The following is a 276498-nucleotide window of genomic DNA, read 5'->3' as shown; positions in this document are numbered from 1 at the left end:
TGCATCTAGAGTTTGTTTACAAGCCAGGCATGGTGTCACATGCCTTTAATCCCAGCACTCAGGAGGCAGCGGTAGGAGGATTCACTGTAAGTTTGAGGCCACCCTGGGAGTACAGTGTGAGTTCCAGGTCAGCCTGGGCTAGAGTGAGACACTTCCTGAAAAAAGAACCGAAAAAGAAATGTTTGTTTGCAGTGACAAGAGACCCCTTAGCACACCCATACTTACTCTCTCAAATAAATAATATTAAGAAAGGAATAAGCATGATGTGTTAATAGCAGTAACTAAATATTTTAAGTGCTTACTCTATACCCAAAGTATGTGTATTATCTCATTTAATTCCCCACAAGCTAATGAGTTTAAAATGAAAGCTGGCTGTTTTCAGGATGCCCCCATTCCTTTCCATTTTTATTTGATTTATTAATTAATATTTTGTATTTATTTATTTCAAAGCAGAGAAAGAAGAGACAGATGGGGGAGGGGCTGGGGAATGGGCCTCTAGCCAGTGCAAACGAACTCCAGATGCATGGGCCACCTTGTGCATATGGCTTCATGTGGGTACTGGGGAATTGAACCTGGGTCATTAGGCTTTGCAGGCAAATGCCTTAACCACTTAGCCATCTCTCCAGCCCTATTTATTAATTTGTTTGTTTTTTTCAAGGTAGGCTGACCTGGAATTCACTATGTAGTCTTAGGGAGGCCTTGAACTCACGGTGATCCTCCTACCTCTGCCTCCTGAGTGCTGGGATTAAAGGCATCTGCCACCACACCCAAACTATTTATTTATTTAATTTTTTAAAAAATATTTTATTTATTTATTTGAGAGCGATAAAGAGGCAGATGAGACTGAGAAAGAGAGAGAGAGAGAATGGATGCGCCAGGGCCTCCAGCCACTGAAAATGAATTCCAGATGCATGTACCACCTTGTGCATTTGGCTTACGTGGGTCCTGGGGAATCAAGCTTTAAACCAGGGTCCTTAGGCTTCACAGGCAGGCGCTTAACTACTAAGCCATCTCTCCAGCCCCTTATTTATTTGTTTTTGAGGAGAGATATTAAGAATGAATATGGGGGCCGGGCATTGGTGGTGTACACTTTTTTTTTTTCACCACCTCAGATAAAAGCTTTATTATACCCCACTATCAATTTCACATAAATATATAAAAAGTGAGAGGCTCCCACTTTCCCTTACCCTCAAGGGCAAAGTTTTTGAAGAACCTTCTAGTCTTAAAACACTGGGTGAGTCTGATCGCCCCCAAAGGGTGCTGCCTTGCCCCAAGGTCACAGCAAAGAAGGGAGGTGGATGACAGGGTTAGGGAGCTAGATGGGTAGGCAGCCCCGCACCGGCTCCTTGGAATCTTGGGGGACCCGGGCCTCCGCTGCTGCGTGGGAGAACTGAAAGAAATGATAGGGGTTCGTTGGGCCTGCAGCCACGGTAGAGTATCCAGCTGAGCAAAGATGAACAAGACAAGGGTGGAGGAGGGTTCCCATCCCTGGCACCCCCAGCCGCATGCGTGGTCAAGCAGAGGCCGTGTGCTGCGGAGCCCGCCAGCTGGGTGACCCCCAGGTCCTCTGGAGCCAACAGTGTCTCGGTGTAGCAGCCGCTGTGTGTGCTGGGACAGTCCCGGGCAGCGCAGGGCGCTGTGGCTGAACCCCTAGCATTCATACGAGCCGTTCCTCCGGAGGCAGCTTGAGGTTGGGGGGTGGCGGGGCTCGGGCACCCACCTGCTCCTCGCTGCTGGGTCGGTAGGTGCCTTCTGTCTGCCGCTTCTCTCGAAGTTTCCGGATGAGCAAGGCCAGCCCCACAGCCAGGAGTAGGGCACCCAGAATGGAGAAGACCACGATGATGGCGGTGACCGCCGCCTGTGACAGGCCTCCATCGGAGCTGGGGTCTGTGGGTGAAGTAGTGCTATTTGTTGTTCCCAGATTTCGGTCCCAGCAGGCGGTCAGCAATGGCAGGCCGAGCGCCAAGAGGAGCCCCAGGACTGGGGGTCGCCATGGGCTGGGCGACAAGTTGGTGGCGCCTGAGACAAAGGTTTCTCCAGCGCGTTGCTTCTAGCGCATCTTGAGCCGGGGTTGGGGGTACCTGCGACCGGTACCTGGCTCCCGCGGACTTTCGGACCCGGGGCAGGCTCCTAGTCCCGGGGTCACCTGCTCTGACCCTTGGTCCCCCGTCCTTCAGTCGCCGGTGGTGCACACTTTTAATCTCAGTACTCAGGAGGCAGAGGTAGGTGGATCACCATGAGCTCAAGGCCACCCTGAGACTGCATAGTGAGTTCCAGGTCAGCCTGGGCTAGAGTGAGACCCTACCTCAAAACACCAAAATATATAAATAAATAAAAGAATGAGGGCTGGAGAGATGGCTTACCGGTTAAGGGCTTGCCTGTGAAGCCTAAGGACCCGGGTTCGAGGCTCGGTTCCCCAGGTCCCACGTTAGCCAGATGCACAAGAGGGCCCACGCGTGTGGAGTTCGTTTGCAGAGGCTGGAAGCCCTGGTGCGCCCATTCTCTCTCTCTCCCTCTATCTGTCTTTCTCTCTGTGTCTGTCACTCTCAAATAAATAAAGAAAAAATTAAAAAAAAAAAAAAAGAATGAATATGGGTATGCCGAGGCCGCTTGCCACTGCAAATGAACTACAGAAGTATGTGCCACTTTGTAATCTGGCTTTATGTGGGAACTGGGGAATCCAACCCCAGTCAGCATGCTTTGCAAGCAATCGTCTTTAACCACTGAGCCATCTCCCTAACCCATCCTTTCCACTTTAATATGTGAAAAAAACTAGTAAAACCAGTCCCTCTAACTACAGAGGTATTGAGTATTGTTCCTGGATACTTGAGTACCAACAAAGAAACTTTTTGTTTTGTTTTGTTTTTCGAGTTAGGGTCTCACTCTAGCCCAGGCTGACCTGGAATTCACTATGTAGTCTCAAGGTGGCCTTGAACTCACAGTGATCCTCCTACCTCTGTCTCCAGAATGCTGGGATTAAAGGTGTGTGCCACCACGCCTGGCTAAAGAGACATGTTTATGTTGTTGTTTTTTTGAGGTAGGGTCTTACTTTAGCTCAAGCTGACCTGGAACACTCTCTGTAGTCCTAGGCTGGCCTTGAACTCACAGTGATCCTCCTACTTCTGCCTCCATAGTGCTGGAATTAAAGGTGTGCTTCACCATGCTCAGCCCACAGGCAAATCTCTTTCCTCCCTTTGGCTTTCTGGAGCTGGGTATTCTTAGATTTTTTTTTTTTTTTTTTAACTTTCTCTTCCAAGATGTTTATGTGGCAAATACTGATTGAGTTTTCCTACAGGTGACTCTAATATAGGCCACAGGGTGACCTTCAATCTAGAAAATAAATAAATAAATCAGGGTAAACAATCAATATAGTCCTCTCTGATAAGGTTACTGGAGTGAACAGGAACCTGAGGAGAGGGAGTGAGTCATGTACTAGCCCAGGCAGGGAAATAGATGAAGTGGGATGCAAGAGATGGGGGAAGTTCAGCAAGGGCAAAGGTTGAAGTGAAGGAGCTTTCAGGATGGTCAGGATAAGCCATAAGGTCAATATAGCTAAGCTGAGGTAGAAAAAAGGGTGGTAATTGAGGTCAATAAAGTAAAGGAGGAAAGGTCTATTGAAAGAGGCCTGACATGTTGCTGGGGGGGGGCTCGGGGAGTTGATTTTCTTGAATGGTGAGCAGAGGAATTATGTGACGTGACTTGTATTAAGAGGAGGACTTTGCAGGGCATCATGGCGCATGCCTTTAACCCAGCACTTGGGAGGCAGAGGTTGGTGGGTTGCCGTGAGTTTGAGGCCACCTTGAGATTCCATAGTGAATTCCAGGTCAGCCTGGGCTAGAGTGAGACCCTACCTTAAAAAAAAAAAAAAAAAGCCAGGCGTGGTGGTAGCACACGCCTTTAATCCCAGCACTTGTGAGGCAGAAGTAGGAGGATAACCGTGAGTTCAAGGCCACCTTGACACTACATAGTGAATCCCAGGTCAGCCTGGAATAGAGTGAGGCCCTACCTTGAAAAACAAAAACAAAAGAAGATGAAGTGGCCATCAGGGAAATGCAAATTAAAACAACTAGGGGATTCCACCTTACCCCAGTAAGAATAGAAAATATTTTAAAAAATCAAATAGCCAGGTGTGGTGGCACACACTATTAATCCCAGCACTCTGGAGGCAGAGATAGGAGGATCGCTCTGTGAGTTCGAGGCCACCCCGAGACTACATAGTGAATTCCAGGTCAGCCTGGGATAGAGTGAATTTTTTTTTTCAAGTAGGATCTCATTCTATCCCAGGCTGGCCTGAAAATCTCAGCAATTCTCCTGCCTCTGCCTCCCAGTTCTGGGATTGAAGATTGAAGGTGTGGACACCATCCATCATGCTGGCTTTTTTTTTTTTTTTTTCGTTGTTGTTGTTAGTTTTTCAAGGTAGGGTCTCACTGTAGCCCAGGCTGACCTGGAATTCACTATGGAGTCTCAGGGTGGCCTCGAAATCATGGCAATCCTCCTACCTCTGCATCACAAGTGCTGGGTCAGTCTGCCTTAGAGTGAGACCCTACCTTGAAAAACAAAACGAAGGAAGGAAGGAAGGAAAGAAAGAAAAAGAAAAAGAAAAAGAAAAGCAGGTCTGGAGAGATGGTGCAGCTGCTAAAGGTACTTGCTTGCAGACTGACAACCCAGGTTCAATTCCCCAATACCCACATATATCCAGATGCACAAAATAGCATTTGTGTCTGAAGTTTGTTTGCAGTGACAGGAGACCCTGGTGTGCTTGTTCTGTTTCTCTTTCTCAAATAAATAGGTAAATTTTTTTAAAAAGAAAATTTATCACTGTTCATTATGCCATTGCTGTTGCCAATGTCACCTTGCCATATTACCCTTAAAGATGCCTTGTTTTTCTCCCCAGGAAAGCCCAAGGATGGCTGCTGACATGCAGCGGAAGAGAAGCAATGAATGCTCTGATGGCACATTGGCACCTTCTGATGGGCATAGTATGGAGAGAGCTGAGAGCCCTACACCAGGACTGGCCCAGGGGATGGAGCCAGGTATGAGTAGAGTGTGTAGCCTCCAGCTGGTTGACAGCTGGAATTGCCAGTCTGTAGGGGGCATTGGGGCTCACAACCACTTTTTCCTTCCTTCTCATTCATGCATTTCTTCAGTCACTCATTAGGTATTTGTCAAATGCTAGGGATACTGTAGGGAGCCAGGCTCCTTCCGCCTTTTGCCTTTCTTACCATTTCATGTTACAGTATTTGCTCAGTGCCCTTTGGTTCCCTTCTTACTCTGTATCTACACTGTATATCCCAGAATCCTTCTCACCTTGTATCTGAGCTTAATTATCACCTCTTCTCAAGTTAGTCCTGCTCAGACCACACTGTGTAGACAGCAGTTACTTTGTAATGTCCTTTGTTTATGTGTGTATTTCCCATCAATCTCTCTCTGTCCCACAAGAGTGGAAGGTCTTTGAGCATAGGAAATTTTTTTCTTTTTTTTTTTTTTTTTTTTTGGGTTTTTTGAGGTAGGGTCTCACTCTAGCCCAGGGGAAAGTTGTATTTTCAATGCTTAGTATCGTTCCAAACTCATAATGGAGACTCAAAAATATAGGGCTGGGGATATAGCTTAGTGGTAGAGCACTTGCCTAGCATGCATAAGGCCATGGGTTCAATCTCCAATACTGGAGAAAAAAAAAATCTGTAAAGAAGCCAGGCACAGTGAATGGAGTGCACATCTAATTCCAGCCACTCATGAGGGTAAGACATGAGTATCACGAGTTTAAGCCTAGGCAAACTGTCTCTTAAAAGAAAAATAAGGGGCCACGCGTGGTGGCACACGCCTTTAATCCCAGCACTCAGGAGGCAGAGGTAGGAGGATCACCATGAGTTCGAGGCCACCCTGAGACTACATAGTGAATTCCAGGGAAGATAGCTTATCCAGCAAAGTGCTTGCCATACAAACATGAGAGCCTGAGTTTGGATCCCCAGCACCCATGTAAAAGACAGGAATGATGGCATGTGTCTATCTACCAGCACCAAGGAAGCAAACAAAGATTCCTAGGGTTTGCTGGCTGGCTAGTCTAGCTGAATTAGTGAGCTCTAGGTTCATGAGAGACACTGTCCCAAAAGATAAAGTAGAGAGTAGTTGAAGGACTCTGGCCTCCACTTACATGCAAACATATGTGTTTGCACATCATATACATATGCAAAAAAAGGAAAAGAAAAAGTAAAGTGATCTGGGTATGGTAGTGCACACCTGTAATCCAGCACTTGGAGTTTGAGATGGGAGGATTACCAAAAGTTCAAGACCGGTCTAGGCTACATAGCAAGTATCAGGCCAGCCAGGGCTATATAGCAAGATTCTGTCTCAAAAATATAGGGGAGAGCTAGGCGTGGTGGCACACGCCTTTAACCCCAGTACTCGGGAAGCAGAGATAGGAGCATCACTGTGAGTTCAATGCTACCCTGAGCCTATATAGTTAATTCCAGGTCAGCCTGGACCAGAGTGAGACCCTACCTCAACCCCCCACCAAAAAAAAAAATACACATATATGAGAGCTGGAGAGATGGCTTAGTGGTTAAGGTGCTTGCCTGTGAAGCCTAAGAATGCTTACTTAAGTTTCCAGGTTCCACATAGCCAGACACACAGTGACACAAGCATGCAGTGTCTCACATGCACACAAAGGGGCCACGTGTCTGGAGTTCATTCAGCGGCTAAAAGGCCCTCACATGCCCATTCTCTTTCTCTCAAAAATGAAAAATAAGGTCGGGTGTGGTGGTGCGCATGCCTTTAATCCCAGCAGTTGGGAAGCAGAGGTAGGAGACTCCACAGTGAATCCCAGGTCAGCCTGGGCTAGAGTGAAATCCTATCTCAAAAACAAAACAAACAAACAAAAAAACTAAAAATAAATAAATAAAGATGGGGGTAAAGGTGTGGGGTAAAGGTTTAGCTCACTATTAAGAGTAGTTGCCTAACATTCCTGAGTCTTTGGATTCATCCCCAGCATACACACACAAAAGGAAGAGTGACATAGCCTTTGTCCTGGAGAAGCCACAGACTAGTGAAGGCAATCACAGGCTTTGGTAGCCTCCTCCCAGCGAGAGATTTGCTGAATGGGTGAGATCCTTGGCATATATCAGTGAACAACCAAGGGCTATCACTGTAGTTGGGAAGAAGGCCAATAACTTGTCAGTGTCCTGATGGAAATCAAAGAGAAACAGATGATAGAGTGACTGAGGGTGGAGATCAGGTGAGGAGGTAACTAAACATCCTCACCAAGACCTAAAATACGACAAGCAGTCACCCACACAGGTGGTAGGAGTTCCAGGCAGACAGCAGGTGCAGGGAGAGCACCTGAGGTAGGTGTGGGCATGTGGTGGCAGTCCAGAGGGCAGGTGGACAAAGCCCGTTCGCCTGGGATGGGGAAGGGCGGAGGCCACACAACGGGAATGAGATGTGGGCAGACACCAGCCACTCCTGCCGCCACGAAGGACTGGATCTTACTCCCAACATGACAGAGGAGACTGAGTGAATGGCTGGAAGTGGCAGAGGATTGTGATTCCTGGCAGAGTGCCAGAGGGCACCGTGGTTCGGCCATGTCAGGATAGGCAGTGGTGCAAGAGTGACCGCGTTGGGTACCTCCATGATGAGTGTCTGCTAACGGCCACCTTTCTGAGCACCAGTGCCTCTGTGCTGCAGGTGCTGGGCAGGAGGGTGCCATGTTCGTCCATGCACGTTCCTACGAAGACCTGACGGAGGCAGAGGACGGGGCGGCTTCCGGGGACAGCCCCAAGGAGGGTGCCTGCAGCCCGCCCCCGCTGCCTACGGACATGCGCCAGATCAGTCAGGACTTCAGCGAGCTCAGCACCCAGCTGACGGGTGTGGCCCGCGACCTGCGGGAGGAGATGCTGCCAGGAAGCTCCGAGGACTGGCTGGAGCCCCCGGGAGCAGCGGGGCGGCCGGCCCCTGAGCCCTCCCGGGAGGGCTCAGCCGAAGGGGATGAGGACGACGCCACAGAGGCATGGCGCCTCCACCAGAAGCACGTCTTTGTGCTGAGTGAGGCGGGGAAGCCCGTCTACTCGCGCTACGGGTCTGAGGAAGCACTTTCCAGCACTATGGGTGTCATGGTGGCTCTGGTGTCCTTCCTGGAAGCAGACAAGAATGCCATCCGCTCCATCCATGCAGGTGAGCCACCTGAAGGTTGTGGTGGGAAAGGCCCCATGGCCAGGATTTATTCATAGCAAGGTTTTTTTTTTTGTTTTTTCAAGGGAGGGTCTCACTCAAGCCCAGGCTGACCTGGAATTCACTATGTAGTCTCAGGGTGGCCTCGAACTCATGGCGATCCCCTACCTCTGCCTCCCGAGTGCTGGGATTAAAGGCGTGCGCCACCATGCCCGGCTCATAGCAGGTTTTTATTTTATATTTTTGGTTTTTCAAGGTAGGGTTTCACTCTAGCTCAGGCTGACCTGGAATTCATTACCTAGTCTAAGGGTGGCCTCAAACTGATGGCAGTCCTCTCACCTCTGCCTCCCGAGGGCTCCTGGAGTTAAAGGCGTACACCACCATGTCCGGCTTCATAGCAAGTTTTGGAGACACACATATACACACACACCAATGTAGAGGGCTAGGATGTGCCATGTGCCTGAGGATAAGTCCTTCTACCTCTGTGGGTCTCATTTCCTCCTCTCAACATAGGAGAACACTGGGTGGGGAGTTGGGGGATGTGTTAAGGCAGCTCTGACAAGGGTTTTGCCATTGGAAAGGGGAAGGCCTCTTGGAGGAGTTACAAAAAATAAAAGAAAATCAATCCTGGGTCTATCACCCTTACCCAGCCCTTCCAGTTGAGTTAGCACTTACCATTAAAAGGGTATTTTCCAGGCTAGAGAGATGGCTTAGCAGTTAAGGTGCTTACCTGTGAAACCTAAGAACCCATGTTCAACACTTCAGATCCCACGTAAGCCAGACGCACAAGGTGACACAAGCTCACAAGGTCATACATGCACACATAATGGCACACACATCTGGAGTTCAATTATAGGGGCAAGAGGCCCTGGCATGCCAATTCTCTCTCTCTTATTTAAAAAAGGGCCAGTCTGCTGAGATTGCCTCAAAAAAGAAAAAAACTACAGTTTTTTTAAAAAGTACATTTTCCAAGCTGGGCATGGAGATGCACACCTTTAATCCCAGCACTTGGGAGGCAGAAGTAAGAGGATCAGTGTGAGTTCAAGGCCACCCTGAGATGACATAGTGAATTCTAGGTTAGCCTGGGCTAGAGTGAGACCCAACCCTGAAAAAATAAACCAAAAAAAAAAAGTGTATTTTTAGCTGGGCATGGTGGTGTTTGACTTTAATCCTAGCACTCAGGAGGCAGAGGTGGGAAGATCGCCATGAGTTTGAGGCCACCCTGAGACTACATAGTAAATTCCAGGTCAGCTAGAGTGAGTCCCTACCTCCAAAAATGAAAAAAAAAAAAAAAAGTATTTTTCAGGGTGGAAAGGGCTTAGTGGCTAAGCCACTCGCCTACAAGGCCAAAGGACCCAGGTTTGATTCCCCAGGACCCATGTTAGCCAGATGCACAAGGGAGCACATGTATCTGGATTCATTTGCAGTGGCTACGGCCCTGACACAACCATTCTGACAGTGAAAGAGGGAGGGAGAGAGAGAATGGGAGCGCCAGAGCATCCAGCCACTGCAAACGAACTCCAGATGCGTGCGCCCCCTTGTGCATCTGGCTAAAATCTTCTACTCACTCTGTCTAATTAAGAAAGAAAAGTGTACTTTCCAGGCTGGAAATTGTGAGTTCCAGGTCAGGCTCAGCTAGAGTAAGACCCAACTTGAAAAACCAAACAATAACAAGAAAAAAAAAATTTTTTTTTTGAGGTAGGGTCTCACTCTAGCCCAGGCTGACCTGAAATTCACTACGGAGCCTCAGGGTGGCCTCGAACTCATGGCAATCCTCCTACCTTTGCCTCCCGAGTGCTGGGATTAAAGGTGTGTGCCATCACACTCGGCCAAAAAAAAATTATATATATATATTTGAGAAAGAGAAGAAGGCAGAAAGATTGGGAAAATATTTTTGTGTATATACTTTCCTAGGCTATACATAGTGGTACACACCTGTAATCCCAGTACTTGGGAGGTAGAGGCAGGAAGATCATGAGTTTAAGGCCAGCCTCAGCTACATACTGAGTTCCAGGCCAGTTTGGGTTACATAAGAACCTGTCTCAAATAATAATAATAATAATAATAATAATAATAATAATAATAATAATAATATGGGGCTGGAGAGATGGCTTAGTGGTTAAGCGTTTGCCTGTAAAGCCTAAGGACCCCAGTTGGAGGCTCAATTCTCCAGGACCCACATTAGCCAGATGCACCAGGGGGCACACGTGTATGGAGTTTGTTTGCAGTGGCTGGAGACCCTGGCATACCCATTCTCTCGCTCTCGATCTCAAATAAATACATAAAAGTAAACAACAAAAAAAGTTCTCCCCCTTTCCCCCCCAAGGTAGGGATTCACTCTAGTCCAGGCTCTGTATTCTCAGGGTGACCTTGAACTCATGGCAATCCTCCTATCTCTGCCTCCCAAGTGCTGGGATTCAAGTCATGTGCCACCACGCCTGGCTTAAAAATGTGGTTTTATAAAACATTTTTTTTTTAAATTTTTATTTATTTATTTGAGAGCGACAGACACAGAGAGAAAGACAGATAGAGGGAGAGAGAGAGAATGGGCGCGCCAGGGCTTCCAGCCTCTGCAAACGAACTCCAGACGCGTGCGCCCCCTTGTGCATCTGGCTAACGTGGGACCTGGGGAACCGAGCCTCGAACCGGGGTCGTTAGGCTTCACAGGCAAGCGCTTAACCGCTAAGCCATCTCTCCAGCCCTTATAAAACATTTTATTTATGTATTTGGGAGAGAGAGAGAATGGGTGTGCCAGGACCTCCAGCCACTGCTAAGGAACTCAACACCTGTACCACCTTGTTCATCAGGCTTATGTGGGTCCTGGGGAATTGAACCTGGGTCCTTTGGCTTTGAAGGCAAGCACCTTTAACTGTTAAGCCATCTCCCCAGCCTAAGAGTGGTTTCCTAAAGGGCTTCCCGTGTTTCTCCGGGGAGTCAGTCAGTGAAGCAGATGAGAGGGCAAAGGGATGCCTACCCCAATACCCTTCATCCCCTACTGAGCGCAAAGCTCTCAGCAACGAAAGGCTACAGAGCTGTATCAGCTGGGAAAATCAATCGGGGAGGGCTTCTGGGGGTGGGGGTGGGAAGAAAGGCCCAGGCTGACATCCTTCTCCCACGCTCAGATGGCTACAAGGTGGTCTTCGTGCGCCGGAGCCCGCTGGTGCTGGTGGCGGTGGCCCGCACGCGGCAGTCGGCCCAGGAGCTGGCGCAGGAGCTGCTCTACATCTACTACCAGATCCTGAGCCTTCTGACCGGCGCCCAGCTGAGCCACATCTTCCAGCAGAAGCAGAACTACGACCTGCGGCGCCTGCTGTCGGGCTCGGAGCGCATCACGGACAACCTGCTGCAGCTCATGGCCCGCGACCCCAGCTTCCTGATGGGGGCGGCGCGGTGCCTGCCCCTGGCGGCGGCCGTGAGGGACACGGTGAGCGCCAGCCTGCAGCAGGCGCGGGCCCGCAGCCTCGTCTTCTCCATCCTGCTGGCCCGCAACCAGCTGGTGGCGCTCGTGCGCCGCAAGGACCAGTTCCTGCACCCCATCGACCTGCACCTGCTCTTCAACCTCATCAGCTCCTCCTCGTCCTTCCGCGAGGGGGAGGCGTGGACGCCCGTGTGCCTGCCCAAGTTCAACGCGGCCGGCTTCTTCCACGCGCACATCTCCTACCTAGACCCCGACACCGACCTCTGCCTGCTGCTCGTCTCCACCGACCGCGAGGATTTCTTTGCCGTCTCCGACTGCCGCCGGCGTTTCCAAGAGCGCCTTCGCAAGCGTGGAGCCCACCTAGCCCTGCGAGAGGCCCTGCGCACGCCTTACTACAGCGTCGCCCAGGTGGGCATCCCGGACCTGCGCCATTTCCTCTATAAGTCAAAGAGCTCAGGACTCTTCACCAGGTGAGGGGAAGGCACCACTTCAGGATGTAGAGTTGGAGGGTGGGGGTGGGGGAGGGGGCGGGTGGGGGAGGGGCCGGAGGCTGGTTGGAACTTAGTCTTGGGATACAGCTCTGAAACTGAAACCGCAGCACGCCGCGGCTATTTTACTATGGCACCAGAGACCCTCCCCCCCCCCCGCCCCTGACTTCCCATCATCCAATGGGCATACTCCTCTTCTTACCTATAAAGCCTGGAGCAGCTTCTACAAGCATACCCAGGGAAAGCAAATGGACCTCCAGGTCCTCTGCTCTGGAGCAGCTCTGCTTTGCCCGGTCATTCTGCTGCAGCCCAGGATGCAGAGCTTGTCGGGGACCCGCGCCTCCAGTGAAGGAGCTGGGCAGCGCTGGCTTGTGCCCTTTTGGCCCGGGAGGTTTTCCCACCTTACCTTTCCTCCACTCTAGACCTGTCACTGTGTTGGATGCCTAAACTCAGAAACCAGCCTCTCTCCAAGGAAGGGTCACCAAAGACACCGTGAACTTGGGAGTGCAGGGCTCCAATCTTTCCTGGGGACTCTTCAGTGGAGGGGAGATGCTGTCTTGTGTTTGGGGAGCACCTGGAGAGTAGGACATGTGGAGAGGGAATAGGTATTTCTGTCTTTTTGTTGTTGTTGTTTTGGTTTTTCGAAGTACGGTCTCACTCTAGTCCAGCCCAGGCTGACCTGGAACTCACTATCCCTCGAAGTCACCGTGATCCTCCCACCTCTGCCTCCCAAGTGCTGCGATTCAAGGCGTGTGCCCCCATACCCGGCTAGGAATAGGTATTTCTAGATCTCCAGAGAAGGCAATGGAAGTCATTCCTTTGTGAATCCACCCCGCAGTCCGGAGATTGAGGCCCCGTACACCAGTGAAGAGGAGCAGGAGCGGCTGCTGGGCCTCTACCAGTACCTGCACAGCCGCGCCCACAATGCCTCGCGCCCTCTCAAGACCATCTACTACACAGGCCCCAACGAGAACCTTCTAGCCTGGGTAAGGTTGCCCTGGACAGACGGGGCTTCATAGAGAGGTCCTGGGTAGGAGGCATAAGAAACATGTCTACCCTAGATAACCACCCTTTGCCCTCCCCTCCTCCTCCAGGTGACAGGTGCCTTTGAACTCTACATGTGCTACAGCCCCTTGGGGACCAAGGCATCAGCTGTCAGCGCCATCCATAAGCTAATGCGCTGGATTCGTAAAGAGGAAGACCGCCTCTTCATCCTCACGCCCCTCACCTATTGATGGGTGGCTGTGCGGACTCAGCCTTACCAGGCACACTGGGCTTGGAAAGCCATGGGAGCCTCCAGGTGGGGCCGGCTTCTGTCTAACCAGCAGGCTGGGACTGTGGGTTGTTGTGTGCGTTAAAGTACTTTGGAAGACACTTGTTGCTCCCTTCGCTGGTTCTTTCCTATCCATTCTCTCATACACACGTGGGCTCCTCCGCCCTAGCCCTGTACATGCTTCCTCATACACAGAAATGGATGCACATTGAGCCCCTCTCCTCCCAGTCTTCCTCGAGCACACACACATTAAGAGTTGAATCCCGCTGGGCGTGGTGGCGCACACCTTTAATCCCAGCACTTGAGAGGCAGAGGTAGGTGGATCACCATGAGTTTGAGGCCACCCTGGGATTACATAGTGAATTCCAGGCCAGCCTGGGCTAAAGTGAGACCCTACCTCGAAAAAACAAACAAACAAAAGAGTTGGATCCTGGACAGCTAAAGATATGGCTTAGCGGTTAAGGTGCTTGCCTGCAAAGCCAAAGGACCCAGGTTCGATTCTCCAGGACCCATGTAAACCAGATGCATAAGGTGGCACATGTGTCTGGAGTTCATTTGCAGTGGCTGAAGGCCCTGGCGTGCCCCTTCTTTCACTCTCTCTTTCTCTCTCCCTCTTTCTCTCTCTCAAATAAATTAAAAATAAACTATTAAGCCAGGCATGGTGGCACATGCTTTTAATCCCAGCACTTGGGAGGCAGAGGTAGGAGGATTGCTGAGAGAGAGTTCAAGGCCACCATGAGACTACATAGTGAATTCCAGGTCAACCAGACCTAAAGTGAGGCCCTATCTCAAAAAACCAAAATAATAATAATAAAGAAAATAAATAAATATGAAAACAAAACACAAAAAGATTTGGACCCTGGGCTGGAATTATTGTTGTTCAGCCAAAGGCCAGCCATATGTGAAGGGTTCTTAGGTACCCTACTATCCTACTTTTTTAGGGGGGATTTAAGATAGGTTTTGCTGTAGCCCCTGCTGAGCTGGAATTCACTATGTAGTCTAAGGGTGGCCTTGTACTCATGGTGACCCTCCTACCTCTCCTGAGAGAGAGAGAAAGAATATAAATGTGCCAGGGCCTCTAGCCACTGCAAATCCAGACGCATGTGCCACCACGTGCTTACGTGGGGTTCTGGGGAATTTAACCTAGGTCCTTAGGCTTTGTAAGAAAGCACCTTAACTGCTAAGCCATCTCTCCAGCTCCTTTTTTTTTCTTTGTTTATTTATTTATTTGAGAGCAACAGACAGAGAGAAAGAGGCAGAGAGAGAGAGAACAGGCGCAACAGGGCCTCCAGCCACTGCAAACGAACTCCAGACATGTGCGCCCCCTTGTGCATCTGTCTAATGTGGGTCCTAGGGAATTGAGCCTCGAACCAGGGTCCTTAGGCTTCACAGGCAAGTGCTTAACCGCTAAGCCATCTCTCTCCAGCCCTCCAGCTCCTTTTTTATTTTATTTTACTTTATTTATTTACTTTGCCTATCTGTGCTCCTGTTCCTCCCTTGATCTAACTAGATGCACCAAACCATTGCCTCAGGGCCAGGATGATGCAAGGCCAGCCATCCCTGACAGGTGTTCTAATTAACAGGCCCTAAGTATCTCTGGGAGCTACTCTAGCTCCTGAAGATACTCTCAACTTTTTATATATATATATATATACACACACACACACAAACACACATATACATATATATACATATATATATATGTATTTATATGTGGGGGTGTGATTATTATTATTTTTTGGTTTTCTGAGGTAGGGTCTCACTCTAGCTCAGGCTGAGCTGAAATTCACTATGTAGTCTCAGGGTGGCCTCGAACTCGTGGTGATCCTCCTACCTCTCTGCCTCCAGAGTGCTGGGATTAAAGACTGTTTAAGAAATATATTTTATTTGGCTCGAGGGATTGCTTAGTGGTTAAAAAAAATTTAAGTAACCGAGTGTGGTGGCACACACCACTAATCCCAGCATCCAGGAGGCAGAAGTAGGAGGATTGCTGAGAGTTCGAGGCCACCTTGAGACTATACAGTGAATTCCAGGTCAACCTGAGCTAGAGTGAGACCCTGCCTCAAAAAACAAAAAGAAATTTAAATATAGCTGGACGTGGTGGCACATGCCTTTAATCCCAGCACTTGTTTCTTATTTATTTAATTTATGTATTTTTGTATTAATTAATGTATTTATTAATTTATATATTTGAGAGAGAAAGAGGCAGAGAGAGATGTGTGCACCAGGGTCTTCAGCCACTGCAAACCAACTCCATATGCATGCACCACCTTGTGCATCTGGGTAGGTCCTGGGGAATCAAACTAGGATCCTTTGGCTTTGCAGGCAAATGCCTTAACCACTCAACCATCTCTCCAGTCCTAATCCCAGTACTAGGGAGGCAGAGGTAGGAAGATCACTGTGAGTTTGAAGCCAGCCTGAGACAACATAGTGAATTCCAGGCCACCTTGGAGACCCTACGTTGAAAAACCAAACAAAAATTTATTAAATATTTTTTTTTCTTTTTTTTTTTTTTTTTTGAGGTAGGGTCTCAATCTGGCTCAGGCTGACCTGGAATCCACTATGTAGTCTCAGGGTGGCCTTGAACTCATGGCGATCCTTCTACCTCTGCCTCCCGAGTGCTGGGATTAAAGGCATGCGCCACCACGCCCGGCTAAATATTTTATTTACTTATTGGAGATACAGAGAACGGGCATGCCAGGGTCTCCAGCCACTGCAAACGAATTCCAGACACAAGTGTCACCTGTGCATTTGGTTTATATGGGTCCTGGGAAATTGAACCTGGGCCTTTAGGCTTCACAGGCAAGTGCCTTAACCACTAAGCTATCTCTCCAGCCCATTCTGGTCAAGGATAGGAAGCAGAAGATTTTTGTTGTTGTTGTTTTGTTTAGGTTCTTTCTTCTCCTCCCTCCCCCCCCCAGGTAGGGTTTCACTCTAGCCCATGCTGACCTGAAATTCACTGTGTAGTCTCAGGGTAGCTTCAAATTCATGGTGATCCTCCTACCTCTGCCTCCCAAGAGCGCTGGGATTAAAGGCATGCGCCACCACACCCGGCTTTAATCTGTTTTTTTTTTTTTGTTGTTGTTGTTGTTTTGGTTGAGGCAGAAGTCACATTAAGTATGTACCTAGGACTATAGGCATCTCCTAGCTAGGGTTTGCCTATCTGAGGATCAGGGGTGTGTGATGACAAGCCAATAAAGAAGGTATTCCTAGTGCCTCGTGTGATGGCGCATGCCTTTGATCCCAGCACTTGGGAGGCAGAGGATTGCAGTGAGCTCGAGACCGCTCTGAGACTACATTGAGACTACATAGTGAACTCCAGGTTGGCCTGGGCTAGAGTAAGACAAAAACCAAAAAAAAAAAAAAAAAAAAAAAAAAAAAGCAGAGAAACTTGTATAACGGTTCTGCAGTGAAGGTGGAAGGGTCTCCAAGGTAGGGGTCTCAGCCTCCGGATCAAAATCTGGCAGAGGGAGTCAAAGCTGCAGTGTGATGTGGTGATATTGTAGATGGAGAGAAACCCCTGCTTCCACTACCATGACCTCTGGAGTGAAAAAGAAGAGTTGCCTCTTAGAGGCCAGAGTGGATGGCATTTGTTCATAGTGGGAAAATGACCTTGGAGACGTGCTTGTATTTTCACTAGCTGAGCTTACCTCACAGCCTTGCCAACAGCTCCTGCAGTGCCTACAGATGGATAGCGCCAGGGGGAAGCTCTTGTGATCACCACAGTTGAGGTTCAAATCTGCCCTGAAGGGAGCCTTGGCCTCAGGGCAGGGTAGTTAACATCATGGCCACATGGTGGCAGCAGAGAACCAACCATGGCTGCTGCCCTTCTAACCCTAAACCTAAGGTGGGCAGGGTATTCTAGTTGAGTCTGGGAAGTCTCCCAGTCCCCAGAAAAACAGCTTTCAGTTCTGAGGCAGGACGGGGTTCACAAAATCCCCTGACTGGATTCTAGGTGTAGAATATTTCACTTTTGTCTTGTATGACTGTCTTTAGGCCTGTTGGACAGGGAATTCTGGAAGGGTGCCATGGGTTTGCACTGAGTGCTTATTCATTGCTGGGCCAGTTCTGGTTAGGGAAGGGAGAACCTTTTATGTTGCCTTGGGCACAGTATTCTCTATGTACTGGGTGTGGCAGCCCCCGCCCCCCCCACCCCATTTCCTGCCAGTCATCAGGTACTCAGGAGTTCCAGCCTGGTGGAGGGATGGAGGAAGAAAGGAATACTCAGAGTGAACTGTGTGTGTTTGGGTGTGTGTAACCCAGCCTCTCAGGCAGTCTGGGTATTAAAGGTCTCTTAGCAGCCAGGTGTGGAGGCATACGCCTTTGATCCCGGCAGAGGTAGGGGGATCGCAGTGAGTTTGAGGCCACCCTGAAACTACAGATAGTCAATTCCAGTTCAGCCTAGGCTACAGTGAAACCCTACCCCGAAAAAATTAAGCAACAACCAAAAGGTTTCAGGGACCATGTCCTCTTTACTGTGAGAGGCTGGAGGGGGAAAGAATGTTCCTGGAAGGAGTGGCATTTGCCAAGGTCAAGTTAGGATGAGGAAGGAGATGCAAGCCATGAGGTGTGTGTTGGGTAGGAAATGGAAGAGACAGAGCTTCCCAGGCCAGATTAAATTCTGTTGAACTCCTCCCTCCCCTGGTTCCCTTACCCATTGCTGCCTGCCCTAAGGCTCCCTCACAACAGCCCAGAGCTACCCTGTGAAGCTTTCCCTTCCCCTAGAGCCCAGGCCCAGTCCATCAGGGTAAAGAACCACCCCTCCAGGGTTGCCCTCTGGTTCTGAGAAACATGGGACGGCTACTGAGGTCCAGCTGAGAGGGTTGGGAAAGCAGAACTGGTTTCATCCCCAGGCCCCCCGCCCCCACATACCCAGTATGGAGAGAGATCTAAGCCCAGCAATCAAGGTTTACTGACCTGAATCGAGGTACCCTGGAAATCAGAGACCATACTTCCCCCATTTAGGAAGCTATTAGGGAAGAGCTGTTTACAGACCTGAATCAAGGTACCCTGGGAATCAGAGGCCATACTTCCCCCATTTAGGGAGGTATTAGGGAAGAGCCTGCCTGAGGCCAGAGAGAGAATGAGATTGAATGTGCCAGGATTTAGTGTCACTGCAACTCCATCCGGCTTCATGTGGGTACTAGGGAATTGAACTGGGGCCATCAGGCTTTGCAAGCAAGTGCCTTTAACCACAGACCCGTCTCCAGCCACCTGCTCAACCCCCGAGGCCAGTTTTTTATTTTTATCTTTTTGCTTATTTTTATTTATTCGGGAGCGACAGAGAGAAAAAGAGAGAGAGAATGGGCACGCCAGGTCTTCCAGCCACTGCAAACGAATTCCAGATGCATGCGCCCCCTTGTGTATCTGGCTAACGTGGGTCCTGGGGAATCGAGCCTTGAAGCGGGGTCCTTAGGCTTCACAGGCAAGCACTTAACCACTAAGCCATCTCTCCAGCCCCCCCAGGCCAGTTTTATGGGTTCTATACCCCTAATCATACACTTCCACATACTCTGTCTATAGTGAAGGGACCAGCGGTAGGACTATGTTTTCACATAGGTTGCCCCTGATGATTGCCTGGCCAGCAGGCCAAGCCCCATACTTTAACCACTATAGCTCTGGCCAGACAGTAGGAAACATGCCTTCTTCTGACACTGCTCAAAGCAGGTTCATAGAATGATGGTCCCTTTCTACAGAAGGAATACTCCATGCTATTCCCTACTGGAGCCCTACATATCCCCTCCCTCTCTGAACCATTCATTCCTGGTCTCTGTGCCCCATACATTGGGAATTGGTGTCTGACAATGTTATAAACTAGCTTCACAGAAAAGAGACAAGCCAGACCAAGTGTGGTGGCGCACGCCTTTAATCCCAGCACTTGGGAGGCAGAGGTAGGAAGATCACTGGCAGTTCAAGTCCACCCTGAGGGGCTACATAGTGAAATATAGGTCAGCCTGGGTGAGACACTACCTCAAAAAAACAACAGAAGCTGAGCATGGTGGTGCACACCTTTAATCCCAACACAGAGGTAGGAGGATCACAGCGAGTTCGAGGCCACCCTGAGACTACAGAGTGAATTCCAGGTCAGCCTGGACTAAAGTAAAATCGTACCTCAAAAAAAAAAAAAAAACCCAAAAAACAGAGGGCTGGAGGGATGGCTTAGCAGTTAAGGCACTTGCCTGCAAAGCCAAAGGACCCAGGTTCAATTCCACAGGACCCACGTTAGCCAGATACACAGGTGGCACATGCGTCTGGAGTTCGGTTGCAGTGGCTGCAGGCCATGGTTCTCCCCCTTTTCTCTATCAAATAAATATAAATAAAATATTTTATTATTATTAATTTATTACTATTATTATTATTGGTTTTTCAAGGTAGGGTCTCACTCTAGCTCAGGCTAACCTGCAATTCACTACGTAGTCTGAGGGTGGCCTTGAGCTCTCGGCGATCCTCCTACCTCTGCCTCCTGAGTGCTGGGATTAAAGGCATGCGCCATCACAGCCAGCAAATAAAATGTTAAAAAGAAAGAAAGAAAAAGCAACAGAGAGAGCAAGAGCGAACAAGAGCCAAATTGTCTGGAGCCTTTCTCACCTTGACCAGGTGGGTGGGTTGTGTGTGTGAAGGGGGGTAGGTAGAACAGGTCAGACCTACCCAGTTTCCTCCAGGCTCCTTCATCATGCACACCCAGGCAGACCACTGAGAGATAGATGTAGGAGGCAGCCTTCCCAGGGCTGGCAAGAGTCAAACAGGCCCAGAGCTGGGCCTCCAACAGGGCTCCACCCGTGGCCCCGCCCCCAGCCCAGCCGCACCCACGGGCCCTGCGCCTTTACACTTTGCTCCAAAGCAGCAGCCAGAGGCAGCTGGAAGCGGCAGCTGGGGCCGAGGGTGAGTGTTGACCATTCCATTCCCCTGCCCGCGTGTCCACCTGCCGGCGCTCGGACCCTAGGGCAGGGGAGAGGGTTGAGCCTCACAGTAACGTGGGACCAGAGTCCTAGCTGCCTAAGGGCTTTCCGAACTGCTGCTTTCAGTTCAGATCTGAGTCTGCTCCCAGCCAACGTCTGGGACCCCCCACCCCCACCCAGGGATTCCCGAGGGGGATCCTGCTCAGCCTCCATGAATCTGCTGCCGCTGTTGCAATCCTCCCTCCTGCTGCTGGTGCGTCTGCTGTGGCTGCCTGTGCCGGACGTGTCCGCCGGGGGACGGGACTGGCAGTGTCCCCGCACACCCTTCTCAGCCTCCCGAGACTTTGATGTGAAGTACGTGGTCCCCAGCTTTTCCGTAGGTGGCCCGGTACAGGCCATGACAACCTACGAGGACAGTGACCTGGGGAGCGCTGTGTTCGTGGCCACGCGAAATCGCCTGCACGTGCTTGGGCCTGACCTGAAGTCTGTCCAGAGCCTGGCCACTGGCCCTGTCGGGGACCCCGGCTGTCAGACTTGTTCAGCCTGTGACGCCGGCTCAGGTCCCCACGGGCCACGGAGCGACACCGACACGCCGGTGCTGGTGTTGGACCCCGGGCTGCCCGCCCTGGTTAGCTGTGGTTCGAACCTACAGGGCCGTTGCTTCCTGCATGAGCTGGAGCCTCGCGGGACAGCTGTACACCTGGCAGACCCAGCCTGCCTCTTCTCAGCCCACCGCAACGGGCCCGAAGACTGCCCTGACTGTGTGGCCAGTCCCCTGGGCACCCGTGTGACCGTGGTTGTGCAGGGCCATGCTTCCTACTTCTACGTGGCGTCTTCACTGGACTCGGCCGTGGCCTCCAGCTTCAGCCCCCGCTCGGTGTCCATCCGACGGCGCAGAGCCGATGCCTCGGGATTCCAGCCAGGGTTTCCCTCACTGTCGGTGCTGCCCAGGTACCTGGGCTCTTACCCTATCAAATATGTGTACAGCTTCCGCTCGGGAGCCTTTGTCTACTTCCTGACCGTACAGCCCATCAGCGTGGCAGGTCCTCCGGGTGCCCTGCAAACGCGCCTGGCCCGGCTCAATGCAGAGGAGCCAGAGATAGGTACCTACCGGGAGCTGACCCTGGACTGTCATTTTGCACCCAAACGCCGCCGCCGTCAGGCCCAGGAAGGCACGCAGCCCTACCCAGTGCTTCAGGCAGCCCACACTGCCCCAGTGGGTGCCAAACTTGCTATGGAGCTGAGCATCAAAGAGGGCCAGGCAGTGCTGTTTGGGGTCTTTGTGACTGGCAAGGATGGTGGCTCTGGCGTGGGCCCCAACTCTGTTGTCTGCGCCTTCCCCATTAACTTGATGAACACCCTCATCGATAAGGGTGTGGATCGCTGTTGTGACACCCCAGTCTACCCAAACCTCTGGCGAGGCCTCGACTTCTTCCAGGCACCCAGTCTGTGTCCTAATCTGGTGAGCAGAAGAAAGTGGGCCCTTCCCTGTGGGGACAGGCTACTTCCTTTCCATTACTGAAAAGGCGTGGGCAGGGAAAGGCAGGCAGAAAGAAGCAATCTGGAGCTGGGCGTGGTGGCGCACACCTTTCAGAATCCCAGCGCTCGGGAGGCAGGGGTAGGAGGATTACCGAGAGTTCGAGGCCACCCTGAGACTACATAGTGAATTATTCCAGGTCCACCTGGGCTAGAGCGAGACCCTACATCGGGGGTGGGGGTGGGGTGGTGGGAAACCTCGACTTCTAACAGGCTGGCCCCTGAATGCTGCCTCATTTTATGCTCTCAGCAATGGTGGCCTCTGCTTTTTTAGATAGTTTCTCTGATTATGTGAGGCATCATAGTGTCTCTGCCAGCACAACTTCCAAATTCTACATTGAATGAAGGGCATCCCTCCTGCAACCTGCCCACCGCCCATCCCCTCAGGAGCCCACAGCAAAACACACACACACACACACACACACACACACGCACGCACGCACGCACGCGCACACACACACTGGCATGAATACACAGGCGATGCTTTTATAGTCACATAGACTGATTGCCAACAGTTTTGCTTTCCTCATGGAAGCATTTGCTTTGTTTTGCTTTTCAAAGCGGATAGGACAGGAATTGTCAGAACCACCCCACCCCCAATCCCACCAGGTTCCAGGGATCTCTGAGGGATTGTTGGGGAGTTTGTAGGGCCTGAACTTTACTAAGCCATTCTTCACAGGGTCACTGGAGGAGGACCAAGGGCATGGTGGGAAGTCAGCTTGGCTCCAGAAGGTTCTAGGAAGACTCACCCCAGTCTTGTGCAAGCAACTATAAGCACTTGAGCATGAGTAAAGGCGTAGGAGGGGCTGGTTGGAATCGGTCCACCCCAGACTTTCTGTCACTATAACCAAAGCCCTGCCCTAGGCTTGGAGGTCTCGCAGCCCGTGTGTGAAGCCAAGGAGGAAGAACAGAAACAAACAGCAAACAGGGCAGTCTTGAAACTGCTACCCTGAATGGCTGAAGGTTTGACTCAGTGGTCGGGCCTAGTGTGGGCTGGGTTTGAGAGACAGGGGAAAAAAAAATGCTAACCTGAGGACAAATCAGAACCAACTCCTTGAAACCATTCCAGTAGTCCCACTTAAGATTGTGAGAGATCAGGTCAAGGAAAACGGATTGAATGGAGCATTGGATGAAGGGCCTTTAGTTAAACTGAGCCACAGTCTGCCCTCAGGGTGTCTGGCCACCCATCGGCTTTGCTGTGGCACTGGGTCCTTATTTTGGCCATACTGGGGATTGAACCTAGGGTCTCCTGCAAGTGCTCTATATCCCCAATTTCCTTCTCTTTTTTGTACATTTACAAAATAGAGAGAAAGAGAGGCATATGGCTTTTAAAAAATATTTATTTATTTGAGAGAAAGAGGCAACTAGAAAGAATAGACATGCCAGGGCATCTAGCCACAGCAAGGAACAAATTCTAGACACACATGCCACCTTGTGTATTTGGCTTTACATGGGTCCTGGGGAACCGAACCAGGGTCCTTAGGCTTTGCAGGCAAATGCCTTAACTGCTGAGCCATCTTTGTAGCTACCACCCCCCCATTTTCTTTTTTCTTTTTTCTTTCTTTCTTTCTTTTTTTTTTTTTTTTTTTTTTTTGGTTTTTCGAGGCAGGGTCTCACTCTGGCTCAGGCTGTTCCTGGAATTCACTATGTAGTCTCAGGGTGGCCTCGAACTCACGGCGATCCTCCTACCTCTGCCTCCCGAGTGCTGGGATTAAAGGCGTGCGCCACCATGTTTTTTGTTTTTTGAGGTAGGGTCTCACTCTAGTCCAAGCTGACCTGGAATTCACTCTGTGTTATCAGGGTGGCCTCGAACTCATGGTGATCCTCCTACCTCTGCCTCCCAAGTGCTGGGACTAAAGGCATTAAAGCCACGCTTTGCTCTGTTTTCTTTTTTTTAAAAAAAGCATCTGGCTTTTCACATGGGTTCTAGGGATCAGAACTCAAGTACTTAGGCTTGCATGACAAGTATTTTTTTTTGAGCCATCTCCCCAGCCCTTTTTTTGTATTAAAAATATTTTACCTATTTATGAGAGAGAAAGAGAGAGAGAGAAGGGCATGACAGGACTTGTAGCCACTGCAAATGAACTCCAGATGTATGTGCCACCTTGTGCATCTGGCTTATGTGGGTACTGGGGAATTTTGTTTTGTTTTGTTTTGTTTTGTTTTTTGAGGTAGGGTCTCACTCTGGTCCAGGCTGACCTGGAATTATGTAGTCTCAGGGTGTCCTTGAACTCATGGTGATCCTCCTACCTCTGCCTCCCAAGTGCTGGGATTAAAGACGTGCGCCACCATGCCTGGCCTTTTTTGTACTTTTAGTTTTTGGAGGTAGGGTCTCAGTCTAGCCCAGGATGACCTGGAATTATGTAGTCTCAGGGTGGCCTTGATTTTATGGCAATCTGCCTACCTCTGCCTCCTGAGTGCTAAGATTAAAGGTGTGCAACACCACACCCAGTTCCTTTTCTGTACTTTATTTTTTTTTTGGTTTTTCAAGGTAGGGTTTCACTCTGGTCCAGGCTGACTTGGAATTCTCTATGGAGTCTCAGGGTGGCCTCAAACTCTCGGTGATCCTCCTACCTCTGCCTCCCGAGTCCTGGGATTAAAGACGTGTGCCACCATGCCCAGCCCTTTTTTGTACTTTTAATTTGAGGCCAAATTTCACTAAAATTGTCCAGACTGGTCTAGAACTTGCTATGTCAGGATTAAAATTTACAATCCTCCTGCCTCAGCCTCTGGAGTAGCTGGAATTATATAGGCCTGTACCAAACCATCAAGCCTGGCAGTGACTGTGACACTATTTATTTATTTGTGTGTGTGTGTGTGTGTGTGTGTGTGAGAGAGAGAGAGAGAGAGAGAGAGAGAGAGAGAGTGCAAGAGAATGGGTGCACCAGGCCCTATAGCCACTGCAAATAAACTCCAGACACATGTGCCACCTTGTGCATCTGGCTTACGTGGGCACTGGGAAATCGAACCTTGGTCCTTAGGCTTTACAGGCAAGTGCCTTAACCACTAAGCCATCTCTCCAGCCCTGACTGTGATACTCTTGACTGATTCCTTGCTGGTTCCTATTAATGCCCTGGAGGTGGAGGATTTGCACTCAGTATCTGGTGGGGGATTCTTGTTTGCAGAGCTAGGGATCAAGCCCAATGCCTCACACATGCTAGCATTTGGAATCCTCAGCCCTTGGTTATTGTTGTCATTTTTAAAATTTATTTTTGAGAGAGAGAAAGAGGTAGAGAGAGAGAGAGAGAATGGGTATGCCAGGGCCTTCAGCAGCTGCGAGTGAACTCCAGATACTTGCACCCCCTGGCGTGCATTGCGACACTGCCCACTTGCATCACTGCGTGTCTGGCTTATGTGGGACCTGGAGATTCAAACATGAGTTCTTAGGCTTCACAAGCAAGTACCTTAACTGCCAAGCCATCTCTCCAGCCCCTGTTATATTTTTTTGAGACAGGGTTTTGGTATGAAGCCCAGACTGTCCTTGGATGTGTTCTATAGCCTAGATTGACCTTGAATTTATAATCCTCCTGCTTCTGCCCCTCAAGTGTTGTGGCTACAGCATGTACTACCACCAGGCTTGGTATCAATTCATTCTCTCTTTCGCTCCTGGGGATTGAACCCAGACCCTTTCACGTGCTGCACAAGTGTTTTACCACGGAGCTCCGTCCCTGTCTTTGGAGTGGGGGAATCTTCCACACAGTACATCTGGATTGACAGACCCTAAGAGTGAGGCCTCTTGTCTGGGACTAGACAGCCCTGTCTGACTTCACCTTCTTCACTCCGGAGAATCAGAACCTCTACCACCTTGGCTCGTGGTCAGTGGATTGGAAGATACGCAGCACGACTGGCCAGTGCCAGGCACCAGGAGGACTGATCTTAAGCCCTGCCCACAGGCTGGCTAGGTCCCCGGAGTTGTGTTTGTCCAATGTCTCTAAGCATACAGCAGCTACTGTGTGCTCATAATGGTTGGTCTCAGGGCTGGTGCCTGCCCTTTATGGGATCAGGTAGGGCAGTAAACCTCTGGGGCATGAGACGCTTAAGACAAGTTTTCAGAACCTTCAGTTCCACCCCCCCCCCCCAGTCATCCTAGAACCCAAAGCTGAGACCCTACCACGTATAGGAAAAAAAAAAAAAGACAGGGGTGCGGCCCTGCCTGAGTTATCACCTTTTTTTTTTTTTTTTTCTTCAGCTTCAGAGCCTCACCTGGCCCTGAGTCATGATGAAAACATCTGGCAGACTTCTGGTTAGGGCCTGGCCCCTTTCATTTTCAAGTGAAGACAAAGTCCCTGTCCCCACCCATATCAGGATATAGACCCAGGGCTGGAGAGATGGCTTAGTGGTTAAGCGCTTGCCCGTGAAGCCTAAGGACCCTGGTTCGAGGCTCGATTCCCCAGGACCCACGTTAGCCAGATGCACAAGGGGGCGCACGCATCTGGCGTTCGTTTGCAGCGGCTGGAAGCCCTGTCACGCCCATTCTCTTTGTCTCTCTCTGCCTCTTTCTGTCACTCTCAAATAAATAAATAAAAATAAAAAATAAATATCATATATATATATACATACATACATATATATGTGTGTATATATATATATATATATATATATGTATATATGATATAGACCCAGAGTGTGTGGGATTTCTAGGCCCAAATATCACTAGCTATGCTCTCCTCTTTGGTTCTTCTCAGTACTGAAGTTCAGAAGTTGGTTAAACCTATGTGATCTGAAAGGGGCTTTTAGGGTCTTGAGTCTCTTGGGGTCAGTTAGGGATAGTCCTGAGCGCTCCTGGCCTTTTTCTACTCCTCTAATCTACTAACAGCATTTATTTTATTTTTATTTATTTATTTATAAGCATAGAGAGATAGAAAGAAGAGAGGGAGAGAGAATGGGCACACCAGGGCCTCTAGCCACTGCAAATGAACCCCAGATGCATGTGCTACTTTGTGCATCTGGCTCTACGTGGGTACTGGGGGCTCAAGCTCATGTCATTAGGCTTTGCGGGCAAGCACCTTAACTGCTAAGCCATCTCTCCAGATTTACTCGCAGCATTTTAAATACATACATTGCCTTCCTGCCACCCCAGAAGCTGCCACCGTCATGTCTGAAACGTGCAGGGTCCCAAAACACCACCTCACTAAGAGCAGAGGAAAGGTTGGTGTCTCCTGTCTTCTGGGACTTAGCAGCCAGAGGCAGAGTAAGACCTTTGACGTTTCAGGGAGGCAGACCCCTCAACCTCAAAATTCAGTCCCCTTACACAAGCAGGGAAACCTAAGCCCTGGAGAGACAGGGTTTGCTGGAACATACTTGCAAAGGCAGAACAGAACCAGCAGGGGGCGACGGAGAATTCTGGTTAAGAACATGGACTTGGGCTGGAGAGAACTAAGCATGAAGGTCCTGGAGGGCCTGAGACAGCCTGACTTTGACTCCTCAGAACCCACACAAAGAGCTAGACTCGTCCATGCACGTCTGTAAGTAACCAGGTCTGAGGAGGGTGGAGACCAGAGATTCACTGTGCTGACAGGTGGAGGGAGAGACCCTGTCTTGACAAATGACATGGATGAGCAATGGAGAAGGACACTGGAAAAGCTCGTCTCACTGCTGCATACATGCACATGGAACACGCACTCATCCACGCATGCACGCACGCACGAATACGCCACAGCACACGTATCTGTAACACACACATACACAACACACACACAGAGTGCAGACTTCCAATTAGGTCCTTGAGGGGCTATGAGGTCTCAGATAAATGATCACACCTCTGTGAACTGGCTTTGCATCCTAGGCCTCCTTTCTTCTAATATTTTTATTTTTAAAATATTTTTAAATATTTTATTTATTTATTTGGCAGAGAAAGAGGGAGAGAGAGAGAGAATGGACGTGCCAGGGCGTCCAGCCACCGCAAGCAAACTCCAGCCACGTGTGCCCCCTTGTGCATCTGGCTAATATGGGTCCTGGGGAATCCAGCCTGGGTCCTTTGGCTTTGCAGGCAAATGCCTTAACCGCTAAGCCATTCCTCCAGCCCTATTTATTTATTTGAGAAAGAGAAAGAGAAAGAGAGAGAGAGAGAGAGAGAATGGGCACGTCAGGGCCTCCAGCCACTGCAAACAAATTCCAGATGCATGCACCCCCTTGTGCATCTGGCTTGCATCGGTCCTGGAGAATTGAACCACGATCCTTTGGCTTTGCAGGCAAATGCCTTAACCACTAAACTATTCCTCCAGCCATATATATATATAAATTTTTTTTGAGGCAGGGTCTCGCTGTAGCTCAGGCTGGCCTAGAATTCACTAGGTAGTCTCAGGGTGACCTAGAACTCATGGTGATACTCTTACCTCTGCCTCCCAAGTGCTGGGATTAAAGGCATGCACTAGCATGCCCGGCTGCAGCCCTATATTATTTATTTATTTGTTTGAGAGAGAGAAAAAGGCAAGGAGAGAATGGACACATCAGGGCCTCCAGCCACTGCAAACAAATTCCAGACGCATGTACCCCCTTGTGCATCTGGCTTACATGGATCCTGGAGAATTGAACCGGGATCCTTTGGCTTTGCAGGCAAACACCTTAATTACTAAGCCATCTCTCCAGTCCTCTTTTATTATTTATTACTTTTATTTTTTCTTTTAAGCCCTTGCCATTTCCAAGAGCCCATGGGTGTGGTGGAACAGGTAATTGGCTGGCCTAGTCAATCCTAGTCAAACAAGGTGAGGGGTAGGAATTTGGGACTGCTGTGATCACTGACGAAGGCCCCGAAGTGTTAATGCACGTGGCTGAATCCTTTCTCTCTTCCTTGGCCTTCCACAGCCTGGTCTGGAGGACGCCAGCCCCAGCATCAGGTGCCACTCCTACCCTTTGCTAGTCAGCAGCAACTTGATACGTGTGGACCTGTTCAGTGGGCTCTTAGGACCAGTGCAGGTCACTGCACTCCATGTGACACGCCTTGGCAATATCACAGTGGCCCACATGGGTACAGCGGATGGGCGTATCCTGCAGGTAAGTCCCTGATCCCATGACCCACCAGCTCTGCATCCCTGTCCCCTCCCTTCCCCATTTCTTCTCACGCCTCCCCCGTCCCAGGTGGAGATAGTCAGGTCACTCAACTACTTGCGGTACGTGTCCAACTTCTCACTGGGCAGCAGTGGGCAGCCTATTCAGCGAGATGTCAGTCGCCTTGGAGATGACCTGCTCTTCGCCTCTGGGGACCAGGTGAGATGGGCGGGGTCAGAGCCTGGGGCCTGGCTTGTGGGGTCACCACAGTCTTGCTGTTCAATCCAGGGAGGCACTGGTGCCCAGGTCTCTCACCTCACTAGTCTGAGCAGGTACCTGGAGGATTTATGGGCCCAGGTCTCTCTTCTAGCCATCCCCTAAGCCACCTGTTTGTCCTCCCAAGGTCTTCAAGGTACCCATCCAAGGCCCTGGCTGCCGGCACTTTCTCACCTGCTGGCGTTGTCTATGGGCCCCGCGTTTCATGGGCTGTGGCTGGTGTGAGGACACGTGTGGTCGGCAGAATGAGTGTCCCGGATCCTGGCAACAGGACCACTGTCCGCCTGAGCTTACAGAGGTACAACGTCCTGGACAGGACATAGCTAACAGTGGGTCAAGCAGGGGCCGGGGGAGGAACTAAACAAGTATTTTCTAAAATTTTTTTGGTTTATTTTTGTTTATTTATTTGTGAGTGACAGAGAAAGAGGCAAAGAGAGAGAGAGAGAGAGAGAGAGAGAGAGAGAGAGAGAAAGAGAATGGGACCATCAGGGCCTCCAGCACTGCAAATGAACTCCAGACGCATGTGCCCCCTTGTGCACCTGGCTTACGTGGGTCCTGGGGAGCTGAATCGGGGTCCTTAGGCTTCACAAGGGAAGAGCCTTAACCACCAAGCCATTTCCCCAGCCTAAACAAGTTTATTATTACTATTATTATTATTATTTTAATTTTAGAGGCAGAGAGACAGAGGGCCTCAGCCAGTGCAGTTGAGCTCCAGACACTTGCGCCACCTAGTGGGCACCAGCAACCTTGCGCTTGCCTCACCTTTGTGTGTCTGGCTTACATGGGATCTGGAGAGTCGCACATGAATCCTTAGGCTTCTCAGGCAAGCACCAGTAAACCATCTCTCCAGCTCAGAAGTTATTCAAGTTTTGACTATGGTTTTCCTTAGGCCCAGAATGTATATAAGGAGGGGATTACTTGTTTGTTTATTTTTTCGAGATAGGGTCTCACTCTAGCCCAGTCTGACCAGGAATTCACGATGTAGTCTCAGGCTGGCCTCAAAACTCTGAGAGATGCTCCTACCTCTCTGGGATTAAAGGAGTGTGCTACCATGCCCAGGATGACTTTTGAGACTAGCTAAGAAGGGCATCCTTGGCAGAGGGGTTGGCACGTGAAAAGACTTGGGGAGCAGGAAAATGTCTGAAGGAGGACTATTAAGAGATTGGCTAGAGTGTGGGACAAGCAAGGGCCATGGCACAGGAGTCTGGGAGAAGCAGCTGGGACCGAGAACCCAACCCCACACAACTCAGGCTATCTGTCCCCCGCCCCACTTCAGTTCTACCCCCACAGTGGTCCTCTAAGGGGCAGCACAAGGCTGACTCTGTGTGGCTCCAACTTCTCCTTGCGCCCTGCTGGTCCGATACCTGAGGGAACCCACCGGGTCACCGTGGGCCAAAGTCCCTGCCGACTGCTGCCTAAGGACATCTCAAGCATTGGGTATAACCTGGTCCCTGCTCTCCCCTATCCCCGCGGGGGTTACCAAGCAGCTCCTTCCCTGTGAGACCCTCTCTGGCATTTTCTTATTAGAAGCAAAGGGCTCTGGCTGCTTTGTGGATGGGGAAATGTCTCTGCCCCCTTTTTGATCCTGCATGTAACCACCCCCCCCCACTGCTGTTTACTTATGGAATGGACAAGGCTATCCCTGGCCCCACTTGACCATGCCGGCCCTGGAGGAAAACATGGGTGGGAGATGCCATCCCAAAGCTCAGAGAAGCTCTATGACTTGTAGCAGGCATGCAGCCAGGCCTGTGTGACTCCTGTCTGACCTCATGGTGCCTTCCCTGGTGTCCTAGTCCAGTGTCCCCCAAGGACTTTGTAGATGAACTTGAGTGTAACCTGGAGCCGCTGGACACCCAGCCAGTGGGGACTACCAACGTCAGCCTTACCATCACTGACATGCCAGCAGGCAGATACTTCAAGGTGGAAGGCACCTCTGTTCGAGAAGGCTTCTCTTTCGTGGTGAGGCCACCTTGCCCTGCCTGTGCTCTTGGCCACAGAATAGAATAAGGGGAAAGGGCTTGGAATGGAGGGCTTATTGCAGCTAACCCTCCTTTATGCCTTTATAGGAGCCAGTGCTAACATCAATACGACCCTACTTTGGTCCACAAGCTGGGGGCACCTGTCTCACCCTTGAAGGCCAGAATCTGTCTGTAGGCACCAGCCGAGCTGTGTTGGTCAATGGAACTCAGTGCCAGCTGGAACAGTAAGTACCAGGAGATAAAGTGTGGGAGACTATACTGCCCCACCCTTGTGTAGCTCCAACGTTACCTATACCGGCTAGTCTGGTACCTGAGGAAAACTATTAGGTCACTGTGGACCAGAATCCCTGCTGACTAAAGTCACCTCAAGTCTCACGTAAACCTCTTGCATTCCCTGGCTTAAAAAAAATTTTTTTTTAATTTGAAAGAGCATGAGAGAGAGAGAGAGAGACAGACAGACAGACAGACACAGAGTGAGAGCGAGAGTAAGAGAGAGAGCATGGGTGCACCAGGGCCTCCAGCCACTACAAATGAACTTCAGATGCATGCGCCACCTTGTGCTTCTGGTTTACATGGGTCCTGGGGAATTGAACTGAGATCCTTTGGCTTTGCAGGCATACGCTGTAACCACTAAACCATCTCTCCAGTACCCCCATTTTTTTTTTAAGTAGCATCTCATTCTAGCTCAGGCTGACCTGGAATTCACTATATAGTTTTAGGGTGGCCTCAACTTATGGTGATCTGCCTATCTCTGCGTCCCAAGTGTTGGGATAGGATTAAAGACATGCACCACCATGCTTGGCTCTTTTTTGTTTGTTTGTTTTTTGAGGTAGGGTCTCACTCTAGCTCAGGCTGACCTGAAATTCACTGTGTAGTCTCAGGGTGGCCTGGATATGGCGATCCTCCTACCTCTGCCCACCAAGTGCTGGAATCAAAGGCATGTACTGCCATGCCTGGCCATTTTGTAACTTTTTATTTTTTAGAAAGTTGTCTATATATGTATATATAATGCATTGATACCTATATATATATATTTTTTTTTTAATTTACTTGAAAGAGAGAAATAATGGGCATGCCTGAACCTCTAGCCTCTGCAAACAAACTCCAAATACATGCACTACCTTGTGCATCTGACTTTACATGGGTACTGGGGAATCAAACTTGGGTTCTTGGGCTTTGCAGGCAAGCACCTTAACCATTGAGCCCTCTCTGCAGCCTCATTCCTTTTTTTTTTTTAAGGTAGGGTCTCACTCTAGCCCAGGCTGACCCGAAATTCACTATGGAGTCTCAGGGTGGCCTCGAACTCATAGCAATCCTATTAGCTCTGCTCCCAAGTGCTGGGATTAAAGGCATGCACCACCATGCCCAACTCCATTCCATATTTTAATTTTTACTTTTTTTTTTTTTGGTTTTTTGAGGTAGGGTCTCACTCTGGACCAGGCTGACCTGGAATTAACTCTGTCATCTCAGGGTGGCCTTGAACTCATGGCAATCCTCCTACTTCTGCCTCCCAAGTGCTGGGATTAAAGGCGTGCGCCACCACACCCGGCTCTAATTTTTACTTTTAAAATATTTATTTATTTATTTGCATGCAGAGAGAGAGAGAGAGAGAGAGAGAGAGAGAGAGAGAGAGAGAGAGAGAGAGAGAGAGAGAGAATGGGCACACCAGGGCCTCCAGCCACTGCAAATGAACTCCAGACGCATGTGCCCCTTGTGCATCTGGCTTACGTGGGTCCTGGGGAGTCAAACCTGGGTCCTTTGGCTTCACAGGCAAACGCCTTAACAGTTAAGCCATCTCTCCAGCCTCATTCCATATTACTTATTTATTATTATTATTATTTTGTTTTTTTGAGGTAGGGTTTCACTGTAGCCCAGGCTGACCTGGAATTCACTACGTAGTCTCAGGGTGGCTTCAAACTCACACTGATCCTTCTACCTCTGCTTCCCAAGTACTGGGATTAAAAGTGTGTATCACCACACCCAGCTCATTCCATATTTTTAATGGGAATATCCAAGTAGCCCCTTCCTGTGTGACCTTATCCTCTGTTCCTAAGCAGAGAACTCACTGGATGAGGGCCTAGATTCTGTCAGGGTGAAAAGAAGAGGGCTCAATCACATGGTCAGTTTGCAGATCAGTTCCGAGTTCTGACTAGAAGCATCTTATTTGTGGATAGACCCGGAGTGTGAGGGGCTGAGGAAGTAGGGGGGTCTCACGGTCCCTTGGAGGTAAAACCTGGCCACCATTAGGGGTTCAACTGAGCCCGATATCGCCTTCCTGCAGGGTCAGTGAGCAGCAGATTTTATGTGTTACACCTCCTGGTGCTGGCATGGCCAGGGTGCCCCTTCACCTGCAGATAGGGGGTGCCAAGGTGCCTGGGTCCTGGACCTTTGACTACAGGGAAGATCCCGTTGTTCTGAGCATCAGCCCCAGTTGTGGTTACAGGTAAGTCTGACCTCCTTGTTCCCGCTGGCCTCCTAGGAGAGAGGGAACCGGCCTCAGCGAGCTCCTTAAACCTGTCACCCTGCTCTTGTCCACAGTGGCTCCCGCGTCACCATCCGCGGTCAGCATCTGACTTCAGCATGGCACCTGGTGCTGTCGTTCCATGATGGGCAGAGGGCAGTGGAGACCAGGGTGAGCTGAGTGCATTCTGGCCAGGTGGGAGGAAGGCTAGGCTGGGCCCCTGAGCTCTGGTCTCACCCCGTGCTGGGCTGCAGAGACTGGAGCAGTCTCAGAGTGGGCCATCTGCCTAACTACTCTCATGTGGGTCTCAGCAGTGCACAGGGCAGTTTCCGGAGCAGCATCAGTGCCGCCTGCCTGAATATGTGGTCCGAAATCCCCAGGGGTGGGTGGCAGGGAATCTGAGCACCTGGGGAGATGGAGCTGCTGGTTTCACAATGCCCAGCTTCCGCTTCCTACCTCCACCCAGTCCGCCCAGAGTTGGCATAGCCCCACTGAAGCCTGAGGAGCATGCAGTTAAGTTCGAGGTGGGTATAGGGGATGAGGTTAAGGGGCGGTTGGGGGCTAGAAGGACGGGGCTCAGTCACTGCCTGGGCCTCACGACTTTCTTCCGCATAGTATATTGGGCTGGGCGCTGTGGCCGACTGCGTGAGTGTGAACGTGTCCGTGGGTGGCGAGAACTGCCAACATGAGCTCCGGGGGGACGTGGTGGTCTGCCCCCTGCCCCCATCCCTGCAACTTGCCAAGGATGGCTCCCCACTGCAGGTAGGCGGCCTAGCCGGACCTTGACAGGAAGCATGGACTAAGGGTCTCCAAATGGGGCCTGAACTGTGTCATCTGCTACCTAGGTCTGTGTTGATGGTAGCTGTGACATCCTGGGCAGAGTGGTGCGGCCAGGCCCAGGAGGGATGCCACTGAAAACCCTCCTTATTGTCCTGCTGGCCTTGATTCTGATCATAGCTGCACTGGCCGTAGCACTGGTTTTCAACTCCTGGTGGCGGAAAAAGAAGTTAGGTGAGCTTCCAGCACCTTCCTCGAAGGTCTCTACCCCCAGACAGTGGCATCTCCAAGACCTCACGTCCTGTCTGCCCAGGACTTGGGGGATCTCCCACACTTTTCCAGTGGCATTGCTCCATACCCCTAAGATCCAGGAGAGACTCATCACCACATGCTGTCTTTCCACAGTCCTTGCTCCCAACCTTGATGAACTGGCATTCCTGGACCACTCTGCTGGAGCCATGAGCCTGCCCATACTCCGCTCACACTCCGACTACAGAAATGGCCTTGGTGAGACGGTGGGTGTAGGTGTTGTTAGAACCTAGGGCCTCCCTTTCCCCACAGGCTTCTCACTCTGTCTCCCCCACAGCACTCGCTGCCATTGATGATCCGGATTCCAGCCAGCCGTGCCGTGGAGAATCCTCAGACAGCAGGGATGGGGCGTGTGTTCCACTGCTGCGGACGGAGTCCATTCGCCTCAAGGACCTGGATACGAGGCTTCTGGCTGAGGTCAAGGATGTGCTGATTCCCCACGAGAAGGTGGTCACGCACAGTGACCAAATCATTGGCAAAGGTGTGGGGGCCAGGTTGGGAGGTGGGGCTAGGATCGAGAAGGAATCCTGGACTTGACAGGGGCACAAAGGGCAGATGGGTCAGATTCTGATCTGACCTACACCAGTCTCTTGCTGCTGCAAACAAATGTCCACCTGACTTCACATGGGTGCTTGAAGGAATTGAACCCAGGCTGGCGGCTTTGCAAGCAAGTGCCTTTAATCTCTGAGCTATCTCCCCAACCCCCATATGCTCATTTTTCTACTTTACTTATTTGTTTCTGTGTATTTGTGTGTGTGTGTGTGTGTGTGTGTGTGTGTGTGTGTGTGAGAGAGAGAGAGAGAGAGAGAGAGAGAGAGAGAGAGAGAGAGAGAGAGAAATGAATATAAATATGGACCTGCCAGGGCCTCTAGTCACTGCAAATGAACTCTAGATGCACATGCCACCTTGTGCATCTGGCTTTACCTGAGTACTGGGAAATCAACCCCAGGTCCTTAGACTTTGCAGGCAAGTAGTGCCTTAACCACTGAGCCATCACATGCTCATTTTTTTTTCTTCCCTTTTTTTTTTTTTTTTTTTGATTTTTTTTTGAGGTAGGATCTCATTCTAGCTCAGATTGACCTGGAATTCACTATGTAGTCTCAGGGTGGCCTCAAACTCACGGTGATCCTCCTACCTCTGCCTCCCGAGTGCTGGGATTAAAAGTGTGTGGCACCATACCCGGCCCTTGCCACTTGGTTTTCATGTCAGATTGGCCAGTGAGGTGCTCTGAGGCTTCCTTACCAGCTAGAGGGTGGGGCTGTGAGTCTAGGCACCAGACTCCCTTTCACCATCTCCCTCTTTCCAGGCCACTTTGGAGTTGTCTACCATGGAGAATACATAGATGAGGCCCAGAATCAAATCCACTGTGCCATTAAGTCTCTGAGTCGTAAGTGGGGCAGAAACTGGGTAAAGCATGGGGAGAACCTTCAATCTGGGAGGGTCCTTATGCCTGCTGTGCTACCACTTTATTTATTTATTCATTATTACTTATTTTATTATTTTAGAGAGAGAGAGACAGAGACAGAGACAGAGAGAGAATTGGTGTGCCAGGGCCTCAGCCACTGAAATTGAACTCCAGACGCTTGCGCCACCTAGTGGGCATGTGCGACCTTGCACTTGCCTCACCTTTGTGCATCTGGCTTATGTGGGACCTGGAGAGTCGAACATGGGTCCTTAGGCTTTTCAGGCAAGCACCTTAACCGCTAAGCCATCTCTCCAGCTTTTTTTTTTTTTTTTTTTTTTTGAGGTAGGGTCTTTCTGTAGCTCAGGCTGACCTAGAATTAATCTTAGGCTGGCCTCCAACTCACAGCATTCCTCCTACCTCAGCCTCCCAAGTGCTAGGATTAAAGGCGTGAGTCACCATGATGATCATCTTGTGCTACCACTTTATTGAATGAACCTAGGCAGGAGTCTTTCTCATTGTAAAGGACCTTCCCTGCCCTGACCTGATCGACTCTCCCTCATAGGCATCACCGAGGTGCAGGAGGTGGAGGCCTTCCTACGGGAGGGGCTGCTCATGCGTGGCCTGCACCACCCAAATGTCCTGGCTCTCATTGGCATCGTGCTGCCACCGGAGGGGCTGCCCTGGGTGCTGCTGCCATATATGCGCCACGGAGACCTGCTTCATTTCGTCCGTTCGCCTCAGCGGGTCAGTGTTTAGCAGGTGGGGGGAGTGGGGGAAAGTAAGCCAACCAGCAGCTGCTCCGCCCTTGTTCACCAGTCCCTGTGCGCACCCCCTCCCCCAGAACCCCACGGTGAAGGACCTCATCAGCTTCGGCCTGCAGGTGGCCTGTGGTATGGAGTACCTGGCGGAGCAGAAGTTTGTGCATAGGGACCTGGCTGCTCGGAACTGCATGTAAGCGGCTTGAGCAGCTGAGGGTGAAATAAAGGGGCAGGTCATGAGCCTATATAGCTGCCCAGAGCCGTCTCAGGAAAGGCCCCACTGCAGCCTTTGCTCTGCAGCCCTGGAGATGTCCTTTCATCCTCTCTTGGCCTCTTTTTCTGTCCACTTGGTACAGTCTTGGACTGGACACTGTGTCTTTACAATTCTAAGAAATGGGTTTGGGGATTTAGCTCAGTGGTGGAGCCCTTGCCTAGCAAGAATGTGACCCTGAGTTTGGTTCCCAGCACTGGAATTATTTATTTATTTATTCATTTATTTCTGTGGTAGGGTCTCACTCTAGCCCAGGCTGACCCAGAATTCATTCTGTAGTCTCAGGGTGGCCTCGAACTCATGACAATCCTCCTACCTCTGCCTCCTGAGTGCTGGGATTAAAGCTGTGCACCATCATGCCCAGCTGGATATATATATATATATATTCTGGAACAAGTTGGTCCAAGATCTGGTGGGAGTCAGTTCTTAGGCAAGTGCTTCACCATTCCCTAGCTCAAGCCAGTATTGTATTGTTCTCTCCTCTCAGGCTGGATGAGTCATTCACAGTCAAGGTTGCCGACTTTGGTCTGGCACGTGATATCTTGGACAAGGAATACTATAGTGTTAGACAGCAGCATCATGCTCGCCTACCTGTCAAATGGATGGCACTGGAGAGCCTTCAGACCTACAGATTCACCACAAAGTCTGACGTGGTAAGCCCCAGAGCACTTGGCCTTGCTTCTGCGTGGTTCGAACCTAGAAAGTCCCCAAGGTAAGCAGCCCCCACAGGTCATTTGTCCATTCTTGGGCAGATGTGAGATGGAATCTTCTGCCAGGGCACACGGAGGCTGTGATGTGAATTCACTGGCTCTGCACAGATGATCCAGGGCTTGCTCAGCCCCAACTCCAGGCAGACCGAAGTTGTAGAAGACAAGAGGGGAGGCTCTTGTGTGGTACTGAGGCATGAGTGGAGGTGGGGGGGTCTTGCATTTCCAACTGAAGGACTGCGAGGCAGAGGACTTTGGGGACAGCGCACCTTCCTCCTCATTTGGAGTGAGAGCCAAGACCCCCTCACCTCTTTTCTCCCACAGTGGTCGTTTGGCGTGCTGCTGTGGGAACTGCTGACTCGAGGTGCCCCGCCGTACCCCCATATCAACCCTTTTGACCTCACTCACTTCCTGGCCCAGGGCCGTCGCCTGCCCCAGCCTGAGTACTGCCCCGATTCTCTGTGAGTATGTGGAACTCAGCGCGGGGAAGCTGGGCCCCAGAGACGAGGGGAGCACGCTCCTGCTTGGCTTTGTGACTGACCCTCTGGTTGACCAGCAAAGGGGAACCTGTTTGAGGCTCAGTTTCCTCATCTGGGCACTTTAGAGTCCCACCCTCCATTTAGGGCAGGATGCTGAGAGGCCCTCACTGTTGCCATGGTAACAGCATTCCAACTCAGTCTGGGTTGATGCCAGTGGCTTGGTCTCCCAGCTCTCCTCCCTCCCCCCTCCACTCCTGCAAAAAGGGTTGGGGTGTGTGTGGGGGGGAAGGGCTGCTGTGTTCCATCTTTTCCAGTCACTTAACCTAAAAGAAAGGCCTCCCCAGTCCCTTCTGCATCTCCAGATCCGGGTCTTTCACTGGATGTTGTTTTATATTTCTCGCTCCCCAGGGGATGGCAGCAGCTGTGTTCTCACTGGTGCCCTTAGGGGAGTTTGGGCTCCTTAAGCAGCAGGCATACCTCAGCTGTGCTCAGGTCTGGGTGATTAGAACGGGAAGAACCAGGTCACAGCTCAAGCCGCGGATGCCTGTCCCAGGCTGTGCTCCAGAAAGGCTACATATGAGTAGCCCTTTCCCCATAGCCCTTCCCCGTCTGGGCCTTGCCCTTTACGCTACCCACTTCCTTAATGCAAACCATGTGAAGTCAGAGAAATTAACTTTCCTGCCTGCTCTGCATCCAAGATGGGCTGTCTGAAGAGGCTCAGGTGGAGATGGCGGTAGGAGCGGTGGGTGGTGGGGGCTTCATTGGCTGATCAGGGGAGAGGGAGTCAGCACTGGGCAGTAAGGACAGGGTGGCTGTGATGCTGGCATGAACCTATCCCGTGGTACTGCCGGAGCTGGGCTGGCCCTTTAGGAATTTCTGAGACGGAAGCCAGGGGTGCAAGCGTTGGTCTACTCACTGACCACTACAGTGTCTACTACGGCAGGAACAGTCCCTTTTCCTTGCTGGGCCTCAGTTTGCCTATCTGTGAAGTGGGGATGATAATAGCACCACTCTCAGAGTGGCTGTGACATGTATGAGATATGATGAGTAGGGCACGTAGACTGCAATCTAAGGATAACAGTCCTAATCCTCTAGGAGCCAGTAGGCAAACCCAGAGGACCCCAGCTTCAGAACCATAGTGCCTGCTCCATATGTTCCTTTTTTTTCAAAATTTTTTATTTTATTTTATTTATTTATTTATTTATTTTTTTGTTTTGGTTTTTTGAGGTAGGGTCTCACTCTAGCCCAGGCTGACCTGGAATTCACTATGGAGTCTCAGGGTGGCCTTCAACTCATGGCGATCCTCCCACCACTGCCTCCTGAGTGCTGGGATTAAAGGTGTGCGCCACCATGCCCCGCTAAGATTTTTTTATTTTTAATTTTTGTTTTTTTCCAGGTAGGGTCTCACTCTAGCCCAGGTTGGCCTGGAATTCACTATGTAGTCTCAGGGGTGCCCTTAAACTCACAGTAATCCTTCTACCTCTGCCTCTCGAGTGCTGGGATTAAAGATGTACACCACCACATTTTTATTTTATTTATTTGGGAGAGAGAGAGAAACAAAAGAGACAGAGAGAGAGAGAGAGAGAGAGAGAGAGAGGGAGGGAGGGAGGGAGGGAGGGAGGGAGGGAGGGAAGGAAATTGCAAATGATCTCTGGATGTGTGTGCTACCTTGTGCATCTGGCTTATGTGGGTACTGGGGAATTCAGCGTAGGTCCTTTGGCTTTGCAGGCAAGTGCCTTAACTGCTAAACCATCTCTCCAGCCCTCATTCAGGAATTTAAAAAATACTTTTATTTATTTATGAGAGAGTGACAGAGAGAGAGAATAGGTACACCAGCGCCTCCAGCCACCGTAAATGAACTCCAGGCGCTTGTGCCCCCTTGTGCATCTGGCTTATGTGCAAACTGGAGAATCAAACCAGAGTCGTGAGGCTTTGCAGGAAGGTGTCTTAACTGCTGGGCCATCTCTCCAGCCCACCATTCAGGACTTTTTTACATTTTGTTTATTTTAATTTATTGTGTATTTTTATTTATTTATTTGAGAGTGACAGAGAGAGAAAGAGGCAGTTAGAGAGAGGGAGAATGGGCGTGCCAGGGTCTCCAGCCCCTGCAAATGAACTCCAGACGCGTGCGCCCCCTTGTGCACCTGGCTAACGTGGGTCCTGGGGAACCGAGCCTCGAACCGGGGTCCTTAGGCTTCACAGGCAAGCGCTTAACGGCTAAGCCATCTCTCCAGCCCCATTCAGGACTTTTAATCCCCATTTCTCTTCCTTCCTGAGAGATGTGTGATAATGGTCATGTTGACTTGTGAGCTGGGGCCTTTGTTCAACATTTCACAGGTGTCCTTTCACCCTGTGCCTCTACTGCTGTGTGATCACAGGAAAAGCCTGAGACACAAAAGGTTAAGGAAACTGCCCAAGACAGCCAGGGACAAGGGACACAGTAGTTGAAGCTCTTCATCTATAAAGCAACTGGGTTGCTGCCAGGCATCATAATGATAAGAGCTGCTCCTAAGGAAGCAGTGTTATTGCTCCACTGATTGGACTCAAGGCCATATCCTAATCTCTGTTTGGTCCAACAGTAGTTTAGCAGCAGGTAGACAGCCCAGAATCCTTGGGTAAGGTAATGTTCTGCCCCTGACATCTCTCTCTCCATATCTATATATCTATATATCTATATTCTATATATCTATCTATATATCTGTGTGTGTGTTATATATATATATATATATATATATATATATATATATATATACATATACATATATATATGTTATATATATATAATTTACTTATTATAATTTATTTATTTGGGAGAGAGAAAGAGGGAGAGAGAGAGAGAGAGAATGGGCACACTAGGGCCTCCAGCCACTGCAAACAAACTCCAGATGCATGTGTCCCCTTGCGGATCCTTTGGCTTTGCAGGCAAACACCTTAACCACTAAGTCATCTCTCTAGCCCTCTTTTTTTTTTTTGAGGTAGGGTCTCACTCTAGTTCAGGCTGACCTGGAATTCACTATGGAGTCTCAGGGTGGCCTTGAACTCACAGCAATCCTCCTACCTCTGCCTCCAAGTGCTGTGATTAAAGGCATACGCCACCATGCCTGGCTATTTTTACTTTATTTGAGAGAGAGAAAGAGGCAGATAGAGAATGGGCATGCCATGGCCTCTAGCCACTGCAAATGAACTCCAGACACATGTGCCACCTTGTGTAGTTGGTTTATGTGGGTACTAGGGAATTGAACCTGAGTCCTTAGGCTTCACAGGCAAGAGCCTTAACCACTAAGTGATCTCTCCAGCTCCATATTTTAATTTTTTTATCATATATATGTATATATGTATATGGTTATTTATTTATTTGAGAGCAACAAACAGAGAGAAAGAGGCAGATAGATAGAGAATGGGCATGCCAGGATCTCCAGCCACTGCAAATGAGCTCCAGACACATGCGTCACCTTGCAAATCTGGCTTTCGTAGGTACTGGGAACCGGGCCTCAAACCAGGGTCCTTAGGCTTCACAGGCAAGCACTTACCGCTAAACCATCTCTCTAGCCCTTTTTTTTTTTTTTTTTTTGAGGTAGAGTCTCAATCTAGCCCAGGCTGACCTGAAATTCACTATGTAGTCTCGGGGTGGCTTGAGCTCACAGTGATCCTCCTACCTCTGCCTCTGACGTGCTAGAATTAAAGGTGTGTACCACCACACCCAGCCATATTTTTATTTTATTTATTTATTTTTGTTTTTGTTTTTCGAGGTGGGGTCTCACTCCCTAGCCCAGGCTGACCTGAAATTCACTGTGTAGTCTCAGGGTGGCCTCAAATTTATGGTGATCCTCCTACCTCTGCCTCCTGAGTGCTGAGATTAAAGGTGTGTACTACCATGCCTGGCACCATATATTTATTTATATTTATTTATTTATTTATTTATTTACTTTTGAGGTAAGTCTCACTCTGGCCCAGACTGACCTGGAATTAACTATATGGTCTCATGGTGGCCTCAAACTCACAATGATCTTCCTACCTCTGCCTCCCAAGTGCTGGGATTAAAGGCTTGTGCCACCATACCCAGCTTCATTTTTTTTTTTTGTTTTTAAAATATTATTTATTTATTTATTTGTACAGAGAGAGACAGAGAATGGGTGTGCTGGGCCCGTAGCCACTGCAAATGCATTCCAGATGTGTGCACCTTTTTTGCATCTGGCTTTCTGTGGGTCTTGGGGAATTGAACTCAGGTCGTTAGGCTTTGCAGGCAAATGCCTTAACCGCTAAGCCATGCCTCCAGCCCAGCATCCCTTCTTTTTATAGGTACCAAGTGATGCAGCGATGCTGGGAGGCTGATCCAGCAGCACGACCCACCTTCAGAGCACTTGTGGTAGAAATGGAGCAAGTAGTGTCCTCACTGCTTGGGGACCACTATGTGCAGCTGTCCACAGCCTATGTGAATCTAGCCCCCGGTGCTTTACATGAGGCCAACGTGCTCCCAGAACAGCCACTGTCTTCCTCTGTGAACAGGAACACGTCGCGGCCCCGGCCCCTCTCAGAGCCACCTCTGCCCACTTGACCTAAACCTACGTGGGCTGGACCTGCTTAGTGGCCTTGAGCTAACCCCAAGCTGCCTCTGGGCTATGCCAGGCCAGAAAGCATTAGATCTCCATCTTGTCCCTGCCCTTCAACCTTCAGAGGCCAGTGGAGGTGGGGAGCAGGACACATTTAGGTCCCTAACTCCAAAGAGTGAGCCAGTGAAGGCAAGCCTTGTGCACTTAGGGAGCGCATGCTGGGTACCTTGCCTGTGGAGCATAGAGGACTCAGCAGTCACCACAGAGACGCTACCTGCCCTGTAACCACTGAAAAAAAAAATAAACGAATATGAATGTACACATTGTGGTGAGTGCTATGAAAGGAGGCCATATAGAAGAAGTGGATGATGACTCTAGATAGAGAGGTGAGGAAAGACTCCATAGGATGGCATTTATGCTGAGGCCCATTTTTAAAAGATTTTTATTTATTTATTTATTTATTTGAGAGAGAGAGATTGAGAATGCATGCACCAAGGCCTCCAGCCACTGCAAAGGAACTCCAGATGCATGTGCCACCATATGTATTTGGAGAATTGAACCGGGATCCTTAGGCTTTGCAGGCATGCACCTTAACCGCTAAGCCATCTCTCCAGCCCACTGAGGCCCTTTTAAGTGGAAGCAGAGTTTAAGAATTTTGAAATCATAGGCTAGACAGATGACTTAGTGGTTAAGATGCTTGCCTGTGAAGCCTAAGGACCGAGGTTGGATTCCCCAGTACCTATGTAAGCCAGATGCACAAGGTGGTGCAAATAAATAAATAAGAAAAAAAAGTTGGATGTGGTGGTGCATGCCTTTAATACCAGCACTTGGGAGGCAGAGGTAGGAAGATCTCCATGAGTTAGAGGCCACCCTGAGACTACATAGTGAATTCCAGGTCAGCTAGAGTGAGACCTTACCTAAAAAAAGAAAAAGAGAGAGAAAGAAAGAAAAAGAAATTAAAAAAATTAAAACTGTTGGGCGTGATGGCACACTCCTTTAATACCAGCACTTGGGAGACAGAGGCAGGAGAATTGCTATAAGTTCAAGGCTAGCCTGGAGCTACAAATTGAGTTCCAGGTCCGCCTGGGTTAGAGTGTGACCCTACCTCGAACAGACAAAAAAGAAAAAAGAGAGAGAGAGAGAGAGAGAGAGAGAGAGAGAGAGAGTGACATTGCAAACAGGAAAGTGAGGAAAGTGGGGGGAGGGAGGGGGAGGGAATTACCATGGGTTATTGTCTACAATTATGGAAACTGTCAATAAAAAAAAAAATTTTTAAATAATTTTGAGTAGAGGGAGCAGCATGTGCAAAGACAGATGGAAAGGGTCTAGGACAGCCAGGAGAGAGTTATGGAAGGGCTGACAAGGCCCAGATCAGAGTACAGGGCCCTGGGGATTGTTGGATAGACCTAGGGGAGAGGTTGACTATACACGCATACAGTAGCTTGCTTCTGTGGCTCAAGCTAGCTGCCTCGCTTCCTTCACCCTGGCAGTTCTCCAAGGCTCCTTCTCCATGCATGGTGCACTCCGCTGCCTTACACCCTGTCAGGATAGGAACACTTGCCTGCCTCCCCGCCTCTTGCTGCAACCTCGAGGGGGCGAGAGAGAAAGAGGGGGACACCAGCATGGAGGCCTGAGCTAGCGCTCAACACTTTAAAACTATATATATATTGTTTTATTTATTTGACAGAGAAAGAGAGAGAGGGAGGGAGGGAGAGAATGGGCGTGCCAGGGCCTCCAGCCACTGTAAACGAACTCCAGATGCACGTGTCCCCTTGTGCATCTGGCTAACGTGGGTCCTAGAGAATCGAACCTGGATCCTGTGGCTTTGCAGGCAAATGCCTTAATCACTAAGCCATCCCCCCAGCTTCCCCCTTTTTTAATTGACAACTTCCACAATTGTAAACAATATACCATGGTAATTCCCTCCCTCCCCCTACTTTCCCCTTTGAAACTCCACTCTCTATCATATCCCCTCCCCCTTTCAATCAGTTTCTCTTTTATTTTGATGTCATGATCTTTTCCTCCTCTTATGATGGTCTTGTGTAGGTAGTGTCAGGCACGGTGAGGTCATGGATATCCAGGCCATTTTGTGTCTGGAGGAGCACGTTGTAAGGAGTCCTACCCTTCCTTTGGCTCTTACATTCTTTCCGCCACCTCTTCCGCAATGGACTCTGAGCCTTGGAAGGTGTGATAAGAGATGTTTCAGTGCTGTAGCTAAGGGCTTTCAAGGAACCAACTTTGAAGGGCCAACTGCCCAGGCTATTTATACTCGTCATGGACACCATACAATAGCTGCTAGAGAAGCATGCTCTCTCCTCTTCTTTTTTTCCAAGTCTGGACACAATTTTGTTTCCTTTATGCCTTATACCTGTAGCTTGAGGTTAGGTAACTTTTGAAGGGTTAATAGTCTTCCCTGAAAACTAGAGAGAACTAAAGAGTTAATAACTAATCTTAAGCTTACAAGACCATAAAGAACGGAGATCTCCTCCCTAGACGATGCTGCTAAAAAGCCTGCTCTGAGGGCTGGAGAGATGGCTTTGCAGTGAAGGCATTTGCCTGCAAAGCCAAAGGATCCCGGTTTGACTCTCCAGGATCCATGTAAGCCAGATGCACAAGGGGGCATCTGGAGTTCATTTGCAGTGGCCATTCTCTCTCTCTGCCTCTTTCTCTCTCAAATAAATAAATAAATAAATATATATATATATATATATATATATATATATATATATATATGTATATATGTTCTGAGCAAGGACATGAATAACTTCAATTCCTTATCTACTTCCCTTGGACCTGTAGCTGATTCAGTCTGTTTGTCTTAATCCTCCTTGTAAGGCCCAGTGCTTTAGTCATCATGCCGCGGGAGGGCTGCTGCCCCTCACTGCACCTCTCTCAATAAACAGTCTGTCTGTAGAGATCAAGTCCGGTGTTCTCTTTTGCTTTTCTCTTACACGTTCCTTATAATTTTAAACAATATATATATTTTTCAGGTAGGGGTCACACTCTAGCCCAGGCTGACCTCAAACTCACGGGCAATCCTCCTATCTCTGCCTCCCAAGTGCTGGCATTACAGGAATGTGCCACCTTACCTAGCTTAAACAATATGTGTGTGTGTGTGTGTGTGTGTGTGTGTGTGTGTGTATACATTTTATTTTACACTTTTTTCCTCCAAATTTTTTTATTAACTTCCATGATTACAAAAAAATATCCCTGGGCTGGAGAGATGGCTTAGTGGTTAAGCGCTTGCCTATGAAGCCTAAGGACCCAGGTTCAAGGCTCTATTCCCCAGGTCCCACGTTAGCCAGATGTGTCTGGAGTTCGTTTGCAGTGGCTGGAGGCCCTGGCGCACCCATTCTCTCTCTATCTGCCTCTTTCTCTGTCACTTTCAAATAAATAAAAAAAAAAAAATTAAAAAAAATGTCCCTTATGGGGAGATAATATGATGGAGAATGGTGGAATTTCAAAGGGGAAAGTGTGTGTGTGGAGGGAGGGTATTACCATGGGATATTTTTTATAATCATGGAAAATGTTAATAAAAATTGAGAAATAGGCCTGGAGAGATGGCTTAGCGGTTAAGGCAATTGCCTGCGAAGCCAAAGGACCTAGGTTCTATTCCCCAGGACCCACGTAAGCCAGGTGCACAAGGGGCTCATGCATCTGGAGTTCATTTGCAGTGGCTGGAGGCCCTGGCGTGCCCATTCATCTCTTGCTCGCTCTCTCTCTCTCTCTCTCTCTCTCTCTCTCTCTCTCTCTCTGATTGCAAATAAATAAATAAAAATTAAAAAAAATTGAAAAATAAATAAATAAATTTTAAAAATAGAAAAAAATGAAAAGAGAAGATTCTCTACTAAAAGTAAGAGTAGCATTAATATAAGGGTATGAACATTAAGAGAAGTGCTTACTGGGCAGTTCAATAAGCATAGTATATACATTTAGCCAGACAGCATCAGTCATTATACCCCTAGGGCTCATGACTACCCCTGTTTTAAGTTTTCAGTATCAGGGATGTATTCCTTCCCATGGAGCAGGCCTCCAGTCCAATGGTAGGGCAGTTGGTTTCCACCATGACAGTTGTGTCACTATTGCACCCGTTGGCTCATTTGGCCTGGCTGGCCAATTATAAGGCTTGCAGTGTTCACTGTGGAATATCTTCACTGGTGATTTCTCTCTCTCCCATTGAACTGCATGCAGAATGGCTTCTTCCAGCTTTCTGTCAGCTGGTCTACATGGAGGAGGTTATCAGCTCAGTTCCAGCAGGATTTCTCAGTGGACTTGCAGCCAAAGTATGTGGAGTCTTCAGCAATAGGGTCTTACCATCTATTCCTGGTGGGAAATCAAGGGTCTTGGCAATGGCCTATAATGTTTTGGGGACATCAGGGTCCTCCCTGGCCAACAACTCACTGGAAGGTATCCCATCCCTGGCACTGAAAATTTTCTAGCAACAATCTATGGCTCCTGAGTGTTCCATTGTCCAAAAAAGTAGGATTCCATATGATTTATTTATATCCTCTTAGATTTCGATTAGCCCTCCCTCCACCTCTCCTTTACTCAACCTCTTCCCCTGACCTCACTTTGGGCCTTTTCACCCCCATTAGTCTATTCTTCTACTTACATATATACAATGCCATCCTATTAAGTACCCCCCTCCCTTTATCTTTCCTTTATATTTATTTTCTAGTTTACTGGCCTTTGCTACTGAGTTTTCTTCCTATTCACACGGAAGTCCAATCATCTGTAGCTATGAAACTTTTCTAGTAACAATCTATGGCTTCTGAATGTTCCATTGTCTGAAAAAGTAGGTTTCCATATGACTTATTTATATCCTCTTAGATTTTGATTATCCGTCCCTCCACCTTTCCTTTACTCAATCTCTTCCCCTGACCGTACTTAGGCCTTTTCACCCCCATAAATTGTTCTTCTACTTACAGATATACAATACCATCTTATTAAGTCCCCTCCCTTTCTATTCCCTTTAATCTCCTTTCTAGCTTACTGGCCTCTGCTACTGAGTTTTCTTCCTACTCACAAAGAAATCTAGTCATTTGTAGCTAGGATCCACATATGAGAGACAACATGCAACGTTTGGCTTTCTGGGCCTGGGTTACTTTTGCCTCCCAAGTGCTGGGATTAAAGGTGTGCGCCACCATGCCTGGCCTTTTTTTTTTTAAAAAATTTATTTATTTATTTATTTGAAAGAGATAGAAACAGAGATAGGCAGATATATAGAGAATGAGTGTGGCAGGGCCCAGCCACTGCGAATGAACTCCAGACGCATGTGCTACCATGTACATCTGGCTTATGTGGGCATTGGGTCGAACCTGGGTCCTTAGGCTTCACAGGCAAGCACCTTAACTGCTAAGCCATCAAGGAGATTCTTTTGCTGGGGTTCAGGGTTGCGAAGGTGCGGAGACTGCCTGTCTATTGTTCTACCACTGGTGTCTCTCGATACAGGCATCATGGTAGGGGAAGACAGGAGAATAGTGTTAACCTTGAGGCTGAGAGAGCAAAAGGTAATAGAATTTCCTGGGGCACCCCTACAGCTATGGCCCCTGCACCAGTTGAGAAACTATGCATCTCTCCTTCCAATTTGCTGTCATTAATTTTTTTAACTTACTTTATTTTAGAGAGAGTGAGCAAGAAACAGAGGGAGAGAAATGGTGCACCAGGGCCTCAGCCACTAAATCGAACTCCAGACGCTTCTGCCACCTAGTGGGCATGTGCAGCCTTGCGCTTGCCTCACCTTTGTGCATCTGGTTTACGGTAGGATCTGGAGAGTTGAACATGTGTCCTTAGGCTTCATAGGCAAGCGCCTTAACCTCTAAACCATCTCTCCAGCCCTGTTATTTATTTTTAAATTCCATCCAAAAATGGTCACCCAGAGTTGTAGGCCCTGGGTAGAGGGTGATGAGAAGGCCCAGGGCCTCCTTCCCTACTGTTCACAAGAGGGACACTCAGAAAGAAAGGGGGGTTTTCCAGGCGTGGTGGCGCACACCTTTAATCCCAGCACTTGGGAGGCAGAGGTAGGAGGACCACTGTCAGTTTGAGGCCACCCTGAGACTACAGAGTGAATTCCAGGTCAGTCTGAGCTAGAGTGAGACCCTATCTTGAAAAACCAAAACAAAAAAAAGGGGGGGTGTCATTGGACAGGAAGGGTGTTTAGCATGTGAAGGGATCCCAGATAAGGGAAACCATTAGGTTTCCTGTTCAGCAAGAATGTGGGATTTTGAGTCTGTTGTTGGTTGAAGAGTCCTCTGGGGTGGTAACTTCAGCCAAGAATCAGCCTTCTAAGCAAGAGTTCCCTTCTTCAAAGAGAGAAATTAATCTTTTGTTTTTGTTTTTCTGAGGTAGGGACTCGCTCTAGCCCAGGTTGACCTGGAATTCACTGTCATTTTAGGGTGGCTTCAATCTCAGAGATCCTCCTACCCTGCCTCCCAAGTGCTGGGATTAAAGTCATACACTACCAATGCCTGGCTGCCTCTCTCTTTTTAAAAGTGTATTTTTTAGTGCTGGAGAGATGGCTTAGTGGTTAAGTGCTTGCCTGTGAAGCCTAAGGACCCCGGTTGGAGGCTTGATTCCCCAGGACCCACACTAGCCAGATACACAAGGGGCGCACGCATCTGGAGTTCATTTGCAGTGGCCAGAGGCCCTGGCATGCCCATTCTCTCTCTCTCTGTATCTGCCTCTTTCTCTCTCTGTCTGTCACTCTAAAATAAATAAATAAAAATAAACAAAAATTTTAAGTATTTTATTATATTTTATTTTTATTTATTTATTTGACAGAGAAAGAGGGAGAGAGAGAATGGGTGTGCCAGGGCCTCCAGCCACTGCAAACAAACTCCAGACTCGTGTGCCCCTTGTGCATCTGGCTAATGTGGGTCCTAGTGAAATGAATCAAGCTCCTTTGGCTTTGCAGGCAAATGCCTTAACTTCTAAACCATCCCTCCAGCCCCCAAAATATTTTATTTATTTGTGAGACAGATAGATAGATAGATAGATAGATAGATAGATAGATAGATAGATGGATAGATGGATAGAGAGAGTGAGAATGGGTTTTCTAGGGCCTCCTGCCATTGCAAACAAATTCCAGATGCATACATTACTTTGTGCATCTGGTTCTATATCGGTACTGAGGAATTGAACACAGGCCATCAGTCTTTGTAAACAAGTGCCTTTAACCATTTCACCATCTCTCCAGTCCTGAGCTGCCTCTCTCTCTTTTTTTTGTTTTATTTTTATTTACTTATTTGAGAGTACCAGACAGAGAGAGAAAGAGGCAGAGAAAGATTGGGTGTATCAGGGCCTCCAGGCACTCCAAACGAACTCTAGATACATACACCATATTGTGTATCTGGCTAACATGGGTCCTGGGGAACCAAGCCTTGAACCGGGGTCCTTAGATTTCACAGGCAAGCACTTAACCACTAAGCCATCTCTCCAGCCCCATGAACTGCCTCTCTCTTGATGGGACAGGCTGAGCGGTTGCTCAGGTATAGTGAGTAGCTAGTACAAGGAGGAGGTTGCTCATGGCCCTGCTGGATCTACGCCTGCCATCAAGGAAAGACAGAGCGAGAAGAGTTTTCTCCTCGGGCTCTCTAGGCGTCCATCCTTCCCACCAACAACCATGGAGAGCAAGTACCAACCCTCAAGCTGGGAATTAGGGTACATGCCTATGCTTCTGTTACTTGGGAGGCTGAGGAGTTCAAGGGCAGCCCTAGCTGTGCAGTAAAGCCATCCCAGCCAGCCTGGACTACATGAGACCCTATGTCAAAAAACTAAAATAAACAATAGGGCTGAAGAGATGGCTTAAGGGTTAAGGTGCTTGCCTGCAAAGCCTAATGACTGAGGTTTGATTCCCCAGGACCCACGTAAGCCAGATGCACAACGTGGCAAATGCGTTTGAAGTTCATTTGCAGTGCCTGGAGGCCCTGGCATGCTCGTTCTCTCTCTCTCTCTCAAATAAATAAATAAAATAATAAACAACAGGGCTGGAGAGATGGCTTAGCGGTTAAGCGCTTGCCTGTGAAGCCTAAGGACCCCGGTTCGAGGCTCGGTTCCCCAGGTCCCACGTTAGCCAGATGCACAAGGGGGCGCACGCGTCTGGAGTTCGTTTGCAGAGGCTGGAAGCCCTGGCGCGCCCATTCTCTCTCTCTCCCTCTATCTGTCTCTCTCTCTCTCTCTCAAATAAATAAATAAAATAATAAATAACAACCCCTCTGCCTCATCTCCGTTTATCACAGCCCAGTGAGGCTGGGGTCAAGCAGGCGGCAGTAAAGACTGGAGGAGGTGAGGCTGGGAGGTGAGGCTGGGAGGTGAGGCTGGGAGTCATTACCTGCCCTCCCCATTGGTGTCACCATCGTCTCACCTGGAGGGCATGCAGGAGATAGACTGACCTGCTTTGAGGGGGAACCATGAGTGTGGCCTGAGATTCCCTCTATGCCCTGGCAGTGTTCTTTAAGGGGATTTTCCTAGTGACCCAAAGGGGGTTATACCTGAAGTCTAGAGACATAATCCCATTCCAAACCCAGTTTCACTATTACTCAGTGGAAGCTGAAGGGCCTGGACTGTGGTGAGTCCTATTTGTGTGTGTGTGTTAATTTTTATTTATTTGAGAGTGACAGACAGAGAGAGAAAGAGGGAGAGAGAGAGAGAGAGAGAGAGAGAAATAGAAAGAGAGAGAATGGGCGCACCGGGGCCTCCAGCCACTGCAAACGAACTCCAGATGCGTGCGCCCCCTTGAGCATCTGGCTAACGTGGGTCCTGGGGAACTGAGCCTCGAACCAGGGTCCTTAGGTTTCACAGGCAAGCACTGAACCGCTGAGCCATCTCTCCAGTCCATGGTGAGTCCTATTTTGAGCTCAGTTAGTAGGAGCTGAGAGAAGTTGTTGACTCCTTAGTGGGGGTTCAGCACAGGCAGAGGCAGAAGAACCATGGAGAAGCCAGGGACACCCACCTCTTATCTCTGCTTCCTTTAGTGATGTTTCAGCCACCTGTATACTCTTTCTTCCGAACTCATGGCCATCCTGTCCCTCTGCCTCCCAAGTGCTGGGATTAAAGGCGTGCATCACCACGCCAGGTTTACAGTCTTGTGGTCGGTTATAAGACTGGGCATTTGGGAACTGGGATGCATCAGGGAATGCTGGAGCCCAGTATCACAGGATTCAAGCAGCTCGGAGACCAGCGCTCCCTCTCTTGTCACAAGTTCCTCCTGGGATGTTGCAGTCAGTACCAAGGAGAATTAGACGCCCTCCAAAGGATTTGTTCCCACCCTTGGGATTCATGGGAGTGACAGCTCAAAAAGGAATTTGTGACTGGCTCTAATCACCATGCCAATATGGATGGATGCTTGGCTCGCTCTTCTTATACCCCCTCTGCAGGTACATTGACAGTCTCTGCCCTGCAGTCATAAAGCCATGTGTGCTTCTGGAAGCATTTCTTTTCCCCTCACTTACGCTGGCTTCTAGATGGTGGTGGTGGGGGGACAGCTCTGAGCAGTTGGCGGGGGGACAAGGAGCAGCCAGCTGCGGGCAACAGTCAGGGAGGCTGTGCCATTGCCCTCCCTCTGGGCTGGTGCGGCTGGCCATCTTTCACGCAGAGTTACGTAAGCTTGAGTCAATTGGGGCTCAGAGCGGTTCATTGTGGGCTATTTTTAAGCTGCAACACATCACAGCGGAGGGGTCACTGCACCACCGGCTTGCAGGGAAGGTTGTTTAAACATCTGTTATTTAAATTTCCCTGTGCCTTAGAGCTCAGAAGCCATATCCTCCTGGCACTAGTAGATTCTGCCTTCCACATCCCAGATTGGGAACTGATTATCTCCCCTCCCCTCCTCCCCCAGGTTCCCTCAGGGCTGGGGTTCTCTGTCCCCAGGGTTGAGTGGGGAAGGATTGGGAGCAGGAGGTGCTGTCAGCTTTACAACATGGTGTTGTCTCCAGGAGAAACTGCAGGTTAGCTCTCAGGTACAGAACTAGGAGATCTCGGATTGGAGGGATGGCTTAGTGGCCAAGGCCTTTGCCTGCAAAGCCAAAGGACCCAGGTTCAATTCCCCAGGAACCACGTTAGCCAGATGCACAAGGGGGGTGCACGTGTCTGGAGTTAGTTTGCAGTGGCTGGAGGCCCTGGCATTCCCATTCTCTCTCTCCCCCTCTTTCTCTGTCAAATGAATAAAAATTAAAGAATAAAATAAAAGGGAGAACTAGGAGATCTCTTCTTTAGGGCCTCAGTTTCCCATCAGTACTGACTCTTTAGGGTCTTTGCAGAAGCCTGCAAACCCTCCACGGGTTTGATGCTACCCATCTGCAGCCTCAGGGCCACCAGGGCTGGTGTGCCTGTCCTTGGACAGTGGTCAGGGAGAAACCTCTGGGGAAATAGGCCTCACTTTCTGATCCACAGCTACGAGGATGCCTGTACTGGGGATGCTGGAGACACCTTCTGATCCTGGGTGTCTAGGGATGCCCAAAGTCTTCCCGGGGCACGGAGAGTAGGAAGGGAGGAGGAGTGGAAGAGTGCAGAAACAGACTTGACCAAACTGTCTCCTAAGAACATGAAGGAGCTTCACCAGAAGTGTGTGCCGGACAAGCAGGTTTGGCAGACCTGATGGGTCACGGAGCTCCTGGTGGAGTATGACCTGAGCTTCTCCCCCACGATGACCTTTCTGCCACCTCACTGATACCCCCAAGTCCTGCTAGGTAAATGGCTTCATCCTGAGCTATACAGAGAGAAGGCTTTCGCAGGGTGATTGGACCCTCTTCCCAAGACTTGAGGCCCTCTCCAGTGTCTGTCTGGAGGATGCAGTGTGAGGGGAAAGGCAATGTTGGTGACTTGTCCCCCACAAGGGAGACAACCTTTGGCTTCACTTTCAGACAGCGCTTCCCCAGCTACTCCTTGCCACCCTCCTTTAATGTCCCCCTGACAAGCCCTCAAGCCTGGGGAATGGGCTCAGCCTGGGGGAGGGGCTTTCAGGTTACCATGGTAACACGTTGGCCCTCCTCACTTCTCAGAATCAGAAATAGAATTGGACGCCCTTCTTCCTGGAGAGAGAGACTATTTAAAAACAAGTGGGGGGGAGGGCATAGGGGCACTATCCCCAGGGGCTACGCAGAGGGGTTCTAGATTTGGGGGGGGGGCCTCTCTGTACCTACCTTGCTTGCCTCCACCTCAGCTGAATAGATGGGATGGGGTGGGGGCTTTGGCCAGGGCAAAATTCTGAGGACCGAGGATTCAGCCTGGTCCCCTGAACAGCTGTCCCCTTCAACACCAACAGGGTCCTGAGGGCACTGGCTTAGTGTCACCAGCAGGGAAAGCGCCCCTTCCCAGACCCGAGTTACTTGTTAAAGCTATCAAGAGGAAGAGACAGCTTTGGTATGAGGCTTGAGGATACGGCACCCCAAAGGGAGGTAGGTTAGATATGTTAGGTACGTTGTCTCTCTTCCAGCAGGTGCCAGTGATGGCACCGTGTGTTCTTGCTGTGTGGGTCCAGAGCCTGGGAACCTAGCTTCAGATTCTTCTGTTCTTTTGTTTTTTTTGAGATAGGGTCTTACTGTAGCCCAGCCTGACCTGGAACTCACTATGTAGTCTCGAACTCACAGCAGTCTTCCTACCTCTGCCTTCCTCGCCCAGCCTGGAGTCTTTAAACAAAATTTTGTATTCAGTTTTTTATTTTTTTATGAGAGAGAGAGAGAGAGAGAGAGAGAATCGGTGCATCAGGGCCTCCAGCCATTGCAGTGGAACTCCAGACATGTGTGCCACCTTGTGCACGTGTGTGACCTTGTGCGCTTGCATCGCCTTGTGTGTCTGGCTTACACGGGATCTGGAGAGTCGAATGTGGGTCCTTAGGCTTCACAGGCAAGAATATTAACAGCTAAGCAATCTCTCCAGCCCTATTTATTTATAGAATATGTTTTATTTATTCGTTTATTTGAGAGAGAAAAAGAGGTAGAAAGAGAGAGAGCAAGAAAAGAGAGAGGGCGCACCAGAGCCTCCAGCCACTGCAAGCGAACTCCAGATGCATGCGCCTCCTGTGCATCTGGCTTACGTGGGTCCTGAGGAACTGAACCAGGGTCCTTTGGTTATGCCTTAACCGCTAAACCATCTTCTTTAGTCCCCCCCCCTTTTTTGACATAGGGTCTCACTGTAGCCTAGGCTGACCTGTAATTCACTATGTAGTCTCATAGTGGCCTCAAGCTCTCTTGTGATCCTCCTACCTCTGCCTCCCGAGTGTTGGGATTAAAGGTATATGCCACCACATCCAGCTTATTTGAGAGAGAGAAAGAGTGAGAGAGACACAGAGAGAGAATGGGTGCTCCAGGGTCTTCAGCCACTGCAAACGAACTCTAGACACATGTGCCACCTTGTACATCTGGCTTTACATGGGTACTGAGGAACTGAACCTAAATCGTTTGGTTTTTCCAGCAAACGCCTTAACTGCTAAGCCATCTCTCCAGCCCTCTAGCTTCAGATTCTGACTCTACTATACACTTGCTGAGACAAACCTCTTTCTTCTTTCTGGTCCTTCATGGCCCATCTGGTAATAAAGGTACCATAGTGCCTGTTTATTGAATTGTATTCTGTGTGCTCCGCACTGCACGGGTTCAGAGGAAGAACCTGGCCAATACCAGTCATCACCACCACCATTATCATCATCATAATCATTATTACTATCATTTGGCATTTCAAGGTAGGGTCTCCTTCTATCCTAGGCTAACCTGGAATTCTCTCTGTGGTCTCAGGCTGGCCTCAAACTCACAAAGATCCTCCTACCTCATCCTCCCCAGTGCTGGGATTAGAGGCGTGTGCCACCACACCTGGCTACCAGTCATTATCATTGCTCTAAGAGGTTTGTTGGCTTCCTAGGTAGGAAAGGCCTTCCTTCTTGGGCCAGGTCCTGCAGCTAGCTGGCTCTACTCTCTTCTCTTAGGAGACCTCACTCTAGTTGTTCACAAAGGATCCTAGCCCCAGAAAGGAGGGTTATGCCTCACTTCTGAAGGAGGTAGAAGTGGGGGCTCTCTGGATGTCCTACCCCTCCTGGGTACAGCCTAGCTCCGAAGCTATACAGACACTAAGAGGCTGCTACTCTGTCATGGGGTTAGAAAAAAAAAAATCTAGCTTTCTGTGGCCAGAGATTAATGAATAGTGTTTTGCAGGCATGTGCATGCGTGTGTGTGTGTGTGTGTGTGTGTGTGTGTGTGTGTGTGTGTAAGAGCCTACAGACCTTTGGGCTCTGCCACTTTCCTGGGCCAGAGCACAGTGATGAGCAGCTTAGATCCAAGGAGTCTGAACTGTCTGTTCCCTATCTCAACTTAAGGTTGCATCAGGGAAGGGGAAAGGGGACACAAGGGGCCTAAGATGTTGCTGAGTCAGGTCTTGCCCGGTAGCCAATCAAAAAAAAAAAAGCTGTGGATATGTAGTTGCAGCACAGTGCTAACCTTGGTCCCTGGTCACACAGCCTTGTACTCCAGGGCTAACTGTAAACACTATTTTTAACCTCTGTGAAAACACACCACTTTAAAAGACAAGCCTAAAGTGGCATGCTCCACAAACCTGTTCCCCAGGTAGAAAGACTGAGGCCTGGAGAGGACGTAGCAGAGGGAGGAAGGAGGTCCACCGCTCAGAGCTAAGGGAAAGAGGAGGATTTTTAACTCGGCCCTGAGCAGAACCTTGTGGCAACGGGTGGCTGTCTAAATTGCTGTCTAGTGCTATCCTCTGTGGCTACAGGGAAGCTCTGAGCGCCTGGGGCAGCCCTGGATCTGAGGAGCCGATCCAGGTAGATTTCATTCCTTCCTGTCCCTCTGTTTCCTCATCTAAGAAAAGGAGGAATACCCACCAGGTCTGCAAGCTTGTATTTCTTACACATCTACCACATGTTCTGGATGTTTCTGCCCTGTTCTTGCCGCATACATAACTCTGTGCTCAGTCCTGCCACCGTCACGTCTCCTCCACTGTGAGATTGGCCCTGTACCTACGTGTCCCTTGCCATTCTCCATCTCGTAGTTGCCACTTGGCTAGCCCTGCGCCTAGTGATATGCCCTCACTATAGCCAGAATGAAGCTGACACAATGTGACAAGAGCTAGAACATTCTGACTTGAGGATTCTGAGCAGTGGCCCCACCCCCACCGCCTCCAGACCCATTCCTACGGGATACTGGTCCTGGGTTTCAGGGACATGTGGCTCTGGGGAGGGGGCTTTATGAGACATAGGCAGAGGAGAACCATCTGGAGCAGCAGAGACTGCCAAGGAGCTGCTGTCCCTGGAGCGGGAGTGGAAGCAGGGAACACGGCGGGCGGGGGGGGGGGCTGGGGAGAGAGCGTGGGCTTAAGCCTGGACCCTCTTTTGCCTCCTAGGATTAAGCGATGAAAAGCCTTGGCACCCACAGCGGGCCCAGTGCTAGGGCCTTCCTCAGAGTCTCCCTGTCTTCCTGTCTCAGCTTGACCTTACCTTGGTCCATTCTAGCGCACTGTTCTGAGGCTGGCATGGGCACCACGGTCTTTAGCTAGTATGTGGACATAAGGCTAGCCTAGAAATATCTAGCTTCACTGGGCCCCATAGATTATCTCCCAAGTTCCCCAAGGCATCCCTCCCCCACTCTTCCAGGGGTGGGGCCTGTTTTCCCACACTTTGTCACCCCCCCCACCAGGTCACTGGGGGTGGTGATTGTGTGGAGTTGCTATGGCAATGAAGTGTGGGCAGCTCACCTAGGGCATGGAGAAGGACTATGGAAGCCACCAAGGAGGTGGAGGGCCCTGATCCATCGGGCCTCCAAAGCCACCCCTTGCCTGGTAGCCAGCAGCTGAAGGGTGGCCTCAGAGGGCCCCAGGGGCCATGGACGAGCTCAAGACCCCTAAACTCAACGCCGGGGTTGCCACTGTCCACCGGGTCCATCAGCGATGGGGTCTGTGGCCTAACCTCGCAGTCCCACATTCTCCAGCCAATTCACCAAGTGTCCCAGGATCCTGCTCAAGTCAGCTTCCAGTGTAACCATGCGCAGGCCTCCCAGGATGCCCAGAGACTCACCTCTATGAACCCATCATTGAGCCACATCGTGGGAGGGCAACAGAATCTCACCATGGACAACAGGACGCCGGCTCCACCGACGTGCACGCACAATGACAGCACCAGTGACAACGTTCAGTATCCACTTGGCCTCCCTCGGCTTCAGGTACATATCGGGAGGGAGAGCAAGGCTCCAGCTAAAGTCCTAGTCGGCTGGGGAAAAGGACCCTGTGATAATGATCAGATGGCCGCCTTGGGCCCCAGAAAGAGTCGATGGCTACCCTGTTTCCTCTCAGGCAACAGCAGTACAGTTGAAGGTGAAAATCCTCTCCTGGTTCTGGCTCAGACCCCAGCACAAGATCAGGAGCAGGGCAAGTGCTCAGGTCAGGCTCCAGCTCCTGCCTCAACTACAGCTTCTCTACAGTCAATGGCTCCACCACCTCCAACTACGGCCACTACTCCAGCTCTCAGCACAACCCCAACATCTGCTGTAGTTGAATCTTACACTGGTATCCCTGACCACCGGACTGATACCACCTTAGGCATCAAAGGCTTGTCTCAAGACCTCAGGAGTTGTAGCAACCTACCACCCACCCTCTTGGAGCCTTCTCAAATGGTCTCATGCAGCCAGGACAAAGTGAATTTATCCCCTAGGAAGGAACCTCCCACCCCAGCACCTACTCCAGAAGAATTTCCAGCTTGTGCCCAGGAACATGAGGCTGCCAGAAGACAGGTGCCACATGAAGACTTAGCAAAGAGTCTCCTGTTCTGTAACTCCAAACCAGGTATCCCAGTACCAATTCCAGAGCCTCCGGGTGTCCCCCAAACCCAGAGAAGCAGTCAGAAAACTTGCAGCTCTCAGCTAGACAAGCAGCCCCCCAATGCTTGCAACAATAACAGCACCAATGTGCCACCGTCTGCCTATGAAACCTGCCACAAACAGCCCCCATTCAATTCTCCCAGGGAAGCCACACAGATCCCCTTTTCTAGTGCCCCAACCTGCCAGCACCAAGATGCTATGGAAGACCATGTGATGGTGTTTGATATGGCCACGGGCAACTCCAGGATGGGCCTACTGTGCCATGATCCTATGGGCTCACGGGCAGTGCTTGTGGGCCTCACACGCAACAACCCGTCCTCCCTTGTCCCTGAAAATACACCATCAGCCAGACCTCTGCCCAGGCCAATCCTTTCTCCTAACAGCACTCACTCCAACTTCTGGTCTACCACAGCCATGATGGCTAGCCCTGTACCTTCCAGCCTCTCATCTGGAAGCTACCCAGAGGTGGCCCTGGCCTCCAAGGAGGCGAAACATAACCTAACCTTACTGAATTCCCCTGGTACTCCTCCATCGTGGATGCCTGTCCAACTGGGTGAAAAGATACTGACCCATGTTCCTGATCCCAGCTGGTCCAAACCCGACGCTGAAAGAAATGAACCCAGCCGTACCATCTGGATGCTGCAGTCCTCCACAATGCAAGATGCTTCCATGGTCCAGCCCAAGAAGCTCCAGTGGGTAAAGTCAGACCTGATCCAGGTAGAGCCCGGATCTCTGCTACAGAAGGAAGCTGGCAGCCATAACCAGAAAGTGGTCATTGCTGCTCAGTCTGATCACTCTCAAGCTGAAGATTCTGAGCAAGTCTTCCTCACTGGTCAGACCTTCCTCAATGGGCAAAACCTCCTTTCTAGGAAGCTGCCTGTAGCTGAGCAGGGCTCCCTCTCTGGTCACCCACTCTCTACCACGCAGCTCCCCCTTGTTAATCTGCCTCCTGTGACGGGGAAGCCTCCTCTTTTCAGACAGCTTTCTCTCTCTAGGCAGGTACCCCTCACTGTGAAGTCTCCCATCACCAAAGAACCCCCCCTCTCAAGAGGGCCCCTCATCTCTGGAGAGCCTGGCCAGGCCTCTGTCCAGCAAAATGAGTCCTTGAGCCTGCCTGCTCATGTCGGGATACTGCGAGTGCCCCTGGCTCCCGAGGAGGCCTGTGTCTATGTGAACAGAGATGAGGCTGTCATCAATAATGCCCAGAGCTCCAGTGTACATCGCCTCCCAGCCTGCTGGCAACCGGGCAGCTCCCACAGGGGCCACGAGGAACAACTCCCTCTGATCACATTTACCGGTTGCAAGGAATTGCCTGTGACCATGGTGGGCGCTGAGCCCCACGGTGGCGGACATCCGTTCAAGCTGACAGCCGAGGACATCACACGCTCGTCCGTACTTGCACAGCTCAGCCTGCTCCGTGGGAATTGCTATGAGCTGGTATCCACCATGGATGCTCTACCAGTGCAGTCTCCGGTCATCTGCCACCACTCATCAGGGCCCTACCAGACCATGGCAGCTATAGTGATTGATACAGGCACAGGGTTCACCAAGTGCGGACTGGCTGGAGAGGACCATGTTCTCAGCGTGGTCCCCTCCCGAGTTCAGATGATCCGGCACTCCGCCCAGGGCCAGGCCCAGTACGTGGTGCCTGAAAACCAAGAGGGCTCCTACTCGGTCCTGAACCGAGGCGTGATTTCTGACTGGGATGCTCTGGAGGTCCTGTGGCAGCACCTGTTTTACTGCAGGCTGAGGGTGCAGCCCGAAGAGCTGGCTGTGCTCGTGGCTGACTCTCCCATCTCACCGCGTACCAACCGAGAAAAGGTGGCTGAGATCCTCTTCGAGCGTTTCCGCGTGCCGGCCATGCAGACGGTGCACCAGGCTCTGCTGACCCTCTACGCCTACGGGCGTACCACTGGGCTGGTGGTGGGAAGTGGCTACGGCACCTCCTATGTGGCACCCATCCTCACCGGGGACCTGGCTCCGCTTGGCACCTACCGGCTGGATGTGGCTGGTGTCGACCTCACCAACTACCTGGCTCGGCTGCTCCTGAAAGGCGGCTGCACGCCGCCCAGAGAAGGGCTGGTCCGCCAGATTAAAGAATCCTGCTGCTATGTGGCTATGGATATGGCTTCTGAGATGGCCCACAACCAGTCCCCGGATAGGGTAGACTTCATGCTCCCGGATAAGCAGGTTATCTCACTGGGGTCCGAACGCTTCCGCTGTCCTGAGGCTCTCTTCCAACCCAATCTGTTAGGTCTCAACCAGCCAGGCCTCCCGCAGCTGGCCCTGCTAAGCATCAGCGGGCTAGAGGCCAAGCAGCAGGAACAGCTGCTAGCCAACGTGGTGCTGGAAGGGGGCAGCACTCTGGTGAGTGGTTTCCCTGAGCGCTTGAGACAGGACCTGGGCCCTGGGGCCACTGTACTGGGTTCTCCCCACCGTGCGGTTGCTGCCTGGCTTGGGGGCTCTATCATGGCGAGCCGGGATTCCTTCCAGACCTTATGGCTCAGCCGCCGCGAATACGAGGAGGAGGGTCCGTGGGCTATCTACAAGTACCAACTGTGAGCACATAAAAGTTCTGGCTCTGTTTAACCACTGTTGCATGTTTCTGGCAGAGGTTGGTGTGGGGAAGGCAGAAGTCTAGGCATGGGGTAGAAATGGGGAGGGGGAACCCTGGTTCTCTTAAGAGGTACCTCACCTCCAATACCGTGGAAATCCATGGGCCCTGACAACATGCCCTTTCTGGAGAGCCCCCAAACCCCTTGGCTGCCATTGAATCCTAGTCTACCCTGACCTTTACTGCACCCCAAGGGCAACCATAGAAAATGGCTGCTGTGGGTTTTGCCCTGTTGCCCTGACGACAAGTGCAATTACCCTTGATTGCCAGCTAGTTGCCATGGTAATTTCAAACATAATGTAATAACCCACACAGCCTAGTGTGAGTCATGAGGTGGGGGATGGGAAGCAGCCCCTTCCCCTAGCTAAAGAAGATAGGCCTGCTCACTTGTCTTCCATCTTGGGCCCTCTTGTGAGGGGAGGACTAAGGCCAGCAACATGGACAGTAGCTGAGCAATCCCAGGAATGGCTGGGTCAATCGGGCCTTGGCCCCCAAGGGAGGGTTCCTGTAAGACTCCGCACTTCTTCAGGGAGCTGACCTAGCATCTGAACACTGGCTTGATATCTAGACGTGTTAGCAGGGGCTTCTGTTGGCCGGCCACAGTACTGAGGGCACGGGAGTGCTGCCTTCGGTACCACTTGGCTGGCATGGGTGCTAGTCTCTGGCCTGACGTTTGCTGCAACCCAAGGGCAACCACCGGCAACGAGCAGGAGTGACGAGGACTGTGAAGTCCCGGATGCCAGATGGGATGAAGCCGAGGGACAAGGCTCGGGCCTGCTCCGTAGGCTCTGCGCATGTCGAAGAGCATGTTCCTAGTTGTGCTGTCTGGCTTTGGTGGGAGCCAGGACTACAAACTTAGGGCCTCCTTCTCCTCTCTAACCTCCCCACCCAGGCAGCTCCTACATGCCGAGTGGCCAGAGTAAAGTCTAGGGCTCTCACAGATGCCACTAGGCAATGATAGGGCTAACCATCACTGTTTTTCATAGCAAACTCTGCCCTATGCTGAAAGGCCTCCTGCCATTCCTGTGGCCAGTGGGTATCTAGAAGCCATGTCCCCTGACCGGCTGGCTTTGTATACGGAAGACGAGAACAAAGCCCAGCCTATGGCGTCTAGGAGCTCAGAGGAGAGCATTCAGCTGCTCTTACTACCCCCTGCTCAGAAAGCAGCTGGAAGCTAAAAGCCAAAAAACATGGAAGTGGGTCCTGGCTGCCCATATTTCCCTGGCTGGAGGCTGAGGACGAGCCAGGCCTTCAGATTAACCTCCACAAATGACCAAGATTTGTTCACATAAGCAAGGGGCTGCTCTGGTAAAGGACTTGGAAACAGACAATGATGTACAGTCATCACAGACCCCTGGGCATGATTCAGCCCCCCTGTTTCTCACAGCCTGATTCAGCCTCAATAATCCTGAGCCTGTGTCAGGCAAGGAAGAGGGGCCCGCAGCTCTAGGGACTAACTCAGCATCCATGAACACGTGCCAGTAAGCACGCCTGGGTGCACGCAGAACACAAACACATGTGCCCCTGGGCACCACTGCATACACTTGTGCTGTTGCCATCTCTCAACATAAGAGAGCACACATACACGTGTACACATATACCCTGCCACGTGCCGTCACTCACATGCACACAGAGTGTGCACGGGACCAGAAAAGGTGGCAGCAGCAGGCAAGACTCTAGGAAGCCACCTTCCCCTCTCTAACCCCACCTCCCCACCCCCGTTCTAGCTTCTTGGCCCTCCTGCTTGGATAGCCGTGACCCTCACAAAAGACAAAACACATGCCCTGCATGGTGGCGCATGCCTTTAATCCTAGCACTTGGGAGGCAGAGGGAGGAATATCGCCATGAGTTTGAGGTCACCCTGAGACTACAGTGTGAATTCCAGGTCAGCCTGGGCTAAATGAGACCCTACCTCAAAAACCAAAACAAAACAAAAAAGAAAAGAAAAGCATATGGGCTGGAGAAATGGCTTAGCGGTTAAGGCACTTGCCTGCAAAGCTAAAGGACCCAAGTCTAATTCCCCAGGACCCATGTAAGTCAGATGCACAAGGGGGCACATGTATCTGGAGTTTGTTTGCAGAGGCTGGAGGCCCTGGCATGCCTATTCTCTCTCTCTCTCTCTCTCTTTCACCCTCTTTCCCCCTTTCTCTCTCAAATAAATAAAAATAAAATAAAATAAATTTTTAAAATGTTTAAAAAATATAAACACATGTCTGACACGTGTAGGTTCAGTAAGCCATGACTTGGCTACACCATACAACTCAATGTTGCTTAAGGATGATTGTCAGCTAGGAAGACTGAGTGCCAGGGTTTTTCATTCATTCTGCAGATGTTCATTGAGTATTCTGAGAGGAGAAACAGGCTCTGTCCTACACATTGCCCCAGCTTGCCAGGAGGTTCCGACCCACAACCTAGATGTAGCGTCAGCCAGATCTGGAGGAAGTGACCCAAAGTTAGGGAAGGATGTGAAGGACTTCTCAACAGCCCCTCTGGAAGAAGTTGTTTAGGAGCCTTGTTTAAGACAGGCAACCTTCCAGCCCCAATTTGTCTCTTGGATAGCCCCTCCTGTCTTCAGCCATGGGTAGTAATTCAAGGGAGCCTGGCTTAAGATGGTGGAGCATTTAGAGATGACCCATTGCTCCAAGAGCAGCGAAAGCCTAAGTCTAGCCTTTAGACACTGGCCTCAGGATGGTCCTCAAGGCTTGTGAAGGAAATGGGGTGGGTATTGAGTCTATGCGTCTCCCTGGCAAAAGGTAGAGGCAAGGCCAAGGACCTCATTCAAAGCTTTTTTTTTAAAAAAAAAAAAAAAAGGCAGCAAACCAGGCGTGGTGGTGCACGCCTTTAATCCCAGCACTCTGGAGGCAGAGGTAGGAGGATCACTGTAAATTCAAGACCACCCTGAGACTACATAATGAATTCTATGTCAGCCTGGGCTAGAGAGAGAGACCTTACCTCGAAAAATCAAAAAACAGCCCCCTCCCCCCACCCAATAAAAGCAGCTCTGAACTTCCGTCCTTGACTCAGGGGACAGACCTGGGACACCTTGGTGTCACAGTTCTTCTGTGACCCCCTATCTCAGCCCAGACCACCTAGGTGATGCTGCTCAGACACCACACCACACCACAGATGACTATTTGGGAAATTTGAGCTATACATAGGGGTTAGACTGGGCTAGCCACTTTGGCTGCTCAGAAATGCAAGAGTTGGGGGTAGGGTGGTCTGGGGGGGGTCTTCACTGTGTTATTTTTTTCTGCCCAGTTGCATACACACCTCTGTGTGTTTACTGCTTCTAATTAAAAGGTGCTGTAGGGGTTGTCAATGCGGTTCTTTCTAATTAGGTCTAGAGCCCTTTGAATCAGGTTTAGGAAGCAGGGCAGGCCCCTGGGTCCCCGGTGATTAACTTCCTGCCAGGAAACTCCAGTGCAGCTCGGGGGATTCTGGTTCTTGTCCAATTGCCCACTCCTGACTCCCTACTTTGGGGCATAGGAAAGGGCCCCTCGGGCTCCTGTTGCTGGGTTTAAGAGTCCAAGGCCCTAAGGGAGCTTTGGCTAGAGCTCACCAGCTTCACGGCCAACCTGCGTTGTGTGCCCTCCCTCGAGTGGGATTCCAGTCTCCAGCTCTGCCAGGGTGGGGGCGGGCCCGGTTGGGAGGCCCCGCCCCCAGCCCGCCCCCGGCCCGGGGTGCGAATCCGCTGCCGGAGATTGCTGCTTGGTGATGCTGGAGGTTCTGGAGCCCAGGCGGCTGCAGCTGGCGCCGCGTCTGCCCCGCGTGCCCGGAGCGGATTCTGTCCACCGCCCCCGGAGCCCTCGGCGCCCGGCTGAACGCGCGATCTCTTCCTCCCTGTGACCGATCAGCGTTGCAGGTGCGGAGCTGGGCTGAAGGTGGGTGAGTGTGTGTGTGGGGGGGTGGGGAGTGGGAGATGGCGCTGTGGGACGCATGTTGGGGGGCTTTGAGAGGGATGGGGAGGGGATTGTTTCCCCTGGCTCGAGAGAGGGTTCCCCGCGCAGGGTACCCGCGGGCGCAGCGAGGGGGCTGGGTCCCGGCAAGGGGGCACAAGCGCGCGGGCTCTGCAGATCCAGAGGATGGCATGCAGGTTGGGGCTTAAAGTTCCCCATTACCTCGGACGGCTTAGGGGTCCCAGGGGAAGCCTCTGCGGTTCCTAATCGTATAAAACATGAACCTTCGAAGATTCCTCGGTGCTCCCTTGGGGGGGGGGGCAAAGGTTGAGCCGTCCACTCTCGATGCCAGAGCATCCTGCAGCCCCTCCCAACTGCCTCTGGACAACCCCCCCCCCCCTTCCTTTGGTTTAGCAGTCACTAATTTCCATGACAACCGAGAGTTCTTTATGGGCGACAACCCGAAGGGGGCTGGGCGGGGCTGCTGCGGGTTTGGGGGAGGAGGTTACAAGCTCCGGTGAACCATCAGCCGCCCCCCTCCACCCCACCCCCGAGTCAAGTTCAGAATTTTAAAGCCTGCTCTCCTGAGGGCCATGGTTGGGGGGTGGGGGGCAGTGCACGGACCCACGTGCGCGGTGGGGGTGCGGGGCGCACATGTTCCTGCTGGGAGGTGCGGGGCTTGGTGTTCACACGTGTGCCTCCCGCATGTGTGTTGCTGTGCCGGCGGGGGCGAGCCAGCAGCCTTGGGGAAGGGGGTCAGGGTGGGACCATGCTGTAGAGCATGGCCCCCGACTCGAACTGGGCGTGCGGTCCATTGGCTTCTGCCTTCCTCAGCTTGTGTTACCTGGCAGAGACCCCGGGCTTTTTTTTTTTTTTTTTTGCGCCCCAACCTCCCAAAGGGCTGCCAGATGCTTTCGCCTCCCCTCACCCTCCAGTCCGCTCCAGCAGGTTTCTTCCTAGACAACCGGGGCTCCTTCTCCCTTACCGAAAGCTTTGTGTACGGATCGAATCCCTCCTCCGGTCCCAGGCTTAGAGTCCCCCCAGGGACCTCCTTTGAAGACGAGATGCTCTCTCCCTCCCCTCCCCTCCGCCTGGAGAGTTGATTCCTATCAGATCCGGCGATTCCTGGGCCTCAGTTTCCTCAACCCGGAGATTAGTATTTCCACTCCCTTCAGAGGCAGACTGGTCTCCAGGGTGGCACAGGCATCTGCCTTTAATTTTCATCATTTGGGTGTGGACCACCCCAGGTGTCTTAATGCGTATCTGCCTTCTAAGTCCCAGGCAGGTGAGCGGTCTTATCCCCTGGGAGAAGGTCACAGAATCTATAATCTGGTTCAGGGAAACTGAGGCACAAAGAGTGTAGGGTGTTGTGTACTTGTTGTCCTGTTCCTGGGTTGCTCGCCGTGCTTTTTCTTTGGCCCTCCTGACCAGATCTGCCAGAGACTGGTGATGTAGGATGAAGCTGAGTTGCAAGAGAGTGGCCCTGGGGACCCAAGGCCTGTAGAGTTCAGCTGATTGAGGGGAGAGGGAGTTGCTGGGGATCCTGAGTCCAGCCAAGCCAGGTGAGAAGATTATACAAGGAAGCAGCCAGATTTCTCAGCCTCACTTCCACCCTACTATATCCTTGTACCTTCAACATGTTGGACCTCGCTTATCACGGTGACAGGGCTAGTCTCGGACACTATCCTGCTGGGGTATTGCAACAGCTGGCTTTTTCCTCACCAAGAGAGATGTACCAAGCTTCTGACCTCGTCTTTGCTGTGGCTCCCACTCCAAGTTCAGTGAGTGTCTTGGGGATACAGAAGGGCTTGGTCTTGAACATCAGATGACGAGAGGAGGAGGTCTTAGGCTGTTGCTGGGCATCCAAGGTCCTTTCAGAATTCTCTGTCTACTTCTCTCTCTCTGTGTTTTTTTCACTCTGACACCTTCTTTCTTCTCTTCCATCGCAGATCCTGCCTTTGTCTTTCTGTGTCTACCTCTTTTTTTCCCCCGACCTCTTTCTTTACCAGAGTCTCTGTTTCCTCTACCCTCCCCCCTTCCTTGATGCAGACCATCAACACAGATCCCACTGAGCCAAGCCAAAATGTCAGGTAGTTCAGGAAGGGGGACCTCACTAATGCCTCACCCCTTCCTCTCCCCTGGTTTTAAAACTTCCATCGCCATAGCAACCCTTTACTCCAGTGCCATCCTCTGTACTTCCACTCCTCCATCCACAGGGAAGCAGGGCATGGGGAGGGGAGGTCTCCCTCAAGGGTTCAAAGATTGGGACCCCAGGTTCTGAAGCCAGTCACAATTGGCCATGCATACACGCCGAGGGCTGAACGTTCTGCAGATATTACTGGACAGAGTGCTCGCCCCCAAGTTGGGAGATTCCGAAAAGACCCGTGGGCTGGGGAGATGGCTTAGCGGTTAAGGCCCTTGCCTGTGAAGCCTGAGGACCCAGGTTCAATTTCCCCAGTACCCACATAAGCCAGATGCACAAGGTGGCACATGTGTCTGGAGTTTGTTTGCAGTGGCTAGAGGCCCGACTTTCTCTCTCTCTCTAATAAATAAAAAAAAATTTTTAAGAAAGAAAAGACCCTCCACATTTCTACTATTTATGGGGAGAGTTAGCCCCAGGAACTATTGGTGGTGGCTCAACTGGTGCCCAGCTAGGGCAGCACTCTTGTCCAGTCTCTTAAAGCTGTTGGATAGTATCTAGAAGCTTGGCTCTGCCCCTTGCTACCAAACCCTGGAAGGAAGTCACTACCACCTCCTCCTGGGCCTGTGGCTAAGGCCTCATCTGTGAACTAGATAGGGCTTGGGTCTGGGCATGTCTATTGCAATAGGAAACCCAGCCTCAATCCCTGAGCGTGGAGCGCAGGGGAGGGGGAGGGTGCCTGCAGGCTGGTGTTCACAGCTGCCACTAAATCGGGAGGTGTTGCCTACAGTCAGGAGTCAGCAGGAGGCCTCTTGGGTCCTTCCAGGCCTCCCTAGATTTACTGCAAGCTCTGGATCCCACACGATAGGGACCAAGGCAGCAGGGAACTCCTGTTTATGTCTGTGAAAGGGGGGACCTGAAGCAGAGGAGTAGGGGAAAGGACCCTGATGTGGGGGTGTCTTAACTTCTGTTTCACTTGAGCGTCTCCTAGTTCAGACTTTGACTAAAGATGCAGAAAAACACCTGAGGGACCCTTTCTTGCTAGAGCACTAAGGGACAAAGGCTCATTCAGGGTTGTCTGAGGCTGGAATCACTGAGAGCAGTGGTCAAGCCCCAGCAACATGCAGGAACTGGGAAGAACTAAGCCCTCAAGTTTCGTAGAGCCTGCTGGGAGTGGAGGGCAGTGGTAGCACTGTGCTTGGCATTGCCCCCAAACTCCTTCTGGGCAGCTCAGGTACGCAATGTTTATTTCCCCTGCAGGCAAAGGAAGGAGCCAGGTCTCGAGGGAATGGCCACCATGGGTCTCCTGTGTACCTCTGTGGCCCAAGGCAGACCTGACCTGAGATAGCGCCCAGGTCCTGTGTCAATGGAAGGAGATCTTTCCGTGTCGGGTGTTGAGTCTGGCAGTAAAGAAAAGTGAATCTCTGTCTGGCCTCCCACCTTTCTCAGAGCTGTGTCTTGGCTACTCCTCCAGCTTTGGGAGCCTGGAACCCTCTTGCCGCAAACAGGGTGTCAAGGGGTTTGTTGCATGTAACCCACAGACTCCCAGGGAGCAGCGGTGGATAGCAGATGGTAGAGTGGGTGAGGGTGGAAAGGATGAAGGTGCTAATTGGTAACATGCCCCCCCCTTTCTTTTCCCTTCACCCTGGGGAACAGTCGAGGGGTGCAAGTGAATTCCTCTGGACTGGCGAGGGAGGGTAATAATAACGTAGCCAAAAGAGCAGGGAGGTGAGGCCGACCTGTCCCTGTCCCAACATTGAGACCTAGGAGACATGGCCAGAAGCTGACATAACGGAGAGCTTTCTATGGTGGAGACAGACCCCCAAGACCAGCCTTGGGCCCCCCGCCCCCCACCCCATGGGCAGGCGTTCATATGCCTAGCCAGAAGCTGGCACCACGATCAGGGACGGGCAATACACAAAACCTCCCACCCACACCACGCTAGGCAGAGGCGAGAACTGTTGCAACGGGGAGATGGTTGGAGGAAGGGATCTCAGAAAAGGGCTATTTTGCATCTGGCCTTGGATTGTTTCAGACAGTTTGTTGCCAGACAACCTTATAATGTCAGGAATCGCGGTGAAAGAAAAGATTCAGCCCCGGTTTTCAATACCTTGCCCATGTGGAGGCTGCTCCGTAGGGAAGCCAAGGTGGGTAGCACCCTTGCCAGTACCGACCTACACTTTCTGCCACTGGGTAGACACGCTTGAGCTGGCAAGTCACCTGTTGTTGGGCCTTTAGGTAGTTGCTGATCTTTCTAGTGTTATAAATAACTCTCCTCTGACAAATAGGATTCTGATGGGAAGGGCATTGTATAAGAGGGGCCAGTCAGTGTAAGGGAAGCAGCAGAGCTGGGACACAGGTGTTTTTACCCCTACCCCCAGTCCTCTTGGGACACCCACAGGCCAAAGTACTTTTTAAAAAAAAATTGTTTATTTTTATTTTTATTTATTTATTTGTGAGCGATAGACAGAGAGAGAAAGAGGCAGAGAGAGAGAGAGAATGGGTGCATCAAGGCCTCCAGCCACTGCAAACGAACTCCAGAGGCATGCACCACTTTGTGTATCTGGCTTACGTGGGTCCTGGGAAATCGAGCCTCGAACCTGAGTCCTTAGGCTTCACAGGCAAGCACAAGCACTTAACTGCTAAACCATCTCTCCATCCCCCAAAGTACTTTTTTAAAAAATACATTTAATTTATTTATTTGAGAGAGAGAGAAAGAGGCAGGGAGAGAGACAGAGGCACGGCAGGGCCTCCCACCACTGCTAACGAACTCCGGATGCATGCACCTCCTTGTGCTTCTGGCTTACGTGGGTCCTGGAGAGTCGAACCGGGATCCTCTGGCTTTGCAGGCAAACGCCTTAACCGCGAAGCCATCTCTCCAGCCCCCGAAGTACTCTTTTCCAGTGTATGACCCTCCAATTCCAGCCCAGGAGGGCAGTCACTGCCCATTAGAATGGATAGAGATGATGCAGGCAGCCTCCTCCTCCGGGTGTTATGGTATAGAGATGGGTGGCAGGCAGTGGTGGGTGTTTGTGCCTCTGCTCTTAGTCGCAAGAATGAGATTCCAGCCACGCGCTTCTCCCCAGCAGATTCAGAAGCAGTGCTGTGGCCACGGTGTCAAAGACACGCAGTTGGTGACGTCTTCTAAACCTCTCTTGTTTTCCTCTGCGGTGTTTCACTAGATGGCTTAAGCCCTGACTTGAATCATGTTGATGAGATGCATTTGTATTCCCCAAAGCCCAAGTAATCCACATGAAGGTGTTATGAAATCTGTCCTCTAATGCTAAGGACATTTGAGAGAGGACCTCTAGGGAGGTCTGTGACCCCCCCACCCCCGGGAACTGGGTGGTTGGCCTCTGTCTGGATGGAAGAAATTGGCAGCCAGGGCTGTCCATAGGGCATGGCTGGGTGCTGGACTTTGGTCCCACTAGGAGAATCCCTTTTGCAAAGGTGCTTCTTCTGGGGATGGCTTCTTCTCTTCACTATACTCACACAATGAGTGTCTTCAGGGAGGGAGACGTCTGGCTACCTAAAGCCCTGGCCTGGCCTAGGTCCTGCACACAGGAGGAACACATGCCCACTCAGCTGAGGCAGAAGAGTTTCAGTGCAGGTTTTGCTGTAGGAATGGGCTGACACTGACTCTAGGCTTTATAGAGGCTGACTCTGGGGCCAGGTATATCAAGGTCTTGGCACAGCCTCCAGCTCTCGTACCTCTGCACAGAGACTGAGGATTTCGGAACCAGAAGTTCAGCAACGCTGGGCTGTAGCTGGCAGCGTTGCAGACCAGGGACCACTCTGCCCCAGGCACACAAGGTGCTTAGAGCCCACTGAGCTGGCTGTAACTAGATAGGGCCACACACTAGGAACTGACAGCCCAAGTCCCCTGTGAGTCCAGCTGTCAAATGCGAGGAGGCTTGTCTTACCCTTCCTGACTATTCCCCCTACACGCCTCTGGAAAACCCCTTTCTGTCAAGCCCAGCCCTAATGTTGCCTTTCCCCTCTGCTACACACACATGGAACTTCACCCTCAGGAAAGTCCCTAAGCATCACCATTCCTGAATGCAATATTTACTAAATCAATTGAAGCAATGGTGGTAAACATTCTAGCAGAAAGTGGATAAAACGGCATCCAGGCTCAGTGGTGCAATGCTGTATTTCTAGCACTAAGGAGGTGGAGGCAGGAGAATTGGAAGTTCAAAGTCCAGCATCAGCTATCTAGTGAGTTTGAGTTTGAGCTGGAGAGATGGCTTAGTGGTTAAGCACTTGCCTGTGAAGCCTAAGGACCCCAGTTCAAGGCTTGATTTCCCAGTACCCAAATTAGCCAGATGCACAGGGGGTACATGCATCTAGAGTTTGTGGCTGGAAGCCCTGATGTGCCTATTCTCTCTCTCTTTGCCTCTTTGTCTGCTGCTCTCAAATAAATAAATAAACAAAAATTAGGGGCCAGGCATGGTGGCACACGCCTTTAATCCTAGCATTCGGGAGGCAGAGGTAGGATCACCGTGAGCTCGAGGCCACCCTGAGACTCCATAGTGAATTCCAGGTCAGCCTGGGCTAGAGTGAGACCCTACCTTGAAAAAAGAAAATTAAACAAACAAACAAGGGCTGGAGAGATGGCCTAGCATTTAATAGCACTTTCTAAGCAAGCATGAGGGTCTGAGGAGACCTAAGAGACTGCTCGAGTTCAATCCCCCCATAAACATCTGGGCAAGGTCACGTGCATCTGTAAGTCTAGTCGCTAGTACTGTAGGGGAGCAGAGACCCAGGAATCCCAAGAGCTCATGAAAAATGGCAAGGTCTGGGATCAGTAAGACTCCAGCTCAAATAAAAAATAAGAGCTGAAGCCAGGAACATGCCTTTAATCCTGGCACTCAGGAGACAGAGGTAGGAGTTTGAAGCCACGCTGAGACTCCATAGTGAATTCCAGGTCAGCCTGAGCTAGAGTGAGACCCTACCTCAAAGAAAAGAAAACAAAAAAGAAAGAAAAAAAAGAAAAACTTGTGACTGGAGAGATGGCTTAGTGGTAAAGGCGCTAGCCTGAGAAGTCAAAGGACCCAGGTTTGATTCCCCAGAACCCACATTAAGCCAAATGCCCAAGGTGGTGAATAAATCTGGAGTTCGTTTGCAGTGGCTGGAAGCCCTAGTGTGCCCACTTCCTCCTTTTCTATCTCTCTCAAATAAATGAAAAAAAGAAAAAAAAAAAAAAAAAAGAACTGGTGGGCTGGGGAGATGGCTCAGTGGTTAAAGGCATTTGCAAAGCTTGCTGACCCAGGTTTAACTCCCCAGCCACCCATGTTAAGCCAGGCTCACAAAGTGGTGCATGTGTCTGGAGCTCATTTGCAGCACTAGGAGACCATGGTGCACCCATACACACTCTCCCCTTTTCCCTCTCAAATATATATGTGTGTGTGTGTGTGTATACATATATATGTGTATATATATATGTATATATATATATGTATATATATATATATATATTTTATATATATATATATATATATATATATATATATATATATATATATATACATATATATATATATATTTGAAAAAGCCAGGGCTGGAGAGATGGCTTAGCAGTTAAGGCACTTGCTTACAAAGCCAAAGGACCCAGGTTTGATTCCCCAGTGCCCATGTAAAGCCAGATGCTCCAGGTGGCACACAAGTCTGGAGTTCATTTACAGTGGCTAGAGGCCCTGGCACACCCATTCTCTCTCTTTCTCTCTCAACTAAATGAATAATATATATATTGCCAGGTGTGATGGCATGCACCTTTAATCCCAGGAGGTAGTAGGAGGGTAGCTGTGAGTTCAAGGCCAGCCTGGGACTAAAGAGTTCCAGGTCATTCTGGGCTAGAGTGAGACCCTACCTGAAAAAACCAAAAAGGGGGAAAGAAAAAAAAAAAAAAACTGATGAGAATTGATGGAGCCAGATACCTGAAGTTCCACTCTGGCCACCACAGGCAAGGGCATGGGGCACTGCAAGGACATACGTATGTGTATATAGTATCCACACACCAGCAGAACAATTAATAAGCAAAGATATTAATCTGTAGCTTCAACATCCAATTCTTTGTTCCAAAGAAAACTCATTTCTTTTTGTGTCCTTCTAGAGCAGTTAGTGAGTACCCACACACGACACGCATAACAATGGCATCAAAACAGAATAAAGAAGAAGGGGTTCAGTGGAAGGGTCATGGGAGAGGATTATGATCATGGTATATTCTCTATACTTATGAAGTTTTCTTTAAAAAAAAACATTTTATTATTATTATTTTGGTTTTTCGAGGTAGGGTCTCACTCTGGTCCAGGCTGACCTGGACTTAACTCTGTAGTCTCAGGGTGGCCTTGAACTCACGGCGATCCTCCTACCTCTGCCTCCTGAGTGCTGGGATTAAAGGTGTGTGCCACCATGCCCGGCTAAACATTTTATTTTTATTTATTTGAGAGAGAGAAAGAGGGAGAGAGAGAGAGAGAGAGAGAGACAAAGAAAGAATGGGCACGCCAGGGCCTTCGCCACTGCAAATGAACCCCAGACACATGCACCACCTTGAGCATCTTTCTTACATGGGTCCTGGGGAATCGAACCAGGGTTCTTTGGCTTTGCAGGCGAATGCTTATCTCTCCAACCCTTTATGGAAGTTTTCAATAAAAAGTTAAAAAGAAAGGTTTGTCAGTACATAGCAGCATATGATCTTTAAACACCTAGTAAATTGGGCTGGGGAGAGGACTCAGTGGTTAAAGGTGCTTGTTTGGAAAACCTACAAGTCTGGGTTTGATTCCCCAGTAACCATGTAAAGCCAGATGCACAAAGTGGCTCATGCATCTGGGGTTCATTGGCAGTGAAATGGAAAGAGGCCCTAGCACACCCATTCTCTTTCTTTAAAATTAAAAAAAAAAATTAAGTTTACTCAAATAGCTTTGCCCTCTATCCACCATTCTGTCTTTCTTTTTCACTTAGCTGCTAGAGGAGCACACTTTATTTTTTCTTTCTTCCCCTCCTTCTCTCTCCCAAGGTAGGATCTCATTCTAGCCCAGGTTGACCTGGAAATCACTCTGTAATCCCAGGCTGGCCTTGAACTCGCAGAGATCCTCCTACCTCTGCTTCCCGAGTACTGGGATTAAAGAAGGTATGCATCATGCTGGGCATGGTGGCACACACCTTTAATCCCAGCACTTAGGAGGCAGAGGTAGGAGGATCACCATGAATTCAAGGAGGCCACCCTTAGACTTCACAGTGAATTCCAGGTCAGCCTTAGCTAGAGTGAGACCCTACCTTGATAAAACAAACAAACAAACAAATAAATTTTTTAAAAAGGCATGCATCACCACACCCGGATCTTCTTCTTTCTTTTTTCAACAAGCGACTTAAAAGTATTTTTATTTATCTATGGAAGAGAGAGAAAGATAGAGAATGCCAGGGCCTCTTGCTGCTGTAAATGAACTCCAGATGCATGCACCACTTTGTGCGTCTGGTTTTGTGTAGGTACTGGGGAATTAAACCTGGGCCATCATGCTTTCCAAGCATGCACCTTTGCTGCTGAACCATCTCCCTAGCCCACTTTATTCTTTTCTAAAAATATTTATTTATTTAATTATTTATTTACAAATAGAAGGGAGATATACAGACAGAGAGGGGAGGGAATGGGCACTCCAGGGCCTTAAGCCACTGCAAACAAATTCCAGATGCATGTGCCACTTTGTGCATCTGGCTTTACATGTGCACTGAGGAATTGAACCAGGGTTGTTAGGCTTTGCAGGCAAGCGTCTTAACCACTAAGCCATCTCTCTAGCCCTCTTTATTCCTTCTAATATCTACCCACTGTTCCAGTATTGTTTCTTTTTAAAAAATATTTTCTTAGCCGGGCGTGGTGGTGCACGCCTTTAATCCCAGCACTCGGGAGGCAGAGGTAGGAGGATTGCCATGAGTTCAAGGCCACCCTGAGATGAAAGAGTTAATTCCAGGTCAGCCTGGACCAGAGTGAGACCATACCTCGAAAAACAAACAAACAAATAAAATATATATATATATATATTCTTCAAAATATTTTTATTTATTTATTTATTTTTAGGTAGGGTCTCCCTCTAGTCCAGGCAGACCTGGAATTCACCATGTAGTCTCAGGCTGGCCTTGAACTCACAGCAATCCTGCTACCTCTGCCTCCCACACACCACCATGACTGGCTCTACTTATTTATTTAATTCTGGTTTTTCGAGATAGGGTCTTGCTGTAGCCCAGGCTGACCTGGATTTACTGTGTAGTCTCAGGGTGGCCTCAAACTCATGGCGATCCTCCTACCTCTGCCTCTTGAGTGCTAGGATTAAAGGCATGTGCCACCAGGCACCTTTAACCACTGAGCCATCTCTCCAGCCCCTCATATGTCTATTTTAAGAAGTTATAAAGTGCACACCTGTGTAACCACCACTTAGGTTCAGAAACAGTCCCTCCAGAAGCCAAGTCGCCTGACTCAATCTTCCTTTCTCTTGGAGGGAATTGTTATCTGACTCTCAGAATGTATTTCCGGCTTTTTCATGTTTGTAGTATGAACAGTATAGGTGAGCTCTGCCTGTTTTTGAGATCTGCATCAATATAATCACACCACAGGCATTCTTTGCTCTGTTTCTCTCAGTAATATGTAAGATTCAGCTGGATGTGGTAGTGCACATCTTCAATCCCAGCACTTGGGAGGCAGAGGTAGGATAATTGTGATGAGTTTGAAGCCATCCTAAGACTATATAGTGAATTCCAGGTCAGCCTTGGTTAGAGTGAGACCTTCCCTCAAAAAAAAAAAAGAAAGAAAGAAAAGGGCTAGATGGCTAGCAGTTAAGTTATTTGCCTGCAAAGCCAAAGGACCCAGGTTCTATTCCCCAGGACCCATGTAAGCCAGATGCACAAGGGGCACATATGTCTGGAGTTTGTTTGCAGTGGCTTCATTCCCTGGCGTGCCCTTTTTCTCTCTCTCTCTCTGTCTGTCTCTCTCTGCTTGCAAAATAATAATAACAATAATAAAAAGGCTGGAGAGATGGCTTAGCAGTTATGCACTTGCCTGTGAAGCCTAAGAACACCCATTTGTGGCTCAATTCCCCAGGACCCATGTAAGCCAGATGCACAAGGTGGCGCATGTGTCTGGAGTTCCTTTGTAGTGACTGGAGGCCTTGGTGCACCTATTCTCTCTCTCCTTCTCTCTCTGTTGCTGTCAAATAAATAAATAAACAAAAATTTTAAAAAATGTAAGATTCACTGGCTGGGTGGAGCTGTAGTGCCTTTGTTTCGGTTTCAATATAACATTCCATTGTGGGACTGAATCATAATCCATGCTGCTGCTGGTGGATGCTTGGGCCCTTTCCAGCTTTTGGCAATTATGGATATGGCCATTATGAGCACTCTTGTACAAATGTCCTGAAGTTTAATTATAGGCTCTCACTACTTCCTTCTCTCTCTCTCTTTGTCAGGGTCTTGCTGTGGAGCCTGGGCTGGCCTGGAACTTGTAATCCTCCTTCCTCAGCCTCCTGAAGGCTGAGATTATAGGTGTGTGCTGACCACACCTGGTTCAACTGTATGAGTTTCTATAGAGAAAATATGAGTTCATAGGGTATGTTGGTTTGACACACTTTTTTTTTCTTTTCTTCCTTTCTCTGTCTCTCTTTTTCTTTTAACTATTTAATTAATTAATTTATTTTTGTTTTTTGATATAGGGTTTCACTCTAGTCCAGGCTGGCCTTGAACTCCTCCTATGTCTGCCTACTGAATGCTGGGATTAAAGGCATGCACCACCACATCTGGCCTTTTTTTTTTTTTTTTTTTTTTTTTTTTTTTGGTTTTTCGAGGTAGGGTCTCACTCTGGTACAGGCTGACCTGGAATTAACTATGTAGTGTCAGGGTGACCTCGAACTCTCGGTGATCCTCCTACCTCTGCCTCCCAAGTGCTGGGATTAAAGGCGTGCGCCACCACGCCCGGCTCTGTTTTTGTTTTTTGAGGTAGGGTTTCACTCTGGCCCAGGCTGACCTGTAATTTACTATGTAGTTTCAGAGTGGCCTTGAACTCACGGCGATCCTCCTACCTCTGCCTAACAAGTGCTGGGATTAAAGGCATGTACCACCACGCCCGGCTTAAAACAAGGTCTTTTATTTTTATTTTTTGTTTATTTATTTATTTGAGAGTGACAGAGAGAGAGAGAGAATGGGCGTGCCAGGGCTTCCAGCTACTGCAAACGAACTCCAGATGCGTGCGCCCCCTTGTGCATCTGGCTAAAGTGGGTCCTGGGGAATTGAGCCTCGAACCAGGGTCCTTAGGCTTCACAGGCAAGCGCTTAACCGCTAAGCCATCTCTCCAGCCCTTTAAAAATTTTTTTTTGTTTATTTATTTATTTGAGAGCGACAGAGAGAGAGAGAGAAGACAAAGTCTTTTGAGACAGAGTCTCAAGTAGCCCAGGATGATCTCGAACCAATTGTGTAACTGAGGCTGTCCTTGAACACCTGATCTTCCTGCCTCTGCATCCCTAGTATTACAGGTGTGATTATGGGTGTGAGCCACCAAGCCAGACTGTTTAAACTGTGTGTGTGTGTGTGTGTGTGCGCGCGCAGGAAGGTAGGTAGTGTATGTGGTTTGTGTGTGATGTATGCAGATACATGTTCCTGTGCACATGTGTATGGACACTAGAGGAAGACAGGTGTCCTTCTGTCCTTCTCTATCACTCTTCTGTCTTATTTCTCTGAAACAGGGTCTCTCACTGAACCTGGAGTGCCTTGTTTTCCAGTTAGATTAGCTGACCAGGGAACCCCAGTGATGCTCTTTTCTCCACTCTCCTCAACACTGGGTTTACAGGCATGTGTGGCCACACCCAGCTTTTTGTTGCTGCTGTTGTTTGGATTTTCCAGGTAGGGTCTCACTCTAGCCCAGGCTGACCTGGAATTCACTATGTAGTTTCAGGCTGGCCTCAAACTCACAGCTATCCTCCTACCTTGGCCTCCCAAGTGCTGGCACTAAAGGTATGCACCAACACACTTGGCTGTATGGAGTTCTTAAAAGAGAAAAAGAAAAAGCCAGGAGTGGAGGCACATGCCTTTAATCCCAGCACTTGGGAGGCAGAGGTAAGAGGATCATTGTAAATTCAGTGCCACCCTGAGACTACATAGTGAATTCCTGGTCAGCCTGGACTACAATGATACTCTACCTCGAAAAACCAGAAAACAAAAGCAATTGTTTGATGGTGTCACATGTCTGTAATCCTAGCTAGCACTCAAGAGACAGAGGCAGGAAGATTGCAGCAGGTTTGAGGCCAGCCTGGTCTACATATTTAGTTCTAGGCCAGCCAGAGATAATAACAGCAAGACCCTGTCTTTAAAAAAATTTTAAAAAGCCGGGCGTGGTGGCGTATACCTTTAATCCCAGCACTTGGGAGGCAGAGTTAGGAGGATCGCTGTGAGTTTGAGACCACCCTGAGACTCCATAGTGAATTCCAGGTCAGCCTGAGCTAGAGTGAGATCCTACCTTGAGAAACCAAAATAAATAAATAGATAGATAGATAAATAAATAAAATAGGGCTGGAGAGATGGCTGAGCAGTTAAGGCACTTGGCTGTGAAGGCTGAGGACCCAGGTTCTATTCCCCAGTACCCACATAAGCCAGATGCACAAGGTAGTACATACATCTGAAGTTCATTTGCAATGGCTGGAGGCCCTGGCATGCTCATTCTGTCTCTATATTTGCCTCTCTCTTACTCCTAAATAAGTAAATATATATTTTAAAATAAATACATAAATAAATGAATAAATAAATGAACTGTTGCCTTTTCCAGTGTATATAATGCAAAACTATTTCCTAATATATCAATTTAGAAGCTGGGCATCAACACTACCTACACAAGACCCTCATAAGAGGAGGAAAAGATCATGAGATCAAAATAAAAGAGAAACTGATTGAGATGGGGAGGGGATATGATGGAGAATGGAGTCTCAAAGGGGAAAGTGGGGGGAGGGAGGGTACTACCATGGGATATTTTTTATAATCATGGAAGTTGTTAATAAAAAAAATTGAAAAAAAAAAAAGAAGCTGGGCATGTGGCTCAAAACTATAATCCCAGCACTCAGAAGGCTGAGGTAGGAGGATCACAGTGAGTTCCAAATCTCAGTTTGGGCTAGGATGAGACCCTGCCTCAAAAAAAAGGAAAAAAAAAAAAACAACAACCCGGGAGTGGTGGCGCATGCCTTGAATCCCAGCACTTGGGAGGCAGAGGTAGGAGGATTGCCAGGAGTTTGAGGCCACCCTGAGACTACATAGTTAGTTGCAGGTCAGCTTGGGCTAGAGTGAAACCCTACCTCGAAAAAAAAAAAAGTAATAATAATAAAATAAATAAAATAAATGAATAAATAAAATAAAATTGGAACAATGGGGCTGGAGAGATGGCTTAGCGGTTAAGCGCTTGCCTGTGAAGCCTAAGGACCCCGGTTTAAGGCTTGATTCCCTAGGACCTACGTTAGCCAGATGCACAAGGGGGCGCACGCGTCTGGAGTTCATTTGCAGTGGCTGGAGGCCCTGGTGCACCCATTCTCTCCCTCTCTCTCTCTCTCTCTCTCTCTCTCTCTCTCTGTCTGTCTATCTGCCTCTTTCTCTGTCACTTTCAAATAAATAAAGAAAAATAAAGAAAAAAATTTTTAAAAAAGGAACGATGCAGAGATTAGCATGGCCCCTGCGCAAGGATGACATGCAAATGTGTGAAGTGTTCCATATTTTTTTAAAAAAAGTAAAATTAGTATATTTTTACTCACTGTAGGATATTATAGTTCAGTCAGTCATGCTGAATGGGCTAGATGTATAGCCAGAAAAGCAGGGTAGTTCTCTGCTTGCTTACCCTGGTGCCCCTCGGTGCTGTCTCTGTTCCTGGCTTGGCTTGAGCTGAGCTGGGGTCTTCCAAAGGCAGACTGAACATTTGGGAAAGTAGAGAGTGGTACCACTGAGCCAGACCCCACCCCATCCTGCCCACAGCTTAGAGCCTAGCAATGCCGTTTGGGTGTGTGACCCTGGGAGACAAGAAGAACTATAACCAGCCATCGGAGGTGACTGACAGATATGATTTGGGACAGGTCATCAAGACGTGAGTGCTGGGTCTGTTGGGCGGTGATGGGTGGGTAGGCCAGGGTTGGAGAAAGGGGAAGCTCTGGGCCACCCCTACACTACTGCCAGGACTGAGCAAGAGTAACCTACTGGCTGTAGTGAGGAGTTCTGTGAAATCTTCCGGGCCAAGGACAAGACAACAGGCAAACTGCACACTTGTAAGAAGTTCCAGAAACGGGACGGTCGCAAGGTGCGGAAGGCGGCCAAGAATGAAATTGGCATCCTTAAGATGTGAGTGCCAGGCCCCGGACGTACAGTGGGAAAGGAGGCAGTGGGAGGGGACGGGACCTCAGGGCTCATTAGTCTGCTTTGGCCACGTTGGTGACCAGAGCCTTTTTCCCAAGGCTTCACTCAGCTCTAACTATGGGCTCCTCCCCCTGTCTCCAGGGTAAAACACCCTAACATCCTGCAGCTGGTAGATGTGTTTGTGACCCGCAAGGAGTACTTCATCTTCCTGGAGCTGTGAGTACGGGTCTTGGGTATCAGGATCCCTTAGTCCCTAGGGCCTCTTCCTTCCCTCTGATTCTAAGGAAAGCCTCCTTTTGAGACTCTTGGAGTCTTGTGCCTTGCTCGACCAGCCAGCTGCCTGGTGCAGGCAGCCCTCCCAAACGTCCCTGTCCCACCCCCGATCCTGTCCACGCCGGGCTCAGGGGCTGGTGTCCCTCAGGGCCACGGGGAGGGAGGTGTTTGACTGGATCCTGGACCAGGGCTACTACTCGGAGCGAGACACGAGCAACGTGGTGCGGCAGGTCCTGGAGGCTGTGGCCTACTTGCACTCACTCAAGATCGTGCACAGGAACCTCAAGGTGAGGCCAGAGTCCCTGGGGTCACTTAGCCAGCTGGGCTGGTGCTGGGGTGAGTGGCATAGTAAGGTTTTGGTCCAACCTCTGAAGCCCTCATGATATCTTCTTCTTCTTCCCACCCGTGTGCCATTCTTGGCTGGAACAGCTAGAGAACCTGGTTTACTACAACCGGCTAAAGAACTCAAAGATTGTCATCAGCGACTTCCACCTGGCTAAGCTTGAAAACGGCCTCATCAAAGAGCCCTGTGGAACTCCGGAGTATCTGGGCAAGGAGGGAAGGGGAAGGGGTGGGTGGATGGGTAGCCTCAGGGAACTGCTTTGGGGGAGGGGGGGGCGGCGAGTCTTCATCTCAGGAAGTGGGGTATGGATGGTAGCCCTGGCCAGGCCTTGGTACTAACCAGCGAATGCATTCTGTGCTTGTAGCCCCGGAGGTGGTAGGACGGCAACGGTACGGACGCCCCGTGGACTGCTGGGCCATCGGCGTTATCATGTACATCCTGTGAGTGGAAGGGCAGGATAGGTGGGCTAGTAGACAGGTAGAGGTGGAGAGGTCTGTGTCTGTGCCACTCTGGGTTGATCCTACCCCCATGTAGACTTTCAGGCAACCCACCCTTCTATGAGGAGGTAGAAGAAGAAGATTATGAGAACCATGATAAGAATCTCTTCCGCAAGATCCTGGCTGGTGACTATGAGTTTGACTCTCCGTACTGGGATGATATTTCTCAGGCAGGTGAGGAGGTGGCCGGCACGTGAGTAGACTGCAGGGTGGTGGGGAGGGAGGCGCTGCTCTCAGCTTCTTCTGCTGGATTCTACTCCTGCTCCCCAGCCCATTCATCACATCTAGACAATGAGATGGGGCGCCCATGCCTAGCCCATCCCTGGCTTTGTCCCCAGCCAAAGATCTGGTCACAAGGCTGATGGAGGTGGAGCAAGACCAACGGATCACTGCGGAAGAGGCCATCTCCCATGAATGGTGAGCAGGCTTCAGGGGAGGGTGGAAGGAGAGGCCAGGTTGGTTTTTTTTTTTTTTTTTTTTTTTTTGGTTTTTCGAGTTAGGGTCTCACTCTGGCTCAGGCTGACCTGGAATTCACTATGTAGTCTCAGGGTGGCCTCGAACTCTCAGTGATCCTCCTACCTCTGCCTCCCGAGTGCTGGGATTAAAGGCGTGCACCACCACGCCCGGCTTGGTTTTTTTTTTAATTAATTAATTTATTTAAAAAAATTTTTTTGGTTTATTTTTATTTATTTATTCGAAAGTGACAAAGAGAGAAAGAGGCAGTGAGAGAGAGAGAGAGAGAGAGAATGGGCATGTTAGGGCCTCCATCCACTGCACATGAACTCCAGACGCAAGCGCCCCTTTGTGCATCTGGCTAACGTGGGTCCTGGGGAATCGAGCCTCGAACCAGGGTCCTTAGGCTTCACAGGCAAGCGCTTAGCCACTAAGCCATCTCTCCAGCCCCTTTTGTATTTTTTTTTTCTGTTGACCTCTGGACCTCTCACATCAGTAGCCCCCCCATCCCTGAGATCTTGGCACCCAGATCCCACAGGAAAGAGCTGGGCAATCTGCACGGAGGCCCAACCACTCAGATCTGTTGCACTTGGACACTTTCTAGGATTTCTGGCAATGCTGCTTCTGATAAGAACATCAAGGATGGTGTCTGTGCCCAGATTGAAAAGAACTTTGCCAGGGCCAAGTGGAAGGTAAGCTTCGAAGGCTCTCTCTCTCTCTCTTTTTTTTTTTCTTGGCTCAGCTCCAAGTGCTGCTTCTGGCACCCACAGTGTCTTGTCTACCCCACACCCCTGCAGCTTACACAAGCTTTTCTCAGGCCATCAGATGTGACTGTAGCTGTTCACTCTTGCTTCAGGTCTCCTGAGCAGCTTGGGTTCCTGGCCCTGGGTGGTCGGAGGCCAACTGGGGCATGATGGGAGGGGCTGGGTTTGGCCATTGCCAAGGAACAGATCCATAAGTGCCTCTCTCCACTGTCCTTCTTTCAGAAGGCTGTCCGAGTGACCACCCTCATGAAACGGCTCCGGGCGCCAGACCAGTCCGGCGCAGCTGCAGCTCAGTCCGCCTCAGCCACGGACGCTGCCACTCCTGGGGCTGCAGGCGGGGCTGCGGCTGCAGCTGTGTTTGGAGCTGCCCTGAAATCGGGGGGCAGTGCTTCTGCAGCTGCAGCAGGTGATACCTCGTGTGCCACCAGTGGCGATCAAACAGCCTCTGCAGAACGTAGTGCCACCCCGGCCACGGATGGCAGCGTCACCCCAGCCACTGATGGCAGCGTCACCCCAGCCACGGATGGGAGCATCACCCCAGCTACGGATGGGAGCGTCACCCCAGCCACTGACAGGAGCGCTACACCAGCCACTGACGGGAGAGCCACGCCAGCCACAGAAGAGAGCAGCACAGCGCCCACGACCCAAAGCAGTGCCACAACAGCTGTGAAGGCAGCTGTCACCCCTATGTCCCAGCTGGACAGCACAGCCCTAGAGGGTGCCACGGGCCAGGCTCCACCCTCTAGTAAAGGGGAAGAGGCTACTGGCTGTGCCCAGGAGTCTCAGAGGGAGGAGGCCAGTTGAGTAGGCAGCCTGATGGGGGTTTTGAGGGATGGGCAGGAGGGTGGGAGAGTGAATGAGGGGCTTCTCATTGTACATATAAGAGTCACTGGCATGATGCCCTCGCTCCCCCAAGCCCCCCCATCCCAGTGGGGCATGCCTGGGGGGCCACGGGAGAGCAGTCTTGTCTCCTGTGTGTATGTGTGTGAGTGGTGGGCAGGCCAGAGGCAGGGCCAGCCCTAGCCCATGCATGGATTCCTCGTGGCTTTTCTGTCTTTCGCTAGCTTCACCAGTTTCTGTTCCTTGTGGGATGCTGCTCTAGGGATACTCAGGGGGTCCTTGTTCTCCTTCCTTTCCTGCCTCATCCCCCTCCCCCCACCCCAGGCAGGCCCTGCAAGTCCTAATCCTTTCCCAAGCCCTAAATCGGGTGGCCTTGCCCTGAGAGCTGGTCCTCCAGCGAGGCCCTGTCAGCAGTGGTAGGCTCCCGCACACGGAGGTGTAGACCTGTGGTGTGTGGGCCGCTCTAGGAGTGGACACCAGCTGCTAGAGAGGATGCAGAAATCTAGGGCAGTGTGCTTTAAGTCAAGACTGGTCACATGGCTGGGGATAGTGCATGGGAGCCGTGGGGGGGGTCCTCAGAAGTGGGAGAGAATGAATAGGAGGGTAGAAGCTTCCATCTTTGTCCCGGGGAAGGCCCTCGGAAGACCCTTGTGTTACGTAATGCCCTCCTTAGTCCTGTGGTGGGCTGCTCCATACCCTGATCCTCATGAACTTCTAAAGGGAATGGAGGAGCCCTTAGGAGGTGCAGTGAGACCTGGGAGAGCAGAGTACAGGACCAGTACTCAGTGCCCCAGCCTAGTTGGGTCTTTACCCTGGGCCAGACAGGGAGGGCTGATATTTCTGTGCTCTTCCCAAGATGCTACCGCCGTAGGGTAAGACCTCGCTCATGGCCACCCCGAGCCACCCCGGGCGGGCTCAGGCCATCAATCCTCTCCCTCCCAGGGAGTGGGAGGGGGCTGCTGCATGGCAGTACCTTTGGGAGCTTGTTTTTCACAAGGGCAAATTCACTGCTCTCAATTCAACAACATTGAGAAGATCCTTCTCTATTTCTATTATTATCACAGGCCCACGTGCCTCTCAGCCATGTTAAGTTGCTTTTGCTGGGATGAGGATTGTAGAATCAAGACTCCCCAGTTCCCTGAGGGAGGTTCCGACAGGTGCCCTTTGTCAGACCCTATTACAGCCTGGACAGGTAGCCACGCTGGTCCTCGCCCTTGCTTGGCACTCCACGGTGGTCCTGCCCTTCTCCCTGCATGCCTGTGGGTCTGCTCTGGTATGTGAAGGTCGGTGGGCTAACTGTGTGCCTGCTGAACCTGGCAAATAAACGTCACCCTGCAAAGCCTCTGGCCACCCTCTCGCCTTTGCTTCCTCTGTCCTACCGGGGAGGAGCCCCTGGAAGGCAGTGGGGGAGGGGAGAGGCTGGGAGCAGGGACACAGGTAGTATCTGCTGGGCTGCAAGTGACAGTCACGTTCAGTAGTGGGCTTCTCGATAATAGTGATGGAGATCCTCTGGTCTCTATAAATCCATGTGGATGATGTGTCCTGGTTTGTGGACGAGCTCCTGGATTAAGATCTCAAGGGCTGCTGCTGTACCCAATCTTGTTGACCAAGGAGCCTTTGTCTTAATTTAGGCATAGAGCTGGAACCTACTCGGGACTAACTTTGCTTATGGCCAGAGTGAGCCTCCCTGGGCTTGGGAAGAGGGTGGTATTGCACAGAGGCTCTATGCTGCTGTGTTTATTCCTACTTCCTGAGAGAACACCTGTGCTCTCCACACAGGCCCAAAGGATTTTGCTCTATCTTCTCCCTGGTGGAGCAGATTGTTTATAATATGGAGTTCTTTTTTTTTTTTAAGTTTTGAGATAGGGTCTTGCTCTAGTCCAGGCTGACCTGGAATTCACCCTGTAGTCTCAGGGTGGCCTTGAACTCACCTACCTCTGCCTCCCGATTGCTGGGATTAAAGGAGTGTGCCACCACGTCCAGCAAAATGGAATTATTGATAAAGTTTCTTCTGGGAAGTGAGATACTTCTTTAGTAATACTGACCCCCACCCCCCAAAAAAAGCTTGAAAAATTCCCTAAGGATAGCTGTTTCAGCCCAAATGGGCCTTCAGTGAACTCACCCAGATTGCTTTCTGGGTGGGGTGGAGGGAGGATGTCAGAGATAACGTCTCCCATTTGGGAATAATAAAGAGGGTTTATTAGTTCCTGATCTTTGAAGCATCTGTGCTTCCCAAATCACAGTCATACTATGGTCGTAGGCATGACGAATTCTGAGAGGTAAAGGCCCTAGTATTTCCAGGTTCGGTGATAAAACCACGCGTAGTGTGGCGTTCTGATGAGCTGGGACGTCTTCCCAAGATGATGAATATGGGCTCATTTTTCCAAGATCACCCATAGTCCGAAGCTGCGAGAGTGGGGTATGGACCGTGGCGGGGGGAGGATCCTTTTGGTTTGGGGAACTATGGGACGCTGGAGTATTGCCCAGCGTCCTCGGGACAACACCCAACTTTGCAGGGGAAAGGGGCCCATCTTGTACATCGCTGCTGCTTCCCGGACCCGGGCCTACGCACCACTCTTGCGGGGATAGTAGAAACCTGTTTCTCTCCCCCCCCCCCGCCCAACCTCCCTAGCCGGAAACGTCGGCTAGCAACAGCGCTCGTTCCCAGGATTCTCCTCGGCCCACAGGCCGCGAATTCTCGCCCCTGTTCCCTCCGAGCGTTTGTCCAATCAGAGCCAAGTATTCGGGCTTTCCCCCGCCCTCCGCCGGGCATGGTGACGCCATTTCCGTCGCTCTCCCGGAAGTCATCGCAGCGGAGCCAAATTTGAAGTCAGAGGAGAGACGCGGGGAGCTTCGCCACCAAACTGGATGTGTTTGCGGTTTCCTTGGCTACCTGGGCCGCCAGAGCTCAGTCGTGATGCCCATCCGTGCGCTCTGCACTATCTGCTCGGACTTCTTCGATCACTCCCGCGACGTGGCCGCCATCCAGTGCGGCCACACTTTTCACCTGCAGTGGTGAGTGACAAGCGGCGTGGGGCTGCGGGTGCTCGCCCTGAAACCGCCTCGGGCCCGGGGAGTGTCCGCTCTTCTGGCAGTAGGGTCCTCGGAACCCAGACCTCCCCCCATCCCACCTTGGAAGCTTCCTCATCTGGGGCCGAAATGGACCAGGTGGGGGTGATAGGTGGTAGCTGACCCCGGAGGGGAGAGAATTGTTGGAGTGAAGAGAGTACGCCCTTCCCTGATAATGTGTGACTTTAAAGCTATTAGCTAGAGCAGAGATGAGCTCTCACGAGCCCTTTTTATTTCTTCGAGATCAAGCCTAGGTTGGCTCTGGCAACCTGAAGGGTCTGGAGTGGTTGATTTGCTGGTTTAGAGCGATGGTATCCAAAGTCATCCGTCAGGCCATCCTGGCTTAACATAGGCAGTCCAGGCGGAAATGCTTTCCTTTAACAAGGTGTCAGGACGCCTTTTGATCATCTTGTTGCGTGTACAGTTAATGAGGGAAGATTCCTTTTGTTAAAATTACTGTTTTATTTGAGAGAGAGATGTAGAGAGAGAATGAGAATGGGCGCGCCAGGGCCTTCAGCCACTGCAAACGAACTCCATACGTATGCACCACCTTACCCATATGGCTTACGTGTGTCCTGGGAATTGAACCTGGGTCCTTTGGCTTCGCAGGAAAATGCTTTAACCGCTAAGCCATCTCCAGCCCTTAATGAGGAAAGATTGTCAGTCGTGGGGAAGCTGGTTTGGCGGTTCCAGAAAAATAGTGAGATAGAATAACCCTTGGGATAGTGAATAATAATACAAGAGGTTTGTGTGGGTGAGGGAACAGCCCCAGAAATCAAGGAGCCAGGCAACACCCTATGGCTGCTGGGTGCTCCTTACTTGTAAAGTTTTGTTTAAACCAATGTTGCTAACCAGACATGGTGAAATATGCCTGTAATTGCAGCACTTGGGAGGTGGAGGCAGGAAGATCAGGAGTTCAAGGCCAGTCTCAGCTGCATAGGTTGAGGCCAGTCTGAACTTCATGAGACTTCAAGCATTCATCACTGCACCTGGCACCCACCTAATGTTTGCAGGCTTGTTTTTTTTTTTTTTTTTTTCGAGGTTCGGTCTTGCTGTAGCTCAGAGCTGACCTGAAATTGACTATGTAGTCTCAGGGTGGCCACAAACTCATGGCAATCCTCCTACCTCTGCTTCCTGAGTGCTGGGATTAAAGGCGTGCACTACCACGCCCAGCTGTATTTTTAATTATTATTATTATTAGTTTTTTTTTTTTTTTAAGTAGGGTTTCACTTTAGCCCAAGCTGTCCTGGAATTCACTATGTAGTCTTAGGCTGGCCTTGAACTCATGGCTATCCTCTGCCTCCTTAGTGCTGGGATGCACCACCATGCCTGGCCCACCTATGCATTTTTAAATTTTTTTTTTTTTTTTTGAGGTAGGGTTTCACTCTAGTTCAGGCTGACCTGAAATTCACTAAGTAGTCTCAGGGTGGCCTTGAACTCACGGCGATCCTCCTACCTCTGCCTCCCGTGTGCTGGGATTAAAGGCGTGCACCACCACGCCCGGCCAAGTTTAAATTCATTTTTAAAAAATTGTATTTATTTATTTGCAAGCAGAGGGAGAGAGGGGGTGAGAGAATGAGAATAAGGATGGGCTTGCCAGCCTCTAGTTTCTGCAGATGGACTCCAGATGCATGCAGTACTGTGTGCATCTGGATTTACATGGGTACTGGGGATCCGAAACCTGATCATTAGGCTTTACAGGCAAGCGCCTTAACCACTAAGTCATTTCTACAGCTGCCCCCCACCTGTGTATTTTTAAATAAACTTTTTGATTTGGGGTAATTTTTCATTTGCAAATTGCAAAGATAGTACAGAGAATTATGTACTCACTGCACAGCTTCTTCAGTGTTAATATTTTACAATTTTGGTAATTGGCAAAACTAAGAAATCAACATTGGCATAATAGGGGTTTGTTTGGATTTGACTAGTTTCTCATTAATAGCTGTGATGACTTGATTCCAATGTCCCCCACAAACTCATGTTCTGAATGCTTAGTCCCCAACTGGTGACAATTTCTGAGGTTATGCCTTGCCGGAGGAAGTGTGTTTCTGGGGGTGGGCTTAGGGGTGTTATAGCCACATCCTCCCTTAACTGTTCAGCTTACACTACATTCCGTGGTCATGTTACCTTAGTCCTTTCTGGTTGGTGACAACCTGTTTTGTCTTGTGAGTTTGATTGCTCTTGTCTGTCTGTCTGTCTATTTATTGAGGTAGGGTCTCACTGTAGCTCAGGGTGGCCTTGCACTCAACAGCCATCCTCCTACCTCTGCCTCCCAAGTGCTGGTATTAAAGGCATGTGCCACCATGCCAGGCTCTTGTCTATTTTATTTTTTTCTGTTTATTTTAATGACCTTGACAATTTTGAGAGTACCTGTCAGGTATGTTATGGACTTTGTCATTTGGTTAATGTCTCTTTCATATTTCTCTACTTTAAAAAATATTTTTAACATTTTATTTATTTGAGAGAGAGAATGGGCCTATAGCCACTGCAGTTGAACTCCAGACGGATGCACCAACTTGTGCTTCTGGCTTACATGGGTCCTGGGTAATCAAACTGAGGACCTTTGGCTTTGCAGGCAAGTGCCTTAACTGCTAAGCCATCTCTCCAGCCCTTCTTTACTTTTTTTTTTTTTTTTTTTTTTTTTTTTGAGGTAGGGTCTCGCTCTAGCCCAGGCTGACCTGGAATTCACTATGTAGTCTCAGGGTCGCCTTGAACTCATGGCGATCCACCTACCTTTGCCTTCCACGTGCTGGTATTACAGGTATGCACTACCATGTCAGGCTTTTTCCTTCTTTACTTTTTAAAAAAAGTTTTGTTTTTTTTTTTTTTTGAGGCAAGCCCAACAGATTGCCCCCCCTTTTTTTAATGTGAGAAGGGGGTGGAAGAGGAAGGGAGGGGAGAATATTGGTGTGCTAGGTCCTCCAGCCACTGCAGTCAAACTCCAGACATGTATGCCATCTTGTGCCCATGTGCGACCTTGCACACTTACATCACCTTAAGTGGGATGTCTGGTTTACATGGAATCTGGAGAGTAGAACATGGGTCCTTAGACTTCTCAGTCAAGCAAGTGCCTGGACCTCTAAGCCATCTCTCCTACCCTAAACGTTTTTGATTGACAACTTCCATAATTATAGACATAATTCCCTCCTCTCCCCCACTTTCCCATTTACAAATCACTCTTCATCATATCCTCTCCCTTTCTCAATTTTTATTTATTTATTTATTTATTTGAGAGCGACAGACACAGAGAGAAAGACAGATAGAGGGAGAGAGAGAGAATGGGTGCGCCAGGGCTTCCAGCCTCTGCAAACGAACTCCAGATGCGTGCGCCCCCTTGTGCATCTGGCTAACGTGGGACCTGGGGAACCGAGCCTCGAACCGGGGTCCTTAGGCTTCACAGGCAGGCGCTTAACCGCTAAGCCATCTCTCCAGCCCTCTCAATTTTTATTATTATTACTTTTGTTTTTTCTAGTTAGGATCTCACTCTAGCTCCAGGCTGACCTGAAATTCACTATGTATTCTCAGGGTGGCCTCGATTCATGGTGATCTTCTTACCTCTGCCTCCCAAGTGCTGGGATTAAAGGCGTGTGCCTCCATGTTCAGCTTCTCTCAATTTTTTTGATGTCTCTTATTATGATGTCATCATCACGTTTCTCTAAAGTTGCTGTTTTTCTCCCAATGCTCTAGCAAGTTACTAAGTACAATTCACAAACAAGTAAAAGAAATTGAACTTCACATTATTTGGTATTGTCCTCCAAGGAAAATTTTTCTCCATCTATTTCCTAAGTCATTTATTTATATCAATACAGACTCATAGGCATTTATTTTATGCTAGGAGTTATGAACCAAAACCATGATTTATTTTACTAAGAATGACTGTTTGCTTCCTTTTTTTTTTTTTTTTCTTCCCCCTGAGGTAGGGTCTCTCTAGAGCGCAGGCTGACCTGGAATTCACTATATAGTTTCAGAAGTATCCTTGAACTCGAGGCGATCCTCCTGCCTCAGCTTCCTGAGTGCTGGGACTAAAGGTGTACACCACCATGTGTGGCTGCCGTCACTATTTAATTAACTAACTTGCAGCTATGTTTTAACCCCTTGCCTTGCACATGTTAAGCAAGTTTTCTGCCATATTCCTAGTCCTTTTCCTTCTTTCTGTTTCAAAATTTGTTAGTGTGTGTGTGTGTGTGTGTGTGTGTGTGTGTGTGTGTGTGTGTGTGTGTATGTGTGTGTGTTGAGGTAGGGTTTCACTCTAGCTCAGGCTGACCTGGAATTTACTATGTAATTTCAGATGGATGGATGGATGGATGGATGGATGGATGGATGGATAGATTGATTGATTATAGGTGTACCAGGGCCTCTTGCTGATGAGCAATTTAACTCCATATACATAAGTTACTTTGTGTGTCTAGCTTTGCATGAGTACTGGCGAACTGAACCTCTAGCATACCTTCTGTCACTGAAGTTATAGGAACTTCACATAAGTGGAATATGTATTTACCCTTTTAAATCTGATTTATGTCACTTAGCCTAATGTTTACAAGGTTCATCCATGCTATGACATGTGTTAAAATTTCATTTTTTGTGGCTAATTGTATGTATATCTATACTATATGTATTGTTTTTATTTATTATTTATTATTTTATTTATTTTAATATTTTCATTTATTTGAGAAAGGAGAGAATGGGCGTGTCAGGGCCCAGCTCCTGCAAATGAATTCCAGATGCATGTGCCACCTTGGGCATCTGGCTTCTGTGGGTCTTAACCATTAAACCATTGCTCCATCCTTTTTTGTTTTGAGGTAGGGTTTCACTGTAGCTCAGGCTGATCTAGAATTCACTAGTCTCAGGGTGGTCTCAAACTCATGGCGATCCTCCTACCTGTGCCTCCTGAGTGCCGGGATTAGAGGCATGTGCCACCATGCTCAGCTATACTATATTTTGTTTACCTATTCTATTTGTTGAGAGACCTTGAGGTGTTTCCACACTAATATATATGTATATATATTTAAAATATTAAAAATGTAACATAATTTATTTATTTAAATAAGACTTATATAATTTAGAAATATAAAATATTTAAAAATATAAAAAACATATATATTGGTTTTTTGTGATAGGGTCTCACTCTAACCTAGGCTGACCTGGAATTCATTATGTAGTCTCCGGGTGGCCTAGAACTCTCAGTGATCCTCCTACCTCTGCTTCCCAAGTGCATGCTTGGCTTACAAACATATTTTATTTGTTATTTATTTGAGAGAGAATGGGCACACCAGGGGCTCTAGCCACTGCAAATGAACTCCTGACTCATGCTTCACCTTTTGTATATGACTATGTGGTACGAGGGAATTGAACCCAGGTTGTTAGGCTTTGCAGGCAAGCATGTTAACCGCTGAGCCATCTCTTTAGCCCCCTGTTTCCACATTTTGATTGCTATGAATAATGCTACTATGCACATTGCTGAACACATATCTGCTTGAGTCTCTATTTTCAATTCTTTTGGACATATATACCTGGGAGTGGAAAGACTGGGACATACGGAGATACTATGTTTAGCTTTTTGGAGGAATTGCCATACTATTTTCCACAACAGCTGCTGCTTTTTTGAGACAGGGTCTCTTTGTTATCCAGGCTGGTTACAAGCATTGATTCATTATTTTTGGTGCTAAAAATTCCACCTTATGCTTACTGAGCTTACACTCTACCACTGAGTTAAAATAAACGTCATCTCCTGAGGGTTTTTTTTTGTTTTGTTTTTTTTGGAGGTAGGGTCTCACTCTAGCTCATGCTGTTCAGGGTGACCTTGCGCTCACAGGGATCCTCCTACTTCTGCTGGGATTAAAGGTGTGCGCCACCACGCCCAGCTCCTGCAATGTTTTGAAAGAGGTTCTCACTGTATAGCCTAGGTTCGCCTTGAAATCACAATTCTCCTGCCTCTGACTCTTAAGTGCTGATATTGCAGTCATGCACCACAATACTCCATTTCCCTGCATCAAAATACAGGAGGATTCCATTTTCCACATCACTTAGAATACTTACTGTTTTTCCTTTTTTTTTTTTTTTTTTTTTTGGTGTTGGAGCTCAAAACCAGGGCCTTGCCTATGCCTTGTAAAGGCTCTGATTATGGAGCCACACCCCCAATGATAATGGCTGTCCTAGTGGGTATAACATGAATCTCAAAAAAAATTTTTTTTTTTTTTTTTAATTTTTCGAGGTAGAGTCTCACTCTAATCCAGGCTGACCTGGAATTCACTATGTAGTCTCAGGGTGGCCTAGAACTCATGGCGATCCTCCTACCCCTGCCTCCTGAGTGCTGGGATTAAAGCTGTGTGCCACCATGCCTGGCTTCCTTTTATGCTTTTTTTTTTTTTTTTAGTTTTTAAAAAATATATTATTTAGGGCTGGAGAGATGGCGTAGCGGTTAAGCGCTTGCCTGTGAAGCCTAAGGACCCCGGTTCAAGGCTCGATTCCCCAGGACCCACGTTAGCCAGATGCACAAGGGGACACACACATCTGGAGTTCGTTTGCAGTGGCTGGAGGCCCTGGCTCGCCCATTCTCCCTCTCTGCCTCCTCCTCTCTGTCTGTCACTCTCAAATAACTAAATAAATAAAAATTTTTTTATTTTCAAGGCAGGGTCTCACTCTGGCTCAGGCTGACCTGGAATTCACTATGGAGTCTCAGGGTGGCCTCGGACTCACGGCGATCATCCTACCACTGCCTCCCGAGTGCTGGGGTTAAAGGCATGCGCCACCACGCCCGGCTTAATAAATAAAATTTTTAAAAAAAAAACAAAAAAAAATTAAAATATATATATTATTTATTTTTTTATTTTTTGGGGTTATTTTTGGTTTTTCGAGGTAGGGTCTCACTCTGGCTCAGGTATTTATTTTATTTATTTTGGTTTTTCAAGGTAAGGTCTCACTGTAGCCAAGGCTGACCTGGAACTCACTGTGGAGTCTCAGGGTGGTCTCGAACTCTGGGTGATCCTCCTACCTCTGCTTCCCGAGTGATGGGATTAAAGGCATCACCACCATGCCCAGCTCTTAAAAACTATTTATATTGGAGCTGGAGAGGAGCCTCAGCTGTGAAAGACATTTGCTTGTAAAGCTTGTCAGCCTGGGTTCAGTTCCCCAGCGCTCATGTAAAGCCAAATGTACAAAGTGGCACATGTATCTGGAGTTTTTTTGTAGTGAGTGGCAGAAGGCCTTGGCACATTCATTTGCTCCTTATCCAAATAAATATTTAAAAAAATAAAATTGCCAGGCGTGGTAGTGCACACTTTTAATCCCAACACTCAGGAGGCAGAGGTAGGAGGATCGCCCTGAGTTTGAGGCCAACCTGAGACTCCATAGTGAATTCCAGGTCAGCCTAGACTAGAGTGAAACCCTATGTCAAAAAACTAACTAACTAAAATATATTTTTTTATTTTTATTTTTTTTTTTGTTTTTTTGAGGTAGGGTCTCACTCTGGTACAGGCTGACCTGGAATTAACTCTGTAGTCTCAGGGTGGCCTTGAGCTCACAGCGATCCTCCTATCTCTGCCTCCCGATCCTCCTATCTCTGCCTCCTGAGTGCTGGGATTAAAGGCGTGTGCCACCACGCCCGGCTTTAACTAAAATATTTTTATTTACTTAGATAGGAAGAGAGAAAATGGACACACCAGTTTTTTTTTTTTTACTGCTGCAAATAAACTCCAGACACATGTCCTACTTTGCTTTTTTTTTTGGAGGTAGGGTTTCACACTAGCCTGGGATGGCCTTGAACTCAAGGCAATCCTCCTACCTCTGCCTCCTGAGTGTTGGGATTTAAAGTCATGTGCCACAATGCCTGGCTCACTTTATGTATTTTGCTTTACATGGGTGCTGGGAAATTGAGTCCTGAGCTGGTAGGTTTTGCAAGCACGTTTAAACTGCTGAGCTATTTGCCAGCCCCTAAGATAAATAAAGAAAAAACATGACATGGGGCTTTCAGTATAGCTTAGTACTTGCCCAGAATGAAAGATGCTGGGTTTGATACCCAGCATTGTGAAAGAAGAAAATGTGTGTGTGTGTGGGGGGGGTACATGTTATTAGTTCTGTGAACCTCTTTTTTAAAATAAAGGTTTTTTAATATTCTTATTTTTTAAAATTATTTATTTATTTATTTGAGAGCAACATACTCAGAGAAAGACAGATAGAGGGAGAGAGAGAGAATGGGCGCGCCAGGGCTTCCAGCCGCTGCAAACGAACTCCAGACGTGTGCGCCCCCTTGTGCATCTGGCTAACGTGGGACCTGGGGAACCAAGCCTCGAATCAGGGTCCTTAGGCTTCACAGGCAAGTGCTTAACTGCTAAGCCATCTCTCCAGCCCAATATTTTTATTTTTGTTATTTAAGAGAGACAGAGAATGGGAGTTCCTGGGACCTCCAGCTATTGTACACAAACTCTTAGATATACTTAGTGTATCTGGCTTATGTGGGTCCTGGGGAATCAAATCTGGGTCCTTAGGCTTTGCAGGCAAGTGCCTTAACTGCTAAGCCATCTCTCCACCCATAAATGTTTGTTTTTAATATTTTTCAATTTTTTTATTTGAGAGGGAGAGAAAGACAGACAATGGGCATGCCACGGCCTCCAGCCACCACAAACTCCAGATGCATGCATCACCTTATGCATCTGGCTTACGTGGATCATGGGGAGTTGAACCTGGGTCCTTTGGCTTTGATGGCAAGTGCCTTAAGTGCTAAGCCATCACTCCAGCCCTTTACTTTTTATTTTTGAAGTAGGGTTTCACTCTGGCTCACGCTGACCTGGAATTCACTATGTAGTCTCAGGGTGGCCTCAAACTCACAGCAATCCTCCTACCTCTGCCTCTCCAGTGCTGGGATTAAAGGCATGCACCACCACACCTGGCCTCCAGCCCTTTTTTTAAAAAAAAATTATATATATACATATTACTAAGCCATCTCTCCAGCCCTCATCTTTTTTTTTTAATATTTTATTTATTTGACAGAGAAAGAGGGAGAGAGAGAATGAGTAGGTGCGCCAGGGCCTCCAGCCACTGCAAATGAACTCCAAATGTGCGCCCTCTTGTGCATCTGGCTAAAGTGGGTCCTGGGGAATCAAACCTGGGTCCTTTGGCTTTGCAGGCAAACACCCTCACAGTTTAGCCATCCCTCCTGCTCCCCCCTTTTAATTTATTTATTTGCAAGCAGAGAGAGGGAGAGAAGAGAGACAGATGGAAGGAATGAGAGTGTCAGGGCCTCCAGCCACTGCAAACAAATTCCAGACAGATGAGCCACTTTGTGCGTCTGGTACTGGGTACTGGGGAATTGAACTCGGGTCATTAGGCATTGTAGGCAAGTGCCTTACCCACTGAGCCATCTCTCCAGCCCAGGGTTCCCATCTTTGAGACACTGTCTAGGCTTTTATTATCACTCATACCCCAAAATCCAGGTTGCCAAAAGCCTACAAAGCAAGAAACAGTGCTCGCTTCGGCAGCACATATACTAAAATTGGAACGATACAGAGAAGATTAGCATGGCCCCTGCGCAAGGATGACACGCAAATTCGTGAAGCGTTCCATATTTTAAAAAAAAAAAAAAAAAAGCAAGAAACAACCAGTTAGTTGGTCTGAGCCCTGCGCAGACCTTATTGAAGGTGCTTCAATTGCCCATGGTGAGGCATTCTCAAGTAGGCCTGTTGGGTCTAGTAGGTGGGTTGGGGTAGCTGCATGGACTATATCTCCAGCCATGCCAGGGCTTACAAGTCTGATTTCTGTTTGTTGTTTCAGCCTGATTCAGTGGTTTGAGACAGCACCAAGTCGGACCTGCCCACAATGCCGAATCCAGGTAAGGATGATGACGCTGGGAGAGATGGCTTAGTTGGTAAAGTGCTTGCCTTGCAAGCAAGAGGACCCAAGGTCAATTCCCCGTACCTACATGGGGAAAAAAAAGGCTGAATGTGGTGGTTCATGCCTTTAATCCCAGCGCTGGGGAGGCAGAGGTAAGAGGATTGTCATGAGTTCAAGGCCAACCTGAAACTGCAGGTCAGCCTGGGCTAGAGCAAGAGCCCATCTTGAAAAATCAAACAGCAACAACAACAAAAAAGTGTGTGTGTATGTACATGTAATTACAGGGCTGGAGAGATGGTTTAGCAGTGAAGGCACTTGTCAGCCAAGCTCAGTGACCTGGGTTCAATTCCCCAGTGCCCATATACTGTGCCAGATGCACAGTGGCACAGTTTGAGGCCAGTTGAGCCTTACAAGTAAGTGCCTGTGAGCTGCTCGGGAGACCTGCTTGTTCCCATAGGTAGCTGGAAGATGGATTTGTTCACAGCAGTCTTGGATATATTTGGCCTCTTTTCCTATCTAGAAAATACCCCAGTACTTAAAATTAAGGCATCTTTTGAGCACTTATTATATGTGCCTGCAGCAACCCAGCTTGAGCCACCCAGCCAAACAGCAGTCCCAGCTGGGGTACCAGTAGAATGATGAGGTCTTTTTATTTTTGCTTTAATTTTTTTCATTCTTATTTTTTGGGTTTTTTCCAGTTTTTTTTTTTATTAACAACTTCTATGATTGTAAATAATATCCCATGGTAATACCCTCCCTCCCCCCACTTTCCCCTTTGAAACTCCACTCTCCATCATATCCCCTCCCACTCTCAATCAGTCTCTCTTTATTTTGATGTCATGATCTTTTCCTTCTGTTATGATGGTCTTGTGTAGGTAGGTAGTGTCAGGCACTGTGAGGTCAGGGATATCCAGACCATTTTGTGTCTGGAGGAGCATGTTGTAAGGAGGCGTACCCTTCCTTTGGCTCTTACATTCTTTCTGCCACCTATGAAAAGGTTTTTTGACTCTAAAGATGTACTTTGAAAAGTTAAACCTGGCAATGGAAAGATGGCTCAGTGGTTAAGGCGTCTGCTTGCAAAGCCTAATGACCTGCGTTCAGTTCCCCAATACCCATGTAAAGCCAGATGCACAGTGGCACATGCATTTGGAGTTTGTTTGCAGTGGCTGGAGGCTCTGGCACACCCATTTATTTATTCTCTTTCTCTCTCCTTATAATATTTTTTTAAAGTTAACCCTGAGAACAAACCTGGCATATATGTTGGGCAGGCAATCGGACCCACTTTCAGTCCTTCTTCCCTGTTCATTGACCAAGCTCTGTGGCCTTACTCTATCTTATTCTGCTTTCAGGTTGGCAAAAGAACCATTATCAATAAACTCTTCTTTGACCTCGCCCAGGAGGAGGAGAGTGTCTTGGATGCCGAATTCTTAAAGGTATTTCACTCTACTGAACTCTAAATCCCCTGGGAGTTCACTTTCCATTCCCACTTAGGTAGGGTACCTAGAGTGTGGAGCTGAGGTCATGGAGGAAAGACTTGGTAGAGATTGCAGGGCAGACATGAGGAAGGCAGAGGACAAGTGGCAAGACAGTCATTAGAGAACTATATTGTAAGGGGAAGGGAGAACTACTTGAATATGAAGCTTCTCTTTGGGATTTCAGGGCAATTAGGACCAAAGGACAGAGTGCTCCCAAGGCCCTCTTGCCTTATGAAGGGCTTATAGCCTTCTAGCTCAGCTCACTATCCTGCTGGATAGTTGGTGACAGATTAGAAAAGTCTTCTTGGCCAGGGAAGATACAATAGACTGACCCACACTTATCCTGACTGTCTCAGAATTGCCTGAGGAATGTGGTATAAAGGCAGGTGTCTGGGCCTTTCTATCTAAATCCAGTGATAGAGGACAAAACAGATTTCCTTTTTTTTTTTTCAAGGTAGGGTTTCACTCTAGCTCCGGATGACCTGGCATTCACTATGTAGTCTCAGGGTGGCCCTGAACTCGGCAATCCTCCTACCTCTGCCTCCTGAGCGCTAGGATTAAAGGCATGCACCACCATGCTCTGCTAAAACTGAGATTTCTAGTCCAGACATAAACTCACACTGCAAAGGAAGGTAAATTTCTTTCTACACTCCTATTTTTCCAAATTCAGAATTTCCCTTTTTGTGTGAGGGGATCTGGATTGTCAGAAAGCTCTAAAGAAAGTTAGATCGGGGTTCACAGTGGTCCCTGGACTCTGAGGGTTAATTTGCTGGGTACATGTCAGATGAGAACAGAAGTCCTTTGACTTCAGCCCCAGGGTATCTTGATGTCCTTGGAACCTCCCTGCTTCAAGATGGTGGAGCTTTTGTGTTTTGAGCCAGCATGTTTATCGTCATGGCAACTGCTCCCAGTTTAAGAGGTGTCCTCCCTGAGATGAAAACAACAAAGGCAGTGAGTTTCCTGTCTTTCCAGCTTTCAAAGCCAGCTTTGTGAGACAGGGCCGCAGCATCTTGAATAGTTTGGAGCAAGGGCTTGGAAGGCACCCTGACGAGGTGTGGAAAAAGCCAGAGAATTGTGGCTAGTGGTATACCAGCTTTGGGCAGGTGCCAGGCAGATACTGCATTGCATGCCCTTCCCTATCCACCATTTCCACTCCCCAGCTGCCCAGGCTAAACCACCCAGCCCAGCCACCAGAAGTTTTTACCCACAGAGTCCCGAGTAGAGAACCTGATAACAGGGCACTTACCTATCCCCTGGGCCTTAGCCTTCGTATTGGTTACATTTGAAATTCTGAATTTTGTGTTGACCTTAGAAGGATGATCTGAAAGGTTACCTGGATTCCATCTAGTTACCACTGTGGACCCTTCACCAAGCCCGAAAGTACTATAAAGCTTTGTTTTCCTGACTATGAAGTGGGCACCTCTCTTGCGGATGGGAATATCAATTCTCTAGACTCCTAAATGCGAAGTGGATTCACTGCTATCCCAGCCTCCCTGTTGGTGGTTCTGAAGCATATGCAAGGGCTATGAGGGGCTTGCTGGATGCTCACACAGTCTAATTAGAGCCTAGCACATACACACTTCATGGGGGCGGGGGTTGACTTACTAACTTACTGGATTTGGTGGCTGAAAACTTTGTGGTGCACAGAGCCAGTTTTGATCTTGTGGAGAGGTAAACTGAGAAGCAGGCAAAGTCCAGGCCAGAGAAAAGCAGTGGTGGCTCAGAGTTCTTGGCCATCTCTGTTCTGTGTCCCTGGTTAGTGCAACTAATGTCCAGGGAGGGTAAGGCTAGTTCAGGACCAGGGAAGCCTCTGCTGTTGAGAAAAGCCCATGGGCCAAACTTTACTTCCCTTGCCCCTTTATTTATATTATTTGTTTTTTGGTTTTTCAAGGTAGGGTTTCACCCTAGCCCAGGCTGACCTGGAACTCACTGTAGTCCCAGGCTGGCCTTGAACTCACGATGATCCTCCTATCTCTGCCTCCCGAGTGCTGGGATTAAAAGCCACCATGCCTGGCCTCTGTTACTTACCTTTTTAAAAGGCCTGTAAAGAGAAAGGAATGTGCATCACTCCATTGTTAGCTTGCCCTTGAGGTATACTGGATCCACACTTTCCAGGCTTCACTGTGTCATCCTGGGGCTTTGCATAACCTTATAGGAGGCCATGCGGAGGCTGGCCACAAAGCATTCCTTTTGCTTATGGTGACTATTGCCTTGCAGAATGAACTGGACAATGTGCGAGCACAGCTTTCCCAGAAAGGTGAGTTAGCCAGAGAAGAGGCCCTGAGAAGCCTCTGACTTGGATGTTGGAGCGGGCACTAGGAGGAAGGGCTCCAACCTTCTGACAGAGCCAGGGACTCTCCCTGTTTTGTGTCAAGAGTCTTGCTACCTCTTGTGACTAGCCGAAAAGGAGAGAAGAAGGAGGTGACTAAAGCTGTCTGCCTAGGCCAGGCGAGCCTCTTCTCTCTGTTTTAAGCTTGCTCCAATGGGATAGTATCTTCAGAACAACACTCAAGCCTCTAGGTTTGACAGGAACCTGCTTGAATTGTAGAGTGATGAATTAATTAGATCCACAGCAGGGAGGACAGGAAAATCTTCCTAGGTAGTTCAAGCAGCAAAAAGATCTTGTCCCTTGAAGGAAACTGGCTTGGTTTTCTTGGTTACCAGAGGGAGCAGCAGGCCACCCAGCTTTCTGGCCTGTACCTTCTTCCTTACCCTAGCTTAGGGATGAGGTACTTGAGCCTGAGGGCCCAGGTTCTCAAGCATAGATGGGTCATCCGCCACCCCTGCTCCAGAGAAAGAGAAACGGGACCATCAGGCCATTATCGACACTCTGCGAGACACCCTGGAAGAACGCAATGCCACTGTGGAATCTCTCCAGAAGGCCTTAGACAGGGCCGAGATGCTGTGCTCTGCTCTGAAAGTAAGTACTCAGCGGTCGTGCGAGGGAATAGCCCTTGTCCTGGACCCACCATCCTCCTGTGCCTCTCTTCTTACTCTGTCCCAGTCAGTACCTTGATTTACATAATGGTGAAATGGATACATACCTCTTCCCCAGGCCCTCCAATACCATAGCATAGCATCTAACCCATAAGAAAATGGCCGTACTGTCTGTGTTTGTGGGTCTTGTACTAGGTAGCAAGACCTTCCCACCACTTCACAGACAGGCTGCTCAACGGAGACCTGTGTGAGTCTGGGCCATGTTTCCAAAAGTGGCTCATACTCCACCGATGAGGCCAGCCTGAGGAACCTTCCATTAGGACTCCAGCCCTTGGCTGGGCTGCTCTCTGGAGCCTGATCAAACAGCATCCTAGGGAGGAGCAGAGGCCTTTGAAGTCAGATGTGCTGAGCTGACCGAGCAGATCAAAGCCTGTAGAGCAAGCAGCCCTAGACCCAGATGAATTTTGTATCAGCCTGGGTTAGTGAGCCTCTTGCTCTCCGAGGGCCATGAGGCTATTGATCTGAACTCACGATTGATATTCTACCCTTGTAGGCAGGAGCAGTCCTTGCTGGGTGCCATTTGAAAGGGAAAGGGAGCCATCCCTGTGAACACACAGGACCCCAGGATATTCATTCTCTCTGCTCCTGCTTGGAGGCCGGGCTGGATCACATGGCCTGGCCAGTGGGAGGGAGCAAGCTAGCACCTGGTTGCAGAGCAGTTCCTGGTGGCATTCCTGAGTGAGAGATTGAGTAGTCTGCTGCTGAGGACAGCCTGGCCAGCTGCTCCTGGCACAGGTCTCCCATCCTGGCACCTGTTTGTATCTGAATGGCTGATAATGAGGGTTGGGCTTAGGTCCATGACTTTTTGGCTACATGCATTATGAGGCCCAGATCACAGAATTTATTTATTTGCATGCATTCGTGTGTATTGTCAGGCTTTACAATGGGTGGCTGGGAAATTGAAGCCAAGCCTGTCGGTGTTGCAAGCAAGCACCTTTAACTGCTGAGCTAACCCCCACCCCGGGCCCCTAGACCACAGCATCTTGGCAGCCCACAGTGGGCCTGTAGATGATGACAGGGGCATATGCTATAAGAATCCTCTGCTATCTATCCAATTTGAGGCCAACCTGGGCTAGGTGAGACCCTGTCCCGAGGTACAAGGAGAACGATATAGTGCAGATAGTCCGAGAGCAGTTATCCCAGTGGCCATGGCTCCTGAGGGCTTCCGAGCAACACGTGCCTGTGCGTTTGCTCTTCAGAAGCAGATGAAGTGCTTGGAGCAGCAGCATGACGAGAGCAAGCAAGCCCGCGAGGAGGCCCGCCAACTCCGGAGCAAGATGAAGACCATGGAGCAGTGAGTCTAGCGCTGTGGCCTGCACCGTGCCTTCATTAATCACCTCGGGCCCCTGGGTGGTAGAAATCTCGGGACTACAGTCACAAGTGGGGTTGGTCATCTCTGTCGTTCAAATCTCCATAGGCTCTGGAGGGCTCAGACCAACTGTCTGTGGTTCCGACTTTCTTTCATTTTCTATGGATGTCCTTACCTCACTCCTTCCTGTCCTGTTGCAACAGCCTGTGGCCAGATGACCTACTATGTCTTGCTCTCCAGGAAGCTCTGGAGCATGATATCTTTGGCCTTGAAGCCCTCTGCTAACACCTCTTCTTCTTTGCTTCAACGGCATTCCTAGAGCTGTGCTCAGCTGTGCTATGAAGCTTCTTGGGCACACCCACCTGCTAAAGCATCCTCACAGCCCAGGCTGTTGCCGTGGCAACGGCAGCAAAGGGAGGCAGACTAACCATCAGCCTCCAGATTTCAAATGTCGTGGGCTGGCTATGTTTTTCAGGATTGAGTTTCTACTCCAGAGCCAGCGGCCTGAGGTAGAGGAGATGATCCGAGACATGGGTGTGGGACAGTCAGCAGTGGAGCAGCTAGCTGTGTACTGTGTGTCCCTCAAGAAGTACGTACCCTGGCCCCTTTCAGTAAGCCCAGGAGCTAGGTTGTGGATCCCCATCTCTAATAAAGCAGATGGAATTAGGGGGCAAGTTCTGGAGTCCTGTTGCCAACTCTCTCTCTCACCAGCTGTGTGGCCTAGAGCCAATGTCTAGGCCTCTCTGACCCTTACTTTATTTATTTGACAGAGAAAGAGGGAAAGAAAGAGAGAGAGAATGGGTGTGACAGGGCCTCCAGCCACTGAAAACAAACTCCAAATGTGCGCCCCCTTGTGCATCTGGCTAACATGGGTCCTGGGGAATCGAACCTGGGTCCTTTGGCTTTAAAGGCAAACACCTTAACTGCTAAACCATCCCTCCAGCCCCTCACTTTTTTTATACTGAGGCAAAGACTTGTCTGATAGGATTGTTGAGAGGGTCGAGTGTGAATTTTAAGTGTTGTTTCTCCCATCCAAGAACTAACCAGATACAACCCCTCCTTAGCTTCTGAAATCAGACAAGATTGAGTTTATTCAGGGTGGTGCAGCCCTAGACAACATTGTTTCTAAGGAATTGATGCAGCTCTTTGAGTTGTGAGCCCCTGATGATACCTGGAATCGATTTCCCATCAGCACTGTCCTAACACTGCCTGGCTTGGATCAGAAACTTGTCCATGATCTGTGTTGTGGTGGTATAAGGTTGGTGTGGGAAAGAGACCACTGGCACAGAGGATCCAAAGTGCTTCCTGTGGGGACCAGGTGGTGTAGGGGGCCCCCTAGTGAGGCCAGAGCTTCTTGCATACCTTCTCAAATCACCAGTGCTATCAGGTGAGGGAGGGAACAAGTGTCACAAGGCTCCCTTGCATTCTGCACAGGACCCGTACCACAGGGCCACCTGGAGCAAGCACGAGAATGAGCTGAGAATCTGGGTGAGGCTTTATTAGGCTAATGTCATGGCTCAGTTTGACCATGAAGGTGTCTCGTTCTTTCCATGGCCACTTTGCAGAGAGTATGAAAATCTGAAAGAAGCGCGGAAAGCCTCAGGGGAGCAGGCTGACAGGCTGAGGAAGGACTTGGCCTCCTCCAGGAGCAAGGTAACTGAGCTGGGAACAAAGGGTGCCACTTGCTTTGTCACGCTCACTTGGGTCTTCTGGGCCACAGGCCTGACAGCCCCTGACTCCATGGGGCTTGAGGATGGCCTGTAGATGCTGCCTGATGGTTCCTGCTGGACACGGCCTCTGACTCTGGCTTGTCCACTTGGGACGGCAAATCATGGATGCGTTCCACCAACACACACATGCTCATGCGCTCTTCCTGGTTCCTAGACACTTCCCAGCTGGTTAAAGAGGATAGGTCCCAAGTGTGACAGCATCAGAGGCTTGGTTTTGTACCAGATCCAGAGTGGGAGGGTTCCTGGGCCAGTGCTTTCACTCTTGGCACAGTCCTTCATCCACAGACAGTGTGTAGAGAGAATACGCACATGCCTAGATTGAGCCTAGCCCCAGAGATCTGGGGTCTCCCCATGCAGTTTCTGGGTCCTGCCCTGACCATGCGCTGGGTAGCAGTGGCTAGAGCAGTACACACAGCACTACTGGCTTGTCCTTATTCCTTACCCTTTCTTGAAGTTGCAGACAGTCTACTCTGAACTGGACCAGGCAAAGTTAGAGTTGAGGTCGGCCCAGAAGGACTTACAGAATGCTGACAGGGAAATCACGGTGAGCTGTCGTTGGGGTGGCAGATGTGCTTCCGAGAGCAGGGCTGGGCGTTTGTACCCAGAACCTATGCACCAGTCAGTGGGGCGGGGGAGGGGCGTCAGAGTGTGTACCTTTATTCTGGTCTGGTCTACAGCCTAGGCCACCTCAGCAGGGGCCAACAGGACCATGGATCTTCCTTCACAATGTCACGTACTACCTCCCTGAGGTCCCTGGTCGTTACAGCAGGCACTTTACCAAAGAGGGACCTGAGGCCTGAGTGGGATTCAGTCTTGCTCTTTTCCTAGTACCTTCCCACATGCTGTTGCTTCTGTGCTTTATCTCTGGGCTGGCTGCTCAGCATTTCACACCCTTCTTTTTCATTCCCCAAGAGCCTAAGAAAGAAGCTAACAGTGTTGCAGCAAACCTTGAACCTGCCTCCAGTGGCCAGCGAGACTGTCAACCGCCTGGTTTTAGAGAGGTTTGTTGATCCTGTGGGGTGGTGCAGGGCCATAACCCGGGACAGCTGCCTGAGAAGGAGTCTCACTCCTGGCTTTGGGGGGGGGGGGGTTGCCTTATGTGGACCTTTTGCTCTGGGAGTCAGCCAGCAGCTTTGCGAAAAACTCAGTATTCCGACAAGGAATTGGTGGAGAAGGCCAAAGAAAACCTACGCGTAGTCCTAGGTCAGGAACATTGGCCGTCCTGGGGGCATCCCGAAGTATACTTCTATTGGCCGCCCTCATTTCTGAAACACTCATTGGAAAAGAATCCCCTTCTGGTACAGCGCTGTGTGCTTAATGACTGCCAGCAGAGGGAGCCAAAAGGCAGAGGAATCGGAATCACTGCCAGGCGCTGCGGGCATCATTCCTCTGTGCTTTCACAGAAGCAGGCTGGCTGAGACCATGGTGTGGGCTGTCTCCTGCCTGCAAGTGGACTCCGGCCATGGACCCAGGCAGACAGCTCCCATTAGTAACCCAGTGCGTTATCTGAGCCCCAATTCAATCTTGGCAAATCAATATGCTCTCTGTTCCTCCCATTCAGTCAGTTGCTAGTATCTGCCTACCTCACCCAATCGGTGCCTTCCGACCTTTCACTTGCACTACCTCCTCCCGAGGCTTATTAGCCATCCGCCTGCTCCTCCTGAGTGTCTAGCACGTGAGCTCTGTTGCAGTGTCTAAAATAGCCCTGGGCACCATTGCTGTCCCCTCCTCTCTACCTCAGAGACCCTTGGTCCTGTGCCTCGGGCTTTCATGGAGACAGTCTAGACTTCACTGTTTCTTTAGACTCCAGCCTTGTCACATTGTCAAGCATAGTAAGACACTTCTTCCCTTCTTGCTCTGCATTTGATTCAGTTCTCCACACTGGACAAGCAGTTGGCCTGTCCAGTTTCCTTGGCAGGAATAATCAGCCTCCTGGGCCAGATAGCACTTCTTACATGCCCCATGTCATGGGCCACAGAGGCCCCGCCACCCCCCTCCCGGACCAAACTCGGGACCTTGTACCTGCTAGGCAGTATGTCACCACTGAGCTACGTTCCTACTTTTCCTTGTTGCTGTTGTTGTTTCTGTTTCTGTAATTGGAGACAGAGTCCCATTTAATTGCCCAAGCTGGGCTCGAGAGATGGTTTAGCGGTTAAGGCACTTGCCTGTGCAGCCTAAGGACCCAAGTTTGATTCCCCAGTACTCATGTAAGCCAGACTCAAAAGGTGGCACATGCATCTAGAGTTCGTTTGCAGTGGCTACAGGCCCTGGCATGCCCATTCTCCCTCTCTCTTTCCCTCTTTCTCTCTTTCTCTCAAATACATAAATAAATTGCCCAAGCTGGCCTTGAACTTACTATGATGTTCAGAGTAGCCTTGAACTTGTCATCTTTCTGCTTCAACCCCTGGAGTAGCTAAGATTACAGGCATATGCTACTAGGTCTGGCTCTAAACTGAGGCAGTTTTCTTACCTTTTTGCAGTGCTGGCTTGAACGCGGGGCCCTGTGCTTGCTAGGCAAGCTCCCTAGCCCTGAGCTACATTCCCAGCCCTTCTTGGAGTCTCGTTGGAGCCTGACCAACTAAATGTATTGTCACCCATCTCCGAGCAGACAGCCACTTCCTTACTCTGTGCTTTATCACTGGCTTCCTTCCATGAGCACCTGACTTTCCCTCGCCACACTACCCAGCCCACACTTGTATGGAGGAGGAAATGCACAGCCACTGTCCTCTGTTCTTGGACTTTACTCCCCAGCCTTATTTTCTCCCCTTTCTTACCTCAGCATTGTTCTGTGGAGCCACAGCTTCCTACCTGCCCCAGTTTAGGCTGGTCTGAGGGCTGTGGGAGTGTTATGTGCATGTGACCTGCCGTAAGGTCCAGCATGGGACTTACTTTGACCAGCAAGGGTTTGTTTCTGGGCCCTCCTCACCACCTTGTTCTCAACTGTTGGCCATGCCTCCTCAGAAGATTCAGATAGCATGCAGGCACCCGGGAGAGTTTAGCCAGTATACTGTGCATCCTCAGAGACCATGTGATGTGGAAGAAACTTCAGAAGGCAGGCTGCCTCGAGGCGAGGAATACGAAGCCGCTCCTTGAGCGTAATCTCCCGATCTCCTGCTGCCCTCCCGCTATCTTCCGTGCTGTGGACTTCAGGGTCCACATACTTGGCCTCTGTGCCTGGCGGTTATAGTGAGAGAAGCACCGGTACACAAGGCCACCTCTAGGTGCCCAGACTGTGCATACTCTTACTTGGACTTCACCGCTTCGTGTTGTGAGGCCCACATTCCTGTAACAGGTCTTTGCTGAGTGCCTGCTGCATGCCAGACCCTCCCTGTCCTTTTCTTCTTTTTCTTTTTAATATTTATAATATTGTTAAATATTTGAGAACATGAGTATGTCTGTACCAGGGCCTTCTGCCACTGCACATGAACTCCCAGACACTTGCGCCACTTTCTTTGTGTGTCTGGCTTTGTATGGGTAGTGAAGAACTGAACCTGGGCCATCAGGTTTTGCAGGCAAGTGCCTTTAGCAGTTGAACTCTCCCTCCAGCCCCTCCTTTTTGTTGTTGTGGTTTTGTTTTGTTTTGTTTTTCGAGGTAGGGTCTCCCTCTAGCTCAGGCTGACCTGGAATTCACTATGTAGTCTGAGTGGCCTTGAACTCATGGCAACCCTCCTACCTCTGCCTCCCAAGTGCTAGGACTAAAGGGGTGTGCCACCACACCTGGCTTTTTTTTTTTTTTTTGTAATCTGCACGTGTATGTATGGGCATGCCAGGGCCTCTTGCTGCTTCAAAGAAATACCACACACTTGCACCACGTTTTGCATCTGGCTTACATGGGCAGGTTGGAAATTGAGCTGGTGCTGGCAGGCTTTACGAGCAAGCACCTTTAACTGCTCAGCCATATTCCCAGCTCTTTTTCTTTCCCTCTTTATTTTTGGTTGGAGAGTTTCAAGGTAGGTATGTTCTCAGTCTAGTTCAAGCTGACCTGGAATTCACTATGTACTCTCAGGCTTACCTTGAACTCACGATAATCCTCCTACCTCTGCCTCCCCAGTGCTGGGATTGAAGTCATGAGCCACCATGCTCAGCTCTTCCTTTCTTCTTAATCCTTATTCCAGTGGGATAGATGAGATGGTGGTTAGAGCCCATCAGCTACACACCTCATTGTGGATCTGGTTTGGAACTCCCAGGTGGGGATGATCCCACTACATTGTAAGCGTCATGCCAGGGTCTACAGTCCTGTTGATACAGACAGGACAATTCTGGTCTCATCTTTCAAACCAACAGGAGATTTCATTTGCCAAACCTACATCTGCCCAAGCTGGGCTGAGCTGACCTGGCTATCAAGTTGTATACAAGATGACAGAATTCCCTTTTTTTTCCTCCAGTATTTTTCTGGGCTAAAAATGTGGGTAACAGGGAGCTGGGGAAATAGTTCAGTGAGTAAGAGGGCTTGCTACACAAGCACAAAGGCCTAAGATGGCTGAGCTCAATTCCTAGCACCTACTTAAAAAGCTGAGTATGGGGCCTAGGGAAATAAATGGATGACCCAGTGGCTAAAGGCACTTGCTTGCAAAGTCTACAGCCCAGGTTCAATTCCCCAGGACCCACATAAAGCCAGATGCACAAGGTGGTGCCTGCATCTGGAGTTTGTTTGCAGTGGCAAGAGACCCTAGTGTACTCATACACACACATTCTCCCTCTGTCTCCTTGCAAATAAAAAAAAGTAAAATAAAACTGGGCGTGGAGGCTCATGCCTTTAATCCCAGCACTCAGGAGGCAGAGGTAGGAGGATCGGTGTGAGTTCCAGGTCAACCTGGACTAGAGTGAAGCCCTATCTCAAAAAAAAAAAAAAAAAAATTAAAAGCTAGGTGTAGCCACATCTGGCTGTAACCCCAATTCTGTTGATAGCAGGGAGAATTCCTGGGGCTTCCTGGTCAGCCAGTCTGACTTAAACAGCTGCTCCAGCTTCAGTGAGAGCCTGTCTCAAGGAAACGTGAACAATGATAGAGGAGGACACCTGCTGTTCTCTGGCCTCTGCATGTGTGTGCACAGGGCATGTACACTGTGTATACACACCATACGTATTACTACACACACATGCAAAAAAATTGTGGTAACCAGTTGTTGCATTTAGCATTGGGTGTTCTTTTTTGTTTGAGATTTATTTTATTTATTTGGAGGCAGAGAGAGAATGGGCGTTCTAGGGCCTCCAGCCACTGCATATGAACTTCAGATGCACGCACCCCCTTGTGCATCTGGCTTATGTGGGTATTGGGTAATCGAATCTGGGTCCTTTGGCTTTGCAGGCCAAACACCTTAAACTGCTAAGCTATCTCTCCAGTCCTTGTTTTGTTTTTTGAGGTAGGGTCTTGCTCTAGTCCAGGCTGACCTGAAATTTACTATGTAGTCTCAGGGTGTCCTCAAAAAACTCATGTGATCCTCCTACTTCAGCCTCCCAAGTGCTGGGCATGGAGGTTAAAGGCATGTACTACCATGCCTGGCCTAGGTTTTTTTCAAGAATTTTTTTTTTTTTTTTGCAAGGAGAGAGACGAGAGAGAATGAATGGGCATACCAGGGCTTCTGGCCACTGCAAACAAACTTTAGATGCTGACACCACATTGTGTCTGGCCTTAAGTGGGTACTGGAGAAGTGAACCTGGGTTGTTAGCCTTTACAGGCAAGCTCCTTAACTGCTGAGCCATCCCTCCGGCCCTAGGCCTTTTTTTTTTTTTTTTTTTTTTTTTCCCTTGAGGGAGGGTCTTGCTGTAGCCTAGGCTGACCTGGAATTTACTCTGTAGTTTCAGGGTAGTCTCAAATTCACAGTGATCCTCCTATCTCAGCTCCCCAAGTGCTGGGACTAAAGGCGTGTGCCACCACACCCAGCCCCAGACCTTTTTGTTCGTTTGTTTTGTTTTTCGAGGTAGGGTCTCACTCTAGCCCAGGCTGACCTGGAATTCACTATGAAGTCTCAGGGTGGTCTCAAACTCACGACAATCCTCCTACCTCTGCCTCCCGAGTGCTGGGATTAAAGGCAGCTTCCTAGACCTTCTTTTAACTTGCCAATCTCTTCTAAATTCCAGGTCTTCTTCAAGGTCCTTTAATTGTCAAGACCAGCATTTGGGGGGGGGGGTATTTACTTGAGAAAGAAGCGGAGAGAGAAAGAATGGTTACGCCAGGGCCTTCAGCCGCTTGAACAAAAGCCAGACATGTGCACCCCATTATGTGCATGTGTGACATTGCATGCTTGCATCACTGTGTACCTGGCTTGCATGGGACCTGGAGATTCAAACATGAGTTCTTAGCCTTTACAGGCAAGTTCCTTAACCGCTAAGCCATCTGTCCAGTTTTTGACTCTTCAGTGACAACTTTGTTCTGTTCTTTGTGGACTGATGGCAAGACCCTGAGAACTACAAGTGACCTCAGAGACCCTGCTTCTGTGTGGCTCTGGAAGAAGTCTAAAGCTTTCCTACTCTATGACAATATGTAAGTGCAGTCGTTGAATGAGCCTGCAGCTCTGAAGGAAGAGTAGTCCAGGCAGAGAGGATGGCACATAGAGTCCCTGAGGCATAGCTAGGCTGGGGTGCCTTGAGGCTGGGTGTGCTGGCAGCTGGGCCAGCCCTGCCAGGCTTTACAGGTCGGGCTTATAGATGCAGATTTTATCCTCGAGGAAGGTTGTTCTGAGGGATTGGAACATGCCTCTGGTTTTCATCCCATCATCCAGAATGAGTCGAACTGTGCCTCAGTTTTCAAACTGCTCCCCAGTCTCCTCCTGGTGGGTTCTGGCAGCCGGTGTCTAAGCTGGCACTCCTGGCAATGCCCTGTCAGCATTTTGTGGAAGGTTGTGGGTGCTGTTAGTGGTGCTCTTTTCATATGTTGTAGTAGGATCATTCTTTTTTGTTCTTTAAAAAAAAATTTTTTTTTTTTTGTATTAACTTCCATACTACTGCAAACAAACCTTGTACTTCTGGCTTACATGGGTACTAGGGAATCAAACTTCAGTCCTTAGGTTTCATAGGCAGTTGCCTTAATCACTAAGCCATCTCTCCATCCCTTGAGTTTTTTTTTTTTTTTTTCAAGGTAGGGTTTTGCTGTAGCAACTTGGAACTTGGAACTCACTATGTAGTCTCAGACTGGCCTTGAATTCACAGCAGTCCTTATACCTCTGCTGCCCAAGTGCTGTGATTAAAGGTGTGTGCCACCACACTCAGTTCAAGTTTATCTTTCTTGCCTGAGCCTGAACTTGCTTGGGTTGGTAAATAGTGGTGGAATAATAAGTACTGCAAAAATAAATAGTAGATAGATGGATGGATGATAAATAAGAATGATCCTGGCTGTTGCTTTATTCTGGCAGAACAACCAATATGGAGGGGGCCTTAGCCTTCATTTCCACTTCAGGCAAAAGGAAGTAGAGCTTCCAGGTGCCTGGTTGAGGGAAGAAGAAATCCAGCTTCTCAGAACACTCATCCAACCAGAACCATACAGGCAGCTCCTTTCCTCAATCTGCACATCCCAGTGGACACAAGGCTGTGATGTAGCCCTGAAAGGTTCTTGGGTGTAGGAAAGTGAGGGAATCTTCAAGGCACTAGCCCAGGCTAACCTAGAACTCACTGCGATCCTCCTGCTTCCACCTCCTGAGTGCTGGGATTAAAGGTGTATGTTACTACACCCAGCTTGACTGCAGTTTTCTAAGAATCTCTCCATTATGAAAAATATGGAGTTATGACTATTGGGCATGCAATATGTTTCCTCCAGTCCTTTTTGTGCATAAAGCCCAAATATGGCTGCAACAGTAGGGAAAATGGAAGGTAGAGGGTGGAGCATTTGTCAGTAGCAATAGCTGAGAAGAGTTCAGGAATAGAAGAGTACAGTGTACAACAAGGAGGGACGCAAGGAGGTTGGGGTAGCAAGTATGAGTCTCAGGGTGGCCCCACATTCATGGTGATTCTCCTACCTCTGCCTCCTGAGTGCTGGGATTAAAGGTGTATGCCACCACGCCTGGCTTGTTTTTGTTTTTCAAGGAGGATCTCACTCTAGACCAAGATGATCTGGAACTCACTGGATAGTCCCAGGATGGCCTCGACCTTACGGTGGTCCTTCAACCTCTGCTTCCCAAGTGCTGAGGCTAAAGGCATGTGCTCCCATGCCCATGCCTATTTTCTACTCAGCTCTTTAAAAAATACATTTTATTTTTATTTTTGTTTATTTGAGAGAAAAAGAGAAAATGGGCATGCCAGGGCCTTCAGCCACTGCAAACAAACTCCAGATACCTGTCCCACCTTGCGCATCTGGTTTACATGGGTACTGGGGAATCAACCCTAGGTTCTTAGGCTTCTCAAGCAAATGCCTTAACTGCTAATCCATTTCTTTAGCCCTATTTTTTATTTATTGATTTTGTTATGAGAGAGAGAAAATTGGCATGCCAAGGCCTCTAGCCACTGCAGTCAAACTCTAGACGTGTGTGCCATCTTCGGCGCATGTGTCACCTTGAGTGTCTGGCTTACATGGGTTCTGGGGAGTTGAGTATCTTCACTGGTAACTTCTCTCCCATTGAGCTGCATGCAGCATGGCTCTTTCCAGCTTTCTGCCAGCTGGTCTACATGGAAGAGGTTTGCAGCTCCGTTCCAACAGGATTTCTCAGTGATCTTGCAGTATGTGGAGTCTTCAGCAGTAGGGTCTTACCATCTATTCCTGGTGGGAAACCAAGGGCCTCAGCAATGGCATGTAATGTTTTGGGGGCATCAGTGACCTCCCTGGCCAAAACTCACACTGGAAGGTATCCCATCCCTGGCACTGAAAAATTTCTAGTAATAATCTATGGGTTTTGAGTGTTCCATTGTCCAAAAAAGTAGGTTTCCATATGATTTATTTATACCATCTTGGATTTTGATTAGCCCTCCCTCCACCTTTCCTTTATTCAATCTCTTCCCCTGACCTCACTTTCTATTTATTGATTGACTGATTTGACATAGAGGTTGGGGGAGTGGAGAATGGGCATACCAGGGCCTCCAGCCACTGCAAACAAACTCCACATGGGCGTGCCCCCTTGTGCTGGGATGAAAGGCATGTGCCACCACGCCCACGTGCCACCACGCCCAGCTCAGTCCCTGCTTTTTAAACTTACAATATCGTGAGCATGGTGGCACATGCCTTTCATTCCAGCACTTGGGAGGCAGAGTTAAGAGGATCGTCATGAGTTCGAGGACACCCTAAGACTATATAGTGAATTTCAGGTCAGCCTGGGCTAGAGTGAAACACTACCTCAGGGGAAAAAACAGGAAAGAAAAGAAAAATAGTCTTCATTGGGTGTGGTGGTGCATGCCTTTAGTCTTAGCACTTGGGAGGCTGAGGTAGGAAGATTGCCATGAGTTTAAGGCCAGCCTGCGGCTGTAGTGAGTTCTAGCTCAAACTGGGCCAGAGTGAGATCTTCCTCAAAAAAAAAAAAAAAAAATTAAAAAGTTATAATAAATTACTCTTCAGACATTTTCCCTTAATGTCTATATCATAGTCAACAAGCCTGGAAGTGCCAGCCCCCTAAGACACCATCTGCTGTAATAAGTCTGAAAACCGTTGGTGGGAGAAGCATCTCCCTTTATGTCAGTCTGTGGTGACATCTCTAGTGGCTCCTTGCACTACATTCTGAGAAAGGAGGCTATGTGGTCAAAGGGAAATATCCTGTTTATTCATTTGGCTTTTATCTGGGTTGTACTTCCTTCCCTTTTCCAGACCTTCACTGGTCACATTACTGAGTGAAAGACTGAGCCAAGTGGCTTATTCTGCAGAGCTGAGGGCTTCCTGGGGGTCACCTGGGCTGGGCTGTAGGCCTCTGGGGTGGCGCTGCCTCTCTTGCTTGAGGGGCTGTGGTCTTTAGAGGCTGTCACTGTGGTCCCTAGTAATGAGGTTGTCTCTGCCTTCAGCCCAGCCCCCGTGGAGATGCTGAACCTGCAGCACCACCAGCCATCCTTCAGCGATGAGCTTGGCCTCAATGCCACCTTCGACGTCGATACCCCCACAGCGCGGCCCTCCAGCTGCCAGCACGGCCACTCCAAGAAGCCCTGCCTTGAGAAGGCACAGTGAGTGTTAGTCCCTGGCGCAGTGCCCGTGTCTGGAGAGGGAGAGCTAGGACATCTATGTGGGTCCTGTCCTGATGGCTCTGCTGGTTAATGAGGGCTGCTCTTTGGTGACAGACACTTCTTATCCCCTGGCCTGAGTGTTCACCCACCGTGTGCAAGGCCCTTCTCTTGCTTGCTAGTATCACTAATCCTCACCATCACCCTTCAAGACAAAGTTGTGGGAGTGTGGGTTACGGAGGGCATAGGGCCCCACTAGGAGCAAGACTGGGCCAGCAGGGCTGGGGCAGGTGCTCCCAATACCTTGACCGCTTCCCTTCTGGGCAAGGCATAGTCCTGAACCTAGGACTGTGAAGTCTCCCAGTGTATGCCTCTGAGAGCCATGCTTAAGGCAGGACCATCTCCAAACATGGAGCCCATGATCCTACCACTCAAGGGGTTATCCCACGTAGCAAGCATAAAGGCTGTGAGAGGGCTGGTGGGACCTGTACTATGCGTGCAGTGAGAGTAGGAAAGGGAGGTTGTCCTCCTTTGCAAGGAACACCAATGCTGCTTACTGTGGAAATAAAGGCTCAGCCCAGTTACCACTTGAAGGTATGTGCTACTCCGGTAGGAGAAGTCTTTTTTTTTTTTTTTGGTTTTTCGAGGTAAGGTCTCACTCTAGCCCAGGCTGACCTAGAATTCATTATGGAGTCTCAGGGTGGCCTCGAACTCACAGCGATCCTCCTACCTCTGCCTCCCTAGTGCTGGGATCAAAGGTGTGCCACCATGCCCGGCTAGGAGAAGTCTTAATGTGTGACGGGGTATGGGAGAAAAAAATTGAGGTATTAGGCAATGGAGGTAAAAGAGAGCAAGAGGGCAAGCCAGCTGGCATAACCGCCCCTTCCTAACCTCAGGCATAAGTGCCCATACTGTATACAGCCAGACCTGGAACCAACAAAAAGCAAACCCAGGGCATGTGGGCTGCAGCAGCAGGGAGCCTTCTGGTGCCAGCTGCATACTCTGGCTTCCTCCCAGTGCCTTCTCTTCAGTTGTAAAAGTTGAAGGTGCTGTGGAGGTGTATGTAACTCCCTTGTAGAGTGCTGCCTACCACATGTATGTACAAGGCCTTAGATTCAGCTCCCAGCACTGAGAAAAAATAGGGTTGATGCAGACATAAGGGGTCTTAAGGCTGGCCTTTTGGAGACACTTCCGCACAGAACACCTAACTTGGCTTAGCCTCTTAGAGCCAGACTTGTAGCGAGTAGAGAATCTTCTGTCATCATGTGGCCTTAACACATGGTATGGGAACAAGAGCAGAGGAGTCCAGAGTCTACAAGGCCCTGCCTGCCCCTAACTCCTTCTTGTGGCTTGACAACCACAGGGCTAGCCTTAGACCATCATCTTCCCACTCATCTGGGAAAATACCAGGGTAAGCCAGGCGTGGTGACGCACGCCTTTAATCCCAGCACTTGGGAGGCAGAGGTAGGAGGATCGCGGTGAGTTCGAGGCCACCGTGAGACTACCTAGTGAATTCCAGATCATCCTGGGCTAGAGTGAGACTCTACCTCGAAAAACCTAAATCCATCTGTCTATCTGTCTGTCTGTCTAACCAGGATCGGTTATTCAGCTGTTGGAAACCCTAGGAGTTGCATACAAACAATGTGCAGCTCTGGCTGGGAGCAGGAAGCCGGTCACTTGGTCATGCTGCACTTGCCCCAGACCCTTGCTGCAGAGGTTCTTTATGGGCCTTTGTCCTGAGTGCTGTGGGGACTTTTGTAGTGGCCATGCCCTCGGTCCCCTGGGAGACAGATAGCACAAGGCCTGAGCTAATTTGATGCCTTTGATAAGAGTGTGACTGCACTTCTCCTGTGAGGACTAAGTTGGTTGGGCCCCTAGCATCAGATGCAGCCCAGAACATAAGGACTTAGGAGCACTGAGGTGAAGCCACAGACAGAGACATGCTCCAGCTCACTCTCTTCTGTCTGGCTCTTCACAGACCTGCGCTTCAGTAGTAGAGAGCATGGAGGCTCCTTGTCCAGAATGTAGCCACAACAGGTGCTGTGCCACACAGTGGCTCCCTTAAGGAGCATGTGCCACACCTGCTCTGCCTGCTGTACTTACTTGCCTTCATGTCTCTTACAGCTCTCCTACCCAGGACATCCTCAAGAAAATTCCCACAGGCCCCAAGAAGGTAAGCGGTTCCCAGGAAAAAACAAAAAACATGTAGTCACCATCCACACCTTGCCAGCCTGGACGTGAAAGCCTGCACTTCTAAGCCAGGCATGGTGGCTCATGTCTGTAATCTCGGCACTCGGAAAGCTAAGGCTGGAGGATTGCCTCTAGTTTGAGGCCAGCCTGGGGTTACATTGTGAGATCTGTCTCAAAAGAAACAACAGGGCTGGAGAGGTAGTTTAGTGGTTAAAGTGCCTGTCTGCAAAGCCAAAGGTCCCAGGTTTGATTCCCCACATAAAGCCAGTTTCACAAAGTGGCACATGCATCTGGAGTTTATTTGCAGTGGCTGGAGACCCTGGTGTGCCAATTCTCTCTTTCTCAAATAATAAATTAATTAAATAAATATTTTAAAAGCAGATGCACTTTGGGAGGTCAGACAGACTCTTATTAGAATCCTCTCCCCTGGCCAGGACTGAGACTCTCTGGAGCCGTCCTCATATCCTTCCTGCCTCCGGGTGCAGCAGCAGAAATGCTGATCTTGCTCCACCATCACTACCTCCGTCACTTGTTGCCATCTCGCCCTTCAAGTCTGCCTCTGGTGTCTCCCTGGCAGGAGTCCCAGCTTTCACTAGGTGGTCAGAGCTGTGTTGGAGAGCCCGATGAGGAAGTGACGGGTGCCTTCCCTCTCTTCATCCGGAATGCTGTCCTGGGTCACAAGCAGCCCAAGAGGGCCACAGCAGAGTCCTGTCACAGCACAGATGTGGTGAGTGGTTTCCCACAAATGGCAAGTACCTGGCTTCTTGGGTGGGGTGAGGTAGCCAACCCCCTTAGTCCAGTCTGGGCCACAAGCCTTGTCCTTCTACCCAAGGTAAGAATAGGCTTCGATGGACTTGGAGGCCGAACAAAATTCATCCAGCCTGTATCCTTTTTCTGTGGCAGTGGGCTGGGCTGAGCTCAGCAAGCAGAGCTGAGGGTATACACCATGCCTGACCTGGATCCCCAGACTCCAGACTGCCAATGCCTACAGACTCAGATGTGTTGATCTGGGCCTTGCTTGGTATAGCTGGGCTGCCCACCCCAAGGTCTGAGTTTTTCCTGTCCTGCATTCCAGTTCCCTCTACTGACTTTTTCCTTGATGTGGCCTCTAGTCGGACACAGCCACTATCCGTCCACTGCCTGTTAAGCCCAGAGCCAAGGCTAAGCAGAAAGTGAAGATAAGGACTGAGCACGCTCCCTCTCAGGCCAAGCTGGATGCCTTCCTGTGGCGGTGAGAGTCATGTGAGCAGTGACCAGATTCACACCTCCAGTTAGCAGGCCAAGACCTGGCCAGGCCAGGAGCCTTTCAGGGGATGGCTTCTCTTCCCGGACCAGCCCTGAGAACAAGAGCAGACAAGTAGAGAGGGCAAGAGTAACACCCCAAAACTACTTCCTGCGCTCACTCTGCCCTATGACACTGGACTTTACTTTAGGAGCTGACACGACCAGTTTACAGTTCCAGTGAGCAGGTTCAGATTTTGTTCTAATTTATATGACCAGATGTGGCCAGGCTCCCGTGGACCTGTAGACTAGGGTCATTTGCTGACTGACTTGTGTGCATGAAAGTGCTTGAAGATTCTCAGCCAGCCAGCCTGAGCTTCTGCCTGCCTCTGGCTTGCTGCTAGGAATGGGGGGTGGTGATAGGAAAGAGTGGGGGCAGATTTCCATGTAAAATAAAAAAGCATCTTTTCTTCCTGGCTCCGAGTATAAATTTGTACCAAGACTTTGGAAAACAGCATGACTTTCTAAAGCAGGAATGTCAGCTAGACTTAGACCTAACCGTTTTATCCCAAGGCATGTGCCTTGTCACAGGGCACAGGGAGACTAGCAAGAGTGACATCACACCCGGTTGTGGTGGCACACACTTTTAATCCCAGCACTTGGGAAGCAGTGGTAGGATCACTATAAGTTCAAGGCCACTCTGAGACTACATAGTCAGTTTCAGGTCAGCCTGGGCTAGAGCGAAACCCTACCTCGGGAAAGAAAGGAAGGAAGGAAGGAAGGAAGGAAGGAAGGAAGGAAGGAAGGAAGGAAGGAAGGAAGGAAGGAAGGAAGGAAGGAAGGAAGGAAGGAAGGAAGGAAGGAAGGAAGGAAGGAAACAAGAGAGCAAGAGAGAGAGGAAGGAAGGAAAGGAGGGTGGGAGGAAGAGAGGAAGGAAGGGAAGGAATCACTACAACCCAGAAGCCCTAAGCAGCAAAGTAAATGGGTGAACTGAGTTCCATCTGCACAGCAAATGCACAGCAAGCATGGCAAATGACTAGTGACCGCAGTGTTAGCCTCTGGGGTCTTGGCTTCAGAGCACTTTCCCCTAAGAGGACTTCCCTTATTGTGAGACTTCCTAATTGCCTATTCCTATTGCCTGAGACTTCCTAGTAGGAGTTAACTTATTTCTCCAGCACTAGCTCGGCCTAAGGATGGGAGTGTAGGGAGTGACTAAATGTTCCAGGGGGGAGGGCACCCAGTGGCTTGCTAGCAAATCTAGAGGACCATGGAGCTACATGGGAAGGAGATGATGCTCTTAGTTATGGATACGGGCCCCTGCTAGGACTGACGTGAACCAAGGAGGTTTGGTGAGGGAAGTCAGGGCATCCATTGAGTGAGCAGAGGCTGGCTGCTAGCACCCTGCTAACGCATGTTGCATCATCTTTGGTAAATGAGCTTCTCTGCTTAGCATTGTGTATAAAGAGGGGATAGTGGATAGTGGTAGAAATGTAAGTTCGGCTACAGTTAAGAACTGATGACTTAGGCTGGAGAGATGGCTTAGCGGTTAAGCGCTTGCCTGTGAAGCCTAAGGATCCCGGTTCAAGGCTCGATTCCCCAGGACCCATGTTAGCCAGATGCACAAGGGGGCGCACGCGTCTGGAGTTCGTTTGCAGTGGCTGGAGGCCCTGGCATGCCCATTCTTTCTCTCTGCCTCTTTTTGTGTCTGTTGCTCTCAAATAAATAAAAATAAACAAATTTTTAAAAAAGGAAAAAATAAAAATTTTTAAAAAATTTAAAAAAAGAACTGATGACCTCTTATTGAAATCAGAGTAGAAGTTTTAAAATTATTTTTTTTGTTTGTTTGTTTGTTTTGTTTTTCGAGGTAGGGTTCCATTCCACTCTAGTCCAGGCTGACCTGGAATTAGCTGTATAGTCTTCTCAGGGTGGTCTTGAACACATGGTAATCCTCCTACCTCTGCCTCCAGAGTGCTGGGATTAAAGGCTTGTGCCATCATGCCTGGCTCCTTTATCCTATTTTTTAAAATGATTTTTATTTATTTGCAAGCAGAAAGAGCTAGGAGAGAGAGAATGAGCACAACACTGCCTCTAGCCACTGCAAATGAACTGCAGATGTATGTGCCACTTTGTGCACATGTGGGTACTGGGGAATCTAAGCCAGGTTGTTAGGCTTTGTAGGTTTTGGAGTTCGTTTGCAACAGCTGGGGGCCCTTGTGCACCCATTCTCCCTCTCTCTCCCCCTGCCTCTCTCTCTCAAATAAATAAAAATGAATACTAAAAAAATATTGCTGGGTATGGTAGCACACGCCTTTAATCCTAGCACTCGGGAGGCAGAAGTAGGATCACTGTGAGTTCAAGGCCAGCCTGAGACTACATAGTGAATTCCAGGTCAGCCTGGGCTAGAGCAAGAGCCTCCCTCGGGGGGTGGGGAGGAAAGCAGCAAGCAGGAAACTGCTTCCCATTACCCAACCTGACTAGCTAGGGGAAAGGCAGACCTCCATATTTCCAGACAGAGATCACAGGGCAGAGATCAGCACAGACAAGACTTTTTTTTTTTAATTTTTTTTTTTTATTAACAACTTCCATGACTGTAGACATTATGCCATGGTAATTCTCCCTCCCCCCCCTTCCCCTTTGAAACTCCATTCTCCATCATATCCCCTCCCCCTCTCAATCAGTCTCTTTTATTTTGATGTCATGATCTTTTCCTCCTATTATGATGGTCTGGTGTAGGTAGTGTCAGGCACTGTGAGGTCATGGATAAAGACTTTATAATTGATTAAAAAAATGGATTCTGGGCTGGAGACATGGCTTAGCAGTTAAGCACTTGGCTGTGAAGCCTAAGGACTCCAGTTTGAGGCTTGGTTCCCCAGGACCCATGTAAGCCAAATGCACAAGCTGGCACATGCATCTGGAGTTCATTTGCAGTGGCTGAAGGTGCTGGTGCACCCAATCTCTCTCTCTCTCTCTGCCTCTTTCTGTCTGTTGCTCTCAAATAAATAAGTAAAAAAATTTTTTTAAAGTAGATTCTAAGCTGGGTGTGGTGGCACACACCTTTAATCCCAGTACTCAGGAGGCAGAGGTGGGAGGATCACTGTGAGTTTAAGGCCACCCTGAGACTACATAATAAATTCTAGGTCAGCCTGGGCTAGAGTGAGACCCCACTTTGAAAAAAAAAAAAAAAATATATATATATATATATGTATGTATGTATGTATATATATGTATATGTATATGTATATATAATTTCTTATTTGAGAGAAGAGAGCCAGGGAGGCACACCAGGGTCTCCAGCCACTGCAGATGAACTTCAGACACATGTGCCACCTTGTGCATCTGGCTTATATGAGTCTTGGGGAATCAAACCAAGGTCCTTTGGCTTTGCAGTCAAGTGCCTTAACTGTTAAGCTATCTCTCCAGCCCTTAAATCTTTTTTTGTTTTCCAAGGTAGGGGCTAACCTGTAGTTTCAGTCTGGCCTCGAACTCACAGCAATCCTACCTCTGCTTTTCTTTTTTTTTTCTGTTTTTGTGACAGTCTCATACTGCAGCTCAAGCTGGCCTCAAACTTGCCTCAATCCTCCCACCTCAACCTCCTGAATACTAGGATTACAGTACAGAGTGGAGGCACCATACCCAGCTAAAATACTGTTTTTATTTTTATGATTTTGGAGGGGTTTTTTTGTTTTGTTTTGTTTTTGTTTTTTTTTTTTCCCCCAAGGTAAGGATTCACTCTATCCCAGACTGAGCTAGAATTCACTCTGTAGAACCAGACTGGCTTCAAACTCATGGCAATTTTCCTACCTCAGCTTTAGTTAAAGTTTTTTTGTTGTTGTTGTTTTGTTTTGTTTTGTTTTTTGTTTTTCGAGGTAGGATCTCACTCTGGCTCAGGCTGACCTGGAATTCACTATGTAGTCTCAGGGTGGCCTCGAACTCTCAGAGATCCTCTTACCTCTGCCTCCCGAGTGCTGGGATTAAAGGCGTGCGCCACCACACCCGGCTTAGTTAAAAATTTTAAAAAGGGGCTAAGAGATATGATAGCATAATCAAAACTCTGGGTTTAATTTCCAGAAGGGGGAAAAAGAAAAAAACAACTTTGCTGTTCAGTCATAAGTCACAGGGGGGTCAGAAGCTGTAGGGGTCAGCCCCACCATCAAAGCAACCATTAGGCCTGAAGGAACAATGGTTATAATACACTTTTACAGAACTGGATTCTGGTCGTACATTTAACAAGGTGTTCTTGGTGAAGGGACAGTGTGCTGTTCTTTGGCAAGAAAGTGAGTCAAGCAGCGATCACTGTTTGTCAGTTCATCTGTGGTGAGGATTGCTCCCTGTTCCAGAAACAGCTGACTGGTACCAGGGCACAGTGGGTTGGGACCTTGCTCTTCAAAAATTGTGAGTTGACAGGGTCTAATGCGGAAGAGGTGGCGGAAAGAATGTAAGAGCCAAAGGAAGGGCAGGACTCCTTACAACGTGCTTCCTCCAGACACAAAATGGCCTGGATATCCATGACCTCACAGTGCCTGATACTACCTACACAAGACCATCATAAGAGGAGGAAAAGATCATGACATCAAAATAAAAGAGAGACTGATTGAGATAGGGAGGGGATATGATGGAGAGTGGAATTTCAAAGGGGAAAGTGGGAGGGAGGGTATTACCATGGGATATTTTTTATAATTGTGGAAGTTGTTAATAAAAATTGAGAAAAAAATTATGAGTTGAGCACTTTGGTGGGTCTGGTGATATTCTGAGCTGTTTGCTTTGGTTTTTCTGTCCATTCATTCCCCAACTCCCACCCACCCCACCCTTGTACTGGTCCATACCTGGGAAGATTCCCTTTTTTTTTTTTTTTCCTCCAGAAAGTTTGCCAGGTCACTAACCTTAGGGACAACAGAAACTTTACTGAGCACACACAAGGAAGACACCTTTCACAAAAACAGTTTGTAAAAATCACAAATAGATGGCTCCAAAGCTTAGTGAGCAAAATTTAGCAATCCTTGAGAAATGAGAGAATATTGTTTCTAGAGTTAATAGTTTCTGACTAAAAAAAAAAAGCATATGAAGAAACAGTGTGGGCCATTCATTGGAAAGGAGCTTCACAGAAATTTTGATGGACTGAAAAGATGAGGGCTGGAGAGATGGCTTAGCAGTTAAGGTGCTTGCCTGCAAAGCCTAAGGACCCAGGCTCGATTCCCTACTTCCCACGTTATCCAGATGCACAAGGTGGTACATGTGTCTGGAGATTGTTTGCAGAGGCTAGATGCCCTGCCATGCCCATTTTCTCTGTCTGTGCCTCTTTCTGTCTCTCTCTCAAGTAAATAAATACATAAATTAAAACAAAATAAAAGTCTGGAGAGATGGCTTAGTGGTTAGGCGTAGGACTCAAGTTCTATTCCCCAGGACCACGAAAACCAGATTCACGAGGGACACATGCATCTGGATTTCATTTGCAGTGGCTAGAGGCCCTGGCATGTCCATTCTCTCCTTCCCCCTCTCTTCTCTCTCTCTGCTTGCAAATAAATAGTTAAAAAATTTAAAAATTATTTAAAAGAAAAAGAAAGGGCTAGAGCGATCACTTAGTGATTAAAGGCACTTGGCTCCACAAACCTCCTGACCAAAGTTCAGATCTCCAGAACCCACATCAAAAGCCTGTTGCAAGCCTGGTGTCGGTGGCACATGCCTTTAATCGTAGCACTCGAGGCACAGGTTGGAGGGTCGCTGTGAGTTCAAGGCCACCCTGACACACAGTGAATTCCAGGTCAGCCCGAGCTAAAGTGAGATCCTACCTCACAAAAAACAAAACAAAACAAAACAAAAAAAACACAACAACAAAACATTGTAATCCCAATGCTCAATACAGCAGTGGGAGGTGGAGTCGGGGAGAGGGGATCCAAAAGCTTGAAGGCCAGGTAGTCTGGCCTTAGGAGACATTCTCTCAAACAAGATGGAAGGAGAGGACCAGTAAGTACCCCAAGGTTGTGCCCTGGACTCCACATGCATGCCATAGCATATGTGCATGCCCTATGCATACACACAAATAAACAATCTTGTTTACATTAGCATAAAAAGAAGGGCTGCTAAAGGCTTATAAACATACCAACCCAGGCTTAATTCCCCAGCCACCCATGTAAAGCATCTCAAGGATATTTAACCTCATATTTAACACATGTGACATGAGTAAGTAAAAAGGACCCGAGAAGCTGGGTGTGGTGGTGCACGCTTTTAATCCCAGCACTTGGGAGGCAGAGGTAGGAAGATCACTGGAAGCCCTGGTGCACTTAACTGCTGAGTCATCTCTAGCTCCTCAATATTCTTTTCATTTTTTTGTTTTATTTGAGGGAGGGGGCAGGAGAGGGAGAGAATGGGCATGCCCCAGCCTCTAGCCACTGCAAATGAACTCCAGACACGTGCCAGCTTGTGCATCTGGCTTTACATGGGTACTGGGGAAGCAAACCCAGCTGTCAGTCTCTGCAGGCAAGTGCCTTAGCCTCTGAGCCCTCTCTCCAGCCCTTTTTGTTTGTTTTTTTGGTTTTTCGAGGTAGGGTCTCTAGCCCAGGCTGACCTGGAAATTCACTATGTAGTCTTAGAGTGGCCTTGAACTCACAGCGATTCTCCTACCTCTGCCTCCCAAGTGCTGGAATTAAAGGCATCCACCACCAGGTCCAGCTCTGAGAGACATTTGAAAAACAAATTTTTTTTTAAATTTTAGAGAGAGAATTGGCATGCCAGGACCTCAGCCACTGTAATCAAACTCCAGACGCATGTGCAACTTGGTGGTCATGTGTGACCTTGCACTTGCCTCACCTTTGTGTGTCTGGCTTATGTTGGATCTGGAGAGTAGAACATGGGTCCTTAGGCTTCACAGGCAAGTGCCTTAACCACTAAGCCATCTCTCCAGCCCTGAAAGACACTTTAATTTTTTTTGTGTGAGTGAGAGAACTGAATCTAAGCCAACAGGCTTTGCAAGCAGATGCCTTTAACTGCTGAACTGAGCCATCTTTCCAGCCCCAAAATAGTCATTTCAATAAATGATGCTGAAATAACTAGACATCCATAAGAGCCATCTTGCTAGCCCCTAATTTTACCCTTTTATAATACTATTTAAGCAAGTTAGAGATTTTTTATATAAAATATTTATTTATTTGAAAAGCAGACAAAGAGGCTGATAATGAATACACCAGGGCCTCTAGCCACTGAAAATGAGCTGCAGACACATGCACCACCACCTTGTGTATCTGGCTCACATAGGTACTGGGGAATTGGTTTTGTTCCCTTTTTTTTTTTTTTCAAGAGCAGCAGCTTTATTAGGAAAATAAATGACCATTGTATCTTATTTGCAGGATCTCAAAATTCCTATTTTCGTTTGCTGGGATAATTTGACTCCTTATTTTAGTTGATCAAGTAGTAGTACAGGTTGGGTCCCTTTTTTAAAAAGTTTTTATTGTTTTATTTATTAGATACAGAGGGTGAGAGTGCACAAGAGAGAATAGGCACGCTAAGGGCTCTAGCCACTGCAAATGAACTCCAGACACATGTACCATGATGTGCATCTGGCGAACGTGGGACCTGGAGAATTGAACCTGGGCCCTTAGGCTTCACAGGCAAACGCTTTAACTGCTAAGCCATCTCTCCAGCCCGACTTCGGTCCTTTCTGTCTGTCTCTCTCTCTCTCTCTCTCTCTCTCAAATAAAATAAAGCACTTCCCCCACAAGCAAGAAGGCCTGAAGAAGCCTGAAACCATGTGAGTTCATTTCCTCACCACCCAGGTAAGCAACAAGACATGGCCATGCATGCCCATAACCCCAGTCGTGGGAACAGAGGCCAGAGGACTACTGGAGGTCTTGAATGGCAAGCTCCAGAATCAGTGAGAGACTCATTCCATCTTAAGGAAATGCATGCAAGAGGGATGGAGGACCCCCAGCGTTCTCTTACAGCCTCTACACATGTGCACACAGGGCACAGGCGTCTGTTAAAGGTGCAAACAACACACATATCACATCACACACACTCAAAAAAAGAAAAAAGACTCAAGCACTTGGAAGGCAGAGGTAGGAGGATCCCTGTGAGTTTGAGGCCACCCTAAGACTACATAGTAAGTTCCATGTCAGCCTAGGCTAGAATAAAACCCTACCTTGAAACCCCCCCAAAAAATTTATATATATATATATATATATATATATATATATATATATATATATGTATGTATATATATATATATATATACATATACATATATATACACATACACACACATATGGGATTAGCAGTTAAGGCATTTGCCTATGAAGCCCTAAGGACCTAGGTTTGATTCATCAGTACCCACGTAAGCCAGATGCACAAGGTGGCACATACTTCTGGAATCTGTGGTGGCCAGAGGCCCTGGAATTGTGCCTATGCTCTCAAGGCATGGTGGCACAAGCACTGGGGAGGCAGAAGTAGGAGGGTCACTGAGTTAGAGGCCAGCCTGGGACGACCGAGTCAGTTCCAGGTCAGCCTGGGCTTAGAGCAAGACCCTACCTTGAAGGCCCCCCCAAAAAAAATAACGTGGAAAATCAACAAATCCAAAAACTAGTTCTTTGAAATCAACAAGATTGACAATTTTTAAAAGTGATCAATAAGAGAAGACTCACCAGGCATGGTGGCACATGTCTTTAATCTCAGTACTCCAGGAAGCACGGTCTGAAACTTTATATGAATTCCAGGTCAGCCAGGGCTAGTGTGAGACCCTATCTTGAAAAACCACAAAAAAAATGGCATACGCCTTTAATCCCAGCACTCAGGAGGCTGAGGTAGAAGGATCGCTGTGAGTTTGAGGCCAGTGTGAGACTCCATAGTGAATTCCAGGACAGCCTGGGCTAGAGGGAGACCCTACCTTGAAAAATGGAAAAAACACACACAAAAATGGGTTGGAGAGATAGGTTAGTGGTTAAGGCACTTGCTTGTAGAAACCTAAGGTCACAGGTTTGACTCCCCAGTTCCCATGTAAGCCAGATGCACAAGGTGGCACATGCATCTGGAGTTTGTTTGCAGTGGCTACAGGTTCTGGCACACCTAATCTCCTTCTCAAATAAATAAATTATAAATACTTGTTTAAATGTTTAAAAAGGCAAGTGCCATACCAGTTCTCAGGAGGGTAGGGCAAGAAGGTTGATGTGGGTTTGAGGCCATCCAGGCCTACATACATAGGAAGACTTTCTCAGAAGAAAAAGGAAGAAAAAAAAAAAGAAGAAGAAAGTGAAGGGGAGGGATGGGGAAAATGGAAAGAAAGCTGGGCATGGTGGCACATGCCTTTAGTCCCAACACTGCGGAGGCTCAGGTAGGACTGCTCTGGGTTTAAGGCTTGCCTCAGGCTACAAAGCGAGTTCCAGGTCAGCCTAGTGTGAGTCCCAGCCTCAGGACAAAAAAAAAAAAGCAGCCCGGAATGTTGGTTCACACCTTTAACCCCAGCACTCGGGTGGCAGAGGTGGTGTTTGAGGCCGCTCTGGGACTACATAGTGAATTCTATCTAGGTCAGTGTTGCAGTCCGGTTCGCATTGCTGGTAGAAATCACCCAACCAAGAGCAGCTTCTGGGAAAAAGAGATTTATTTTGGCTTACTGGCTCAAGGGGAAGCTCCACGATGGCAGGGGAAAACGATGGCATGAGCAGAGGGTGGACATCACCCCCTGACCAACAGAAGATGGACCACAGCAACAGGAGGGTGTGCCAAACACTGGCATGGGGAACCTGGCTATAAAGCCCTTAAGCCCGCGCCCAACAATACACTCCCTCCAGGAGGCATTAATTCCCAAATCTCCATCAGCTGGGAACCTAGCATTCAGAACACCTAAGTTTATGGGGGACACCTGAATCAAACCACCACAGTCAGCCTAAGCTAGAGTGAGACCCTCCCTACCTTGAAAGACTTTAAAAGAAAGGGGGAGGGGGAAGAGGGAGAGAAATCTCATCTCTGATGAGCAATGTATGCCAACAGATTATGTAACCTAATTAAAATGGACAAATTCCTAAAAACACAGAAACACAATTGACTCAAACCAGGCAATAGTGGCTCACACCTGTAATCTCAGCACTTAGAAGCTAAGGCAGACAGATTGCTTCAAGTTCCAGGCCAGCCGGAGCTACATAGCAAGTTCTAGCCTAGGATACAGTCAGCCGGTCTCAAAATACAAGCAAAACAGATAGGCATGGTGGCACATGCCTTTAATCCCAGCACTTGGGAGGCAGAGGTAGGAGGATCGCCATGAATTCAAGGTCACCCTGGGCTACAGCGAGACCCTACCTCAAAAAAAAGGGGGGGTGGCTAGAGAGATGGGTTAGCAGTTGAGGCATTTGCCTGTGAAGCCAAAGGACCCAGGTTTGATTCACCAGAACTCACGAAAGCCAGATGCACAAGGTGGTGGTGGCGCAAGCATCTGGAGTTTGTTTATACTGGCTGAAGGTCCTGGTGTGCCCATTCTCATTCTCTCTCTCTCTCTCTCTCTCTCTCTCTCTCTCTCTCTCTCTCTCTGCCTCTTTCTCTCCTCAAATAAATAGATATGGGCTGGAGAAATGGCTTAACGGTTAAGTGCTTGCCTGTGAAGCCTAAGGACCCCAGTTCAAGGCTAGATTCCCCAGGTTCCATGTAAGCCAGATGCACAAGGGGGCGCATGCATCTGGAGTTCCTTTGCAGAGCTAGAGTGATACCCTACTTCAGAAAAAAAATAAAAATAAACAAATGAATAAACAGGGCTGGAAAGATGGCTCAGAGATTAAGGCACTGGCTGGCAAAGCCAAAGGGCCCAAGTAGTATTCCCTAGAATCTTCATAAAGCCAGACGCACAAAGTAGCACATGCATCAGAAATTTGTTTGCAATGGAAGGAGGGCCTGGCATACCCATTCCCCCTCTCTCCCTCTCCCTCCCTCCTTACAAATAAATAAATAAAAATAATTTTTAAAGGCCAGGTGTGGTGGTGCATGCCTTTAATCCCAGCACTTGGGAGGCAGAAGTAGGAGGATCACGGTGAGTTCGAGGCCACCCTGAGACTGCATAGTGAATTTCAGGTCAGCCTGGGCCACAGTGAGACACTGCCTCAAAAAAAAAAAAAAAAAGAAAAAGAAAAGAAAGAAAGAACTGTTTAAAAAAAAAAAAAAAGACTAAACTAGCCAGGCATGGTGGTGCATGCCTTTATTCCCAGCACTCGGGAAGTAAGAGAATCACTGTGAATTTGAGGCCACCCTGAGACTACATAGTGAATTCCAGATCAGCCTGAGCTAGAGTGAGACCCTACCTTGAAGAAAAAAAAAAAAAAAAAAAGCAGGCAAATTTGAGGCCAGCCTATGATTCATGAGACCCTGTCCAAAAGATAAGAAAAAAGAAAGGATAAAAGGAAGGAGGAAGGGAAGGATTTGTGCTAGTAAACAGTCCTTAAAATCCTTAGGCCTCTAGCATTCATTTGCATGAATTTGATTGCTGTTTGCTATAACTATGGGCTCTTCTAATTTGAGTGTAGTAAACTTAACAGTACTGTTCATAATGATGTGGAATATAAAGATATAATTACTGTCAAACACAATGAGCAATTTATCCATAAGAATAGCAATTGCTTACACCTATAATCCCAGCATTTAGGAAGCTGTGGTTATAGGATCACCATGAGTTCCAGGTCAGCCTAGGCTACAGAGTGAATTCCAGATCAGCCTGGGCTAGCATGGGATCCTGTCTCAAAAATCAAAACAAAGGGCTGGAGAGAAGGCTTAGTGGTTAAGCAATTGCCTGTGAAGCCTAAGGACTCCGGTTCGAGGCTTGATTCTCCAGGACCCACATTAGCCAGATGCACAAGGAGGTGCACACATCTGGAGTTCGTTTGTAGTGGCTGGAGGCCGTGGCACGCCCATTCTCTCTCTCTCTCTCTCTCTCTCTCTCTCTTTCTTTCTCTGTCACTCTTAAATAAATAAATGAACACACAAATAAATTAAAACAGGGGCTGGAGAGATGGCTTAGTCATTAAGGCACTTGCCTGCAAAGCCAAAGGACCCAGGTTTGACTCCCCAAGACCCATGTAAGCCAGCTGCACAAGGGGATGCACACATCTGGAGTTCATTTGAAGTGGCTGGAGGCCCTGGAGCACCCATTCTCTCTCTCTCTCTTTCTTTCTCTACCTGACTATTTCTGTATCTCTCTCTCTCTCAAAGAAATAAATAAAAATACCTTTAAAAAATCAAAACAACAACCAAACAGTGACTGTTCTTTATTGCTCTGATAAAGACAGAAATCTATTTTTTACTGTAAATTTATTTATTTGAGTGTGTGTGCATGCGTGCATGTGTGCAGGTGTGCCAAGGTCTTCTGCCACTACAAAGGAATGCCAGGTACCACTTTTTTTTATTATTTATTTGAGAGCGACAGATATAGAGAGAAAGACACAGATAGAGAATTGGCACGCCACGGCCTCTAGCCACAGCAAATGAACTCCAGACGTGTGCGCCTGCTTGTGCATCTGACTAACGTAGGTCCTGGGGAACTGAGCCTTGAACCGGGGTCCTTAGGCTTCACAGACGAGTGCTTAACCACTAAGCCATCTCTCCAGCCCCACGTGCCACTTTTTGCATTTGGTTTTATGTGAGTCCTAGGGAATTGAACCCAAGCCTGCAGCTTTGCAAACAAATACCTTTAACTATTGAGCCATCTCCCCAACCCCATAGAATATTTATTTATTTATTTATTTATTTATTTATTTATTGTTTTTCAAGGTAGGGTCTCACTCTAGCTCAGGCTGACCTGGAAGTCACTATGGAGTCTCAGGGTGGCCTTGAACTCATGGCGATCCTCCTACCTCTGCCTCCCGAGTGCTGGGATTAAAGGCATGCGCCACCACGCCCGGCAAGAATTTTTTATATTACTTATGCAAATAATAATTCATGGCTGGGGAGGCGGCTTAGTGTTAGAGGCACTTGATTGCAAAGCATGCTGGCCTGGGTTCAATTCCCCAGCACCCACATTAAGCTGAACAGGTACTTGTTAGCAACAGCAAAAGACCCTGGTGTGACCATACACACACGCAAATAAATAAATAATAAAAGAGTGAAAATTCTAATCCTGTTTCATTTCCTCTATTCCTGAAAATGCACTAAAATTCAATTTTAAAAAAAGATGAGGCCAAGTGTGGTGGTGCTCGCCTTCAATCCCAGTACTTGAGGTGTGAGGTTTGCTGTGAGTTTGAAGCCACCCTGAGACTTCATTGTGACTTCCAGGTTGGCCTGGGCTAGAGTGAGACCCTACCTCAAAACCACACACACACACACACACACACACACACACACGCACACACACAAAATGATCTGACACAAAGCCATCTATAGGGTCAGTGCAGTCATCAGTGAACAGTGAGTGGGTGGAGCTGGGTAGATGGCTCATGGGGTAACAGTCCTTGAGTCCAATCATTAGTAGCCATGTAAAAAGCTGGGCATGGTCACACGTGCCTGTGACCTTGGTGCTGAGGCAGGCAGTGATGGAAGAATTGCTTGGCCTTGCTGGACAGCCAGTATGACAAAAAAACAGGGAGCTCCAGGTTCAGTGAGTGACTCTGTCTCAAGGAAACAGGCAAAAGAGATACAGAATAGAATACCCTATGTCCTCCTCTGTCCTCTGACATGTCTGCACCAGTGTGTACCTACACACACACGTGCACACACCACACACACACACACACACACACACACCAAACGAGCAATAGCCAGCTGTTTGTTTGTTTGCTTGGTTTTTGTTGTTGTTATTTCCATTTATTTGAGAGCAACAGAGAAAGAGGCAGGCAGAGAGAGAGAGAGAATGGGTGCGCCAGGGCCTCCAGCCACTGCAAACGAACTCCAGATGTGTGCGCCCCCTTGTGCATCTGGCTACGTGGGTCCTGGGGAATCTAGCCTCAAACCAGAGCCCTTAGCCTTCACAGGCAAGCGCTTAACCACTAAGCTATCTCTCCAGCCTTTTGGTTGTTTTTAGGTAGGGCTCGCTCTACCACAGGCTGACTTGGAATTCACTTTGTAGTCTCAGGGTGGCCTCGAACTCACAGAGATCCTCTTACCTCTGCCTCTCAAGTGCTGGGATTAAAGGCATGCACCCCCATGCCTGGCTAAATAAATGTTTTTTCGGGCTGGAGAGATGGCTTAGCGGTTGAGCGCTTGCCTGTGAAGCCTAAGGACCCTGGTTCGAGGCTCGGTTCCCCAGGTCCCACGTTAGCCAGATGCACAGGGGGGCGCACGCGTCTGGAGTTCGTTTGCAGAGGCTGGAAGCCCTGGCGCGCCCATTCCCTCTCTCTCTCTGTCTTTCTCTCTGTGTCTGTCGCTCTCAAATAAATAAATAAATAAACAAAAATTAAAAAAAAAATAAATGTTTTTTCAAAATGTTCACTATAGTCATTAGAGAAGGCAAATCAGAACTAAAATGAGATGCCACTTCACACTACTTAGGATAGCTATTATCATAAGGATGAAAAAACAACAAAGCGAGGCTTGATGGTACAGGCCTGTAATCCCAGCTACTTAAGAGGCTAAGGCAGGAGGATCAAAAGTTCCAGGCCTGTCTTTTTTAAAAAGGTTCTTTTATTAGCAATAATATTAATTATACATAATAATGGGGTTCATTATGACATTTTCATAAACACACACACACATATATATGTAGTAATTTGATCATATTTACCTTTCATTTCATATTGATTGCTCTCTCTTGTCCCTTTCCAATTCCCACGGATTCTCTTTTCTTAACTAGTCCCTCTCCCACTTTTGTGTGTGTGTGTGTGTGTGTGTGTCCTGATGGATTTGATTAAGGTTACTTACCTGAGCATGGGTAAGGGGTTATTTACAGGAGCATGGGCAATTTGCCAATGGCTACACCACTGAAGAAAATGTCTCTTTTCTGTAGCAACCATTAACTGGTCTTTAAACCCTCAGGCAGTGGAGGAGCTCCTGAGGCCTGGGCCTCTCCCTCCATGATGAAATGTGGACAGGTCCAATCTTGGGTAGATCTTGTGCAGGTAACCATAGCTGGTAAGAGTTCAAGGGTTCAATAATTCCTTCATTTCTTTTTTTAATATTTTATTCACTTTTATTTATTTATTTGAGAGCGACAGGTACAGAGAGAAAGGCAGATAGAGAAAGAGAGAGAGAATGGACACACCATGGCCTCTGGCCACTGCAAACAAACTCCAGACGCATGCGCCCCCTTGTTCATCTGGCTAACGTGGGTCCTGGGGAATCAAGCCTCGAACCGGGGTCCTTAGGCTTCACAGGCAATTGCTTAACTACTAAGCCATCTCTCCAGCCCAATTGCTCCATTTCTTCACCCACATCTTACATTCTTTTCATTTTTTTATTATTTATTTGCAAACAAAGAGAAAGAGAGGGAGGGAGGGAGAGAATGGGCACACCAGGGCCTCTTGCCACAGTCAAAGAACTCTAGATGCATGCACCAGATTGGCTTTATGAGGACTCTGGGGAATCAAACCTAGGCTGTCAAGTTTTGCAAGCAAGTGTCTTTAACCGCTGAGCAATCTGCCCAACCCACACATCTTAAGTTCTTTATGCCCCCTTGCCCGTGGTGTCTCCTGAACCTTAGATCAGGGTGATATGGATGTTTTATTTAGAGCTGAACATTCAGCAGTCACTTATTCTCAGGACTTCGACCAGTTATGGGGTTAGTGTGCATAAACATAAATATTTAGAAGACAATTGGACACATACATCACACCAGCCTACTAGGGCCTAGGACTATCTAGCCACAGGATTTTTTTTTTTTTTTCCAAAATAGGGTCTCACTCCAGCCCAGGCTGACCTGGAATTTACTATGTAGTCTCAGGGTGGCCTCAAACTCTCTGTGATCCTCCTACCTCTGCCTCCCGAGTGCCACCATGCCTAATAGCCACAGGCTTTTTTAATTTTATTTTTATTTATTTGCAAGGAGAAAGAGAGAGGGGAGAGAGAAAATGGGTGTACCAGAGCCTCTACCTGCTGCAGACAAACTCCAGGTACATGCACAACTTTGTGCATCTGGCTTTATGTGGGTCCTGGGGAATTGAACTCTGGTCACTAGGCTCTGGAGACAAGTGCCTTAACCTCTGAAACATCTCTGCAGCCCTACCACAGGCTTTTGACCAGGTTTATAGCACCACACTTGTGGAGCAGGCTTCAAATCTAAACAGAGAGCAGTTAGTTAGCCTCATAATGGTCATGCCACTATTGCACCAATGCACTGCAATCTTGCCTGGCAGTATAGCGTGCAGGGCCCATAGCTGAGCAAAACTGTTGATGACACTTCTCTCCCAGCAGCCTGCATTACACCTTCCTGCACTGTGAAAGCTGGCCAGCAGGGAAGAAATTTCTAGCTCAGTGCCAGCTTGACTACTACAGAACCTACAACCAAAGTATGTAGTGTCTCCTGAAATAGAACCTTCCTGTCTAGTTCTGGTGGGCAAATAACAGCAGTAGCAATAACTTGTATTGTCTTGGGGGCCTCAAGGACTTCCCTAGCCAACAATTTATAGAGAGGTAGTCCACCATGGGCACTGAGATTTTTAAAAAAATACTCTTGGTTATTTTTATTTATTTATTTGAGAGAGAGAAAGAGGCAGAGAGAGAGAGAGAATGGGCATGCCAGGGCCTCCAGCCACTGCAAACGAATTCCAGACGCATGCGCCCCTTTGTGCATCTGGCTGACGTAGGTCCTGGGGAATCAAGCCTTGAACCGGGGTCCTTAGGCTTCACAGGCAAGTGCTTAACTGCTAAGCCATCTCTCCAGCCCTAAAAAAATACTTTCAAAAAATTATTTATTAAAAAAAATTATTTATTCACTTATTTGCAAGCAGAGCGAGAGGAGTGACAGAGAGAGAATGGGCACGCCAGGGCCTGTAGCTACTGCAAATGAACTCCAGATACATGTTCCTCTTGTGCATCTGGCTTATGTTGGTCCTGGGAAATTGAACCTGGGTCCTTTGGTTTTGCAGGCAAATGCCTTAATCACTAAGCCATTTTTCCAGTGCTTTATTTTATTATTATTATTATTGTTGTTGTTGTTGTTGTTGTTTTGACGTAGGGTTTCACTCTAGCCCAGGCTGACCTGGAAATCACTATGTAGTCTCATGGTGGCCTCCAACTCATGGGTATCCTTCTACAACTCTGCCTCCCAAGTGCTGGGATTAAAGGCATGTGCCACCATGCCTGGCTTAAAAAAAATACTTTTTAGGACTGGAGAGATGGCTTATTTGGTTAAGGCATTTGCCTGCAAAGCCAAAGGACCCAAGTTCAATTACCCAGGATCCACGTAAGCCAGATGCACAAGGGGCACATGCGTCTAGAGTTCATTTGTAGTGGCTAGAGGCCCTGGTGCACCCATTCTCTCTCAAATAAATATATTTTAAAAAATATTTTTGGGCTAGAGAGATGGCTTAGCAGTTAAGGTGCTTGCCTGTCAAACCAGAGGACCTTGGCTCGATTCCCCAGGACCCACGTAAGCCAGATGCCCAAGGTAGTGCATGCATCTGAAGTTCTTTTGCAGTGGCTGGAAGCCCTGGCACGCCCATTCTCTCTCTCTCTCATTCTACCTCTTTCCCCCTCTCTCTCAAAAAATAAAAAAGTGTGTGACACCATGCCTGGCTTTGAGAAAAACAAAAACTTAATTTTTATTGCTTGAGGCAAGCTCAGCAGAATGCCATTTTTTTTATGTGAGAGTGACAGAAAGAGAGGATGAAAGAGAGAATAGGCACACCAGGGCCTCCAGGCACTGAAGTTGAACTCCAGACGTGTGCGCCTCCTTGTGCACATGTGTGACCTTGTGTGCTTGCGTCACCGTGTGTCTGGTTTACGTGGGATCTGGAGAGTCCAACACCTTAGGCTTCACAGGCAAGTGCCTTAACCACTAAGTCATCTCCCCGGCCCAAAAAATACTTTTTGATATCTATTCAAGATAGTACCATGCCAGGTATGGCGGTGCATGCCTTTAATCCTAGTCCTCAGAAGACAGAGAGGATCACTGTGAGTTCCAGGTCAGCTTGGGCTAGAGTGAGACCCTCCCTTGAAAGAAGTACACCACCATCAAAAAAAAAAAAGATAGTGCCTTTCCCCCACGCCCAAAATCTCATCCTGGTTTGGGACCTGGTATGTCAACATATTCAATAAATATTTACTGAATAAAGACAAACAGGGCACAAACTTGGGATTTCAGCATCTGGACAGGAGGATTAGAAGTTCAAAGTCAGGAGCTGGAGAGATGGCTCAGCAGTTAAGGAGCTTGCCTGCAAACTCTAATAACCCAAGTTCAGTTCCCAACTGCCTATGTAAAAGCTAGATGCACAAAGTGGCACATGCATCTGGAGGACATTTGCAGCAGCTGGAAGCCCTGGTAGGCCCATTCTCTCTCTCTGTCTTTCTTCTATGTATCTCTGCTTACAAATAAATAAATAAATAAATAAATAAATAAAATTTTTGTTGACCTGGAATTAACTTGGTAGTCTCAGAGTGGCCTTGAACTCACTGTGATCCTTCTACCTCTGCCTCCTAAGTGCTGGGATTAAAGGCATGCGCCACCACACTCAGCTATAAAAATATTAAAAAAGAAATTCAAACCGGGCTTGGTGGCGCATGCCTTTAATCCCAACACTTGGGAGGCAGAGGTAGGAGGATCGCAGTGAGTTCAAGGCCACCCTGAGACTACCAAATGAATTCTAGGTCAGCCTGGGCTAGAGTGAGACCCTATCTCGAAGAACCAAAAAAAAAAGGCTCAAAGGCAGGGCTGGAGAGGTGGCTCAGCAGTTAAAGGCAAAGCCTTCCTGGCCTGGGTTCAATTCTCTAGTACCTATGTAAAGCCAATTGTGTCTGGAGTTCGTTTTCAGAGTCTCCAGCATGCCCATACTTTCACTCTCTGCTTGCAAATAAATAAATATTTTACTTTTTTGTTGTTTGTTTGTTTGTTTTTCGAGGTAGTGTCCCCCTAGCCCAGGCTGATCTGGAATTCACTATGGAGTCTCAGGCTGGCCTCGAATTCACGGCAATCCTCCTACCTCTGCCTCCCGAGTGCTGGGATTAAAGGCATGTGCCGCCACGCCCGGCTTTTTAAATAAATATTTTACAGGCCAGGCATGATAGCGCATATCTTTAATCCCAGCACTCGGGAGGCAGAGGTAGGAGGATTGCCGTGAATTCGAGGCCAGCCTGAGACTCCATAGTGAATTCCAGATCAGCCTGGGCTAGAGGCTACCTCAAAAGCCCAAAAACAAGCCAGATGTGGTGGCACACACTTTTAACCCCAGCACTTGTGGAAGCAGAGGAAGGAGGGTTGCCGTGAGTTTGAGGACACCCTGGGACTCCATAGTGAATTCCAGGTCAGCCTGGACTAGGGTGAGACCCTACCTCGAAAAACAAAAACAAACAAACAAACAAAAAAACAGAAAAAGAAAAACTAAAACCAACCAAGCGTACAAAAAAAAAGAGAGAGAAATCTATGAAGAGTCCACAGAATTCCCTGTGTTATTTTTGCAACTTCTCCTGAGCCTACAATTATTTCAAAAACAAACGTTTGAAAAAACGCCAGGATGTATGTTCTCATCATGTAGTTGCCCCACGCTTCCGCCCTCGGTTCTGATTCAGGGGTTGACTACCCTCTTGCAATCCTGGGATTCATCCAGGCGCTAAACCCCAGTTGGCCTGTGGAGGGCCAGCTCAGAGTCGAGTTTCACTTTTGGTTTCCTGAAATGACAAGAGGAGCCAGGAAGAGAGCTGTCACTAGCAGCAGCGTCCTACAGTTAGCTTTGGTCCCTGCTCTCCTTAGTGACAAGCCCTACCGGTGCCTCTTTCCATTCCGAGACCACAGCTGTTGAGCACCACGACCTATCCAGCTCCAGGCAGGACCAAGGATGGATGAGGAGCTGTACTCCAGGCAACTGTGAGACTCGAGGTGGGATAGGGAGTGGGGTGGTTCTAAGCCTCTGAGCTCTTATCTGCTTGCCCTCTTTCTTCCCACCCACAGGTATGTGCTGGGCCTGCCTGCTATGCAGAGAATCCAAGGAGCCAAGGTCCTGCTGTCTGGCCTGCAGGGTCTTGGGGTTGAGGTGGCCAAGAACCTGGTCCTAATGGGTGTGGGTAGCCTCACTCTGCACGATCCCCATCCCACTTGCTGGTCTGACCTGGCTGCCCAGGTAAGGTGGTGGGGAGCTCTGGGGTCCCCGAACAAGGGTGGGGGCAGAGCCAAAGGGGAATCTCTTTACGCAGGTTGCACTGTGTCTCTCCTTAGTTTTTCCTCTCAGAAGAGAACTTGGGAAGGAGCAGGGCTGAAGCCTCTCAAGGACCCTTGGCTCAGCTCAATGACACTGTCCAGGTCTCTGTCCATACAGGTGACATCACTGAGGACCTACTACGCCATTTCCAGGTGCCTCCCCAGCCCCATTTTCTTTCTTTCTTTCTTTCTTTCTTTCTTTCTTTCTTTCTTTCTTTCTTTCTTTCTTTCTTTTTTTTTTTTCGAGGTAGGTTCTCACTCTAGCCCAGGCTTACCTGGAATTCACTATGGAGTCTCAGGGTGGCCTCGAACTCACAGCAATCCTCCTACCTCTGCCTCCCAGTGCTGGGATTAAAGGCATGCACCACCACGCCCGTCCCGTTTTCTTTCTTTCAAAAAATATTTTATTTATTTATTATTCACTATTTATTTGAGAGAGAGAGAGAGAGAATGGGCATGCCAGAGCCTCTAGCCACTGCACATGAACTCCAGACACATGTGCCCTCTTTGTGTACCTGGCTAACGTGGGTTCTGGGGAATCAAACCTGAGTCCTTTGGCTTTGCAGGCAAACGCCTTAACCGCTAAGCTATCTCTCCAGCCCCCCCTTTTTTTTAGATATAATAAATTTATCTTGTAAAAATACATATTAACATTATTTACAATGCTAATTTTTATTTATAAATGATCTACATAAACAGTAAAATGCAAACGATTATCGCTTTAAGTTAAAAAATGTTTTGAGAAATACATTATAAGTCATTAAAAAAAATAGTACTTTGGGGCTGGAGGGATGGCTTAGCAGTTAAGGCGTTTGCCTGCAAAGCCAAATGACCCTTGTTCGATTCCCCAGGACCCACGTAAGCCAGATGCACAAGGTGGCACATGTATCTGGAGTTCGTTTGCAGTGGCTGGAGGCTCTGGCGCGTCCATTCCTTCTCTCTCTCTCTCTCTCTCTCTCTCTCTTCCTCTTTCTCTCGTCAAATAAATAAATGTAAAATATTCTTTAAAAAATAGTACTGTGTAGCCAGGCGTGGTAGCACACATCTTCAATACCAGCACTGGAAAGGTAAAGGCAAGAGGATCACAGTGAGTTCAAGCCAGTCTGGAAGAGTGAGTTCCAGATCAGCCTCTCCAGCCTTTTTTTGTTTGTTTGTTTATTTGTTTTTTTTCAAGGTAGGGTCTTGCTCTAGCCAAGGCTGACCTGGAACTTACTCTGTAGTCTCTGGGTAGCCCCGACCTCATGACGATCCTCCTACCTCTTCCTCCTGAGTGCTGAGATTAAAGGCATGTGTCATGGAGGCCTTTTTTTTTAAATTTTTTTAAGTAGGGTCTCACTCTAGCCCAGGCTGACCTGGAGTTCACTCTGCAGTCACAAGCTGACTTGAAATTCATAGCGATTCTCCCACCTCTGCCTCCCAAGTGCTTTGATTACAGGCATGCGTAACCACGCCCAGTCCCATTTTCCATGCAAGCCCAGTAGCCACCACCTGTCCTCATTAGCGATGAGGGTGGGCAGTCATCCTGGCCCCGCTGACCATGGTGCCCACCTAGGTGGTGGTGCTGACGGCCTCGAAGATGGAGGAGCAGCTGAAGGTGGACACCTTGTGCCACAAGCATGGAATCTGTTTTCTGATGGCTGATACACGGGGCCTTGTGGGGTAAGAAAGACCACCAGTCTACCCTACCACATGACAGCTAGTATTTCATCCCTACGCTTTCTCCAGCCCTGAGCCTGCTCCAGTGCCCTTCCACTCAGCCTCAAGCCTGCGCCAGCATCCTTTCCAATTCTGAACCATAGCCCCACCCCGCTGGCTCCTCCAGCCCAGCTTCCAGACCTGCTCTGGTGTCCACAAGCGCACAATTCTAATTGGCCTCTCCCAGCATCCCTTTCCGAACTCCGGCCCTAGTGTCCCCTACCACTGAGCCACCTCAGTGACTCCTGCTGCCCACCCTAGGCAGTTGTTCTGTGACTTTGGTGAAAATTTCACTGTGGAGGACCCCACAGAGGCGGAACCCATGACAGCTGCCATCCAGGACATCTCCCAGGTGGGTGCCGAGGTGTGGGCATTTTTCCCTAATGCTCCGGGAAGGGTGCCAGGGCCTGCGGAAGACAAATGCAGGCACTCCTGAGCCAAGTCACTTCCCAACCAGGGATCCCCAGGCATTGTCACTCTGAGAGGAGACACCAGAAGACATTCCTTCTGTGATGGCGACATGGTGACTTTCTCAGGCATCGAGGGCATGGTTGAACTCAACAGCTGTCCTCCACAGCCCATCCATTTGCAGAGTAAGCAAACCCTGGCTCCACAGCTAAGTTCCCATGGGGATAAAGACAATCTGGTCCTTGGCATAGGTTTGCCCTTCACCTTCTCCAGGCAGAGGAAGGGCTAGGATTTAGATATTAGTCAGTATAAATGTAAGAAGTACTTATGGGCTGGAGAGATGGCTTAGCGGTTAAGGCCCTTGTCTGCAAAGCCAAAGGATCCAGGTTTGATTCCCCAGAATCCATGTAAGCCAGATGCACAAGGGGGCACATGCTGGAGAGATGTCTTAGCAGTTAAGCACTTGCCTGGGAAGCCTAAGGACCCCGGTTCGAGGCTCAGTTCCCCAGGACCCACGTTAGCCAGATGCACAAAGGGGCGCATGCATCTGGAGTTCATTTGCAGTGGCTGGAGGCCCTGGCGCACCCATGCTCTCTCTCTCTATCACTCTCTCTCTCTCTCTCTCTACCTGCCTATTTCTGTATCTCTCTCTCTCTCAAATAAATAAATGAATAAAAATATTTAAAAAAAAGAAGTACTTATGTGTAGGGATCTTTCCCAGAGGACGGGTCTTTGGAGATTGGGGACACAACGACTTTTTCTCGTTACCTGCGTGGTGGGGCTATCATTGAAGTCAAGAAATCCATGACTGTGAGGCATGTGAGTGCAAGTGAATTTGAAGTGGGAGCACCCAGAAGGGCCCACCGTGTCCTAGACCCAACCCTGAGCCAAGTGCTCCTTATAGGAACCCTTGGATACAGCCTTGCTCCGGCCCCGTTTGGTAACTCAGAGCCCACGGGAAGTCCACCGTGCCCGCTGTCTGCATCAGGCCTTCCGAGCACTGCACCAGTTCCAGCAGCAGCATCACCGGCTGCCGAAGCCCTGGGATGCTGTGAGTGACCCCCACTGCCACCATCCATACCCTCTGTCTCAGTGAAGTCTCGCCTTCCAGACCCCACCTCAGTGACCATTGGCAGATCCAAGCTTGAAGCAGGTTCCCCACTCACAAGGGGCTGCTGAAAAGCACTACCTTCCCTTAGAGACTATGTCCGTGGATACTCCAGGCACAGGGTCTGGAGGACCCCTGCTCCATCCCAATCTATCAGAGCCAGCATAGCAGCTGCACTTCAGAGCCTGTCTCTGGTGCTGGGTACCCTGCAGTGGTGCTGCCCAGGCTGGCGACAGTGCCAGGCCCTTCCCTTAGGGTCTTCCTTCTGTGGAACAGGGCGGATGGATGCCTGCATGCTCTGAGTAGGAGACAGAACTCAGGCTGGGGCTGCTATATCCACACAGTGCCACCCCACAGGTTGATGCAGAGACCGTGGTGGGCCTGGCCCAGGACCTGGAACCACTAAAAGGGACAAAAGAAGAGTTGCTGGATGAGGCTTTACTGCGGACAGTTGCTCTGACCAGCGCTGGTAGCTTGAGCCCCATGGCAGCCATTTTGGGAGGAATAACTGCCCAGGAAGTCCTGAAGGTGAGGTGGGGGAGGGGAGGGCTGGGCAGGTGGACAGGTCAGCCGTCCTGGAGGTGTCACCGACCTAGGGCACATCCCTCAGCTGGGATCTGAGGGAGTCAGGAGTTGGCAGAAACCCCCAGACTGAAGTACCCACCCTTAGGCAATCTCCAGGAAATTCATGCCCCTGGACCAGTGGCTTTACTTTGACGCCCTTGAATGCCTTCCGGAAGACGAGGAGCTCCTTCCCAATCCTGTGGACTGTGCTCCGGTGAGAGCCGGTAATGGGGCTGAGCGGCCTTGTTCAAAGCCAAGGTTAGAGGAGACGATCCTGAGGTCCTGATTCAAACAGCTCAGGGACCCGGAGGAGATGCCGCACCAGCTCGCAGCCAGCATTGACCCCTGTTTGCATTCCCTAGAGAGACTGCCGCTACGATGGACAAATCGCGGTGTTTGGGGCCAGTTTTCAAGAAAAACTGAGCCACCAGCACTACTTCTTGGTGAGCTGGGGGATGGGAGTGGGAATGTCTTTGGCAGGACCAGGCGTCCTGGCTAAAGCTGTTTTCCTGCCAACAGGTAGGTGCTGGTGCCATTGGCTGTGAAACCCTCAAAGGCTTCTCTCTAGTGGGCCTGGGAGCCGGAGGCCGGGGAGGCGTGACTGTTGCCGACGCGGACCATATAGAGCGATCGAACCTTAGCCGTCAGTTCCTCTTCAGACCCCAGGATGTCGGGGTGAGTGCTGGCCCTTCCTGCACCCTTGTGTCCCAGACTGCCCCTTTCCACATCTGCCCATCTTTCTCCTTATTCCCAGAGACCCAAGGCAGAAGTGGCTGCAGAAGCTGCTCAGGGTCTGAATCCAGACCTGCACGTGACTCCACGACCCCACCCACTGGATCCCACCACAGAGCACATCTATGGGGACAACTTCTTCTCCCGGGTGGACGGTGTGGTTGCTGCCCTGGACAGCTTTCAGGCCCGTGCGTCCTTAGCTTAGGGCTCAGCCACCCTGCCCAAGACTGTGCCTGCCCTACTGCTAACCTTGTGCCCTCTTGCCAGGACATTATCTTGCCGCTCGATGTACCCACTATTTGAAACCACTGCTGGAGGCAGGCACACAGGGCACCCGGGGGAGTGCGTCAGTGTTTGTGCCACATGTGACGGAAGTCTACAAAGGTCCTTCCTCAGCTGAAGTTTCTGAGGATGCCCCCTATCCTGTCTGCACCATGCGACACTTCCCTAGCACAGCTGAGCATATCCTGCAGGTGAGAATGCCTGTACTACCCTACTACCCCTCTCAGCCCTCAGCTGAAGACCTGTTCTTTTTTTTTAAAAAATATTTTTATTTATTTATTTGAGAGCGACAGACAGAGAGAGAAAGAGGCAGAGAGAGAGAGAGAGAGAGAGAGAGAATGGGCCCGCCAGAGCTTCCAGCCACTGCAAATGAACTCCAGATGCATGCACCCCCTTGTGCATCTGGCTAGCATGGGTCCTGGGGAATCAAGCCTCGAACCAGGGTCCTTAGTCTTCCCAGGCAAGCACTTACCTGCTAAGCCATCTCTCCAGCCCCTGTTCTTTTTTTTCTCTTTCAATATTTTATTTATTTATTTGAGAGAGAGACAGGGAGAGATAAAGAGGTTGATAGAGAGAATGGGCATGAACTCCAGATGCATGTGCCACCTTGTGTATCTGACTTATGTGGGGAATCAAACCTGGATCCTTAGGCTTCACAGGCAAGTGCCTTAACCACTAAGCTATTTTTCTAGTGCGCGCGCACACGCACACACACATGACATTTGAGAGAAAAAGAGGCATATAGAGAATGGGCATGCCAGGGCCTCTAGCCACTGCAATTGAAATCCAGGCCCGTGTACCACCTTGTGCATCTGGCTTATGTGGATACTAGAGAACTGAACGTGGGTCCTTAGGCTTCACAAGCACGCACCTTAACCGCGAAGCCATCTTTCCAGCCCTGAAGGTCTGTTCTCTAACACCTCATTATTCTTCTCTCCCCTGCAGTGGGCTCGGGATGAATTTGAGGGACTCTTTAGACTGTCTGCAGAGACCATCAACCGCTGCCAACAGTAAGGACACCAAAAGAGGTGGTCAGGAGCCCAAAATCCCCAGCATAAGACTTGACCTCAAACTTTTTCCTCTCTCTGCAGGACATGCCCTTCCCTAGCAGATACGGATAGGCTACAGATACTGCCCTTACTGCAGCAGGTGCTGGGTGTCCTCAGGGTGCGCCCACAGACCTGGCAAGACTGTGTGGTGTGGGCCCTTGGCCACTGGCAACTATGCTTCCACGATGGCATCAGAGAGCTGCTGAGACGTTTCCCACCTGATAAAGTGCGTGGCTAGGGGTTGGGTAGCCAAGTGCTTCCAGAGACCGGACTGAGCCCAGTAGCTTCTATTGCCCTAGGTGCTTGAAGATGGGACTCCGTTCTGGTCAGGACCTAAACAGTGTCCTCAGCCTCTGCAGTTTGACCCCAGCCAAGTGAGTGTAGTTCCCAAGATGTGTCTCCCCCCCAACACACACACCCAGAGCAGAGGTAGGCGTCTCTCCTTTCTGTTGAGATGCACACATGCTGAAAGACAGCCTTATGCAAATGTGGATCTCTATGCTTGAAACAAACATGCACTCAAACGTTGTCCCTCTGTGTGGAAAGGGGCAACGGACCCTCACGCCATGGACCCAGAAACACTCATTCACACCGGTAAATCTGTCCCTCTGCCATCCACTTGGCTGCAGGACATGCATTTCCTGTACGTGCTGGCAGCTGCCAACCTGTATGCCCAGATGCATGGGCTTCCTGGTTCACGAGATCAGACCGCGCTCAGGGAGCTGCTGGAGTTGCTATCCAAGTCCCAACTCCTGAACCCCAATTCTGCTAGCAACCTAGAGCTGGCTTGGACTCCTGCTGAGTTTGGTGAGGCCCCGGGGCTCTCATACTGCCCATTTCAAAGGCCTACCTCTTTCTTTAGCTTGTGCAGTGTAAAGGGAGATGGGGCTTACAACCAACTTGCTACCTTCCTCTCTGTTACCTTGCTTGTCTCTAAGTTTTGCTTCATCCTCTAGCCCATAAGTAGGTCCTCTCCCTTGCCGCCTATTCTGTATCATAGTTTTCTTGGGAGAGATTCAGAAGGGAAAAATATAGCTCTGGGGAGGGCCTAGCTATGGCTGCCAGATGAGGACAGTCATATTGGTGTGCACAGGTGAAGATGAGCTGCTCGGGAGGAGACTGCAGGGTCAATCAAGGAGGCTCCTTGATTTCATCAAACAGTGGTCCACGGCAGGGTTGGAAGAGACCAAGAATGGGCACTAGGCTCCAGGAAGAGAGCAGGACACAGAGGCTAAAGGCTGTCCCCACTCCTCTGCTCCCGACAGGCCCTGAGCACTTGAGGGAACTACAGAAAGTCCTGGAAGTGTGGAGCAAGGGCCCTCCTTTGAAGCCTCTGCTGTTTGAAAAGGTGAGATCCTAGGTAGGGATGAAGAATTGGGCTGGGAGCCTGGAGATGGCTTAGTGGTTAAGGCGCTTGCCTGCAAATCCGAAGGACCTAGTTGTCATTCCCCCACGTAAGCCAGATGCACAAGGTGGCACATGCATCTGGAGTTCTTTTGCAGTGGCTAGAGACCCTGGCATGCCCGTTCTATTTCTCTCTCTCTGCCTGTTTCTCAGATAAATAAATACAAATAAAAGAATTGGGCTGGGGCGGTTGTAGGGGACAGTGAGGAAGTTAGAAGTCTGAGTTCTTCTGTCGGCGCCATAGCAGCAGCTGGGCCCTCCTTGCACCCCAGCTGCACTGTGTGGTGAAGGGGGAGATAGTGAGCGCTCACCTACGGGACGGCCCAGCAGCACACAGCTGCCCATGCTGAGGGACACTGCTGCAGCGTTCACACTCCTGTCCCTTGGACCTGGCAGGATGGTGACAGCAACTTCCATATGGACTTTGTGGTAGCGGCAAGTTACCTGAGATCTCAGAACTATGGGATCCTACCGGTCAGCCAAGCTCAGGTAACCCCTTTGTGGCTCAGGCCTGGAAGTAGGGGTTAAATCCTAGCCCTACACCTCAAGCCCCGATCAAATCCCCCATCCCTGGCAGATCAAGCAAATCGTGGGCCAGATTATCCCAGCCATTGCTACCAGTACCGCTGTCGTGGCAGGGCTGCTGGGCCTGGAGCTGTATAAGTTGGTGAGCGGAGCTCGGCCACTTGGTGCCTTTCGTCACAGCTATTTGCACCTAGCTGAAAATCACTTCATACGGTTGGTTCCTTCTGCTCCAGCCAACCAGACGGTGAGTGCTTAGCATCCTGCTCCTATCCCCACCCGTTCTGGACTTTTCCCTTACCCACCCAGTCATATAGGCCCCCCTCTAGCTGTGGGCTCTCTCCAGGACCCAGATGGTGGGGGAGTCCTCTAGACTCCCTCCAGCCCCCTTCCTGCTATGAAGCCAGGCTGGGACCTGTCAGACACAGGAAGCAGCCATCAGCCATCCCCCGGCCCCCCTGTGCAGCCCAGGGTCTGGGGGAGCCACAGCTTTAACTCATTAGTGGAGCCAGACATCCCCCCACAACCCCCTCCTTCCCAAGAGTATTGTGGGGGGAGGGAAAGGAGAAGGGGAGGGGAGAACATAGCCCTAGCCCCAGAAAGAGTCTAGCTTCCCCCTGCAGATCCCTGGATTGTCCACTTCAAGTTAAAGAGTACCGGGCTGTGGGTCTTAACCCTATATGCTCATGACACAAATATGAGTCCACCAGGGTCTGGGCATCCCTGGTGTGTGGGTGTGGAGGAAGCAAGCTTGCACATCTGTATGCCAGATGGGGGTTCAGGGATCTTCTTCAGTGTGGGCATGCATGGAAGTGCATGTGGGGTACACATGTGGGTATTGCTGGGCTTTTGTGCATGGGTGTTCCCAGGAAGGCTAGACTTGGAATGCCTTCAATTATATGCCTAGGCTCTGCAGTAGTTGGCATTTCCTTGAGGCACAGGAAGTGGGATAGAGGGAATGCCCTCACCAGGGGAGAGGACAGAGGTCACTAGTTAGCCCTAGGGTCCCTCTGGACACAACACACAGAGCCCCTTTTGTGAGGTGCGCCACCTCTAACCAGCACACAGGCTGCCTTTGTCCATGGAATGGAGAAGGAGGGGCGGAGTCCCCCATCTTGCTTCCAGCCTGGTCTCAGCTTGACCCCAGCATGTTTTCTGAGGAGTTGGCAGGGACCCCTTGGCCTAGTCTCTGGCCGCCTGCTACACCTCTGTGCTCGGCTGTAGGCATCAAAACCTGAAGATGCTTAAAGCAGGGAAGTTAACTGGACAGGAAGAAAAGGCTTCAATGGATTGCGTCCCTGCTGGACTCTAGGCCAACAGAGTCCTGTGGTCGCTGTGCCCTTTGTCCATGTATAACCACAAGTGTCCGCAGGGCTCTGGATGTAAGGATGGAGAAGTAGGGTGGGATGCCTACTTCAGCTCTCTCTGCATTTGAAGAACACGCAGCTTTATCGGAGCTTGCAGCAGCCCCGCTCCAGCTTCCTCAGGAAGCACCACCCCCTCACCCCCCCCAAACTGGCCTGTGTGATGGATGTCTGTTTCCCTGTACAGGGCCCCATAGCCCCATTTCCTGTGCTGGCCCCAGACTGGACAGGGAGGGGGCTGAGACTCTGGGCCCAGATCCCACCTTCTACCAGCCCCCCACCCCTTGGCTCTTGCTTCCTGCCTCTAGTCCAGCTCCTCCTCTAGGAAAGGCTGCTGGTAACTGGGTCAGGGGTTGCAGATTTGTCTGAGAAGTCTCACGCCTCCTCACCTCCATGCCACCTCCCCCGCCCCCAGTTTCACCACCTAAAGTGGACCTGTTGGGACCGCCTGAAGGTACCCGCTGGGCAGCCTGAGAAGACGCTGAAGTCCCTGCTGGCCCATCTCGAGGTGTGCCCTGTTCCCATCCTGCTCCTAGACGCAGCCCCGCTTGGCCCAGCGGGTATCTGATCTGTCTCTCCCTAGGAGGAGCACGGGCTAAGGGTGAGACTGCTGCTGCGTGGCCAGGCCCTGCTCTATTCAGCGGGATGGCCAGCTGAAAAGCAGAGCCAGCACCTGCATCTCAGGTGAGCCTGCATCTGGCTGCAGCCAGGCTCCACCAAGCCCCTGGAAGTTGAGGAGGGGAGACAGACAGCCTCTTTTCCTCAACCCCATTCTAGGCCCCTCACACCTTCCTGAAGCATTCTTTCACCAAATGGAGCAAGCAAATGGGCCTGGGGGTCGGGGGGATGGGGCAGAGGCTAAGAGCCTAAAGAGGGGCCTTCAGGAGGTGTCTTGCTTGGCCAGCCTCCTTAGCTCCCTACCCTGCCCAGCCCCCCCCCCCTTTCACAGCCCACTCCCAAGGGACTCAGGGCTTCCTGCCTCCTGCCTGCCCCACCAGCTGCTCCTAAAATAGTTTCAGATGTTTCCTGTCTTGAGCTGCTCTTGCTCCTGGTTCGGGCTCTTGAGGGCTCACCAGCACCCTCTAGTCTAGTCCATGCCAGGTTGCCCTCTGTCTGCCTCAGCTCACCTATCCGATCTCTCCTAATTCCCCTGCCATACCAGGGTGACAGAACTGGTTCAGCAAGTGACGGGCTGGGTGCCTGAGCCTGGGCTGCGGGTACTAGTGCTGGAGCTGAGCTGTGAGGATGAGGACGACGAAGCTGCCTTCCCACCTCTGCATTATGAGCTGTGACAAGGCAGCCGACACACCACCTCTCTGCTCTAACGAACTGCATGAAAAGCCCTGCATCTCCAGCCTGCAGGAGACAATAAATGCTTGTTGAATGAAGGCGAAAGTGGAGAGGATGGATGGCAGAACACGCATCGAGTGTGATTTAGGCAGAAGGAGATGAAAGAGTAGATTTGCCTGACTTGTTTATGCCTCTCAGGGCTGGAGCTACCTCCTAAAGCCTCGGGGGTATGGAACCAACATTCTAGAAAAAGGCTTTTATTGTCCGGGCTGGAGGGCAGGGTCAGAGGTAGCTGACATCACTGTAGATGATGGGTTGACGGCTTCGGCAGCTCATGAGGGCTGCGAAGCGCGAAACGTCCATGGGCAAGTCAGGTTCTGAGCGAGGTGGGCATGACAGCCGCTTTCCTGCCACGGCCGCCCGCCGTGCTCTCGCCAGCCGCCTCCTTAGCTGCTCAGAGAGGCCAAGCAGGAACTGTGGTGGTCGGGTTCGGGCACGGGGGGCACCTCCATCGCCCCCCTCACCTGCTGCCTCGGGCAGCTCCATCCAGTTGTGAACTAAGTCAGCAAAACAATTGTCCCCCAGCACCAGGGGCTGGCGACTGCGACCCCTGTTCAGCAGGGCTGCCGTCCAGTCCTCTGCTTCCAATCCTTGCCAATGCTCCAGGCAGGCATCTGGAGTGGACTTGGGCCGTGGACGGTGGGCAGGTTGTACAGGCGCCTTGCTGGGTAGGGGGAGACCACTGACTGAAAAACGCTGGCTATGAGGGGGCCGTGCTGGGCGTTGGGGTACAGGCAGCTCTTCCTCTTGCCATGTGCTGCCTGACACTTCTGAGAAGCCAGAGTCCCAGTCTAGGGCATGTTCCCTGGGGCCACCCAAGGCTGCACCCCTGTCTTCAGTCACCAAGGCTTCCTCCTCCTCTTCCTCCTCCACACAGCAGATAGAGTCCTCTTCCAATGCAGCTGAAGCCCTGAGTTGGCTGTGAGGCTGTACACCTGAGTCAGTTTTGGGTGGTGTCTGCAGGGGACCAGGCACTGGAGGTGAGCCTGTGTCCCGGCTACACAACTGAAGGGGAAAAGAGGGCAGAAGTTGGACGGGTATTGCTTGTCACCCCTGTATTTCTAAACCAGGCCAGCCCTGAGAACAGAGGGTTCAGGAGGGTTTTTGATAGGCCCATCGTGCCCCCGGGGCAGCAAGGCAAAAAGAGATCCAGGGCCCGCATGAGGGCACTTGGCACGCGAGGCTCGTGTGTCTCCCATCTGGAGACCTGGTGGCAGTCCGGCAGGCTACAGCACGCCGGGCCTGGGCAAGTCGACACCCGCCACCACCAGGGCGCGCGGGCAGGGTAGAGGAAGGAGGTACAAGGCCAGCCAGAGTTAGGGGCTGTCCACAGCAGCGCCAACACCTCTTGAGGTCCTTGGTGTCCCAAAAGAAATCTCCCCATTTATCCTCCCTCCCGCCCCCCCCAACTCGGCGGCAAGCGGCACGGCCAGCTGGGCGCCTGTTACCTGATGCCCAGAGCGGCTCCCAACCGTCGGAAACCCGACGCGGGCCATCTGGGCTATCTTCATCCGTGCCGCCCTGCCCCCATCCTGCCTCGGATGGGCACCCCGGGACCGTACCCCCACATTCCCGTCTGTTGTCCCGCGCGGGCCCGCAGACACACACACACACGATCTCGCGACCACACCCACTCTCAAGCCTCACCAGTTCCCAGCGGAGCTGGCTCAGAAAGCTGTCAAGCCGAGCGCTGTGCATGTCGGCGGTCGATGCCTCCGTGTGGCCTGCGGGCACCTCTCCGGCGGGAGCGACGCGGAGACTAAAGGGCCTGGCTGAGCCGGCCAGCGGCGCCTTCACCCTCCGCCTAGTTGGGGAGGCTCCTCGCGCTCCGTAGCTCCCGCCGCCGCCGCCGCCGCCGCCCCAACATCTGGCAGCTGGGCCCCGCCCCCTCGGCGCCTCAGCCAATGGGGGCGGGACGGGCTGAAGCCGCCTTGCCCCGCCCCCTCGGCGCCTCAGCCAATGGAGGCGGGGAGCACTGAAGCCGCCTTGCCCCGCCCTCTTTCGCCTCAGTTCCCCTCGCACACTCGCGCGAGCGCCGCGCGGATGACTCCGAGAATCCATCCCCCGAGCCCCGCGAAAGCCTGATGTCCCGGAACGGTTTAGCTCAATCCCCGCATCGTCTGCGCGACCAATCCCCGGGACCAGTCGCTTCCCCGTGGTGGTGGCCTCAGCTTCACCATTTGTCGCGCGGTGGAATAGCGGTCTCCCAGCATTGGTGCCCACGGATATGGACGGGCAGAGCGCGCCAGTGCGTCCGGCCGGACGATATTGCAGTCCGCTCGAAGATGGGGAGCGGGGGAGGGTGCGTCTGAGCAGTTCCTGAAACTGGCTTTGGCCTTCCGTGGAAATGACAGGGCCTGGGGTTCAGCCCCTGCGAGTTACTTGGCACGGGACGTCGCGGCAGCGCAGGGCTAGGGGCCGCCGCGAAATCGCTCGGTCGCTCTCCTCCCGGCGTCTGAGCCGAGCTAAGGCTGCGCCGCCCTCTAGTGGCGAGCGCGCGGCTAGCCTGCAGCCCGGCGGCTACTGGACGGTCCGCGTCCCGGGCTGGGGTTGCCTGAATGGAAAAGAGAGCGTGAAATTTCTCAGGATGGAAAAGGTCAATCTGACCCCTAAGGCAAGTTTCAAGGATAGTCTGAATGGAGACAGACTGAAACCTATCAGCACTGGAGCCTTGAACTGAGACGCAAATCCAGTGGGTGGTATCTTAGGCCATGAACCAGAAGAAGATGGCAGAAATGTGTGTAGACATAAAAGGGGAACAGACTAGGCCCTGGAATGTTTCACTGGACAGGCAGGTAGGGAAGATTGAGCAGAGCCATCAATGGAGCGGAACAAGAGTAGGCAGGGAAGGAAATGGAGAAACCCGAGACAGCATAAGGGCTTAGGAGCTAAAGGGAGCAAGCATCAAATACCTCAGACTAGGTGAAGGATAGTAAACATCTGGCATCAGAGTGTGCAATAGCATATACTTGTGGTCTGAGGTATTCGGGAGGCAATAATTCAAGGTTAGCCTGAGCAACAAAGTGAGACCCTTCTTTCTCTCACCCTGCCTCAAATAAATAAATAAAATATTTTACAGGACCGGAGAGATGGTTTAGTGTTTTAAGGCGCTTGCCTGCAAAGCCTAAGAACCAGAGTTCGATTCCCCAGTATCTATGTAAAGCCAGATGCACAAGGTGGCCCATGCGCCTGGAGTTCATTTTGCAGTAGTTGGAGGCCCTGGCGTGCCCATTTTCTCTGTTTGCCTCTTTCTCTCTTAAAAAATAACTAAAGCCAGGCGTGGTGTCGCACACCTTCAATCGCAGCCCTAGGGAGGCAGAGGGAGGAGAATCCCTGTGAGTTTGAGGCCACCCTGAGACTACATAGCGAATTCCAGGTTAGCCTGAGCTAGAGAGAGACATACCTTGAAAAACAAAATCTAAATGAATTAAAAAAATAAAGTGATACCCTGTCTTGAAACAAAACAAAAGACAGCTGGTCATTGAAATCCTTGGTAAGGGCAGTTTTGTAGAGAGGAGCAAGTTTGACTGGTGTGAATATAGTACTAGAGAGAGCAAGTGGAGTAAGCTTGAAAAAATGGACATGTAGATGGTAGAGGCCTGTTATATCAGCACCTGAGAGAGGATCTTATCTCAAATCACTTTTTTGACTTGCATGGTGGTACACACCTTTGATTCAAGCACTCAGGATACCTCTGTAGGAGGATCTCCAGCAGTTTGAGGCCAGCCTTGGACTACATAGTGAAGTCCAGGTCAGTCTGGGCTAGAGTGAGACCCTACCTGGAAAAAACAAAACAAAAAAAACCTCTGAGAGTGGTGGCACATGCTGTTAGCCCCAGCACTCAGAGGCAGAGATAAGAGGATCACTGTGAGTTCAAGGCCAGACTGGGACTACAGAGTGAATTCCAGGTTTGAGACCATAGCTGGAAAAAACAAAAAAACAAAACAAAAAAAAAAAAAAACAATGCTTTTTTGAGCTGGGGGTGTAGCTCAGTTAGTAAGAGTGTTTGTCTACCATGCATGAAGCCCAGGGTTCTATCTCCAGCACTACATAAGCCAGGTATGAGCCAGGCATGGTGGCACATGCCTTTAATCCCAGCACTCAGAAGACAGAGGTGGTAGCTCCGATCACTGCGATTTGAGGCCACCCTAAGACTACATAGTAAATTCCAGGTCAGCCTGAACTAGACTTGAAACCCTACCTCAAAACAAACAAAAAATAAGTAGTAATAATAATAAGAATGCCTGCTGTGGTGGTGCATGCCTTTAATACCAGCACCTGGGAGGCAGAGGTAAGAAAGATTGCCGTGGGTTCCAGGCCACCCTGAGACTGCATAGTGAATTCCAGGTCAGCCTGAGCTAGAGTGAGACCCTACCTCGACAAAATAAATAAATAAATAAATAAGTAAATAACAGCACTTGGGAGGCAGAGGTAGGTAGATCGCTGTGAGTTTGAGGACACCCTGAGATTACATAGTGAATTCCAGGTCAGTCTGGGCTACAGTGAGACTCTACCTCGAAAAACCAAAAAATAAATAAAATAAAGTAAATAAACCAGGAGTGTTGGCACACTACCTGAAATCCTAGCATTCAATAGGTATAGGTAGGAGGATAAGAAATTCAAGACCAGCCTGAGTTACAAGAGACCCTATCTCAAAAAGCCAAAACCAACCAAAAAACACAAAAACAAACAAACAAAAACACCAGGGTTGGAGAGATGACAGTGATTAAGGCGCACTTGCCTGTAAAACCTAAGGATCCATGTTTGACTCCCCAGATCCCATGTAAACCAGACACACAAGGTGGCACATGCATCTGGAGTTCAACTGCAGTGGCTACAGGCCATGCTGTTCTCTCTCTGTCTTTTTTGTTTGTTTGTTTGGTTGGTTGGTTCTTCAAGGTAGGGTCTTGTGTTAGTGCAGGCTGATATGGAATTTACTCTGGAGTCTCAGGGTGGCCTCGGATTTATGGCAATCTACTGGGATTAAAGACAAGCGCTACCGCGCCTGGCTCTAAAATCCTCTTCCCCTCACATCCCCTTAGGGTTGCGATAAATGAATGGGTGAATTTCAGTGGGAATGGTAGTAAAAGGGATTTTCCAGCACCCTGGAAGCCTGCCAGGGTTCTAGAGTTCTGTCAGCCAGGGCAGGAGGAGCTAGAGTCTGGGAGGCACACCTGCCCAGCAGTGTTTAAGCAACTGACCTGGCAACAGGGTTAGCCTGACAAACAGCTTCTTCTGCTGTTCCTTTAGGCTACCATGGCACTGCTTAGGCTCCTGGCGCTTCTTTTTGCACTACTTTTCTCTGGTAAGGAGCTGGGGGAGTGGATTCCAGTTTATTTATTTATATAAGAGAGAGAGGAAGAGGTAGATAGAGATAAAGAGAATGGGCACGCTAGGGCCTCTAGTCACTGCAAATCACCTCCAGACGCATGGGCCCCCTTGTCCACCTGGCTTACATGGGTCTTGGGGAATCGAATGGGGGTTCTCTGGCTTTGCAGGCAGAGGCCTTAATCACTAAGCCATGTCCTCAGCCCTCTTCTGGAGCTCTTACTCTTATATAAGTTGCATGAAGGGCAGAGGCTGAGGGAAAACCAGGAAAGGATAAGCGTCTTTACCCCTGATACTTGTTTTTTGTTCTTGTTTTTTCGAGATAGGGTCTCACTGTAGCTCAGGCTGACCTGGAATTCACTCTGTAGTCTCAGGCTGGCTTCGAACTCACAGCGATCCTCCTACCTCTGCCTCCTGAGCACTGGGATTAAAGATGTGCGTCACCACACCTGGCCCTTGCTTCTAACCTTGGCTGTTTCCTCAACCAAGTTGCTTCTGCTCTGCTCCTCCCAGGCCTCCAAAGTCTCCCCTGGTTTGTAGATGTCTCTGAGCGCCAGGGTCCTGGCACCGTCCTTCAGTCTTTTTCCTTCAACTGCTCCTCCCACATGCCCACCTTGGAGTTGCTCAGTGTGCAGCCACCTACCACCTTCTTCAACAAACCCAGTCTGGCCGGGAAGCAGGGGATGTATGTAGGAAAGGTAGGTAGCGTCATGGGGCAATTAGGGATTGGGGGCACACCTGAAATTTCCAATGCCAGAGGTGGTATAGAAAAACAGAAAGCACAGACCTCCTACGGTCTTGCCCATTCACCACAGGTGACCTTGAGCAGCTCGGCTCGGCTGGATGCCCTGGCAGTAAACCACTATGAACTACAGCTGAGGTACAAGTGTGGTAACTTTGTGATGGAAGGACCACTCTTCATAGATGTGCAACAGGACCCTGGTTATGTTCGGTGCGGTGGTCGATTTGCTAGCCCAGGTAAGGCCAGGGGCAGCAAGATGGGGCATGGGAAGGCGTGGCCTGAATGGAGCCTCCCCGACCTCCTCTCTTGCCAGCTGGGGAGTTCATTTATGTACATGAGTCGGTCACACCCGGGATCGTGCTGTACACTCTGCTGCTGCCAGGTCTGGAAGCCCAGAGAGCCCAGGTGAGCTCAGCACATAGGGCAGTGAGATGACAAGCTCGGGAAGGGGCACAGGGAGAGTAAGCCCAGCCCATCTGGCTTGGCACAACCTGTCCAGGGACCCCTGAAGTACAAAGCTGAGCCTTGGCATGATATATGTTCTTGGAGAGATGCCACTAATGACAATGACTACCTACCCTCCTGGTGACCATGGCTGTTCTCACACAAACATATTGCAGGGTCTGAGGTCTTCCTTCAAGTCCTCCTGTGTGTGCTGTGTTTCCTTTTACTTTTATAATTCATAAAAGCACTGTTTTAGCCGGGCATGGTGGCACACGCTTTTAATCCCAGCACTCAGGAGGCAGAAGTAGAAGGATCACCATGAGTTCAAGTCCACCCTGAGACTACATAGTTAATTCCAGGTCAGCCTGGGCCAGAGTAAGACCCTACCTTGAAAAACTAACAACAAAAAAGTTAAAAAGCACTGTAGGGTTTTTTTTATTATATTTTAAAAATTTTTTAAATTTATTAGAGAGAGAAAATGGGCACTCCAGGGCTTCCAGCCACTGCAAATGAATGCCAGATGCATGTGCCACCTTGTGCATCTGGCTTACATGGGACCTGGGGAATTGAACCTGGGTCTTTTGGCTTTGCAGGCAAGGGCTTTAAATTAACCACTAAATCATCTCTCCAGCCCTTTTTGTTATATTTTGAGATGGGATTTTGCTGGTGTAGCCCAGGCTGGTCTCAGACTTGCTAGATAGCTGAGGATGACTTTGAATTTCTAGTCCTCCTGCCTCCACCTCCCAAGTGTTAGGTCTGTTGGGTTGTTGAAGGATCTTTGCAGGGGAGGTTGGGATAATGGGGTGTGGATGGAGCTGTTAGTAACTGTTTTCTATCAGATGAACATTACTAGTGCCCAGGACCCTCCATACTTCCCTGGACCTTTCTCCATCAATGATCAAGGATTACTACGGGCACCGTCTCAGGGCCTGAAAGGCCAGGCTGGAAAGGTGAGCATACCTTGGGACTTAGCAGTCTCTGTGAATTACGTAGAACTACCACCTCCTGAAAAATTGTTCCCAGCCTTTGACTAATGCTGCCTCTCCCAGACCTGCACCGGTTGCACCATGCTAACTGTCCTTTCATTGGGTCTTGGTTGTATACTGGGATCTAAAGTTCCAAAAAGAAGTGGGGCATGCCTTTAATCCCAGCACTTGGGAGGCAGAGGTAGGAGGATCACCGTGAGTTTGAGGCCACCCTGAGACTACAGAGTGAGCTATAGGTCAACCTGGGCTAGAGCAAGACCCTGCCTTGAAAAGCCCTCCACTAAAAAAAAGTGGGGCCGGGGGCAGGAGAGATGGCTTAGTGGTTAAGGCGCTTGCCTATGAAGCCTAAGGATGCAGGTTCGATTGCCCAGTTCCCACATAAGCCAAATTCACATGGTAGCACATGTGTCTGGAGTTTGTTTGAAGTGGCTAGAGGCCCTGTGCCCATTCTCTCTCTCTTTCTCTTCCTCCCACCCATCTCTCTGTCTCTAATAAATAAATAAATAAAAATAAATCTTTAAAAAAAAAGAAAAGAAGGGGGGTCGGGCATGGTGGCACACGCCTTTAATTCCAGCACTTGGAGGGCAGAAGTAGGAGGATCATTGTGAGTTCAAGGCCACCCTGAGACTGCATAGTGAATTCCAGGTCAGCCTAAGATACAGTGAGACCCTACCTTAAAAACAAACAACAACAACAAAAAACAAATAAATAAAGTTCCAAAGAGAGAAGGGCCCTTGCCAGGTGTGGTGGCGCACGCCTTTAATCCCAGCACTTGGGAGGCAGAGAGGTAGGAGGATCGCTGTGAGTTCAAGGCCACCCTGAGACTACATAGTGAATTCCAGGTCAGCCTGGGCCAGAGTGAAACCCTACCTTGAAAAACCAAAAAAGAGAAGGGCCCTTGACCTAGGAGCTCACAAGTCCTCTAGTAGAAAGTGTTGGGGGCTAGAGAGATGGCTCAGCAGTTAAGGCAGTTGTCTGCAAAGGCTGACGACCCAGGTTTGATTTCCCAGCACCCATGTAAAGCTAGATGCACAAAGTGAGGAATGCATCTAGAGTTCCTTTGCAGTGGCTAGAGGCCCTGGCGTGTCCATTCTCTCTCTGCTTGCAAATGGATAAATAAAATAATTTTTAAAAAAGAAAGTGTTGCCTGGTGTGGTCGTTCATGCCTTTAATTCCAGCACTTGGGAGGCAGAGGTAGGAGAATCACCATGAGTTCGAGGCCACCCTGAGACTACAGAGTGAATTCCAGGTCAGCCTGGCCCAGAGTGAGACCCTACCTGGAAAATCAAAACAAATCAAAACAAAATATCATGCCCCAAAGGTATAGGACTCAAAGGCTACTTAGTAGAGTTGACAGGCAGTGAGGTTCCTAGTGGATGGAGGTCCTTAGAGAAGCTGCCTATTTGAATGGATTTAGAGATAGACACATACTGTGGTTCCCTTCCTCCACTGTATGCCCTACAGGTCTTCCAGCTGCAGATCTCCGTGCTCTTTGGACAAGGCCAAAGCTGCCAAGGGATGCTGACAGTGAAGGTTTTGCCTGCTGCCTCCAGCCAGGTCTCCTTTCTGTAAGGGTTCCCTGTCCTGGAACAGTGGAAGAGGTCAGGCCTTGTCCCAGGGAAGCAGACAGATGTAGGGATCAGAGTAGGGGTATGAGGGGAGCCCCAGTGAACACAGGAACCAGCAACCCCCCCCCTTTTTTTGTTGTTCAGACAGAAGGCCCAGAGTATCACCATCCCAGATGATCTGGTCCCTGGAAGCAAGGTGGTTCAGGTCCAGGCCAGGGGATCCGACTTGCGCTACGAAATCTCCTCCCCGGTGCCTAGTCCATTCTATTCCATTGGACACGGTGAGAAAGAAAACAAGAGGTGGCGGGTACTAGGATGCCCTCTGCACCAAAGTGGGGTGAGGTTGGGGCAGGAGTGACGCCTACCATCAACTCGCCTTCCAGAGAAAAGATTCTGTGGTGGAGTTTGCGACTGACTGGGGCGAGATCAGGTTAGGGGAGGAGATGGGTGGGAATCAGCGACCACCTCCGTGGGGGGGAGCCCTTGGCGCTGACCTGGGGCCGGGGCCAAGCTCTGCTGCTGTACCTTCCCACCGCCTCTAGCCGATGGAGTGGTGCGCACCACCGCGCCCCTGGAGTTGGCTCGCGCCCAGGGCGCGGCGGTCACGAGGCTGCAGGTGAGGGCTTTCGAGAGGCTTCGGCCGTGGGCCAGTGCTGAGTTTGATCTCACCGTGAACGTGCGCGCGGTCAACCGGTGGCCCCCACGCTGCCTTCCGGCGCTCCTGGTGTAAGTATACGGGGACCCTTGCTGGGGCTGCTTGGGACGAGAACTCCTGGCGCGCAGCGAGGCCGGACTCCTGTCTTGCCTTCCTCCCTCCACGCCCAGCACCCAGATCCCAGAGACTGCACTGGTGGGCACCGAGCTGAAAGCCCTCACTTGCGTTGACCCAGACACGCCTGGCGCCACTCTCGACTACCAGCTGTGGTTCCACAACCCTACTGACCCTGCCAGCTTCCGTCTTCGAGACAGAGTCCTTGAGGTGCCTAACAAACACTCCTATATAGACTTCACTCCTATCAACTAGGGAGGAGTGGACGGGCCAAGGTCTGTGGGTGAGGTGGAACGGGGATTGTGGTTGTTGAAACAACCTGCTCTTCAGTCCGGAAAACAGGATTAGGGTAGGTTATCTGTTCCTGCCTTGGTTTGAGGCACCTCAAGGTAGCTCAAGGCTTGGGCTAGAAAAGATGGCGCTTGTGAAGCCTAAGGACCCAGATCTCCTGTAAACCAGATACACAAAGGTGAGGCAAGCGCAAGGTCGCACATGTCCCCTAGGTGGCACAAACATCTAGTTTTGAGTGCTTGCAATGGCTGAGGCCCTGCAACACCAATTCTCTCTCTCCCTCCCTCTCTCTCTCAATCCCTCTCTCTTAAAAAAAAAAAAAAAATCGAGAAAGAAGATAGCTCAAGGCTTACCAGACCCTGGCTCCAATTCACTCTCTGCTAGGTAAATGCCACATTGGACTGTGACACTACTGGAGCCTGCATCCAGCATGAAGCCTCCATCTTGGTGTTAGATGGTGGTCAACCCCAGATGACTAGTGAGTGATCATACTTATAGGCTGTTATGTCCACCCTTTTCCATTCCCAAGATACAGCATCTTTCCTGTCTCAGAAACCAGTAGGTCACGGTTGTCTCAATTTCAGATCCTTAGGCTGTCTCTGTTACACAGCCTCCCCGCCCAACACCTCAGCAAAGGAAGGCTATTGCCTACCCTCCTTCCTTCCAGATCTTCTCCCTTCTTAGAGTCCCAATGCAGGACCCCTATGGTAGGGATGGGCACCCTAGGCCAGCTCTTTGACTGCCGAATGACCTTCAGCTGAGGTACCAGTTCTGGTGATGGTGACACCCGTCAATGAGTTCTCCCCAGCCTGTGCCTCACGCACATTCCGGATTCGGGAGGATGCAGGGCTCCACGCTCTTCTGGGCTCCGTGGTGGGCACGGATTTGGATTACCCGCACAACAGCCTTGAATACTACATCTCTGGCGGACCCTCCACCTTTATGGTGAACCGGCTCAGTGGTACTCACATCCCCTGGGCTGGGATGAAGGGCTGGGGCCAGAGTTGTTTCTGCACACTGAGGTTGTGGTCATGGCCTCTAGGGGAAATTCACCTCCTGGGGCCTTTGGATTATGAACAGGAGAAATCATACAGGATCACTGTTCTGTTGATTGATCACAGCCAAGACTGGGACCTCACCCAGCACCGCTCAGGTTCCTGTACCATTACCATTGAGGTTGAGGTAATTGAACCCTGAGACCTGGAAAGACAAACTGACCCCTGGCCTTTTGCTTTTCCAAGCGGTTACCTTGGTTTCTTCCTTTGGTTGGTCGAAGGAGGGGCATCTCACTTAGGAAAACATCACAGCCTGATGCCTTGATAGCCAGGCTCTCTGGTGGAGTAAAAAGAAAGCTAAGGGGCTAGTGTATATGGGTTCTAGTCACGTCTAACCTGGTGACCTTCCTCCAGGATGTGAACGACCATGCTCCCCAGTGTGAGCCCCCATTTCAGGAACTCACCATCTACACTCCCTTGGGCCGTAGCGCAGAGGTGACTCAAGTGTCATGCCGGATCCCTCAGGAGCCACAGCGGCTGGCCTTCTCCTATAGCATCGTGGGAGGTATGAATATGTTGGGGTGCTGTGGGTGAGGGTCAGGGTCAGGCCAACAATGTCTTCTTTTTCTGTTTTTTGGGTGTTTTTTTTTGTAATATTTTATTTATTTATTTGAGAGAGAGACAGAAAGAAAGAGGCAGAGGGAGAGAACGGGCACGCCAGGGCCTCCAGCCAGTGCAACGAGCTCCAGATGCATGTACCACCCTGTGCATCTGGGTTACGTGGGTCCTGGAGAATGGATCCGGGAACCTTTGGCTTTGCAGGCAAACACTTTCACCGCTAAGCCATCTCTCCAGCCCTTTTCCTGTTATTTTGATTTCAGGGAATAGCCAGAACCGATTTAGACTGCAAGGGACAGTCCTGGTGCACGATGACACTTTGTTGAGGCCCTCTTGGCCAGAGCAGCCTTGCACCTATGAGCTGTTGATCCTCGTGGCCGACGCTGGCCCTTCGACCCCCCACCTCAGCACCACAGCCACTGTCATTGTGCATCTAGTTCCTTGGAGGACCAGTACAGTAGCCACAAGCACCCGCAGAGCCACAGTGAGGGGGTTCTTGGGCTCTTGGGGTGGGGAGAGAGAGCATTGAAGGGTGAAAACACCCAGTTTTTCAGGAGGACTGACAGGAGAAGGCATTCAGGAGAAGACTGCTGAATGCAAGGAGCCTGTCAGAGCTGGGTGTGGTGGCGCATGCCTTTAATCCCAGCACTTGGGGAGGCAGAGGTAGGAGGATCACAGTGAGTTTGAGGCCACCCTGAGACTCCAGGTCAGTCTGGTCTAGAGCTAGACCCTACCTCGAAAAAAAAAAAAAAAAAGCCAGTCAGAAGAACAAACTTGTGGTGTGAGGTGCCCCAACTCAGCCCATGGAAGGGTTTGAAGATTGGATTGTCCATACATCTCTGCAGAGCAGTGATGAGGCTGTGACCCCTATTTCAGGTGTCTTCAATGATGACACCCCAAATTGTGACAGCCATAGAAGATTTCTGGCAGCCCGAGCCCTGGTTTGTGGTAGTGCTGACAGCGACTGGTGCCCTTCTCCTGTTGGCTCTGGGCTGGCTCCTCAGCAAGCTCCTGCAGGGGTAGGCTCCCTGGCTCCCTCAGCCCGCCTTAGGCAGTTTCACCCAAGATTTGATAACATTTCCCAAGTCAGTAGGCAAAATACAATTTAGGAGGGCTGCTGCACTCCTTTCAGCCGTCTTCAGACTGGAGTTAGACAAACATTGGGAGCGTGGTGGCGCACGCTTTTAATCCCAGCACTGGGAGGCAGAGGTGGGTGGATCGCTGTGAGTTCAAGGCCACCCTGAGACTACATAGTGAATTCTAGGTTAGCCTGGGCTAGAGTGAGATCCTGCCTGAAAACACCACTTACACCCCCCCCCACCACACACACACAGAGGAAGTGGTCTCCATGATTGGTGGACCCCAGTCTTGAAATAAGGCAGGTGTGGATGGCTCAGGGTTTGAGGTTTCAGTTTCTAGTTCATTTACCCCTGTTCATGACCTCTGCCTTCCCCCCGAAACCCGCTGTGCTGAATTACATGTGAGCGCAGGTCTGAGCCCAGGAGAAAGGGAGAGGACAACAGGCGTGTCACATACAGCGTGGGCTGTTCCCAGTATAACGGGATAGATGGCGGTAGTAAGTGCCAGTGTCAGCAGGCCCACCTCCTTCACTGCTTGTTTTTTTTTTTTTTCCTCTTGGCATTTTAGATTGGCCCAGGTGCTACAAACACCAAGCAAACCAGCCCAGGCTCTGCTCCTAAACAGGTCCGTTTCCTTTGCCTGGGAACCCACATCTGAAACTCAGACTGAAGCTCAAAGCTATACATCCTGTACTTTTACTCCTTTTGACTTTGCTATAGTATCCAGGGAAATGAAAAATCCATTGAGGGGATCATGGAGGCACCGAGGATGGAGATGTCCAGGGCACCTAGAAGTATCATGGATCTGGTATGTCAACTTACCACCCCAAGTAGAGGGCATTGAAGCTGCTCAGGGGTACTCCTGCCATCCTGCCTGTGAGAGTGCCCACACCAGCACCATAGGGATGGTGCAGGAAGGAGTCTGCTAGCCCTTCCTGCTCCCTATGGGCAGGTTCAACTCATTGTCCCCTTTCATTTTTCTCAGCAGCAATTTGATGGCAGAGCCCAAGATCCCCGTGAGTCTCCACTTTTCCCACACCATGCTCTGCCTGGGCCTTCACCCTTTCCCAGAATGTCCTCCTTTCTTTATTTCATCTCTCTCTCTGTTTACTTCTGCCACCAAGTATCCACCAGCTACATTGTCACTGAACGGGGTTTCCTCTCACCCTTTTTAGCCAACTTTAGTCAAGCACCAGTGGAGCCAAGAGATGACTCAGACTGGCCCTTGTTTGCAGGGGGGAGGGAGATGGTGGGGAGGAAAAAGCCCCCCAGATACGTCAGTGTCACCAGTAAATTATGGTAGGGTAACCTGACATCGGGTACCACAGGGGAACTGGTGTCCACCTTTTTTTTTGTTTTGTTTTGTTTTGAGGCAAGCCCAACATACTGGCCTCTTTTTTTTTTTTTTTTTTATGCAAGAGCGAGCAAGTGAAAGAGAATGAGAGAAAGATTTGGCATGCCAGGGCCCCTGGCCACTGTAATCGAACTCCAGATACATGCACCACCTTGTGCGAATGTGTGACCTTGCATGCTTGTGTCACTTTGCATCTGACTTCTGTGGGACCTAGAGAGTCAACATGGGTCCTCTGGCTTCTGTGGGATCGAGAGAGTTAAACATGGGTCCTTATGCTTCACAGGCAAGCACCTTAACTGCTAAGCTATCTCTCTAGCCATTTTTTGTTTGTTTGTTTTATTGAGGTAGGGTGTTGCTCTAGCCAAGGCTGACCTGGAATTCACTATGTAGTCTCCGACTGACCTCAAACTCACAGCAGTTCTCCTATCTCTGCCTCCCGAGTGCTGGGACTAAAGGCGTGCGCCACCATGCCTGGCTGGAATACACTGTGTAGTCTCGGGTGGCCTCAAACTCTCCAAGATCCTCCTGCCTCTGCCTAAAGGCATGCACCACCACACCAAGCTGTGATGTCCACTTTTTGAAAGTCAAGATAGTTTCCTGTGCTTTTGAGTCGGACAGCAGGGTGTTTGCTGAATAGGAAAGGAGGGGACAGGGTGGAGTCCAGCGGAAGGGGGATCATGTGGAGGGAGGATGTTTCCCAGAGGCTAGCAGTCTTTTTCTTTCCTGGTCATCTGGGCTCAGGTACTGGCAGAGACTACCTGTTCAACACTCGCACGGGAGCCCGACGCTGGCTCTGAGGTCAAGCAGCTGCTTTACTGTGTGGAATTTCCTTTTCACATGATCATAGGTTGTATTTTCCAAGTTTGATTCAATAATAAACATGCATGCTTGATAACTGCCAATACTAAAAGTTTTTTAAAATAGGCTGGAGGCTGTGCATGGTGACACACACCTTTAATCTCAGCATTGGGGAGGCAGAGGTAGAAGGATTGCCATGAGTTTGTGGCCAGCCTGGGCTCAAGACCCTACCTTGAAAAAACAAAACACAAAACAAAACAAAAAAATAGGCTTCAGGTGCTGGAGGGCCTTGCAAAGCCAAAGGACTCAGGTTTGATTCCCCAGTACCTACATAAAGCCAGATGCACAAAGTGGTGCATGTATCTGGAGTTATTTGCAGTGGATGGGGTCCCTCGTGGATCAACTCTCTCTCTCTCTGTGTGTGTCTTTCTCTCAAATGAGTAAACAGAAAAGGTTTTATAGAAAACTTTTAAGAAAAAATAGGCTTAAGATATAGCTCCATGATAGAGCACTTGCTTATCATGTTGTAGGTCCTGAGTTCCACTAAGAAGTCTAAATAAATAAATAAATAAATAAATAAATTAATTAATTAAATAAAGGCCAGGTATGGTGGTGCTTACCTTTAATCCCAGCACTAGGGAGGCAGAGGTAGGAGGATCACTGTAAGTTTGAGACCACCCTGAGACTCCTTAGTGAATTCCAGGTCAGCCTAGGTTAGAGTGAGACCCTATCTGGAAAAAAAAAACAAAAAGCAAAAAAACAAGATTACAAACGGTGTGTGGGAGCTCTTAGATCTGAGCGTCTTTATTCTTTTTGTTTTTAAATATTTATTTACTAGAGAGAGAAAGAGGGAGAGGGGGGAGAGAGAGAGAATGGGCATGCCAGGGCCTCCAGCCACTGCAAGTGAACTCCAGATGCATGTGCCACCTTGTACATCTGGCTTATGTAGGCTCTGGAGAATTGAACTGGGGTCCTTTGGCTTTGCAGGCAAATGTGTTAAACACTAAGCCATCTCCCCAGATCCCCCTTTTTAAAATATACTTTATTTATTAGAGAAAGGGGGGGGGGAGAATGAGTTTCCTTGTTCTTACTTTGTGAAAGTGCTACCTTGTGGGTACACTCTATGCAACAGTAAGGTTTTCTTTGAGGAAGCATTGTCCAGTGCTCTGATAGCAATTGACACACTGTAGGAGACACCATTATCTTTGTGACTGAAGACCTCCATTTCTATCCATGCAGGCTATAGGCTTTTTTCTTTTCTAGCCAACAGGAAGATCATTGCCCCTTTGAGACAGGGTTTCATTTTGTGGTTCAAACTGACCTCACACTTGCAATCCCGACTTAGCCCAAGTGCTAGAATTATAGGCATATGCTATTTATCCATGGTTTGATGCTGTTGCTTTTTGACGGTCCCACTGGTCCTCACAGCAGCTCACCAACTGTGTATAGAGATTTTTACTAGGAGGCACCTGGAGTTTTGGGACTGGGTTGAAGGATGTGAAGTGTAGATTCTAGAATTATGTGCTTAATTGGCCATGAAATGATTGATGAAAGCCTTTTATAAATATTTAGTTATTTGAGAGAGAATGGGTGTGCCAGGACTTCCATCTGCTGCAAACTCCAGATGCATGTGCTACCTTGTGCATCTGGCTTACGTGAGTCCTAAGGAATGGAACCTGGGTCCTTTGGCTTTGCAGGCAAGTGCCTTAACTGCCCCAAAGCTTTTTTTGGTTTTTCTTTTCAAAATATTTTATTATTTATTTGACAGAGAAAGAGGGAGGGAGGGAGAGAGAGAAAGAGTGGGCATGCCAGGGCATCCAGTCACTGCAAATGAACTCCAGATGCTTGTGCCCCCTTGTGCAGCTGGCTAACATGGGTCCTGGGGAATCAAACCTGGATCCTTTGGCTTTGTAGGCAAATGCCTTAACTGCTAAGCCATCCCTCTAGCCCTGTTTGTTTTCCAAGGTAGCATCTCACTGTAACCCAGGCTGACCTGGAATTCACTCTGTAGTCTCAGGGTGGCCCCAACCTCGGTGATCTTCCTACCTCTGCTTCCCGAATGCTGGGATTAAAGGCGTGCACCACCATGCCCAACTGTTGGAAACTTAAAAAAATATATTTTATTTATTTATTTAGGGGAGAGAGAGAGAGAGAGAGGCGGGGGGGGGGGGGGGAAGGAACAGGTGCACCAGGGCCTCCATCTGCTAAAAACAAACTCCAGATGTATGCACCACCTTGTGCATGTGCATCTGGCTTACTGGGTCCTGGGGAATTGAAGCATCACACCAGTCCTTGAAAGCTTTTTCTTCCTTCCTTTTTTTTTTTTTTTAATTGTATTAATTTACTGGAGAGAGCGAGGGGGGTTGAGGGAGGAAGGGAGGGAATGAGGGAGGGAGGGAGAGAGGAGAGAGGCAGATAGAGAGAATGTGCGCACAAGGGCCTCCAGCCACTGCAAATGAACACCAGATGCATGCACCACCTTGTGCATCTGGCTTACATGGGTTCTGGGGAATCAAACCCATGTCCTTAGGTTTTGCAGGCAAGGGCCTTAACTGCTAAGCCATCTCTTTCAACCACTGACAGCCTTTCTCATGTTGATTACATGTCCTCCTGATCCTTAGCTCTCATCTCTCCCTGTGCTGAACTGGGCTGTTATAGATGTCTTACAACCACCACCACCAGCAGGAGGGCAGATTTTGCTGTGTGCAATGCTGCCCTTCCTACTCAGCCTGGCATCAGGTCTCAAGATGCCAGCCCTCCAAGAGGACCTGATAAGTAAAGGCTATATATATTTTCTCTTTTGGTGTTTCAAGGTAAGGTCTCACTGTAGCTCAGGCTGATCTGGAATTCACTATGTAGTCTCAGGGTGGCTTCAAACTCCTGAGGATACACCCAATCCAAGGGATTATTGAATTTGCCTCAGACGTTAAGACTTTTATTTACAGATGGGGCAGCCAAATCTCAAGAGAAGCCAAGGCTCAAAATTCTCAGTGAACTAGTGAGGGCATTTGGGTGTGGGACCAGTCCTTGCTAGTATACTTGGTATCCTAACCATGAGGCTGAGCCCAGGGTTAGGTACTCTATATGGTGAACAAGGAATGACGGCCTTCATGGGACTTGCGTTTTCCCTTGGAGACAAGTTCATGACAGTATACAGTTCAGGGCAAAAGATACTACCAATGCCAGGCGTGGTCATGCACGTCTTTAATCCCAGCACGCAGGAGGCAGAGGGAGGATTGCTGTGGGTTTGAGGCCATCCTGAGAATTCACAGTGAATTCCAGGTCAGCCTGGGCTACAAACAGCAAGAGCCTACCTCAAAAACACAACAAAACAAAAAGATACGATCATAGAGAAGACCGGATGCTCTGCCCACTGTTTGCTGGAGCTTGTGCTGGCGACTGAACTCCAGGCGTAGCAAGGATGGGCAAGGGGGCTGCCGAGGTGACACAGAAGACTGCGCCTCTGAACTACTAAGAGGCAAAGCTGGTACCCTTGGGAACAAAAACTCTTACAGAGCTGGTCGCAGAAGGTGACGGACCCTCAGGAGGTGTGACCTTGGCACGGCCTTTCCTCCGCGCCTCAGTTTCCTCACCAGTAAACTGGGATTAACCTTCCTCCCCAGGGTGGGCGACAAAGCACACGGCACCTCGTTGACAGTCCCTAAGTGTGTGCGCGAGTATGACAAACGCTGCCCGTTTGGGCACGAAAGGGCCGTCACAGCTTAGGAAAGCCAAGGGCGCCCCGGGTCCCCAAGCGCCAGCAAACGCTCCGCCGTCCCCGCAGCTCCGAGAACGGACACGCATGCGCCAACTCGTGCCGTCACAGTCACGTGCCCCGGGCGTTCTGCTCGGGCCAAGCTCTGACTGACGGGCCAGTCGGCGAATCAGCGGGAAGCGCTCCTCCAGGCCTTCGGGAGAGGAGGCTGTTGACTGGACGTTGCCTCAATTAGGGGCGGGCTTTCTCGCCGTCTTGGTTACTATGACGCCCGGCCCCCGCCCCCTCGGCTGGCCGCCATCTTGTTGTTGATCCGTACCCAGTGGGCAGCGCCGGCGAGCTGGACCGTGCGGCCAGTGCGGGGCCGCTGCTGCGGGGCTCAGCCGCCACCTGCGCTACCTGCCAGGGGGGGCGGGCTGAAACCTGGAGGCCCGGGGGCCCCAGCTCCCGTGGGGGGAGTCTTGGGTGCCCAACTGTCCGGATCGGGCCGGTGAGTGACAGGAGTCTGGGGCCCAAAGACCCGCCCGACGCCCGCGGGGAGGGTGGCGGCTGGCGCGGGGTTGGAAACCGGCACGCGTGGGGCCGGGGCTTAGGCTGGAGCATCGCTGCAACATCTTTGGAGCGAGTCGCCGAGCTCCCCAGATGTTGGTGCGGGCAGCCAGGGTGGAGGTCGGGGAACCCACATTTGCCCTACGTCTGGCCACCCGGGGTAGCGGGAAACCAGTGTCTTCTCTGTCCGAAATCTCGGGGCTCTGCTGACCTGGAGTGCCAAACTGTTGTCCCTATTGCCATCCTGCTGTGCTTTGGGGACGTTGTGTTTCTCCCGGGTTTGAGATAAACGTACTTCGTTCTTAGATATCACTCCTGTGAGTAATTTTTTTTTTTTTTTCCAGGCCGCCTTGAGATTTAAGATTAGACGAAACAGGCCAGAGTCCCCGCTCGCCAGGCAAGGCTGCTGCTGTCAGGGCCCAGTGATTCTGGTAGGGCGAAGACCCCCTCTCCCCCCGAGCCTCATGTGCTCCTCTGAGCTCTCTTGCTCTTGAAAAATGTTGTTGCTTGAATTTTATTTTGGGGCATAATTTCTTTGGTTTCCAAACCATCACTTTTTTTGGGGGGGGGGTGGGGAGTGCGTGCTTTGGGAGAATGAAAATAGTGATTAATTTCATAGCCTATAAAGAGGTAACTCGTTAGTGTGATCAAAGGAAACTTAGGAGTATATTGGGGTGGGAAATACAAATGAAACGCGTCTTTATTGTTGTGAATGGTCTTAACTGTCACATTAACTCTTCAACAGTAGTAAAGCCAGGTGTGGTAGTTCATGCCCTGGAGAGGTGGAATGAGTTAAAGGCCAGCCTGGGCTGCGCAGCAAGACCCTGTCTCAAGAAACAAACAAAACCAGCACTAAATGCTGTTAATGTTTGATGGAAACAGACAGACCTGTTTTCTTTGAGGACAGGTTTGAAGATTCTGGGCTGAGTATGTAGGCCTCTGGTTGTCTGCTGCAAAACACTTTCACAAACTGAGGGCTCCTTACCTTCTCCACACAAATGTCTTGTATGTAGTAATACAATCCTTGCATGAAAGAGTTCAAGCTAGTAATACTTTGTGCATTTCTGTTAGGATCATGTCATTTCTAGATGTTTAATTTTGAAAGAAGTAACACTTCAGTTAGAGATACTTTTTGGAAAGCAGATGCTGAAAGCAAGAGGGAAGGCAAGCTTGTTGCTGTTAGCCTGATAAACTTGTGAGGAGAGAGAAGTTGAGCAGTCTTTAGGTTTTTATTTCATTGCCCTCCCTCAGGGCCATTTTTTGAATTTTAAATAAATCTTGACCTTGGTAAGATCAGTTCCTTAGTTAGTCAGTACTTCAAAAGAAAGGAGGAGCATCCTAAACATTGGTTTCTCAGAATTGCCCCAAGTCAAGCTCCCAAACTCTTTTTTAAAAAACTTATTTATTTATGAAATAGAGAAAGAGAATTGGTATACCAATGCCTCTAGTTACTGTAAATGAACTTCAGATACATACACCGCCTTATGCATCTGGCTCTGTGTTGGTACTGGGGAATTGAACCCAGATCCTTAGGCTTTGCAGGCAAGCTCCTTACTGCTGAGCCATCTCATAAGCCCCCTCCCAATCCCTTTTGATTTTTTTTTTTTTTTTTTTTTTTTTGCTTTTTCAAGATAGGGTCTCTAGCCCAGGCTGACCTGAAATTTACTATGTAGTTTCAGGGTGGCCTCAAACTCATGGTGATTCTCCTACCTCTGCCTCTTAAGTGTTGGGATTAAAGGCGTGCACCACCACACCCAGCTTTGATTAATGATCTTTTAAGAAATTAAGGCAGCCACAGAGTTAGATTTCTGCTATTCAGCTAAAATAATAGTAACTTGAAGTTAGGCTCTTTTTTTGTTTATTTATTTACTTGAGAGTGACAGGCAGAGAGAGAGAGAATAGGTGCATCAGGGCCTCCAGCCACTACAAATGAATTCCGCATGCATCTGGCTTATGTGGGTACTGGGGATCGAGCTTCGAACCGGGGTCCTTAGGCTTCACAGGCAAGTGCTTAGTCACTAAGCCATCTCTCTAGCCCGAAGTTAGGCTCTTAATTTGTTTTGGATATTGGGCCTCTTTGAGATAATAGAGACAATTGGTCAAGTTGTCATCACCGACTTATTTATGAGTAGTGGATGGTGCTTAATTCAGCAGTTACCCAAAGGCAGCTGATAGCAGTACTTCTGTGCTGGACATTTTAAAATCTTTTTTATTTTATTTGCTTAATTACTTTTATATTTTATTTATTTATTTGAGAGAGCAAGAGGCAGAGATAGAGGGAAAGAGAATGGGTGCACCAGGGCATCCAGCCACTGCAAACACTCCAGATGCATGCGCCTCCTTGTGCATCTGGCTTACATGGGTTCTGGAGAATTGAACTGGGATCCTTTGGCTTTGCAGGCAAACGCCTTAACTGCTAAGCCATCTCTCCAGCCCAAAATATTTTTTATTTTTATTTATTTCACAGAAAAAGGGGGGAGAGAGAGAATGGATGCACCAGGGCCTCCAGCCACTGCAAATGAACTCCGTGTGCTCCCTTGTGCATTTGGCTAATGTGGTTCCTGGGGAATCAAACCTAGGTCCTTTGGCTTTGCAGGCAAAGGCCTTAACCTCTAAGCCATCTCTCCAGCCCTGTGCTGGACATTTTAAATGTAAATGTACTAGTGAGACTGTTATTTTGGTTGTAGGCCCTCTGTTCACTTAGTTTGTCTTTGCATAATTCATCTGTAAATGTTAGTACCTTAGGTATTTTGGGACAGGGTCTCATTGTGTATCCCCAGGCTGGCCTCAAACTCAAAGTTCTTGTCCTTTCAGAGTGCTGGGATTATGGGTGTGCTCCAGACATGCCCAGGTTGACACTTTTTGTTTTTTCCTCCTGAGGTAGCTAGCGTCTCCCTCTAACCCAGGCTGACGAGGAATTCACTATGTAGTATCAGAGTTGCCTCAAACTCATGGGATCCTCTTACCTCTGCCTCCTGAGTGTTGGAATTAAAGGCATGCCCCACCATGCCAGGCAACACCTCTTAAAAAAATTATTTATTACAGAATGGGAGTGCCAGGGCCCCTATCCACTGCAAATGAACTCCAGACACATGCACTACCATGTACATCTGGGCTTACGTGCGTACTGGGGAATCAGACTGGGTCCTTTGGCTTTGCAGGCAAGTACCTTAACTGCTAAGGCATCTCTCCAGCCCTGATACTTTTTTTTTTTTTGAGAGAGAGAGAGAGAATGAGAATGAATGGGCATGCCAGGGCCTTTTGCTGCTGTAAGTGAATTCCAAATGCATGTGCCATTTTGTGCCTCTATCTGGCTTTATGTGGACTCTGGGAATTGAACCTGGGTTCTTAGGCTTTGCAGGCAAGTGCCTTAACTGCTTAGCCATCTCTCCAGCCCATCATTCATTCATTCATTCTTTTTTGTTTTGGTTTTTCAAGGTAGGGTCTCACTCTAGTTCAGGCTGACCTGGAATTAATTATGTACTCTCAGGGTGGCCTTGAACTCTTGGCGATCTTCCTACCTCTGCCTCCCAAGTGCTGGGATTAAAAGCGTGTACCACCACTCCTGGCTTTTTTTTCTTTAATATTTTATTTATTTATTAGAGAGAGGAAGAGCAGATGGAGAGAATGAGCACGCCAGGCCATTTAGCCACTGCAAATAAACTCCAGACGCCCCCTTGTGCATCTGGCTTACGTGGGTTCTGGGGTCCTTAGACTTTGCAAGCAAGTGCCTTAACCACTAAGCCACCTCTTCAGCCCAGCCCAACCCTTCATTCTTTTTCAAATTATTTATTTATTTATTTGAGAGCGACAGACACAGAGAGAAAGACAGATAGAGGGAGAGAGAGAGAATGGGCGCGCCAGGGCTTCCAGCCTCTGCAAACGAACTCCAGACGCGTGCGCCCCCTTGTGCATCTGGCTAACGTGGGACCTGGGGAACCGAGCCTCGAACCGGGGTCCTTAGGCTTCACAGGCAAGCGCTTAACCGCTAAGCCATCTCTCCAGCCCCCAACCCTTCATTCTTTATGTATTTATTTCTCTACCCAATTTCTCTTGCCAGCTGAATCCCATAACCTTTGTTCCCGTTTAGGATTCTGTTCCTTCACCTTCATCCCATTAGGTGTACATCACCATGCCTGGTGTATGCAGTGCTGGGGATTGAGCCCAGGGATTGCGCTTGCTAGGCAAGCACTCTGCTGAGTTAGGTATGTCCCCAACCCCAGTATTTGCCTTTTTTGTATATGTATGCTGTGAATGTATGTATGCTTGTACACATGTGGATGCACATGTACGCATATGCATGTCAGCTTGTGTGTAGAGGCAAGAGTTTGAAGTTGGGTGCTTTACTTGGTTGGTGTCCACCTTACTTTCCACTACAGGATCTGTTCTTCTTCAATTTATTTTTGTTTATTTTTATTTATTTGTTTGAGAGTGACAGAGAGAGAAAGAGGCAGATAGATAGATAGATAGATAGATAGGTAGGTAGGTAGATCGATAGGTAGAAAGAGAGAGAGGGAGGGAAGGAGGAAGGGAGGAAGAGAATGGGTGTGCCAGGGCCTCCAGCCACTGCAAATGAACTCCAGACGCGTGTGTTCTCTTGTGCTTCTGGCTGACGTGGGTCCTGGGGAATTGAGCCTCAAACCAGGGTCCTTAGGCTTCACAGGCAAGCACTTAACCGCTAAGCCATCTCTCCAGCCTAAGGATCTGTTCTTGAACCTGGTGCTCACTGAATATACTAGACTAGCTAGCCAGCAAGCCACAAGGATCTTTTGTCTCCAGTTTCCCAGTGGTGGGATTACAGGTGTGCCAACATGCCTGACGTTTTATGTGGGTTCTGCGAAATCCAAACTCCTGTAATGCTAGTATGCAAAAGGCTGAGGCAGGAGTACAGCATGAGTTGCAGGCCAACCTGAGCTACATAGTGAATTCAAGACCTTCCTGGGGCCATAGTGTAAGACCTTGTCAATAATAGTATTGGGAGCCTGAGGTAGGAAGATTGCGAGTTCAAGGCCTACCTGGGCTACAAAATGTGTTCAAGGCCAGCTTGTGCAATTTAGTAAAACCCCCATCTCCACATTTAAAACAAGGTGAAAAGAAAGCTGGGTGCAAGTTCAGTGGTAAGAGCATATCTAGCATGTGTGAAGCCCTATAATTTCAGTACCTTCATCCGTACAAAAAATAAATCCTAAAAGAATAATTTTTTGTTTGTTTTGGTAGAATCTGTGCTTTCTGGCAAAGAATGTATTTTATACTTTCCTGTGTCTTTTGTCATTATACATAGTAGATGTGGATGGTTATAGATGCACTCCTTTTTTTTTTGAGATATGGTCTGTCAAACTCATTGTGTAGCTGAATACAACCTTCAGTTTCTTAGTGTGTGTGCTGGTGCATGTGTGTACAGAGGCTAGAGGATGACATCTGGTGGTGGTCTTCAGGCTCTGTTTGTTTTTAAATTTTTTGTTTATTTTTAATTATTTATTTGAGAGTGACAGAGCGATAAGGAGGCAGAGAGAGAGGGAGGGGGAGAAAATGGGTGCACCAGGGCCTCCAGCCACTGCAAGCAAACTCCAGATGCATGTACCACCTTGTGCATCTGGCTTATGTGGGTCCTGGGGAATCGAGCCTAGAACTAGGGTCCTTAGGCTTCACAAGCAAGCACTTAACTGCTAAGCCATCTCTCCAGCCCCTCTTTTATTTATTTTAAGATAAGGTTTCTGACCTGGAACTGAGTGAACTGGCCAAGTAGGTTAGACTTGGTGATTAGTGTGCTTCAGGTATCTTTATGTCTCTATCTCCCCAAGTTCTGGGATTATAAATAAATGTCATCATTCCTTGCTATTTATTTATTTATTTATTTATTTATTTATTTATTTTAGAGCAACAGACAAGGAAAGAGACAGAGAGAGAGAGAAAGAATGGGCACACTAGAGCCTCCAGCCACTGCAAATGAACTCAAAATGCATATGCCCCCTTGTGCATCTGGCTAACGTGGGTCCTGGGGAATTGAGCCTCGAACCAGGATCCTTAAGCTTCACAGGCAAGCACTTAACTACTAAGCCATCTCTTCAGCCCACTTTTTAATTTATTGTTAAATAGTTTTATTTGCTTATTTGAGATAGAGTATGGGCACACCAGGGCCCCTAGCCACTACAAACACATTCCAGACACATGTGCCACCTTGTGCATCTGGCTACATGGGTGGAGTGAGGAATTGAACCTGGGTCCTTAGGTTTTGCAGACAAGTGCATTAACTGCTAAGCCATCTCTCCAGCCCTATGCCTGGCTTTTTTTTTTTTTTTGTTTTTCTTTAAGGTAGGGATTTCACACTAGTTTAGGCTGACCTGGAATTCACTGTGCAATCTCAGGGTAGTCTTGAACTCATGGCCATCCTCCTACCTCTGCCTCCCGAGTGCTGGGATTAAAGGCTCTTTGCCTGGCTTTAAAAAATAATACATTTGAATAAAAATTAAAAAAAATAATAATACATTTGATGGGGGGGGAGATAGAATTGGCGTGCCAGGGCCTCTAGCCACTTGCAAACTAACTCCAGATTCATGTGCCACCTTTTACATCTGGCATTATGTGTGGTTACTGGGGAATAGAACTTGGGATCCTTTGGCTTTGCAGGCATGTGCCTTAACCATTGAGCCATCTCTCCAGACCTGGATTTTTTATATGGATTCTGGGGATCGAACTCGAGTGCTCATGTTTGTAAGGCAGACATGTTACTGACTGAGCTATCTCCCCAGTGACATCTTCAACTTTTCATCCTTTTAGCTTTACCTTCCCAGTGCTGAGACTATTAGCGTACATTACCACATTGAGGGTTTTTTTTTTTTTTTCCAATTTAGGGTCTCAGTCTACCCCAGGCCAATCTAGAATTGATTATGTAGTTTCAGGGTGGCCTAGAACTCACAGTGATCCTTCCACCTCTGCCTCCTGAGTGCTGGGATTAAAGGGGTATGCCACCACACCTGGCTTTGGCTCAGTTAAAAAAAAAATTATTTGTCATCAGAGAGAGGGAGGGAGGGAGGGAGGGCAGGCAAATAAGACAGAGAACAGGCTCACCAGGTTCTCTTGCAGCTACAAACTCCAGACACATGTGTACAACTGTGTGTATCTGGCTTTACGTGGGTAGTGGGGAATCACAGTTAAAGTACCTTTAACTGCGGAGTCATGTCTCCAGCCCCTTATACCTAGTTTCATGTGGTGCTGGGGATTAAACTCAGGCCTGTGTACATGCTTCGCAAGCACTCTACCATCTGAGCTACATTCTCAGACCAAGAGGTACTGAATTTGTCTGATTGGAAATACTGTAATTACACAGGGAGGAAGTAGACAAGTAGAAAGGAGAATTCTGTGGTCATGGATGCTCTTTCCACACCTGAAGTGTTTGTACATGTTGACTCTAGTGCCTTATTGAGGCAGGTCCTCCCTTAGTGCTGCAGAGCTTCCCAGAGGGCAAAACTAAGGCCTTAAAACTAAAAATAAATTAGAATCTCAGGAGGGGCTCTGTGGCCCACACCCTGTATATAATATAGTGCTAGTTTTGACTATTGTAAAATGTATCCATTGAGCTGGGAAGATGGCTTAAGTGGGCAAGAGTGCTTGCAGTGCAAACATGCAGACCTGGATGCAGTTACTGACTCAGTACCCACGTAAAAAGCTGGGCAGGACCATGCATGCCTGTAATCTCCAGAAATGAGGGATGTGAAAAGTGGAGAATCACTGGGGTTCCCTGGTCAGCCAGTGTAACCAAGAAATGGTGAGCACCATGTTCAGTGAGAGACTGTCTCAGGGAAATAAGACACAACAGTGATAGAGGACAACACCTGATACTGTGCTCTGGCCTCCACGTGTTTGCACATGGTGCCATGTGTCTGCATATCCATGCACACACTATATGCTTATGTAGACACACCCAAACTGTGTTAATTAGCATGGCAGACACTGGACGTTGATATTCTTAATTAATTAATTTTATTTATTTGAGAGAGCGAGAATGAGAAGGGCAGATGGAAGGGGTGCACTAACTAGGCCCTTTAGCCCTGCAAACAAACTCCAGATACATGGGCTACCTTGTGCATCTGGCTTATGTGGGTCTGAGGGAATCAAACCTGGGTCTTTTGGCTTTGCAGGCAAGCGCCTTAACTGCTAAGCCATCTCTCCAGTCCTAGATGTTGATATTCTTAGACTCTCTCTCTCTTGGTTTGAACTTGGGCTGCTGTAAATGATACACTGTTCTTTGCTTGCCCTCATCCCATCATTTGCTGCCCTGACACCATAAGGAGCCGTGATAGATAAAGGCTACTCAGTACACTCTGCTTCTGGCTTGGGGCAAGAAAGCAATCATGTATTTTCTATGTTTGTGGCATTTTATCTGTCCTTGCATTAACCCCTCCCTCCAATTTTTATATATATGGGGTCTCTAGCCCAGTCTGGCCTGAACTTCACCATGGAGCCCAAGTGATCTTTATGCTTCAGGTTGGGATTATAGCTGTGAGCCACTATATCCACTATGCTCTTATTTTTAAATACAGATTTTCATTTTTTTAAAATTTATTTATTTATTTATTTGAGAGAGAGAAAGAGGCGGGGGGGGGGGGGAGAAAATGAGTGCTCCAGGGCCTCCAAGCCACTGAAAACGAACTACAGATGCATGTGCCCCTTGTGCCTCTGGCTTATGTGGGTCCTGGAGAGTCAAACCGGGATCCTTTGGCTTTGCAGGCAAACGCCTTAACTGCTAAGCCATCTCTCCAGCCCCAGATTTTCATTTTTTTTTTTAATTTTTATTTATTTGAGAGTGACAGACAGAGAAAGAGGCGGGGGGGGGGGGAGAGGGAGGGAGGGAGAGAATGGGCACGCCAGGGCCTCCAGCCACTGCAAACGAACTCCAGACGTATGCGCCCCCCTGTGCGTTTGGCTAGCGTGGGCCCTGGGGAATCGAGCCTCGAACCAGGGCCCTTAGGCTTCACAGGCAAGTGCTTAACTGCTAAGCCATCTCTCCAGCCCCAGATTTTCATTTTTGCTTCAAGATTTGAGCAGTGCATTCTGAGTAGGAAAACCCAAGACATCTTACTTCTTTTCTGAAGGATGAATAGATCAAAGACTCTCATACTTGCTGTTGTAGTTTAAAGTTTGATTTATGTAAGAGGCATTGTAAATGAGTTTTGACAGGAATACATGTTTACGTTAGTGCTAGATCCCTATTATGGACTGAGTTTTTTTGAGAGCTTAGAAAATGTGCTTCTGAGCTGGGCATGGTAGTATGCACCTTAAATCTCAGTAGTCTGGAGGCAGAGGTAAGAGGATCACTGTAGGGCTGGAGAGATGGCTTAGCGGTTAAGTGCTTGCCTGTGAAGCCTAAGGACCCCGGTTCGAGGCTCAGTTCCCCAGGTCCCACGTTAGCCAGATGCACAAGGGGGCACACGCGTCTGGAGTTCGTTTACAGAGGCTGGAAGCCCTGGCGCGCCCATTCTCTCTCTCTCCCTCTATCTGTCTTTCTCTCTGTGTCTGTCGCTCTCAAATAAATAATAAAAATTTAAAAAAAATTAAAAAAAAAAAAGAGGATCACTGTAAGTTTGAAGCTACCCTGAGACTACATAGTGAATTCCAGGTCAGCCTGGGCTAGAGTGAGACCCTACCATGAAAAACCAAAAAAAAAGGGGGGGCCTTCTGAATCCTATAAGTTTTATTTGTAGATTTAAATCATTTATTCCTGTTTTCTAATACAAAAGAAGAGTAGGCCAGGGAAGCAGGGTTCAGATTAGATTAAAAAAAGTTATTTATTTCTGAGAAGCAGATAGAGAAAGGGTGTGCCAGGGCCTCTAGCCACTGCAAATGAACTACAGATGCATGTTCCTCCTTGTGTATCTGGTGTATATAGGTAATGAGGAATCAAACCTGGGGGTCCTTAGGCTTTGCAGGCAAGTACTTTAACTGCTAAACCATTTCTTCAGCTATAGATTATTATAGATTATTATTGTTTTGTTTTTGTTTTTCATGGTAGTATCTCACTCTAGCCCAGGCCCACCAGGAATTAACTGTGTAGTCTCAGGGCAGCCTCAAACTCATGGGGATCTGCCTACCTCTGCCTCCCACTCCCAAGTGCTGGGATTAAAAGCATGTACCACCACACCCAGTGATTTCTTTCTTTTTTTTTGTTTTTTTTTTTTTTTGTTTTTTGAGAGAGGTTTCATGTACCCCAGGTTGTTTTTGAACCTAATATATTGCCTGTGTTGGCTTTGAACCCCTGATCTTCATGTCTCCAATTCCCTACTACTGGGATTAAATGCATATACCATTACACCTAGTTGGACTGAACACTTCAGACATAAAAATTTGATGTCATGAGAGTATCTTGCAGTTGATAAAAATCTGGGAATAAGCTGGGTATAGTGTCCCATGACTTTATTCTCAGCACTAGGGAGGCTGAGGTAGGAGGATCACCATGAGTTTGAGGCCAGCCTAAGCTATAGAGTGAGTTCCAGGCCAGTCTAGGCTAGAGTAAGACCCTGCCTCACAAATCAAAAAGAAACAATTCTAGGTATAACCAGGTGTTGCAGTCAGGTTTGCATTGCTGGCAGAAATCACCCAAACAAGAGCAGCTTTGGGGGGGGGGATTTATTTTGGCTTAAATACTATAGGGGAAGCTCCACGATGGCAGGGAAAATGTTGGCATGAGCAGAGGGTGGACATCACCCCCTGGCCAACACAAGGTGCACAATAGCAACAGGATAGTATGCCAAACACTGGCAAGGGCACACTGGCTGTAACACCCATAAGCCCGCCCCCATACACTGCCTCCAGGAGGCGTTAATTCTCAAATCTCCATCAGCTGGAAACCTAGCATTCAGAATACCTAATTTTATTTATTTTTATTTTAAATTTTTTTTGGTTTATTTTTATTTATTTATTTGAGAGCGACAGACAGGGAAAGAGGCAGAGAGAGAGAGAGAGAGAGAGAGAGAGAGAGAGAGAATGGGTGCGCCAGGGCCTCCAGCCACTGCAGATGAATTCCAGACACGTGCGCCCCCTTGTGCATCTGGCTAATGTGGGTCCTGGGGAATTGAGCCTCAAACTGGGGTCCTTAGGCTTCACAGGCAAGTGCTTAACCACTAAACCATCTCTCCAGCCCAGAATACCTAATTTTATGGGGGACACCTGAATCAAAACACCACAGCAGGCATGGTAGTTCATGCCTTTAATCTTGGCACTTGTGAGGACTGCCATGAGTTTGAGGCCAGCCTGGGCTAAAGTGACATCCTGCTTCAAGAAACAAAACAAAATTTTGGCCATATTATGGCCAAATGAACAGTAGTTGCTAGACAGCTTATTCGGTAATAAGACATCTTGAAGCTGGGCATTGTGGCACATGCTTTTAATCCCAGCACTTGGGAGGCAGAGGTTGGAGAATCACCATGAGTTCAAGGCTACCCTGAGACTGCATAGTGAGTTCCAGGTCAGCCTGCACTAGAGTGAAACCCTACCTTAAAAAGCCAAAAATAAATAAATAAGTAAAAGATAAAAGGAAGAAAAAGAAATGCCAAGCTGGAGAGGGAGAGATAGCTTAGCCGTTAAGGCATTTACCTGCAAAGCCTAAGGACCCAGGTTTGACCTCCCAGAGCCTACATAAGTAAGCCATATGTTCAAGGTGACATGTGCACAACGTCACATATGCATCACAAGGTGGTGCATTCATCTGGAGTTCGATTGCAGTAGCTAGTGGCCCTGGCAACTCACTCCCATAATAAAAGAAAGAAAAAAAAGAAAAAAAAAAGTGGGGCATGGTGGTGTGTACTTTTAATCTCAGCACTCAGGAGGCAGAGATAGAAGGATTAGATAGAAGTTCGAGGCCACCCTGAGACTACATAGTGAATTCCAGGACAGCCTGAGCTGGAGTGAGACCCTACTTCGAAAAACCAAAAAAAAAAAGAAAAAAAAGGAGAGAGGGAGGGAGGGGGAATGTGTGTGTTTGTGTGTGTAGATGGGCATGCTGGGGCATCCATCCATTGCAAATGAACTTTGGACACATAATGCCACTTTGCGCATCTGGCTTTATATGCCTACTGAGGCTTTGCAAACAAGTGCCTTTAACAACTGTGCCATCTCTCCAGCCCAGTTGACGATTTTTTTGTTGTTTTTTCTTGAGATAGGGTCTCACTCTAGCTCAGGCTGACCTGGAATTCACTATGTATTCTCAGGGTGGCCTTTAACTCACGGTGATCCTCCTACCTCTCTGCCTCCCAAATGCTGATATTAAAGGCATGCACTACCCATTGACATTTTTTTTTAAGTTTTTTTAATTTTTAGTTTTTATTTATTTATTTGACAGAGAAAGAGAGAGAAAGAGACAATGGACGCGCCAGGGCCTTCAGCCACTGCAAACAAACTCCAGATGTGTGTGCCTCCTTGTGCTTCTGGATAACGTGGGTCCTGGAGAATTGAACCTGGGTCCTTTGGCTTTGCAGGCAAATACCTCAACCGCTAAGCCCTCTAGCCCCAATTGACATATTTTTTTAAAAAAATATTTTTTTATTTATTTGAGAGTGAGGGGGCTGGGGAAGAGGCAGATGGGAGCATCAAGGCCTCTAGCCACTATAATGAACTTCAGATGCATGGGCCACCTGGTGTATCTGGCTTTATATTGGTACCAGGGAAACAAAATTAGGTCCTTGAGCTTCTTAAGTGCCTTAACTGCTAAGCCATCTCTCCAGCCCCCTGACACCTTTTCTAAAAAAAATTTTCATTTGCTTATTTATTTATTTAGATTATTTTTTTTATTTTTATTAACATTTTCCATGATTATAAAATATATCCCATGGTTCATTTGCTTATTTAGCATGTGTATGTGTGTGGTGTATGTGTGTGTGCATGTGCATATGTGTAGGCCAGATACTGATGTCTGGTATTTTATCAGATGTCTTAGTAGCTCTCCACATTAATTTTTTGTTGTTGTTGTTGTTGTTTTTTGTTTTTGTCTCACTCTAGCCCAGTCTGGCCTGGAATTCACTATGGAGTCTCAGGGTGGTCTTGAGCTCATGTCGATCCTCCTATCTCTGCCTCCCGAGTGCTGGGATTATCCGCCACCATGCCCAGCTCCACCTTAATTTTTTTTTGTTTATTTATTTATTTGACAGCAACAGACAGAGAGAGAAAGAGGCAGAGAGAGAGAGAGAGAATGGGCACCCCAGGGCTTCCAGCCACTGCAAACAAACTCCAGACGCATGCGCCCCCTTGTGCATCTGGCTAACGTGGGTCCTGGGGAATTGAGCCTCGAACCAGGGTCCTTAGGCTTCACATGCATGTGCTTAACCACTAAGCCATCTCTCCAGCCCTCCACCTTAATTTTTGAGACAGGATCTCTCTCTTTTTTTTTTTCTCAATTTTTATTAACATTTTCCATGATTATAAAAATATCCCTTGGGCCAGGTGTGGTGGTGCATGCCTTTAATCCCAGCACTCGGGAGGCAGAGTTAGGAGGATTGCCGTGAGTTCAAGGCCACCCTGAGACTCCATAGTGAATTCCAGGTCAGCCTGGGCTAGACTGAGATCCTACCTTGAAAAACCAAAAAATAAAAAATAAAAAAAAAATAAAAAAAAATCCCATAGTAATACCCTCCCTCCCCCCCTTTCCCCTTTGAAATTCCATTCTCTATCTCAGTCTGTCTTTTATTTTGATGTCATGATTTTATCCTCCTCTTATGATGGTCTTGTGTAGGTAGTGTCAGGCATGGTGAGGTTATGGATATGCAGGCTATTTTGTGTCTGGAGGAACATGTTGTAAAGAGTCCTTCCTTTGGTCTTAAATTCTTTCCTCCACCTCTTCTGCATTAGACCCTGAGCCTTGGAAGGTGTGATTGAGATGTTACTCAGTACTCCATTCACTTCTTTCCAGCACTATGATACCTTCTGAGTCATCCCAAGGTTGCTGCCATCTGAAAAGAGAAGATTCTGTACCAAAAATGAGAGTAGCATTAATATATAGGTATGAACATTAAGAGAAGTGCTTACTGGGCAGTTTGATGAGCATAGTATGTACATTTAGCCAGACAGCAGCAGATGCTCCACCCCTAGGGCTCATGACTACCCCTGTTTTAGGTTTTCAGTATCAGAGATGTATTCCATTCCATGGAGCAGGCCTCCAGTCCCAATTAGAGGGCAGTTGGTTTCCACCATGACAGACGTGCCACTATTGCACCCAATGGCTCTTTTGTCCTGGCTAGCCAAATATAAGGCTTGCAGTGTCCACTGTTAAGTATCTCACTGGTGATTTCTCTCTCTCCCATTGAACTGCATGCAGAATAGCTGCTTTTTTTTTTTCTCAATTTTTATTAACGTTTTCCATGATTATAAAAAATATCCCATGGTAATACCCTCCCTCCTCCCCCCCACTTTCCCCTTTGAAATTCCCAGAATGGCTTCTTCCAGCTTTCTTGTCAGCTGGTCTACATGGAGGAGGTTATCAGCTCAATTCCAGCAGGATTTTTCCAGTGGCCTTACAGTCCAAGTGTGGGGAGTCTTTAGCAATAGGGTCTTACCATCTATTCCTGGTGGGAAACCAAGGGCCTTGGCAATGGCCTGTAATGTTTTGGGGACATCAGGGACCTCCCTGGCCAACAACTCGCTGGAAAGTATCCCATCCCTGGCACTGAAAATTTTCTAGTAACAATCTATGGCTCCTGAGTGTTCCTTTGTCATTCTTGTTCATAGATCGTTCCAGATCTGACTGTGTTTACACTTGGTTGTACGTGGGCTAGGCTAGACTGATTCAGGTATGGTTCACTTGTACTAACTAATTAGTCACAGTCCAGGTGTTCCTGTGGCTGCTTATTAAAACAGTTATGAGTACAGTGTTTCATGGGAGAAAGAGGGTGCCCCTTTGTTTCTCCTTTCTTTTTTCTTTTTTTTCCAAGGTAGGGTCTTGTGTACGAGCCTAGGCTGACCTGGAATTCACTTTGTAGTCTCAGGTTAACAGTCCTACCTTTGCCTCCTGAGTGCTGGAATTAAAGTTATGTGCCCCCATGCCTGCCTATTTCTCCGTTCTATCCTTATTGTTTCTTTCTTAATTTGTTTTTCTCTGTATCCCTTTGGACATTTTCTTCCTTTTGTTTTCCTGTTTTTTTTTTTTTTTTGGTTTTCTGAGGTGGGGTCTTGCTCTAGCTCAGGCTGACCTGGAATTACTATGTTGTCTCAGAGTGGCCTCAAACTCATGGTGATCCTCCTACCTCTGCCTCCCGAGTACTGGGATTAAAGGCATGCGCCACCATGCCTGGCCTCTTTTCCTGTGTGTGTGTGTGTGTGTGTGTGTGTCTGTCTGTCTGTCTGTGTCCCTCCCTCCCTCCCTCTCTTTCTCTCCACACACGGAGGTCAGAGGTTGGGTCCTCACCTCCCACATTATTTGAGACATGATCTCTCTTTTTGCTGTTGCATAGGTTGGGCTGGCCGGCCCACAAGTATCTGGGGTTCTCCTGGCTCTGACTCCCATCTTGCCCATAGGCATGCAGCAATTAGAGACACATGTGCTACATCCAGCTTTACATAGGTTCTGGGCATCTGAACTCTGGTTGCCAGACTTATATTTGCTTTTAACCACTGAGCCATCTTCTCAGCCTACACCTCTCCACCCTTTTAAAGATAGGATCTCAAACTGGCTGTGATAGCACACACCTGTAATAGCAGCACTCAGAAGTTCCAAGTCATTCTCAGCTATATAGCAAGTTCAAGGCTATCCTGGATTACATGAGACCTAATCTCACAAAGAACAACAAAAAATATAGAATTCCCCAGGCTGACTTTGAACTCCTGGGCTTATACAACAGCCTTAAGTAGCTGGGACTATAGGTTTGGCATGCCACTGCACCTGGCCTGTTTGTGTAAAATTCGGTCTTCAGGGCTGGAGAGATGGATTAGTGGTTAAGCACTTGCCTGTGAAGCCTAAGGACCCTGGTTTGAGGCTTGATTCCCCAGGACCCACGTTAGCCAGATGCACAAGGGGGCACACGCGTCTGGAATTCGTTTGCAGTGGCTGGAGGCCCTGGCATGCCCATTCTCTCTCTCTCTCTCTCTCGGCCTCATTCTCTCTCTGTCCTTCTCAAATAAATAAATAAAACAGAAAAAAAAATTTTTAAATTCGGTCTTCAGATACCCATTTCCTCCCACTTATGAACATAGTTGAGATAGCTGTTTTCAAAAGACTCTGTAATAATTAGGGCTGGAGAGATGGCTTAGTGGTTAAGGTACTTGATAGCAAAACCAAAGGACCCAGGTTTGATTCTGAAGTACCCACATAAAGCCAGATGCACAAGGTGGCGCATGTGTCTGGAGTTTGTTTGCAGTGACTGAAGGCCCTGGCGCACCCATTAGAAAAAAAAAGCTGGGGAGCTGGAGAGATAGCTCAGTGGTTAAGGTACTTGCCTGCAAAGCCTAAGGACCTGGGTTCAATTCCCCAGTATCCATGTAAAGCCAAATGTACAAGGTGGCACATGTGCCTGGAGTTTGTTTACAGTGGCTAGAGGCCCTGGTGTGCCCATTTTCTCTTTTTATTTAAAAAAGTATTTTATGTATTGTTTTCTTAAAAATATTTTTATTTGCCGGGCATGGTGGCGCACGCCTTTAATCCCAGCACTCGGGAGGCAGAGGTAGGAGGATCGCCGTGAGTTCAAGGCCACCCTGAGACTACAGAGTGCATTCCAGGTCAGCCTGAGCTAGAGTGGGACCCTACCTCGAAAAACCAAAAAAAAAAAAATAAATAAATGAATAAATAAATTTATTTATTTTTAGAGAGAAAAAGAGTAAGAGAGGGCGGGGGAGAGAAAATGGGCATGCTAGGGCCTCTAGCCACTGCAAATAAACTCCAGATGCATGTACCATTATACATTCTGGCTTTATGTGGGTACTGGGGAATTGAACTCCGGTTCTTAGGCAAACACCTTAACTGCTGAGCCATCTTTCCAGTCTTTATTTATTATTTGCAAGGAAAGAGAATCCAGGCACTGATGGCAATTGCCTTAACTGTTTAGCCGTATCTCCAGCCCTTCCTATCTGCCTGTTTTTTTTTTTCCCCTCTCCCTTAATAAATAAATAAAATTAAAATACAACTTAAGAAAAAGGAATTCTAGCCAGGCTGGTGGCGTACACCTTTAATTCCAGTACTCAGGAGGCAGAGGTAGCAGGATCAACGTGAGTTTGAGGTTGCCCTGAGACTACATAGTGAATTCCAGGTCAGCTTGGGCCAGATTGAGACCCTACCTCGAAAAACTAAAAAAAAAAAAAAAAAAAAAAAAAAAAGGAATCTTTACTAAAAAACGAATTTGAGGAAGTACAAGGTTTTACTCTTCAGAAACTCCATAAAAAAAGAGGCTCACTGAGTTCTCCATTCTCTTGTTTTGATTCCATTCTGGTGGGCCTGTGATGAACTGTGCCATCCTAAGCCCTCTTCCTTGTTTCCTTTCTTCCTTGTTTGCGCTCAGCCAGGTGGCCTCAGGATGCCATTGTTCTCTCATTCCTTAGGTAGGACCCAGGGATCTAAACAATCCTTCCTCTTTTCTCTGGGACTAAATGGCAGTAGTTTACATTGTTCCTATCTTTCTTCAATCTCTTACTGTTTTTTAAAAATATATTTTACTTTTATTTATTTATTTAAGAGAGAGAAAAGAGGGGGGAGGGAGAAAGAGAGAATGGGTGCACCAGGATCTCTAGCCACTGAAAATGAACTCCAGATGCATGTACCATCTGGCTTATGTAGGTCCTGGGGAATTGAATCTGGGTCCTTTAGGCTTTGTAGGCAAACACCTTAACTGCTGAGCCATCTCTCCAGCCCTCTCTCACTCTTGTTAGAACTTTATTTATTTATGAGAGAGAAAAAGAGGAAGGGAGGGACGAAAGGAGGAGAGAGAGAGAATGAGTGCACCAGGGCCTGTAACTCCATACGCATGTGCCACCATGTACATTTGGCTTAAGTGGGTTCTGGGGAATTGAACTTGGGTCCTTAGGCTTCTCAGACAAGTGCCTTAACCACTAAGCCATCTCTCTAGCCATGATGCTCAGTTCCTTTACAATATTATTATTTATGAGGGTTGGGGAGAGGGAGGGTTAGAGAGATGGATCAGTGGTTAAGATATCTCTCTAGCCCAGCATTTTACTTACTTACTTACTTACTTACTTACTTACTTACTTATTTATTTATTTATTTTTATGCTCCAAACCTCTCTATCCTTCTTTCCTTCCTACTGGGGGTGGATGTCAGTGAGGTTTTATTTATGTAGCCCAGTTGGCCTGAAACTTGGTGTGTAACTAAGGATGACCATGAGCTGATCCTCATGCCTCCCCCACCTGAGTATGTGTGAGCACACACTTACTTACCTAATCAGGGAGCAGGAAAGCCAAAGAGAAGGCTGGAAGGCTAGAGAGAGCATTTTGAGCTAGAGGCAAGAAGGCAGTTTGTCCTGGTAGTACTTCCATCTAAGCTCAAGATAAGAGGCATTGTTATTATTATTTTTTGTTTGTTTGTTTTTTTGAGGTAGGGTCTCACTGTAGTCCAGGCTGACCTGGAATTCACTATGTAGTCTCAGGATGGCCTCAAACTCACAGCAATCCTCCTACTTCTTTCTCCCTTGTGCTGGGATCAAAGGCATGCACCACCATGCCTGGCCATTGTTATCTTTTTTTAACTTTTTTTAAAAAAATTTATTAGAGAGAGGGAGGAAGAGAGAACAAATGGGTGTTCCAGGCCCTTCAGACGCTGCAAACAAATTCGACACATGTGCCCTTTGTGAATCTGGTTTACATGGGTCCTAGAGAATCAAACCTGGGTCCTTTGGCTTTGCAGGGAAGTGCCCTAACCGCTAAACCATCTCTCCAGCCCATTGTTAATTATTTTTTTATTTTAGAGAGAGACGGAATTAGCATAACGGGGCTTCAGCTGCTGTCATCGAACTCCAGGTGCTTGTGCCACCTAGTGGTCATTTGTGACCTTGCACTTACCTCACCTTTGTGCATCTGGCTTATGTGGTATCTGGAGAGATATTAAACATGGGTCCTTAGACATTGCAGGCAAGCAAGGGCCTTAACTGCTAAGCCATCTCTCCAGCCCCTGGTATTGTTACTTTAATGCCAGGAGAAACTGGTGGGATCCAAAGCCACAGAGAGATAGGCATCAGAGCTAGTGAAGGATAAGGCAGGTGGGAGAGCCTAAGAGAAGAGGTCTGGAGAGAAGGTTTTAAGGGTAATAGGAAGAAGAAGAGGGAAACTGCCCAGTAAAAGGCTTTAAGTGATGTGCTGAGGTGGTAGGAGCTGGCAAAAGGTGGCATTCTCTCAGCCCAGAGTTATCCTCAATTACTCACTATGTAGCTGTAGGCAGGCCTTGAACTCAAGGCAATCCTTCTACCTCAACCTTCTGACGGCTAGGACTAAAGGTCTGTACTACCATGCCTGGCATGAATTAAAAAAAAAATTATTTTGGGCTGGAGAGATGGCTTAGCGGTTAAGCACTTGCCTGTGAAGCCTAAGGACCCCGGTTCGAGGCTCGGTTCCCCAGGTCCCACGTTAGCCAGATACACAAGGGGCGCACCTGTCTGGAGTTCGTTTGCAGAGGCTGGAAGCCCTGGCACGCCCATTCTCTCTCTCTCCCTCTATCTGTCTTTCTCTCTGTGTCTGTCGTCGCTCTCAAATAAATAAATAAAAAATTTTAAAAAAATTATTTTTTATTTCTTTTTGGTTTTTCAAGGTAGGGTCTTGCTCTAGCCCATGCTGACCTAGAATTCACTATGTAGACTCAGGATGGCCTCAAACTCACAGCGATCCTCCTGAGTGCTGGGATTAAAGGCATGTACCACTATGCCCTGTTCTCTGTGTGTGTGTTTGAAGTAGGGTTTTACTTTCCAGGTTGACCTGGAATTCACTATGCAGGCGCAGGGTGGCCTCGAACTCACTGTGATCCTCCTACCTCTGCCTCCCGAGTGCTGGGATTAAAGGCATGCGCTACCATGCCTGGTTTTATGTTATCTTTTAAAAACATTTTTGAGTTCGAGGCCACCCTGCGCCTGCATAGTGAATTCCAGGTCAACCTGAGCTAGAGTGAGACCCTACCTTGAAAAACAATACAACAAAAAAATTAAATACATTGACATGTCATATATGTATTATCTGTATGCAGATGCACGTGCCCTGTGTGCAAGTATGCAGTGGCCAGAGGTGAGAGTCTCCTGAACCTGGAACTCCTGGTTTTTTTCTTCATTGAGACTGGCTGACTAGTCAGCCCCAGTGATCCTCCTATCTTTGCCCCCTCAGCGCTGGAGTTATAGCTGTGCCCAGTTTTTTACAGATTTGGGGATTGAACTCGAGCTCAGTGCTTATGCGTGTGCAACATGCACTCATAGCCATTGAGATCCCAGCCCTTTAATGGGATTTTTGAGAAAACTTGTAAGTATACCTGTGCAATGTGAAGGTAATGGGATTTTGTGAGTTCAGGAAGGTCCTTGGACTCCACATCTTGAGTTCATGTCTGTTTTTAGCCAAATAAATCTGCCTAAGGATGATTATTATTATATTCAGCCATGGCACATGCCTTTAATCCCAGTACTCAAGAGGCAGAGGTAGGAGGATCGCTGAGAGCTCGAAGTCACCCTGAGACTACACAGTGAATTCCAGGTCAGCTTGAACTAATGTGAGATCCTACATTAGAAAACCGGAAAAAAAAAAAAAATTACTACATGCAGAAAACAGGAGGGTTGAAGGAGAGACCATGGACCAAGGAATAGGGGAATGGATGCGCCCATGTGGGAAATGACCATGAGCCTAAAACATGAACAGGAATTTGGAGAGGAAGGAAAGTACAGAGAGCTCCTGCCATGCGGAGGAAAAGGGTGGGTAGAGAAGCGGTGGTGGGGGAGGCTTATCAGGACAGGTGAGAGAACAGCCAACAGAAAAGGGGCCTGCCCACCTGCTAAGCATCTACTTATACCTTACTGTGGCGGGCTTTCCTTTGGGCTCTAGTGAGCCAGAGTGAGGGCTGATTGGTCTGGGCTAGGGGCTGGCTCAAGAAGAGGCTAGCCATGACACCAGATTTTGGGGCTGAGCTTAACCAGCCACAGTGCCAGTATCAGATTTAAATTATAGGAAAGGAGGGCTCAGGTGGTTTATGGAAAAACAGGTCTGGTTAACTGCTTTAGCCAAGAGATAAGGAAAGGATGGGGCCAGAGATTCTTAATGGCTAAGGTGCTTGCCTGCAAAGGCTAACACCTCAAGTTTGATTCCCCACTACCCACGTAAAGCCAGATGTATAAAGTGGCACATGCATCTGGAGTTTATTCATATGTTGCGGCTGGAAGCCCTGGCACACCCATTCTCTCTGTCTGTCTCTCTTCTGTCTGCTTGCAAATAAATAAAATTAAAAATAATACTAAAACAAAGGAGATAAGGAGAGGTGAGGAGGTCCTTCTCTGGTCTCTGGTAAAATGGAGATTGTAAGGGTAGGTTTAAGGACATTTCTGCTTTTCACATTGCAGGTCCCATCACCCTAAACTACATAACAAAGCTACCTGACTCCCTCTCATAAGAATGCTTTACTTTATGGGCTGGAGAGATGGCTTAGCGGTTAAGGTACTAGCCTGTGAAGCCTAAGGACTCAGGTTTGATTCTCCAGGTCCCATATAAGCCAGATGCACATGGTGGCACATGTATCTGGAGTTCATTTGCAGTGGCTACAGGCCCTGCTGTGACCATTCTCATTCTGTCTTTCTCTCCCTCTCTCTGTCTCTATTAAGTAAATTAAAATCTTTTTTAAAATGCTCTACTTTATAAAAATGTTGCATATATAATGGGTGTGGTGGTGTACTCCTTTAATCCCAGCACTTGGGAGGCAGAGAGAGGAGGATCACCGAGAGTTCGAGGCCACCCTGAGACTACATAGTAAATTTCAGGTCAGCCTGGACAAGAGTGAGACCCTACCTCGAAAAACAACAACAAAACCCCCCAAAATTGCATATGGCTTTAATCCCAGCATTCAGGAGGTCTGAATAGGTCTAATAGGAAGGTCATTGTGAGTTTGAGGTGAGCTTGAAACTACATAGTGAATTCTAGATCAGTATGGGTTAGATCAAGACCCTACCTTGAGAAATCAAAATAATAATGATAAATAATGGTGATTCTCTTACCTGTGCCTCCCAAGTGCTGAGATTAAAGGCATGTACCACCACACGTGGCAGTAATAAAAATAAAACCCAAGGAGTTAATCTGAGACCATGAAAATATGTTGGGTAAAGAATGTAGAATTCTTCGTAATTTTTAATATTTTACTTATTTGAGAGAGAGAATAGGCATGGCAGGGCTTCCAGACACTACAAACGAACTCCAGATGCATGTGCCACCTTGCGCACCTTGCTTTCATGAGTACTGGGAAATCGAACTGAGGTCCTTTGGCTTTGCAAGCAAATGCCTTAACCACTTAGCCATCTCTCCAGCCCAGAATGTGGAATTCTGAGCTTCTTATCTGTGCCTGACTAAAGAATGTGATCAGGTCCTGTCTTGCAGTTGCTTTTGGAGACAGTGCTTCCTAGTTCTTAAAATAGCCCTGACCTTGTTTGCCACCAGAGCTGATGGCAGTGCCTCTTTGTTTGCCAGGATAGTTTTATTATTATTATTATTTCTATTTATTTATTTTGGGGGGCAGAAAGAAAAAGAATGGGCACACCAGGGCCTCCAGCCACTGTAAAAAAAAACTCCAGATGTATATGCCACCTTGTGCATCTGGCTTGTATGGGCCCTGGGTACTCAAACCTGGGTCCTTTGGTTGGTAGGCAAACACTAAGCCATCACTCCAGCCCTGCCAGGCTTTTTTTATTCCTTGCTACGTTCTAGGCTGCCATATTGTTGACTTCAGATGGACAAGCCACAAAAACAAACAAGTAGACATTAAGTTATTCATCTTGTATTTCCTGAATTTGGTTCAACAAGGTCTTTCATTTGTCTCATTGATTATTGTTAAGATTATTTGTGTCTGCCTAATTCTTACCTCCTTTGTTATTTGTATCAGTGATTAAAAATTAATCCTGCCGGGCCAATAATCCTGCCGGGCGTGGTGCCGCATGCCTTTAATCCCAGCACTCAGGAGGCAGAGGTAGGAAGATTGCCATGAGTTCGAGGACACCCTGAGACTACAGAGTGAATTCCAGGTCAGCCTGAGCTAGAGTGAGACCCTACCTCGAAAAAGCAAAGCAAGCCAAACCAAACAAAAAAGTCCTGGGAGGAGGCTAGCTCACTCAAGCCAGAGGAGAATTCTCCTCCTCCCCTGGCTGGAAAGGGGGAGGGTAGATGGCATCTTCATCACAGAGAACTCTCTGGGGTAAAGGGCTCTGAGGTGCACATATGCCCACATGTTGAAGACAAAGCATGAGAACCAAAAGATCCTCTTCAAATAAAAGACCAGAGAGGTCTGGCATGGTAGTGATAAGGATTTGGGGGTTCAGGAGGGCTCCCTCAGCCTGAGCTAGAGTGAAACCCTGCCTTGGGAAAAAAATTAAAAAAAATCACAAATTGTGGGGTTTATTTTAAGGGAGATTGGGATCTCAGAAGGAAAGTTGGAACAGAGTCATGAGAAGTGGGAAACACTCTCATGTGGAAAACATTGCTTGATTTATCATGTTCTCTTTTTAAAAAAATTGAGGTTTTTAGGGAAAGATTGTAGTAGAGGCACAGGCATGTGGAGGGGAGTTCATGGAGCACATTTAAGAGAAACTGGGGGGCTAGAGAGATAACTTAGTGGTTAAAGAACTTGCCTGCAAAGCCTAAAGACCCAGGTTTGATTCCCTAATACCCACATAAGTCAGATGCTCAAGGTGGTACGTGTGTCTGGAATTCATTTGCAGTGGCTAGAGGCCCTGGTGTGCCCATTCTTTCTCTAATAAATAAAATATATTTTAAAAATAATTTAAAAAGATGGGCCGGAGAGATGGCTTAGTGGTTAAGCGCTTGCCTATGGAGCCTAAGGACCCCGGTTCAAGGCTCAGTTCCCCAGGAGCCATGTTAGTCAGATACACAAAGGGTCACACATGTCTGGAGTTCGTTTGCAGTGGCTGGAGGCCCTGGCGTACCCATTCTCTATCTGCCTCTTTCTCTGTCTGTTGCTCTCAAATAAATAAATAAAAATACCAAAATAAATAAACAATAAATTAATTAAAATAAGTAAATAAAAAAAATAAATTAAAAATAAAAATTTAAAAGGAGAAACTGAGGCCTTCAGGGAGAGATTAGAACTGTAAGCACGTGGAAGATAGAACTTAGGTGTATATGTAGAAAGACTTAGAACACACATGGCATCTTCTGTGAGCTTTCCCATGGAGGGAAGTTAAGAAGGCAAATTGTGAGGGTAAAGGAAGAATAGAAGGAAAATACTAAAGCAGAGACCAAGAAATTCAGAGGAGAAATAAATAATGAAGAGTCACCCTCATGATTACCCTGAATTTAAGCCACACGGCTTAGGGGTAGTGAGAGTATTCATGTTGCATCTCTAGAGTTTAAGGGAAATATGCATGTGGTAGATTCAGGGAACAGAGGAGAATCATGCATGTAATCAAAGTGATAAATTTTCTAAACTATAAAGCAGAAGCAAGCAAAAAAGTTCCCCAGACCAAGAAACAATGTTATACACCACCCCCCATCTCCCAGCCAGGCTGGGTGAGGGGAAGCAGCATGGGCTTAAGTGCAGGACAGGAGGAAGTTGAGAACCTTTGTATGCAAGGAGAAGACCTGATTGGATTACAGATGTGGAGGGAAGACCCCAGAGCCAGCCTACCTGGGCTGTTTATCTAGTGTGGTAGACTGTGGGAAGCAGGGCACTCTGGTCAGACTCAGTCAGACATGGGTTCCATTTCTGCCAGTAGTTCCATTCTTGTGCCAGGGTGAAGTGGCATGTAAGGTGACTTTCTCTCTGGGCCTCAGTCTTAACTGAAACTATCTAAAAGAAGCTGGCTTTTTCCTGTCCTCCTTCAGTGGCACATGCCTTTAATCTCAGCTCTCTGGCACACCCATTCTCTATCTGCCTCTTTCTCTCTCTGTCTACCTGTTGCTTTCAAATAAATAAATAAAAATAAACAAAAATAAATATTTTAAGAAAAAAAGCAGGAAGTTTCTGGGAGTATCCCTGGCAGCCATCTTGGATGAGATAGGATCAGACATGATACTGTTTTGTCTGGGGCATGTTTCTTTTGTGAGGATAGAAAAGGATGGTAGCCATATTTTGTACTTAGGCTTGTAAGAGTGGGTCATATAATATTTTTTTCTGTTTCTTTTTTTTGTTTTTTTTCAGGTAGGGTCTCACTCTAGCTTAGGCTGATCTGTAATTCAATATGGAGTCCCAGGGTGGCCTCGAACTCTCGTAGTCCTCCTACCTCTGCCTCTCCAGTGCTGAGATCAAAGACATGCGCCACCACTCCTGGCAGGTCATATAATTTTAATTATAATGATTGTGCCAAAACACAAGACTTAAACTTTTTTTTTTTTTTCGAGGCAGGGTCTCGTTCTAGCCCAGGCTGACCTGGAATTCACTCTGTAGCCCCAGGGCTGGGCTAATAGCCTACCTTAACCCTCCCCCCACAAAAAAAAATATTTTAAAAAGTATAAAATTCTTTAAGCCGAGTATGGTGATACATGTCTTTAATCTCATCACTCAGGAGGCAGAGGTGGGAGGATCACTGTGAGTTCAAGGCTACCCTGAATCTACATAGTGAATTCCAGATCAGCCTGAGCTAGAGTGAAATCCTACCCCAAAAAACAAAAGTATAAGATTCTTGAAAGCTAAGGAAATGGCTTAGTGGGTAAAGGTTCTTGATTGCAAAGCCTGCCAGCCCAGGTTCAGTTCCCTAGCCACAAAAAGTGGTGCAAGTACCCGGTGTTTATTTGCAATAGTAAGAGATCCTTACGTGTCTATAGACAAACATGTGAAAGTAATTTTTATTTTCTTTTTTTGTGGTTTTTTGAGGTAGGGTCTCACTCTAGCCCATGCTGACCAGGAATCCACTATGTAGTCTTAAGGTGGCCTTGAACACACAGCAATCCTCATACCTCTGTCTCTCGAGTGCTGGGATTAAAGGTGTTTGCCACCATGCCCAGCTAAGGTCTTTTTTTTTTTTTTTTTCAAAATATATTAGATTTGGTTTTTATTGTAGAGCACACATATCAGGGCAAAGTGCTGTACATACAACTACAAATCATTTTTTTTGAGGGGGGAAGCTGTAAAAACAAAACAAACAACAACAACAACAAAAAACTGCAACTGCTTTAGTTATGCAGTCCCGACTTGAGGGATCCACACTTGCAAAGGAGTTCTGACCCCAGAGGGTCTCCTTGATAGTGGCTGCCTCAGTTTTTTTTTTTTTTTTAAGAGAGGAGGAGAGAGAGAATTGGAGTGCCAAGGCCTTAGCCACTGAAGTCAAACTCCAGATGCTTGTGTCATCTAGTGGGCATGCTTTACTTTTGTGTGTTTGACTTACATAGGACCTGGAGAGTCGAACAAGGGTCCTTAGGCTTTGCAGGCAAGCTCCTTAGCTGCTAAGCCATCTTTTCAGCCTGATATACAGGTCTTGTGTAGGTAACATCAGCCAATGTGAAGTCATGTATATCAAGGCCACTTTGTATCTGGAAGATAGTATTGTAAGCATTTCTTCTCCTTCCTTTGTCTCTTAGATTCTTTTTTTTTTTTTTTTTGGTTTTTCGAGGTAGGGTCTCACTCTGGCTCAGGCTGACCTGGAATTCACTATGTAGTCTCAGGGTGGCCTCGAACTCACGGCGATCCTCCTACCTCTGCCTCCCGAGTGCTGGGATTAAAGGCGTGCGCCACCACACCCGGCTGTCTCTTAGATTCTTTGTGCGCCTCTTCTGCAGTGGTCACTGAGTCTTTTGGAGTGTGTGATAGAGATGTCTCACTTAGTGCTGAACACTCCCCTGTCACTTCTTCTCAGCACTTTGATGAGTTTTGAGCCATCCCACTAGTCATTGCCATCAGAAAAGTGAAGCTTTGCTATCCACAAATGAGAGTAGCAATATATGGGCATAAACATAAATATTTAAAGGGCAGACACATAATATATCCATTTAACTAGACAACAGTAATAGTTTCTCCTCTAGTGCTTATGACCTCCCCAGCCATAGACTTTTGATTAGCTTTTTAGTACCAGGCGTCAATTCCCTCTAAGGAGTGGGCCTCAAGTCCAATCAGAGAGTAGTTGTTTCCCTCCAAACAGACATGTGGCCTGGCTGACCAGCTGTAGAATTTGCAGGGTCTACTGGTGGTTAAGATTGTTGATAATTTTTCTCCCCACACAAGCTGTGTAACTCTTTCTGGCAGCATGGCAGCTAATCACCATGGAGGAAGATCAGCTGCAGCTTGATTTCTCAGTGTCCTGCAGCCCAAACGTGTGGTGTCTTCAGCAGTAGGGTCTTACCATCTGTGAACCCTTCACCTTTGAATGTGAATTCATTGGGGTAGTTGACTGCCAGGTTGTAAAGGAAGAGAAGGATTTCTTTTTCTTTTTCCTTTTTTTTTTTTCCTGAGGTAAGGTCTCACTCTGTCATTGTAGCCCAGGCTGATTTGGAATTAATTATGTAGTCTCAGGGTATCCTTGAACTCATGGTGATCCTCCTACCTGTGCTCTTTGTGCTGGGATTAAAGGCATGCACCATCACATCCGTCTGGCTTTTTTTGTTTTTGTTTTTTTTGAGGTAGTATATCATTCTAGTTCAGGCTGACCTGGAATTCACTATGTAGTCTCAGACTCAGGTGATCTTCTATCTCTGCCTCCCCAGGTGCTGGGATTAAAGGTGTGTGCCTCCATACCCAGTGGGATAGTTGTCTTATTCATGGCTGTAAAACCAAGTTCTCGGAGAACATAGAAGGGCTCTAAACACTAGATGAAGAATTGAAAGTAAAGCAGCTGCACACAGAATGACGAATAGAGGAGACCAAATTTGCATCATTCAACAAGAATGTACCAGTTACCTCTTACACATGCCAGGGATGCACACTAGAGAACAGAGCAACAGACTATTCTCAGCAAGCTCCAAGGAAACTGACTTGCCATATATCTTGATCCTTGTTTCCTGTGTTTTCTTCTCTAGGACCAAACAGTGAGTTGACCTGACTGACCAGCAGCCTTCCGCTCACCGGGATCTACCTAGCTCTCCTTCCGTGGTCCATGTGCTGCACCCTCTGCCTTCAGTGTGCAACCGGCCCCAAACGCAATGTGTGTTTGTCAAACCATGGAAGTGGGGCAGTATGGCAAGAATGCAAGTCGAGCTGGAGACCGGGGAGTCCTCCTGGAGCCCTTCATCCACCAGGTGGGCGGACACAGCAGCATGATGCGTTATGACGACCATACTGTGTGCAAGCCCCTCATCTCCCGGGAACAGCGCTTCTATGAGTCTCTGCCTCCCGAAATGAAGGAATTCACCCCCGAGTACAAAGGTCAGTCACTGGCTATATTTCGTTGGAGCCTTGAGCTCATAGGCTCTTGGTTTAGTTATCCTTGTTTTGTTTGCCATGTTAATGTGATTACAGGTCTCTGTTACCTCAAAGACACTTGGTTAGACCAAATGAGGAGCTGAAAGCATCCAAAAGGTCTTTAGATCTTCAAAGTTGAATTCATTGATAGCAAAGCTGATACAAAATCACAGTGGCAAGACCCATTGGTGGAGAAGTGCTTACCATCAAGGACTTCCTGACTCCCTCATCTATCTAGGAGAGAAGAGGGCAACATTTTTTGGCTCAGGGGAGAAGACAGAGCAGTAGGCTTTATGGTAGTTGGACAACTGGGAATGCTCTGTTATGCTTACATGTGCCAGTGGGATTTATGGGTTCTGGAAGTCCTAACAGTTGAAGTAAAATCAATTTGTTTTAAAAAGGACTGGGTGTGGTGGCACACGCCTTTGATCCCAGCACTCGGAAGACAGAGGTAGGAGGATTGCTATGAATTCAAGGCTGCCCTGAGACTACATAGGGATTTCCAGGTCAGTCTGGGCTAGAGTGAGACCCTACCTTGGAAAACCAAAATGGAGGGATGGCTTAGTAGTTAAGGCACTTGCCTGCAAAGCCTATGGACTCAGGTTCAATCTCCCCGGAACCCATGCAAACCAGATGCATATGGTGGTGCATGTGTCTGGAGCTCATTTGCAGTGGCTAGAGACCCTTGAGTACCCATTTTCTCTTCTCTCTTTGTTTGCAAATAAATAAAAATTAAAAAATAAGTGTTGGAGGGCTGGAGAGATGACTTAGCAGTTAAGGTGCTTGCTTGCAAAGCCAAAGGACCCAGGTTTGATTCTGCAGACCCACATAAGCCAGATGCTCAAGGGGGCGCACACCTCTGGAGTTTGTTTGCAGTGGCTGAAGGCCCTGGCATGCCCATTCTCTCTCTCTCTCAAATAAATAAAAACAAAACATTAAAAAAGAATAGGAATGGAGAGATGGCTTCACAGTTAATGTGCTTGCCTGTGAAGCTCCATCTCTCTCCAGGTCTGACATAAGCCAAACACACAAAGGTATGAGGCAAGTGAAAGGTCTTACATGCCCACTGGGTGGTCTGGAGTTCCGATTGCAGTGGCTGAGATCTTGGTACACCAATTCTTTCTTTCTCTAAAAATATAAATAAATAAAGAATGAAAAATAAATAAAAACAGGGCTGGAGAGATGGCTTAGCAGTTAAGGCACTTGCCTGTGAAGCCAAAGGACCTCAGTTCAATTTCCCAGTACCCACATAAGCCAGATGCACAGGGTAGCACATGCATCTGGAGTTCATTGGCAGTGGCTGGAAGCCCTGGCACACTCATATTCTCTCTCTCTCTCTCTCTCTCTCTCTCTCTCTCTCTCTCTCTCTCTCTCTCTCTGGCTCTTTCCTGCTCTCAAATAGATAATTAAAAAAAAAAGGCTGGCACCTGGAGACTATATAGTGAATTCCAGGTCAGCCTGAGCTAGATAGAGTGAGACCTACCTCAGGGGAAAAAAAAAAAAAAAAGAAGAGTACATGAAGTAAAAAGGCCAACATGCAAAATTCTTTCTTTCTTTTATTATATAAAAGTAAACCTAATAGATCTTGAATGGTCATTTAATCACTGCATTGTTAATGTGTTTCAACCGATTCATAATGTTTTCTGAAGAAGTAAGGCTTTCCACTCATTAAACAAAAAAGAAACCGGGCGTGGTGGTGCACGCCTTTAATCCCAGCACTCGGGAGGCAGAGGTAGGAGGATCGCCGTGAGTTCAAGGCCACCCTGAGACTACAGAGTTAATTCCAGGTCAGCCTGGACCAGAGTGAGACTCTACCTCGAAAAACCAAAAAAAAAAAAAAAAAAAAAAAAAAAAGAGTGAGATGTATGTATATCACAAGTTTTAAGTATGGTTTTCTAAAACTAATTTTGCATGTCGTTCTTTTTACCCCTTAAAGTTTTAAATCATCAATGTGATGGCTTGAAAATAAATTTTAGAAAATTTGAGGATTGCTTCTGCTCTATTACAGAATCTCAGTGGAATCTTTTTTTTTTTTTTTTTGGCTACTATGGATTTAATCTAATTTGATTGATTTTTAAACTTTTAACTTGTGTTGACATCACTTTAAAATGATAGTACAAGAAACATGTACTCTTCTGTAGTATTTTCTATTAGACAAGCTAAAGTGGTTTTAATAACATTTAATAGTAGTAAGTAGCCATCTTTTCAGCAGATCTCAGCTCTTGATCAGGCACAGTGGCGTATGTCTGTAATCTGAGTTGCTTAGGAGGATAAAGCAAAAGAATCACAAGTCTGAGGACAGCTTGGAGCACAGAAACAATACAGGAAGGCCCTGCTTCAAAAGACCAAATAAAAAAAATTGTGGCTTTTGGCCATTTTGATTTTATAAATGCCTGGCATCTTTACCAGTTCAACTGAAATGTCTATTATTGGCAGAACAAGTTAGGAAACAGGGATGTAAGGGCTCGGTAGTAATTACTGCACGTAAGGCGTGGTGAAGATGAGACAGTCCTGTCTCAGACCTACCTTTACTTAGATTTACTTTTATTTCTAGGCCATGAAGATTTATAGTTCTATTTATGATTTTGTAGATTAAGTTATTTATGCATAAAACAAAGTGGAAAATATATTAAGAATGGGTTATGTTTATAGAGGACTTCTTTATAATGTGTCACCTTTTTTATTTTATTTATTTTATTACTTATTTATTTATTTTAGAGACAGCAAAAGAGAGACAGAGACACGGGGTGCCGTGGGAGTGAGAATTAGCACTTCTGGGCCTCAACCACTACAATTGAACACCAGACGCTTGTGCCAACTAGTGGGCATGTTCAACCTTGTGCTCACCTCACCTTTGTGTGCCTGGCTTATGTGGGATCTGGACAGCCGAACATAGGTTCCTAGGCTTCGCAGGCAGGCACCTTAACTGTTAAGCCATCTCCCCAGCATAGACTGGTTCTTATATAGCTCATGCTGGCCTTGAGCTCCTGATCTTCCTGTCTCCATCTCCTTAGTATTGGGAATATAGGTATATACCACCACACTGAGATAGCTTCATTTTTTCAAGGCAAATCAGGGTAACAATATCTAGTTTATAGATGTACCATGAATGCTAGAGATTATAAATGTAAAATGGCTACACTTTACAAATGCAACAGGGAGCTAGTACAGAACTTGCTGCTGCTGCTCTTAGTATCATTGCGCTCATTGCTCCTAGTGTCCTGACAGAGTTATATACACATGCCCTCAGTCAACACTAACTGAAGTTGGTTGTTGTGTTATTCCTACGTGTTCTTCCATCTTGGCTTTGGCCCTCCTCTATTTGTCAAGGTTCCTGTTTATGATATTTGTAGAGCATGGTACTCGTAACTGAAAAAAAGCATTCCAGGTAAGGGATGGGTGGTTCAGAACAGAGCAGGACCCAGCAACCTATTTGCTCCTTGTACTAGTTCATTTCAAACTGCTTAGGATTCCCTTAGTTCTTCTAGTAACCACACTACATTATTGCCTGAGCCCTACGGAAGCTTCTAGGAGGTTTTCTTTTTCTTTTTCTTTTCTTTTTTTTTTTTTTTAACATTGGAGGTGGCAGATTTTATTTTCACGGCTTATTTTCTTTTTTCTTTTTTTCTTTTTTAATTTTTATTAACATTTTCCATGATTATAAAATATATTCCATGGTAACTCCCTCCCTCCCACCCCCACACTTTCCCATTTGAAATGCTTCTAGGAGGTTTTCTAACAAACAAGCTCTATGTCTCTATTTTGTACTTCTGTAGAACTTTATCTTTTTGTATGTGTGTGTGTAATTTTTTTTCAAAAACAAGTTTTTTTATTAACAACTTCCATGATTATAAAAAAATATCCCATGGTAATAACCTCCCTCCCCCCACTTTCCCTTTTGGAACTGCATTCTCCATCATATCCCCTCCCCCTCTCAATCAGTCTCTTTTATTTTGATGTCATCATCACATTTAAAAAAATTATTTTGTTTATTTTTATTTATTTATTTGAGAGCGACAGAGAAAGAGGGAGGGAGAGAGAGAATGGGTGTGCCACAAACAAACTCCAGATGCATGCTCCCCCTTGTGCATCTGGCTTACGTGGGTCCTGGGAAATTGAGCCTTGAACCGGGGTCCTTAGGCTTCACAGGCAAGCGCTTAACTGCTAAGCCATCTCTCCAGCCCAATCATCATCACATTTCTTAATTGTAAACATATTTTAATGTATTTTAAGAAAGCAGTGTACAGTGGCATGTATGTTGTCAGTGACAAAAAATCATTTGGAGTTACTGGAAAATAAGGGGGAGCTGGAGAGATGCCTTAGCAGTTAAGACACATTCCTATGAAGCCTAAGGACCCCAGTTTGATTCTCCAGGTCCCATGTAAGCCACATGCACATGGTGGTGTATGCGTCTGGAGTTTATTTGCAGTGGTTAGAGGCTCTGATGTGCCCATTCTCCCCCTCAAATAAGTAAATAAATAATATTTAAAATGTTAATTAAAGCCAGCTGTGGTGGCACATGCCTTATAAGCACTGGAGAGGCTGAGGCAGAATTGCCATGAGTTTAAGCCCAACCTGGGCTACAGAGTGACTTCTAGGTCAGCCTGGACTAAAATGAAACCCTGCCTTAAAAAATAAATAAGTAAATAAATAAAATAGGAGTGGAGAGCTTGTGTTAACAGTTAAGGCATTTGTCTGTGAAGCCAAAGGACCCAGGTTTGATTTCCCAGGATCCATGTAAGCCAGTTGCACAAGGGCCACATGCATCTGGAGTTCGTTTGCAGTGGCTACAGGCCCTACATGCCCATTCTCTCTCTCCCTCCCTCCCCATCTCTGCTTGCAAATAAATAATAAGCCAGACGTGGTGACTCACACATTTAATCCCAGCACTTGGGAGGCAGAGGTAGGAGGATCGCCAAGAGTTCGAGGCCACCCTGAGACTACATAGTGAATTCCAGGTCAGCCTGGACTAGAGTTAGACCCTACCTCAAAAAACAAACAAAAAACCCCAACAATAAATAAATAAATAATAATAATAAACAGCTAGGTGTGGTGGTGCATGCCTCTAATCCCAGCACTCAGGATGCAGAGGTAGGAAGAATTGCCATGAATTTGAGGCCACCCTGAGACTACATAGTGAATTCCAGGACAGCTTGGACTAGGGTAAAACCCTACCTTGAAAAACCAAAATAAATAAATTAATAGCTGGGCATCGTGGCGCACACTTGTATTTCCAGCACTAAGGATGCAGAGAGGTAGGAGGATTGCCATGAGTTTGAGGCCAGCCTGAGACCTCATAGTGAATTTCAGGTCAGCCTGGACTAGAGTAGGACCCTATGTGAAAAACAACAACAAAGTAATAATAATTGAGGCTGGAGAGATGGCTTAGCAGTTAAGGTGCTTGCCTGCAAAGCCAAAGGATGCCAGTTCGATTCTCCAAGACCCACTTAAGCCAGATGCACAAGGTGGCATGTGCATCTGGAGATTTTTTGCCGTGGTGGAAGGCCCTGGCACACTCATTCTCTTTCTCAAATAAGTAAAAATAATATATAAACAAAATAAGATAAAAATAAATGGGGCTGGAGAGATGGCTTAACGGTTATGGTGCTTGCCTGCTAAGCCAAAGGTCCCAGGTTCAATTCCCACATAAATTCAGATGCACAACGTGGTACACCCATGAAGTTTGTTTGCAGTGGCAGGAAGTCCTTGTGCACCCATTCTCTCTCTAATAAATAAAATATTTTTAAAAAAAATACGTAAAATAAAACATGAGTTAACTTTGTAGAAAATAATTCTGTGACTATTGATAAAGAATTGAGTGGGGGCTGGCCATGGTGGCCCATACCTGAAATCCCAGCACTTGGGAGGCAGAGGTAGGAGGATCACCATGAATTGGAGTCCAGCCTGGGACTACAAAGTGAGTTCTAGGTCATCTTGGGCTAGAGTGAGACCCTGTCTTGTAAAAACAAGAACAACAACAACAAAACAAATAAAAGTACTGAGCCAATATAAAGGTAAGAGAAAGGAAGGGAGGGAGGGTACTTAATAGGTTGATATTGTATATATGTAAGTACAGTGATTGAGATGGGGAGGTAATATGATGGAGAATGGAATTTCAAAGGGGAAAGTGTTGGTGGGGGGAGGGAGGGAATTACCATGAGATTTTTAAAAATTATTTATTTATTTATTTATTTGAGAGCGACAGACACAGAGAGAAAGACAGATAGAGGGAGAGAGAGAGAATGGGCGCGCCAGGGCTTCCAGCCTCTGCAAACGAACTCCAGACGCGTGCGCCCCCTTGTGCATCTGGCTAACGTGGGACCTGGGGAACCGAACCTCAAACCGGGGTCCTTAGGCTTCACAGGCATGCGCTTAACCGCTAAGCCATCTCTCCAGTCTGAGATTTATTTTTATAATCATGGAAAATGTTAATAAAAAATTTTAAATATTACAGAGTTCCTTCTTTAAAAAAAAAAGAACTGAGCCAGGCATGGTGGCAAAGCCAAAGGACCCAGGTTTGATTCCCCGGGACCCACATTAGCCAGATGCACAAGAGAGCACACACATCTGGAGTTTGTTGGTAGTGGCTAGAGGCCCTGGTATGCCCATTCTGTCTCTCTCTTCCTCTGTCAAATAAATAAATAAACCCAAAATATTATTAAAAACTTTTTTTTTGAAAAGAATATAGATGTATGAATTGGTATTCATATATGTATTTCCTAGTTGTTCTGCCTGTTGAAAAGGCTAAACCCAATGACAGTTCAGTAGAAGTAGCACATCCTAATTGTAACTTTTTTTTTTTTGTTTGTTTTTTTTTGTTTTTCGAGGTAGGGTCTTACTCTAACCCAGGCTGACCTGGAATTCACTATGGAGTCTCAGGGTGGCCTTGAACTCACAGTAATCCTCCTACCTCTGCCTCCCAAGTGCTGGGATTAATTTTTCTAGATACCAAATTCCTTGGTAAAATATAGTTAGTCTTAGCCGGCCGTGGTGGCACACACCTTTAATCCCAGCACTTGGGAGGCAGAAGTAGGAGGATTGCCGTGAGTTTGAGACCACCCTGAGAAGACAGTGAATTCCAGGTCAGCCTGGGCTAGAGTGAGACCCTACCTCAAAAAACCAACCAACCAACTAACTATGTGTGTGTGTGTGTGTGTGTGTGTGTGTGTAGAGTGAGGGGAGAGCCTTGAGGTAGTTAAAATTCAACACGACCCTGGCTCAGACTATTGATTTTCATTACCTTGTTTTGTTGGTTTATATGGTGCTGAGGATTAAAACAGGGCCTTAGCATACTAGGCAGATATGCTATCACTGCACCACGATTCTAAATAGGTAGAAATGATGAGGTTAAAAAATGTTAGAATATGGGCCAGGTATGGTGTCTCTCATGCCTGTAATGTCAGCACTAGAGAGGCAGAGGTAGGAGGATGGCAATGAGTTCAAGGCCACTACATAGTGAATTCCAGGTCAGCCTGGGCTAAAGTGAGACCCTGCCTGGAATCATCAAAAAACAAAAAAACAACATGGAATAACAGTATAGGTATACAAAAAATAAATCACAGTCTGGGGAGATGGTTCAGTTGGCAAAGTGCTTGTCATGCAAACTTATGAAGACATGTTAAAATCCTTAGCACCAACATAAATATTGGGGCTAGTGGTGTGTGTCTGTAATCCCAGACCTGGCAAGGAGCCAGGTGGATGCCCCGGGCATGCTAACAGACTGTCTGAGTCAGTGAGCTTTGGGTTCAGTGAGAGTGATGGAGGGAGACAGCCGACGTTGAGTTCTGGTGTCCATGTGCGGCTGCACACAAGGTTTTTTTTTTTTTTTTTCTGAAGCTGTTTGGTAGACCTGGAGGACACTCAAGATCCTAGTGTGAGGGAGACTCCAGGAGACAAGCCTGTAGACAGCTTTGAATGAAGCTAAAATGCACTGGTGGTAAGCTGCAGGCGAGGCAGCCATTTGTGTAAGAAACCAAGGCATGCGTAGAATGAGGCATGACTGAGCCATGTATGGGATGTAAGGAGCAGATAACCCACATGGTTGGTTTTGGAAGGACTGTTTTTCTAATGAGACTGAGAGATTGGTGCAGTGCTGACCTGGAGGAAGAAGTGGGTGCAGAGAATACTGACATCCTGGCATATCTGTAACTGCATCTCATTTTACATTACAGAGGGTAAAATAGAGATTAATTGATAGACAAAGGTGAGGTATGGAAGTCCAACAAAGTGTAGTCCTACTACTAGTTTTTATTTATTTGTTTTTAAAACTTCCTCCTTGAGTTAGTTTCTGGGTATTGTTTCTTTTTTAACTCCTTTGGTCATGATACCAAAGAACCCAAAATCTTTTTGACAGAAGTGGACACAGAAGCTGGATGTGGTACACAGGCCTGTAATCCCAGCACTTGGTAGGTGGAGGCATGAGGATCAAGAGTTCAAGGTCACTGTCAGTACACTTAAAAATTTATGCACTGGGCATGATAGGGCATTCTTTAATTCCAGATGTAGGAGGATTGCTGTGAGTCCGAGGCCATCCTACCACTATAGAGTGAGTTCTAGGTTAGCCTGGGCTAGAATGAGACTCTACCTTGGAAAAAATACATATATTTATGCACATTGCACAGTGTCTCACACGAAAGTGAAATGATATGTGAGGCTTGCTTTCGTGCCTTCAGTTAGCCCAACACCAGGTAGTTGCCAAACTTGACCATTGTGCTCCCTGCATTTGTGTTTGAGCTGCTAAATGTGTGTGAAAATTCCACTGAAACTTGGCCAAGAGACTGTTGAAAAAAACAGGAATGACTGGATGTCAGTGTGATGGTATCTCATAGGTTTGTTTTACTTGTTGGTTATTGTCCACTTTTCCTTGGCTTGCTGAATACTGTGACTCAGTTTACTTTTTTCCAAAATAGCTTTCACTTTTTGTTAATAAAATTAACTTGAGAAAAAAAAAAGTTCAAAGTCATCCTCAGCTTTCTATGACCATGTACTCATGCATACACACACATCACGTGCCCATGTAGGTTCAGGGCTGACCTGGGCTTTTATGAAACTCTGTCTTACTAAAACTACAACACAAATAAAAGAAAAAGAAAAAGAAAGAAAGAAAAAGATACAACACACTACTTTTCTTAGATGTAGTGGGGAAAATAGGAAGGTGTTTCACCTTAGAGATTCCCGGGTGGAAGTTTGGTGTGGCTCGCTAGAAGAGCTCAGTGTGGGCAGAACAGGTTTTGGAAACTACCTTGGTGAGAGAAATGTTGATTTCCTTTTATGTGACAGAAATGGCAACATTCTGAAGCAGTTCAGTAAGTAAAGGATTAGCTTTTGTCAGGTTTGACACTTCTTTTGGAGTGGTAAGGAAATATGGGTCTAAAAAGTGGAAGGGCTAGATGAAAAGAACGGAAAGCAAGTGTAGATCATCCATATCCAAAGGTAAGCAGCAGATTTGGAGCAAGAATGTCTTTGGAAAGCTGATGTCTGCTGGCTTTCATCCCTAGTGGGTCGGTGGGTGCAGAGCCGGCAAAGCTCTTAGGCTGTGGGAAAGCACTTGCAGGCATGGGCCCTGCCGGCGCTGTAGTTTGTTAACGAGCTGCTTTTTCTCCAACAGGCGTGGTTTCTGTCTGTTTTGAGGGGGACAGTGATGGCTACATCAACTTGGTGGCCTACCCTTATGTGGAGAGTGAGACTGTAGAGCAAGATGACACAGCAGAGCGGGAGCAACCTCGCCGCAAACACTCCCGCCGGAGCCTGCACCGAGCAGGCAGTGGCAGTGACCACAAGGAGGAGAAGGCCAGCCTCTCCATGGAGCCCTCTGAGAGGTAGGAGGGCGCACGCAGAGCTGGTGGCACGCAGAGCTGGTGCCCAAGCAGCAGCGCAGCTTTAAAGGCCTGACATACCATGAAGAGCAAACTCTTTGGCTTTCTTTTATGTTTCAAGCCCACAAGACAGAAAACTGAAGCTTCCTGATTTCTAGATGTCTAAGCACGAGTCCATGCAGCTAGTTCATATAGTGTGGTTTATTCATTGTCTTTTCCCTGAACCTTAAATTTGTTGCATTGGGACTTGATTTTTCTCATAGAGTTGTTTCTTTTTCTTTCTTTCTTTTTCAAGGTAGGGTCTCACTCTAGCCCAGGCTGACCTGGAATTCACTATGGAGTCTCAGGGTGGCCTTGAACTCACGGCGATCCTCCTACCTCTGCCTCCCGAGTGCTGGGATTAAAGGCATGCGCCACCACACCCGGCTCATAGAGTTGTTTCTTGATATTTCATGCATAAATTAGTTTGCTTCCACTAGATTGAGTATAACTAAAATGATGAATGATAAACATGTTGATAGACTGGGCATGGTGGTACATGCTGGTAGTCATGAGGCTGAGGGAGGATGGTCATTGCAAGTTCAAAGCCACTTTGAATTACATAGTAAGTTCTAGGCTAGCCTGGACTAAATGAAAGTGTTCACATGAATAAGGAGAAATTGGAACCTCATTACATTGCTGTGGGGATGAAAATAGTTTGACCATTTGGAAACAATTTGTCAGTTCTTTAAAAAGTTAAACCGCCGGGCGTGGTGACACATGCCTTTAATTCCAGCACTCAGGAGGCAGAGGTAGGAGGATTGCATGTGAGTTCAAAGCTAGCCTGGGACTATAGAGTGAGACCCTACCTCAACAAAAAAGAAAAGAAAAAGGTGGTAGAGGTGAGGGGTGGTGTTTCTAAGCATTGGTGGACTCCTCTTGTTCCAGTCTAGGAGGAATGGGTCATGGCCTCTTAGCTAGCCTGACAGAGGTATTCCAAACGCTTGGCCCTAAGAGGAGAGGCATCCCCTATTGGCCCTGCTCTTAGCAGGTTTGAGTCAGTCCTCCATTGGAGGAAGGACCAGTAGTTCTGCAAAGGAAGGTGATGTGTGAAGTTGCTGTGGTGCTCCATGTCCTCTCCGAGCTGCAGACTTGTTCTGCTTTTCCAGTTGTAAGGCTTTCCCCACAGATGGTCTGGACCTGTGAGTGTGAATAGCAGTGTGGCTCGTTACTTCAAATGAAGAGTTTTGGGGGGAGGGTATAGGGTCTCATTCTAGCTTCTAGCTCAGGCTGTCCCAGAATTCACTATGTAGTCTCAGGGTGTCCTTGAACTCTCAGAGATCCTCCTACCTCTGTCTCCCAAGTGCTGGGATTAAAGACGTGTGCCACCATACCTGGCTTCAAATGAAGATTTTCTGTTCCAACGTAATAAAGTCCTGGCAAAGTTTCTATATTTTCAATTCAAGGCACCCTTCCTACTCCTAAATTCCTTTTAGTTTGACTTATTTTAGAAATAAAGTCCTTAGGCTGGGGAATGGCTCAGCACTTAAAGGTGTTTGCTTACAAGGCCTACCAGCCCAGATTCAGTTTCCTAGTTTCCACATAAAGCCAGATACACAAAGTAGTACATAGGTCTGGAGTTCATTTGCAGTTCAGAGGCATTGGTACACCCATTTTCTTTCTTTCTGTCTCTCTCTCTCATACACACACACACACACACACTGCTCTCACACACACACTGCTCTCACACACACAAAAGCTCTCTCTTTATTTATTTATTTCTTTATTGTTTTTTTGAGGTAGGATCTCTCTGTAGCTCGCGCTGACCTGGAATTCACTGGGTAGTCTCAGGATGGCCTTGAACTCATGGCAATCCTCCTACTTCTGCCTCCCAAGTGCTGGGATTACAGGTGTGTTCCACCACACCCGGCTTCTTATTTAAAATAATATTTTATTTATTTATTTGAGAGAGAGAATGGGCACACCAGGGCGCCAGCCACTGCAGATGAACCCCAGACACATGTGCCACCTTGGGCATCTGGCTTATATGAGTCCTGGGGAATCGAACCTGGGTTCTTAGGTTTCACAGGCAAGCACCTTAACTGCTAAGCCATCGCTCCAGCCCCCCCCCCCCCCCAAGGTATGGTCTCTCTCCAGCTCAGGCTGACCTGGAATTTACTTTGTAGTCTCAGGGTGCCTTGAACTCACAGCAGTCCTCCTACCTCTGCCTCCTCAGTGCTGGGATTAAAGGAGTGCACCACCACACCTAGCTTTTTTTTTTTTTTTTCTGTGAGGTAGGGTCTCAATCTAGTATAGGCTGACCTGGAATTCACTATGTAGTCTCAGGGTGGCCCCAAACTTTTGGCAATCCTCCTACCTCTACCTTCTGAATTCTGGGATTAAAGGTGTGTACCACCACAACAGGTTCAAAGTTCTCTCTCTCTCTTTTTTTTTTTTTACTATTTTATTTTTATTTATTTATTTGAGAGGAAAGAGAAAATGGGCACCTTAGGGCCCCTGCAAACAAACTCCAGACACATGTGCCACCTTGTCCATCTCGGCTTTACATGGGCAGAGGAGAATCAAACCTGGGTCCTTCAACTTTGCAGACAACCTTAACTGCTAAGCCATCTCTCCTGCCCTAAAAGTTCTCCTTTTTTTTTGAGGTAGGAATTCATTATGTAGTCTCAGGGTGGCCTCAAACTTACAGTGATCCTCTTACCTCTGCCCCCAAGTGCTGGGATTAAAGACATGCACCACTATACCTGGCTCAAAGTTCTCTTTTTAAAATTTTTATTCATTTATTTGAGAGAAGGAGAATGGGCATGCTAGGTCCTCCAGCTGCTGCAAATGAACTCCAGACATGTGCCCCCTTGTGCATCTGGCTTGTGTGGGTTCTGGGGAATTGAACCTGGGTCCTTTGACTTTACAGGCCTTAACAGCAAAGCCATAGTGAATTCCAGGTCAGCCTGGGCTAGAGTGAGATGCTACCTTGAAAAATTTAAAAGAAAAAAAGCTCTTCTAGATGTTGAATGTTGTAGGCTAAGGCTAAGATAGAAAAGTTACTTATGTCCTTGACATTCTATGTTCTATTCCTTGTTTATTTAGTGTAAAACTGTACCTTCATCACAATCTTTGTTTTACTTTTTGAGGTAGGGTCTTGTTTAAGCACAGGATGACCTGGAATTTACTGTATAGTCTCTGGGTGGCCTCAACCTCTACCTGAGCATCCCAAATGATGTGATTAAAGGTGTGAGCCACTATGTCCAGCCATAATCTCTCTCTCTTTTTTTTTTTTTTTTTGGTTTTTTGAGGTAGAGTCTTACTCTAGCCCAGGTGGACCTGGAATTTGCTATGTAGTCTCAGGGTGGCCTTGAACTCCCAGCAATCCCCCTACTTCTGCCTCCTGAGTGCTGATACTAAAGACGTGTGTCACCATGCCCTGCTATAATCTTTTTTTTTTTTCGAAGTAGGGTTTCACTATAGCTCAAGCTGACCTAGAATTTACTGTGTAGCCTCAGGGTGGCCTTGAACTCACGACCATTCTCCTACCTCTGCCTCCCACGTGCTGGGATTAAAGGTGTGGGTTACCATGCCTGGCTAATCTATTTTTTATTGTCATTAATATGTCATAAATAATCATTTTAACCTTTTGTGTGTGTTTATGTCTATCTGGTGTTACATGGGGACTGGGGAATTGAACTCGAGTCCTTAGGCTTTGCTGGCAAGCACCTTAATCAGTGAGCCATGCCTCCATCACTCTTGTGTATGTGTATGTAACATGGTTGTGTGTTGTATACTTGTGCCGTGTGGTGCATTTGGTATGCATGTGTATGTGCCCTGTGGTACCCCATGTGCTCTCCTGTGGGAGTGGTTGGGATGTTGGCACTTACCCTGGTGGCTGGAGTGGAACAATGAGTGTCCCACTTCATCACTGTTCTGCCACTTCATATTTGAGCTGGAGTTTCTTACTGACACCACAGTTTGCGGTTTTTCACAAGTTGAGGAGATTCCCTAGTCTCTGTTTCCCTTTGTGGGACCAGGGTTACAGGAGTGTAGGCGCCCACCCAGCAGTTGTGGGTCTGGAGATTTGTAAGCACTTGCCTTTAACCATGGAACCTTCTCTCCAGGCCCAACCTGTAGATTTGAAACTGGCTGTTTCAGGCCCGTGCAGGCCTCATGGTTGCCCAGAAGCACAGTTAGGTGCTAAGCCTCTCTGTACCGCTCAGTGGTGTTAAGTAATTTCAGTACCGTGCATCTGTCCTCCGCCCGTCTTCTTTCCCGTAGCTCCTCACACGTACCTCACAGGAGCCGTTATGTGACGCTTGTTCTTTTGTGTCTACTAAGCAACACACTTATAAGTTCATCTACATTGTAGCATGTGTCACAATTACACTTCTTTTTATAGCTGTAATGCTTCTGTGAATGTTGACATAAAGTGTTTTGTTCTTTTTCTTGACTTATTTATTTTTCCAGCCGGTCGTGGTGGCGCACACCTTTAATCCCAGCACTAGGAAGGCAGAGGTAGGAGGATCCCTGTGAGTTCGAGGCCACCCTGAGATTCGATAGTGAATTCCAGGTCAGCCTGGGATAGAGCGAGACCCTACTTTGAAAAAAAAAAAAACAAATTTTTTTAAAAAAATTTTTTCCAAATGTACAGTCAGTTGAGTTGGACCTGTTCATGCATCTTCACCTGCAGTGGGGGCATCTCCACCCGTGGTATTTCTGGTGTCAATCACTTGAGCTCTGTGCTTTGAGACCAGTTTGATAAGTCCTTTACTAAGGAGCTCCTGAAGGGCTGCCCTGGCTAGAGACCCGCGGGTCTTCAGTCTCTCAGAGACCACAGCAGGGGTAATAAGCTAATAGATGGGAACTTCTTTACAGAATTTGTCATACATAGCTTTGTCAAACAGGACTAGATTGTTGAGCTTGTCCCAAACTTTGCCTTTGGACCACTTCTTTTTGGCCTTGCCCCCAGACTTGTTGACTGGGTCTTTGTCTTTCTCAGCCGACTTCCTGGTGTTTGTTTTCTTGTCGTCCTTGGGCGTGGCGAAGCTTGGAGAGGCGCAGCTACGGCATCGCTAAGATGTCGGAGAAAAAGGAAGCAACATAAAGTGTCTTTTTTTTTAAATTTTTTTTATTTTTTATTTATTTTATTTTTTTCTCACTTTTATTAAACATTTTCCATGATTATAAAAAATATCCCATGGGGGCTGGAGAGATGGCTTAGCGGTTAAGCACTTGCCTGTGAAGCCTAAGGACCCCGGTTCGAGGCTCGGTTCCCCAGGTCCCACGTTAGCCAGATGCACAAGGGGGCGCACGCATCTGGAGTTCGTTTGCAGAGGCTGGAAGCCCTGGCGCGCCCATTCTCTCCCTCTCCCTCTGTCTGTCTTTCTCTCTGTGTCTGTCACTCTCAAATAAATAAATTAAAAAAATTAAAAAAAAATATCCCATGGTAATGCCCCCCTCCCCCCATAAAGTGTCTTTTTAATATTTTATTTTTTTTTATTTATTAGAGAGAGAGAGATACACAGAAATAGGCAGGTAGAGAGAGAGAATGGGCATGCCAGGGCCTCTAGCCACTGCAAATGAACTTCAGATGCATGCATCCCCTTGTGCATCTGGTTTACGTGGGTCCTGGGGATTCAAACCTGGGTCCTTGGCTTTGCAGGCAAGCACCTTAACCGCTAAGCCATCTTTCCAGCCCATAAAGTGGGTTTTTTTTGTTTTGTTTTTTTTCCCCTGAGGTAGGGTCTTGTTCTAGCTCAGGCTGACCTGGAATTCACTATGTAGTCTCAGGGCATGAGCCCCCTTGTGCATCTGGCTAACATGGGTCCTGGGGAATCAAGCCTCAAACCAGGATCCTTAGTCTTCACAGGCAAGTGCTTAACCACTAAGTCATTTCTCCGGGCCTCATAAAGTGTTTTTTGATTCCCTACTTTTAGTTTGTTTTAAGGCATGGGTCTGAGCCAGGCATGGTGGCTGTCACCTTTAATCCCAACACTCAGAAGGCAGAGGTAAGAGGATTGCCATGAGTTTGAGGCCACCCTGCGACTACATAGTGAATTCCAGGTCAGCCTGAGCTAGAGTGAGACCCTACCTGGGAAAAAAAAAAAAAAAGACAGGATCTGTAGCCCAGGTTGACCTTGAATTTGCTATATAGGGCAGGATGACCTTGAACTGCCGTTCCTCCAACCACCACTACCTCCCAAGTGCTGCGATATAGACATACGTCATCACATCTGGCTTTTGCAGTGCTAGTGATCAAACTAGGAGCCCTGTGAATGGTGGAGAGGTACTTTACCACCTGAGCTTTATTCCACCCTTGCTTGTAGTTCTTTTGAGTATATACCTAGGTGTGAAATTGCCATCATTTAATCCCATGTTTTCTAAAATATTTTATTTATCTATTTTATTTATTTATTTGAGACAGAGGGAGTGAGAGAAAAAGAGGGAGAATGGACACGCCAGGGCCTCCAGACACCTGTACCATCTTGTACATCTGGCTTACATGGGACCTGGAGAATTGAACCTGGGTCCTTAGGCTTTGCAGGCATGTGCCATAACCACAAAACCATCTCTCCAGCCCTAATCCTATGTTTAACTTTGGTCTCTCTCTTACATTTATTTATTTATTTATTTATTTATATTTTGAGGCAGGGTCTCACTATAGTCTCCAGTGACTTGGAACTTACACTGTAGCTCCAGGCTGGCCTAAACTCAATGATCCTCTGACCTCAGCCTCCTGAGTACTGGGATTAAAGGCTTATGCCACCATGCCTGGCTGGGTTTTCTGTTCTATTTTTGCTTTTTAAGATTTTTAAATTTTTATTTTTATTTATTTATTTATTAGAGAGAGAGATATGAAAAGGCAGATAGAAAAAGAAGAGACAGAGAAAGGGAGCAAAAGAGAATGGGCATACCAGGGCTTCTAGGCAACACAAATGAACTCTAGGCACATGCACCACCTTGCTTTGTTTGGTTACTGGGGAATCGAACCTGGCTCCTTTGGCTTTGCAGTCAAGTGTCTTAATCACTGAGCCATCTGTCCAGCCACCACATTTTGAGGACACAAAACTGGTTTTTACAGAGCTGTACCATTTTCCACTTGTTCCAGCAGTGTAAAAGTCTCCACTTCCCTTATATCCTGGATGACGCTTGTTCCAACTAGTTTTTCTTTAAATACCAGCCAGGTGTGAAGTGATATCTTTTGTTGTTGTTTTGTTTTTCAAGGTAGGCTTTCACTCTAGCCCAGGCTGACCTGGACTTCACTATGTAGTCTCAGGCTAGCCTTGAACTCTGATCCTCTTACCTCTGCCTCCCAAGTGTGGGATTAAAGGAGTGTGCCACTAGGCCTGGCTGTGAAGTGATATATCACATAATTTGATAGAAATACTCTTTTTCAGGCATTTTTTCAGAGACACAGAAGAGCACTATTCATACCATGCCATTTACTCACTTTATTGCCTCGTAACTGGGGGCCCATGCCACCTGTCAGCAGGGTGTGGATATGTTAGGTTCAATACAGTCTCTACACTGTGTTCCCAAGGATGATTTTTCATTTCCTTAGTGACATATTCTTCCCTCTTAGCACCCAGGAGGCCAAGAGTCCAAAGATGGAGCTGCACAGCCACTCAGATGTTCCTTTCCAGATGCTAGATGGCAACAGTGGTCTGAGTTCTGAGAAGATCAGCCACAATCCCTGGAGCCTGCGCTGTCATAAGCAGCAGCTGAGCCGCATGCGCTCTGAGTCCAAGGACCGAAAGCTCTACAGTATCCTTGTCACCTCTTCTCTCCTTTACCTATATCACCTGGGGCTGTGGGTCCCATGTTAGGGTTCCCTCCAGACCATGATTGATGGACTTCCCTGTCCAAGAGCCCCACTATGTGCTTGTCTTTTTTGTTTGTCTGTTTGTTGGGGTAGGGTCTCACTCTAGCTCAGGCTGAGCTAGAACTCAGTGTTCCTCCCAAGTTCTGGGCTTAAAGGTGTGCACCACCATGCCTTTTATTTATTTATTTTTAGATAGACTTCTACTTTTTAGTTGTTTTTTTTTTCCTAATTTAACCTTTTTTTGTTAGATTTATTTATTTATTTATTTATTTATTTGAGACAGTGGGGGGAGAGAGAGAATGGGCACGCCAGGGCCTCTTAGCCACTGCAAATGAACTCCAGATGCATGCACCACCATGTGCATCTGGCTTACATGGGACCTGGAGAGTTGAACCTGAGTCCTTAGGTTTTGCAGGCATGTTCCTTAACTGCTAAGCCATCTCCAGCCCCAAATTTTTTTTAATGAGAGCAAGAGAGTGAGAGAATTGGCACGCTAGGGACCCCAGCCACTGAAATTGAACTCCAGACACATGTGCCACCTTTTGCACATGTGTGACCTTGCCCTTGCTTCACCTTGTGCGTCTGGTTTACATGGGATCTGGGGAGTCTAACATGGGTCCTTAGGCTTCGCAGGCAAGTGCCTTAACTGCTAAGCCATCTCTCTAGCCCTCTTTTAGTTTTTTTGTTTTGTTGTTGTTGTTTGTTTGTTTGTTTTTGAGGTAAGGTCTAACTCTTAACCCAGGCTGACCTGGAATTTGCTATGTAGTCTCAAAGTGGCCTCAAATTCATGGCAGTCCTCCTACCTGTGCCTCCCAAGTGCTGGGATTAAAGGTATGTGTCACCATGCTCTGCTCTCTTTTTACTTTATTTATTTATTTATTTATTTATTTATTTAATTTTTGGTTTTTTGAGGTAGGGTCTCACTCTAGCCCAGGCTGACCTAGAATTCACTATGGAGTCTCAGGGTGGCCTCACCCAGCAAAACATCAGTTCTCTTTATTAATTTGAGGTATGTGTTGGCTTTTACATGGGGCCTGGGGGTCAGAAGTCAGGACTTCAGCATTGTGCAGCAGGCACCCTATCCACTGATCCACCCTCCCATCCCTTCTTCTTCCTTCTTTTACTTGGTTTTCTGCCTTTTGGATATGGTAAGATTGAAGCTTGAAATTTGACAGTCTAGCCGGGTGTGGTGTCGCACACCTTTAATCCTAGCACTTAGGAGGCAGAGGCAGGAGGATTGCCATGAGTTCCAGGCCATACTGAGAATACATAGTGAATTCCAGGTCAGCCTGGGCTAGAGCCAGACCCTACCTTGAAAACCAAAACAAAACAAACAAATAAAAATAAATAAAACTTGGTCTCCTAGAATAATACTGTGGGATACACTTAAAAATATAGTCCACTGATTTGAAATTTAGTAGAAAAAAGCAAGGTAGTTGTGTGGTTTTTTGTTTTTGTTTCTGTTTCTGATTTGTTATTTTGTTTTTTGGTTCTGAGGATTGAACCCAGAGCTTTGTGCATGCCTACCACATGATCTACCACTGAATTCCTTTTTTTAAAAAAATATTTTCTTTCTTTGCAAGGAGACAGGTGACGAGTAGGGAATGGGCCACCAAGTCCTCCAGCTGTTGAAAACAATCCAGACGCATGCTCCACTTTGCACGTCTGGCTTTACGTGGATTTTGGGGAATCGAACCCAGATTGTTAGCTTTGCAAGCAAGTGCACCCCTCCAGCCCCACTACTACTAAACTTTATCCATAGCCCCAAAATAAATATTCAAATCTAGTGTTTTCTTTTAGGAATGTTAGAATCTGATTTCCTTCTTACTTCTTTTTTATTATTATTATTTGAGAGGGAGGGAGGGAGGAAGAGAATGGGTGCACCAGGGCCTCCAGCCACTGTAAACAAACTCCAGATACATGTGCCCCCTTGTGCGTTTGGTTAACATGGGTCCTGGGGAATTGAACTGAGGTCCTTTGGCTTTGCAGGCAGATGCCTTAAGCACTAAGCCATCTCTCCAGCCCCCTTCTTATTTCTTTTTTATACAAAAAAAAATATTTATTTGAGAGAAAGAGAGAGAGGGAGCATGGGTGTACCAGGGCCTCCATCCATTGCAAACTAGCTCTAGATGCATGCCCCCCCTTGTGCATCTGGCTTACATGGATCCTGGGAACTTGAACTTGGGTCCTTTGGCTTTGCAGACAAGTGCTTTAACCACTAAAGCCACTCCTCCAGCCCTTTCTTCTTATTTCTTAAACTTAGGTGAGGTGCTGCACTTAAGTAAAGACTTGTTTTACCTAAAGTGAGAGAGATGGCATTTTGTACAGATAGAGCCAGATAATAAAAATAATAAAAAAAATTGGATGTGGTGCTGCCCACCTGTAATCCCAGCACTCAGGAAGTCACAGGGAGGCAGAGAAGAGTGGGAGGTCCAAGGAAGCGGGCAGAGCAAAAGTTAAGGTCGTCCTTACCTGCATAGATTGGTCAGAGCCATTGTGGGGTACATGAGACACTGACTGTAAGTGAATTAATTAAATACAGAAGTTAATGGGAATAGGCTTGATGCGATGGCATATGTCTTTAATCCCAGCAGTTGGGAGGCAGAGGTAGGAGGATTCCTGTGAGACTGTGAACAGCCTGAGAAACATAGGGAATTCCAGGTCAGCCTGGGCTAGAGTGAGACCCTACCTTGAACTTCTCCCCTTCCAAAAAAAGGGGAAAAATTGGTGTGTTACCTGCATATCATGAAAAATTACATATTCATGAAAGAAACAAAGTTTTGATACATGCCTATGATATGAATGGATCTTGCAGAGGCTCCCTGGGGGCTGTTGCAAGGATTGTGAAAAGGTTCTGCAGGTAGAGATGGTTGCACAATAATGTGAATGTATTTAGTACCACTGAATAATATGCTTTAAAATGGGTACACTAGGGGGATTGTACAACAGTTAAAAATGCTTACAAAGCCTTCAAGTCCAGGTCTAATTTTCCAGCCTCAACCAACCACTCACATAAAGCTGGATAGATATTTGTTTACAGTGGCAGGAGTCCCTGGCATGCCTTTGTACACAACATGCACATACACATAAATGTGCAGATAAGATGGTTGAAATGGTAAATTATATGTGACAGAATTTTACCACAAAATCTGCTAGAACCAAAGGTGTGAAAATCCCCTTTAGAATTTGTAAGGTGAATATAGTTTACATGTGACCAGAATGCCCTCCCCCCCCCACCTTTTTTTTAATAGAAAATCATTGTTACCAGCCATGGTGGCACACATCCCACCACTCTTGGGAGGCAGAGGTAGGAGGATCACCATGAGTTCGAGGCCACCCTGAGAGTACCTAGTGAATTCCAGGTTGGCCTGGGCTAGAGTGAGACCCTACCTCCAAAAACCAAAAAAAATAAATAAAATAAACAAGAAATAGTTGTGTTTCCCTGGATAGGGTAGATGGTGAGTGTGGTTGTCATTCCTCTTGACTCTGGCTCAGAATTCCTCTTGCTTGAGAATGTGGTCCACCACTTCAAGTTCCCCTGTGTACTGGACCTGAAGATGGGCACTCGGCAGCACGGCGACGACGCATCCGCTGAGAAGGCTGCCCGGCAGATGAAGAAGTGTGAGCAGAGCACATCTGCTACGCTGGGGGTCAGGGTCTGTGGCATGCAGGTAAGTCACCACTCGTGAGAATCCAGGTACTGCCTCACACGTTTTCTAGGTTATTCCCATGCCTGCCTGCCACTTTGAGAGAGAAAATCACCCACAAGGAGCTGAGTATATTTTTGTAAGTGGCTCACTGGGCTCTGCTGTCCTTACCTGTTGATTGAGGTTCAGGACTGTTGTGAGAGCTTGATGCCTTGGTACTGGGACAAGTAAGACATGTCTGTCACGAGTATGTTCCTAATTACCAGGGCCCCAAGACAACTTGGAGAAGGAGGGCTTCTAAAGTGATGACTATAGACATTGCCTTTCACAACACTGATGTGGAAACCTAGGGTCATTGTCACCTCCCTGCTCCAGTAGAGGAGTTGAAAAGCTCAGGTCCATCAGAGTGCATTCCAGAAGCTGCTTACCATGACACAGTCATGAGGCTTTCCTGGTGCTCACCGTGTCTGTCTCCTGGGGTTTCAGGTGTACCAGTTGGACACAGGTCATTACCTCTGCAGGAACAAATACTATGGCCGTGGGCTCTCCATCGAAGGCTTTCGCAACGCCCTGTATCAGTACCTGCACAATGGCCTGGACCTGCGACGTGACCTCTTTGAGCCTATCCTGAGCAAACTGCGGGGCCTCAAAGCTGTGCTGGAGCGGCAAGCCTCCTACCGCTTCTACTCCAGTTCTCTGCTTGTCATCTATGATGGCAAGGAATGCCGGTCTGAGCTGCGTCTCAAGCACCTGGACACAGGGCTCCCTGAGCTTGCACCACCCTGTGGCCCTAGCACCAGCCCCAGCAGCAGCAACCCTGAGGCTGGCCCTTCCTCTCCACCCAAGGTGGATGTTCGCATGATTGACTTTGCACACAGCACGTTCAAGGGCTTCCGGGATGACGCTACTGTGCATGATGGGCCGGACAGAGGCTATGTGTTTGGCTTGGAGAATCTCATCAGCATCATGGAACAGATGCGGGACGAGAACCAGTAGGCCCAGTTCTGAGCCTCCAGGACCCCTTCCCCTACCCACAGGCAGGGACCATTGCTCTGAACTTGCCATGAGGACACACAGACTTGCTTTTAAAGGGTTATATTTCTCTTTGGTGTAAACTAAAAGAAATGTTTTTAGCTGTAGCCTGGAATCCATATATATATATATAAAGTAAAGGAGGGCAGAACATACGTCCTCTCAGCCAGGCTCCTTAGCTCTGTGGCTCTGACTGCTGTGTCCAGGCTGACTCAGGAAGTAAGAGGTAGCCCTCATAGGCTTAGCAGCAGAGACAGGATGCCCTTGGACTTTGGTTTCTCTTGCCTAGGTCTTTGGGTCTATGGTTGCAGGGCCCTTGTGGGGTAAATCCCAGGGCTGGCACAGGGTCCCTCCATTGTTTCCCAGAAATGGCGTGGGTTGGGTGCCCAGGTCTTGGCTTTCCAGTTTTGTGCTGTGTGTCAGTCAGCTCTAGGGCAAATGCCCTCAGGGTAGCACAGGGCTAACTGCACAGCTGGACCCATCCTTCTTGGGTCTGATTTTGGCATGGGACTAGATTCCTGAGGCTGAGCTGAAGCCAACTTGTTGCACAGGGCAGGTCCTGGTCTCCCTAGGCCCTTATTGGCATGCAAACCTGCCCCTCTGTCCACACCCCCAGCCAGCCTCTCACCAAGATCTTTTGCCTCAGGAGGCCACCCGTCCTGCTTCACTGAAGGGGTCACAGCTCTGTTTGCTGGAGAGTGTCCCTGTGGGGCTTTAGCCCAGACAGTATTTGCAGCTCTTGGGTTGTGGATGGGAGTCCCCTCCTCCAGTTTGGGCAGCTGTGCTGCCTCTGGGTGGGCTGCTCCGCCCAGCGCTCAGGGGCTGTGGTCCGCTCAGGGTCTTGTACTTTTCCAGGCTAAGCTCAAGGTAGCAACCCATTGTAAGGTGTTCCAGGACTTGGGGCTGGAGGGAGAACTTTAAGACTTACTGCCTTTAGGAACATTGGGTCCTGGGTGCAGGTGCCCAGATTCTGCTAATGAGTTTTGTCTGATCAGTCCTGGGGTCTGTCAGTTTGTCCTTTTGTCCACCTGGCAGCCTGTTTTGTGAAAAACCTTCTCTTGGTCGTTAATACATATTGATTTCCTTCATGCTTTCCTCAGCAAAATGAAATTCTCTTTCCCATTTCTGTGGGGAGCTTTTGCTTGTGCCCTTCCGCAGCAGGTGCTGCCATTTTACAAAGACCTGTTAGCAGAATGAATTGTCCTGATGTTTCCCTGCTGGTCCAGCAGCCTTCCGTGGGCATAACGTGTGGCCTTCAGCACCGACAGTGAGGCAATGGAGACTCAACCAAGGGGTGATCTGGCCCATTGTTTTAGCCATTTCTGCTACCAGCTTTTTCATGGCAGAGTCCTGCTGACTAAGCCAATGCCAAGGGTAACACCCTCCAAGTGTAGGGCCACTGTCATTATCACTTGATATTAAAAGATAAGCCTGCTGCCAGCCCTTGACAGGCATTGGTAACTGGTGGTGTAGTTCCCCAGTTCCTAGAGATGTGCCTCAGAAATGGGCTCTTTGGTGGATCCCAGTGCAGGCTCCTGGCCATGCTGCTGGTGATCAAGTTCCCATTCCTTAGGGCCGGGAGGTACAGCTTTGCCTGCTTCTGGTTAGTAACAACTTTTCTGTGCTATTCTGTGGCTTCGGCCATTTGTTAGCATGGACAGTCTTGTCTTTCCTGGCAGGATAGAGGAGAAGACAAAAGATTTGGGGCCATTGACACTTGGTTGGAACATGCTGTGCCTCCAGTTTCCAAATTCTGGGAGCAGATGCTCCATCTGCTGCTTGCTGTTCATAGCAAAGAAGGCTGTACTCCCACAGGGTGCTCTGCCCCTGCAGAATCCAAGGCCTGAGACTGGCTACTTCTCCCCCAGGGCAGGGCCCCACTTCAGCACTTTTAATATCTGATCGGTGGTGTCTGCACACACTTTGCCACTGCTCTTCTATCTGTCCCTGCCTGCCCTCCCAGCCCCAAATAGGGACCAAAGTGCAACTCGGGATCATGGCTTGAGGAGTTCAGGTCACCCATCCCCGTAGTACTTCCCTGGGGCAGGTCCACACCAGCCTCCAGGGAGGTGTGTGTGAGTGGGATGGGCGGGGTGGTACTCAAAGAGTAAGGAGACCAGTGTAACAACTTGTCAGGGACCCCATCTCTGGGCCTCTGATAGGGTGGGGATCCTCACGTAGGGCCCACGGGTCTGGATTAGTTAAATGTTCACTGCTCACACGCTCACTCACACCTGGCCACGTGCACGTTCTCTAGATGCAGATTGCTTTGAACTTTACAGCTGTACAATTTGGTTATGTGTGCCCATTTAAAAATATTTTAATGAGGAGAAAGGAGAACTCGGACGGGACATGCTTCCTTTGCTTCTCGGGGGGGAATTTTAAGACCTCGAATTTCGGGAACCGCTCTCTGCTCTCCTTTCCTGGAAGCTCTGTCTACCCTCACACCCCGGGGGCCGCGCCCGTATGGCCCAGTGGCGTGTTCCCGGGCCCTGTGTGTGGTGGAGGGGACGTGCTCGGCCCGAGCCAGCCCCTTTTCTGTACACCCAGCGCTGCCCGCCCCGCTTGTGTCAGGTCGTATATGTCAAAATAAAGCCGCTAGAAACTGAAGGTTGTCCGCGTCTTTCTGCAATGTCCGCAGCTTCCCGGTGGCCCGGCAAGGCCGCGCCCGCCCTGGGTGCACGCCCCAGCGGCCGGAGCTGCGGGGCGGGCCCGGGGGCGGGGTCCCGCGGGACGAGGCGGGGTCGGGGGCGGGCGGACCGGGCTCCCGTAGGGCGCTGGACCTCCGCGGCGCCGGTCCCGCCTTTGGATCCGCCAATGCACATCTGACCCGCGGGTTCCGTCTCGGTCCCCATGGCAGCCCGGCGCTTTCGGGCTCCCATTGGCTACTTTTCCTGCCGCACCGCGCCCGGCGTTCCGGCGCCGTCGGCCATGCCACGTAGTCGGCAGCCGATTGGCCCGCGCGGGTACGTCACCGCCCGCGCCGGTCCGGCCGGAATTCCGGGCCAGCCAGCGCGTCGTGTCCGGGATTTCTGGCGGCCCGGGATCCCGAGTCAGCGCCTAGCTGTGGACGAGCTGGAACCAGAGTCGGTTTGTTTGGCTGTGAAGGGGCGGGGCAGGGCACGGCGGCAGGGGTCCTTGGAACCGGAGACCCACACTCCCGTCACCCGCAGGCGCGATGAAGGCACTGATCTTGGTGGGTGGCTATGGGACGCGGCTGAGGCCACTGACGCTGAGCATCCCGAAGCCACTGGTGGACTTCTGCAATAAGCCCATATTGTTGCACCAAGTGGAGGCGCTTGCGGCGGTAAGTTCCTGGGTCTGATCTGGCGGGAAAGAGGGACCGGGTTAGTGATTGGAAATCAGAGCTACCTTCCGACGGAGCTCGTCTGTCGGCCTACCTCATTCTGTCCAATAGGCAGGCGTGGACCACGTGATCCTGGCTGTGAGCTACATGTCACAGATGTTGGAGAAGGAAATGAAGGCCCAGGAACAGAGGGTGAGGCATGGACTCAGCCCTTTGGTCCCTGGGACCCAACTTAATGTGCTACAGTGAGAACCTGATGGAGTGAATTCTTCCTTCCAGCTGGGAATCCGAATCTCCATGTCCCATGAAGAGGAGCCTCTCGGGACAGGTAAGTGAAAACGGGAAGACCCCTTGAGCACGGTTTAAGGGCCAGAGAGAGGCATGGGATTCAAACACTCAGGTGCCTCGCAAGGTGGTGGTGACCTGCCCTCTTCTCTCAGCTGGGCCCCTGGCACTGGCCCGAGACCTGCTCTCTGAGACTGCAGACCCTTTCTTCGTCCTCAACAGTGACGTGATCTGTGATTTCCCCTTCCAAGCCATGGTGCAATTCCATCGGCATCACGGTCAGGAGGGCTCCATCCTGGTAAGGGACCAGGCCCTCTTCCTCTGACATTCCCACCCTCATGCCCAGTTACCCCTGACTTCTAGCCTTAAACTGTCTCCCTGTGTTATGGGGGTAGAGCTGTGCACTATGCTGTTAAGTGTTTGGGGCAGAGTTGTTGAGACTTGGAACAGCATTGTGTTTTAGTATCAAGGCTGAGGAACAATGAACTAGGCCTGAAGGTCTGTCTTCCCTTCCCCCCTCCCCTCCCCTCCCTTCCCCTCCCCTCCCCATATTCAGGTAACCAAGGTGGAGGAGCCTTCCAAGTATGGTGTGGTGGTATGTGAGGCTGACACAGGCCGCATTCACCGTTTTGTGGAGAAGCCACAGGTCTTTGTGTCTAATAAGATCAACGCAGGCATATACATCCTGAGTCCTGCCGTGCTGCGGCGCATCCAGGTGCGTTGGAGACAGACAGCTGCTGGGTGGGCTAGGGTGTGGCGGGCCTCTCCTCAGGTCATGACCTGCTGATAAGCTGCCCACTCCCACAGCTGCAGCCTACGTCCATTGAGAAGGAGATATTCCCTGTTATGGCCAAGGAGGGGCAGCTATATGCCATGGAGCTACAGGGTGAGGCAGGGAGGCCTTTGGGTGGGGGAGGTCTGTGGCTGAGCTGAACTCCCTGATGCATCTCTCCCTACAGGCTTCTGGATGGACATTGGACAGCCCAAGGATTTCCTCACTGGAATGTGTCTCTTCCTACAGTCACTGAGACAGAAGCAGCCAGAGCGGTTATGTTCAGGCCCTGGCATTGTGGGCAATGTGCTTGTGGTGAGGTCCTTGCTCAGCCTGTTACTGATCCCTTCTGTCTGAGGAAACAAGTGACTCACACTTACTTTCTCCACCACCCTCAGGACCCAAGTGCCCGTATTGGTCAGAACTGTAGCATTGGCCCCAATGTAAGCCTGGGTCCTGGTGTGGTGATAGAGGATGGTGTGTGCATCCGGCGGTGCACAGTACTGAGAGATGCGCACATCCGTTCCCACTCCTGGCTTGAGTCATGTATTGTGGGCTGGCGCTGCCGTGTGGGCCAGTGGGTAAGCCTGTGGGCTGGGCCAGGTGGGGACTGGGCAACTAATAATATGTGTCTCAACAGTGAGGCCTGCCTACGTTTTCTGCAGGTGCGCATGGAGAATGTAACGGTGCTAGGCGAGGATGTCATAGTTAACGATGAACTCTACCTCAACGGAGCCAGTGTGCTGCCTCACAAATCTATTGGTGAATCAGTGCCAGAGCCTCGCATCATCATGTGAGGGGTTACACAGGGCTGGCCGAGCCCTATTTCTCCGGAAATCAGCAGGCCCTGGACTTGGTGCTGTTTGTCTGCGGAGGACTGGATGAAGCAGAGGCTGTTGAGCACGTCTCATGGGGACATGAACTGACAGGATCCCTGCTGGGCACACCCTACAAACCCTATTTCCTCAGAAAGGGCCGGGGCCAGGACCATTTGGAATAATAATTTAATGATTACTGTAGCCTGGACTGAAGTCAAGCTCAGGCAATGAGCAAGGCCACGGCTGGGCTCCCACCAGTGAGGCTACATGCAAGCGATGATGGATGGAGTGGTGGGTGGTGGACGGGGCCAAAGAGGCTCAGGCTGGCTCTGCACCTGGGGGTGAAGTTCCACGATGGTGCAAGTTGTGTGTGTTAGGCCAGCCTAGGCAGCTGAGGAGGTGGTACTCGAACTAGCCGCCTTATCCCAGTCCTCTACAGACAAGATGGTGGCTTTGCAGAAGAAGCAGTCCTTGTTGTTCATCAGGTGCTGGTTGATGCAGGCTCTACGATGGGCCAGGAGTGGGGGAGTGAGAGTTGACCCTTACGACCCTCTTGCCCTCCAAGCCCGTGGGACCCACTTACTTGCAGGACTTGTGACCACAGGGCTGGAACACAGCGGAGATGGGGTGGGCATAGCAGATTGGGCAGAGGTCCTCTTCGCTGGTGGGCTACAGGAAGGAGGGTGAAGGGAGGGTTGGGCCCGGGTACCTACACCGCTGTTGGGGTGCGCAGACAGATTCATGGCATGGGCCTGTGTGCTGTGGCCTTACTCACCAAGGAGGCAGCAGCTGCCTGGGCAGATGCCGCAGTCAGGTGTGCCAGCATCTGTTCCACCTGGGTCAGCTCCTCTGCGCTGATATAATCCGTATCTGTGTTAGTGGTAGGTGGTATCAGGCCCACTGTGGCCCTAGAACCTGGAGCCTCTTGAAAGTTCCCAGCCAGGGAGTTTTGTTTCTTTGAGGAGCCTGAGCTCAAGCAGTCCTAGATCTCCTCCCTGACTGCCTCCCCTAGCCCACTTACAGCTCTGCAGGGAGAAACGTTTCCGGTCAGGGGCAGCCAGGGCAGTGCCAGGTGCTGGGGGCTCCGGCTGGCCCAGAAGGTAGCATATAGAACGAAGCTGGAAGCAGGGGTCAGCCAGGAGCACCGATGTGGCCCGCTCGGTCCTGGGGAGGGGAAGGTGCATGAGTACTTGGAAGCCTTGAGGCCTATTGCAGGAAGAGCTGACAACCCAGATGTTGCCCCTTTATCCTTTCAGTCTTCCTGCTGCTTAGCAATCCTCTAGTAAATCCTGGGTCCCAGCAGTCACACACACCCTACTCTTAATTTGAAGGGGAGAGCGGTGTGAAGCTCCCGTAAACATGCAAACTCCAGCTGCCCCAAATACATCCTTCAAAATCACTAAAGGAACATTGCAAGTGGCACAAGTACATTATCTTCAGGCTAGCTCTTCTATCAGCCCAAGGCAGGCCTGGGACATTGGGGCCCTCTGGTGGTCACACCAGGTCCTTGAACTGCCCCCGCCCCTTACGATGGGAGCCAATGGGACCGTGGGTCTCCGCCCCTGGGCGGCCCGCCTCCCCGCGAGTACTTAGAGGCGAGCGGCAGCGCTTAGAGAAGGCTGGCAGAGCGGAAGGGAGTGCGGCCCGGCCTCGCCTCCCTAAGCCGCGAGCGGCGGCAGGCTGTCAGGGTGGAGCCCGCAGCCATGGGCCAGAGGGTGCCACAAACGACGAGCTTGAGCAGAAGCGGGTGAGTTCAGGAGCTCTGACCCACAAAGCTGCCCTCTTCCCTAGTGCTCGCCGCCATGGCCTGGCTGGTGCTGGGCGCACTGCTGTGCACGATGGGCTCAGGATTAGGCACCTCAGATTTGGAGGACTTCCTGCCCCCTTCAGCCCACACCTGCCCTAGTAAGTGCATTTGTGCAGCGGATTTACTGAGCTGTGCGGGCCTCGGCTTGCAAACCGTGCCGGCAGCATTACCTACAGCCGTTGCAGACCTCGACCTCAGCCACAACGCGCTCCAGCACCTGCGCCCAGGCTGGTTGGCGCCCTTCTCCCGGCTGCATGCCCTGCACCTAGGTCACAATGAGCTGGATGCGCTAGGTCGGGGTGTCTTTAGCAACGCCAGCGGCTTGAGGCTCCTTGATCTATCATCTAACAGACTGCGGACACTGGGACGCCACGACCTGGACGGGCTGGGTGAGCTGGAGAGACTGCTTCTGTTCAACAACCGCCTGGCACACTTGGACTTGCATGCCTTCCACGGCCTGAGCGCGCTCCGCCGCCTCTACCTTGGTTGCAACGAACTCTCCTCTTTCTCTTTCAACCACCTGCACGGACTTGGGGTGGTCCACCTCCGCACTCTCGACCTGTCCTCCAACCTGCTGGGCCACATCTCCATCCCAGAGTTGGCTGCCCTGCCGGCTTTCCTCAGGAACGGCCTCTACCTGCACAACAACCCGTTACCCTGCGACTGCCGCCTCTACCACCTGCTGCAGCGCTGGCACCAGCAGGGCCTGAGCTCTGTGCGCGACTTTGCACGCGAGTACACGTGCTTGGCCTTTAAGGTAGAGGCATCTCGTGTGCGCTTCTTTGAGCACAGTCGGGTCTTTGAGAACTGCTCAGCTGTGGCGGCTTCGGGTCTAGAGTGGCCCGAGGAGCAGCTGCACACGCAGGTGGGTCGGTCCCTGAGGCTCTACTGCAACACCAGTGCCCCTGCCGTGCGCATCACCTGGGTCTCACCACAGAACGAGCTGCTTGTTGCACCAGGATCTCAGGACGGCAGCATTGCCGTGCTGGCGGATGGCAGCTTGGCCATAGGCAAAGTGCAACAACGGCACGCGGGCATCTTTGTGTGCCTGGCCACAGGGCCCCGCCTGCACCACAACCAGACACTTGAGTACAATGTGAGTGTGCACATTCCGCGCCCGGAACCAGAGGCTTTCAACACAGGCTTCACCACGCTTCTGGGCTGTGTCGTGGGCCTGGTGCTGGTGCTGCTCTACTTGTTTGCACCGCCCTGCCGAGGCTGCTGCCGCTCCTGCCGCCGAGCGTGCCGCAGCCGCCGCTGGGCCCGAGCGCCCAGTCCCCTCCAGGAGCTGAGTGCGCAGTCCTCGGTGCTCAGCACCACACCACCGGATGCACCCAGCCGCAAGGCCAGTGTCCACAAGCATGTGGTCTTCCTGGAGCCGGGCAGGAGAGGGCTCAATGGTCGCGTGCAGCTAGCGGTAGCCGAGGACTTCGATCTCTGTAACCCCGCGAGCCTGCGGCTCAAGGCTAGCTCGGAGTCTGCCAGCTCCACAGGCTCAGAGGGTTTCGTGATGACCTAGGCTGCCTGCCACTTACCCTGCTCCCTGCTCCCTGCTGCAGTCAAGGGACCGTGAACCGCAATGGCCTACTCACTGCAAGGGGTTGAGGCCCCCAGCTTGCCTCCTGCTCCGCATAGCATAGGACTCCAAGGCCCCAGACTAGCGGGGCCTACTAGTGCCTGCTTCCCCTGGGACCTGTAGTGCCCAGTGTCTGATGAGGATGGGGGATCAGGTAAAAAGCCTTTGAATTAAGGGGCACCCAGAGGGCTAAGCATACCACCTTTCCCTTCCTGCCAGGGAGTCAGCAGCTCAGTGCAGAGCAGGAAGAGGATGTGGTAGAAGATCCAGCCCCACACCAGGACAGGAGGAGGAAATGAGCCCGGCCTCTGCTGAAACAGAGCCCTGGCCCGCCACATCCAGTCTCCATAAAGGTGCACAGCCCGGTAGGCAGGCATTAAGACAGGCACATCTCCTCAAAAGACTTTAGGGATGGAGCCTGGACTGAGCCCCAGGTCCAGCAGCCCTGCTCTGTAGCTGAAGGTGACCACAGCCCATCTGGAAAAAACCTGGTGAACACAGACAAGCTGGGAGGTCCCTGGAGGGCAGGAACCTCTTAAAGACTGGCACTCATCTCAGACTAATGGGGAAGTGGTACCCTGACTTCACATGCTTCTCACTACTCCTGCTGTAGGCAGAAAATAAAGGGGGAGGCCCTCAAGTGAGACTGAGCTGGAGCTCCGTGGCTGTCCTAAACCGTGCTATTAAAGGAGTTTATAATAAAGGAGATACACGCTCACTGCTGGGCCTCCAGATAGGTGCCGCTGTGTGCTCAGCTGTCACAGGCCATCACAAGATGGCACACTCCCCCAGGTTCTGGACTTCATGCCCCTGCCAGAGACATGGCCACAAGCTAGGACACCCTGTCCTACCCAGAGCAGCTACCACTGCCACATCTGTCAGCAGCTCATACCTCCCCATTGTCCCTCTGCTTCAAGACCAAATACTGAGATCCACTTCTGAGATAAGGAAACTGAGGTACAAGGAGGCCTGGTCCTGACTTGCCCAGTCCCTCCTCAAAGGGCATGCCCAACTCCCCTGGGGCCAACAGTTCCCATTACTCACTCTGAGGCCGGACCATGCACCAGGAGCCGTACCAGGATGCCTGTCACTGCCACCAGGATGGGGTAATGGTCCACGCTCTCCAGGCCTATGGTGGGGGAAGGAAGATGAACCACTCACTCCAGGCCATGTGATACTATAGACCCTTCCTCTGTCCTTCCTAAGGAAAGGCTAGGGGTGCAAGCCTGGCTGTTTTAGTATGGAATGGAGGCTCAGACACCACTGCTCTTGGCCATGGGAACCAAGGTCTGCAAGGTGTTAGGGTACAAGGCACGTAGATCCTTACCAGGCAGCCGCAGGGTGACCACGCGGTCAAACAGGTTCCTCTCAGCTGTCACTCGATTCAGCACCTGGTTCAGCAGCTGTGAGAGGAGGAGCCTACTGGTGGATGGGCAAGTTTGCCACTAGAGTTCTCCCCAGGGTCCTACCCTCTTTGCCCAGATGGACACACCTGTGCAAGACGCCGTAGCAGCATCTCAGAGGTAGGTCGGGACCAGTCAAGGAATATCTCAGGCACCAGTGTGATAGTCATTTCCAAGACACGTAGCAAGCTGACCGAGAGGTCAAAGCAGGTGGCACAGACCTTGAGCTGCCGGCTGTCCACAAAATTTCGTTCCAGGCGTTCAGCAGCCTGCTGAATCTGAGCCACCACGTGGTAGGCAGGAAGCAGTTAGAGGCCTGGCTACACTACAGGGTCTTGGTTCCTGCCCTGCCTAGCCCAGCCCAGCCCAGCCCAGCCCACTAGGTCCCATCATGGTCTACCTCCTGGATCATGCCGATGAACTCAGAGAAGGCCCAGTTGAGTTGGTTGAGGACACTGTTGAGGAAGCTGGGTGCTACATCAGGACCCTGCCGCAGCAGGTCTGCCATGTGCTGCTGCAGCAGGGTGGAGGGGCAGGGCTCTGGAGGCAGAGGAAGGAAGCAACACCCGAGTTCCCAGGCAGTGACCCTGCCTGTTTGGCTGACCTCATCCATTGACCCACTGGTGTAAGCAAGATGGCTCCCTGGTATCATTTAAGTCATGGAGGCATAGGAGTATAGTACTATACTGCTTGGTTAGGACCAAGTCTAACCTCTCCCTCTGTTGGGCACCCGCAAGTGCCAGGTGTTTCTAACCCCCACACTAGCTCATGCTTAGAGGCCTAGAGCTGCACCTGACCTTTAGCAAGTTCTGAATCATAAAGTCCAGCAGGCAGTATCAACATAAGGCAACTTGGACCCTCCCCACTCAAATCAAGGCCAGCTTCTCCAAGAACCTATAAGTGAGCCCCACTGTCCTCTACTATCTTCTGCTGCCCTTGGCTTGGCCTTGGCATACAGCCCAGGTGGTGGGTGCCAAGTTTGCACTGGCAGGCAGCAGTAACCAGAGCTCTCAGGAGCAGCTGACCCGACACACTTCCCCACTCTTCTGACACAGATCAATAGCTCCTGCAGCCGTAGGACGATATCTGGCCCCACTGCCCCTCTCCATTTGCAGCTCAGTTCCGCCCTACAAGAGGATCAAAGCATTTGGCCTCTCTGGGGACACCCCAAGAGCAAAACTCTGCCTGCAAGGGCAAAAACACCAGTGGGCACGGTGTGTAGAGTGTGGCGAGCCCTCTATGCAAGCTGTATAAGGCAAGGGCACACCCAGGTCAAAGTGAAGGCCCCTGGGCTCAAAAGACTTTGTTAGTCACAGGAGACAGAAGAGCCTCTACTTGCAGCCAAATGCTTGTGATTCTCAGGAAGCCGCTCTGACCCTGGCTAGCTCCCAGCCTGTGCTGCTCAAGTTGGGGTCCAAAGCCTAAGCCATGTCCTGCCTGGGTCTAGCAACAGCAGATAACAAAGAAGGGAGGTATAGTGCTGGGACAAGGCCAGAAGTTAGGAAGCTGTCATTGAGGGCAAAGACCAGTGTCTACTCTACATGAGCTGCTAACAAGCTGGGAAGGCGTGCCCTTTCCCTGTGAGTCCAGCAGAGTGACAGGCCCAGTAGAAGCAAGAGGGGGTGTTCTTGGAACATCTCTGGATGGGAGGAAAGTGGAAACTGTAAAGGAGAGGTAGGGAGTTAGGAGCCTGCCACAAGCTATAAGATAGGCCGGGAGGAGCAGGAGAATCTCAAAGATTCCAAGAGTGGTGGGCCGGGGCCAGCAGCTTATCCGTACAGGGCTGATGCCAGGACCTGGCCCACCACGATACTCACTCTGTAGGCTGGGTAAATTGGCATCCTCTGGTTTGGTTTTCAGAAGATGTGGCAGCCGTGTGTAGCGATAGCCGAACCCACAGCCCTGGGGACACGGACAGCAGGGGTCAGTGGGAAGGGCAGTTCTCTCCTCCAGCTGGCCACAGTCAGTTCCCTCAGGTGTGGCTTACCCTCCAGAGCCGCACCAGGATCCAGTTGGTTTGAGCCCAGGGCCGTTGCTCATAGGGCGCCAGGAGATTCTTCACCATGGCGATACGCCTATGCAGGTGAGGGACAGTGGGCACAGGTAAGGTGGGGCGTGGTGCTGTGTGCAGAGCGAGGTGTGTGCCCCTTCCCCAGACTTCTACTCACTGCTCCTCAGGGATCCTCTCCACAGCCCTCAGGGAGTGTGGGTAGCACACATAGCTGGCCAGGGCCTGCATCAGTGAATCTCGAATGTCTGCCGGGATAGGCTGTGCCTCAGCAGGTGCCTGGCATAGGCCCTTACCTCAAGCCTTATGCCCACCAGGTAATAATTTATGTAGAAAACAGCCTTCCAGATATGCCATTCCATCCCCATCCGCCAGGCCCTCTAGAAGGCATCTCACCAGTGCCTACGATGCGAGGGTCAGCAAAGTGTTTGGCAAGGATGGCAGCCAGGCGGGTCAGGGTCTCTTCATAGCCTGCAAAGGTGGGCATTGTAAACCACCAGTCAGAAGTAAGGGTTCCAGAAGTAGGTGTGTCCCTTGTTAGGGTGGTTGGGAAGCGGGCTCCAGGGGTGGCCTCCAGGGCCAGTCTGGATCCATGTTGGACAAGGCATAGACTAGCAGTTGAGAAGGGGCTATGGCAGCCTTGCTGTGGGGAGTGTATGTTTGGGCAAGTGTCCTAACCAGGGCTCTGGCTCATTCTGGCACACACTTATGACTCAGCAGTCAAAGCCCCTCATTCCCTGAAGCTGTCATTTAAAATGAAGCTGCACAAGGACTGGGATGGGGCAAGGGTTTGCCAGCTCAGAGCCTGATCCAGACAACCACTGCCAGGCCCTGCCCAGACTAGCTGTCTTGTAGAAATGAAGACTTCCACGTGGCCCCACCAGGGCCTTACCCCCAGCTATGATTTATAAACACAAGCCATGTTTGGCCCTCTTTCATTGCCCCCATCCAGCCTGAATGGTCCCATCACCTGGGAGCTCCTCCATGCTGTGCACAGGACCAAAATAGTTCTTGAGAGCACTGTAGCTGTTGATGGCCACGCTCAGGTAGAATTCAGGCATGAAGGCAAAGAGCGACCCTGTGCGGTCCCCATGCTCGATGGTCCGTAGGCACACACGCAGCAGCCAGTAGATATCCATCATTTTTTCCTACAGGAGGCACACACAGGGCTGCTGGACTGCTTACTGAAAAGGGCCACAGGACCATGCCTGGTCTGGGAGTCGGGAAGGTTTCCCCAGGACAGTGACATCAGAACTGAGCCCTAGATTGCAGGAAATGTGAGCAGCGGCCTAAGTACAAGTCCCTGGCAGGCGAGGGGGGATGTCCAGCCTGGAGTGGGCAGCACTGAGACTGAAAGCAGTTTGAAAGAGGAAACTGTGAGCAGCGCAGAAGGGTGTGTGGGGGTAGGTGAGGATGTGACAGTGAGGAAGCCATAGCACTGTCCCGGTCTAAAAGGGCAGACAAATGGATGGATAGCAGGACAGCAGGACCTGGATGCGCTGGTGGGCTGTGGGTAAGGGAAAGGCCACACCAAGAACAGTGCTCCCATTTCTGGAGGGGGTGAAGCCTTCATGAAGGTCAAAAGCACTGGCGAAGTAGGTCTGGTGTAGGGAAGAGGGAGTGTGGCTAAGAACAAGTGGAACATGAGGCACCTGGGCAAGCTCTGGAAAAGTCTGTGGAGAAGGGCAAGGTTTGGTCTGAAGCTCAGAGAAGGTGGTGGTGGTGGTGGTGGTGGTGGTGGGTGTGTGGGTGTGTCTTCGCGCGCGCGCGCGCGCGCGCGTGCACACACAAGGGCGGGGGTTGGGGGGTGGTTACAAGACACAGGCATCATGACTTCTAGGGGAAGAGGCCACAGACAATAGGTGAAACCTGCCCAATGCCCTGTCCTCAATGTGGTACTCAGTCTTTGTTAGGATATGAAGGGGCACAGGAAGAAACGAAAGATCCAAATAATTAGAGATATCTATGTTCATGGATTATTAGCTTAATACTGCTAAGATACCAATATTGCCAAAAGGATTCTCCCAATTCCAATGACTTTTTTTTTTCCTGGTTTTTTGAGGTTGGGCTTCACTCTAGCCCAGGCTGACCTGGAATTCACTAGTCTCAGGCTGGCCTTGAGCTCACAGAGATCCTCCTATCTAAACCTCCTGAGTGCTGGGATTAAAGGTGTGCGTCAGAACACACAGCTCCAAGGACTTCTTGCAAAAAACAGAAAAACCCTTTCAGAAATTCCCCAAGAGTAGCCAAAATAATAGAAAAATAGCAAAGGTGCTCACACTTCTTCCTAAGTTCAAAAGTTGGTACTTGTAAAGCCCAAAGGAATGAAGTAAAGGAACCCAGAAGTGAAATTCAGCAAGGTGCTACAGGGGAAAGCCTCAACCAATGGCACTAGAAACTAATGGATATCCATGTGCAGAAGAATGATGTCTCATGCCACATACAAAATGAACTCTGAGCCAGGCGTGATGGCACACGCCTTTAATCCCAGCACTTAGAAAGCAGAGGTAGGAGGATCACCATGAGTTCAAGGACAGCCTGAGACTACAGAGTAAATTCCAGGTCAGCCTGGGCTAGAGCAAGACCCTACCTTGAAAAACAAAAAACAAACAGAAAGTACCAAACTCTTTAAAACAGTTTTTTTAAAAAAAATAGGAAAAAAGGCAGAAAGGTGGGAGGCCAGGGTTCTGAGAAGATGGTGTAGTAAGAAGGTAGCCAGACTGCCTTGGAGCTGGGGAGGCAGAGGTGGGAAGGAAACTTCCTTGACACAGTGACTGTCTCCATGGGGCTAGAGTGGTGGTGGGAGTGGTGGTGGGAGTGGGGGAGGAATGGGCAAGACATGAATGGTTTAGGCTTGGGGAAATGGCCAGGAGAAACACCAAACACAGATGGCATGGTAGACAGAGAAGTGCCCGGCAGTCCTGACTGTCCAGTTCTGAAGGTGGGGTATTCTTCCTCTCTGAGCACTTGGGGTTAATCTCAGGGTACCACTGGTGGGTGGGAGGGAGCTGTTAGGAGAGGTAGTAGAAGAAACTAATTGGGAGGAGGAAGGGCCTGGGATCAAACTTCAGTCCCAGACAGAGCGTGTACCACACTGGGCTGAAGGTCCTAGGATGCTCTGGCTCCCTACTATGTAAGCAAAGTGTTGGGATGGCATCTGGCATACCTGGCCTTGATTCAACAAGTGAAGGCAAGTTAGCAGAAAACTAAGTAGTCTCAAGGATGGAGGTGAATGAGCTGGAAGCAGGTGCAGAAAGAGTGAGGCTCAGGGAGGGTCACAGAGTCCTGGATGTGCTGGGAGAAGCAGAGGGGTCAGGGTCTGAGAGGCAGGGCCAAGAGAGGAGGCAGGTGGACATGGCCTTACTCTCTGAAGGAAGGAGTCATGAACTGGGTGCCTGCTAGGGGTGGGTGTCCAGAAACAATCTCTGCTTAAGTCCCTGACCAAGAAGGCAAGTGTCCTGATAGAGCCTTGCCCTGCCAATGGTCAGACAGTGAGGGAGGGCAGGGCAGGCTGGAGCCATAGCTACTTACCTGGGAATAGACAGTAGCATGAATCCAGGCAAGCCTACGGCTCAGGTGGTCTAGCTTTTCTGAGAACACTTTCTGGCTCTTGGTCAACTCTGCAAGGATATCCTTCCTCTGCCACCCAGAGGGAAGGAAGACCATCAGGACATGGACCCACGGCCAGGACCCACCCCAGGCAGACTGGCAGGAGCCCTGATAGTGAGGGGTAGGGGCCTACTTTCAAAACTCCCTTCTGCCAGTGGTGGTCAGTGATGGCCCTGAGGAAGCCTCAGGATGAGGCCGTGGGGACCAGTCAGGTTGTGGAAGTAAGACCCAGCTGGGGGTTTGTGAGCACCTGGTGGGAGCACCAGGGACCGAGAGGCAGACTGCAGTTTCAACAGCTAGCCAGGGCTCTGGTGACAGCCGCGCAGGGATTGGGAGAGTCGGACTCTACTTCCTGCTGACTCTGCAAGTGGCCGAGGAGGCACTCAGGGTCCATTCATAATTGATGAGAACAGTGGGTAAGCACTTACTGGGTGGGGGATGGGGGAGCCTTGGCAAAAGCCGCAGCTTGTTGATGAATTACGAGCTGGATGGGCCCCACAATCCTCCTTCCTCTTACTGCTTGGGACAATCAGGGCAGAAGTAGGGACAAAGAAATTTTGGCACCCTCAGCCAAAATTTCTTTTGTGGGCTGCCCTGGGGACCCCAACAAGTTAGCAAGCTGTCCCTGTGCAACACCCTTCTGTCCCAAGGCTCACTTGCCTACCCAGGCCTTACCCTCTTGGGGCACCGGCGGAGCTTGTCCTCTGTGTCTCTCAGAGCCATCGCATACTCATTGACATCATCAGACACACCTACCATCTAGAGTGTTGAACACCATACAGCTAGTGACCCTTTGGTACCTCAATCCCTGCCTGCAGCCCAGCCTGCCAAGTTCCCAACCTTGCACCCAGGGCAGCATCTTCGTATAAAAAATAATCCTGGGCAGCAGGGACAAAAGCCAGTCTTGCTGTGTGATGTGTTTCTGTGCAGTTATGCACATGCACTTCTGTGGGCAGGGGTTCATGTGCGTACACACACACACACCCTGACCAGAGCGCCCTCCTGCAGACCACACAGACCAACAGTGCATGACCTTGCCCAGTTCTGTGGGCTGGGGTGGGTGTTCATGTGCACACACACACACCTGACCAGAGCAGCCCTCCCCCAGACCACAGGACCTTGCCCAGCTGCTGGTGGACACTGAGGTTGTACATCATGATGGTGCCGTCCAAGACTTCCAGCAGTGAGTTCTCAGTGAGGGGCTGCTCAGGCTCCTCAGGAGGCCTCCCCAGCAGCAGGCCCTCATTCCAGTGGTTTCCCTCAACTGGGGAACAGAAGAGAACAGGGTTAGAGTCACGCCACCCAGGTTTTCTCTTAAGTCTGCATAGGTTGGATGGGCTTCATGGGAGGGGGAATCCTCTCTCTTCCTTGTCCAAAGAGGGAACTTCAGGAAGAATTAGGCAAGGGAGGGGGATGCAGGGCAAGGCCTGCTGAGCCAGGACCTATTTCTGTAGCATTGATTTCATGTCATCCTATTGTGCTTCCTGTGTCCTTGGGATGAAGCCAGACCACACAGCACAGGGCTTAGGGGAGGGACGTTTTGGCTCTGCCTTGCCCAGCACCTACTGTCCTCACGGGTCCTCTGCTCCACACTCAGTGTGCGGACCTTCACTTTCTCCGACGTACTCAGAGGCCGCCGTGGGGTCATGAGGCTCACAGCTGCTGTACTGAGGAAACGGTTAGCCCGGCCCAAGGTTGGAGAACTGAGCCACCCAGGCCGGGGCAGAGGTAGTGCCCCTCCTATGGCCAGGGCCTGCACAGGTCGCTGTGATGGAGAGATAGGATCAGAGGTTAATCAGCTCTCCACAACCAGGGCCCACACAGGGCTCCCTTGATCTACAGAGCCAAGGGCATAGAAGGGCTCATGCTTCCACCGAGGCCAGGGAACCTGCTGATGACAAGGCCCTTGCCTGCATGGAACAGAGGGGGCCCCGTGTGGTCTCCCTGCCCAGATGATAAAGGAACAGCCAACATGAAGCCTTCACTCGCCCCAACTGCCGCACCTGGGCAGCCGTAGGGGTTGGCTCCTCATCTTCATCCAGGTCATCCATGGTGGCTGCCTGGAGCTCCAGCGGGTCAATCACAATGTTGGCTTTGGAGGCAAGATCGTCTGAGAGACAGGACAGGACAGGATAGGAGAACACTCAGGCCAGTGGCAGGAAGAGGGGCTAGGGTAGAACTGCCCAGAGCAGTGACAGAACTGACAGGCTGGACAGGAACCCTTGCAGAACCTGCTTCCCACTGTGTGGCTTGTCCCTCTCACTGTGACAGGCCTTCCCTCTCCATCCCAGGGACCTCTCGCTGTGACCCAGCCTTCCCTCTCCATCCCAGGGACCTCTCACTGTGACCCAGCCCTCCCTCTCCATCCCAGGGACCTCTCACTGTGACCGGCCTTCCCTCTCCATCCCAGGGACCTCTCGCTGTGACCCAGCCTACCCTCTCCATCCCAGGGACCTCTCGCTGTGACCCAGCCTTCCCTCTCCATCCCAGGGACCTCTCACTGTGACCGCCTTCCCTCTCCATCCCAGGGACCACTCAACCAGCAGCAACTAGTTGCAAGAGGCATTCTCCGTGATGGCATACCTGTAGCTCTGCGGCCTGTCTGCATCCTGTTACTTCCAACACTACAGGGTCTCCTTACTCTATGACTGCTCCTTAAGACCAAAGGAGGTCCTGACTACCTAGGCCTCTGCAGACCTCACTTTAGATGCCTCCTCCTCTCTAGCTGCCAGAACCATGTGTCCAGCTCAGTCTTCACTCCAGCTGAGTTCCTAGGTACCTCAAACACACTATGTCTAACAGCGAATTTGGCATCCCAGCCTCCTCCTGCGGCACCCCCAGCCACAGATCTACTGGCAGGATTGGGGTCTTCTGCTGCTCTGCTTCCCCTACTTGCTTGTCCAGGCCTCTCTCCTCCACTGCTCGGACAACCGTTCCCTTTCTCAACCCCTGCATGGCATCCTTCACAGCACAGCACCAAGAGGACCTATACTTGCTCCCCTGCCTCGCCACGCCCAGGCCTTCCAAAGCTGCTCCTGGAGGGCTGTATCCTGCTTTATGGCTTTTAAAAGCCTCAGAATTGCCTCATTACCCTGCCTCAAGTTTTCCTTCCCAGCCAGTCCCCATGGCACACTTGGCTGTCTCTGGCATTCCTGCCTTCAGCACATGGCGCCCTTGGACCTTTACAGCGCAGTGACCTGTGCTCACCACTGAAGGCAGCTCAGAGAATACTGGCACACCCCTGCCTCACCGACATACTAAGTCTCCTGCCAGTACACTTGATCCCTGCCTGTGTGTTCCCAGTCTGTTCTGGGGTAGGTACCCAGAGAAGGGAGGGCTGGCTAGACCCAAGATCAGAGGCAGCTTGGTAGGTCAGCAGCTCTCTGCCTGAGTGGGCAGAGAGACTCGGGTGCCCTCTAGTGGGCACAGGATGGCTCAGTACCCAGGGCACAGCAGGCCCAGTGAATGCCCCTAAACAGCCAGGACAGCTCACTACCATGGCCTCCACGTACCTTTGAGGGTCTTCCGAAGGTGTGAGAGGAGGCCCCCAAGACGCTGCAGGTCAAAGTAGTCCACTTTGCCATTATAGAAGATCTGGGGTGGGATATATGCCTCTACAAGGAGTTGGGGACAAGGGCCGTAAGTCAGTACTTAGCAGGAGGACCCTCTCCAGAGTTATGCCCTCCTCAACTCTTGCCTATCACAGTTAAGAACTTTTGGCTTTGGCCATCTACCAAACCAAGTATACAGTGGGGCCAAAACCTCCCCTGCCAATCCTACTCATTGTTTCAGGTTAATGCTAACAACTGTGTAGCTTGGGGTGAAGGTGGGGCATTCTTGGCAGGCAGTCACACAGGAGAGAGCCCAGCCTGATGGGATATCCTCTAATTCAGAGTGAGCAAGGATTCTATGGCCCCTGGGGGCTTTGTCCTCCCAAACACAGTGCCTCCAGCACACACCCAAGGTACCCCTACAGACTGCACATGGGCTGGTTGATAGAACCAAGAAATAAGACCCCATAGTGGGCAGGAACCTGTGGGGCAGTGAGAGCCAACCCTGGCTCACGGGTCTAGAGTGTGGGGCTCTTAAAAGAGACTCAACTAGACAGGAAGCCAGGGACAACTCCCCATTCTCCACCCCAGCTTGGTTTTCCACAGCAACAGTAAGGGATGCCTCAGGTCTGGCTCTATCCAGCCTCACTGACTGAGGGCCTGGGGTCAACTCACCTTCACTGAAGGAAGCATGAGGGTTGGAAGCCTTGTATTCATCCCAATAGAAGCGGAGAGCAGAGACGAGTCGGTGTAAGAAGCAGACCATGTACTCAGGGGGACAGAGCATGGGCAGGTTCTATGAGCAAAGGGCAGAAAACAGGCATTGGGGCTGGAGAGATGGTTTAACAGTCAAGGTGCTTGCCTGTGAAGCCTAAGGACCTATGTTTGGTTCCCCAGTGCCCACATAAAGCCACATACTCAAGGTGGTGCATGCATCTGGAATTCATTTGCAGTGACTGGAGGCCCTGTCACACCCATTTCAAACAAATAATTTTTTACAAAAGAAAGAAAAGCCAGACATGGTGGCACATCCCTGTAATCCCAGCACTAGGGAGGCAGAGGTACGAAGATCAATGTGAGTTCGAGGCCACCCTAAGACTACATAATGAATTGCAGGTCAGCCTGCACTAGAGACCCTACCTCGGGGAAAAAAAAAAAAAAAAAAAAGGAAGAAAATATGTGCTGGTACCAACCCAGAGTGCAGCCCATTCTTCCCTTAGGCAAGGTATGCAAGGTCCTGCCTGGGCAGGCAGGTAGAAACAGTAGAGAACACAGCAGGGGAAGGCAGGTGTGAAGCAAGCTAAGAGGTACCAAAAGCCCAGAGCACCCAACACAGCCACGGGTCCACAGTGGCTGCTCTGGAGGATACCTACCCCCCGGCCACTAGCATTCTCCTGCAGAAACTTCCGGAACTTGGTCAGGAAGATGTACCTAGAAGCTTCACCCTTCATAGAAGGGGAAAACGAGGCTGTGATGAGCTGGGCATGCTGGCCAGACAAGACAGCTAAATGCTGAACTTGCCGTGAGCCATGCCATCTGAATCTTGGGGCCCAAAACAGTGGGAGTTTGGAGTTACTCACCCCATTGTCATCTTTATTGTCTAACAGCAGCTTCAGGATCTGGACCTGCAGTTCTTCTACCACTACAGTGGGATGGGGAACAGATTTCTTAGGTTCCCAGGAATGGGAGATGGCAGCAGTTTGGGTCAGGCCTCCTCTACCACCAGGGTTCCCCAAGTACAACTTAATTACCAAGTGCCCTCAAGAACACACGCACAACTTCTAACCCCCTACCCGGCGCTCAAGGCCAGGACTAACCTTCAATGCGTTTCTTGAGCCTCTGGCAGCCCCTCTCATAGGCCCGCCTCCGTTGCCGCTCCTCGCTGGTCTCCTCCCTTGTCTCCTTACTGTCTTTACCCTAGGCAGGACAAAGAATGGAAAAGAGGGGCTGGAGGGATGGCTTAGCAGTTAAGGTACTTGCCAGCAAAGCCAAAGGACCCAGGTTTGATTCCCCAGAACCCACATAAAGACAGATGCACAAGGTGGCACATGTGTCTGGAGTTTGTTTGCAGTAGCTAGAGGCCCTGGTGTGCCCATTTTCTCTCTCTCTCAAATAAGTAAATAAATTAATAATAATAGAAGATGCTGGGCATGGTGGCACGTCTTTAATCCCAGCATCAGGAGGCAGAGGGAGGAGGATCACATGAGTTCAAGGCCACCCTGAGACTACATAGGGAATTCCAGGTCAACCTGAGCTAGAGTGAGACCCTACAAAAAAAAAAAAAAAAAAAAAAGGAAAAGAGTATTGTTTACCAGGAACTTACCTAGGCCTATTTTAGACAAGAGACCCACCCCCAGCTCCAGGCCTTCAGGGCCCAAGACTGGGAAAGAGGCCTCACATGCTCAGTGCCACTTGGCTCAAGCATACTGACTGAGCCAGCTCTCACTATGCTAAATAGACTTGCTTAGCCAAGAGGCCACTTAAGATCTACCCACCTCTCTGCTGGAGCGGTGGGGCCACCAGGTGGTGGGAATGAGCTCTTGCAGGCCGGCTTCCTCCACACGCAAGGGGCTCTTGATATAAAAGAAGACCACGGACCGGAGCATGTCGAAGCTAATGGTCGTCAAGGCAGGGCTTGGCTCCCCAAAGGACCCACTGTATATCCTCATGAGCCCTCCCTGCAAAGCCCATCATAGCTCTCTTATCATAAAGGGTGCCAATATCACCATGTAATGGTGCAAGCCTAAAACCCAGCAGGTACATGATAAGGCTTATCATAGAAATAGGTCAATGGGACAGGCTGGAGATAGGGCATGGTAGCCTCATCTCAGGACCCCACTCTGGCCCTCTTTGTTTCTGCCTTCTGGAGGCTAAAATGTACCAGACTAAGAAGATGGCTCCCACTCAGGCTTGCCAGGACAAGGGCCTAAAGCTGGGCTCTGCTTCTTAAGTCAGACAGTTCTTAACACTATGAAGTAGAATTGCTACCACCTCAGAGGAGATTTTTCGAGAACCCCGTTGAGGCACTTGGACAAAAGAGCTGGTCTCTGACTGGCAGGGCCCACAGCCCTCCCACCTCCTCATGCAGTTGCAGGAGAGGACAGACTTGCTTAGCCGGGAGACCCGGCAACTGTGGTCCCCCCTCTGCAATATGGGGTCAAGAAGGCTGTGCCAGGGCCAAGGGAGTCAATTCTAATCCTTATGAGCCCCCTTAGGGGTCCCTGGTCTCATGCACACTGCTCTCTCTGGCCTCTGATGCCCACAGAGGGCACTACAAGGCTGGCCTGTCTAGCAGCAAGAGGAGGATACAGGACATTGCTCAGCAAAAATTTGCGCGACTTCTCATGCCTCAGGATGGAGATAGTGAGCCGCAGGTAGTGGATCTGTGGAGAAAGGATGCTCAGAATGGGTAGGTGAGGACCAGGGGGGTTCAGGACAAGGATAAATGCTCCCACCTGCAGACCCAAGTCTGGGACGATGGGTGAGAACCGGTACAGACGCAGCAGAGACATCATCAACTGCTTGAGGCAATCCTGCACTTCGTAGTCCTGGGGAGAGACACTAGGACAGCCATGTGGGGGCCTTGCCAAGGCCCTACCATACTTCCCCTGCAATGGGGGAGTCTACAGCCTGGCCAGAGTCTAAGGTCCACAGTCTCACCTCCATGAAGAGCCACAAGAGGTCCAAGATCTGGTGCACCGCAGACTGTGCCTGTTCAGGTGTGCCCTTCTCCACGATGCCCAGCAGGAAGCTCATGAGTACAGCCTCCACCAAGTACACCTTGCGCTGCATCAAAGGGCAAGCACTCGAGGGGCACGCAACCTCAGACACAATCTCAAGCCCCTCAAGCAACCCCAACGCAGATATGAGCCCTTCCAAGGTCTGACTGAGGGAGAAGGTGACTTCACCTCTTCTCACTGGATTATAATCCCTCTATGGCTTTGTTCATGCATTTTCTTGTCTGCCTGCCTGCCTTCCTTCCTTCCTTCCTTTCTTTTTATCAGGTAGAGTTTCACTCTAGTCCAGGCTGACCTGGACTTCATTGTGTAGTCTCAGGGTGGTCTCGAATTGGTGATTCTCCTACCTCTGCCTCCCAAGTGCTGGGATTAAAGGCATGTACCACCACACCCAGCTGTTCATGCATTTTCCTCAGCCTATGACATTATGATCCTTAAATCTTTTTGGGCTCTCTCTCTCTTTATCTGCCTTTCTCTCTGTGTCTGTCGCTTTCAAATAAATAAAATAAAAAAGAACAAAAAAAAATTTTTTGGGGGGGGAGCCTGGAGAGATGGCTTAGCAGTTAAACATTTGCCTGTGAAGCCTAAGGACCCCAGTTCATGGCTGGACTCCCCAGAATCCATGTAAGCCAGATGCACAAGGGGGCGCATGCGTCTGGAGTTAATTTGCACTGACCAGAGGCCCTGGTGTACCCATTCTCTCTCTCTCACTGCCTCTTTCCCTCTCTGTCTCACTCTCAAATAAATAAACAAAAATAAATTAGAAAAAAATATTTTGGGGATACCCTCAGCTAAAAGTGACCCCTCCTCCCTAGGGTGCTGTCCTTGAGGACTGACCACTTTGGTTATATATAGACCTACCAGATGACACTACTGGGTCTCTGGCACCTGAGCACCCCAGCCCTCATACAGGAGTGTGTCTGCCATGGGCACACTTAGCATGGCCTGCCTCTTCCCCACCCTGTTTCCTCACCAGGAGTGGTGCAAAGTGATGGAAGATGTGGGCCAGCGTGAGGAGGATGGTGGGCTGCCCTTGCAATTGCCATTCAGAGCTCTCCTTCTCCACCAGGCGCCCTTCCTACACGTGGGGGAGGGGACAGGATCATGAGGGAAGGATGCCAGCTCACCCAGACCAGACTCTGACCCAATCAATACAGGGTCCGGCTCTATGCTGAGTACTGCCTGGAAGCAACCCAGCAACCTCTGTGAGGACTCCAGCTCACCCAGACCAGAACCTGACTCACCACAGGGTCTAGCTCTATGCTGAGCACCGCACGGAAGCAGCCCAGCAACCTCTGTGCCTGCACCAGGTCAGCAAATGGAGGGTCCTGCAGGGGCCGGAAGCCCGCAACTGGGTAGGTGCCACAGAGTTAAGCCAGCAACACCTGACTTGAGGCTCAGCCACACCACCCCTCTCCCCCACTGAGAGCTCATCTCCCAGCCAGTCTCCACAAGGCAACACATGCCACTTCATTGTCCTCCATCCAGTCGAGGGAGACAACTGACAGCACCTACCTAACAAGACTGCTGCAGGGACTGTTATCCTTGATGCAGCCTAGCTAAGCTGCACCCTATGAAAGTCTCATCGGCCCACAGTGCTACTGAGGTAGAAAGCCTCTCATCCTAAATGCTAAGCCACCCATAGCCATCTTCCCAAAATGATATCGCAAAGGACGGCTGCCAAAGTTGAATGCCACGGACTCCTTGAAAGACAGGCTGATGGCTGGGAAGTAGGCCATTCCTAGGCCCCTGGACAAATTCTCAAAGGCAGTGCCCAGCGAAACACCATTCCTGGAGGAGAAGAAGTGTGGTCCTGTGGGGTAATGCCAAGAAGGATGTGGCTGCCCACCCTCAGGCTACCAAACTTGGCCTGGATCCCTTATAGGGACCAGGAAGTTGGGGCATTCTGGCTAGGCCTATGGACAGAAGTAGGAGACTCACAAGCAGAAGGACAGAGTACCGTCATCCAAGTCAATCAGGCAGCTCACGATGTCACCTGCTGCCCATGCCTGCCATGAGAGGAGGCCTTACAGAAACACAGAAGAACAGCAGACTACCCACTCTGTAACCCCAGGTGCATTTCCAGGACCACCCAAATGAGACCAGCCACAAGTAGATAGGAGTACCAAAATCGCTGACCCTTCATAAAGCCTAGTCTGTTATGGCTGCTCAGTGTCTCCAGACAGGCTGTGGGGTGATCATGGCATTGGTGATCCACAAGGCCCCACCCTCACCTTGCCATAGTTTGTTGTGGTCACGTTCCACTTGCGCACCCGGTTCCCATCATAGGCGTAGGAGTTGTGTGTATCTCCAACCCCTTCCTAGGAAGGAACGGCCTGTGAGGTCTGAGGAAAACAGGTGAGAGCAGGCCAGAGCCCCACCTAGGTGAATCTACAATCCTCAAGGCTCTAGAGCTGGGGGGTGAAGTTCTTGCAGAAGAGTGGAAATTTGGAGTTCTGTAACTGGCTGCACCGAGGTGGAATGGGACATATTCCTTCCTCACAGGGTAGCATATATCTGGGTCCTGAGCATGTCTCGGGGCTGCTCGTGCCCTGGTGACACCTGCAACAGGAAGATCCCTGGGCAAGCCCCTCCCCTGCCTGTACCTCCTGATTGAAGCGGCAGTTGATGGTACACCAGCCAATCTGCATGAGCCCCTGGGAGGAGATAAGCACCTCGTAGAGCCACTTCCCTGGAATAAAGGAGAGTTAGGCCCAGGGCCTCCAACATCCTCCCAGCACTCTAGACCTTGGTGGAGTGTGGGCTCACCTTTGTATACACACGTGGTTGAGCGAATAGTGCCAAAATTGCTGTGTCCAATCACCTGGGTGAAAAAGATGGATGGTAAATTGTCTTCAGATGACACAGACTCTGTTCCCAGCTAAACTAGCCCTGATGGCAGAGACCTATAGTGGCCGACACTGCACTGTGTCTGTGTCAGGAGCTTCTGGGCCAGAAGCATGATGGGATTCAGGACTTTGCTGTGGAGGGCTTAGGGCTGTAGCTATATCAAGATGTCAGATTATATCAGGAGGATTTAGGGACTAAGGACATCATGGTGTGGAGACATGTCAGGATTGAGTTTATGACCAGCACCATCAAGATGAGTATAAAACAGAGCCACATCAGAAGAAGCATGGGACTATATCTGAAGGGACTGAGCCAGGGGCCCATATTCCATTCTTACTCACCCCCAGAAGGTCATCATCCACCAGGAGAAGCCCCTCAAAGCCTCCTGTGTGATCCAGGACCACAGTGGAAGGGCCGAGTCGCCCATCAACTTGTCCTGAGAAGGGAAGAGGTATAGGGTCAGGCAGGGCCGAGGGACTGACAGGCGCATAGGCTGCACTGAGCTCACTAGCGAAGCCTCCATACCCCTCAACCCCATTCCAAAGGACGTGGCCACATACCCTGGCTTTCCTCATCTTCACTGTCCACCTGTAGCAGCTGGTCCAGATGCTCTGGCAGGTTCTGGAAGTTCAGGGGTTTCCTGTGGAGGAAGAAAGAGGCTGCCAGGGACCCACAAGTCCTTGAAATCAGCCAGATGACACTAAATCCTTCTCCAAGCCTTTTCCTTGAGCTTCAGAGCATGGCTGCCTAGGGTTAGCTACTAAGCTAAAAGTTATAACCAGTGCCACTTGGCACATGTACCTCAGGACTGTTAGAAGGATCTCCCTGAGTTTGAGGACAGCCTGGGGCTACAGAGTGTCAGGTCAGCAACATCCTGCTTCAAAAAACCAAAAAGAAGCCAGGCGTGGTGGCGCACACCTTTAATCCCAGTACTCAGAAGTCAGAGGTAGGAGGATCACTGTGAATTCAAGGCCACCCTGAGACTACATAGGGAATTCCAAGTCAGCCTGAGCTACAGTGAGACCCTGCCTTGAAAAACCAAAAAGTAAGTAAATCTATAAATAATAAAAAACAACAAAAAGAGGAAGCTAAAGAGATGGCTCAAAAGTTAGGGCACTTGCCTGCAAGGTCTAGTGACCCATGTTCAATTCCCCAGTACCCACGTAAACCCAGATACACAAAGTGGTGCATGCATCTGGACTTTACAGTGGCTAGAAGCCCTGGTACACCCATTCTCTCTCTCCTTGGAAATAAATGTTATATGTGTGTGTGTGTGATTTTTTTTTCAAAAAGAACAGCTGCCAGGCGGGGTGGTGCCCGCATTTAATCTCAGCACTTGGAAGGCAGAGGTAGGAGGATCACTATGACTTCGAGGCCACCCTGAGGCTACAGAGTGAATTCCAGGTCAGCCTGAGCTAGAGTGAAACTCTACCTCGAAAAACCAAAAAAAAAAAAAGAATAGCTATATGTCAGAGATTCTTTGAAGATTCCAAGGAATAACGTATGTTCCCAACATGGCCTATAACCAATTTACTCTCAAATGTATCTATGTTAATTCTGGCTGGGACTATTAGGCTGGAAGAACTACCAGTTCCCAAGTTGATCAATACCAGGGTCACCAAGTCTAAGCCTTATCCCTATGCCTGTGTTTGTTCTTTGGGGGGCAGACTTCCCCCCACTCAGCCAAGGAAGTCTGTGCTGATCAGACATGATCTGGCAGTACGAAGGACTCAGTAGTCTGCGCTGCTGGCTGACTCTCTGTCCTACTGGTCCACAGATGGCCAGCAGAGGACATGGCCCACTTGCTGCAGCCAAGGAAGCTGAGAAACTTGCCTGGGTGGCTACCTTATCTCAGCACACATGCCCAGAGCTAAAATGACCCATTAGGCTGGCTCGATGGTATATGCTGCTGTGCATGGAGGATTTCAAGTTTGAGGCCAGCCTGGACTATACAGAAATATACAGAAAGATGCTATCTCAGAGAGAAGGGGGAGAGAGACAGAGACTCTGAAAGAGAATGAATGTGCCTATGTGTTGTTTAATGCAGGTCAGCTCTGACCTGAGCTCAGCTGCTAAGAATAGCAGGTGGCAGCAAATCAGCAAGATTCAGCAGAACGAGGCCCAGTGCCCATCTGGATCTAGCCCATAGACTGCCAGCTCACTGCTCTTCTCCTTCCTTTCCTTTTCTCTTTTCTTCCCTTCCCTTCCCTTCTTTCTTTCTTTTCAAGGTAGGGTCTCCCTCTAGCCCAGGCTGACCTGGAATTCACTATGTAGTCTCAGGGTGGCCTCGACCTCACGGTGATCATCCTACTTCTGCCTACCAAGTGCTGGGATTAAAGGCGTGTGCCCCCACTGTTCTTCCCCTTTTAATCTCAGGGTAAGTACTCTATTCATCTGCCTGGATATTAGGCTCTGGAAGAGGACAAGGATGGTCCAAAGTTACAACTCATCCACACAAAGTAGCTGAGACCCAGGTCCAAGGACCACACGCGCCCCTGCTGCAAGACAACTATCCTTGAGGTGCAGGAGGTAGTTATGCACAAAGGCTCTCCACTGCTGACCCCAGGACAAGGTCAGCAGTCAGCTATGCAGTAGGCTGCCCAGTAACATAAAAAGTTAAATGCCACCCTATGGCTGAACATCTCAATGGGCCCAAGGGTAAAAGAGGCTTCCTTTCTCTTCATTCTTCTTCAAAGCAGGTTCTCATCTAGTTCAGGCTGACCTGAAATTCACTCTGTAGCCCTAGGCGGGCCTCAGACTCCTGGCAATCCTCCTACCTGAGCCTCCCAAGTGCTGAACTAAGGTGTGTGCCACCATGCCCAGTAAGGTAGCTTTCTCAAAAGCACTCAGGAGGCAGAAGTAGGAGTGCTATGACTCTGAGGCCAGCCTGAGACTACATAGTGAATTTCAGGTCAGCCTGGGCTAGAGTGAGACCCTACCTCAAAAAAGAATTTCTTTTTAAAAGCAGTTCTCACAGGCCCATACTTAAAGAGGGATAGGCTTACACGGATGGCAAGAGTGCAGAACACTTGGCTGTGGACAGCTGCCTTGAGGTGGCCATCAGTGGATGCCACCCTGCCCATTTGCCCAATCCCTGCTTGCCTCTTCTGGATTTCCTAGGTCCTAGTCCAGAGCCCTACATCTCTACAAGCAGTGACTGATGGCTGTGCCACCTGCTCTCCCTCCTGGAAGCCAGCGCTAACCGCCGCATCTGCTTTGGTATCACATGAGGTAGGGATCAGATGGCCCTGGGAACAGGCCAGGACTGGAGTTGGGGTGAAGGTAGACAGGAGCCCTCTATAAGTAGGAATCTTCTGACCACCACAGCCACTTAAATAGAACAGAAATAGACTGCCTTTTGGTTCTGCCAAAATAACAGATTATAAAGAAGAGGCCAGGACTGGAGAGATGGCTTAGCAGCTAAGTTGCTTGCCTGCAAAGCCAAAGGACCCAGGTTTGACTCTCCAGAGCCCACATAAGCCGGGTAAACAAGGTAGTACATGCATCTGGAGTTTGTTTGCAGGGGCTGGAGGCCCTGATGCACCTGTTCTCTCTCTGTCTACCACTCGCTCTCAAAAAAATAAATAAAAATTGAAAAAAAAAAAAAGAAAGCTGGGCGTAGTGACGCACACCTTTAATTCCAGCACTTGGGAGGCAGTGATAAGAGGATCACCATGAGTTTGAGGCCACCCTGAGAATACAGAGTGAATTCCAGGTCAGCCTGGGCTAAAGTGAGACCCTACCTCAAAAAACCAAAAAAAAAAAAAAAAAAAAAAAGAGTCCAGGGCTGGAGTGATGACTTAGTGGTTAAGGCCCTTGCCTATAAAGCTCAATGACTCAGGTTCAATTCCCCAGAACCTGCATAAGCCAGATGCACATGGTAATGTAGGTAATGTATGCATTCAGAGTTAATTTGCAGTGGCTAGAGGTCCTGGTGTGTGCCCATTCTCTCTCTCTCTCTCTCCTTTCCTCCTTCTCTCCCTCCCTTCCTCCCTCTCCCTCTGTCTCTAATAAATAAATAAAAAGATAAAAAAGAAGTTAAAGATAGGCATGGTGGTGCACACCTTTAATCCCAGCACTTGGGAGGCACAGGAAGGAGGATCACTATGAGTTCGAGGCCACCCTGAGACTACTTATTGAATTCTAGGTCAGCCTGGGCTAGAGTGAGACCCTACCTCGAAAAAATAATAATAATAATTAATTTGGGGCTGAAGAGATGGCTCAGCAGCTAAAGGTGTATACCTGCAAAGCCTGATGGCCCAGGCTGGATTCCCTAGTACCCATGTAAAGCCAGATACACAAAGTGGTACATGGCATGGATCTGGAGTTCATATACACTGGCAGGAGGCCCTAGAGAACCAATATTCTCTTTAACTCTCAAAAATACAATTAAAGGGCTGGAGAGATGGCTTAGCGGTTAAGCGCTTGCCTGTGAAGCCTAAGGACCCCGGTTCGAGGCTCGGTTCCCCAGGTCCCACGTTAGCCAGATGCACAAGGGGGCGCACGCGTCTGGAGTTCGTTTGCAGAGGCTGGAAGCCCTGGCGCACCCATTTTCTCTCTTCCTCTATCTGTCTTTCTCTCTGTGTCTGTCGCTCTCAAATAAATAAATAAATAAATAAATAAATAAATAAATAAATAAAATACAATTAAAAAAAGTTAGTCAGGCATGGCGGCGCACACCTTTAATCCCAGCACTTGGGATGCAGAAGTAGGAGAATCGCTGTGTTTGAGGCCACCCTGAGACTACATAGTGAATTCCCGGTCAGCTAGAGTGAGACCCTACTTCAGAAAACAAAAACAAAACAAACAAACAAACAGAAAAAGTTAATTTGGCAGAGGTTTCCTTTCTTTTTTTGGTTTTTCAAGGTAGGGTCTCACTCTAGCCCAGGCTGATGTGGAACTCACTCTGCAGTCCCAAACTGACCTCAAACTAACAGCAATCCTCCTACTTATTCCTCCTAAGTTCTGGGGTTAAAGGCATGTGCCACCATGCTTGGAACTGTAACAGTTTTAAGAGTTACTGCAGACCAGGCATGGTGGTGCACACCTGTAATCCTGTCAATCAGGGGGCTAAGGTGAGAGTTAGAGGCCTACCAAAACAAAAAACAAAAAACACTTCATCACAAAAAAAAAGGAAGCCAGGCATGGTGGCCCATGTGCTTAATCCCAGCATGCAGGAGGCAGAGGTAGCAGGATCACCGTAAGTTCGAAGCCACCCTGAGACTACACAGTGAATTCTAGGTCAGCCTGGGATAGAGCAAGACCCTACCTCAAAAAAAAAAAAAAAAAGAAAGTCCCTCTAAGTGATGGTTTGGGACATGGCATAACTCTGGCACCCTAAAAGATGTCCAACTTCATAACATGGGAAAATATTCATTGACTAACATATGAAGATTAAAAATAGAGTTCAAGGGCTGGAGAGATGGCTTAGCGGTTAAGCGCTTGACTGTGAAGCCTAAGGATCCCGGTTCGAGGCTCGGTTCCCCAGGTCCCACGTTAGCCAGATGCACAAGGGGGCGCACGCGTCTGGAGTTCGTTTGCAGAGGCTGGAAGCCCTGGCGCGCCCATTCTCTCTCTCCCCCTCTATCTGTCTTTCTCTCTGTGTCTGTTGCTCTCAAATAAAAAAAAAAAAATTAACAAATATTTAAAAAAAAATAGAGTTCAAATTTCCATAATTTTTTTTGAGGTAGGGTCTCACTCTAGCCCAGACTGACCTGGAAATTATGTAGTCTCAGGGTGGCCTCAAACTCATGGTGATCCTCATACTTCTGCCTCCCAAGTGCTGGGACTAAAGGCATGTACTACCACACCCAGCTCAATTTTCTATAAATAAAAAATTATTATTTTATTTATTTGCAAGCAGAGAGAGACAGAAAGAGACACACAGAGAATGGGCACACCAGGGCCTCTAGCCACCGTAAATGAACTCCACATGCATGTGCCTTTTTGTGCATCAGCTTTACATGAGTACTACAGTGCCTTAACTGGCAAGCCATCTCTCCAGCTCTATATATTTTTAGAAGTGAAGAATATGTTCATTATTGCTATTGATCTTGACCTTGGTGATAGTTGCACAGGTTATATACATGTTAAAACTTGTCATTTTAAGCTGGGCATGGTAGCACACACCTTTAATCCCAGCACTTGGGAGACAGAGGTACGAGGATTGCCTGTGAGTTCAAGGCCACCCTGAGACTACACAGTGAATGCCAGGTCAGCCTGCGTTAGAGTGAGACCTTACCTTAAAAAAAAAATTGAAAAAATGTTTGTCATATCTTTACTGTCAGCACTTGGGAAGCTGAGACAAGAGGATCATTGTGAGCCTAGGGCCAGCCTGGGCTACAGAGTACTTCCAGGTCAGTAGGGTAGAATGAAACGCTGCCTCAAGAATCCCCCCACCAAAAAAAGCTTGTTAACTTACATATCTTAAACACATGCAGTTTATGTACGTATGTATGTATGTATGTATTTTAGTGTTTTGAGGCAGGGTTTTGCTTTAGCCCAGGCTGACCTGGAATTCACTCTGTAATCTCAAGCTGGCCTAGAACTCACAGTGATCCTCCTACCTGGGCCTCGATGCTGGGATTAAAGGCATGCGCCACCACACCCAGCACATGCACTTTATTTTATAAAATAATTACAAGCCAAAGTTGGGTGTGGTGGCACATGACTTTAGTTGCAGAGGTAGGAGGACTGCCATGAGTTTGAGGCCACCCTAAGACTACACAGTGAATTCCAGGTGAGTCTGGGCTAGAGAGCAAGACCCTAAATCAAAAAAAAAAAAAAAAAAAAGTCAATAAGAATAGGTTGGACAGATTGCTTAGTAGTTAAAGGTGCTTGCTTACAAAGCCTGACAGCCTGGGTTTGATTACCCAGTACCCATGTAAGCAAGATGCACTAAGTGACACATGCATCTGAAGTTTGTTTGCAGTGGCAGGAAGACCTGGTATGCCCATACTCATGCTCTCTCTCTCTCCAAAAAAAAAAAAAAAGAAAGAAAAGGGCCGGGAGTGGTGGTGCATGCCTTTAATCCCACCCAGCACCTGGAAGGCAAAGGTAAGAGGACCACCATGAGTTTGAGGCCACCCTGAGACTACATAGTGAATTCCAGATCAGCCTGAGCTACAGTCAGACCCTACCTCAAAAAATCAAAAAAAGAAAAAGAAAACAAAAGGGGGGTCTGGAAAGATGGCTTAGCAGTTAAGGTGCATGTCTGTGGAGTCTAAGGACCCCGGTTTGATTTTACAGGTCTCATGTAAGCCAGATGCATATTGTGGTGCATGCTTCTGGAATTCGTTTGCAGTGGCAAGAGGCCCTGGTGTACTCATTCTCACTTTCTCTCTCCATTTCTAATAAAAAATAAATAAATCTTTAAAAAAGGAGGGGGGGAACCTAAAGATAGCTTAGCAGTTAAGGCACTTGCCTGCAAAGCCAAAGGACCTTGGTTCGATTTCCCAGTACCCACATAAGCCAGATGCACAGGGTAGCGCATGCATCTGAAGTTTCATTGACAGTGGCTAGAAGGCCTGACACACCCATTCTCTCTCTCACACTGCCTCTTCCCCTCTCTCAAATAACTTTTTTAAAAAAGGGCTGGAGCAGGGTGTGGTAGCGCACGCCTTTAATCCCAGCACTTGGGAGGCAGAGGTAGGAGGATCACTGAAAGTTCAAGGCCACCCTGAGACTACATAGTTAATTCCAGGTCAGAGCCTAGACCAGCGTGAGACCCTACCTTGAAAAACCAAAAAAAAAAAAAAAAAAACGGGCTGGAGAGGAAAAAAACAAAAAGGGCTGGAGAGATGGCTTAGTGGTTAAGGCACATGCCTCTGAAGCCTAAGGACCCTGATTTGAGTCTCCAAGTCCCACATAAGCCAGATGCACATGGTGGTGCATGCGTCTAGAGTTTATTTGCAGTGGCTAGAGGCCACAGCACACTCATTCTCTCTCTCTCTCTCTCTCTCCCTGTCTCTAATAAATAAATAAATAAATAAAAATAAAATCTTTTAAAAAAGAAAAACGTTCCTCCCCTTTAAAAAAAATTCGGGAGCCGGGCTTGGTGGTGCACGCCTTTAATCCCAGCACTCGGGAGGCAGAGGTAGGAGGATTGCTGTGAGTTCGAGGCCACCCTGAGACTCCATAGTGAATTCCAGGTCAGCCTGAACTACAGTAAGACCCTACCTCGAAAAACCAAAAAAAAAAAGTCAGTGGGGGGCAGATGGGCATGGTGGTGCACATCTTTAATCCCAGCGCTCAGGAGACAGAGGTAAGAGGATCACTGTGAGTTCGAGGCCACTCTGACTACATAGTAAATTCCAGGTCAGCCTGCACTAGAGTGAGACCTTACTATGAAAAAACAAACAACCAAAAAAAGGGCTGGAAAGATTGCTTAGTGGTTAAGCACTTGCCTGTGAAGCCTAAAGACCCTGGTTCGAGGCTTGATTTCCCAAGACCCATGTAAGCCAGATGCACAAGGCGGCACATGCATCTGGAATTCATTTGCAGTTGCCAGAGGCCCTGGTGTACCCATTTTCTCTCTTTCTCTCCCTCCCCCCTTTTCTCTGTCAAATAAATAAATAAATAAATAAAACATATTTAAAAATAAACAAGGGCTGGAAAGATGGCTTAGTGGTTAAGCGCTTGCCTATGAAGCCTAAATACCCTGGTTTGAGGCTCGATTCCCCAGGACCCACATTAGCCAGATGCACAAGGGGGCGCACGCATCTGGAGTTCATTTGCAGTGGCTTGATGCCCTGGCACACCCAATCTCTCTCTCTCTCTCTCTCTCTCTCTCTCTCTCTCTTTCTCGCTCTATCGCTCTCAAATAAATAAATAATGAATAAAAATATCAAAAAAAAAAAAAATAAACAACAAGAAAAAAAGAAAAAGAGGTAAGGTCTCTATCTATCCCAGGCTGACCTGGAATACACTATGTAGTCCCAGGGTGGCCTTGAACAAGCAATCCTCCTACCTCTGCCTCGCGAGTGCTGGGATTAATGGTGTGCACCACCACACCTGGCTGTTGGGTTTTTGCAGTAGTCTTGATATGTAAACCACACACACTTCACACTTGAGGTCTAGTCAGGCATGGTGGTACACAGCAGGAAAAAAATTCAGGAAGGTCACTGAAGTTGGTACTTTTTTAAAAAAAGTTTTCTCTATAGCAGAATCTGAACTACATATACAGTGAGATAAAGAAAAAAATAAGAGAAAAAACTGGTCACATTGAATAATGACACGATAGGATCTTTTACTAATATTTGTTATGAAGTTTCAGCTAATCTAACTTTTTTGGGTTTTAATTTTTCAAGGTAGTGTCTCACTTTACCCCAGGCTGACCTAAAGCTCACTCTGTGGCCTCAGGCTGGCCTTGAACTCACAGAGATCCTCCTGCCTCAGCCTCTTGCATGCTGGAATCTAAGGCATGCACCACCACAGCAGCCTTACTTCTGACTTTTGCTTTGTTTTGTTTTTCGAAGTAGGGTCTCACTCTATCCCAGGTTGACCTGGAATTCACTATGTAGTCCCAGGGTGGCCTTGAACTTCTGACTTTTACACAGAAAAAATTTAAATGTAGTCAACTTGCAAGAAAAAGACACTGATGGGGATTCTACTATATAAGTTCAGGCAGAAGTTACGAGGCACGGCAGGGTTAGAGGTACGGGCAGGTACACATAGGGCCAGACACTAAGCATGAAGGGCAGTCAGGTATACATGTGTCTCTTCCTGACCTCAGAATCCTCAGAAGGAAGGAACTTGGGTAGAGAAAAGAACAAGTGGAGTCTAGAAGATGGACTCTGGCCACAAGTCTCCTAGCCAGGAGCAAAGCGCAAACAGAAGCCCAGCTACTTCCCCGCAAGAGCAGCCTAGGTCAGACCCTGAAGAGTGAGCAAGGGCGACCCACCCAGCCATACCTGCTGGTGGCTGCAGGGGATGCATGGTCAGGAGAGGAAAAGACCCGGTGCAGGTAATCACTCAGCAGCTTCTCATGCACAATGCCTGGGCCACAGGTCAGAAGGGAGGAAAGAAGCAGGCTGTCAGTACAGTTCTTGATCCCTGCTGGCCCCACAGACTGCTGGCCACTGGCCAGCCACAGGACTCAGAAGGACAATCACAGCAGGTGCACTGCTTCACGGTGGCCGGTGAAGAACTGGCTCACAGGAACAGGGGGCATTCGAAGGTGTGAGGCTCATCAGGCCTGGGACTTTGCTGCATTGGTCCTTTCCTTCTCCTTCCCCCAAATCACAGAGCACCCTTCCCTGCCCTGCCAGCCCTTACCTGTAACCCTGGATTTCTCAGCATCTGAGGTCAGCCTGTAGCTCTTGCGGGAGAAAGACATGCCAGCTCCCTTGGATGCCATCTTTCATCTCTCATGGGCAGCCAGTGCTCCTAGAGGCTGGACTAGATGCACAGTGTGTGTACTTAAGGCAAGCCAATGACACTCACACACCCCAGTCCTCTAGTGGTAGGAAGGCTTGGGAGGAGGTGAGGCCAGAACACTAGGCACACTCACATACATACCACCAAGGTGGGGAAGCAGAGACTCCCAGCTGCCTATACAGGGAGGGTAGGTATGGGGTTAGGCCCATGTTCCAGGGAACACATTAGGCCCCATACTCTGTCCCAGTGCCCACTACAGGGTTCAGCAGAAGCAGGGGCAAGATATATGTTTGCGCAACCATAATTAAATGCCTTGTCTCTGGAGAAGTCAGATCAAAATGTCCAGAGGTGGCCAAGTCAAAACACCTGCATCCATGTTGGTCATACTGGCTCCAGCTCATATCCAGACGAGCAGACCCTCAAACATAGGCTACTATCAGTCTGGCCACCTTCAGCCACAAGTCCCTCTTACTCCCTCAATGCTGAGACTTAACAACTTTAGCCCAAGGTCCTTCCCTTCTTTCACCCACACTAGCTGTCTTGTTCCCGCTCACACATACGCTCTCCTGCCCCACCCAAGACCACTGCCCTGGTCTTCCAACTGCTGTCTATTCCTCACATACCATGTCAGTGCTCAGAACCTGTGCTACGTCCCTGGTGCAGGTCTCACGGTAAAGAGCTGCACTATCCAACACAGAAGCCACATGTGGTTAAGTCTTTAAAAACTTTTGGGGCTGGAGAGATTGTTCATTGGTTAAGGCACTTGCTTGCAAAGGCTAATGGCCCGGAGTTCCATTCCCCAGTACCCACATAATGCCATATGCACAAAGTGGCATTTGTTTGCAGTGGCTGGGGACCCTGGTACACCCATCCTGTCTCTCTTATCTCTACCTCTCTCTCTCTCTGCATGCAAATAAACAAAAAAAAATTAAAAATTAAAAATTCGGGCTGGAGAGACGGCTTAGCGGTTAAGCGCTTGCCGGTGAAGCCTAAGGACCCCAGTTCAAGACTCGATTCCCCAGGACCCACGTTAGCCACATGCACAAGGGGGCGCACGCGTCTGGGGTTCGTTTGCAGTGGCTGGAAGACCTGGTGCGCCCATTCTCTCTCTCTCTCTTTCTGCCCCTCTCTCTCTTTCTCTCTCTCTTTGTCATTCTCAAATAAATAAAAATGAGCGAAAAAAATTAAAAATTCAATTTCTCAATTAGACTAACCACATTTCAAGAGTTCAAAGATTACATGCGGCTGTACTGGACTGATGACCACAGACGTACATCTCTACCAACATGGAAAGTTCTATTAGACAGCACCTGTCCAGACCTTGGCGGTCCTGCACAGCTCTGCGCCGGCATTCCCTTCTCTGCAGCCCATTCTTATCTCACCTAAACAGGTCCTCTGCTCCTGCCACAACCCCTAGTCTGCCTGCCTGCCTGCCTGTCTGTCTGTCTGTCTCGGGGGAAAGTTATTCTCTTATCGTGCCATCCCCCGGGGCCCTCGGAGGGCATTCACGAGCCATGCCCCTCACACTGGAGTAACTGTAAGATGCCATCATTCACACCTAGAAGCGGCGAAACCTGTCCCTGCTCGGAGGTTCCCTGCCACTGTCATTCTACCCAGTCGTCCCGAGGGATCCGGGCTCGGGACCGAACCGACTCCACCTGGGAGGCCAAGGACGCCGAGGGCAGCGCATGGCTCCCCCCAAGTCACCCCCGCCTGGCCCCAAGCTTCCGAGGACCTGTCAGGCCAGCTCCCGCCCAGAGTCCTACGCCACAGGCCTCGGCACTCCTAGGGGCGAATGTTATCGTACTAGACGGGACCCGGCACGAGGGGAGACACCAGGACCTGCCCAGCTCCATGTCGAGCCTCCCCCTCACTCACCCTCAGCCTCCGCCACCCCGACCGGCTCACAACATCCGCCCAGGCTTTTGGCTACGGCACCCGGCTTGGGCCAAACCGCGTGCACGCTCGGCGCGCCACGCCCCCAGGCGCGCACGCGCACTCGCACAGACCGCGCGGGGCCTTGGCCAGGAGAAATAACCTCCGCTGGCCGAGCCCCTGCTAGGTTGCTCTGGAGTAATTGACTCTGATTCCCCCGCCTGCTCTGGTGTGCTGCTAACCCAGCTGTAGCCAGAGGCAGATGCCTTTGCAGGGTCCGTTGGTCAACTGTCTCCAACTCCTACCTTACTTGGAGGCCTGGACCCTACGTCTCCTGGGATGCGTGGAAAGGCACTCTCGTCCATACCTGTGGTTACTCCTCACCCCCATTTGGACCCAACAGGCAGTATTGCTCACCTTCCCTGGGGGTGACACTTCTGATAGGCTGTGAACCTCCCAGTTCTGCTGCCAGGGGATATGAGCTGACCTGCCTACAGCTGGGGCCCAACTGATAAGGCAGAAAAAGAGGCAAGCCAACACCGGGGGCTGGGGAAGTCATGTTTTCCACTTTACAGGGAGAAACTGAGCCTCGGAAAATGTGAACGTCACTACCAAGAGGTTGTCAAATCTTGGCAATTTCTACTGACAATGCCCTTGGGTAAATTAGGCTGCAGGCAGGTTTCACACCCACCCCCCTTTTCCAGGACGCCTCAGAGAACCCAGTTCACTAAATAGAGGGTCTGCACCATGGTGAGGGACCTAGCACTTGACTCACTGGGCCTGAGGCCCGACCCCACCAGGCTTCTGTTACCTGGTCTTAGGTCAGCCCCAAGCAGGTTTAGAATGGGGGTGTGGAGCCACAGCCACCCAATCCGGTGAGGACAAATTTCACAACTTCCCGGATGAGGCTGTGGTAGGTCACAGTACAGCCTCCAGCCAGGAGGATGTGGTGGCTCCCACTCTTGCTTCTTCTGCCACAGTGGTCAAGGGCTGTTGGTGAGTATCTCCCATCCTGATGCTCATTTGCCTTCAGTACAGGGTTGACCCCTGGCCCATGTCACTATTCTTGCCAGGTGTTTGCTTTCCCATTAGGCAGGAAACAGTGACCATGATCTCTGAGAAGCTTTGTGAGTACATACATGCCATGTCTATTCAGGCCTGCATTAACATGACTGCTGTAGCCTTGAGGTGCTGTTGTCACCATACTGATGAGTACACCCAGCAGACAGTGATTCCTGAGCCTCATCTGTCACTCTAACTTTATTTATTTATTTTGAGAGAGAGAGAAAAGAGAGAGAGAGAGGGAGAGGGAGAGAATGGGTGCTCCAGGGCCTTCAGCCACTGCGAACGAACTCCAGATGCCTCCGCTCCCCTTGTGGCGCACTTGTGACATTGCATGCATGCATCGCTGTGGGTCTGGCTACTGGGACCTGGAGATTTGAACATGAGTTCTTAGGCTTCACAGGCAAGCGCCTTAACCACTAAGCCATCTCTGCAGCCCCACCCTAACTTATAAATTAAGGGTGCTTACTTATAACACTTGCCCGCTGGGGTTCAATTTCCCAGTACCCATATGAAGACTGATGCACAAAGTGGTGCATGCATCTGGAGTTTGTTTGTAGTGACAAGCCCTAGCATGCACACCCATATTCTCTCTCTCTTTTTCTGTTTACAAGTAAGCAAAGTAAAATAATTTTTTAAATCCCCCTCAAAAAACACCCACAAAACTATTTTTAAAAAAGAATTCCTAGGCTGGGCATGGTGGCATATGCCTTTAATCCCAGCACTTGGGAGGCAGAGGCAGGAGGATCACTATGAGTTTGAGGCCACCCTGAGACTCCATAGTGAATTCTGGATCAGCCTGAGTGAGCTAGAGCAAGACCCTACCTCAAAAAAAAAAAAAAAAAAAAATCCTAGGTTGGTTCCCTCCATGTATAGTGTAAAGGCTCTAAGCTCAAGTATTTTCGTTTGAAAGGTGCGATGGGACAAATTTTATAGGGCAAGTACCATTATCCAAAGCCTCCTAGAGTAGATGTATTATCGGAATTGAGCCCAGTGCCCGACCTACTTACCAGATACTACCAGAACAGACAACGACCATGTCTGGGCCTGCCTCCTCCACTCTCTGTAGGGGAGTTAGGCTGGCCACCATTTTTTTTTTTTTTTTTTTTTGAGGTAGGGTCTTGCTCTAGCCCAGGCTGGGAATTCACTATGTAGCCTCAGGGTGGCCTCAAACCCATGGCAATCCTCCTACCTCCTGCCTCCAGAGAACTGGGATTAAAGGCATGGCCTTTGAAAATACACACACAAGACCCAAGACCCACCCCGGAGGCCTTGTATCCAAGCCCCTGAATGAACAAAGCACGGGAGATGCCAATATACATGCACTGACGTGCGTGGCCAACTGCTCTGCGCCCACCCTACAGGGAAGCGCTCACCTCTGAATGACTTCCAGCTGCTGCGGGGTACAGAGCTGAAGAATCTGCTAAATACAGTGGTGCCAGGGCCTTGGCAAGAAGATGTGGCCAATGCTGAAGAGTGTGCTAGGCGCTGTGGACCCTTCCCGGAATGTCGGTGAATACATAAGTGGCTTAGATAGGACGTGGCTAGAGGTATGAGGTCCTGGGCTGCTGGGTAATGCTGTGTCTTTTCTCCAGGGCCTTCCACTACAACAAGAGTAGCCATGGCTGCCAGCTGCTGCCATGGACACAGTATTCGCCCCACACACGCCTGCACCATTCCAGCTTCTGTGATCTTTTCCAGAAGAAAGGCAAGTTTGTTGTGAGGAAGATCAGGGTTCCATTATGGAGGACCTGAAGTCTCACATCCCATGGACCCTTTCCTCTCTCGCTTCCAGACTATGTTCGGGCCTGTATCATGGACAATGGGGTCAGGTACCGGGGCACTGTGGCCAGAACAGCAAGCGGCCTGCCCTGCCAAGCCTGGAGCCACAAATCCCCTAATGACCACAAGTGAGACACCTGCCCATTATGCCTGTAGAATTTCCCCCTGCAAGCATTGGAATGAGGGTCTCTGCCTACAGGTATACACCCACACCCTGGAATGGCCTGGAAGAAAATTTCTGCCGGAATCCTGATGGAGACTCCAGAGGCCCATGGTGCTACACGACAGACCTCACCGTGCGTTTCCAGAGCTGTGGTATCAAGACCTGCAGGGAGGGTAAGCAACCCCAGATCAGGCCTGGGGGAGGGAGGGGGACTGGCTTGCTACCACCTAGGACCGCACCGGCCCTGTGTTTCCAGCCGCTTGTGTCTGGTGCAATGGCGAGGACTACCGCGGTTTGGTAGACCGCACCAAGTCGGGACGCGAGTGCCAACGCTGGGACCTGCAGCACCCTCACTCGCACCCCTTCCAGCCTGACAAGTAGGCACAGGCCCCCTCCTCTCGCTGGGGGTGGGGTGGGGGGGTCTAGACCCAAGGGGCGGGGCCAGAGTACCAAAGCCTTGCCCACGCTCACCCGGTTACCACCCCGCCCCGCTCCCAGGTTCCTGGACAAAGGTCTGGACGACAATTATTGTCGGAATCCAGATGGGTCCGAGTGGCCCTGGTGCTACACCACAGACCCGAAGATCGAGCGAGAAGTCTGCGACCTGCCCAGCTGCGGTAGGCTGAAGGGGCAGGGCCTGAAGAGGGCACGTGGAAACTCGGAAACTCGTGGTGGCCGCGGTATGGGGCGGGGGGGGGGGGGGGGACGACATGGGTGGTGTGGCTTGGCCGCGGGGGTACCAGAAAGGCTTGGACATTGCCATAGATGGGCAGAGAGCAAACCTGCAGGGTACCAGGGACCCACGAAAGACGAACCCAGCCCCAGAGGCCGTTCCAGCACCCGGTCAGTTTCCAATCGGCCTGGGTCCTTCCAAGGATCCAAGACACAACGGCGCCCCAAAAGCAAGACTTTTAAGTGCTTCCGCGGGAAAGGCGAGGACTACCGGGGTACAGCCAACACCACCTCTGCAGGCGTGCCCTGCCAGCGTTGGGATGCGCAGAGCCCGCATCAGCATCACTTTGTGCCGGAGAGATACGCTTGCAAGTGAGGTGACAGGCGGGAGAGGGAGGGGGAATGTGGGTGGGGGGCGGCGTCCTCGGGTGGGTGGACGCCGAGGGGTGGCACAGGGGCGGGTGGATGCCGAGAGAGGCGGCACAGGGGCGGAGCCTGGGGTGGAACCCGCTTCAACCTAAAAGCTGCGTGGGACTCCACCAATGCGGAGGGAAAACGCCTGCTCAGGGACCTTCGGGAGAATTTCTGCCGGAATCCGGACGGCTCCGAGGCGCCCTGGTGCTTCACCACGAGACGTAACTTGCGCGTGGCCTTCTGCTACCAGATCCAGCGCTGCACAGACGAAGTGTCGCCAGAGGGTGAGGCTGGAGCCCTGGGTACAGAGCTGGGGCCGGAATCGCCTGGCCTGATGGTCGGGGCTGACCAATGCTCTTGTCTGCTGGCTGCAGACTGCTATCATGGCTCAGGGGAACAGTACCGCGGCATGGTCAACAGGACCCGCAAGGGCGTCCAGTGTCAGCACTGGTCCTCGGAGACACCACACAAGACACAGTAAGCCCACGGACACCCCCAATCCAGACTGGGCCTTAACCATAAGGCAATATGCGGTGATGGCTTCTTTTGGAGGCAGGGTTTCACTGAAGGCCAGGCCGACCTGGAATTCACTATGTAGTCTCAGGGTGGCCTCGACTCACAGAGATCCTCCTATCTCTGCCCCCTAAATAATATCCAGCGAGGATATTATCTAGAGTTTCTCTTCCCACCTAGATTCTTGCCCACCTCGATGCCCCATGCCAGACTGGAGGAAAACTTCTGCCGGAATCCGGATGGGGACAGCCATGGTCCCTGGTGCTATACTATGGACCCAGCAACCTTATTTGACTACTGTGCCCTAGACCGCTGCAGTGAGTGATGACACATCCTCCTGCCCTTACCTCAGGCCCACCTCCAAAGACTGGCTCCTTTAACTAACCTGAGTACATTTGGTTTTGCAGATGATAGCAAACAGCCATCCATCCTGAACCCTCCAGGTACAGACTTGACTCGGTAGTGGATGGAGGTCCTTTGCCCCCCCCCATCTCCCCAAGAGGATTTCATCTTGCTCTGTCCCCCAGACCAGGTACAATTCCACGAATGTGGCAAGAGAGTGGACAAGCGCAACAGGCTGCGTGTGGTGGGGGGTCAACCAGGGAACTCACCATGGACAGTCAGCTTGCGTAACCGGTGAGACACAAGAGCTTGTCCCCAAGAGATGGCCATCCTAATAGGGGATGGACGCGTGTCCCTGACCCCCAAGTCCTAGCCAAAAATGATAGGTCCAGCATGTGGCCCAGTACTCACTGTTGATTTTCCTAATCCCTTCTCCTCCAGGCAGGGCCAGCATTTCTGCGGAGGGTCCCTAGTGAAGGAGCAGTGGGTACTGACTGCCCGACAATGCGTCTGGTCCTGGTGAGCCTTCCTCTGGCTTGGGGACCCAGACACCCCCACCCTTGCATTCATTCTTTCCCCAGTCACTTTCCCCGGGGGCGAGCCAACAAAGGAGCTATGGGGCGGCTCACTGGAGGTCAAGAATGATCTAGCAGAACCTCTCTCTTAGCCAAGAACCTCTCACTGGGTATGAGGTGTGGTTAGGCACAATATTCCAGAACCCACAGCCTGGGGACCCAGACCTACAGCAGGTCCCGGTGGCCAAGACAGTGTGCGGGCCTTCAAGCTCCCAGCTTGTCCTGCTCAAGCTAGAGAGGTATGTGGACCAGTGGAGAGGATGTGGGGTGGGGATGGCCCTTGTGGTCTCACACCAAGTGCCCTCATTTCTGTTAAAAGACCTGTGACCCTGAACCATCGTGTGACGCGGATTTGCCTGCCCCCTGAGCAGTATGTGGTGCCTCCAGGGACCAAGTGTGAGATTGCAGGCTGGGGAGAGTCCCAAGGTAAGCGCACAGTGCGTAGGAATGGAGTGCTTCAAGAAAGGAGGACCGGGCCTGGGTTCTGTCCCAGGACCCTCTTCCCTCCATTCTCTTCACTTTAGGTACAAGTGAAAACACCGTCCTGCATGTGGCCTCGCTGCGGGTCATCTCCAACCAGGAATGCAACGTGAAGCACCGAGGACATGTACAGGAGAGTCAGATGTGCACTGAGGGATTGTTGGCACCTACCGGGGCATGTGAGGTCAGTGGCAGGGCTCCTAGGCAAGCCCAGGGAGGGTGCAGGGGACTGGAGATATACTATTTGATCACCAAGGGAGCAAGTCAGTGCACTGGTCCAAAGCCCTAACCAGTTCTTCCTGACAGGGTGACTACGGGGGCCCTCTTGCCTGCTTTACCCATGACTGCTGGGTCCTCCAGGGGCTTATCATCCCCAACCAAGTGTGCGCACGGCCCCGCTGGCCAGCGGTCTTCACACGTGTGTCTGTGTTTGTGGACTGGATTCACAAGGTCATGGAGCTGGAGTAGGCCTGGCCTTGGTCCCTTGCCTTGGGGAGGACAAAATTTCCTGTCAAATATAAAACCACCTTTTCTGTATGCCTGTAGAGAATGCTGCCTAGCCTCTGCTTATAGGGGATGGGCTGGTGACTCCTCGCAAGGGCCTGGGTGATTTAAGTCCAGCTTTCTCCGGGTGCTAGGTGCTCTGACCCTGGAACTATGTCAGGCTGTGTGTGTTTGTGTGTGTGTGTGTGTGTGTTTGTGTGTGTGTGTGTGGCACTCGTGGGAGTGGAGGAGTAGTGTAGAGCAGTCTCCAACCAAAGGGAACACAGCAGAAAGAGTTACCCTGGTGCAGAGTCCCGGCTGGCCAGGAGTTGCTTTTGTCACTGCCCCTGACTGACACTGGAGGCAGATGAATCCTTTGTGGACACTGAACCCCAGAGGCCGAGGTTGGGGATGGCTTGGTACAAAGTACCAGCACAAACCAGGATCTGTGTCCTCATTTATTGTGACTACGTAGTCCACATTCCTCCAGGGAGTCCAGAGACCAGAAAGCCTTTGGGCCACTGTGCCAGATGTTTGAGATCCCCCAAGAGCAAAGTGTGACACAGGCTGACCACCTCACGCGGAACGGCAGGTCTTCAGCTTCCCAAATGCGTGTGCAGCCAGAGCACAGCATTCATGAAGCTGTCCGATTCCACCTCCACCTCTGATAGTGCGTGGTTGCTTTTGGGGTAGAGCAGGAGCCTGTGTGGGATGGGCAGCAAAATTTGAGGTTGGAAGGTCCTGCGTTGCACACGTGCCCACCAACTACCAGGGATATCCCCTGGCACTCACCGAACAGGCACATTCCGGGCCTTGAGGGCACGGTAATACTCCAAGCCTTGCTTGAAGGGTACGCGCCGGTCCTCCTGGCCCAGCATCAGTAACAGTGGTGTCTTCACCTGGGTGTGTGAGGAGCAGAGGGGTGTGGTGAGCTGGGGCCTGGGCTCTGAATGGGTTGGTGGCACACAAACAAGGGGGGGGGTCTGTGTACCTGAGGGATGTACTTGATGGGTGACTTGTCTAGCATTTCTGCCCACACACTGAGGTCTGGCAGGCAGTCACTGCTGTATGGGAAGCCAGCCTCTACCACACACCTACAAGAGACCATCCTGCTGTAGGCCCAGGCGTTCTCGGGCCTGCGGGGCTCCATGGGAGTAGGGAGTGGAGGAGAGAAGAACAGGACCCCATGGTCACCACTCACCAGTCAGGGATGTCAGTGGAACCCATCATGGAGGCAATGTTGACCACAGGGTTCCGGGCCACACAGGCACCATAGGACTCTGGGTACTGACCAATCAGGTGGCATGAGAGGAACCCACCATGGGAACCACCCATAAGGGCCACACGGCCGGCATCAAAGCGCTCCTCCTGGAGAACTTGCTCCACTGCAAACTAGAGAGTAGAGCACAGTATGTGTCCTGCTCCATGAAGCCACATCCCCAAAGGTCCAACCTCCAGCCTGTGCAGAGGCCCCAGCCCCAGGCTACCTGGACATCCTTTACATCCTGTTGGCCCACATTGCCTGGGAGGGAGAGGATGCTGTCCTGGCCAAAACCGGTGGAACCACGGTAGTTCACTGAGGGAGAGGGAAAGGGTAGTCAGTCCCCTGGACACCACTGCCCCATCTGTCAAGTAGGCCCTGGGACCACCTCAGCACAGACTATCAATGGAAAGTGGTCAAGATGAGATAGGAGGTTGTTACCCTGTGACCACACAACCTTTCCAAGGAAATCCCAAGCTCATCTGTTGTCCCCAGGCTACAGTGCTACAGGCTGGGTCAGGGCCATTCCTGGTAGTGGTTAGAATGTAACCAGGCTACAGAAGGACCTCAAGACTAGGGTGGCTAGCCATCCTTGAGGCTTGTACAACTAAGGCCTACCCCATCACTTCGCCAAAGCCTAACACAACCACAGGTTTTTCTTACCTAGCAGCACTGCAAAGCCCGTCTTGCAAAGCATGGCTGGGAACAGCATCCAGGCAGCCACAAAGGATGAATGGGGCCCCCCTGCAGACAAGAAGCAGAGGGTAAAGGGGCCAGGTGGGAGAGGGAGAGAGGGAGGGGGAGGACAAGGACTCTCACGAAGATGCCTACCGTGTGGCATGACCACCATGGGCACCTGGGCCTTATCTGGAGGGTTGCTGGGCTGCAGAAGTATTGCTTCAAAGTCAAGGCCAGCTGTAAGGAGAGGGCTGTAGTCAGCAAAACCAGTGCTAGTTCACAGGGATTTCCCCCACCAAGGCTCCGTCTGCATCTATAGGTCCGAGGCTGACCAGCAGAACAGACACATGGCCAAGATAGTCCACGTCATGACACATGGACCCCAAAAGTCCGGCATTCCTTCTGCCCTAGTCTGGGAGCACCACAGTCTTAAGGGACAGCATTCTAGATAAACTATGGTCATACAGTCTATATAGGTCTAAGACCTTTTTTTTTTTTTAAATTTATTTGAGAGAGGGAAAGAGGCAGAGAAAAAGAGAGAGTGTGTGTGTACCAGGGCTTCCAGCCACTGGAAATGAACTCTAGACATATACGCTACCTTACGCATCTGGCTAACGTGGGTCCTGGGGAACTGAACTAAGGCCCTTTTGCTTTGCAGGCTAGTGCCTTAACCACTAAGCCATCTCTCCAACCCCCCCCCCCCCCCACCACCACCACCACTTTTCTTTGTGTTTTTCAAGGTAAGGTCTCACTCTAGCCTGGGCTGACCTGGAATTTACTATGTAGTCTCAGGGTGGCCTTGAACTCATGGTGATCCTCCTACCTCTGCCTCCCAAGTGCTGGGATTAAAGGTGTGTGCCACCACGCCTGGCTCCAAGGCCTACTTTCTTTGGGCCTTAGCTTTTCCCCCCAGAGAAGATGCGCTCTGGTGGAACCCAGTCACTTATACCCACAGCAGGTGCTCAGACTCCTGGATGCCACTCCTCGCTGCCCCCAGCCCTGCTCACCGTACTGCACATTCTCTTGCTCTGGGGGGGGCTGTAGCACACGGATGCTCCACTGGATGTCAGGAATGGGTTCAGCATCCTCCAGGGATACCCACAGCACAGACTGTTCTTTCCCCGAAGGAGGCAGGAACCCAACTTTCTGCCAAGGGGAAGCAAAGTGTCACAGGTGGGCAGTTCTCACGAGCCCACCAAATGCATTCTCGCTGTGAGCAGCATATACTGTAGTACAGTACACACACTCATATTTGAATAACCCTCTACCACCTACCCCTTACCACCACTCTCCATGGGTTCTAGCCTCTGCTGTCTCCCTGTGTTCTGTAACAATGCCAGAGGACTGGGCACTTCTGCAGGCACCCTGTTTAGGACAGAGCAAATCCTAACCCCGAGTTTCTTCCCATGAATGTCAAGCGCTGGGCTAGACCAACACCTTGGCTCTTCTACATACCGACCAGCCACGGTCAGCCTCTGGGCCCAGTTCCTGGCCTGAGGGACTCTGCTCGCATAGAACCCCTGCCTCCCAGCCTGGAGACCAGTGATACTCACCAGGCTTGGGGGAAGGCTGGGCGTGGAGAACTGGGCCACCATAAGGTCCTGGTCAATTGTAAGGAGCTTCCAGCTTCCACCTGACCCCCCTGGAGGAAGCATATGCCACTAAGAGCCTGGTAGGGACTAACGTCTTTCCTACCTACTCTCTACAGAGTCTCAGTGAAAGCTCAACGTGAACGTGCTCCTTCCACCCTGAGAAGCACATCTCATAAACACCCAAGCACACATACGCTGGGTGAGCCTCTTGCTTGGTCCTTTGTCTTATAGACACTGGCTGTATCCAGGAACTATCAGACCTAAAGGTACACGAGGCCACCAAGGCACTTAACCCACCCCTATGACTGCTGTAGTCCCAGGAAGTTGAGTGGCGAATAGGAGAGGGCCAAGCAGTTGATTAAGTGGGAACTATGTGTGTGATGAGATGTAGGCTTACTTGTTTGTTTATTTATTTTTAGGAGTGGGAGATCTAACACAGGCTCTTGTATAGGCTAGGCAAGTGCTCTACCACTGAGCTATGTCCGCAGTCCACGTAGAACAAAGCTTTGGTAACCGTGAGAGCAAAGCAGAATTGAGGCAGGTACAAAACTCAAAGGACAGGGGCTGGAGAGATGGCTTAGCGGTTAAGTGCTTGCCTGTGAAGCCTAAGGACCCCAATTCGAGGCTCAGTTCCCCAGGACCCACGTTAGCCAGGTGCACAAGGAGACGCATGCATCTGGAGTTTGTTTGCAGTGGCTGGAGGCCCTGGCGTGCCCATTCTCTCGTGTGCTCTCTCTCTCTCTGCCTCTTTCTCTCTGTCTGTCACTTTCAAATAAATAAACAAAAATAAACAAAAAAAAAAAATTAAGAACAAAAAACCTCAAAGGACATTTCAGGGGCTGACCTCGGGCCCAAGTGGGGGAAAGACAAGGGAGCTAACACAGGTTTCTAATGGGCCCTAGGGTAGCAGAACTGCCTTTGCCTGGGATAGGACATGCAAGGATTGGGAAGAGGGAGGATGACTGACATCTTGGTAAAGAAGTCTGTAGGTTTCAGGTCAAGGTGGGGCTGGACCTGAGATTTTAAGTTCAGTGCTAAAGGGCAGTGGAGTCAGGGGAGGTGACATGCTGGCTGAAGAAGGGCCTTGCATGCGCAGGGTCTTCAGGAGACTATCAAAGGCCGTGGAAGAGTCAGTGGTGAACATGGCCAAGCACCACCGCGGTTCCCTGTATCAAGCTCCAACCCCATTCCTAACCGGGCTGGTTTGTTCAGCAGCCCTAACCCCCCCCCACCCCACTGCTGAAGCCCAGCTCACCAGCTGTTAGGGAAGTCACACTGCCCGTCTGGGTGTCTACAGCAAACAGGTCCTGAAGCAGAGGGGAGGCCACATGTGACACTACATTCAAGAGCCATATGGGTCCTGTCCACACCTCCTTTCTTCCCGTTTGGGGACCCTTGGGTCAGGCTAAGGCTATAGGAAGCTATGGTTGATGGCCAGTGTACTGGGGAGTAGCCTGAGGACCTGGATTCAAATCTCAGCCCCTCACAACGTACTGAGTATCCCGGGCAAGGTAAGCAACGTCACTGAGTCCTGTGAGGGATGTGAGAACAAACGATACCATGCCCGAAAGGAGCCTGGGACGCTATGGGGACCCTTACTTCATCCCTGGGGCTCCATCAGCTACCCTTACAAAGTCCTCAGGGAACTACCCTGAAGACAATCCCCTGGTCCTCCAGCTAGAAAACAGGCCAAGGGCTTTGCTGTGGGGCATGAGGGCAGCTGGTCCCTTTGAAGAGAAGCAAATTCAGGACAGTGCAAGCAGGGCTTCAGAGAGTCAGTGAGACCTTGGGCTAGGTACTCCCCAGGGGCATTCATGCTCTGCCCCAGGTCCCTGGCTCCTTCCTAGCAGATGGGCATAGAGGTTGCCTCTCAAGAGTCAAGGTGCTTTTACCTGCCGGCTGCGCTGTGCTGAGTCAAAGATCACTCTCTGGCTGTCGGCTGACCAGCATCCTAAAGGTAGAAGACTGCAGTAGATCCCAGAGAAGTTCTCTGCAAAGTGGAAAGGGCAGGGCTTCACCCAACAGTAAAGGCCTGGGGGTTCAAGGTAGGCCGGGCTGTTGGGGAATTCACCTGGGGCTCCTATAATTTGTCACAGAATAGCAATCCTACAAGTCAGAGCACCCTTCCTGATCAGGAGTTGACTAGGCGGAGGGGAGAGGGGCAGAGAGAGAGGATTCGGGACCCTCAAGTCAGAGTTGCTTCCTCTTGGCCTCTGGCAACATCAGGTACCTTTACCAAGCTAATAACTTTCTGCCCCTTGTTGTGCCAAGTACAGGGCTGGCACAGTGGCTCAAAAGACTTTATCCTTTCATATTATCACTGGGTTTAACCTTCCTTATAATCCTATACAGAAAGTACAAACAACCACTCACTCCACACATGATGATACTCAGGGAAGCCAGGGCACTGCCCAAGGATACACAGCTAATGTGGGGCCGAGCCGAGATTCAGACTAGCTCCCTATATTGCAACCCAAAGAAGATGAAAAGTCAGCCAGCGTGGTGGCACTCGCCTTTAATCCCAGCACTCAGGAGGCAGAGGTAGGAGGAGCGCCGTGAGTTCAAGGCCACCCTGAGACTACATAGCCTGGGCTAGAGCGAGCCCCTACCTTGAAAACAACAGCAACAACAACAAAAAAGTCTCTCAGGCACACGTGGGCTGAGGATCAAACGCAAGATCCTGCACACATGCTAAGTGTGTGATTTACCACTGAGCAACAGCCCCACTGTATCCTTGGAACACTGCTCACTAGACTTCTTCACTGGACTCCTGGAACTTTCTGGGTAGCTTGAAGAAACCAGAACTGTTTACCCTTCTTATCTTTGGGATGGCCTAGGCTCAAAAACAGAATTGTAAAAACAAACAAACAAACCAGAATTGTAAATACTTGACCCTGAGACAGGAGCCTCTTAGCCAAGAGCAGAGAATTGGGTAACTAAAGTCTGTGCAAAGATTGCTGGGGTAGGGCAGGGGGCAGAGTATTGCAGCACCTTCAGGCCCAGAGCCTCTCAAAGAATGACTTTCCAAACCAGCGTACTTTCTGGAACCCATTTGAAGGGTGATATAAAGTTTTACATAGACAATAGAAAAACAAATATCTAACTGTGAGTTTCAGCACAGGAATTATGTCATCTAAATCCCCAACCAACTTGAGCTATTCAGATCCTAGTTTGGTCTAGCCAATTTTTTTAAAAAAATATTTATTTATTTATTTGAGAGCAACAGACAGAGAAAGAGGCAGGGGGTGGGGGAATGGGTGTGCTAGGGCCTCCAGCCACTGCAAAGGAACTCCAGACGCATGCGCCCCCTTGTGCATCTGGCTAACATGGGTCCTGGGGAATTGAGCCTTGAACCGGGGTCCTTAGGCTTCACAGGCAAGCGCTTAACCACTAAGCCATCTCTCCAGCCCCTGGTCTAGCCAATCTTAAAAAATACTTTATTTTTACTTATTTAGTTGAGAGAGGGAAAGAGGCAGAGAGAGAATGGTCACAACAGGGCTTCCAGCCACTGCAAACAAACTCCAGATGCATGTGCCACTTTGTGCATTTGGCTTACATGGGTATTGGGGAATCGAACAGAGGTCCTTTGGCTTTGCAGGCAAGTGCCTTAACCGCTAAGCCATCTCTCCAGCCCCAATTTTTTTTCCCCCTGAGGTGCGGTTTCATTGTAGCCCAGGCTGACAGGCTGACCTGGAATTTACTCTGTAGTGTCAGGGTGGCCTCAAACTCACAGCAATCCTCCTACCTCTGACTCCCAAGTGCTGGGATTAAAGGCATGCACTACCACGCCCGGCATCCAGCTAGCCAATTCTTTTCCATCACTCTATCCCCCACAGTGATGGCCTGGAGGCTTGGCACAGGGCTAGCCCAGCAAGGAGAAAGGGTCCTCCACAGGAACCCAGAAAGAAAGAAACACAGATGGAACAAACAGCAGATACAGTAGGCTCTACTGATTTCCTTCAACCAGCCACCTCTCACCTCCCAGCTGCCGAGGCACAATGTCCACCACCACTGAAGTGACCTTGGTGTACCAATCATACTGCAAAAGAACACAATGTTTAGATCCACCAGGGAATAGACACAGAGCTCTGTAGCTGTAGCTGTCACCTTCAGTGACAATTCTGGGTAGCCTCAGGTGAGAGAAGGGAACCCAGTATCTCTTTTCTTTCTTTCTTTTTTTTTTTTTTTTTGTTTTCGAGGAAGGGTCTCACTCTAGCCCAGGCGGACCTAGAATTCACTATGTAGTCTCAGGGTGGCCTCAAACTCACAGCGATCCTCTACCTCTGTCTCCCCAATGCTGGGATTAAAGGCATGGGTCACCATGCCCGGCCCAATATCTCTTTTCTAGTAGCCTAGACCAGATACACATAGGAGCCTTAGATAAGCGTGTTACCTCTGACTTTTACCAGGGGCCCAGAGCTCTTCCTGGGAAGGGACTGGGATTATATAAATCCCCACTCTACTGTAGCTCCTTGTGGAGCCTGGCCGCTCACAGACAAGAACTAAGAGATGGGACGTGGAGAATGCTCTCAAGGTGATGAGCCTTTCCTACCAACATTCTCAGCCCCCAGGCCCTGCCTTGAAAGGACAGGCAGAACATAACTGCTGCTACACCCGGGGCCGAAGGCCATCCTCTCACTCCCCTCCACCTCCAGCTCACCAAGCACAGCTGGCTGCACTGATGGTGTGGAACCAGAGACGGGTACTGCAGGTAGACAATGCGACACTGGTCTGGGCTCAGCCGAGGAGAACAAACAGCCAGAGAGTCATCGGAGAGGAGTTCTGGGCCACACAGAAATGTGAGCATCACACAAACCAGCAGGGGCAATACTGTGTGTCAGCAAAGCCTAGGTGGGTCGCCAGGCACTTACCACACTTCCCGCCGATGAGGTCTACGTAATAAAGGGCTGACCTGCAATGGCCAGAGAGACGCTCAGTTTCCTGGTTGGCTAGGCTGTAGGGTACCCTGCCCTGCTTGACTTCCTTACCGACGATTGGTGCAGAAGCGGATACCTAGCCGGAAGGGCTCGTGCCACCAGCCTACAAATACCACACCTGTGTCTCCAGGTGCCCAGAAAGCCTGTAAATCAAACCACAGGGCAGTCGTGAGCAAGGGGCCGTTGCTCAAGCAGGGCACCCACACTCCAGGAGTGAAGGCTGAATTGCTGCTGACCTGTCCGGGAGACACATTCTCAGGGACGCCCTCAAGTGCTGAGATGTTGCCACTCTCGATATCCAGCACGCAGAGCACAGGGACGCTTTTAGAAACCATGGTTTCTCCCCAGTCTTCGTAAAACACAAACTGATCCCCCTGAGAACACAGGATACTCAATGCCCAGCCTTTGTACCAGACCCTGCCCTGATTCTTAGAAGCTAGTGCCTCCCCAGATCCAACAGGTACAGTGTTTTGGAGGACACTGAGTCCCAGGGCTGTCCTCCAGGGCCTTCACGGTCTGGCTACACCACAAGCACCTTGATGGCCTGGTCTGGCTTCTTTGGCCTGGCCATCTCGTCATCGTTGGCACTGATGTCCAAGGCTTTGGTCTGAAAAAAGGACTCAGCCTTGGGTCGCTTCTTCTCTGCCACATACAGTAAGTGTGTCTCTGAGTGGGACCAGGACAGGCAGCCAAAGCAGTCTGGATACAGGGAGGGATGATCAGGGAGCGTCCAGGGCTGACTGCCCCACCTTTCCGCCCTACCTGCTCACCAACCAGAAGCCTCACCGTCCTCATAAACGGGCCCGTGTTTCTCCAGTGCTGACAGATTGAAGCTCTTGAGCTTCCGATTTTTCTCCCAGACCTAAGGATATCCGGGTGTCAGGCTGCCTGTTCTCCAACAAAACCTTAGCTGTGGGGCTGGACTCTGTCGCCCACCATTTCCTCTCCCATGGACTCACCTCAAGGAACTGCTTCTCCTCCCCAGAGCCTGTCCCACCAGCCTTGCGCAGCACAGCTTTCATGGTACCTGAAGGAGACTCTCTGCTCAGCAGCCTGAGGATACCGGGTAGCCAGTCAGGATTATGTCTCACCCCCCCCCAAAAAAATAGTCCCATGCTACCCTCTTACTGGCCATAATCTCTTAGATAGGCTTTTTTTGTTTTGTTTTGTTTTGAGGTAGGGTCTCACTCTAGCCCAGGCTGACCTGGAATTCACTATGTAATCTCAGGGTGTCCTTGAACTCACAGTGATCCTTCTACCTCTGCCTCTCCAGTGACTGACAGACTTAACTTTTTTTCTTTTTGGTTTTTCAAGGTAGGGTCTCATTTAGGACCAGGCTGACCTGGAATTCACTATGGAGTCTCAGGGTGGCCTTGAACTCACAGCAATCCTCCTACCTCTGCCTCCCAAGTACTGAGACTAAAGGCGCGCACCACCATGCCCAGCTTTTTTTAAGCCTTGATTGGCATTATGGTTACAAGATCAGGGAAGGCAGCACAGGAGAGTGTCTCTCAACCAACTCCTAAATAAGATTCTTAGGGCTCTGGTCCCATACCAGTTCCTGCAGCATCTCTAATCCCACAATGGCAGCTGGCCTTGTCTATCTTCCCTAGGATAGGGACTGTATTCTCCCCACATTCCCAGGCCACTATGGGCTCTAGGTTAACTAACCAATGTTGTCACTGAAGGGACCAAGTACAGAGTCCTGAGCCCTAAGAACAAGGCATGGTGGGCACCCACCAAAGGCTTGTGGGGCAGATGGCTGTGGCCTTGTCTGCCAAGCATCCTCTCACACACTTACTCCCCCCGGGTCTCCACACTGTTGCCGGCAGGCCCCGCAAACACCACCGAGCCTCCGTCGTGGAACACTAGGTACTGGCGGCAGAATCGGATGTTCTCCATGCGTTCCAGATCCCTCTGGGTCCACTCTGCAAGGTGACACACGAGGCTGCCCAACGTGTCCAGGACAGCCCACCCGAGGGTCCACCTTTCCCAGTCTGTCTCCAGACAGCCTGGACAGCGCTTGATCAAAGCTTAAGAACAAGCTTTCAGGGTTTGAGCCGACAACCACTTGGAGAGAACCTCCTGCCCACCCGCACTCATTATGGAATCTTAAGGGCAACCTGTCATGTGTGTGGAAGGGAGAAGCAGGAGAGCGCCCTACAAGGCCCACAACTTGCACCCCTGTCTGAATTCTACCCCGATCCCCTCAACTCATTCACTGCTAACCGGTAATGCTTGAACAGTCCCCCAAACACCCGTGTGCAGAAATTGGGAGGGGGGGGGAAGGATGATGCCCTCTCAGACCCGGTTTCCTCCACACACTAGTGCGTATTGGCCAAGCAGCAAGGCCCTCCACATTTCTGTGCACCTGAATGCACGGCCCCGTCGCCCTCCATTCCCCTAGATCCACACACCAGTGTGCACGGTCCGGTAGAGGCCCCCATACTGCGTGGTGACCTCCGGGCCCAGGCAGGCGGCGCTCAGCGTGGGCTGGCGGCTAAGGCCCCGGTACAGCGCTGCCGCCTCCTCGGGCTCGCTCAGCAGCACCTGCGCAGGGGACACACCAGGGTCAGACTCGGCCCGAGCTGCGGGGGCCGCGCGGGCCGCGGGCCGAGCCCTCACCTGACGCTCCATAGCCGCCTTTCCAGCAGCACAGTCCCAGAGCCCGGAAGTGAGGCCTCGTGGGGCGGAGCCTGGGGCGGCCCGTCAGTTTCCGCTACAGCCCGAGGCGGCCCGGGAGGGGCGGGGCCCTCGACCAATAAGAAGCTGGGACCCTGAGCAGGGGGCGGGGCCGTGATGGTAGGAGCCGGGTCCCTGGGTAGGGGAGGGGCCGTGATGGTAGAAGTGGGGTCCCTGGGCAGGGAAGGGGCCGTGATGGTAGAAGTGGGGTCCCTGGGCAGGGGAGGGGCCGTGATGGTAGAAGTGGGGTCCCTGGGCAGGGGAGGGGCCGTGATGGTAGAAGTGGGGTCCCTGGGCAGGGAAGGGGCCGTGATGGTAGAAGTGAGGTCCCTGGGCAGGGGAGGGGCCGTGATGGTAGAAGCGGGGACCCTGGGCAGGGGGCGGGACCGTTATGGTAGAAGTGGGGACCCTGGGCAGGGGGCGGGGCCGTGATGGTAGGAGCGGGGTCCCTGGGCAGGGGGCGGGATCGTGATGGTAAGGAGTTGGGGCCTAGGAGGGAGAAGGGGTACTAGAAACCTCGTGGAATGGAGCAGGACTCTCGGTACAGGACGAGGCAAGTGGGAGGTGGGTTCCGGGGTTCCAATCCTGAACCTTTTACTGAGGCAGTTAGGGTATCGGAAGACACCACCAAGTTGGTGCTAGGTGAGGGGCAAGTCCAGGGAGAAGGGCGAAAGGAAGACCGGAGTGAGTCCTGGACATGCTAAGGGGCAGGACCTGGGAGGAACGCTGACCAATGATTTTTTTGTTTTTCGAGGTAGGGTCTCACTGTAGCTCAGTCTGACCTGGAACTCGTGGCGATCCTCTTACCTCTGCCTCCCGAGTGCTGGGATTAAAGGCTTGCTCATGCTCCACCACTCCCGGCTCTGACCAATGAATCTTTGAAGACAGGGTGGGGGTGAGGGCGAGATGAGCACTCTGAGACAACCGTGATGTGGGGCTGGGCCGAGCAGGAGCATCCGGAAGGGCTCCTACTGGGGTTGGCTGCACCATCCACCAAGAGGCAAACATTCACCAGACGGTGCCCAGCCTGGTCACTCTCAGACAGATGGAAGCTATGGGCGAAGGTCTGGGGAAGTAGGGAAGAGTTATGGTATGTGGGGCACCGGGACGGTGCTGATCTCTCAGGGTGCTGCCTCGGTTTATCAATCACCAGGCCTGCCCCTAAAGGCTATCTTGTCTCGGCAGCCTCCACCCGCCCTTCTCCGGGTCGCTTTGCTAGGTAGGGACGGTGAGCAGATTGGGTGTCCGCCTTCAGAGATCCCAGTGGAATCAGACTCCAGCCAGAACCAAAGCCTTCAAGTGAAAAGAAGAGCCTAGGTAGGTAGGCTCCCTCCCCAGGCAGAACTGGGTTTGTTGGGTGATAGTGGAGAGCAAGAGAGGCTGGGCAACAGTCAACCCCGTAGATGTCTTCTCTTCCACCACTCCCCCCACCACCCCCTGAAGTAGGGTCTCACTGTAGCTGAAGCTGACCCAGAATTCACTATGTAGTCTGAGGCTGGCCTCGACCTCACTGTGATCCTCCTACCCCTGCCTCCCAAGTGTGGGGATTAAAGACGTTGCACCACCACGCCTGTCTCAACGTCTCCTCTTCCATATAGCTTAAGTTTACCTGGTCTTTTACATATATGTCAGGGTGCATTCAGTCTTGTCTTTTTTTGTTGTTTTGTTTTTTTGAGGCAGGGTCTCACTCTAGTCCAGGCTGACCTGGAAATCACTATGTAGTCTCAGGTGGCCTTGAACTCATAGTGATCCTTCTACCTCTGCCTCCTAAATGCTGGGATTAAAAGCGTGTGCCACCATGCCTGGCAACAAACTGGTATTTTTATTTATTTTTTCATCCATTTTTTTAAAATTTTTAATTTTTATTAACATTTTCCATGATTATAAAAAATATCCCATAGTAATTCCCTCCCTCCCACAACAAACTGGTATTTTTAAAAATATATTTTATTTATCTATTTGAGAGAAAGAGGCAGAGGGAAAGAGAGAGAATGGGCGTGCCAGGGCCTCCAGCCACTGCAAATGAACCCCAGATGCATGTGCCCCCTTGTGCCTCTGGCTTATGTGGAAGAGTCGAACCAGGATCCTTTGACTTTGCAGGCAAACTCCTTAACCGCTAAGCCGTCTCTGCAGCCCCCAAACTGGTATTTTAAAATTTATTTTTATTTTCATTTTTCGAGGTAAGGTCTCACTATATCCAGCTCAAACTGGCCTGGAATTCACTTTGTAGTCTCAGGGTAGCCTTGAACTCACAGCAATCCTCCTACCTCTGCCTCCCAAGTGCTGGGATTAAAGGTGTGCACCACCATGAACAGCTGCAAATTGGTATTTTTGTTTTTTGTTTGACTGCAACTTCAAATTTGGTAGGGGCTCTTAGTAACCTAAGTAACTCTTGACCACCTGAATTATTCGACGGTCAGCCATAGTTTCTAGGCTTGGGGTAGATAGAGCAAGACAGGCACAGGTGTAGGACTTGTTGCCAACAGCAGGGGGCAGCATTTGCTCACATATCTTTTGGGAACAAGGTCCCAGAAAACC

General features: G+C 49.4%; 15 protein-coding genes, 1 non-coding gene and 2 pseudogenes across 26 annotated transcripts in view; 13 read left to right on the top strand and 5 right to left on the bottom strand.

Moving 5' to 3' along the window:
- Nucleotides 1-13443, top strand: part of Mon1a (MON1 homolog A, secretory trafficking associated) — a 15958-nt gene extending 2515 nt beyond the window's left edge. For both annotated transcript variants that reach the window (XM_004664260.2, XM_045137050.1), the window contains exons 2-6: nucleotides 4895-5033; nucleotides 7681-8166; nucleotides 11286-12051; nucleotides 12908-13055; nucleotides 13164-13443. In XM_004664260.2, the coding sequence (XP_004664317.2) occupies nucleotides 4907-5033; nucleotides 7681-8166; nucleotides 11286-12051; nucleotides 12908-13055; nucleotides 13164-13304 (1668 nt within the window). In that variant the 5' untranslated portion in view covers nucleotides 4895-4906 and the 3' untranslated portion in view covers nucleotides 13305-13443. The remainder of the gene's footprint in view (nucleotides 1-4894; nucleotides 5034-7680; nucleotides 8167-11285; nucleotides 12052-12907; nucleotides 13056-13163) is intronic.
- LOC123455599 (protein crumbs homolog 3-like) lies at nucleotides 1109-2745 on the bottom strand. Its single transcript, XM_045136986.1, has 3 exons — nucleotides 2742-2745; nucleotides 1721-2019; nucleotides 1109-1390 (listed from the first exon to the last, which is right to left on the bottom strand). The coding sequence occupies exons 1-3, from the start codon at nucleotides 2743-2745 to the stop codon at nucleotides 1316-1318; spliced, it is 378 nt and encodes a 125-aa protein (XP_044992921.1). The 3' UTR covers nucleotides 1109-1315.
- A 6806-nt stretch (nucleotides 13444-20249) lies between the features above and the next one.
- Mst1r (macrophage stimulating 1 receptor) lies at nucleotides 20250-43037 on the top strand. 2 transcript variants are annotated; one of them, XM_045136669.1, is made up of 20 exons: nucleotides 20250-21703; nucleotides 28582-28770; nucleotides 28855-28983; nucleotides 29168-29338; nucleotides 30317-30477; nucleotides 30834-30999; nucleotides 31107-31243; nucleotides 33301-33462; nucleotides 33558-33651; nucleotides 33795-34004; nucleotides 34096-34242; nucleotides 34326-34491; nucleotides 34663-34764; nucleotides 34844-35047; nucleotides 35873-35953; nucleotides 36534-36715; nucleotides 36813-36922; nucleotides 37488-37653; nucleotides 38032-38168; nucleotides 42486-43037. In XM_045136669.1, the coding sequence occupies exons 1-20, from the start codon at nucleotides 20453-20455 to the stop codon at nucleotides 42739-42741; spliced, it is 4221 nt and encodes a 1406-aa protein (XP_044992604.1). In that variant the 5' UTR covers nucleotides 20250-20452; the 3' UTR covers nucleotides 42742-43037. The 2 variants fall into 2 exon arrangements, with proteins under 2 accessions (XP_044992604.1, XP_044992603.1); XM_045136668.1 differs by having other exon boundaries at nucleotides 33792-34004.
- A 14407-nt stretch (nucleotides 43038-57444) lies between these two features.
- LOC101600559 lies at nucleotides 57445-61104 on the top strand. Its single transcript, XM_004664258.2, has one exon. It carries the CDS (start codon nucleotides 57445-57447, stop codon nucleotides 61102-61104), a length of 3660 nt encoding a protein of 1219 aa, XP_004664315.2.
- Nucleotides 61105-64860: 3756 nt separating this feature from the next.
- On the top strand, nucleotides 64861-85063 carry Camkv (CaM kinase like vesicle associated). Of its 5 annotated transcripts, none has more exons than XM_004664252.2 (11): nucleotides 64861-65018; nucleotides 80177-80285; nucleotides 80405-80536; nucleotides 80693-80767; nucleotides 80973-81111; nucleotides 81254-81374; nucleotides 81532-81607; nucleotides 81702-81838; nucleotides 82003-82081; nucleotides 82722-82809; nucleotides 83104-85063. In XM_004664252.2, exons 2-11 carry the CDS (start codon nucleotides 80191-80193, stop codon nucleotides 83683-83685), a joined length of 1524 nt encoding a protein of 507 aa, XP_004664309.2. In that variant the 5' UTR covers nucleotides 64861-65018; nucleotides 80177-80190; the 3' UTR covers nucleotides 83686-85063. The 5 variants fall into 5 exon arrangements, with proteins under 5 accessions (XP_004664309.2, XP_044992196.1, XP_044992197.1 ...); XM_045136261.1 differs by having other exon boundaries at nucleotides 64862-65037; XM_045136262.1 differs by having other exon boundaries at nucleotides 64862-65041.
- On the top strand, nucleotides 79831-79925 carry LOC123455657 (annotated as a pseudogene).
- A 725-nt stretch (nucleotides 85064-85788) lies between the features above and the next one.
- LOC101599295 (TRAF interacting protein) lies at nucleotides 85789-118279 on the top strand. Its single transcript, XM_004664171.2, has 15 exons — nucleotides 85789-86736; nucleotides 96556-96613; nucleotides 97965-98048; nucleotides 100308-100347; nucleotides 100883-101010; nucleotides 102287-102381; nucleotides 102872-102985; nucleotides 103962-104049; nucleotides 104581-104670; nucleotides 105039-105127; nucleotides 114040-114195; nucleotides 116317-116365; nucleotides 116960-117109; nucleotides 117215-117265; nucleotides 117495-118279. Exons 1-15 carry the CDS (start codon nucleotides 86639-86641, stop codon nucleotides 117615-117617), a joined length of 1413 nt encoding a protein of 470 aa, XP_004664228.1. The 5' UTR covers nucleotides 85789-86638; the 3' UTR covers nucleotides 117618-118279.
- On the top strand, nucleotides 96248-96354 carry LOC123455719. The gene has a single exon (XR_006634094.1). It is a non-coding gene; the product is annotated as a U6 spliceosomal RNA (small nuclear RNA).
- A 19095-nt stretch (nucleotides 118280-137374) lies between the features above and the next one.
- Nucleotides 137375-148355, top strand: Uba7 (ubiquitin like modifier activating enzyme 7). The gene is made up of 24 exons (XM_004664251.2): nucleotides 137375-137509; nucleotides 137594-137762; nucleotides 137858-137992; nucleotides 139392-139498; nucleotides 139796-139886; nucleotides 139992-140127; nucleotides 140664-140761; nucleotides 140847-140993; nucleotides 141408-141578; nucleotides 141721-141828; nucleotides 141977-142057; nucleotides 142134-142289; nucleotides 142369-142534; nucleotides 142614-142819; nucleotides 143574-143638; nucleotides 143720-143903; nucleotides 143977-144051; nucleotides 144307-144484; nucleotides 144943-145025; nucleotides 145478-145570; nucleotides 145659-145850; nucleotides 147383-147475; nucleotides 147551-147651; nucleotides 148130-148355. Exons 1-24 carry the CDS (start codon nucleotides 137481-137483, stop codon nucleotides 148257-148259), a joined length of 2994 nt encoding a protein of 997 aa, XP_004664308.2. The 5' UTR covers nucleotides 137375-137480; the 3' UTR covers nucleotides 148260-148355.
- A 143-nt stretch (nucleotides 148356-148498) lies between these two features.
- Nucleotides 148499-150151, bottom strand: Inka1 (inka box actin regulator 1). The gene is made up of 2 exons (XM_004664250.2): nucleotides 149965-150151; nucleotides 148499-149322 (listed from the first exon to the last, which is right to left on the bottom strand). The coding sequence occupies exons 1-2, from the start codon at nucleotides 150013-150015 to the stop codon at nucleotides 148540-148542; spliced, it is 834 nt and encodes a 277-aa protein (XP_004664307.1). The 5' UTR covers nucleotides 150016-150151; the 3' UTR covers nucleotides 148499-148539.
- Nucleotides 150152-153573: 3422 nt separating this feature from the next.
- On the top strand, nucleotides 153574-163288 carry Cdhr4 (cadherin related family member 4). 2 transcript variants are annotated; one of them, XM_004664249.2, is made up of 19 exons: nucleotides 153574-153622; nucleotides 154159-154343; nucleotides 154461-154623; nucleotides 154701-154792; nucleotides 155671-155781; nucleotides 157282-157385; nucleotides 157530-157666; nucleotides 157928-158111; nucleotides 158211-158364; nucleotides 158830-158923; nucleotides 159203-159406; nucleotides 159488-159627; nucleotides 159855-160005; nucleotides 160322-160542; nucleotides 160935-161077; nucleotides 161706-161762; nucleotides 161858-161945; nucleotides 162126-162153; nucleotides 163233-163288. In XM_004664249.2, the coding sequence occupies exons 1-19, from the start codon at nucleotides 153574-153576 to the stop codon at nucleotides 163286-163288; spliced, it is 2361 nt and encodes a 786-aa protein (XP_004664306.2). The 2 variants fall into 2 exon arrangements, with proteins under 2 accessions (XP_004664306.2, XP_044992201.1); XM_045136266.1 differs by having other exon boundaries at nucleotides 162123-162153.
- Nucleotides 163289-167342: 4054 nt separating this feature from the next.
- On the top strand, nucleotides 167343-220959 carry Ip6k1 (inositol hexakisphosphate kinase 1). The gene is made up of 7 exons (XM_004664247.3): nucleotides 167343-167494; nucleotides 167898-167984; nucleotides 195664-196009; nucleotides 205653-205863; nucleotides 213431-213612; nucleotides 217166-217341; nucleotides 217804-220959. The coding sequence occupies exons 3-7, from the start codon at nucleotides 195787-195789 to the stop codon at nucleotides 218311-218313; spliced, it is 1302 nt and encodes a 433-aa protein (XP_004664304.1). The 5' UTR covers nucleotides 167343-167494; nucleotides 167898-167984; nucleotides 195664-195786; the 3' UTR covers nucleotides 218314-220959.
- LOC105944469 lies at nucleotides 210518-213325 on the bottom strand (annotated as a pseudogene).
- A 365-nt stretch (nucleotides 220960-221324) lies between the features above and the next one.
- On the top strand, nucleotides 221325-223732 carry Gmppb (GDP-mannose pyrophosphorylase B). 3 transcript variants are annotated; one of them, XM_004664243.3, is made up of 10 exons: nucleotides 221325-221439; nucleotides 221523-221656; nucleotides 221768-221848; nucleotides 221936-221984; nucleotides 222097-222239; nucleotides 222498-222656; nucleotides 222749-222827; nucleotides 222901-223028; nucleotides 223112-223294; nucleotides 223379-223732. In XM_004664243.3, exons 2-10 carry the CDS (start codon nucleotides 221528-221530, stop codon nucleotides 223508-223510), a joined length of 1083 nt encoding a protein of 360 aa, XP_004664300.1. In that variant the 5' UTR covers nucleotides 221325-221439; nucleotides 221523-221527; the 3' UTR covers nucleotides 223511-223732. The 3 variants fall into 3 exon arrangements, with proteins under 3 accessions (XP_004664300.1, XP_004664299.1, XP_044992961.1); XM_004664242.2 differs by having other exon boundaries at nucleotides 223112-223732; XM_045137026.1 differs by having other exon boundaries at nucleotides 221333-221435; nucleotides 223112-223732.
- Rnf123 (ring finger protein 123) lies at nucleotides 223704-254576 on the bottom strand. 2 transcript variants are annotated; one of them, XM_045137025.1, is made up of 38 exons: nucleotides 254348-254576; nucleotides 253984-254068; nucleotides 244633-244712; nucleotides 244414-244508; nucleotides 243992-244046; nucleotides 243829-243914; nucleotides 243457-243543; nucleotides 243164-243231; nucleotides 242888-243013; nucleotides 242467-242581; nucleotides 242196-242300; nucleotides 241146-241271; nucleotides 240941-241033; nucleotides 240795-240868; nucleotides 239981-240098; nucleotides 239303-239402; nucleotides 239066-239127; nucleotides 238859-238930; nucleotides 238161-238281; nucleotides 237447-237548; nucleotides 235938-236044; nucleotides 235501-235699; nucleotides 235053-235198; nucleotides 234610-234693; nucleotides 233857-233964; nucleotides 231296-231473; nucleotides 230722-230796; nucleotides 230486-230576; nucleotides 230305-230392; nucleotides 230135-230219; nucleotides 228718-228857; nucleotides 228407-228595; nucleotides 228242-228317; nucleotides 227959-228043; nucleotides 224553-224695; nucleotides 224307-224401; nucleotides 224115-224200; nucleotides 223704-224035 (listed from the first exon to the last, which is right to left on the bottom strand). In XM_045137025.1, exons 1-38 carry the CDS (start codon nucleotides 254427-254429, stop codon nucleotides 223915-223917), a joined length of 3948 nt encoding a protein of 1315 aa, XP_044992960.1. In that variant the 5' UTR covers nucleotides 254430-254576; the 3' UTR covers nucleotides 223704-223914. The 2 variants fall into 2 exon arrangements, with proteins under 2 accessions (XP_044992960.1, XP_004664303.2); XM_004664246.3 differs by having other exon boundaries at nucleotides 230486-230573.
- On the top strand, nucleotides 223850-227646 carry Amigo3 (adhesion molecule with Ig like domain 3). Its single transcript, XM_004664244.2, has one exon. The coding sequence runs from the start codon at nucleotides 225334-225336 to the stop codon at nucleotides 226855-226857; it is 1524 nt and encodes a 507-aa protein (XP_004664301.2). The 5' UTR covers nucleotides 223850-225333; the 3' UTR covers nucleotides 226858-227646.
- A 4625-nt stretch (nucleotides 254577-259201) lies between the features above and the next one.
- Mst1 (macrophage stimulating 1) lies at nucleotides 259202-262848 on the top strand. Its single transcript, XM_045136985.1, has 15 exons — nucleotides 259202-259218; nucleotides 259368-259504; nucleotides 259588-259708; nucleotides 259830-259948; nucleotides 260120-260375; nucleotides 260571-260701; nucleotides 260792-260894; nucleotides 261111-261247; nucleotides 261338-261373; nucleotides 261458-261566; nucleotides 261714-261791; nucleotides 261940-262086; nucleotides 262167-262273; nucleotides 262372-262511; nucleotides 262634-262848. The coding sequence occupies exons 1-15, from the start codon at nucleotides 259202-259204 to the stop codon at nucleotides 262793-262795; spliced, it is 1800 nt and encodes a 599-aa protein (XP_044992920.1). The 3' UTR covers nucleotides 262796-262848.
- Nucleotides 262849-263255: 407 nt separating this feature from the next.
- Apeh (acylaminoacyl-peptide hydrolase) lies at nucleotides 263256-274017 on the bottom strand. The gene is made up of 22 exons (XM_004664240.2): nucleotides 273904-274017; nucleotides 273696-273828; nucleotides 273080-273206; nucleotides 272238-272331; nucleotides 272065-272140; nucleotides 271814-271977; nucleotides 271515-271652; nucleotides 271330-271421; nucleotides 271213-271253; nucleotides 271002-271123; nucleotides 270320-270380; nucleotides 268234-268331; nucleotides 267597-267648; nucleotides 266303-266391; nucleotides 265757-265895; nucleotides 264903-264986; nucleotides 264735-264815; nucleotides 264298-264386; nucleotides 264012-264202; nucleotides 263802-263904; nucleotides 263603-263709; nucleotides 263256-263512 (listed from the first exon to the last, which is right to left on the bottom strand). The coding sequence occupies exons 1-22, from the start codon at nucleotides 273913-273915 to the stop codon at nucleotides 263407-263409; spliced, it is 2199 nt and encodes a 732-aa protein (XP_004664297.2). The 5' UTR covers nucleotides 273916-274017; the 3' UTR covers nucleotides 263256-263406.
- Between the last annotated feature and the right edge of the window lie 2481 nt (nucleotides 274018-276498).

This window comes from Jaculus jaculus, chromosome 17, assembly GCF_020740685.1.
Source record: "Jaculus jaculus isolate mJacJac1 chromosome 17, mJacJac1.mat.Y.cur, whole genome shotgun sequence".
NCBI lineage: Eukaryota > Metazoa > Chordata > Mammalia > Rodentia > Dipodidae > Jaculus > Jaculus jaculus.
The sequence above is the reverse complement of the archived record's forward strand: the minus strand, read 5'-3'. Positions and strand labels throughout refer to the sequence as shown.

What these genes read in the sequence shown, in the direction of transcription:
- LOC123455599 (XM_045136986.1), bottom strand. An exon ending in GACCCAGCAGCGAGGAGCAG is followed by an intron (nt 1,391 to 1,720) that starts GTGGGTGCCCGA and finishes CATTTCTTTCAG; the next exon opens with TTCTCCCACGCAGCAGCGGA.
- Mst1r (XM_045136668.1), top strand. Translation starts at nt 20,453, where the DNA reads ATGAATCTGCTGCCGCTGTTGCAATCCTCCCTCCTGCTGCTGGTGCGT. An exon ending in CCAGTCTGTGTCCTAATCTG is followed by an intron (nt 21,704 to 28,581) that starts GTGAGCAGAAGA and finishes GGCCTTCCACAG; the next exon opens with CCTGGTCTGGAGGACGCCAG. An exon ending in TCTTCGCCTCTGGGGACCAG is followed by an intron (nt 28,984 to 29,167) that starts GTGAGATGGGCG and finishes TGTCCTCCCAAG; the next exon opens with GTCTTCAAGGTACCCATCCA.
- LOC101600559 (XM_004664258.2), top strand. Translation starts at nt 57,445, where the DNA reads ATGGAAGCCACCAAGGAGGTGGAGGGCCCTGATCCATCGGGCCTCCAA.
- Camkv (XM_004664252.2), top strand. Translation starts at nt 80,191, where the DNA reads ATGCCGTTTGGGTGTGTGACCCTGGGAGACAAGAAGAACTATAACCAG. An exon ending in GGCGTTATCATGTACATCCT is followed by an intron (nt 81,608 to 81,701) that starts GTGAGTGGAAGG and finishes ACCCCCATGTAG; the next exon opens with ACTTTCAGGCAACCCACCCT. An exon ending in GAGGCCATCTCCCATGAATG is followed by an intron (nt 82,082 to 82,721) that starts GTGAGCAGGCTT and finishes GACACTTTCTAG; the next exon opens with GATTTCTGGCAATGCTGCTT.
- LOC101599295 (XM_004664171.2), top strand. Translation starts at nt 86,639, where the DNA reads ATGCCCATCCGTGCGCTCTGCACTATCTGCTCGGACTTCTTCGATCAC. An exon ending in TTCCCACAGGCCCCAAGAAG is followed by an intron (nt 116,366 to 116,959) that starts GTAAGCGGTTCC and finishes TCTCCCTGGCAG; the next exon opens with GAGTCCCAGCTTTCACTAGG. An exon ending in GAACAAAATTCATCCAGCCT is followed by an intron (nt 117,266 to 117,494) that starts GTATCCTTTTTC and finishes TGTGGCCTCTAG; the next exon opens with TCGGACACAGCCACTATCCG.
- Uba7 (XM_004664251.2), top strand. Translation starts at nt 137,481, where the DNA reads ATGGATGAGGAGCTGTACTCCAGGCAACT. An exon ending in TGCCGAAGCCCTGGGATGCT is followed by an intron (nt 140,994 to 141,407) that starts GTGAGTGACCCC and finishes GCCACCCCACAG; the next exon opens with GTTGATGCAGAGACCGTGGT. An exon ending in CTGCTCCAGCCAACCAGACG is followed by an intron (nt 145,851 to 147,382) that starts GTGAGTGCTTAG and finishes CCCCGCCCCCAG; the next exon opens with TTTCACCACCTAAAGTGGAC.
- Inka1 (XM_004664250.2), bottom strand. Translation starts at nt 150,015, where the DNA reads ATGCACAGCGCTCGGCTTGACAGCTTTCTGAGCCAGCTCCGCTGGGAA. An exon ending in GCCAGCTCCGCTGGGAACTG is followed by an intron (nt 149,323 to 149,964) that starts GTGAGGCTTGAG and finishes TTTCCCCTTCAG; the next exon opens with TTGTGTAGCCGGGACACAGG.
- Cdhr4 (XM_045136266.1), top strand. Translation starts at nt 153,574, where the DNA reads ATGGCACTGCTTAGGCTCCTGGCGCTTCTTTTTGCACTACTTTTCTCT. An exon ending in TGGAAGCCCAGAGAGCCCAG is followed by an intron (nt 154,793 to 155,670) that starts GTGAGCTCAGCA and finishes GTTTTCTATCAG; the next exon opens with ATGAACATTACTAGTGCCCA. An exon ending in TATGGTGAACCGGCTCAGTG is followed by an intron (nt 159,407 to 159,487) that starts GTACTCACATCC and finishes CATGGCCTCTAG; the next exon opens with GGGAAATTCACCTCCTGGGG.
- Ip6k1 (XM_004664247.3), top strand. Translation starts at nt 195,787, where the DNA reads ATGTGTGTTTGTCAAACCATGGAAGTGGGGCAGTATGGCAAGAATGCA. An exon ending in ATTCACCCCCGAGTACAAAG is followed by an intron (nt 196,010 to 205,652) that starts GTCAGTCACTGG and finishes TTTCTCCAACAG; the next exon opens with GCGTGGTTTCTGTCTGTTTT. An exon ending in TCCATGGAGCCCTCTGAGAG is followed by an intron (nt 205,864 to 213,430) that starts GTAGGAGGGCGC and finishes CTTCCCTCTTAG; the next exon opens with CACCCAGGAGGCCAAGAGTC.
- Gmppb (XM_004664242.2), top strand. Translation starts at nt 221,528, where the DNA reads ATGAAGGCACTGATCTTGGTGGGTGGCTATGGGACGCGGCTGAGGCCA. An exon ending in AAGTGGAGGCGCTTGCGGCG is followed by an intron (nt 221,657 to 221,767) that starts GTAAGTTCCTGG and finishes TCTGTCCAATAG; the next exon opens with GCAGGCGTGGACCACGTGAT. An exon ending in ATATGCCATGGAGCTACAGG is followed by an intron (nt 222,828 to 222,900) that starts GTGAGGCAGGGA and finishes CTCTCCCTACAG; the next exon opens with GCTTCTGGATGGACATTGGA.
- Amigo3 (XM_004664244.2), top strand. Translation starts at nt 225,334, where the DNA reads ATGGCCTGGCTGGTGCTGGGCGCACTGCTGTGCACGATGGGCTCAGGA.
- Rnf123 (XM_045137025.1), bottom strand. Translation starts at nt 254,429, where the DNA reads ATGGCATCCAAGGGAGCTGGCATGTCTTTCTCCCGCAAGAGCTACAGG. An exon ending in TGAAGATGAGGAAAGCCAGG is followed by an intron (nt 244,509 to 244,632) that starts GTATGTGGCCAC and finishes TTCCCTTCTCAG; the next exon opens with GACAAGTTGATGGGCGACTC. An exon ending in GGTACTCTGTCCTTCTGCTT is followed by an intron (nt 243,014 to 243,163) that starts GTGAGTCTCCTA and finishes CTTCTCCTCCAG; the next exon opens with GAATGGTGTTTCGCTGGGCA.
- Mst1 (XM_045136985.1), top strand. An exon ending in CCGGAGAGATACGCTTGCAA is followed by an intron (nt 260,376 to 260,570) that starts GTGAGGTGACAG and finishes ACGCCTGCTCAG; the next exon opens with GGACCTTCGGGAGAATTTCT. An exon ending in ATCCATCCTGAACCCTCCAG is followed by an intron (nt 261,374 to 261,457) that starts GTACAGACTTGA and finishes TCTGTCCCCCAG; the next exon opens with ACCAGGTACAATTCCACGAA.
- Apeh (XM_004664240.2), bottom strand. An exon ending in CCTCATCGGCGGGAAGTGTG is followed by an intron (nt 271,124 to 271,212) that starts GTAAGTGCCTGG and finishes TGTGTGGCCCAG; the next exon opens with AACTCCTCTCCGATGACTCT. An exon ending in CCAGCCTTCCCCCAAGCCTG is followed by an intron (nt 265,896 to 266,302) that starts GTGAGTATCACT and finishes TCCCCTTGGCAG; the next exon opens with AAAGTTGGGTTCCTGCCTCC.